This window comes from Acipenser ruthenus, chromosome 13 (genome assembly GCF_902713425.1).
Source record: "Acipenser ruthenus chromosome 13, fAciRut3.2 maternal haplotype, whole genome shotgun sequence".
NCBI classification, from domain to species: Eukaryota; Metazoa; Chordata; class Actinopteri; order Acipenseriformes; family Acipenseridae; genus Acipenser; species Acipenser ruthenus.
Window position 1 is genome coordinate 34,300,296 of NC_081201.1, and position 278,952 is coordinate 34,579,247.

General features: G+C 38.7%; 7 protein-coding genes, 1 long non-coding RNA gene and 1 pseudogene across 14 annotated transcripts; 3 read left to right on the forward strand and 6 right to left on the reverse strand.

Moving 5' to 3' along the window:
• Nucleotides 1–37,582: 37,582 nt before the first annotated feature.
• LOC117417944 (ornithine aminotransferase, mitochondrial-like) lies at nucleotides 37,583–46,904 on the reverse strand. The gene is made up of 10 exons (XM_034030369.3): nucleotides 46,801–46,904; nucleotides 44,152–44,389; nucleotides 43,354–43,578; nucleotides 42,963–43,058; nucleotides 42,754–42,881; nucleotides 42,107–42,229; nucleotides 41,334–41,462; nucleotides 41,014–41,127; nucleotides 40,248–40,392; nucleotides 37,583–39,069 (listed from the first exon to the last, which is right to left on the reverse strand). Exons 2-10 carry the CDS (start codon nucleotides 44,357–44,359, stop codon nucleotides 38,909–38,911), a joined length of 1,329 nt encoding a protein of 442 aa, XP_033886260.2. The 5' UTR covers nucleotides 44,360–44,389; nucleotides 46,801–46,904; the 3' UTR covers nucleotides 37,583–38,908.
• A 1,499-nt stretch (nucleotides 46,905–48,403) lies between these two features.
• LOC117417878 (NK1 transcription factor-related protein 2-like) lies at nucleotides 48,404–54,579 on the reverse strand. The gene is made up of 4 exons (XM_034030263.3): nucleotides 54,570–54,579; nucleotides 54,261–54,332; nucleotides 50,876–51,040; nucleotides 48,404–49,104 (listed from the first exon to the last, which is right to left on the reverse strand). The coding sequence occupies exons 1-4, from the start codon at nucleotides 54,577–54,579 to the stop codon at nucleotides 48,476–48,478; spliced, it is 876 nt and encodes a 291-aa protein (XP_033886154.3). The 3' UTR covers nucleotides 48,404–48,475.
• A 3,884-nt stretch (nucleotides 54,580–58,463) lies between these two features.
• LOC117417879 (phospholysine phosphohistidine inorganic pyrophosphate phosphatase-like) lies at nucleotides 58,464–85,469 on the forward strand. Its single transcript, XM_058985197.1, has 6 exons — nucleotides 58,464–58,882; nucleotides 59,751–59,814; nucleotides 60,466–60,558; nucleotides 63,475–63,566; nucleotides 79,149–79,291; nucleotides 85,142–85,469. Coding segments are annotated over exons 1-5 (276 nt in total). The 5' UTR covers nucleotides 58,464–58,880; the 3' UTR covers nucleotides 79,174–79,291; nucleotides 85,142–85,469.
• A 1,805-nt stretch (nucleotides 85,470–87,274) lies between these two features.
• On the reverse strand, nucleotides 87,275–116,093 carry LOC117418445 (protein FAM53B-like). Of its 2 annotated transcripts, none has more exons than XM_034031512.3 (5): nucleotides 115,872–116,093; nucleotides 105,157–105,412; nucleotides 104,710–104,764; nucleotides 101,397–102,187; nucleotides 87,275–96,006 (listed from the first exon to the last, which is right to left on the reverse strand). In XM_034031512.3, the coding sequence occupies exons 2-5, from the start codon at nucleotides 105,232–105,234 to the stop codon at nucleotides 95,662–95,664; spliced, it is 1,269 nt and encodes a 422-aa protein (XP_033887403.3). In that variant the 5' UTR covers nucleotides 105,235–105,412; nucleotides 115,872–116,093; the 3' UTR covers nucleotides 87,275–95,661. The 2 variants fall into 2 exon arrangements, with proteins under 2 accessions (XP_033887403.3, XP_058841179.1); XM_058985196.1 differs by lacking the exon at nucleotides 115,872–116,093 and adding an exon at nucleotides 115,486–115,832.
• Nucleotides 116,094–118,352: 2,259 nt separating this feature from the next.
• Nucleotides 118,353–123,721, reverse strand: LOC117417880 (EEF1A lysine methyltransferase 2-like; annotated as a pseudogene).
• Nucleotides 123,722–126,340: 2,619 nt separating this feature from the next.
• LOC117418492 (BRISC complex subunit abraxas 2-like) lies at nucleotides 126,341–135,475 on the forward strand. The gene is made up of 9 exons (XM_034031619.3): nucleotides 126,341–126,515; nucleotides 128,136–128,226; nucleotides 130,705–130,741; nucleotides 130,964–131,030; nucleotides 131,421–131,611; nucleotides 132,475–132,594; nucleotides 133,330–133,414; nucleotides 134,188–134,302; nucleotides 134,820–135,475. The coding sequence occupies exons 1-9, from the start codon at nucleotides 126,444–126,446 to the stop codon at nucleotides 135,356–135,358; spliced, it is 1,317 nt and encodes a 438-aa protein (XP_033887510.1). The 5' UTR covers nucleotides 126,341–126,443; the 3' UTR covers nucleotides 135,359–135,475.
• On the reverse strand, nucleotides 135,449–141,313 carry LOC117418494 (uncharacterized). Of its 2 annotated transcripts, none has more exons than XR_009306775.1 (2): nucleotides 141,147–141,313; nucleotides 135,449–139,436 (listed from the first exon to the last, which is right to left on the reverse strand). It is a non-coding gene; the product is annotated as an uncharacterized LOC117418494 (long non-coding RNA). The 2 variants fall into 2 exon arrangements; XR_004546816.3 differs by having other exon boundaries at nucleotides 140,609–141,313.
• A 2,357-nt stretch (nucleotides 141,314–143,670) lies between these two features.
• On the forward strand, nucleotides 143,671–160,939 carry LOC117417682 (ubiquitin thioesterase ZRANB1). Its single transcript, XM_034029871.3, has 10 exons — nucleotides 143,671–143,987; nucleotides 146,939–147,774; nucleotides 153,936–154,123; nucleotides 155,015–155,168; nucleotides 155,902–155,973; nucleotides 156,736–156,934; nucleotides 157,252–157,372; nucleotides 158,167–158,296; nucleotides 159,281–159,510; nucleotides 159,742–160,939. The coding sequence occupies exons 2-10, from the start codon at nucleotides 146,961–146,963 to the stop codon at nucleotides 159,958–159,960; spliced, it is 2,127 nt and encodes a 708-aa protein (XP_033885762.1). The 5' UTR covers nucleotides 143,671–143,987; nucleotides 146,939–146,960; the 3' UTR covers nucleotides 159,961–160,939.
• A 3,158-nt stretch (nucleotides 160,940–164,097) lies between these two features.
• LOC117418299 (C-terminal-binding protein 2) lies at nucleotides 164,098–241,903 on the reverse strand. 5 transcript variants are annotated; one of them, XM_034031213.3, is made up of 10 exons: nucleotides 241,517–241,903; nucleotides 203,658–203,821; nucleotides 178,961–179,115; nucleotides 175,697–175,841; nucleotides 173,502–173,708; nucleotides 171,297–171,511; nucleotides 171,011–171,141; nucleotides 169,267–169,394; nucleotides 168,713–168,830; nucleotides 164,098–166,651 (listed from the first exon to the last, which is right to left on the reverse strand). In XM_034031213.3, the coding sequence occupies exons 2-10, from the start codon at nucleotides 203,713–203,715 to the stop codon at nucleotides 166,471–166,473; spliced, it is 1,338 nt and encodes a 445-aa protein (XP_033887104.1). In that variant the 5' UTR covers nucleotides 203,716–203,821; nucleotides 241,517–241,903; the 3' UTR covers nucleotides 164,098–166,470. The 5 variants fall into 5 exon arrangements, with proteins under 5 accessions (XP_033887104.1, XP_058841181.1, XP_033887100.2 ...); XM_058985198.1 differs by lacking the exons at nucleotides 203,658–203,821; nucleotides 241,517–241,903 and adding exons at nucleotides 195,700–197,501; nucleotides 197,794–197,926; XM_034031210.2 differs by lacking the exons at nucleotides 203,658–203,821; nucleotides 241,517–241,903 and adding exons at nucleotides 167,774–167,848; nucleotides 195,700–197,978 and having other exon boundaries at nucleotides 166,515–166,651.
• Nucleotides 241,904–278,952: the final 37,049 nt, after the last annotated feature.

The window sequence follows — 278,952 nt, forward strand, 5'->3', positions numbered from 1 at the left end:
AGCAATGTTTGGTAAAAAAAAAAAAAAAAAAAAAAAGTGGTATTTGTTCAGAATTGGAAATAAATTATTATATTAAAATGTACAGTTAAGATGTACACTAATGTTTAGACTAAAATAAGCACCCTTTTACACATTTTAATAAAATGTCTGCATATTATATTCAAGTTGCGCTTTATAAAAGGTGTATACTGTATAATATATGTATAATGTATAATGTGATATCTTGTAACAATTGTAAGTCGCCCTGGATAAGGACGTCTGCTAAGAAATAAATAATAATAATAATACTCAGGTAATAGCATTCTATATAGTATACTATGGTGTTTTTGATAGGGCTGTACACAAGAGATGTGCCTTATACATAAGCTCTGTAATGTATTATTAGACACTGGGTGCACATTAGGCTAACAGTTACAGTAATAAGTTTGCTTATATTTTGAGAATATCAGACTTTTTTTTCAGATTTGGATAGCTGTAATTTTGCTGTCAGTTCTGGACTCAGCCAGATTAAATCGTTTCATCACATTGTCAGAGAATTTCTAATTCAATGCTCTTCTCCCCAGGCACGAGGGTCTGCCTTCACACCTTATTAAAGTATCTAGCGAGCCAGTCTGTTTAAGATGCAAAACCACCTACTTGATAGGCAGCAACAGTGTGCCTCATAAATAAACGGCGGTTTTAGATAAAGAGCGTTAACAGATAAGACAGACAAACTGACAGGTTTGGCGATGATAAAGATGCAGACTGACAGAGACAAATGGACAGAGGATGAAGCCAGATGCATTGAGCTGTAAAACACATACATATAAACGCATAAACATTGATTTATACGTGTGGTTTCACAGATCCCAATTAGCACCCATCTTGGACAACTTCATTCTATTTTAGGTAAGGTAGTCCAAGATCTGTGAAACCGTCTGGTTGGGTTCAAATTATTTTTGTAATGGTCAGCTTTAAATACACAAAATTGAGAATTAACAGCACTATGTAGCAAGCAGGGCTCAAAATTATCGCCGGCCATGCGGCAATTGCCAACGGTGCTCTTCTCAATTGCTGATACAGATAAATTCTCGGCAGTTATGGCCGCAGTGCCCTTTCCACTACAGCTAGTAGAGACGCCTGTACACCCCAAATTAGGAAGTGTTTGCATCTAAACAATAACGTGATTATGTTATTTGCGTGGTTACGTCACATCAGCGGGAAAAAAACAACTAACAAGACCCTTTCAAGCACATGGATTTCTACTGCTGGTAATAATGCTGTCTCAGAAAAGAAGGCCTTGCACAATCTTCAAAAAATCTGGCAAAACATGATCATTTTCAGGTCAGTAGTTTAGAAATGTTTAAGATGTTTACTTACAATTGGTTTTCTTTCAGGTAAAAAAAAAAAAACAAACTATAACTTAAATATGGTTAAACTGGCGTTATCCCCTTATCTTTATTTCCTCAGTTTTACCACAACGAAACCAAAATGGTAGGAAATACTTTTCTACATTGTATTGTTATCATTATTTGTCCATCTTATGATAAAGGTAAGTTTATGTTTTTTTCAGTTCATCCATAAATGCAGCATGGCTCCTCAGCATTTTGTATGTCACACGCAGGAACGGTATTTCTGAGCTTAGTTTATGTTAAACTGTGTAGAATATATGCTATTAAAATTTAACAAAATGGCCCCATAGCATAGCAGTCAAAGCCAATGCCTCACAGGCAACCAGAAGCACTTTGTTTTCTGTTAAGTAACATGTTTTCTTCCCTTTAATTAATACATAACATCTTAAAACATTGAAAGGAGTATCTGCACAACACTAATAGCTATATTACACCATCTTACATTTAAGTATAGCTAGTATTTTTTAATATCTATAATAAAAAAAAATACAATGTTGGAAATGTTAGAATGTCCCTTTTCCCAATGCATATTGCGCGTGTTAAAGCAGTAATGAGAAAGTAATAACAGATGATTAATAGCCATTGCTAAGGAAAGATATGAGATTTTGGGACACCCTGCTGTTGCATAAGGTGTTTCAGCAGTGAGATTTAAGGTATTTTGAGGTAAATTATACTTGATTAATGGGCCTTTATTTTTAATCACTGCTTGTTACACAGTGCAGCGTGGAAAACATAGAAGTAAGCCAACAAAAACTTCCTTCCATATGGCATTCCAGACAGTGGAATGACTTGCTTGTCGTATTAGTTGTAGTAGTCGTAGTAGTACAGTAGTATTTTACTATTTTTGCATGTTATGAATAATTCAGTACTTCAGAGGTGAAAACAAGCTGTTTATTTCTACACATAACCCATATGGCAAAGGTAAGGTTAGGAAGTGGCAGTGAATAATTAATCAGTCACACAAAAACACACTGTCTTGCCATTGCCTGCGCAGAGGGGAGGATAGTCAAGTGTCCATCAACTCTCAGTCGGCCTGTTAGTGAGACTGCAAAAAACACCAACTAGGTCCTTGGTGAAAACTGTGCTTGTCTTATTAGAAAATCTATTTTGAGGAATTGGTGTAAACAGTGGTTAGGCAGGTGGGGTGATATATCCGTCATGTAGTGGACAGTACTGCAAGTCTTAATATTACTGTTACCGAGGCACGGCGCCTGGACTTGCTTGGGAGGTCCACTTTAACAGTATGAGTTTGTATAACATTCCAACACTTAAATCTTTCCCAGAGCATGCTAAATGCTCTGAGTGCCAACATATTTTGTTACCTTCAATGACCCTGAGGTCTTTTGGCTGCACAAACAGTAGTAAACAGCAGCGTGATTGAAGTTCACTCCGGTGCTTCATAAACCCAGCTTGCCAGTACATCCCAATTGCCAATACAAGAGTCCACCAAGCAGCCTTTACTCAAACCTCCACTAAACAGATGGATATAGAATTAAAGCAAGAGGTGCTGAATCCAATTTACTCTGGTAAACATTGTGTAAGCAAGAAGAAACCACTGAAGGCCTTATTAAATAAAATCAAATTACTGGGGGCGGGGGGGGGGGGGGTATTATTTGACAAATATGAACAAAATTGATATTGCAATATAAATATGACAAATGACATATTAAATGTAAATGGAACAAAAATAACGTTTCTGAGGGCCCCTTTCAATCTTATCTAGCAACCAGCTGTTCTCCTAATAAAAAGGTGAAACAGTTAATATCTGTCTCATAATATCTGAATAATCAGCCTCAGAAAGTCATCCCCAGTGCATACAGATAAAGCAGATTTATTTTTAAATCCCATTATAACTCATAGATATTCATGCAGTCGCTTGCCTAATTGAGGATAGTTCCTGTGTGTGAGCACTCTCGATTTGTAAATATCACTAATAAGGAAACTGGATTACATGCATGTAAAATTATACCATCTGTCATCTACAGTATATATATACAGTATATGTGTGTGTGTGTGTAGATGTCAACCATAAACTTATTAACTACAGAAAGCAATCCAACACTGGCAAGTCTTTCACTGACAAAATAGCAACTAGAACCATAATTTGAGATGTCAGACATGGCTTCATCGTTTGTGACTTGGTTATCCCGCTGGGGTTCAGCGGAGTCTATGCATATCACAATTACTATGCATCGGAAGACAGTCACAGCCTATGAGCACAGTAGGTCAGTGATTAAGGCTGGGGGGGTGATGGGAGCCACTTGAGTTGCACTTGAGTTGCAATTTCAGGTGGCTTGTTGTGCATTGCCTGAAGATGTTCCCATAACCGCCAGAGAATTAAAATGACAAACCCCATTCCCACTTTTGAATTGACCTTGTCTTTTTCCTTTTAATTGCTTTGCTTTATACGGTATCACAAGCTGGCTCATAGTTTTGGTTTGAAGTCTTAAAAGGGCTCAATTCTTACTTTGTATGTCTAGAATCTATACAGTAGTATTTGTGTAGTCATTTGCATCCCCTTGTGGCATTGGGTTATTATATAAGAGACTGCAGCCTGCAAATATCTGATGCAGTTTTCTTAGTAAATCAATGTTTATTTTCAGAAAAGCAACTTTGGAAAAAGCCTTTCCCCCTTTCTTTAACTTAACCACAAACAAAATGCTGATACCAGTATCTGTTAAAGCTGTTTAGGGCTGTATTCATAAAGCGCTTGGGTTGTATACATCAGAGAGAAGATAAACTCACTGTGTACTTTTTTTTCTTCTTTTAAACGGTCTGGCAGTATCAGTGTCATGGTGTCCTTCTAAATGAGATTTATCTTTAAAGAATATTCAAATGTTTGTCATTCTGCCTTTATAAGGTTCTAAGGGTACAAATAAAGCATTCAAAGACAATTGAAGTAAATAATTAAGGTTACCAGTACACTATACTGTTGTGCATGTTTTTTTTTAAATTTAAATTTTGGTTTTGAGTTTTTTACTATAGCTTAATGTTTTATTATTATATGACTGCTTCTAATATCCTTCATACCTCCTTCATAACATGTTATTGGCCTGTAGCGATACAGTATGTCTGGAGAGAGCCTCTCCACCTCAGTGTGAAAACAGAGTAAACAGGTCGAAGGCCACAGACTGCCGACTGTGCTGGTCCTGCATATTTGGCAAAGTCACTCATCCACATTACCCAGCCATTGCATCATTGCTGGCACCTAAAACTTAAAATAATACTACTAATTATAGTATTTTTTAAAGTCTGGTTATTTAGATCAGACACATTCTTTGCAATAGTAAAGCCGTGTTAAAGCTTTGAAAATGTAAATACAGTCGACAACCCTTTTACTTTTATGGTCGAGAAAGTGTTTTTCTAGGTCTCTTCATCTCTTCCCTCATCTGAAATATATACTGTATATATATATTTTTTTCCTGGTTTCCAATTTGATGACATCATCACCCAAGCATTACAGTGACACACATGCACTTTGGCCCTTTTCTTGTTTACATTATCCTATAAGATCACAAATTCCCCCTCTGCTTTGACCTAGCCAGATACTTCCCTTGCCAGCTAATTAAAAGCATATTTAGAATGTGCACTTTATTGGAGTTGTTCAAGTACCATTTTATTCCATTCCATAAACAAAATCAACTTGCATGCACCACTAGGGGAGCTACTGTTGGAAAAACTCCAGGATTTGGACCTGATTTGAAATAAGTGTTTACTAAATGTAAAACCCTTACTAAATCAGTAACGAGGTTAGTTTGTTAAAATGTATTCATTAAGATTACATAAAAAATTGAATACAGGAGAAAATGCTAATTTCAGGTATTTATCAATGTACCAAACACATTACTCCAGACCATTAAAACAATACAAATACTTTTTCATTTATGTCTGAAATCACATTTTCCCAACAATAGCTAACTGCACATCCAGCTTCTGATTTAAAAAAAAAAAAAATTGAATTGATTGAGCAACATAATTGCTTTATGTTGCATTTAAAAGCAAATAAGTAATTTAAAACACTTTACAAAAGTGGGTGCAATATTGGATAACTTGTTTCCACCTGCTTGGCTAAACTGTGCATTGTAAGCGGTACCTACAGTTTATTACATGTTGAAATGTATCCCGGATGTAGGAGTTGATTCTGTTAGAAATTTGCAGTCAGAAATAAAGACCAGCTGTATACCTCTGCTTCTATTGTTTATTTATTTCAACTAACTGTAGTCAATCAGCCTGTGGCACAGCCGAGGCCCTGCACTTGTAAGTATTGTGTGTGTTTTTTTGCATTATATATATATATATATATATATATATATATATATATATATATATATATATATATATATATATATATATATTGCGTTTGGTTTATTTGGAAGTTAAATTTAGCAGGGATGAGGTCAAAATCCCATAAAAAATAAGTGTGGAATGTAGCCATCCCCCAAATTGGTTAATTGATAAGAGGAGCCAGCCTTTTGCTTTGGGACTCACTTAGTTTAGGAAAAGGACTAGTCTGTGCTAGCTTAGGTGCTGCTTTGCTTTGTATTTGTTGTTTTGGTTAACTGTTTGTTTTGTTATATACAGGCCAAAAAGCTCTAAACATGTCACTAGTGAAAGGCCAGTTCAAAGAAATATGTTTTGAGCTTAGAATTAAAAATACTAACAGACTCAATATTCCAGGGAAAATTTGGAAGTGAGCTATTCCAGCTGCTAGCCAGCCTTGATTGCAACACACAGTATAAAAAGGATTACAGTAGGGACAATAAATTAAACGGGCGTTTGGTTTTCCATAATGTAAAATAGCTTAAGAAGTTATTAAATAAAAGCAAAGGTCCTTTAGCTACTGTTCAAGTGTTTTTTTTTTTTTAATGAACTGTATAAACTCACATCAATCTGGTTTTCCCTTACACTTATCAGGCATCCTTTTCCAGCTTTCAGTGTAAGTTCTTTAAACAACATTAGTTGTTTGCTCAGATGACTAGACATGAACAGTATAGTGATAAGGTTATTTGTTTTGATGAACTTGATAGTGAAATCCTAGTGAACCCATCAGTAGATTCAGAAAGCGAAAGGAACGTCTTTTTTGCCTCTCACAGAAATCCTGTCTCTTATGATACCTCTGTCTGGCCATCTTTACAAGCAAATCAAACATGTTGACAGGAAGGCAGATGTTAGGCCTCAGGCTGTAGCTTAGGCAGCATCTTGATTAAAAAAAAGCGTTCTTGATGGGGTTGGCAGGGGGTGTGCTCCATCAAAATATCAAATTGGTTGTTTTACTGTTTCCACTAAGACATGGAGGAAAGGCAAGCAAGATAAAAGCAGTTTCCTTCTGATGCACCTACTGTATGTGGAGGTGGAACACAGATCACTCACCCTACCACCACCCAATGCTTGCTTCTTGAGCACTACCCAAAAGAGGCTCTTTTACACGACCACTTAAAGAGATGTTAACCTTCCGACATTCAGAGGGGTCCAAAAATAGGTTTTGTCCCTCTATTAATTTTTGTGCTTTCCTAAGTTTAATTTATTAAGCATAAATAACCATAACATATTTGATCTTGGGTTCAGCCGGGGGAAATATTGGATTTCTTTCCATTTTTAATAACTTGGCTAAACTAGGTATTCCGAGTAAAAAAACTTCCAGAGTAAAAATAGACCAGTGACTTAATGTATCACAGGAATTTACAAGCCAGCAGTAAATTGAGTCACAGACTAACCATTGCACAGCAACCATAAAGTATGCCCGATATTTGTTTTATACATTTCATCGCTTACACTGACTGAGCCAATTCAGACTGCAGCACTGATGAGCATTCATATGTATAGGAAAAAAGAGAACTAAGCCCCAGCTCCCGCCAGCTTCATTTCAATGTCCTCATTATTCTACAGTATGAACACATGCAATGTCGTTGTTCACTATGAGATTCCTGCAGTCTAAGCGTTAACTTGTGTGGCTCAGTGTTGACATTTCCGTCTCAGTGATGCTCAGATTAGCTGCTTCTGCTCCCAACCACTGGAGACTGACAATGTTAATTAAGCCCTATAGAGGAAGTCTGGCTAAGCCAAAAGCCACACTGTGAGATTCCCTCTTTTCATCCCTGCTAGGCATTGTTCTGCCCACCCTGATGAGAAGCAGATTGGACTGGCCATGTTTTATTCAAGTTGCCCAGAAGGTTAAAAAATAAATGATCACCACACTTTGAAAAAGAGTAAAGAATTTGGGGATGTCAACCTGCGCTATTATGACTGATTGGTTATTTTGTATTAGTTTAGCTATCATTTTACTATTAAAATGAAAGGTTCTCTTTCAGTGGATTCACCAGAACCCCACCCCACTTTACAGACAGGAAAAAGAGAGCTGAAGAGAATGCTGTGATAAAACTTCACTTGAAATAGATATTATATGTGGATATGTGGATGAACCTAGAGTGAACACTATAAGAAGCACAACATTGAGGGGTAGATGTACTAAAGTGTTGTGTTTATCGCAATCATTGCAAACCACATGCAAACTCGTGCAAAAATGCTCCTTTCTGCCCTCTTAGTGTTTTACAGTGGACTGTCTATTGTGAATATGCATGTGCAAACCTATTCTCATTGAGTAGATTTTGGAAAGTTACTGTGAAGCACTCAGGCACATCTTTAAATGGACACATACACGAAAGTTAAACAAAGCTGGGGTCAATCAGAGGTCATCAGTGAGATACAGGTAACTGCTTTTCCCAATAAACACATGTTGATATATGTCATGGTCATCAACATTTACATCATACTGATAGTTCTAATTTGGAATTTACAGACATGGCATGAGATGTAGGCTATTGACATACTTGAAAGAGAAACAGCATCTCTGACCACAGTCACAATTAGTGAACATGTGAAGTTTTTGACTTTCCAGCACTTTTATTGTAAACAGAAGACTTTGTGTTTAGCTTCCAGACCAGGTATAAATAGATTTCAAATTGTACATACACAAGTCCTGAAAGGATCTTATAAACATGCTGTTTTTGTTGTTGTAGACTTTTGGCTTGTATGCATTGGGGAAGTGTTATAATAATCAGCTTTTTTTTTTTATCTTTAAACCACTGGTCTTAACAAATCCAAGCTGTACAGCAATAAAGGGTTAAGTTTTCTTTGCACTTTATTTTGTATTTATAATTTAAGATGTGTCGTTTTTCTATTGCACTTTGATTATTTTATATTGATATGTTTTTTTAAGCATGTGTGAATGTGTGTAAGAGAATCACATTGTAATTGATTAATTAGTCCAATTGTTTGTAGTTGAATCTTTGCTGGGCTGGGAAGTAGGAGCAGTGGTAGGGGTTTTTGAGAAACTGTTACTTTGTGTGTGAAGTTTATGAACGGTAGCGTATACTGGCAGTGGTGTGTATCCGCATATAGTAATTGAAGCTCGTGTGTTGTCGCTACTGCTACATTCTTAGCCCGGCAGCAGCACAGCCAGTAGTGAGAGGGGTAGGAGGAGGTCTAGAATGGCTTTGCTTGTCCTACTTTCCTTGTGGTTCATGCATTGCTCCTTCCCAATAAAATAACCTGTACTGTTAAACTAGGGCAAAACTGGGAAACATTACATTTGAGTTGCTCTTTCTTTATAGAGCTGTAGGTGGTATGGAGGTGGCTTAGCCTGAGTGAAGTTGCCTACGCTGTAGCTGTGCACACTCCTATACTGGTTTGGCTTTTTTTACCCCGCCCCCGTTACAATAGCCTACTTTATCGCTTAGCTTGTTTAATTATATTTTATGACTCGGCTATAATCACCTGCTAATAGTTTTCTTGTCAGCATGACTGCAGATGGAGGGAGCAGATGTGAAAATGGGGGCGCTCTCTGCCTCAGATAATGACAAGCCTCTTAACATGCCTAGGAAGGCAAAGTGATATCAGTAAACTAGTCATCATTTCCTATGGTTCTATAATAATACCCATAGATACTGGGAGAAATGACTGAGGGCATGTGGAGTGCATGAAAAATAGGACTGCGGCCGCAATGGATTTTCCGCTTGATTAGAACCACCATGCAGTCAAATGGAAAGGTTTATGCAGTTATTGTAATTCATGTCAGCAACAAAATGGCTGGGGAATTGAAAAGTGTTCTCCAATGAATTATTAGCCTAGGGTCTGTTGTGACTCAAAATGTTAATCTATATAACATGACTGAGGAAAGTGTTAGTACTGTTAACTCATAATTTAAGCAAAAAATGACACACAATTGGTTTATATTATTATTACTAAACAATCTATACTACCAGTAAGCAGAAGAAGTGATTGTGTTATGTGAAAAAAGTATATTTGTTGCAATCCCCCGGATTAATACATGTGCCTAAAACAAAATTCTATTAATTATATTTCTAAAATAAATATATGGAGTTCCATCCTCTTTATAAATGACAGTCAAGGGACAAAATATGGCCTTAAATATGGTGTGGCCTTAACAATGAAGGTCTATTAACACTGAAGTCAATTGAATTGGTTTGGTAAAAGTATGGCCTTCAAGCGAGGTTTCACTGTATTAGTAATTGTAACTACAGTGCAACTACATGCAGTTGATGGACCAGCGTATCTGTTAATTTGCTATACAACATTTTGTACCCCCTCATTTCATAGGCTTAACTATTTACAGAAGGGCTGAATGTTTTTAATGAAGGTAAGCAGTAATCAAACCCATCCATCTTTGATTGTAACAGCATCTAGACTCTAAAGATACATGCTGACACAACATTTACGTGACTAGGATATTAAAGCAATGGACAATGCAGCCTTCAGAAAAACTCCATTAGTGGGGTTGGCTGGGTAGGTGCTGCTACTGATATGAGATGCTAATCCACAATGAGCTCTGGTGCCCTGTTCACCAGCCTCTTATCTTTGTTTCTGATACAGTTACTTATCTTTGAAACATCTCTGATGACACTGTAGAGCAGCCCTCTCCTCCAGAATATCCTGCAGTGTCCTCTGTGCTGGACAGAGTTTCTTTAGGACTAGCCTTGAATCTGTGAGTTGAAGGGATACCACTTATTGCAATATGACTTCCAATTTATTTCATAGAGGAATGTAAATGTTTTAACTACAATATGTAAAATGGATCTGAGTTAAGATTAATAAGAAATGTAAGCTGATGTTGTGTTTCAGAAAGTAAATATATTTTGGTCATTTATTGAGTCTTCACCACAATCCCACACACATAAACACACAAACACAACACAACAAACCCATTTCCATTTGTTGGCCACAAGCTGGACGGCTTCAGGCAGACAGATGACAGAAAGTCATGATGAGAATTCAAGATTCCAGATGGCAGTCTTTCTGGTGTGGGGGTTTTCCATTTATACAATTGGTTGAATGCATGACCAGGAGTAGGAGTAAGAAGTGGGTGCAAATGTTTCCACGTCAATTAGCCCTGTCTGAATGTCCTTATCAAATGCAACAATAACAACGAGTCGGTCATGGATGAATTCCTTTTCATTGAGTTTGAGTGTATTGCTTGTGTGCACGTTTCATTTGGAGATACTGCAGAAACTGAGCAAGCACAAGTATAAATAATTGCACTATATAATTGGTTCTGGTTCTTGGTTTTACTCTTCTTGTGTCTATGCACGCCTGTTTTGTCTCCATAGCTTCAAACACCCTATCACATTGTGAAGTGAAAAAAACAACTGAAATCATGTAGAAAAACGCTTCTGCTAACGACACATCGGTGTAACCACTTCACTAATATGTGGTGATGTTTTTAATGAGCACTATACTTAACTAGTGGTGCGCTTGTATACTATTATGACAAGGGGACTGTTTGAATACAAATAATTCAATTTGGGGGGTGGTTGCTCAGCATATGCAGATTTTGATAGTAATTCCCTGATTTCAGCTGTTTCATTTGGGTTTAAACATGTCCCCATATATTGTTGTTGTTTTATAAACAGAATACTCTGTGAACAAACATGGAGAGCTGTGTTTATTTCACTCATGAAGATAAATGCAAATTATCCACTTGCCCCCTTTTGCATAGTGGTTAAGACACTCACTTGCAGTGTGTGAGGTCGCCAGTTCATGCCCAGCCTCTGCCCTGTTACATTTACAGCAATCCAGATTAGCCAACATGCCTGTTATACAGGTGTCAATAAAATAATAACACTGCATATCTATCTGACAGTCTGTCTTCCCCCCACCCTCTCTCTCTATCTCTGCCCAGTCTGACGTCTGTCTTCCCCCCACCCTCTCTCTCTCTATCTCTGCCCAGTCTGACATCTGTTTTTCCCCCACCCTCTCTCTCTCTATCTCTGCCCATGTACTGGACTACTAGTCTGTGCTACACCGGGCAGGGTTAAAGAACACTCTCAAAGGTCCACAACACAATACAATAAGGACTTCATTACACTGTCCAGTCTCTTAAAGAACAGACCCTCTTTAGACGTATTCAGCACAGTTTTTCATTTATAGCCAGTGTTTTTCTGAAATAGTGCTCATACAGGGGAGTCAGTCCAGTGTTTGTAAAGTGCATCCACTGAAGACTTTCCAAACATCTGAAAACAGCACTCCATTTTCAGCAATCTGTCACTGTCACCCACAGAGGATCTAAATATAAATGTTCTCAGTCTAGGTCAACTTTGGTTCTGTACACCAGTGCACACGTGTGTCGCTCAGTGCTGCTTATTCAACGTTTCAGCTCTAACAGTGGCCACTCCCGATATTATGTGAAAAGGTTTTACAGCGTCAATCCTATTGTCATATGCTATGTTATATGATCTCTCATATCTGTTCTTTTTATGCACATTCTGTAACAGTGTATATTTTTACAATCCTTCTACTTTTATATCTTCGTATATGCAACTTATATTGAACAACAGGTGAAATCCTTATTTTCCAACCCTTTTAATTAATGCAAGTAACAAGTATTATCTTGGGGTAGATAGATACTATATTGTAAATTATAGAGTCCATGATAAAAGAAAAGACTTGTATTTTGGCTTAATAATTTTCAATAAGAAAAAAACACAGTTTGAGTTTTGCCTAGTGGCCTGTATGGCATGGCTTTCTTTCTGAATCATTTATTTAACTTTATGAAATCTGTGAACATATTGCTCGCTTGAAGCAGTCATTTTAATTAGTGCTGGCTGTTCCACCTCCTTACACATTTCCATTAAATGGATTCAATTTATGACAGGTAACCTAAAAGGGTCGCACAGCATTCTTCACACACTGTCACCAGGAGAAACTTTAGGTTACTTACCCAACCCTGGTTCCCTGAAAGGGAAGACGACCACCAAGCAATACTTTTGGGATATGCCTGCCTTTTTTAGCAAAGGTACTTGAAAAAGTCGTTTTTAAACAAATTAATAGTTTCCTTCGAAATCATTTTAATTAATCGTCTTAGAGAATGGGTGGGCCTTTCTGGTAGTGTCCTAAACTGGTTCATGAATTCATTGGTTTAATGAATAGACAGTATTTTGTTGCCTTCGGAGAATCTCCATCTGGACTAGCTAATATTACATGTGGTGTTCCGCAGGGCTCCATTCTTGGTCCCATGTTATTTTCTTTATACATGCTGCCTCTCGAGGAGGTTATTCGTAAACATGGGGTGAATTTCCACAGCTATGCAGATGACACACAGATTTATATATCTGTTAAACCAGGTGACACAACAGCTTTCAATGTCCTTTTCAAATGTCTAGCCGATATTAGAAGCTGGATGTCTCCGAATTTCTTGCAGTTAAATTCCGATAAGATAGAAGTCTTACTTTTAGGCTCTAATCAACAGATGGACTCAACAAATATTGATCTAGGTATGCTAAAATCAAATGTAAAATCTGAAGTGAAAAACCTGGGGGTTATTTTTGATTCTGCACTTTCCTTTAAACTAGAGTGACCTGTCCTCTCCTGGCTGTATGACTCACCCTGCACACTAAGCGGCCGTGCTTTTACCGGGTGAGTCACTTGGTGACCCAAAATATATCATTTATTTGTATACATTTTGTTATCAATTGATGGAATTCCACAGGGAATACACATTCTTTATTCATCCCCTGATTCCTTACAGACACATACTCACAATAATCCAAGGAGCTTTAAGAACCTAACCCATGTTAATCATTCTCTTTCAGTTTCCTGTGTCTCCTACTCTTTTTAAAACCATGCAGGCAAAACAAGCAAACAAGTTGAGCAGTTCCTTCTAAAAGTAGTAGAATTTCCAGTTACTATTAAATATTACTTTTACCAAGCGATGTTCTTTGAATAATCCATTCCAATCCATCAGATGTCACAGTGGCAAAATACAATTACTCCATAATATGATTAAAAACGGTTGGAGAAAATGTTCCACGAAAGTAAATACAGCAATACAGATGCTTAAAGATGACGTCTTTCCCTGTACACCTGGAAACCACTCAGGTCTAATATTTCCTTTGAAAGTAAGAACATTTTGTGGAATACAATGGAGGGGTTTGTTTCTAAATTGAATCAAACATCTTTGTTTCATCCACCCAGTCCCTTGAATGTACATTTATCCAAAGTATTGGGTTAGTTTTAAAAAGCACCCACCCACGCTCTGAAGGAGTAAAGTAAGGGTTATGTGCTACACTGTATATTTTTGTTCCACTTATGAAAAGCACATACTTTAAGACGTTCATTTCAATAACAGGGAAATTAGGACAAATGTTCCATCTTGAACCGGGGACTTCTGGGTTACAAGCCCTTATCTTTAACCACTGGACCACACAGCCTGTACATTCACTGCGAATTCCCACAACAATTCGAGATAATTTATGATTGGTGGGATTGGACCTGCGCTCACTGCAATTTTCACCCTCTACACCAGGCGGTTATGGCTTGGTGAGCCGTGCAGGGAATCTAGACTGATTTTTTTATTTTTTTTATTGTTAGATCGAAGGATTCGTTTGATACCTTTGTTTAATACCCTTGTACTCCACAAAACCAGGGATTAAAAACCCAATATATCAGACTCACTTCATAGTAACAGCATGTGGCAAAATAACAAAGCAATCCTGTTTTTTTTATTATTATTATTTTCAATTCTAATTACAAAGCAACATCTTTTTTAACATAGGTCCCAGCATACTCCTGAGATGATCCCATGTTTTCAATGTTCCCACAAATTAGCTGTGGGAATTGTGGTATGTTTAATTGTTGCCGCAGAATCAATTAGGCAACAGTAAACTTCAAAACGTTGCTTCATAGTGTACATGTTGGAATTTGCACGTTATTAAATTTTGCGTCTCTTTATTATTCCATGCAATGCGTTCTTCATCATCTTGCATTGCTGTTTTGGCACTCGTGGATATTTAGCATGTTTAATAAAGTCATTCTCTTATTTTACATTTGCAAGCAAGCCTGAGCAATGTGGAATTTTTGCAATGCAGACAGTAGGGGTGTCCAAAATATACAGGAATACATACATGCCTCTACCAGCCACTTACTCTTGTGGTGGCTCAGACATTTGGCATGATGCCAACTTCAGAAAAATCATGTTTTTTCATGATTCGTATGTCTGCAATGACAATGCCTAAACTTCAACAAAATTGAGTAATACATTTATTTAGGAAGAAGAGATCAAATTTGTTTCATTAATAACAACCTAGTTCACATGCATTATGTGAACATACAATACTGTGTAATCCATGTCTCACAGTGTGCAGATGGAAGTAACACATAAATAAGCTTCACTGTGTTATTTGCATCACCGATAAATAGAGGGAAACTAACTTTATGAACTGTGATTCACATCCAACAAATTAACAAGCTACTGCTGATACACATATTTTGATTTGCAGGCATTTACTATACAATACAAACTGTGGTATTTCTATTTATTGTGCATGCTTCCTGCAACAGAGTAAAACTGGTTTTGACATTTGAATGCATATTAAACACTTAAAACATCCATGTGGAGAATATCCATGTGACAAAGAATACAAAGTAATAACGCTTCGAAGTAAGCAATATTAGTTTGTATTGTTCACATACTGTAGGTATTTTTAAGCTTCCTTTGTTATGAGTTGTCCTGCTTGTAGGAATTCCAGCAACACTCTTAATCACTTTTCTTTTTTTTTTTTGTTCTTGTGTAATGGAGTTTAATTTGCCCTCTGGGAATTGTGAAAGTAGTTCTGCGGTTGGGAACCGATCCATTTCAGAAAACCGGAAATGTGGGGTGACATCAGTGAGGGATATGAAGCAGTTACTGTGTGAATAGTTAGTTCATCAAACCTATTTGTAAATGTATTAATAAGATATAACAATAGAAACCCTGATCTCATGTGCAATTAGGAGTTCAACAATGAGCCTGAGATTTACTGGCTGGCAACAGCAAGTGACCGCTTGGTTCAAGTAAAGGTGTTTATCCCAAAACAACACCCTCTGTAGCAGAATGATGTATATTTTCAATATCCTTTCTGTAAAAGCACTGGTTTGTAAATCTTTGCATATTGTACCCTGCAATCAACAATTAATTCTTACCCAGCCTCCGCATTTCCTGTTGAAGCATGTCTAATTTAGCAATGGCCTTTCCACTCACATAGGGACCATATGTTTAATGCAGAAGGAGGCAAACTATCTGTAGTGAGGAATGGTAATGAAGATGGGCCCTGTCAGGCTCTTCAGACCTGCATTAGAAACGCTTCAGAAAGGAAACACAGCTTTCTCGAACAACCGAATAAACTCACAGGCAAAAGAAAAAGCTTTCTCCCAGGACACAAAAGATTCTGGAGTAAATGTGATTAAATTCTCTGAGGTTGGATCACAAGCGAGAAAGTCTTTAATAAAAACAACTACACAAACAACTGCAAGGCCTTGATCTGTTTTGCCAGCCTTGATTTTTTTTTTTTCTTGATTAAGAAAGAACCTTTATATATATATATATATATATATATATATATATATATATATATATATATATATATATATATACAGTGCCTTGCGAAAGTATTCGGCCCCCTTGAACTTTGCGACCTTTTGCCACATTTCAGGCTTCAAACATAAAGATATGAAACTGTAATTTTTTGTGAAGAATCAACAACAAGTGGGACACAATCATGAAGTGGAACGAAATTTATTGGATATTTCAAACTTTTTTAACAAATAAAAAACTGAAAAATTGGGCGTGCAAAATTATTCACCCCCTTTACTTTCAGTGCAGCAAACTCTCTCCAGAAGTTCAGTGAGGATCTCTGAATGATCCAATGTTGACCTAAATGACTAATGATGATAAATAGAATCCACCTGTGTGTAATCAAGTCTCCGTATAAATGCACCTGCACTGTGATAGTCTCAGAGGTCCGTTTAAAGCGCAGAGAGCATCATGAAGAACAAGGAACACACCAGGCAGGTCCGAGATACTGTTGTGGAGAAGTTTAAAGCCGGATTTGGATACAAAAAGATTTCCCAAGCTCTAAACATCCCAAGGAGCACTGTGCAAGCGATAATATTGAAATGGAAGGAGTATCAGACCACTGCAAATCTACCAAGACCTGGCCGTCCCTCTAAACTTTCAGCTCATACAAGGAGAAGACTGATCAGAGATGCAGCCAAGAGGCCCATGATCACTCTGGATGAACTGCAGAGATCTACAGCTGAGGTGGGAGACTCTGTCCATAGGACAACAATCAGTCGTATACTGCACAAATCTGGCCTTTATGGAAGAGTGGCAAGAAGAAAGCCATTTCTTAAAGATATCCATAAAAAGTGTCGTTTACAGTTTGCCACAAGCCACCTGGGAGACACACCAAACATGTGGAAGAAGGTGCTCTGGTCAGATGAAACCAAAATCGAACTTTTTGGCAACAATGCAAAACGTTATGTTTGGTGTAAAAGCAACACAGCTCATCACCCTGAACACACCATCCCCACTGTCAAACATGGTGGTGGCAGCATCATGGTTTGGGCCTGCTTTTCTTCAGTAGGGACAGGGAAGATGGTTAAAATTGATGGGAAGATGGATGGAGCCAAATACAGGACCATTCTGGAAGAAAACCTGATGGAGTCTGCAAAAGACCTGAGACTGGGACGGAGATTTGTCTTCCAACAAGACAATGATCCAAAACATAAAGCAAACTCTACAATGGAATGGTTCACAAATAAACATATCCAGGTGTTAGAATGGCCAAGTCAAAGTCCAGACCTGAATCCAATCGAGAATCTGTGGAAAGAACTGAAAACTGCTGTTCACAAATGCTCTCCATCCAACCTCACTGAGCTCGAGCTGTTTTGCAAGGAGGAATGGGCAAAAATTTCAGTCTCTCGATGTGCAAAACTGATAGAGACATACCCCAAGCGACTTACAGCTGTAATCGCAGCAAAAGGTGGCGCTACAAAGTATTAACTTAAGGGGGCTGAATAATTTTGCACGCCCAATTTTTCAGTTTTTTATTTGTTAAAAAAGTTTGAAATATCCAATAAATTTCGTTCCACTTCATGATTGTGTCCCACTTGTTGTTGATTCTTCACAAAAAATTACAGTTTCATATCTTTATGTTTGAAGCCTGAAATGTGGCAAAAGGTCGCAAAGTTCAAGGGGGCCGAATACTTTCGCAAGGCACTGTATATATATATATATATATATATATATATATATATATATATATATATATATATATATATATATATATATATATATATATATGTGTGTGTGTGTGTGCGCAACATGAGGAGTGATATGAGGATTCAGACATTATGCGTCTTACTGTAAACCCCCAAAAATAAATAATTAATAACAATGTTTGGCAATATAGGTTTAAATGCTTTTTCCTTTCACAGTTTAATATAGACATATAGACCTGTATTTTATATGGGTTTTCTTATTGAAACTGATGGAGCTATACAGAGAATCTCATTAATTTGAAATCCCGGTGAAACAATATTGGATTTGTTATTTAAGCCCCCAGTCTTTTTTCATGGAGGGCGAGATCAAATCACTCTGTATCACTCAACTCCCACCATGGGTTATGAATGACCTCCATCAGTGCATGATCTGTCACTCTGCAATACGCTGGGAGAGCCTGAGTGCATGGTAGGAATGAGGGGTTGATGAAGGACTGTGACAGGGTGGAAGCCCTGCACATGGGGAATTATGTGTATTTGTATACTTGAGATTAATTCTTGTAAATATGGATTTGTGTAAATAAATTAATTGAATTATTTAATTGTGATGACCCTCCATTTGGGACCGCTACCTGTCTGTGTGGAGCAGCAGCTGAAAGCAATCAGCTGTTCCAGCAGGCAGGTGGGCGTGTCTCAGCGGAGCATCAGTATAAAAACATAGCGATCACTATGATCGGGGCTGCTAGAAAACTATTTAAAAAAAATTAAATTGTACTTAATCCATTGCAAGCAGGGTGTTTCAGATATCTTCCCTTCCCTTAAATCTGAGAGAAAACAAAGATAATCAAGTCTTTAAACTCACCGAAAATTATTTCCAGTTTTTCAATGTTTAAGTTGTTTAAAAAGGTGTCCTGCTGTCACAAGAATAGCTATCTCCTGCTTTTCCAACATTTAACATTTGTTTAGTTTTAATAGCACTACACTGTCGTTATAACACTTTTTCTTGGGGGGAGGATTATTTAAATAACCAATGGAGTAAATATTACCCTACCTCGACTTCATAAAACAAACTAGCTCAATAAATTGAGTTGCTTTGACCTTTCAAACAAATCAACCATTGTATGCCTTTCAACCAATAAAATCTCCTATATTACCAAAAAAAACCTGTTTGTAACAAAAAAAAGTTGGAGCTAAAAGATATTTGCTTACGGAGACAAATCTGATAAAATCCAAAGTTTAAAAGCACACATGATGTGAAATTCTTAAATTATAACTCTTGCTTACTATTATCAGGAGATTACTGCATTACGCAAATAGAAAATGTCAGAAGGTTCTTACTACCTACAGTGTTCCACACTAAACTGTATGATTTGTCATTAAAATGATTCTATAACCTCTGCACATTACCTATATTTCACTATTAAGACAATCCTTATCTCTTTTTTTCTGTAAAACTGACTACGTAGTCCTTTTCCATCATAAAAGTGAAAAATGTGAACTTTTCCACTACAGATTGATGTGGGATTATCACTGTTTAATTTTATAAACATCATGCAAAATAACTCTCGACATTTTCAATGTTGCTTATGAAGTTCATAAAATACATACAAAAACAGATGCCTGCTTTAAACAGATGCATCCTGGGGGTGTCGTTGAGCACGTCTGATACAGTTGGAGCAGAGAATGTGTTCATTGTGTCCGCAGGAAGTGATATCATTTTTATAATATAGTAACCTGGGAAATCAGGCTCCTGGTTGCCCTTTTCTGCTAATCCTGCCTTTTTGCCTTTTCCATTTTCTTTTCAACAACTAATTGCTTTTAAAAACCCATTGGGGTGCATAAAAAAAAAAGGTTATCGTTATTGCAACATTACAGACCGTTCTGGGTCATGGTCATTTACTATACCTATATTAAAATATACAGTACTAGTACAAGGCATAGAATACCATTATGCTGGAGATACGTTTGTGTCTCTTATGTGTTTCCTGTGATCTTGTACGAGTTGACCATGGCTCCCACTGTTCATGACGTCAGAAGTGATTGGTAATTCACAGGGGAAACTATCGGCTGTGAATATTAGTATGCATATTAACAGAAAAAAAAAAACACTAAGTGCAGCTGTATCAACTAGAACAGTTTACAGGGAGTTACACAAAATACATTTTCAACAAGCACAGTTCAACAGCACATACACAATTACTGCTGTATAAAACAATGCCAATTTCCACTCAAAACAAAACTGTAAATTAAATAGAAACGAGTGCACTGAAAGCCTTTCTTGAACTTGGACTACTGTTCTTGATCTGATACAGTATGCCCTATTAAAATGAAAGCCTTTTTATTTTATTTTTTTATTTTTTTATTTATTTTAACATGAAAAGACTGAATAAGCTTTGTTTATATAAATTAGAGGGGTGCAGAGAATAAAATTGCATCAGAGGGCATTAACAGAGGGCATTAATCCAAGGTACTAGCCACCTAAAACCTCACTTGCCATTATAGTTATCATTCTACCCTGGGAATAAATCATATTAAATAGATGTGCTATTTAACCTAGATTTACATGTAGAAATGTTCACATATCCAGCCTTATTATACCCTATATTAGGCCATATGTCCTGACTCTGTCACGATCCTGTGAAAACAACTGGTAGTCAGCCTCTGTGCCAAGACATTTTGCCTTATTCATTTTGCTCTGTCAAGAAAAATGGTGTACTTAAACTGTGAAAATGGCAAGCACTTCCAAAGTAAAGGTTATGGATGTTCTGTACATGACAGGGAACATTTCATTAAAAAATGGAATTCCCCTATCATGTGATGTGGTTCAGAGTTTTCACCTAAAAAGCTCGAGCTGGTTTTTAATTTGATAGTATTTGATTAATTTGAAGTTAAACTGTGTACTTTATAAACATTACTTCAGCACTAAAGAAAGCTTAGAAAACATTTACTGAATCATAGCACCCCAACCACAACTGAGTAAAGCTGAACATTGCACAATTGATCTCAGACCATTGTAACTGCAAACAGCTGTTTATCAAGAAAACACAATAAAGCCTCATCTCCAAGTCATTTTACTTCTTTCCTTTGCAATTTCTCTTTGGTGTGTTAAGCTTCAAGCTTGTTGTTTTAAATTGTGTTAATCTACATCATGACAGGTAGGTAATCATGAAAGGGAGGAGTGAGGTTTGAGCAAACTGACATGTATTATGTTTTGCTGTAAACATATAGGTTCTTGGTTTCTTCTAACTGCATCCTCTCTGTTTCTTATTGCATAGAAATAATGCATTTTACAAATCTTGCATTTATTTAACAATAGCAAAATAAAGGATTATGGCTTGTCATTATTGCGCCACCATTAGGAGTGTATACGCTTTATTAATACTGCCTTTGGTAATATAGTATATCTATCCTACTGCATATACTACCTGCAGTACAAAGGTTAATGACAAGTTGTACTGTTTATATAAATAAAGGTATGATATTATCACCTATTTAAGAACGATGCACCACACAGGAGTAGGCATAGCACTGAAGAATGCATTTTTCCTGTAAAAAATATTTTGAACTTCCTTCATTATTTACTATTCACTCAATTGTAAGAAATCCTGCAATCTCATTGGAAGAAACTAAATGAATAATGTACCTGTAGTGTTTTAACACAAAGCAAAAGGTATTTTACATCCCATGGTTTTATCCCACAATCCATCTATCGATCCTCAGATAATCACCTAACTGTTCTTTATTGCTTAAAATGTGAGGACTCTTATAAAAGGTTACCAGAGTATCTCTGCAGTTTTATTATGCTTTCCCCTGGTTATACTATGTGTTTACCATGGTTTGTCATGTTTTTTAATATGCTTTACCATAACTTTTTTTTATCATTTACAATACTTTAACTTGCTTTCACTATTGCTTTATTACACTTTGCTATGCTTTTACTATGGTAGACTTTTACAAGGGGACTGAAAACTGAGCAGACCCTAAAATGGGAAAGGCTTAATCTCAGTCTGCCTCTTAACTTCTAGATACTTAAAACAGTGTTGTGCAGTCCATCATGTTTCAGAGCCTTTCCTTTGGAATGTAAGGATATTCCAGAATGTTTCTCTTCTCAGAATTTTAAAAAAAGTTGACTTAAAGCCTATTTGTATTTGGCCTCCCCTTGATTTTTTTTTTCCTCATTAGATTCTGTGCTTCACCTTGGGATGCACGACCATGAAAAGGCTTTATAAGCTAAATCTGTAAATCTCTGTCTATTTACCTTGAAACATTTAGCCAGCAAAGTTTTGAAGGACACCGAGTAAGACAGCAGCAGCATTAAAACCACATGCATTCAAAGAATTTGTGCTAAAATAAAAACAAATACATAGCAGTTGATTAGTAGAATTTAATAAGAGAAAATTGGATTAGTATAAACATTTCTGTATTTGATCTACTTTAATATCGTGCCATATATTTTCAAAAGTTGGTGAGAATGTTTATAATCAGGTTGTTGGTAGTGTATTTTAGCATGTGTTTATGTGAAATCTTACTTTCAAAAGCAGAGCTATTTCATTTATGTAACTCATTATGTCATTCTCTATCTGCTGTCTCCACAAATAAATTAATATTAAAGTGGGATGTTTATATAAATAGCTTCACATCAAGAGTGTAATAACTGCATGGCTATTACACACTGGATGTGTAGCAGGAGTGTAATAACCACACCTCAGGAGTGTAGTAATTACCTAAGTAGTGTAATAACAATGTATCAGAAGAATAAATAACCACGCATCCGTGCAATAACAATGCACTGGGAGTAATAACCAGACAACATGTGTAATAACATTACACCATGGGTGTAATAACCACACATCAGGTGTGTAATAACCACACATAATGTGTGTAATAACCAAACATCAGGTGTGTAATAACCACACATCATCCTTTTTGGAAGATTTAAGCTCAGGTACAGTAGGGGAAAGACACTCTGCCATGTATATACTTTTTTATACAGTATACTCATTAGCATAAAGACTTTTGCAGTATCGTTATCTTAGATTAGTCATGCTTTTGTTTTTTTAACTGAACCGCTAAAATTAAAGATTTTCAAGTTAATATGTTCCCTCCTTTAAAATTAGTCCTTTGACAAAAAGCTTTGCCAAATAATCCCTCTTTATGTATTTTTTAAGACCTTGCATTTTATTGTGAGTCATGGCAACAGTTCTCAAAGAGGGTTTCTTTGTTATTCTGTGTTTTTGTTTCAAATATATTTTAGTGAGATAAATAAAGCAACTGCATAAACTGCACAAGACACCAGTTCACAGCAATCTAGAAGTTGGCAGGCATTCAAGGCAGTGCTAGTCAATGCGCTCCCTTTGCAATTGGTGTAGAGTGTAAGAAAGTTTGAATATTTATTCACTAAATTCCCCTCCAAGTGGAATCACCTGTGGCATTCTGTCTTCAAATACACTGTAAGACCAAAGACTTCTGCTGGATCTGAAGAAGGTGAAGCTACTGCTCCAAAAGCTTTCAACAAATTGAGGCCACCTTCCACTGTCACACAGTGACAGACACATGGAAATTATCGCTACTTCCTGCATTCGAGAAAATACAAAGAGCTTTGTTTGAGAGGTTAGGAAGAACTTTTATTTGTCAAATTATATACTGTATGTGTTCTACCTTTTTATTCTGTTTTAGTTCTGCTTATCATGTCTGTCCACATTACTCTAAAATTCCAGAAAATATTGATAGTAATGCACAGGTACTGGTTGTGAAAAGAAGCAAGGAAGTCAGAACACAGGGTCAGAAAGAATACAGAAAATAAATCATCTCCTCAAAACCAGCAGAGCCACTTCTCCAAAACGAGAATCTGCGAAAACATAGCATGTTGGGAATGCATTTGCCATTTGGAGACACTGAAATACTTTGTCAAATAATTTTACAAGTTTATTGGTATGTGGCAATGTGGCAGTGGGGTCTATTTTAATGATCTAAACAGTGGCGATCTTAAAACCTCCGCTCTTTCTTCATATGAATACTTTTAGTGCTTTCCTCAAGGGCTGATATATTGACCCAAAATGCAGTGAGATGAGCTCCGTGATCTGCCACTGTTTGGATCATTAAAATAGACCCCATGAAGCTTTAAAGTGCTGGTATTTATCTTTTTTTAAGTTTATCTTTGTTTTACCAATTTCATATGTGCTTGCTTTAGCAATAGTGGTACATATTTAATAGGGGTCCAGATGTAGGTATATACTGTTACAACAGTATAATGTATAAAAAGCCAGCCAGTGCACTAATGCAAAAACAAAGAAAGGATTAATAAAATACTGCTGTGACATAACTTGGGTTCAAAGCTGCAGCTGATGGGCAAGTGTAACAGACTGGGCCCTGTTTAGGGTAATGCGGACCCCTGCTGTAAGAAATCCAATCAGGTTGCTTCCTCTATTCTTGCCATCTTATAAATGACAGCCATTACATTGGTTTGCCTGCAGGACTGTGACATTTGCCATCTACACACGCATTCATATGTAAACACATTGGTAGCGAGCCACCGAAATCTAATTACTCCATATATTTTCCCAGGAAGAGAAACACTGTGGCTTAAGCCCACTTAAATCAGAAATCCGGAAACCACACATACAGTCACTCTACTATACCATGAATTAGCAATGAGCCAGGACGCTTCTCGGCTGGAGTGCTAAATATTATACCATACATTAATATTGAAGAGATCTAGCCAAGTAGAATATCTGTTGGCAAGTGAAGTGTACTTGTTAGGTCGAAACACATTTGAAGGTCCACACTGGGGATGTGTGCCAAACGGTCAGTAAGTGTTTTGCACACGTTAGCTTTTTAAAATACATTTCCCTGAAAGTCACGCAAGTCATGTCCTTCATCCATAACTATTTAACACTCAATAGTGCTGAATTAAGAAATACAAAAATAATTTATACGTTTGTGTCCTTTTAATGCTGTTGGTTTCCTGCTCTATAGACACTTAGCACTCAACAGCAGGATGTATTCATCTAAAGCATTAAAGAAATGTACAGTAGTTCAATATGAATGCAAGATAATTATTCAGAGTGATTGGAAACATCATAAGGTGAAGTAAACATTAAAATGAGATAGCTATCTACCCATTTACCTCAACAGACTGTGTCAATCATTTCCCAATGTGAATGTCATTACCATTGTAATGACAGTGCCACAGTGAAGCTCAATGGTTACCCCGGAATATAATTATGGTTCCTAGCTAAGACAAGCCTTGAAATTACCATTGATTTTATGCCCTACTTTCAACTCATGCAACATCATTAGTAAATAGCCACCAGGTGACAAACAATAACATTACTGATTCAGAGATGTTGTGTGTGAAATGGAAATTCACACACGTCTCTGAATGAAAACTTTCCAAAGCATGTAAAATGTATATCACTTACCTTATGCACAGAATGCCTCTCCAGTGAATGCATTATTTCTTTGATATGTATGGTTTCCTGTTGACACATTGTGATAGTTTGACTTACTTTTTTTTGTTTTTCTTTATGCTGCAGTATGCTCTTGTGCAGCATTTACTTGATGTAGATTCCACGCTAAAAAGGAAACTAAGCTGGTAGGAAAACAAGGTTAGGAGTAATCATTTTAGCCATGGAGAATTTCAAGAGTAGCCCAGTAAAAAACCCAATTAAATCATCACAGTTGGCATGAATTGACAGCTCTGCTGGTGGTTCATGTTAAAGGGAATGGACAGGGAGACTGAAACACCCTGTACACTTCCCACCTCCCCTCAGACACATCACAGATCATCTGAGCCCATTAGACCCCAGGTCCTTTCCACCATCAGATGCCTGCTAACATTGGAACCGGCTTTAAAATGCAGTTTCAAGTACCCTTATGCAGTTGCTGCACAGGAATTGAGTATATCATATTGTAGCGTGTCCAGGGTTCAGGGGGGCAGGTGGGACAATTGGTATAACAGCTGGTATGACTTGGATGAGCAGTCTGCAACTGCTCATCCAAATGAGCCTGGCTGTTTTTTACTGTGGTTAAAGGACTGGCAAGGGCACAGTCTCCACCTGTGGAACTGTAGAGCTCAAGGATGCTTTTTTATCTTACAGTTCAGGATCTGATCCCTATGTCCAGGATGATAATTATTTTATTTTATTTGGAGAGGATGTATTTATTAAAACACAGCTTAATGTACATTTCAATTGTACTGAGGTCATGCATAAGAGCTGTACAGTATTTTAATTTTTTTTTTAAATGTATTTAACCAAGAGATTTACCCATTGAAACCAATGCCTCATTTACAAGGGGGTCCTGGAAAACAATAAAAGGACAATTGCAAAGTACAAACAACACAATAAAAACATGTGATTCCAACTTAATCAGGAGCAAACAAAGATCATAGAATAAATAAGACATCTATATGTTAATGTGGACAAGGAGAAGCATTGGCAGAAGTTTCTAAGCAATTCCCTTATACAATGAATGCTACGATAATGAATTCAGCCCAATGAGCTGAAGCTACTGCTGGCCTTCTCAGTCCAGTTTACCATGAAGTAGTGACCAAATCATTTGGCTCCATAGCTGAATTAAAACCCTTTATGTTACCTCATGTTCCCATAAGAAATGGAAACCTCTTTCCTCGAGGGATGAAAAGCTGCAAGAAACCGTTGGAATGACTAACTGCATTCTTAAAGAGTAATTACATCAGAAATAAAGTCATAATTTTCTATATAGTTTAACCTAAATCTATCCACCCCTTCCTTGCATTAGTTATTCTTTCCAATGGCGCAACTTTTTACAGTAGATCTTTGTGTGCAGTTATTCATGCAAAAGCAGTGCTATTCTTCACCACCTTGGAGGCCCTTGAATAAATTTCCATGGCTAAAAAGATCTTTTTGTACATTCATTTCTCCCTGGCAGAAAACAGACTCATATGTTGTTATTGTATTTAGCTGCTGAGCGGACAGATAATAAGGTAGAATCTCAAAGCTGTGACCCAACAACAAAACCAATACAAAGTGCCTCTAGCCATGGAAGAGAAGGGGGTTTTCTCCCCCTGGAGTGTTACAAATCTCTTTGTTTTTCCAGACTGTATTCATGCCAAACGCCATAGTTATTTTGTACATCACTTCCACGCATTAGGCTGTAATATATTCAGCATGGTTCTGTTTCTTTTGTCTATTTATGTTGCTGCTGCATTTGGCGAGAGCTGTGCATCAGAGTGCACGTTATGCAACCTCTCTGAAGTTACCTTGCCAAAAAACACATCACAAACAAGCTACAAATGAATGTCAACATACAAACAAACAAACGAAAAAACCTACATGAGATTAACCAGTAACATAAATCACACAGTAACCTAAAAAATGAGATTCTGTAGAGGCACCCAAAATCAGCAATAATAATGTTCCTATCATATAATGTTAATCATATTTGATTTTGAGCAGTAAGCAAAGTTTTATGGTGTGTAACCACACAGTTCCAGTGAGGTTTAAACTGGTGGTGATCTGCCTAGCTTTTGAACATATGTAGTTTGGGTTCTTTCTTTTTGAGGGTTTATTTTTTGCCACAAAATATAAACTTTTTTTAATCGTTTAGAATAATTCCTTTTTCTGAGTAGTGAAACAATGAAATGTATTAATTGTGCAATAAAAGTTACAACAACTCCTTATTAGAAAATAAAACAGTTGACATAAGCATGAGGTTGAAAATGAGGTGGAGGTTGGAGAGGAGGAGGTAATAGAACTATACAGACTGCAAAGAGATTTTAAATGTGCCTGGCTTAATTATTCAATCAAAATGATCATGTTTGCAGGTGAGTTTCCTGTCTGAAACGTTGCATAGTTTTACATTCCTGAGATTTTCAAATGCACTACTTTAGGCCTGTCTTACTGGTACAATTCTCCAGTAATGAAGTAGGGGACTTCATGCTTAGGTTGGTAACAGAGAACTTTCTGATTTGTTATAAGCAAGTCGTTATACATATTTGACATCCGTCTTGTGTTTGGTATCTCCACCCAGCCACAATTAGTCAGCCAGTGTTTCAGCTGTACACTCAGGCAACAGATTGTGCTTAAAAGGACACAGAATGACTGGGTATACTTCACCAGAAACGGTGGAGGCAGAGAGCATCTCAGAAGCGCAAGGCTGTGTTCAGGCTGTCCCTGGCTGTGGCTGTGATAGGAGATCGCTGCAACGCTTTAACCTGTTTGCTCCTGCTAACTGGCAAACTCATTTGTCAAGCAACCGAAGGTCATCAGCTTGACTCCGCTGTCAGGGATGGAAGTTAAGCTTATCCCAGAGACAGCGGCAGAGATGGGATTTCTACCCCAGCCGAGCTTGTTTGAGTTGCTGATCACCCCAAAACAAACGTATGAAAATGATGCCTTTTCCGAGTTGAACTTGACCAAGGTCTTAAAGCAAGATAACCCCAACCTACACTGCAGTGTCTAGAATCCGTCTTGCATCTTGAAGAATCTGCTCCTATGTGTCAAAGTGCTCCTTTTTATCTCGTACCTTCCAACACATTTTAGACTCCATCTCCACGTATACTGTATGTATACTGTATGTCTGTATCAATGCTGTGCAGATTGAGCTTAAAGTTTTCAATATTAGAATTTAGTTTCAATTACAGCCAACAATAGATTGCCAAGGCGGTATTATAGCTGAGAATCAGATTTTCAAAACTGCATAGAGGTTTAAGCAGCACTTCGGGTCTGACACCCCACATCAATCAGTTTCATCACACCCATGCACCTGGCAGACCGTGAGTGCATGATCTTAACACAGCCAGAAACACATCAATCAGTTTCATCACACCCATGCACCTGGCAGACCGTGAATGCATGATCTTAACACAGCCAGAAACACATCAATCAGCTTCATCACACCCATGCACCTGGCACACTGTGAATGCATGATCTTAACACAGCCAGAAACACATCAATCAGTTTCATCACACCCATGCACCTGGCACACTGTGAATGCATGATCTTAACACAGCCAGAAACACATCAATCAGTTTCATCACACCCATGCACCTGGCACACTGTGAATGCATGATCTTAACACAGCCAGAAACACATCAATCAGCTTCATCACACCCATGCACCTGGCACACTGTGAATGCATGATCTTAACACAGCCAGAAACACATCAATCAGCTTCATCACACCCATGCACCTGGCACACTGTGAATGCATGATGGTTTCTGAGTTAAAGCTTTTTGAATAGGGCTCAGTAGTATGAATAAGCACAAGCTGTCCGTTCCGTATGGGTTGGGCATATATCACAGTTACTTGCTAGGTCTCGCGCCTTGCTTTTTTCTGCTAACCTCGTTCTGTAGAGGTGTAATCTCATTTGGGATCAAAAAGGGACTCACAAGCTTGGGGGCTGGTAGACCACTGGGACTCTTCACATTACCCTTGTTTGGTGAAAAGATTTTGACTGCATAGTCCAGCTACTGGGCAGCACATCCTTGTATTCCAAAGCACATCCTTTTAATCCACCAAATGGACATTAACTTTTCTTACTGGATGGTTAGATAGGGCTGCAGCGCCAGAATACCTTTCTTGTAATCAATTCAACTTGGGGCCACTTTTTATCTCCTTGTAAAAGCATGCTCCTCATCTGGGAAACACGTCTCTATACAAAATGTCCCACTTGGGTCCCTTCTGTGGCCACAATTAAATTGCTTTCAATGGGGTGATTAGTAGGTTAGACGGTGTAAAATGCTGCTAGAAAAAAAAATCGTTGGGATTTTATAGACTATATATCAAATTAAGATTTAAGAAGGCACAGTTTGTTTTTGCAATCATTATCACCCTTTCCTTGACGTCTTCCCATTACTGGTTCATGAATTACTAACAAATGTCTAAATAAGTCACAGATTCTTTCAAAATGCTTACAATGGAATGTGCACTTTGATAAAGGACAAAGGTGTCTGCCAAATGAATGCATAATAAAATAATAATAAGCTTAGCACATATTTCAACAATGGTTTACTGCACCCTGATAAAAGTCTACCACAGTATTTTTGCAAAATTACGATGCGTTTCCTATGGTTATACTATGCATTTGCCATCATTTTCCATGGTTTTTACTATGCTTTACCATCCCTTACTATGCTTTACATTGCTTACATATGCTTTATCGTGCTCTCACTATGCTTTATTACACTGTGCTATGCTTTTACTGTGGGACACGTTTATAAGGGGCTGTGCATTTAAAAAAAAAAGGGGGGGACATACCGGCGCATTTAAGAAAAGCTCTTGTTTGCTCACCATTAGAAGAAGATATCGTAGGCAGATCTTGGAATTTCAATAGGTGTTTTCTTGTTTACCATGGAAACACCAATTGTACCAGTGCCATGGATTTTTGTATGCGTGCAAAGTTTGGCCTGTCAGAGAATGTGAGCAGTTTGTTCCAGGCAGCATCTGAGGAATCTGTGCACACTTCATCCTTGCACCATCTGAGCAGCCTGCTTGTCTGAGATTCTGCTAATGTGTGAAGACACACATGGGTGAATAAACACATTAAGTCATTATTTCATGTTCAGTCTCAGCGGTGGGGGGGGGGGGATAATATGCTATGTTATTGTTAAACATGGCTATAATGAAAAACTTCAATGTCAAACTGTTTGTGTGGTTGCCATTGGTTGCCATGGACACCAGTGCTTATTCGTGGAATAAGTCTCATGTTTGACCATGATAGATCAAAGCTTTAAAAAATAAATTTAATTAAAAAAAAAGTAAACATTTCAAAACATATTTTGTGACCAGGAACAATTTCATAAGCATTTAGGCAAACTTTTGGGTGTTTAGTCTTTTTCAAAGGCCCCCTAAAGTGTGAAGGGTGTGGCACTGTGATTTTTGTAGATATTTTCTATTTACTAACTCACTGTTGTCACAGTTACAGAGAGCAGAAATGACGGCTGCGCGCCCCTTGTGGTCATAAAAGCACCTCACTTCAGTAATTCAGCTTTTAGGAGTCTTTTCAGAAGAAGAACCTGTGATTAAAAAGGACATTATTTAGTAAGCCAAGTAAACAACGATCTAGGCAGAAACAGCTAGAGAATTGCAGAGAATGCAATCTATAGAGAATTCTGCCACACCAATAAGATTACTACAGCTGCTATTCCCAAGAAGATGCCATGAGACCATTAATGTCGACAGGAGAGAGGTGTCTCATTCAAAGCAGACCCTTCACAGTATAGCACCACCTTAACAGCATGCTTGGGCATTGGGTGAATTTCCTCTCTTAAACCACAATTACCATTAGAACCCGACTCTTACATCTTATTGGAACACCCTTTCAAGCAATCCTAGCAACCAGAATATCCAAGGACATCATGAAGGACTCTTCTCAGTGTGACACCGTTGCTAAGAAATACTGTATATATCTTTGTTTTCTAGAAAATAAACAATAATTTGAGAAAAGCATATAGTGAATAGCATTCAAGCTATAACTCACAAAATGTATGCATCAGTTCTGTGCACTTTAAACAGCTATTTGTAAAGTATTATTTACTCTAATCATAGGCTTGATCCAAACTCTGTCCTAGGTTCTAGGAAAATGCCCTTAAAGAAAGAAGCACATGCTGTGATAAACACAGTCTTCTTTCAAAGAACCCAAGAGCATTGCTGAATTCAAATCCACAGGAGACAGAGTGTCCTCTAATAGTGGTGGAAAAAAGACAAAAGCCACTTAAACACCTGCCTTTGGATCCCTCACAAAAGCAGACGTGATCTGTATTCAAGGCAATGGTGGGACAAATAATGATTCTTTTTTTAAGTGCCTGATTTCTTAGTATTAATTTCAATGCATTGTTTCACATACGTCAAACTAGTTTGATGTGAAAAAAAAAAACATGGCTAGCTGCTATTTTGTTTTGTTTGTTTTCTGTTTTACAAAGAGCAGCAATCAGTGCCAGACTGTTCAAATTGTAATAAGTTACTGATTCAGCGCAGGGCGAGTTTACCAATTGTTTTTATTTATTTTTTATATTCTGAAGACAAAAAAAAATCATTCTTTGAGAATGCAGCTGTTCAGACAGCACTTTAACCCTTTGTTTACTACAGATTCTCATCAAGTGTTACATTTTCCAACCCCATGAAAAGGGTCATGTCACTATTAGGAAGGTTACACCTTTGAACCTTCTCCTCAACAGTGTTTTTGATTCACCCACAGCCATCATAACATCCAGCTGTTCAGCTGGAATCAGGGGTTCCCTTTTCTGGCCCTGATGCAGCAAATTGAATCACTGCACAGGACTGTGATTGTTAGTGGTTAAGGAAATAACCTATAAACAAATTGACTAAATGGGATCCCTGACTCCCGGGCCTGTAATGCATTTCAAATGACACATTCTTTACATGAGCATTTCTCTTTTTGGCAGTCAGAGTTTCAAACTTGGCTGCAATAAAATATCCAGTGTTAACTATAGGTGAAGACATGTCGACATACTGCACCAGGCGGATTGCCCATCTTTACAGTCTTACTTCACACATTTTAAATTCTTGTTTTAAATAAAAATGTAGTTAATTCCTGAAAGCAACAAGTTGAAATAATAAATAAAGATCTATCAGGTCCTCCAGTGGGTTTCACCCCATCCTCATACAATTCCACTTTAAGACCGCAGAGGAAGGAGGTCAGACATGAAAGACCTTTACAATTCATAGAACTCGGCAAGTATGTTTATTTTAAATTCTATCAGGGTGAAGGCACTAGCAGGGTGGAGATATAGACTAAGAGTGGAAATCCAACATGATTCCCCTCTTAAATCCATGTATACCCTTTTAAATCTTAAGGGCTAATAATGTTTGACTTGAATGTGCCAATCAGGACGAAATCAGTAAGTATTTAAAAGTATCAGAATCCTTTTAAAGTACTTTCCAACTAATGGGTTGTTTGGAAAAATCAGAGTTAAAAGGGAATGTTTTTGTTAACATGACATAGTTTTCGATGCACTTAAAAAATAAAACAGAGAATAACAAAATGTCCCTTTACTTTCATGATCCAAGGATAAGCATCTTAACAACAGGCCTTCTTTATAAATAACATACTTTAGATTTGTTTATGTTTAAACTCAGTGAGACGCACATTGCACTTTGTATTGTGACAGTCATGAACCAGCATAATTGCTCGGAATTCATGTCCATTAGTCTCTCGAGATAACTTCTCTCATTAATCCACTCTCGACATGTGAAAAACCTTATTCTTCCACAACCACTGGCCTGCAAACATCCACATCTCAGCAGCCTAACAAGAGGATCAGACACATACCAACATACCCAGGATGCTAGCCCCAGGATGCTGGGGCTTTCATTAAGAGCTAGTATCCCATTCACTTTTAAAAGATGGTTTATACAATATGTTAAGAGATCTAGCACTGAATAACTTTTGTATTTGGTGCTGGTGAGTGGGTATTTATTTTTTAACAGATCCAAATTTGTCAAAAATGTCATTCAAATCCAATCAAAGAATGTACTGGTGAATTGCACTGTTCCAGATTATACTGCGTGGCTGAGCTTGTAATAAAGTCATTGTGAAATGTTATATAAACAGAATTTTTATTTGTATGACTATTAGCTCTGTAACTATTTCCAGACACCCATAACCTCCTGGTGCTGCAGGTAGTAGCAAGCAGGTTTCAAGAAAGAAGGCAGCTTGCACACCAATTTTAATAAGGAGTAAACAGAAGAGTATAAAAGAAAGTAATAAAACCCAGGATTAATGCTTTGATTTAAAATCGAACATGATAATGGGATACTGCAGCTTTAAATATTTAAAGACAGAGGGAGGGGGAGATCAATAGTTACTATATCCACTGCAAGAGCAAACATTTGAAGTAGGTTTATAAGTTAAACACTTCAGTACTTTTAATGATCTTGTTTCACAGGGTAAACAGCCTGGAAGTCTAAATGACCTTGAGGTAGATCAATGGGGAACACATCTTTAGCAATAATGGAACAGGACTGTGGATTCAGAACACATAACAGGGCTATACATCACGTCCCCTGATATTGAACCCAGTTCTTTTAAAAAAAAAGAAAGGAAGGAAGGAAGAAAAATAGAGATATTTAAGCAACAAGGAGCATGGACATATTGCTGTCTTGTTTTTAAACTGTGCCTCTATCTACTGTGATGTTTACAGCAAGCCAGGGAGGTTTCTTTCCAGTTTGTCATTTTATCTCACTGGTTCTTGCTTTACAGATATCCTGGTAATGGTAAGCTATGATTTAGATTTTTTTCCCTGAAGCAGGGAAAACTTAAGAAAATATATACTGATGCACAATGAAAACGCAACAGTCTAAGTTTTACATCAATTAGGCACATACATAATGTTATTTACATTTTAAATAGTGAGCAGATAGGTTTGTTGATTGTTTGAGTGGTATTGTTCCTTGGGATAACAAAATACTGAGCTCAAGTCATGTGATTTCATAAAAGGGGCAGGTGCTCAGTGTTTGGTATTTGAGTTGAGTTAAAATTGCCAAAATGAGTTGATTAAGAATCTGTATAAAATAGCCATTCGAAAAGACATGACATTATTTAATGCAAGAACAGCGAATACAACCATGCCCCGCTTGAGTAATGAAGATCACCTGGTTGCGGTGGCCTGTCTGTGAGAGAAGTTGCCTGCTGAATGAGATATTCTGCTTCAACAATCAGCAGACTAGTCCAGAGAAACCAGGAAACTGGCTCTGTGAGGGACAGGCCATGTCCTGAAAGGCAGCGGGTCACCACACCGGCCCACCATGTCGTGGTGAGCGTTATGGTGACTGTTGTGTTGTTCAAGCCAACCGGTGGGGCGATGGAAGTGTGATGATATGGGGAGGAATTTTCTTTAACACAAGAATGCCTTTGGTGCAGATTGAGGGCAACCTTACTGCTCAGCGATACATTGACGAAGTCCTTGAGGCAACAGTTACTCTGTTCCTGCAAGCCAATCCAGAAGTGTTGATTTTTCAGCATGGCAATGCAAGACCACACAGTGCTAGGATTACAATTGCATGACTTCAAGAAAAGAATGTCGAGGTCTTGGCGTGGCCAGCTTTTTCTCCTGATCTGAGTTAAATAGAACATCTGCGGGACCAAATCACCAGGGTCATCCACAGGAGACAACCGCGACCAGCCAACCTTCGCCAGTTGGCTGCAGCTGCACAGGAAGAGTGGCGGAACATGCCATTCGTACTCCTCCTCTGCGATACACAAAAACAAACGTAACAAAAAAGCAAAAGCTCCAGCCGTATGTTACGTTTCAGTGCAAGAGGCCGTACTTGCATATTTGCGTCCCCTTTGTACTGCCCAACTCCTCCCTGCAATCAGCCCAGCGCCCCGGTGTAACCAATCCCTGCCTGGCCCGCAGTTGATCGTATGGGAATCGTTTAGGGTACGCGCAGCTACGTGCTTTCTCCAAGATGGCCGACTTCCTGTTTCCGCTCACTGTCGAGTCGACCTGTCTATGGGGAAGTGTACTAGCAAACTCACACAGCACCCTTTCTGGTTGGAAGGGAGATTTAAAGCATTGACTCTTTCTCTTTATCACAAGGGTACATGTAGTGCCTTTCAACTTCCTTTCACTGCTGTGATCATAATCAGGCGAACTCAATGTTCAAAGTGTCAAAACATATCACCTGCCTGTACTGTATGTACTGTTTTTTTTTTTTTTTTTTTTTTTTATTTTGTATTTCCTTTAGTCCATTCTGAACCAATACAAAAATAAAACTGGCTACAGTATTAACCATGGATAGCCCATTTCAGTAAACCCTTATTACAGTGTAACTTGCTTGTATCTGAATTTCCAGTACTATCAACTCTGATGGCCTTGAAGTCCCCTTTGTCTGAACAGCGAGTTCAACAAACTTTTTCCGTGTCTCAGGAGTTTAGAATAAAAGGGTTCTAATTGGTGCAACCTGAATCAGATCCATTGTGTCCAGGAGCAAAGAACATTTTTTGTCCCGGTTTGGTTTTTCAAGAGTTTTTAGGGCTGGCTATAGTCAGGTATGGTCCCTATGAAGCTCCCCCTGTGCATTTCAGTGCTGACTTGAAGGACCGCCTTCTCTCTGAAGTTTAGTCCTAGACCTCTCCCCACACAGAGACTCTTGCCAAGCAGATGTCTGCTGAGGACCAAATTGAGACTCATGTATATTTTAATATTTAGTATTAGTACTACTTTTTTCTCTGTCATATGTTAGTACTTGTTTGATCTGTTTACCTGCACTCAAAAGAAGCTTGGACAGTGTGAATCCCTACATACCACTGTTAAACCCTGGGAGCAGGTACTTTCAAAATAAAGAGTTAAATATAACTTGGCCAGCTATGGCATTTTCACTCAATTATTACCTGAAATTGGTGTTTAAAGCAGCCAGAACTGACCTGTCCCAATGTTATCTGGTTTATTCTGGTTTCTCTTGTTCATATGTTTTTATTCCTGTAAATTGATTTTAAAGAAAATTGTATATTTTGTTGTAGTCCATTCCAGAGAAGTTCTTTATCAGTTCTCCCAGCTCAAAATTATTTACAGTATGTGGGTGACAATTATACAATGCTTGAAGTCATACATTTTTCATAGGCTGAAGGCAAAAACACTACAAGTTTGTCACACGTTTAAGGAAACTCTGCTGCAGACACAATTAATACAAAATTTTAAAATGCCAAAGGCTGATTATCTTAATGAGTTTTCTAGCTGTATTTTGGGAACCAATTGGAAAGGAAGAATTAAAGTATTTCACCTGCAGCTGACCTCTTCTCTCTTCAGTTTGGCAAGCTTGAGTAATGTTCCTGTCCTCAATCTACACATTCTCTTGCCAAACTACGATTACATTCTCATCAGGTTACTGAGGTCTCAATTTTTGTCTTTTTTTTTTTTTTTTTTTAAAGAAAAACTCTGCCACCTACTGGTTTTAACTGCATATATATATATATATATATATATATATATATATATATATATATATATATATATATATATATATATATAATTATTGCATGTGGAATATACATTTGTTTGTGTTACAGTACATCGAACAAAAAAAAAAGAAAAAAAAGGAGTTACATGAATATATTGAAAAGATTATGTGATGTAACTCCCCTTATATTTAAATCAGGGGATCAAAAAATACCTTTTAGAGTATAGATTTGACTGGGGTTCTTTCTTGAAAACACTAAGTTCATTTTACAATAGCTTTTGCACTTTTATTTTAAGTCGTTTCTGATCAGCTGAACAGGCGACACGTCCTGATTGAGTGGTGGCAGCCCAATACCTGTATAATAGAACCAACAATTCTCAGATTAAGTAATACAAATTTTAAAAAGCCGTTGTAACCTGTTGCACAATTACCTGGTTTCATGGAGCCACCTGTTATTTAGGTCTAAGAGGGAAAAAAGCACACCACCAGTCCCAAGCAACCTTGCTGGTATGGTATTAAATCTCTCTATCCAAGTTCCCTCCTCAATATCCATGCCTCCACCTTCTTGCAAAAGCCTCATACTAAATCCGCTGGACAAAAGAAACAAAACCTACATACAAGTATCTGACCAAGGATAAGATCATTACACTTGAATAGACTAAAAGTGTAATGGTTTAGCTTAAATGTACTGTATGTTCAGACCAAACAAACAAATAAAGCACACATTTATTCAGAGAATATAATACTCTTAAATTTAGAATTTTAATTTGTTAACAATTTTGAATTGAATTCTGCAAAATACACACACAAATAATAATAATAATAATAAAAATAAAGCACACCAGAACTACATTTTACAGTAGCAACAGGCATGAATATCATTAATTAAATAAAACTAAAAGATTTAAAAGTTTGAAATGCCAACAAAACATTTCCTTTTATGTATTCAATGCGTGCTCAAACTAGCCATATATTTAAATAACGTTTTTACCTTTTTAAAGAAATAGCGTGCTAAATTATTATTTCCATTACACGAGAGTAGATGTTAAAACTTCATGCTGATTTGAACACGGCTCTCGCCAAGATAAGCACCAACTAAGACATAGCTTTACAGTAAACTAATGTGATCCATCTGTGTCTCCATCCATTTGCGTTTCCTTCCATATGATGATGTAGATATCCTTCTGCCTGGTGTTGATGGCTGAAGTGTAATGCTCAAAAAAAACTAAAATAAAATACAGTTCAGCTCCCCAGTGGCTGGTTTCACAGTCCTCAACTTACTGAACCCAGTAACAGTAGGGAAACATCAGTAAAAAGGCCATTAAAGTATCTAGGATTTCTGATCTTAAGCATTTACCTGACAAATCCCCAAATGACATTAAGAATTAGAGTTCAACCCAATTTCAGCCGTGACAGGCGGCAAAAAACTTTAGTTAATAACCTAAAAGATCCTTTCATTACTGTTGTGCATATATATTTTAACCTGTAAACAGTAAAAATCAGAATCCCTAAAATATACCCAATGGCTGTGCAGTGATGTTTTAAATATCGTATATCCTGCAACTACCATTTCAAAGGCTTTGCATATATTGATCATGAAAAATGTATTACATGTTTATAGGGGTAAAACATTGCCAGGAAAGATGAACAAGTGCTCAAATTGCTATTTTATAAAAAAAAAATATGTATAAGCTTATTTTGTTTTTGCTTGTAATGGCTTGTGTACGTTCTTGTTGAGTTTGTTGGTAAGGGTTTAGAGGAGGGGCTGCTGGTTTTCATTTTAACCAATCTCTCAGTTACTTAACTGAACCAATTATTGGCTTAATTAGTCAAGATTAACAGGTGTTCCAGATCTTTAGCCACTGATGATGTAAAGACACCTATAAAACCTGCTGGAGAGGGGCTCTCCAGGACCAGAGCTGGAGACGCCTGGTTTAGACAGCTCATCCTGTGCATACATCTAACACAAATCACACAAATATATTTAAATAGACTGGCTTTGGAGAGGATTTTAAGTTATACGACTACAGCGACAAAAAAATGTGACCTATAAGCAAGTAAAGTCTAAAAGGACAAGATTGTCTTCTGAATGATTTCAGCACACTCTCGCACTTGATCCTCCTTGATCACAAGAGGCGGTGCTAGTCTAATGATGTCCCCATGAGTGGGCTTTGCCAGGAGCCCATTATCACGCAAGCGCAGGCATACCTTCCAGGCATCGTAGCCTAACAATACACAAAAAAGAAAAAAGAAAAAAAGTTTGGGTTAATATTTAGATAATAAAGATGTTATTAATTTTTTTTTTTTTTTTTTTTTTTTTAATATATAAACTTACCATTTTAAGTAGCAGAATTCAGATTGACGATTTACCCACACTAGTTTGGTCTGGTGGTAATAAGAAGAGGCCTATGTACAGCCACAGCAGTACTATGCCTAGGGCCCTACCAAATTCACGGTACATTTTCCGTAAATTTCACAGTCATAACATTTTTTTAAATCTTAGATTTTACGGTTTTCAGCTATCTAAATCTTGGTGGTGTAACAAAATATGAACATGTAGTTAAACAGCAAAATATAAAGCCCTGAACTTAATAAAAGCATGTGACTAACAAAGTAGAAATGCTAAATGAAAAAGAAGTTGAAATCCAGAGGATCGCTCTATGAATGTTGAGTTTCTGTTATTGTTATTTAAAAAAAAAAAAACACAGTTTAGGTCTAAGAGGGGAAAAAAAGCACACAACACTGTTCTGGTTTTAAACGCCATTGTATGCAACAGTAACTCAAAAACTATTCCGAAATGCTGTTTGTCTTCATTCCCTGTCTCTGCGGTGTAAATACCTGTCCGTATTTAGACACAGCTCTCTCTGCATCCACAAGTTCGTTGGAATTAACAGACAGAGCTGAGCTAGGGACGGGTCTGTAGCTGGACAATATATCCAGAGGCTAAGAAATAAATAAAACATGAAGTTACAGACATATTTATTTTTTTGTACTAAACCCGCCCAGTGTGCCCATGTATACCAATCAGCGAGCAGAGCGCACTTATTGGCTGTTGTCAACTGTCAATCAATAAATCCTGTCCAGTTCATGATGAACTGGACATCTTTTTTAAATTGAAATAAGCCAACAAATCGCATCAGGAAGTTGTAACGGTACATATAACTTAATTGGATTTTAGTGCAGGGTAAAAGTACACAAAAGAGACCAGATTTCACGGTGCAGAATACATTTTACGGTCCGTTGTCACGTTTTTCACAGCTGCTGTAAAACTGGGCACAAGGCATTGGGCTTCACTGGAAACCAAGTTGCATATATACTGTTGGAAGATCTCCACATTCAGTCATAAGCAACCTGAAACGTTGGGGTAATGATTTCATAGAAGGGAGTCCATTCAGAAGTATACCTTTGGTTTCCTTGATGACTATGGCGTTCAGCAATCCTTTCCCTCTAACAGCCACTACAATGTCTCTGGGCAGTTTCATCAACTCTGATCGAAGGATTTTTCCCATCTTTTCTGAATTTTCAGCCAGCTTCTCCTTTTCAAGAACCTGCGATTTGAAAATTTGTTATCACTGTTACATAAAAAAAATTCAATTACATTTTTTTTTTTTTTTAAATCGTGATAAATAGATATTTCGAACAGATGAATGGATTTACCTTCCAGTTACTCTCCCTGGCCTTGAAAGCCTCTACTGTGTTTGGATTTGCAATGCTCAACTTACTTGGATGCAGACAAAGAGTCACTTGGGATTTAAATCTTTTGAAGACATCTCCATACTGACCCAAGAGGGCTCCCGATATCTCAGGTAGTACTGATCACACTATGCTGATATCGATGACTAATAGACTTGTATATTTCATCTAGAAATATATGTTGTAATAACTGCTTTGAATCAATGTTTAAAACACTTTTATTAAAACACATTAAAAAGTAACTCATTCCCCTTCCAAGATATACATTTCCACAAGCCCACACGACAAGGTTATTTCCCCACAATCAAGAACCTATCAAACATTACCACTAGTCTACCACTACAGCAGATTACTTTACAGGCAAAATCCTGCTTGTACTGCAGTAGAAAATGCTGCCATCCCCAACAATGGCTGTTCACCTTAAAAAAATGTTTTAAAACTTTATATAGATACAGACAGATGGATAAAATACACACCTCAAGAGCTGCAATAGCTACCCGACATGCCAATGGATTTCCTCCGTAAGTAGAGCCATGTTCACCAGGCTTGATAGTCAACATGACCTCATCATCACACAGCACTGCAGAAACCTGTATTTAAAAAGAAAAAGCTTAAAATGGAGCAAACAAAGATTTAGATTACAGATATCTTGGGGAATATATTTTGCAATGACAGATATCCTAGTACTTAAAAGAAGTTTCAGAGAAATACCTGCTGCTAAAAACACAGCTGAGTTTCACACAGATTTTGGGTGGTGTAGCCAGATAGACCAGATCTGTGTTCTTCAGCTACTTACTGGATAAACTCCTCCTGACAAAGCCTTGCCTAGCAGAACAATGTCAGGCCTGATGTTTTCATGGTCGACCGCCAGTCTCCGGCCAGTTCTAGCCAGCCCTGTCTGTACCTCGTCCGCAATAAACAGGACCTGAATATGGAAGAGAATTTTAAGCAGTCCACCTTTTTACTGTCCTGTATTTAGTGATAAAAAAGTACACATACTAAAAACAGAAACCAACAAATATTTATACAGAAAAGGTCTTTCTGTAAAAGCTAAAAAATAGTCTAGCTTTATTACCAGCACACAGATGGACACCATGGATGTGAGCAGTGTTGCCACCGTCACGCTTCACATCTGACCACATGATGGCAGTGTGGACAAGTGCATGACCAAATGCAAGAGCTTTCCTTACCCAAAAAGCAGACCACATGGTCAGCAGAAGAATCCACCAATATACACCACACTACTACCTGCTCACTATTTAGGTGGTGTGGATAGATTACTAGTACTCTTGAAACAAGAGGCCACAAAAATGTAACGGCACCAACCTAATGTTCCTTTGTTGTTTTTACAACAAGCTCCTTAAATCCACGAGTCATTTGTGGCATACAAGCCGATAAACAATTTGAAGATCTGAAACATTAAGGAAGGGCAGGGTGGGAGACAGCTGCAAGGATTAATCAATTAGTCTTTTACATAAATAATAAAAATGGGTATAGCCAACATAGTTTCCAGGTGTTCTTTTCTATTCATCAACACAACAGCAGTTTTAAGTGGAAATATAAACTTACATTGTGTCTGGTGCACAGCTCTCTCACTTTGGTCAAGTAGCCTTCATCAGGAACAAGCACTCCCGCTTCACCCTGAATGGGTTCCACCATGTATGCTGCAACATTCTGATCCTGAAGTGCACGCTGTTCAAATATGAAGGTACAGCATTTTTATTTACCTGTCCTCCTGCCACACAGACAAACAATCACTATATTGATTTATGCCTTTAACAGTCAAAGCACTTTACAAAGAAACTCATTCAAATCAACTACGTTTCATAGCAAAAATGCTTTTTTGTGTTTTATAAAACCACATTATAAGATGCTTTGGGTTATAGTTATAATATAGTTTTAAATTCCTTGCATGTTGGCTTGTGCACATTTGCATAAAATATCCATTTCAATAGGCATAATACTATATTAAAGCAATGCCATTCAATGCAGATGGAATTACCAAGGACTACTGACTTTTGGCAATTATAGGGAGCAGAAATTCTGTAAATGATTCTTTACAGCTGCTTTTGCAATATTTAACATCGTATCTTCCTTTCTCAAATAAATAATGCACAATGCATTTTGGAGTAAATCTAGAAAAATGAACATTCTAGGAAGGATGTGTGAAAAGGCAATTTTTTTAATTTTATTTATTTTTTATTTTATTACTGTACCTCTAGAGCTGGTATGTCGTTGTACGGGATAATCTCAAAGCCAGGCATGAACGGACCAAATCCATCATAACTGCTGGGATCTGAGGAACTGGAGATAGCGGCTAATGTCCTCCCCCAGAAATTGCCATCTGTAAAACAAAACAAAGTCTACTCCACAGATCAAAGTCCAAATATTGATCTGATATATTAAAAAAAAAAATTCAACCTACTTGCAAAGATAATTTTTGCTTTGTATTTTGGAACTCCCTTGACAGTGTATGCCCATTTGCGGGCCAGCTTGCAAGCAGTTTCTCCAGCTTCTACACCTGAGAGGGGAAAAAAAAACAAAACCAAAAAAAAAAACAATAAGTTAGCTAAAACTTATTTTCCTCATCAGTGATTAGTTTTACCTTATGATTTAGATATCTGAAGTTATGGATGAGGTCCATTCGTAACAAACACATATTGACTGTTACAACAGCCATCTTTACGTTTAGCCTTCCCATGTCAAAGTGTATTATGTTCTGCGACTAACAATTGACATGTATTTAAATCACTATATTTTAGTTTAAAATTGAAATGGCTTAATAAAATGCTAGTGGTTGAAAAAGGTTATTATACCTGTATTCATTGGCAGCACTTTGTTGTATTTGAAGAGACTGGTGATGTACTCCTCATACTCCCCCAGCACATTATTGTAAAATGCTCGCGAGGTCAGTGCAAGTCTTGTGGCCTGTGCGTTCAGAGCCGAAATGATCTCTGGATGGCAGTGTCCCTGGTTCACTGCACTGTAAGCACTCAGAAAGTCAAAATACCTTCTGCCTTCAACATCCCACACATAAACTCCTTCAATGAAAAAAGTAACATTATTTCAGATTGTGCCTTTGGTGACACACCTAGAGAAAGTATAATTATTATCACAACTACTTTCATTTGTTACCACGTAGTACCGTAGCATAACAGTCTCAACAAGTCCTTTGTTGTTTTATTATCCTTATTTAGGACAGTGACTAAAGGCCACATTTCCTTCCTGTTTCCCAAGTCATAGGATCACACCTGAGCCTTTGGAAGCCTGTTTGGGGGGGGGGGGGGGGGGGGTTAAGTGCGGTTCTATGACCCTCAATCAAAGGATAGTGAAAGGATCAAACTTCTAGTGGTGGGCATGATAAATGGGCTTCACCACAGCCAAGTCTGGAAGGCACACAACCGCAGCAGCAAATTACTAAATAATGGACGTTATATTAAATGTCAGATTTATTTGTATTATTTGATAAAGCATTGTTTACATACTTGGGATAAAGCAACCCAAGCAGTACTGTTGGCCACAAGTATTGAAACTTTGCTGCGCATCTGTTATTTGATTTACCAAAGAAAATACCAAGACAATTCCAGCCTTACTTTGGTTATACAATTACATACCTTCGCCACGCTCCAGAGCCACAGGCAGCGGGTGGTAATTGTGGGCACCATATTTTTCCTCCCGAGCAAACACCTCCTCTGCAGATAAGGATTTCTCCATATTCTTAAGCTTTGAGGCAGCCGTCGATGCAGGACAGACCACCATGTGCATCTGGCGGCTGAGCACTGGCGTGGCCAAGCTCGCACAAACACTCAGCTTGGAAAACATCTTTGCAGGGCTGTTTTTTGAAGAGCGTTTCTAGGGGTGGAAATAAAAGTATTATTATTAACAGCATTTAGTTTTTATTTCAGCTACCTGGTTTACTTTAACACATACAGGAGCCATGAGTGTCACCAGCTGGGCATGTCACCGAGAAGACATGACTATACCTTTAGTTGTAAAACAGTCTTAAATTACACAAACAGATCTTGGCTGCTGCTGTGCAGATCTGTTTTTAGAAAACTCAGCTACTGTATTAGCTCAAAACAAAGGGGCCCCCCACACAGAGTAATGTGATAACATAGCATTTCTTATTCAAGCAAAATACAATGAGGGTGCTGAATTGCATTCATAATACTATCCCATCTGCATTTGTAGCACTTTGAAAGATACATGGTAAAGGTTACAAGGTTTACAACTCTCAAATATCTATCAGTCCCGCTACCCTGTAGCATGATATGAACCTGGATTCCAAAATATTACAGAACGCAAGAAAGCTAACAAATGCAATTCCCAAAACAAATAGACTGTTTGTCCAAAGATTATTATTGACCTTCAGGAAGGCTGGAATGTATGTTTCTTACATATTGGGGAGTTAAATTATAGGGACATTACATATAATTACTGTGACAAGGTGCACACATGCAGTTGGCAAGAGCACTACATATTTCAAGGTTTCTCTGATCCACATATACTGGTAAAATCAACTCGTGGTGACGCACTTTCTACATGGTCACTTTAATAAACCAACCCAAGGACCAGACATGGGGATCAATTATAATTACAGCAGCATATTGTATTGCTGAAATTACAATGATGTTTTGTTCACTTACAACTATGCTGCAGTAATTGCATATGATTCAAATTATTCTAAAATGCAACAAACCACACTCATTAACATGCAATAATCACAGGTACAAATACAGAAACCTATTATAGAAGTTTTCTTCTGACAAATTCGACCACTGAAAAGTGGTTGAAAATACCAGAATGATCGCTCAGTGTAAAACAAAACATGGAACTGTGTGGAAAGGTGTGTAATTGAACTGTAATTAGTCAATGATATGGTACAATTACAATTGTAACAGGTCTGCCAAAGACAACCAAGCAAAACTCTACTGCCAAGTCTAGGATAGAGCATGCAAATATTTCATTTGTCAAACTGCTTCAAGAGGATAGGACAGTGGATTACACTCCCCCATCACACCCACATTGGACAACAGCCAACGTTGCTTAAGTAAGATCAGCATGCTGTAGAAATCGCATGAGTGCCGCCCCCTTGGAGAGCCAAACATACAGCAGGTTCTAGTTCCCTCACTGCCTAATACGGTATTCCTATTCTTAGCATCAACATGAACGAGGAATACATTGGATTTAAAATGTTGTTCCGATTTAACTTTTACTTTTAACAATATTTATTTAATGATACTTTGAATAAAACCGACAATTTTAACAATGATTATGAGAGGGTCTTTTGACTTGGCATTTACGCATGTATGAGCAAAACTAGTCAAACATGCGCAGTTCAACTAAATTCTACTAGCGCGCAACAGAAAACCGGTATTTCTTTGCATTACAAATGTGGTCTACTCCTAGAAAGCGTAGGAATGATGTATGAAAACAGTTTTTAAATGTATCCAAACGGGTGTTTCGAAGATATTAATAATAATAAGTGAGGTTACAAAATAAGACTACTGTACCCACCGTTTACCAAAAACCCGTATGTGTGATCCATCGGTCACGTTGCGAGAGGGTTTTTAGGTAGTCAGTAGTTTAAAAATTAGGTGTATAACTTAAAAAAATTACACCAATGATCAACGCGATTAAGCCAGCGTCTCTAAATGCAATAGCTTTGTTTGTGTCTGTCATTTAAATTGTTTTCTTAATTGAGACAATCGGGAAGCGAACTAAATCACAGCATGCTAAAATCCTGCTCATATGTATCGTAAAAACATGACACGACGTACGAGAATTAATATAATTTCACCCAATGGTTGTCACTGTAAATAATCGACATCCCAACACATCACTTCAGTTTGTACACCTAGTAGTAGGGCAACACTATCTGTTTTTGTACTTTACAGTAGGCTATATTACTAAACGCAACTGTAAAGTCACGTTACGGTTCAGTTAAAACTGGCTGGATTGTCTGTATGGGGAAAAAAAACTGCTGCACAAAAACGCAATCACATCAATACCAACTAAGCATGCCCTCAAAAATGTAAACTTACTACGTAACCGACTGGTGTGAAAACTGAAGAGGCAGACACAACTAATACTTATTTAACTGGCAAGTGTGGTATTCGGTTTTATGATGGTTTTGCTCTCTTGAAGATACGGTCAAAGCACTAGGTTCACCAACAGACATGATGCATTTAAAATATTACTTCTTTCTGGCAACAACTATGTTTACCCCGTTCTTTTAACCGTCTATCCGTTTCAAAAATTACCTGTATATTTCAACGTCTAGCAAACACGTTTCCTTTGGTCACTCCTTGTTTGCTGTCGCCTGACTAGTACTCACAAGCAGAGGAGTCTAATATTTATCTGGCTCGTACGTCACTCGTATTGACGTCTGAACATAGGGGCGGCACTGTGTTTAATCATTTAATAGGTCTGTGTTATACAGATGAAGAGGGATCAACACACCTGAGGGATTCGTTGTGCAAAAAATTTAACAAAAATAAATAAATAAAAATATTTACTTTTTGAAACGTTTCATTCTCATAATGCTATAAAGTCCATATGGCAGGAACTCTGTATTGTGTAAAAACAGCAATAACCTGCAGTGGGTTTGTGGAGGGCACTGGGTTGCATGAGGTCTAGATGTACTAGCAGGGCACATAATGTTCTTAGTTGTACATAAGCTGACAGCATTGTATCAAAAAGAGCCATGTACACAATAGCAGAAGAAACTTCTATAAACACAGATACTTACCTTTGGATCGCCCCCTGGTATGCATGCTGTTTGATACTGAATGTGCAATTGCACACTATGGCCAGTAGAGGACACACTGGGCTAAATTAAAATGACATATGTAGCTTTACTCTTTTATAGATTAAAAGACATACACACAATTCAAATTACTTTAGGGAAAAAATAAAAGTTTACTGTTTCTTAACATTTACCGACAAACAATGACACTTGTTTTATAAAACAAACTATATGCTGTTAACAATTTTTGGTCCTGAATTTTCAGCAAAATTTGTTGCACATAAATACTCATTTTGTGTGCTTCTAGAGACAGATAATACATCTTTCTTGAATGCAATCATAGGCGTTTAAATAAAAAAACGAAGTGCCGTTTTGACATATACATACCAACATGTACATGTATATCCAAAAAGGTGGAATGAATGATCTCATACATGTAATATGATATCGGATGCATTACATCGAGTTTGAACTGTTTATGTAAGGATAAATACACTTTGAACACGTGTTTACTCTTTAATGTATAGTCTCTCGTTAACTCCCATTTTGAAAGTAGAAAGAAAATACAAGCATATCAGTAGCTCACCATGGCCTACATCTTTTATTTACATGTAAAAATGTAAATTTAACATACAGGTAGATGGACAGATGCCTTCATGTCCAGGCCAATTTTCATCACAATTGATTAAGCACTTCTCTAGATAAGTAAAAGTGTAATGTGACATATGGATGAAGAGGTTGATCTCAACACAGTCCCAGATTAAGAATGAATTAAAGACTGGAGTAAACACTTCTGTATTTGGAAGCATGCATCTCTGTGGTGGAAGCCTCAAAGGTAGTGAATTATATTTTCATATCGTTTCAAACAAATGGACAGTATAGACAAAATACTACAATTCTACTCATTACAAATACCAGCACAATAATCAATACTTTTTCAAAAATAAAATGATTCCTGAAAATGCAATTTAAAGTCAATATGCTACAGACTGAACATATCGTTGAAAGCCGACACCTTCATTATTAGCAAGAAGTCCAGAGTTGTGATTTTTTTTATTATTATTATTATTATTATTATTATTATTATTATTATTATTATTATTATTATTATTGTTGTTATTTACAATGGTAACTATCCCATGCTTGTTCTTGAACCTTCTTAAAGTACGGTACCTCCATTTTTTAGTAGTTCATAAATGGGGTGTGTAAAATGATGGTGGTAGGTAAGCCGTGTTTAAAAAAGGATTGAGGAGTCCTCCAGTGGATGATAACGGCACTGCACCAGTTGTGGGAAAGAGCATATTCCCTGGGTTGAAAGTATGAAAAGTCTGGAAGTTGAGACCACTGGACCCAGGGTGACTTGGACTACAACCGACAGTGGTCAGTGAGTTGGCTCCAGTCTGTATTATATTGTCGGCCCCTGGGTTTTGCTTCTTCCACTTGGTCCTCCTGTTCTGAAACCAGATTTTGACTTGGGTTTCTGTCAGGCTGAGAGACAAGGCGAGGTTGAGGCGTTCGCACACCGACAGGTACCGTGTTGATCCGAATTTGTTTTCCAGCGCCGCCAATTGCTCGTAGGTAAAGGCAGTCCTCGCGCGCCTCGGCTTTGCGCAACCTTGGTCAGACCTGCTGCGTCTTTTTTGTTTCAAGGAATCCTGAGAATCATCAACTTCGAGTTCGCCGTTGTCATCTCCGTCTTTGATATCTGTCTCCAATGAGACCTCGGGTTCTGTATCGGTCAGTAGGGAGCGTTCCTCGGGTTTGTCTGAGTGGCCTTTTTGTATTACAGTACCAAGTTGTTCGCCTCTTTCTTCTTTACCTGCAAAAACAAACGTTTTGAATTAAAAAAAGAAAAATATACTTTTTTTGTTAAATAAAAAAAGCCATTGTTTTCATAGTAGGCATACACCTCAGATTTGTACTGTCCATTATTTACATCAGTTACTGTCTTGCATTTTTACTGTGTGTGCTCTTTTATTATTATTATTTATTTCTTAGCAGACGCCCTTATCCAGGGCGACTTACAACTGTTACAAGATATCACATTATACATTATTTCACATTATACAGATATCACATTATTTTACATACAATTACCCATTTATACATTTGGGTTTTTACTGGAGCAATCTAGGTAAAGTACCTTGCTCAAGGGTACAACAGCAGTGTCCCCCACTGGGGGTTGAACCCACAACCCTCCGGTCAAGAGTCCAGAGCCCTAACCACTACTCCACAAAATGTCTCGAATTGTGTTAAAATGTTATCTGATATTACAGTATAACACTGCAGTATTATCTACACTGCGAAATAAATGTTGCAAACACTCAAACACAAATCTGAATTGAATTATTGGTTAAATTCCCACATTAGGTTTGTACAGGGCAACTAAAATATATGTTCACCATCGTGTAAGCAATACATGTATTATGTAAAACAGAACAGGATAATCTCATAAACTAGTTTATTAGGTTATGTTTTTTGATTGCCTCGTTTTTATTTGTTCTCTATCTCTTGTGCCATTTCTTTTAAAACATGTGTTTTCGTCTGTAGACTAGAAAACGAAATGTGCACTAATATATTATAAGAGGCCATTTATTACTGAAACTTTGCTTAGTACAGTGTTTTTAATTATCGCTTGATAAATCTACACACACGCACGCACGCACGCACACACACACACACTCACACGCGATCGCGCACACACACGCACATCTGTTGCGCTTTCTTCCAGGAGTGGGGAAAACGTAATCCCTTAATTATTTATATATCAGAAAATCGCTATAAATGGTCATGTTGCGGAAAGCCATACAGACCAATTCCAGCACTCCCTATCTGGCCATGACGTGCTAATGGAGTTTCATATTTGTTGGCAGATCGATAAATGTAATCTATTAAAGATAAGTTTTAATCGAACAGTATTTAGGATCAGACATGGATGGGATTTGAAGTTTGTACCTGCAAGCTGCTAGAAGGAGATATGCAGGAGTCAGTAATGGGATATCGATCAAAGTGAGCTGAGGCATCCTCAATGGGACGATTTAAACAATTACCCAACCTGACTGTCCTGGTGCCAATCATTTCCAACTGAGATATAAACAACTAAATGCGATCGCTTCAATGGTAATAAGGTACGTCAAATGGAATTAAAGAAGGTCAAGAATATACTAAGTTTAGAAACTTAGAATATTCATAATAGGCCTACTGTACTATTTAGAATGAAGATAAGGTATTACAACGAAACATTTAACCCTTGCATTTTAATAGCCACCCCTATCACTGCAAATGAAAATGAAAATAATTATTTAAACCTACATTTTTTATTTAAATAATCTGCTTATCAAAAAACCCGTTTTCTGTATTCTGATGCTTTCTTCCCATAAAAAAGACCTACTGCTATGCTATTCTGGGTCTTATCATGGTCAGCATCTGCTTTCCTTGCCTTAAAAAAAAAAAACACACACACACACGTTTCTTAACACTTAACATAATCTACTGAATTACTTCACCAACACCCGCCTCTGAGACAGACATCTCCAGTATCCTGTATGCAGTACAGGACATTAAAATAATGCCTGTTTGTTTTTCCTTACCACGCTGCTGGTCTTCAGAGTTCCAATCTGTTTCAGCACCATTCTTAGCCACTCTCTCCCAAGTTTCCTCCTGGTTTTGTGAAAGCCTCCGTGTACCAGTGGCTCTGGTCTCTGGTGAGTAATTATTCTGGTTTTTACAGGTGAATTTATTTGGGTCCAGGATGTCTAGAATGGAGAAAGATATTCTGTGAGTGGGTGGCATCTTGACCCCACTGCCCTGTTGCTCCAACATTGTAGCTGGATAAACGTCTCTAGTCTGCACAGACACTATACAATACACTATATTTTGGAAATAAATCAACTTTGTTCCAACGGGAAAGAATCGATGTTTTGCTGATGGGTGATATCTCTTTCAGAATAGCTGGTAGCAAGTGCGGTTGCGTGCGCTCTCCTCCTTTTCGATGGCGATGTCCCTTTAAATGAGGGCTTGGTGAAAGAGGTCTATAAGATGAGGGTCGCGTCTCCCGGTGAGCGGCTAGCTTGGGTCGATTGAAGGCACACGGATTGTGATGTCCACGTGGTTTGACTCATCAGTCATTAGCACTTCAGAAGAGCTTTTCTTTTTATTTATTTATGCATTCATTGTTCTGCCACGTGTGAAATTAGAATTGTAATGCACCCTTCAAAAAACAGATAGCCTATAATCATGGATACACTTTAAAAACTAAATTGGCATTTTGGGAGGGCGTTATATACAACATGTTAAGTTTAATTGCCAATATATAACAGCGATCGTCTATTCAAAACCATTTATCCCTTTTTCAGACATTTCAGAAATTATTTTTAAGCTTACTTCGTTTCTGTTTATATATCAATAAACGGTCATTTTAGACATTCTGTATAAGCTTCCAATAAATAACGTAATACGAACACCAGTCTATTTGTAAGAATATACTGCAGTTCAAAAAGTCTATTAATCATATGCAAGTTTATTAATATATTAATGATAGTTTAATATTTGCAATTGATTATATTTAGAATATAATAAGTCTGTATAGGCATGTGTTTTCTTTTTTTATATATAATCTTAATAAATATTTCTAACGAAGATAAATAGATTCCAAAGATAATATAATCATGATCATGCACATTTTTAGATTGTATTGAATGGCGCAAATGTGTAATTGATATTCAGGTTATATCCTTTTCCAAATCTAAAAAAAAAATAAAACACAATAAATCTTTCACACAATTTTGAAAGGGAATTCGACAGAACCCCATTCAAAAGCAACGAGAGTTCCACGTTACGAAATTAACAACCCATTCTCCAAGAGGACGGGCTATGCAGTAGGCTACTTTGTAACTGAAACAACACCACTGGCGCACTGTTTAAACACGTGTTTCGTTGTTAAACCATGTTCGGCTGTAACCCCTATCCCCATCTAACAGCTATACCGGAACTGTAATTACCGGTTATAATGAATCTAGTGTCTTTTGTCGCGCTTTATTATGTACATAGAAGCATTTGAATTTAGGGCGTCTCCATAAAGTTCAGAGAGGAGAGAGTAACTCACGACAATCCTTTAGCCCCTACATACCCGGCTGATAAGGAGTGTTAAATGACCATCATCTATTTACCTATGAGCCTTAAAATGTCACCTATCTCTTGAACAAATTGCATTAAATATATATATGCCCAGTCATTGGAATTCAGCACAGTGCGCTTCCTTACATGCTTTGATGCAAGGTGGTTTTAAGCCTTGGCTTGTCCTGATGGCAACTGATGCCTGAAACAAGCACAGGATCTATATTCATAGCGGGTGTCCGGCACTGATAACACTGCCCAACACAATGCTGACTATCACTGAAGGCAGCTGAGATGTTACACTATTAGCGATGCTGTTTAAAATAACCTCCGCAATTTCTGGGTCCATTTAATGTATTTCAAAGTAGATGGTATCTTTAGCATGGAAAGAAGCAAAAAGTTGTATCAGAGGAGTTAAATGAAAGGCAATGCTTTTTATAAGTGGATGCACGCCAGGGTTATATTTTAAATGTGGCACATCTTTATAGCGGCTTTTTATATTACCTATGTGTTAACCATACAGAGAATGTCTACATTTTTGTAAATTTCTGGATGCTGTCACAAGGATGTAATCCTGACTCTGCACATGTCTGAATATCATTCAGACAAATACATTTATGTCAAAAATGCGTTAGAATTTTGGTGATTTTGACCCTCAAGGTTTTCACAACTCTAATGTTTATGTTTGATAAGTAATCCTGTGTTTGCACCTATAAATTGATGGGAGCTTAATATTCGGTGTTTTTTTTTTCAATTAATTAATTTATTTATTTTGTATGTTGTTTAATAAACAGAGATGGTATAGCTTGCAAATAATGACAATTCAGTTCATTCAAGTTCCCAGCTCCACAAAAACTACAACTCCCAGAACACACTGGGATTTATGTCGCGTTTGCGCAGTTTGTGCCAGTAGTACATGGCATGATGGCTGAGTGGAAAGATTGTATAAACAATCTAAAAGGGGATGTGTTAGATATCAGTGGAGTTTTATATGACAGCGGGGAATGAGGAGGAGTTCCTATTCCTGGTTTTGTAGAAGCAGTGAAAAGGTGAGGATGCCACCGTGAAATGCGCCGAAAGAAAATGCTGTAAAATATCGGAAATGAAATGAGTTCAGGGGGTTTGCAGCTGACACAGTACAGGCGTGTAGAATTCTGCAGGCTGGCTGACCATGTTGTGGAGTAAAAAGCAACATGACGACTGCTCAAGTTTGAGAGAAACGTCAGTGAAGTTTCTTGTGTTACGTTGCGGTGCAGTTTTACTTTGCGTTACATTAACTTCTGAACAGTATCGGTGTTGTACTAGACGTAAAGCAACAATGCAATGCACAAAGTTAATGCATTGTGTTCCCCGCTTTTGCAACAGTGTTTTGGATAATGCCCTATGTCCAGTACAGCCCAGGACTTCCTGGGCGTTACAATTTGATTGCTGTTAACAATACAGCATTCCAGACTAGACGAGTGTGCGTGTGTATATATATATATATATATATATATATATATATATATATATATATATATATATATATATATATATATACCCTTCAAAAAAAGAAACACATAGCAGATATTTGTTTCAAGTCTCTTGAAATTGCAACAAAACGTGATCAGAAGAATTGTATTTTATTTAAACCCGTTTTGCTGAGAGAGTGACACATTGTCATGATCGAAAATGCATGACGTATGCCAAAACGACAAAACGTGAATATTCCCCAAATTAACACCATTTGCTTAAGACTTGCAATATTCACGTGCATTCACTGCACATGCAACGTGAGATGTTGCTATAAAAGTGGAGGGTTCTCAGCTTGCATGTCTTGGTGTTCGCTGCAGACACATTGGAAGTTATGCATAGACTTACCGAGGCTCAACGGAATAATGCTATTGGACGTTTGGAAGCCGGCGAATCTCAGTCTGAATATTTCCCAGAGCACTATAGGACGACGTTGGCACCGATACCAGCAACGTGGAACAACACTTGACCGCCCCAAATCTGGTAGACCACGTGTGACGACGGCAGCCCAGGACAGATTTATACGCCTATATCACCACTGCAACCTCTACAACATCTGCAGTACCAGGAATGCGTAGAATTTCCGACCAGACTGTCAAACCGCCTACGAGAGGCAGGTATCCGAGCAAAAAGGCCAGTTAGAGGAGTGATTCTTACACTGCAACATCATTGACTACGACTTCAGTGGTGTCATAATCACATACAAAGCCCATACAAAGATGGAGAAACGTGGTGTTCAATGATGAATCCAGGTTTCTGCTTCGATGTGCAAATGGAAGAGCCCGAATATCCAGTCGACGTCATGAATGTTTTGCAGCAGGTTGACAGATCTGGTGGTGGGAGTGTCATGGTGTGGGCGGCAATCTCAGACAGTGGCAGAACCAACCTTGTTCATGTTCAAGGCAACCTGACAGCTCAGCGCTAGTGCGATCATACGGCCTCGTGATCCCATTCATGAACCATCATAACGTCATTTTCCAGCATGACAATGCATGACCGCACACAGCCCGGGCCACCACAGCTTTCCTCACTCAGAACAACATTCAAGTGCTTCCCTGGCCGTCTTGATCACTAGATCTGATCGACTATTGCGACGACGTCACCCTGAGCCTCAGACGTTACAAGGACTTTTCCAGGCACTTGAACAAGAGTGGGTTGCAATTCCCTGGCATGTTATCCAGGCTCTGATTCGATACATAGGCAGGAGTTGTCAGGCCCTCATGTATTCCACACCCCGCTATCAATGTCTACTCCATATTATAGTTTTATATACATTTTTTTTTTAATGTTGATTTATTCTATTACATTAACCTGTCGGGGGACAAACTGAGACTTGAAACCATGTTACCTGGCCGCACAAGATTATTTCTTTGATTCAAGAGGATGCAATTGCCTTTTCTGTCCAGTTTTTATAGCTTTGAGTGATTTAGCTTCAACATGAGGCCAGCAATTCATGGCACTTGTTGCTAACAGCAGGATACTGGTATGTTACAAGGCTAACATGGTTAAACTTCAGTAAAGCTTTCTCAGTATTTATCTTGATTTACATCTGTATACCGATAGCACACCCATTAGCTGAGCATCCATATGAATAGCTATAACATGCGGGAGGTTTACAACATCCTGTGAGTGACTCAGTGTAAGTGCATCTGTTAACAGAACATGAAACAGGCATTCCTGCCTTGGAACAAAAGAGAGTCAGGTACAAGCCACAAGATGCCCATCGGAGCAGCTGGACTGTCTGTGTCCAGATAAAAGAAAAAGCCTCCAAGCCTTCCAGCAAGGAGATCACAGACTAGCACAGCAAGACAGCATGTGGCTGATGATACACTTTCCCCAGCCTCTGGCCCATAAAGCAATCCTGGTACAAGGGGAAGGGGGGGTGGAGCAAAGCATCAGATCATTTGTCTGAAAGCAGCATGGTTTATAACTGAGCAATTCTGTAAATGTAGCCTGCTGAGCGTTTTTTGTGGATGTTTTCTTGCATCTAACATCATGTGGACAGTCAGTCTGGGTAGATAAAGTAGAATCCTCCTCAGGTGCTCATTTTGCTCATATTTCCTTGTTTAGTTAGCTGTACACCCTCTCTCAATATTACAAATAAATACATTTGCAATTTACCTTGTATGTGACCTGTATTTAAATAGCATTTGAAAACATTTTACCAGATTATGCAGATCATCCATAAATGCAAGTTATGAAACTATGAAGCGTACCTGTAACAATGCATTATTCGTAACATTTAGACATTTAAATTCGCCAATAAATTAAGGATGTGCATCTCATGTATCATTTTGATTTCATAATATATTAGCATACATGAAAGATAGACAAATACAGTGAAGCTAAGACTGTACCACCTTAGTCAAAAGGAAAACAATAATGATAATTTCAGTTTTTGCTTTCTCCTTGTTAAAATTGCGAAAAAGTGTGCTTGTGTGAAAAACATAAACACATCATTTGTTTCCGGAAATGCAAAATTGAGGCAATAATAAATACTGTATAAACCCACTTTGTGGATGAACTCGAGTCCATTGCTGGGGAAAAAAGGGTCTGATAAACGGAAGAGTTGCTAGCTGCTGATAAACAGTAGTTTTGTAGAATTGGTCCACGAGGCCCCGATTATCCAAAGTGTGTTTGCGGGGCTCCCTGGTCGAGTGGCTTTTAGGTTTTCACAAGGTCAGTTTGGATGCCCAGTAATTGCCCTAACACTTTACCTGTTCTGGAACAATAATGAGAGTTTTTGATTATGTGCGGGTGACTGAGCCTGGCAGATGCTGACAGCCAGCAGATGTGTAAAGTTCGAGGTGATTTGTAAGGGGCTGGCTCATCGGAGGCAGGGTAATTAAATTGAGGGACACTGTCACTCACAATCCGTCCTGTCAACATGAGGTAAAGGTCAGTTCAAACCAGTCTTATGTAGCTTTGCGATAAAGATTATACTTAAAAAATAATTAAAAATTAAAAATGAAGCAGGCGAAGAGATACTACTACTACATACTGTGCTGGACCGTATGTGTGGAACTGCTGGACTTTCCAGTCTGTCATCGGCAATATCCTGATTAAATGCTAAGAAATAGTCATATTTAGTATATAGCACTGAGAACAGCAATTCCACATACTGTGAATGTAGGTTACGGTGAGTGGCCAGTGAGCCCTGATAAGCTGTTATCTCCCATGACTTGAACTGTAGGATAATAGAAATAAAATCTGAGAAGTAGTGGGGTTTGTTTAATTGCTGAGGTTTCAAAGGGTGTTTGTGCGAGGGTGTTTGAAGTTGGGGGAAGTGGGGGGGTTAACGAGTCAACAGATTCTGTTTTTTTGTACAGAACACCGGTGCTAAATGGAAAGTTTGGTAATCTTTACTGATGCAGAAGTCTTGTGTTTGCAGTACCAGATGTGACGTACGGCCACTCAGTTGTAGCATTAATTCCTCATTGTTCTGAGAAGGTCACATCATAATTCATTAACAATAATTACTCCCCTGGCACCACCTGCACGTCTTCACTCAATTGCTTGATTAAATTACGAGTGACTATCACATTTACTGCTCAAAACAATGAAGATGTATTGGTAATGTAAAGGCAAGTGCTATTAGTTACATTACATTAATGGTCCAATTTAAACTAGGAGAGCTCTTTTTATGAAGGGCAATTAACCACTAGCCGTAATTGATAATTCATACTAATTACAATTAGCAAATATAGATAGTAGAAAAGGAATTAATCATCTGTGCTGTTGAGAAAGACATTGTAGTGAACTTTGATTGAAATGAATGGAACAAGATTTTTTTCGCTTATTTCGCTGTATTTTCTTGAACAAAAATTCTGTCGGAGTTATCCTGCATTAATTAAATTGAAACGTAAAGGAAAACAAACAGGAATTAAATTTTCTTTAAAAAATAGTCAAACACAAAATAAAATACTCATCTTTATAGACTAGTAGCTTGCAGGTGGAATATTGGATATGTGTAAAACATACATACATGACCTATTTACATATTTTACACTGACATCATGTTCTGTGACATTAAAGTCATACGCTTTTGTGAGCATTAGATGATACTTTTTTAAAGTACTAAATGTAATCATGTTCTATACAATATGGTGATCTGCTTTGGAGATATTCTAAAATACTGTATTGGCAAAAACATATCAAGATTTGATGAGGACAGGGTCATAGTATATCTCACTCTCAACATGCAGTTACAGTTGCACTTTGTACAGCAGTGGTCTGTAGACTTGCCCCACTTGGCCACTTTACCCTGTCAATAATGCATTTTAATAGATTCCTGCTGTGGTTATTAGTTTAACCTTGTTTTCTTCATTTTTTAAATTCTTTTACAGGATCAAGGCATCTGGCTTGAAGCTGCGTTTCTGCACCCAGGGTGTAGAAACCCTAGTTTTGCCACCAGGGACAAGTTTGTGGCAAAACTACAGCGGATGGATTTCGACATCTCTGTGAATGAAGTTTTCTCTCCAGCCCAAGCAGCCTGTAAAATCCTAAAGGACCGTGGGCTAAAACCACACCTGCTAGTTTATGATGGTTAGATCTGATTTTCTGATAAAGTTCTTAAGCGCTCATATTGTACCTGTATTGGTCAATACAATAGGCTGTGAATAATAATTTACTAAATTCACTTTAGTTAAATTGTAACAGTGCTGCACACAGACATTTCACTGGATTGTTCCTGGCCTTTCTGCAGAGCAGCCCCGACATGATACACCCTTCTGGGCAGTGTGATGTCGGGGGTGTTGAGACAGCATGCTTAGGTGGGGGCTCCACTGTCTAAGTTTGCCGAAACTGTTGAGGTCTAGAGTGTGGAAATCACTGAAGCAGAGTGTGCAGAGGCTTGTGGAATTGGATTGATTTACATTCCGCATCTGTTTGAGGCCCGAGATGGAGAATTGACTGCATAATTTCTTCTGTCATGGCAGTGTCTGAAAATGAAGCCGTTTACGCCAGACTATGTAAGGTTAATGGTTGTTCTTGCAAAGGTCAGGGTGGGCACAGGAAAGAGAGCCGCAGCTGAATAATCAAAAATGGCAAAGAATAATAAACCATAAAATGAGAATTAAGACTGCCCTTTCCACTCCCCCATCTCCCAGATTTACCGTAAAGATAAAACTGAGATGTAAAAAAAACAAAAAACAGGGTTTATTTATTTGTTTATTTTTAAATGTTGCAGTTTCAAAAAATTGAGTGGTGCAGGAAATAAAAATGAAATAATAGGGTTTGTAAAAATAAAGGTGAAATAAAGTTTAAAATGTATACAATTCCATTTCATTTCAAGGTGACACTGCGTCTTCACAGAATACAGTGTAGCAGGTGTTGGTTTTCAATATGATCATAATTATTTTTGTTTTGTATTGGATGAATAGAAAAGGGATGCAATTTTGTTGAGCATATTCGGATGATTCTATCAAATACAATACAATATTCACATTTTTATAGCGTCTTTAATTATAAGAATCCTAAAACGCTTATCTCGCGCACACACACACAAACACAAACACAAACACATACACAAATAATTAAACCATTTAATTAAAAACAGTCTAATACAAAATTTTATAAAACTGAAATTTAAAGAGAGACAAAAAAGTGGTTTTAATTGTGATTCTTATAAGGTTTTGATCCAATGCAGGTGAACATTATTTTAATACCCTTTTTCTTCGGTCAATGTTTCAGTCTGTACTGAGAAAATAAAGCTGTCAAAATGTATTCATTGCATCATAGGTTCACATTGCTTTGTTCCACATGTATTAACATTCTTTTCATTTTATTTACCTGTTTTTTTTTTGTAATAATTCTCTGCATTCTTCACCTGTGTTTCAGGCACTACTACAAAGAAACAGACGGCTTGAAGCTTGACGTTGGGATCTATATGAAGGCATTAGAGGTGTTGTACATTACTTTACAATAATAGTGTATTTACAGAATGGTTATTTATCTAGTTCACATAGGTGTCTTGTCCTGTAAAGAGTCCAGTTTCCAAGAAGAAAAAATACGTTTGGCCTTTGCCTACAACATTATATAAAATGATTGATTTGAACTCATTACAGTACACGCCAATAAAGCATGCCACAAAAATGACCGATTTGCTTAATACACCTGTACGATATTTCCCTTTTGGATATATATATATATATATATTTTATACATATATATATATATATTTTTTAACATGCTTGGGCCCCAGTTCAGGAACTGCTATTCCTTCTCGTTTCCTGCCATTGACATATGTAACCCAGGCTAGATATGCCATCTGGGCAACTGGAATTAAGATCCTTTTTTTGTATTACTGACAATACACAGCTGTGCACTCGATGGCACTTATTCTTAATTCTATAGACACTTTGGCAGATCTAACCCAGGTAACATATGGTGGAAAGCATCTTTACAGAGACAGTATCAGACCCCTTTCTGGTGTTGGCAATTGAGACCCTCATGCTGTCGTTTGCAGCCTCCAGTTCTTTCGCTGTATGAAGACCACAGGAAGAATGTTTCATAGTTAAATGTTCCTAGCTGTCTTGTCGTTTCTGTTTCTCAGTCCGCTTGTGATATTGAAGCTGAGCTGGTTGGAAGGCCAGCCAAGGTGTTTTTCCAGTCAGCATTAGCAGACATGGGCGTCGAACCGCACCAGGTAAAACTATGCACGAAGAAAGGCTGCAGTGACATTGTAGTAACTTGCTATGGAGTGTGTGGTCAGACTGCAGTTTAGATGCATTATTGTTCAGGGTGCGTCTACTTTAGAAATGAAAGTACACCCATTGTGAGGCAAGGTTATGATTAATGCATAGATGCAACACCATGATAATTGGTCTTAGATCAAATTTCCAACACACTCAATAACCCCAATGTTAATTGCAGGTAGTGATGCACATTTAAGTAAGCCAAGTTAATGGACAACCAAAGCTTTTGTGAAGGTAGGTAGAAGTATATTTAAACCTGTTAAAAATATGTATTTATTTCTATTTGTTTTTCCTGGTTGTTAAAGCTTGTTTATTTTTAATTTATTATATTTAATTTATTATATATTTTGATGGTTAGATCTGATTTTCTGATAAAGTTCTTAAGCGCTCATATTGTACCTGTATTGGTCAATACAATAGGCTGTGAATAATAATTTACTAAATTCACTTTAGTTAAATTGCAACAGTGCTGCACACAGACATTTCACTGGATTGATCCTGGCCTCTCTGCAGAGCAGCCCCGACATGATACACCCTTCTGGGCAGTGTGATGTCGGGGGTGTTGAGACAGCATGCATATAATTATATAATATAATTAAAGCAAAATTCTGTGAAGTTTGGGGTAGGCAGTCCCAGCTATAATGTTTGTAATTTCTATCCTGAGTGTTAGATCTGTGAAGCTGCTCTAATCAATAAAGTCTTCATCAGCTATTTCCCCTGATAATTCCCCTCATTCAGCCCCTAATTCTTCTTTCCAGTGTAGGCTGTTTTCTCTGAGCAGAGTGTAATAGGTTGCTCCCTGAAGCCTGTGTTCTATTTGAACCTTTCCTCAGTGGGTTCGGAATAACAGATTGCTAATGTTTCTTTTAACACGTTGGTGACGGAGCCTTTCTTTTCAAACACAGCCTAGACCTGAGCAGAGATTAAGCTTGACACAGACTAATCCATTCTTGGGGAGCACTTATTTTCTTAAGTCCTTGTTAACTTGTTTTACTCAAAGGTTAAATATTTTTTGAGGTTTGCCAGGTTTGCTGCCAAAATAGTGAATCAAAATCAAGTCAAATCTTTATATATGATTTGAAAAGATGAATGCAATAAAAATGTTGTTTTCGAATCCATTTCCACATGTATATCTCTTACAGTTACTGCATGTATAATTGGACCATTTTTAACTTCCCTATATATGCTATACAATGTATATAAGGGCAACTTCTCATACCCCATAGAGTTCACATACTGACCACATACAGGCATTTTACAGATTTAATCATGATTTGTATTGTCCAGCTGACCATGACCTAGCAGCCTTATTTTTAAGACAATCTGTTATTTAATATATGATATACAATAATAGTTTAGACTGAAGCTGTTGGGTGGTGTGCAGGTGGAAATTGGCTGCTGTAATCCATACTATAGATGGGTGCATTTCAGCTATTATTTGTAATTAAGATTTAAATCTGGACTGCTTTTGCTTTTGTTCATGTTCCATTGTGAGTGAAATTAGGAAGGTACCCTTTATTCAGTTTTGAGTCCTCAGTGCATCACTATTGGTGTGTTTGCTTCTTGCATTCCTGTAAGAATTTGAAATGTTTTTTAGAGAATCGGAGCAGGCAACTGTTTGTAATCTTTTATCAAAGCATGAAATCGGAATAAAAGATGGGTTGTGATAGGCTAGTAAAAGTATTCATGTACTGACTGGTATAATGTATTATGAACTAGCGTGTTTATTTAAATGCATATGATTTCACAGCAGGCAGTATTCATAGTTTTGGATAAATGTGCACTAGTAAATGACCATCCTTATTCTCTGAACCGGGTCCAAAACCTGAGCCATCGCTGTTCAAAAGCACTTTCCTCACCGCCCTCATCTCTGCCGATAGCTGCGATGGAATTTATTTGGAGGGTAGACTGCTGTTGGTTTTTATTCACCATGACAAGGCACCTCTTGACCTTCATCTTCTAACCAATGATTTTTTAAATCCTAAATGATTTGGGAATAATTGCTCCTCCTTTGGTGATTATTGCCCTTCACTGGTAGTAAATCACTGGCATTCCCCGGGGATGGAGCGCTGCCTCTGCCACAAGCTGGCTTCTGCAGGCATCACTACTCATGTGCAGCCTGGCTCCTCGGCAGTATGTTTTCTTGTCGGCAGCAATCTAAAAGATGGCTCTGGCACAACAGCTTAATCTTCACCCCTGAAAAAAGGTCATCCTTCTTATTTGAAGGGTGGTGCAGCAAATTGACTGGCGGTGTTGACACACAAGGTAATCTCAGTAATGCACTTGCGTCCTGTGGATTTTTTTTTGGGGGGGGGGGAGTGTACATGTCATCCCCTTGGTTTTGACGCTAAGCACTGCTTCTGATTAGGCTGCTTCCACCCAAAATAAAGTGATTTGAACAAAAAACATAGAGGGTTTTGGTTATCCTATCTTTGCACATTTTGTTCAGAAACCTAAAAAACCTTCATTTTAGTAAAGTAATTTTTCCCCTTGAAGGTTACAACAATTTTTTAGATTTTTAAACGCAGTTCGCTGCAGCAAGTTGCAGTTTAATTAACCACAATAAGATTAACCCATGCAGTAACAGCTGCATATTTCAATACTACAAAGCATTTCTATTTTAGGCATGTTATCCCGTTTAGATCATTGTAAATATATATATATATATATATATATATATATATATATATATATATACACGCATACACGCACATTTAACTTTGTTGACAGTGTGATCATGTTTAATCTCTAGCGTGACGATATTTAACATCACGTGCACGCGTTCAGCGCAACGCGGCGTGTGAAATATGGTAGGAATAAAGTGGTGCTCGACAGCATGGTGAGGTGTTTCTCATTGCTCTCGACAGGCCATCTTGATTGGAGATGATCTGGTGAATGATGTCGGCGGGGCTCAGCAGTGCGGGATGAAGGCTGTACAAGTGAGGACGGGAAAGTACAGGTCAGCCCCAGTATTTACAGCTCAATTTCTCACCGCACCATCAGCACGCTTCCCTGACTCAGTTTACCATCTATGTGTCTGTCTAACCCCATGCCACTCTGCAGCGCTATGCTTGTGTGGGTTTCACAATAGACCTGTACTCCTATGTAAGGCCAGGTAGGGGTCTCTTTAACTTAAGCCGGACAGACCTAAATTGCACAATTGTACACATTTTGAATTGCAAGTAAATGTAAATTATCAGTCGTCGTTAGGTGGTGCTACCATGTAGTTTTTCCATGTACTATCTCTCCCATATTAAGGAAGCCTTTTAGTGTTTTCTGAAATTAGATATTGGTTAATCAACATTGATTGGGGTTTTACTATGGCAGGTGTGAGGTGCGTGCTTTTTCATATACTGTAGGTTAGACTGTGGTGAACTGTGCTTGACTCTGCTTCTCAACTTTTGATTATACACCATTTTGCACTGCAGCTCCCTTTGTCCTTCCTATTTATTGATGTACCCCACCCTTGCTTTCATCATTGTGACTGAGAGGGTGCAAGATTATAAACTACAAGGTGGCACAGCTACTGTAGTGCGAGAGAAATGATGGTAGAGGCACGCACTGTTAAAATTGATGTGTCCTTTGTCCAGATGGTAATATCAACGACCAAAATGTTAGTTTTGAAGTCAATTTATAAAGCTATCTTGGGTACATTTTCACACTTGTCACATCTTAACATTTTGTTGGCGATTATATAGTAGTGTTTATAGGCATAAGTCATCCATTGTTTCACATGTCTTTTATTTTCCACTGAAATGAGTAACAGAGCATTTAGTTACATTGCTGAGTCAACTCCCATTGGACTGCATTGACTGAGTCAAAAAACTGATGAACTTGAAAACACGAGACACTGACAAATCAGAAACATGTAACAGTAGATAGTGTGTCTTCAGCAATCGCTCAGCATGTGACCCCTGTGTGACATCACTGGCCGGCTGCCCTGAACCTGTGGTCACCCGTAAACACAAGAGACACACTGTTTATGTAAAACCACAGAGTCTCTCCCTCCCCACAGATGGAAGACTGCCAGACTCCCAGTGGTGTGGCAGTTGTGTATTTACACGGCAGGGGGTGGTGTTGTGTAAGGTTCTGTATTCCATAGAATTCTGCATCCCCTGCTTATTGAACTATATGCAATCAAGTGGTTTTTGATTAGTAAAGAACATTGTACCGTAATAATGCAAATCTAGCCTAAACCTCACCCTTAACCAAACCTTAACATTACAAATATAGACTAACCCTCACCCTTAACCTACCCTTAACATTACAAATATAGACTAACCCTCACCCTTAACCTAACCTTAACATTACAAATATAGACTAACCCTCACCCTTAACCTAACCATAACATTACAAATATAGTCTAACCCTCACCCTTAACCTAACCTTAACATTACAAATAAAGACTAATCCTCACCCTTAACCTAACCTTAACATTACAAATATAGACTAATCCTCACCCTTAACCTAACCTTAACATTACAAATATAGACTAACCCTCACCCTTAACCTAACCTTAACATTACAAATATAGACTAACCCTCACCCTTAACCTAACCTTAACATTACAAATATAGACTAACCCTCACCCTTAACCTAACCTTAACATTACAAATATAGACTAACCCTCACCCTTAACCTAACCTTAACATTACAAATATAGACTAACCCTCACCCTTAACCTACCCTTAATATTACAAATATAGACTAACCCTCACCCTTAACCTAACCTTAACATTAGAAAAAAGAGTTCACTTCGGGATTCCAGCAAAACAAACCGTGGTGAAAGTGAGGAAGACGAATCGCCAGACACCTGATTGCATATAGTACAATAACCAGGGGGTGCAGAATTTTATTGGGATACAGAATATTACACAACACCGACACCTGACATACGCTATCTAAATATGAAATTAGACCATTCAGTATTGTAAAAAAACAGAAATCTTGCCAGTAGGGAGCAGCCAAAGTTTCTGATATAGATTTAAAACCTGTTGATTTGGGCTGAGTCTGTGGCCGTAACCGCACACAGCCTTCCTGCCTTGGACCCAAAATGTTTTTCTACCCATCCTTCCCATGTCTGCTATAAACTAGAAAACAAGTAGAGTACAGTACTGTTGAATGCAGCTGACTCGCAGACTGATCCTGAGACTGCCTTATCTGATTTTGTACCAGACTCATTTAATTCCTTGGGGCTGTGCTTAAGTGATATTGTACGTTATCTATCAAAACAAAAGTTTTACGAGGTAACCAACTGTATTTTGCTTGGCATTTTCCCCCTGTGACCACTAGAGGGCGCTCTAACCAATAGAATCAAAGCCTCTAAAAGCAGCAGTTCTTCCAAGGTCAAGAGAACACAGCCAGGGAGTTTGTGTGTGAAATGTGAAAGTAGGAGGAATATTAAGAAAGTCAACATTATACTACTGTATATAAATGAACATAACTGATAGGTGTCTAGGCAATGAAGCGTGGTAGATAGATATCCCTGTGACACATGCTGTTAACCTCCTCCCCATGCTGTTGCTGGCAAGTTCAGTTGCTCTGCAGTACATACTTTCCCAGGTGATATCCGTAAAGTGACCTTTGAACCAAACCCTACAATCTCTTCATGTAAACGTAGCAGCCTGACAATTAAAGCCAATAAACTACTTTCAGAAAGTGGTAACTAGCTGAGCAATAAGAAGTGCCATTGGTTTATTGAAACCTTTCTGCCAGAGTAATTAGTTCGGCCTTTGCCTTTTTTTTTTTTTTTTTTATCTAGTGCACCTGGCTTACGCCGCTGTGTAAAATGAAACGTACAAACAACACCACAGTCTTTCAGGGCCTTAACTGTTATAACAGGAGAAGGTTACCAAGTAGAGCTTAGTAAGCTGTGCTTTCTGTTTGTTTTTGCTGGCTCTTCTCTTATCTTAGAGCAGTGTGAGGTAAAGTTAGACCCAGGGAAGGTTTGTTATTTCATCACCAGAAGGTTTTCAAGGCACAGTAAAGGCAGCGGATTATAAACATATGAGATCATATTGTTTTAACCAATACGTTGAACACAAATCAAAGAAATGAACCTTTAATAGACTGTATCCACAGGCCCAAACCCCCCCAGTGGTACAGTTTGAAACTGGATCAATCAGATCCTATTTGTTTGGTTCCAGAGCCAGATTGGAAAAGCAGCTTGGTACAACTGTGAAATATCACAGTTATAATAAACTGTGTTCTTCCAGGCTGGGTACATTTTGTTAGGGGCTCTACCTAAATCGCGATTTCGCGGAAATCGTTAAATTGAGGGGTCACTGCGAAATTCACCTCTTTTAGGGGCCAATGCATACTGAACAAGTACGGAGAGGAAAAAAAAAATAGAAACCTCGTTTAAATGAACTACTGCACAACGCAAGCGATGCAAACTATGTATCTTCCTTCTGTAGGTAGCCCTTTTTGATTCCTTCACCGTCCTGTGTGCATTGCACTTAAGCAAAAAACAAACAAACAAAAAACGTCCACAAATAACATTTACAAAAAAAAATCTCCAAAGCGGTTAACGTTCTTGTTTACTATTCAGATGACAACAAAGTTTTAATCAGCCTGTCAGTGCGTCTGTACTGCTTTTCTGTGACCTGCAGTACTGGGGGTGGGACAAAGTCAGTGCTGCATTGTTTTGATTAAGGTTGCTAAAGTCTAGTTTTCAGCATTGAAGATAAAATAGTAGAAAAGGACAACAAAGCAAAAAAAGCAAAGTATATTTCGGTGATTGATCGTGTCAAGATATTTCCCAAAGAAACTGTACATGCAGATGGAGGTAACTGTTTTGCTTATCTTAACGTGTCTTTGGAGAAAATACGATCGATTGCTATTTAGCTTCAGAATCACACATTAAACAAAAGGCTACTACAGAGGCTGCTGAACAGAAAGTAAAATAAACAGCTTTCAGAAACCAAACTGGAAAGTCAGCCCAGAAAAGAAGTATTCCTGTCGGCAAGTTAAATCAGTACTAAAACGATCCAGCACAGCCACCTCGTTTCAACCTGCTGCTTACTTTTTCGCAGTTGGAATTTTAGACCCAAATAGCCACATTTTCTTTGTTTTGACTCGGTACTAATACAATAAATTATTGGATGGGACAAATAACATGACAACGAACGTGCTGCATGTATTGCCTTTATTAAAGTATGCCAGATGCCCTTGGGTAAACGAGTTTTGGGACTGTTTCTAATCAATTTCCACATCTGTAAGAAGTTGCAAAATCTACCCGTGAAAAATACATAAATTTACCGCGATTTAAGTAGACCCCTACATTTTGTGTGTCGTTTTCTGTTTCTGGGCACTTTTTAAAGCTCAAGTTTAAAAGTAAACCTGGGGGCTCCCGAGTGACGCATCCAGTAAAAGCACTTGCGAGTGCAGGATGCGCTCTATAGCCTGGACGTCGTCGGTTCGAGTCCAGACTATTCCTCAGCCGACCATGGACGGGAGCTCCCAGGGGGCGGCGCTCAATTGGCCGAGCGTCGTCCGGGGGGAGGGAGGGTTAGGTCGGCCAGGGTGTCCTCGGCTCACCGCACAGCAGCGGCCCCTGTAGTCTGGCCGGGCGCCTGCGGGCTTGCCTGTAAGCTGCCCAGAGCTGCGTTGTCCTCCGACGCTGTAGCTCTGACGCGGCTGCACGGTGAGTTCGCAGTGTGTAAAGAAGCGGGTGGCTGACGGCACACGCTTCGGAGGACAGCGTGTGTTCATCTTCGCCCCTCCCGAGTCAGCACAGGGGTGGCAGTAGTGAGCTGAGCCTAAAAAATAATTGGGCATTTCAAATTGGGGAGAAAATAATAAAAACTAATTGGCAACGACTAAATTATTAAAAAAAAAAAAAAAAGTAACCCTTAATACTGTATACAGTACTCAATCATGCCCTTCTTTCCAAGTACAGATGGGTACAACTGGTGTAACCATTAGCCTAGTGCATGCAAGAATACATCAGTAAGAAATACCACATAGAACACATGTGTTATTTATTTATTTTAATACATCCACTAGTGGCAGGTGTCGCTGGGGTACAGGTTAATGGTTACACACTGGTGTACCAACTGTACTTTGAAAAAATGCATGTTTGACAGCTTAATGAGGCCATAGCTTTTGATTTTTAAAAAGTCACCAGGGTGTAATGACTGAAACAGAAAATGTGTGATGTTTCGGGCTTGTAACACATTTCTTTTTTAAAGGTGATTGCAGACCATCCAGATCTTTAAATAGTTAAGCAGCTCTTTTCTTTAAACACATCTTATTTCAGTTTAACCAGTTTCTGCTCTACCCTGGAAATCACACTCCCTGATCTGCCAATGTTGCGGTGCCTCCTTAAATAAACATTAAAGTTACAGAAGTTTGAGTTCCCTCTGTGACAGGTGAAGAGCTGCTTTCCAGCTGCCTTTCAAGATAATAAAAACTAAAAATGAAAATGTCTTAAATTCTCACTGCTTGTAAAAACACGTGTACAGCGAGCGCCAAGTATATTTCTTAATTTAAAAACTCAATAAAACATAGTGAACAGAATTGGATTCTTGAGTGTTGTCTCTTTTACCTTGCAATGAAAGGTCTTGTAATGAACATGCTTTGTTCAGTTGTCTTCAGTTGTATCCATGGGTTGATCCTCTGTGTAGCTGGTTTATGAACATGGATCAGTTGAATAGCACACTTGAGAGAACACAGAGGTCTTTTTGCCCTTGTGTCTTCAGATTGAACTGCACTAGAGGAGGCTCTGAAAGATTCTAATCAGGCACTTATTTCAGCTCCAAAGATTGCAGTCATTTATATTGCAAAATCTCAAATTATCGATTAGCAGTTGTCTAAAAAAAATTAAAAAAAATTCTTCAAAGCACTGTAACTGCTGTAAGAAGTACAAGTACGTGTACATAAGACTATTAATTGCACGTGTGTTTTGTGCAGTTTTTGCGTAATTACTGTCTGACTACAAGTATAATTACAAAATGAAAGTGTGAAAAAAAACATTTTACAGGATTTAATGTTACTGTAATATATAGAGTAGTGCTAAAAATATATGTGCTAATAATATCTGTGCCATATATTATTATTCCATAGTTAGCTCCATTTAAAAAAAAAAAAAAAAAAAAAAAAAAAGGAGTTGTCCCATGTTGTGGCACGCTACACAGCAGGTTTTAATTACAGGATCTATGGCACAGAATATGCATACACATTCAACATGAAAGCATCACGCACAGTTGAATTGATTAGATCTGTTATTTCCTGATAAGCAACAAACCAGATTAATAACCACAAAAAAAAATCAATTTTCTTTTGAAATGGATAATGATGAATGCACACAGCGAACTGCAACTTGAAAGATGGTGTCCTTTTGGCTTTCATGGGTCATTATTATGATTGGTGGAGCCTGTGTTTTTTAATCTGTTTGTTTTTTCTGCAACAGTTTGTTAGTTTGTCACATACTGTAAATGCAAAGGTTAGGAAGCTGGTGTCCCATCAACTACAGCTACCTTTATGGAATGTAAACAAACTGCACTGCCAATAATGTCTGCTTTCTTATATAAAAAAAAGGGTCAACAGGAATGTTAAGACACTGTGGCTTTAAATATGTCAGTTGACCTTTCATTTACAGTAATGGGGGTTTTACACACACACACACACACACACACACATTGTGTGAATTAATGCAAGATCCCTATAAAACAGTACATTTTTCAGTTAAATATGTTATATATTTGTAATGGAGTGGCTCCAGGCTCATTCACAGCCTTTGACTGTAAGTCAAACGGGATCAGAGACCCAGGATCTCCGTGTTCTGAAAAGACATGAACCGGCAGCCCTCGGGTGCATTAGTTGGTCTTTCATTATGGTGCAGTCAGCGTACTTATTCTGAGGGGATGCTGGCACGCCCTCTTTGCTATAAATGTTCAGTTGGGCCGCCCCAGATCATTGTTTTAGCTCCCTCATTGTGTAAGCGGAGTTATCCAAGGGTCAATCTGCTACAAGCGCGATACACAAAGCCATTAGACCTTGTTTATGAAACAAATAAACCGGCAACCCACTGCAGCGTTGCATCTGTTTAAGTTTGCTTTGGGACTCGATAGGAAATTGCAAAAGGCGCACCCGTTGCAAGGGGCAGTGTCCAGCTGTGCGCTTGCATCATCTCATGTTTTTAGGTTTATTGGATGATGTTTTAATAATAATACAGTGTTGATACTGTAAAGCCCCCTTTTTTTTGCATGTTATTTTGGCTGTTGCGATGTCTGTTTAATTGCTAAATCAAATGGCTGCTAATATGCAATGTAATGTATACTGGATCATATATCAGTTGTCCTTCTGCTGTCTAATTTTCAGTTTATCAAAATTGTGTGTACAGTATATTCTTAAACCACATCACAGGAACCCTTCTAGTCTGCTGGATGTCCGGTTGAAGTTGGGTGGGGGAATAGGTTTCAAGTGTCTGTATCGTTTATATTTATTAAGTGTTACTCTCTATTAGTCGTACTGGGTCCACAGAGTAGAGCGTCAGACAGTCAGTTTGTCTGGGCTCTCTGTGTGTAGTAAGAAGGCAACCCTGAAGCAATTTATTTGGTAGTTCCTGTTCAGACCTCACGGGGGGGGGGGGGACTGGAGTACCATAACTATTAATTTCTCATACAGGTGGTTTCGATAAAGCTCAAACTAGCAACTTTGGTTATGAACCAGCTGGAGGTGCGGAATGGCCTCACATTCGTAACTTTTCCTACACTCTTTAGTCTTGCTTCATATAGCCGACAGAATCTTCCAGCACTGGATCTGGACTGATTTGTGATCCCCTTACAGAGGAGGGGAAGGTCTTTTGAAGACAGGGTGGTGTGGTACAATGCCTGAGCAGTGCAGGGTAAGCTTACGTTGCCTCTGCCCTTGCCATACCTGCTGTGTGGGTAAACCATCGTCGTTAGTCTCTGCCTCTGTCCTCCTGTCACCTATTTTCCGGGCACACAATTCCTGAGAAAAAAGAACGGAGCGCTGATAATCATGCACGTGTAAAACCTAATCACAGGGCTCCATTTCCTGGCTCCGAATACCACTTTGGCCTGCGCTAAGTAGGGATTTCCTGTGCAGCTATGCCAGTGGTAGTAATAGAGTTGAACTAAATAATCATTATCCCTAATGTTCACAAGGAAGGAAAGATCATTAAGGATGAAATCTTTAAGCTAAACAAGTAAATAAAATCCACTGCTGTAATTATGACTAATAGATTTGTGTCTGTATTAAATGGGGCTGGTGAAGTCTTGCTGGGGGCTGGGGGCTGGGGGCGGCCACTCTATTAACCCCTTCCCACCTGGAAAATGGCAAAACAAAAGAGGACAGATCCATCACCACAAAACAACAAAACATATGGCACAAAACATACACTCCATATTAAGCAGAAGATGTGCAGTGTGAACTTCATCTACATTCGTTTATTTGTTTCCTATATACCTAGAGCTGCAAACCTCATTGCACACGAAATGTGCCTTACCCCAGTACACAGTGTAACATCTTGTTCCAATTACGGTCTGATGCTAAGTATCCGACTGTTCATAAATATTAATGTGAATCATAAAATAACAAGAATGTGACAATTCCTAAAAATAAAATCAAGTAGTGCATGCTTAAAATATGTCAATTGAAGCCTCTTAACAAGGGCATTTGGGCACACAGTATATTCCAGTATGTAAAATATTACCAATTTGTATTCATGCCTGTCACAGGCATGAAGACTAGCCCAAGGTAGGAATTTGTCAATATGGTCTAATCCATCTGCCATTACTGATGCAAAATACATCTTCCCTGTTATTAATGTAAATTACCATGTAAGCTGCGCAGTCAGGAAAGGGTGACCCTTTTTCAAATGACTGTTCTGTGTTAACCAGGGGGAACATGAGAGAAGGCCAGCTACAAGTCAACTATTTTTTCTTATATGGGTGGTTTAACAGTGCCATGCAGCAGTAGAAATGACTTTTTTGAAACAGTGTTCTTATCTATCGATTCATACCATCATACTCTTTAGAATTCATTGGTCAGAGCTCAGAAGTCTGATGGAGACTCAGAAGGGCCCCATCATGATGTTAGTAGTGGTTTCGTCTCTTGGTTGAGATGAAAAAAAAAAAAAAATACTTTATATATACGTGGTGTAAAATATACAATACCCTTATAAAAGTTTACCACTGTATTTTTGCAGTTTCACCATGGCTATACTATACATTTACCATAGTTTACTTATATTTATTAACATGCTTTACCATACCTCGCTAGTCTTTAGAATGCTTACCTATGCTTTAGCATGCTTTCACTATGCTTTGTTCTACTTTGCCATGCTTTTACTATGGGAAACTTTTATAAGGGTAGAACTTCCAGATCCAGTCCAGGACTTTGTTTCAATCAAGTCCTAATTTTGTTAATTAGCTAATTTATTTATTAATTTATTTATAGGGCAGCAGTGTGGAGTAGTGGTTAGTGCTCTGGACTCTTGACCGGAGGGTTGTGGGTTCAATCCCCAGTGGGGGACACTGCTGTTGTACCCTTGAGCAAGGTACTTTATCTAGATTGCTCCAGTAAAAACCCAACTGTATAAATGGGTAATTGTATGGGGGGGGGGGGGATATACAAGGTAATGATACATTGAAAGTTTAACTGTATATAAGCTTTACTTACCAGGGATGGAAATAAGACTCTCATTGCATAGCAGTTTGATCCGTTCCTGGTTTCACTATGAGTTTAATAAGACCTACCTGAGCTTGTTACCTGTACTGGTAATGGCTATTCAAGGTCATAATAAAACCTGCAGTGGGTGAAACTGCTACTGTATGCAATCAGAGTCTTATTTCCATCCCTGCTTTACTATAGTAAGCTTTTGAACAGTGCAGCATTTACAAGCTTAGAAACAGCACACAGGAGGTGCATATAGGAGCTCTCAAATGAAAATATCATGCTTTAGAAAAGCAAGCATGATATTCTCCATATAGACTACAGGATATGTTTCATCATGTTCTTACAGAGGGGGGGTTCTAGTAATTCCCAAGGTTTCAGTATTCATAACTACCAGGGAGGCATAACTATCTGCAGTTCTTTGATTTGGGGGTTTGAGTTTGCCAAGCCTGAAAACATTAAAGAAAAAAAAATCAGTGCTGGGTAATGGCTAAATTGAACTTGTTGCTTATGCATTTTTCTTTATATTTTGTGTCATAATTTGGTCTTTAGGGGACAGTGTAAGATGTGATGTAAACAGTGATAGAGATGACATCTACTTTCACCATTCACAGAAACAGGAACAGAATTACAGTGTCTTTGGAGATTCCCATTCCACCCAAGGGGAAACAACCTGTGACCCAGATCCGTGAAACGCATATTACTCCATTCTAAACTCAATTAACTCGAGTTCCATTCCTGAACACAGACCCAGAGCCCGGGAGTGTGTTGCACAGGCTCTTTGAACCTTGTATTTGCTGCCAATTTCTGCTGCTTAACAAGAACCCAGTGCACTGAAAATAACAAAGAAAGAACTCAGTGTGGTAAAGTCGTGCAATAGCAAACTGAGAGATCAAGTAAACACAGCATTATGGAGGCTGGTATTATTCCCAGCTTGTAAAACATGTTTCACTGTTTTAGCCCCGGGATGCTATTGTGAAGTCTGTTTGTCCTCATTTGATCTTCTGCTGTCTTTGTCTTTAGACATTTTTAGATGATTTCCTTTGCTGTAGCATATTGCAATAGAATTATAATGTAAATGCAACTAAATACTTTTAGAGCCACAATGATTATTATTATTTATTTCTTAGCAGACGCCCTTATCCATGGCGACTTACAATTGTTACAAAATATCACATTATTTTTTTACATACAATTACCCAATTAATCAGTTGGGTTTTTACTGGAGCAATCTAGGTAAAGTACCTTGCTCAAGGGTACAGCAGCAGTGTTCCCCCCACCTGGGGTTGAACCCACGACCCTCTGGTCAAGAGTCCAGCGCCCTAACCAGTACTCCACACTGCTGCCCACAATGATATGCAGCACCCTATATTACAGTGATGCCTCATTATTTAACTATTCTATAATTGACAATTTCAGTTCACAGTTTGGCACAGTTCATTTACTATAATCAAGCTTTTGTGATGTTTTGCTAAGAGGGAGTACTGCATATAGAGAATAACATGTGGCAGGGAGTTTATTACAATAACACATTAGAGATCCTAGATTTTATTTTTTTATGAATCCCCATTTTTTATAATATAACATTTACCTTTAAAACATTTGATTCAGTGTATTTCAAAAACACTTTCTTTATGTAGTAGAGATACTAATTAGTATCAAGGCAAATTACATAGTAGAGAGCTGGAAGATGAGGATGAATTTTTATACAGTGACAATTCAGTACACATTATAGTAAAACAGTACAAGTTTTTAACTGAGCCATTGTGACATATATGTACAATCCAGCTGATTAAATAGTTTCCCAGCCATGGAATTGTACTGCTTCTACCCAATGAGATTAGGAGTCAAGGGTCATAAATTGAAGCCAGTGGAAAGTTTGTCCCCATGACACCTCCTCGCTTCGCGTGGCAGCGATTCCGTTATTAACAAAACTATCAAATGCATTCTTAAAGTCATGCTTGCAAGAATATTGTAACATGGTCTGGTCTCCTTCACAGGCAGGGGTTAGCAGGCCTAATTGACGAAGCATATTATACAGGGCAGCTTGTAAGTCGCCATGGATAAGGGCGTCTGCTAAGAAATAAATAACAATAATTGGGCAGCAGTGTGGAGTAGTGGTTAGGGCTCTGGGCTCTTAACCGGAGGGTTGTGGGTTCAATCCCCAGTGGGGGACACTGCTGTTGTACCCTTGAGCAAGGTACTTTACCTAGATTGCTCCAGTAAAAACCCAACTGTATAAATGGGTAATTGTATGTAAAAATAATGTGATATCTGTATAATGTGAAATATAATATCTTGTAGCAATTGTAAGTCGCCCTGGATAAGGGCGTCTGCTAAGAAATAAATAATAATAATATACAGTCTATGAGCGTGCGGTGCTCAGCAAAGGAAAGGACTTTGTTTGGAAAGCATGCATGCAATCTAGGAACTTTGTGCAACTAAACCTTGAGCTCAGAATGTATCGGTAGTGTGTCATGATGAGAATGATAGTAGTCGCTGAGTCAGGATAAAACATTCCCTTTTATCGCCATCAGGACAGCCAGTATAAATAGATAATAAAACTGTAAAAAACAATCACTGTATGTTGTTTCAGTGCACAATATACTTGTATTGTAAACTGTTTCAGTGTTTACATGCTTAACAGGATATTCTACTTTTTTATGAAATAAACTCAATACTTACTTAAAGAGTCTTAATCGTTGTAGTTTCGGTGGATATTTTTATTATAAGGTTCCACATGCATACTCAGCACTGACCCTGGTTTAACTGGAGAGTTGTTCTTCATGTTGCTTAAAACAACAGGATCTCATCAATTCTAAACGTTTGCTTACTTACCCCTTGTGTGATCATGCAGAATGCCTGCTATTATCAATAGCTGCCAAACACAAGTTCTGTTTCTTTTATAAGGGCTGTTCATGTTTGCCTGTCTGAGTGCTGTGTGCATTTCTATTGAACTAAAACTGAAGGAGTTCAATATTTGACAAGATCATTAAAGAAGAACACCCTGTCAGCTAGTTCAAGTTACATCATTCTTTTATTTTTTTTAAATGTTATGATTGAGGAAGTTATAGATACATTATCTGAACTTTCAAAAGATTCATTCAACGTGAGTACAAACAAATATTTCCTATAGATATTGCAACTGGCCTTACTATCTATCTGCAGAAAATGCAGTTCCAATTTGCAGTAAAGGCCACCCAGATCAGCATGCTTTTAAATGAGTGCTGGAACTGACAGCACAAAGAAGCAGCAATAATTAAGGCATTGGTTATTTAAAAAGAAAATAGTAATAATCGGACTGTGCCAGTATGAACTGGATTTTTGAATTCCCAGCAGCTGTTTGCATGTCAGCTGTACTTCCATATTAGACCTATCTGTCGGGCAGTTAGTCGATGATTAATAATTAATTACTCCTTTTCACAACAAGACAACCACTCACTAAATTACAAGGTGAAACATGGCGCCTCCTTTGTCGGTGTATTTTCTTACCTGTTAGTACTTTTCCACACCCTGAGCAGTAAAAAAAAAAAGAAGCTGCGTGGGTAGCAGATGGTATTTAGGACACTTGAATTTGCCCCAAACAACCACTTCAACAAAGCTCCCAGTCATTTCCCAGTTAAATAAGAAGGTTGGTAAGCCATGGTAGACAGCAGGCTCACAGACGCACATGCTCCTGCACACATGATGTACAGCTATGGCTAAAAATTACCTAGAATTTTAGGATTTAGACATTAATTAATTAAATATATATATATATATATATATATATAAACATAATTTAGATCTTTTATTTAACATCATGTAATCATAGAATCATCAAAATGATATTGCAAAAGTCTACCAGAAGCCATAACAGTAGTATAGTATTTCATGTTAGATTTTGAAATGACACATTTTTTTAATTCGTCAGTTTTTCGTTAAGCATATGGAAAACAACAAAGCGGCGTGTAATTTAATATGTTAACGTAACATTATTCAACACGTTTCATTCGAATTTATGAAGAAAATTTAGTTAACTCTATAGGGTGATGCTAAACGTCTGGCCATAGCTGTACAATCGTGGCCTTTTTCAGTTGCTCTCGCTGAACACATGCTCTGCATTAGAAGCACATGCATTCTTAATGGAAACAGGGCTCAGGCAATTCCAAATAAAACACGTTGTCGCGCAGAAGCCCCCAAAGGAAAATAATCCCATCTTGCTGACAACTGAAAAACTAGCCCTGTTCCTTACACTTCATAGAAATAAAGGACTTCTCCATTCTGTGATGACTGTAAAAAGGAACAAAGGAACAAAGGTACAGAATGAGCCTGGGGTGCTGTAAAATCCAAAATCTGGAAGCTTTTTCTCTTAACGTTCTCTTTCATGCTGATCATCATAAAGATACTGGCAAATATGTGCAAGCTCATACTGTGCAGGTTTATAGACGCAATTTCTTTCAAAAGATCATTGGCACTAAATAAATCTAAATAATACTCTTTCAGTGTGGTTTAGAAACAAAGATAACGTCAGGATAACCCCCCCAGGTATGCAATGGATTCACATTAACATTGGCTGTAGTGTGGTTGTACAAGACCTGGCAACTTGCTGGGACAGCGCCTCAGACAACAACCTTCCAGGAAGAACTTGAGCTAGAATGGTCATATAGATTAGCAGATCTGACTCTGAGTGGCACGGCACTATTCAGAGCTTGGGAGAGGTTTCAACACAGTCCAGCACAATTCGACAATGGATCATTGCAGCTTGTGCTCTCGGTTTAATCACCGGGGAAGTCATAGCTTTGGTGCGTTTAGTTTATTTTGAGGAGTTTGGGGTTTGTAGTGTTTTGTTTGAACTTAAATTAATGTGCGCAGCCTTGAACGGGACAATACCTCACAAACCTGTACAAGCCTGTCGTATCCAATTTGCATGAGCCAGTTTCACTTGAATTTAAATAGCGCCAGACTGCCTGTTCCTTGTTATTGCAAACTGTTTAGAGGAACTTTGTTTTTGTAATTATTATTCAAAATTATTCAGGGGCTGTGAAGTTGTCTTTTATGTGATAGAAGAAGAAGAAGAAGAAGAAGAAGAAGAAGGTGGTGTATTTTTAATGGGCTTCCCACTATATTCAAGATTAGCTTACCACATGTAATATTAACACACGCTTGATTATATGTGGAAAGTGCTTCTTTCAAAAAGCGCTGTCATGAAGGGTTAAAGTACATATACTGTAGAGTACCGCAGGTATAAATAGAATGTTTAAAAAGGAATTTGAAAGTTTAGGGATACAGTATTTTCCTTCTAGTTTATATATACAGTTTTCTAAACCTTTGCTTTGATTCCGAGCCAGCAGTCCCAATTATAACAAATTAAACCAAGAAATGGTTAAAAACAACAAACTTTCGCTCCTCAAAGATCAATAGACAGTATTTATTGAGCTGCAGCTGCCATGCTAGTCTCTATTATTTTCCACTTCAGTTTTTTTATTGCTTCATGTCTTTATTAATACCCAGCGCAATAAAAATAAACAGGGAGTAAGGACTGACGATAAAAACAGTGACAGCAGTTTAATGTAAATGAGCCTCTTTGTCCAAGAGTTTCAAATATGAAAGAGTTTTCCTGCATATTCCCAGATTAAATGGCACTTCAAATCATGTTCTGCTGAAATAACCCTTCTCAGATTCTCAGTAATAAAGCCCTGTCCATGATAGTTTAAATGTGGTTTTGTGATTTGCTGAGTACATGACACAAGTAAACAGTATTACTTTACTAAACTCTCTATTGCTTTAGTCATTTCCCCATGCTAACTAAAATGAACATGTCAATCTCAAATGGCTTTTATAGTGCCAAAAACCTGCAGCTACAGTACAGGTCAGTGTAACTGCTGTGTATTTACTGACACCAGTTTGTTTTTGTCAGGTGGGATGCCAAATGGCCTCCATAGTCTTGAGGCTCTATGAAAGTTTGAAGCACGGCAATCTGGAGTAGGGGGTCACCTACAAACCCCCACCCTTATAAAAGTGAACCCCAGTAAAAGCACAGCAAATTGTAATAAAGCACAGGTAAGCATTGTAAAGCATATAAACAAAACATGTCAAACCATCCTAAACAATAGTAAATACATAGCATAACCATGTGAAAAGTATAGGAAAACTGCAAAAATACTTTTCTAATGGAAATTTCTCCAAACACTGTATACACACGTTCAGAGAAGCCGTACCCGTTTGAGAGCAAGCTATAAGGCATGCCTTGTATTTTGATAGTAGAAGGGAAGAATAATGGCTTGATGTAAAGCAGTCATGTTTACTGATTTAGGGACATGGGAAGAACAGCAATTAGTTGCAAAGGGAGAGGAGGGAGCCATATCAAGTTTAGGTCTGGGTGTAATCTAGCAACAGCAATAAGGCTCTTACAGCAGCAATGCAAAAAAACAAGTTACAATCAGACAAATGTTTTGGCAGTAGTCAATGTTTTCTGCATAAGAACTGACGTTGAACGGGCTGTCTGCTGTGTATCTGCTGATTGACTGTATAAGGTTATGGATTACCAAGCAGGGGCGCGCATTAGGTGGGAACACATGGTGGATGCTGCCTACTCTACTGTATGCATGATTGGATGAAACTCTCAAACTCTAAAGCACAGGTTTGTTAAAAGAAGTTCAAATTGAACTTTGGATTTCACCTAGAAGTTTTAAAAGCATGCATTTTCTTTTACCACTTTTAAAAATCAATGTTTAAAAACTGTCAGCCCGCTCACCTGCACTGGAACAACATGGTCGCTTTGGGTTTGTTTACAGTCACATCCAAGTTAAATAGTTCTCTTTTTTTTTGGCCTGTAATTAAATTGCATCTTGGACTCCGTGAACTCATTTTGATTTAGCTTCTCTTGTGAAATACAACAGGGTTGGTAACATGATAAAGTCCCACGCTTTGTGCCAACGTTTTGCAAGTCCTAATTTGTAAACACTACATCGGATCATTTGTCTATTTGAAATGACATTACTTTGAAATACATTCAGCTGGCTTGTCAAAGAGAGTGTTTAAAAACAAAACACTTCAGTCCTCCCTCACCCCCTGTATATCCCAGGAGCCTTTGCACAAATAAACTGGAATCTCTCCTGTGTGAATCCCTGGGTTTATGGAGCCTTTGCAATGGCATGTTCTGGAATCCATGCTTGTGTGTATTTGTAGTTCCTTCATATTTGCTGAGGAGCGAGCCTTCTGGTACCAAAAGCCCACAGTATGCAGTGTGGGAGGGGTATGGGGAGCATGCAAAGCATCAGATTGAGGTGACCTAAGGTGCTCACTGCACCCCTGCAAGCATGGCCACTGATTAAATGAATATATCATTTACAGTGTTTACACAATGGGAGCAAAAAACAGACAGAAAAAAATTCCCACACCAGTTAACCGTGGCTTAGCTGTACCAAAGCAGTGGCTCTAGATAAACAGTCCAAGTTTCCGTTTTAACCATAAATGTTGTTCATTTTGCTGTCCATTAAAGACTCACTTCTTTTTAAGAAATGGTGCATGCCCATTTCTTCAGATCTGTTCTAACACTACAGTGGATGTGGATCATAGTGATATGGTCTAAGTTGGTATTTGAATATGTGTGATATGTGTGTTACTTACAGTTGTAGTCAATAGTTTACATACCTCAATGGAAATGTATAATTTCTACTAGTTTCTTGAAAACAAATAATTATAGGAAAAATCTTTTGTAGCAAAAGTTTTGCTTTTGCGGATGAAGAAAAAGTTACAAGAAATAGATGTCTACAATTATTAATACAAAAGTATTCATACCCTTTGATGCTATGATAGTATAGTCTACAAGGTGCTAGAAATTTCAATATGATAATGCAGAACCTAATTCTAAAAGTCTAGAAAATGGTTATTTTCTAGTTATTTTTGCGACAGAGATTGCAGCATACCTAAGGGAATGTAACCATGGTAATCATCTTACTAAGGCATGCTGATCCCAGATACAAGTAGAGCAGCGTCACTCCGTGTAATTACTGTACATCTTATTGATGTATATCTGATTTCCTTTTGTTTTCATTTATTAATTCAAAGTGTTGTGTACTTCCAGCTCAGGTCCCCAGGCACTGTACTGGTCAATAGCGATTTCTCACTGCTTTGTGTTTGTTACAGTCCTCTGCAGTCCTGGTCAACAGTATCTCTCGATCAAACATTGTAACATTCAGCAGTTATTTCTGTAAACAATAGTTGAAATTCTTATCATCTGGAATAAAATATACAAGCCATGAGTGTGGGTTCCCATTTAATGGTTAAACTTGGAATAATACCCAGGATGCCTGGCTTGACCATCTGCTCTGATCCCCTGAAGTTGTTGGCTTCTCCTTGTCTTCTTGTACATAGTTAAACTAAACTCTATGGCTGTGTGACAAAGATGGCTGCAGGGAGGAACTCAGACCAGAGAGAGAAACACACAGACAGAGACGGTGGTGATGCTGAGCTGAGTGCAATGGCTGCACTCAGCGTTTATTAACAAAATAAAAAGGTTTAACAAACAGAACACAAAACAGGACACGGCACTACACGCCAAAATAACCAGACAGACAAAACGAACTACACAGACAAACACGGTGAGCTTCTTTTACTATTATTTTACTTTATACTACCCTCCGTCTCCTAACCCGTTCTCCACTCACCGAACACCAACCCCCAGTGAGTGAAAACATGCAGCTTTTATGCAGTTGTACCGAGATTCGATTGCTAGTCAATCATTCAATTGTAATCTCGGTACAACTGCACGTGAATTAATTAAAGTGCAATTCCCCGTGCTCACATATTACTTTTTACTTGCACGTGATGTGATGTGCCATCCCCGTGCCTAAATACAAATATACAATTTACACACACGTGAAACACAGACCGCTTATATCCCGTGTACCAATGCCTATACACCAACATTTACACACAACACGTAACATATAACACACACAGGGGGGGCACTTTGCCACATATACCCCCCCTTGTGCAACGCACACATGGCCTCAACGGCCACCTCCCCCCTTAAATACCCAGCAGTCCAGGCAAAAGTCTCGGGCTGGGAAGGGAGGCTTCAGTGGGCCCATGGCTGGAAATGCTGTCAGCTCCCCTGCCGGTAGTGGCACGGCTGACAGCATGCTGGTCCCGTCCTGCAGCGAAAAAGCTGCGGGGGCAGGTGGTCCCCCGACCTCCCCCTTCTTCATAGCCGGCAGCTCCCTCCTGTGGGGCTCCGGCCACAAGAACTCCTGCAGCGAAACTGCTGCTGGGGAAAGTGGTCTCCAGACCTCATCCCCCTTCTTCGTGGCCGGCAGCTCCCCTTTCTGGGGCTCCGGCCACCGTACTCCCTGCGGAGGTACGGGCAGCTCCAGCTCCTCTGCTCCAGGCGGTGGCGGAGGCAGAGGCAGCTCCAGCTCCTCTGCTCCTGGCGGTGGTGGAGGCAGAGGCAGCTCCAGCTCCTCTGCTCCTGGCGGTGGTGGAGGCAGAGGCAGCTCCAGCTCCTCTGCTCCTGGCGGTGGTGGAGGCAGCTCCAGCTCCTCTGCTCCTGGCGGTGGTGGTGGCGGAGGCAGAGGCAGCTCCTGCTCCTCTGCTCCTGGAGATGGTGGAGGCAGAGGCAGCTCCTGCTCCTCTGCTCCTTGCGGTGGTGGTGGCGGTGGAGGCAGAGGCAGCTGCTGCTCCTCTCCCTCAGCTGGTGGAGGCAGAGGCAGCTGCTGCTCCTCTCCCTCAGCTGGTGGAGGCAGAGGCAGCTCCTGCTCCTCTCCCTCGGGTGGTGGAGGCAGAGGCAGCTCCTGCTCCTCTCCCTCGGGTGGTGGTGGAGGCAGAGGCAGCTCCTGCTCCTCTCCCTCGGGTGGTGGTGGAGGCAGAGGCAGCTCCTGCTCCTCTCCCTCGGGTGGTGGGGGTAGGGCTGGTGGCGCTGCCGGCTCCTCCGACAGCGGGGGTAGAGCTGGTGGCGGGCGTCTCCGCTGGGCTCCCTTCAGCAGCAAAAACAGCGGCTGCTGTGGAGCCTGAGCTTCACGCCCTCGTCCCTCCCAAAAAAAAATAGGGGTTTGGGCCTTCAGCTCCTCCCCTCCGGACACAGGACGCACCGACTCCTCCCTCTCGGGCCGTGGACGCACCGACTCCTCCCTTTTGGGCCGTGGACGCACCGACTCCTCCCTCTTGGGCCGTGGACGCACCGACTCCTCCCTCTTGGGCCGTGGACGCACCGACTCCTCCCACTCGGGCTGTGGACGTTCGGGCTCCTCCCACTCGGGCTGTGGACGTTCGGGCTCCTCCCACTCGGGCTGTGGACGTTCGGGCTCCTCCCACTTAGGCGCAGGACGTTCGGGCTCCTCCCACTCAGGCGCAGGACGTTCGGGCTCCTCCCACTCAGGCGCAGGACGTTCGGGCTCCTCCCACTCAGGCGCAGGACGTTCGGGCTCCTCCCACTCAGGCGCAGGACGTTCGGGCTCCTCCTCCCCTGGCTCCTGCTCTGGGCAGTCCTCGTCCTCATGCCCATATGCAATGCACATGGTGCACCACCTTGGCTCCCTCTGCTTCCTCCTCATTTTTCCCCCTCTCTGCCTCCTTCTGCTAACCTTCCTCCTCTGGGCTGGTTCCTCCTCCTCTTCCTGGAAGGGGCAGACAGCCACCGTGTGCCCATACACCCCGCAGGCAAGGCACCAACCTTGGTCCTCCAACCTGCCGAGGAGATCCTCCAGCTCACTGCAGCCGTCTCTCCAGTTCCAGCCTTCCATTTTTTTTTTTTACTTTTCCACAAAAAAAAAAACTGCGGTTCCCGCTCTGGCCTGAGCCCTGGAGGCGCTGTTGTCCCGGTTCTGACACCACGTGTGACAAAGATGGCTGCAGGGAGGAACTCAGACCAGAGAGAGAAACACACAGACAGAGACGGTGGTGATGCTGAGCTGAGTGCAATGGCTGCACTCAGCGTTTATTAACAAAATAAAAAGGTTTAACAAACAGAACACAAAACAGGACACGGCACTACACGCCAAAATAACCAGACAGACAAAACGAACTACACAGACAAACACGGTGAGCTTCTTTTACTATTATTTTACTTTATACTACCCTCCGTCTCCTAACCCGTTCTCCACTCACCGAACACCAACCCCCAGTGAGTGAAAACATGCAGCTTTTATGCAGTTGTACCGAGATTCGATTGCTAGTCAATCATTCAATTGTAATCTCGGTACAACTGCACGTGAATTAATTAAAGTGCAATTCCCCGTGCTCACATATTACTTTTTACTTGCACGTGATGTGATGTGCCATCCCCGTGCCTAAATACAAATATACAATTTACACACACGTGAAACACAGACCGCTTATATCCCGTGTACCAATGCCTATACACCAACATTTACACACAACACGTAACATATAACACACACAGGGGGGGCACTTTGCCACAGGCTGCCATAGCATACTTCTGCCTATACATTGCTGGGATGCATTCTTAACAGTTGTTCTTTTCCCTAAGATGACAAGGCCTTTTTATTTTTACAACTACTCTTTGAACTATTTGATTGATTATTGTGTTGACACATATTCACAAAGGATTTTAACAGTAATCTGTGATGCAGTGTAAGCATGAAGGTTTTAAAACCTGGCTGTACAACACTGGTACAACCAGTCTATCATCCTTGTGCAGTACTAGAATAAAAAGTTTATAAACGAATGTACGCTCAATTAAAACCCACAGCATACTGAATTTACATCATTGTAAAGTCCCTTTGTGGTTACAGCCATGACCTACAGCTTGCTTTTGTGACTTTTTGCTACAGTGCACTATGAAATAAAATGAGCATGTACATCCCACACATATTTACAGTTTGATTACTACGGCTTGTGTTTTTTTCTGAGGAATGAAACCAACTCTCCCCTTCCTGTTTATGACCGCAGGCCCAGCGATGAGAAGCACCCCACGGTCAAGGCAGACGGTTATGTGAACAACTTGGCTGAAGCTGTGGATGGGATCCTGAAACACTTGGGTGAATGAAGGTGGTGTCAAGGGCTCTAGCGACTGTGAGATTCATTTAGAACACAGGGCTCCTTTAGTAGAGAAATGACCTTTTGATAACGCATAATGCACTATAATGACTTGTTAGTGGCTAACCCACTAAACTTGTTTAATAGTAGGAAACTGACATTATAGCTACATGACTGTTAGATAGCTGTGGGTCATGGAGGGGATTTATTAAGTTCTCAAGTTCTTAAATAAATAAATGAAAATTGTTATGGTGTCTCTTTTTATTTTGCATATATACGTGGGTGGAAACATGACTAGCCTTTGCCATTGTGACCAAGATCACACATCAGTCTGGGATGTTGTTATGGACATTGCAGAGTACAAGAATGGCCCCAGGTTTGCCACTATTTAAATAATTCATTTTATAAACAAAATGCCAGCATTGTATTTTGTAAAGTAATAGTGTTGAGAAGAAAAGCTTTCATTTTAACTTCAGGACACATGCTTGTATAATGTGGTTTTCTTAACAAGAATTACCCTAAACTGAATCAGATTAAAATCAAACACATTTCTTTTTGTAATTTCTTAGAAAACCCAAAATTAGACTCCACTCGATGAAGGAGGATGGCCTTGCAGACTATTTTACCACGCTGCGTTTACACAGGAATTCAATGCTTTGTCTTTACTTCAGAAAATCACAGAGTAGTTGTAACGCCAGCCACAGAAAGAGGAGCTAAAAAAAAAAAAAAGGCTGTGTTTTAGTAATGTCTGTGTAAAGATGGAACACTTACTATAGGATTTCGCCATTGGGTTGTATAGCGATGTCAATGCAACACTATCATTCTTATTGTCATACAGTATTTTGATTTGAAATATGAAAGAAAGCCGCAGTTACAAGCGATGGCTCAGTTTGCAAGATGGGAAACAATCCAAATCCAAACTTTCAGCAGAAACATATTGATATGCTAATTTAAATTGCAATATGGATGCATAAATATAGTAAACCAATTATTTAACCTTACTTGCAGATATTACAATTCAACTTTTACCAGCACTTGAGATGTCTAAGTCCCACAGACGTATGCACTGGAGTAGATTTGTGGCAGTGTCCTCTATTAAATCACCAGGGGAACGTATCATAACAAGCAAAATGGATTGTTGACATGAACAAGGATTTCTTACAGATTAGAGGCTGGGATTATGGAAGGCTGTAAACTCAGCAGTATGAAATAGGATCCGGAACCCAATCAAGAATGTAAACCACAGTGTCATGCAGATTAATTGATAAAGGGTGTGGAGATGGATACTGTCGTCGTGAGAGAGAGAGAGAGAGAGAGAGAGAGAGCGAGAGAGAGTGAGAGCTCGTTGAGTCATGTTCAGGGAGACTCAACAATCCCACGACATGGAAACCTCCGACATGAGCAAAGGTTAATACCAATGTACAGTATGAGGTCAGGCTAAGAGCTTCACTCACCCCAACCCCGTTATCTTCTTATATAGTAACTAGGGTGACATGCAGGGATTACGGGAATGACAAAGATACACACTCTGCAGGTAATTAATGACACTTGTCTACATGGATGTGTTTTACATACAAGTGCTTGCGATGGATTGAATTCCATGGCATTTTAAACCCTTTGCATAGATGAAAACACACCATCAAGCTAATTTGCATGGTTCACTTCTTTTTTTGGCATTCATTTGGAATCCAGTTTGAATACGAAAATGAAAGCTGTCATCTTTCACGGCAAGGTAATTGATCACATTTTTAAATTAAGTTGAGGTTTTTAGCACATCTTACAAGCTGGAGGCCTGGATTTTAACACAGCTCAGGTGACCTGTGAAATGAGTTTGGGGGTCTGAAGTTAGCCCACAGTGACATGACACCTCGCAATTTTTATATTATACTACTAACAAAAAAAAAATTATAAAATAAAGAACAAACTGAAAATGGGGACAAAATTAAACTTACATCTCAGTTCAGCAGACACACTGCACATTTACATACTGTATATCTGGAAGCAAAATGGAGGTGAAAAGGAATTAAGCACATGGCACACCATTGGTACAAAAACAGAACGTTTATTTACATATTAAAAGTAACACACATGGGGCTCCCGAGTGGCACATCCAATAAAAGCACTTGCGTAAAGTACAGGATGCGTCCTATAGTCTGGACATCGCCGGTTCGAGTCCAGGCTATTCCTTTGCCAACCGAGGACCGGAGATCCCAGGGAGCTCCTCAGCTCACCATGCACCAGCAACCCCTGTGGTCTGGCCGGGCACCTGCGGGCTTGCCTGTAAGCTGCCCAGGACTGTGTTGTCCTCCGACGCTGTAGTTCTGGGTGGCTGCATGGTGAGTCTGAAATGTGTAAAAAAAGCGGGCGGCTAACGGCACACACTTCGGAGGACAGTGTGTGTTTGTCTTTGCCCTCCTGAGTCAGCGCAGGGGTGGTAGCGGTGAGCTGAGCTAAAAAAAATAAATAATAATAAATCAGACACTACTAAATTGAAAAAAAAAAAGTAACAAGCAAATTCCTGAGAGACCATACCGCTGCTTGTGCAAAGGGTCATTGACACTGAATTAGGGGCTGGGCTTTAAAATATTCAGCTTAAAGTAATCAAAAGTCTTTATTTTGCTGGGTTTGTACTGCAGCATACTGCACTGTACGCTCAAACAAACTCCTGCTACTGACTGCAATGAGCTAATTCATTTCCTGAAAGTTAGTCAAGCTGCTAACTCAAAGTCTTTGTTTTAATGGTTTTGTACTCTGCATTGTATGCTCAAACAAACTCCTGCTACTGACTGCAATTTACTGAAGTCAAGCTGCTAACTCAAAGTCTTAGTTTTGCAGGGTTTGCACTCTGAAGTCAAGCCGCTAACACGTAGCAGAAGTACGTACGGTACTGTACAGTTTTGTATTCAATTCATCTGATCCATGTGTGGACTGACATAGCCCATACCCACAATGAAATAATAAATCACTCCGACAATGAACTTCCACTTGAACCCTCACCCTTCCCAGGAATAGAACGGCTGTTTGAGCTCGACAAAATTATAGTGTGCCTTCTGCTTTGGCTGTTTCGATAGGGCTACAGGAGTTATAACTGTAAGGCGAAGAGCAGGAAAAGGCTATTAGCTCAAGCAAACCTGCTGCATCATAGCACTCATACAGTGTTACTCCTTTACAGTATCAGTCTATAGTCAAAAGCCATACTGTAGTTACAAGACCATGCTATTTCTATTCTGCTGTCGCTGGTGGAATGGCCCCTCCTCCAATGCTGCTTTATGCCACCTTTCACAAGACTTTGAATGCTGTAATAAATGTCACGTCATTTGCAATTGCCAGTTTATGACACACGTGTTAAAAAAACAAAAAGGCAAAGAACTGAACTACATGAATACTACACGTATACGCTGCAAACCCCACGTATCTGGCCTGTAAAATGCATTGCGCTGAAGAAGTAGTATGGGATCTGGGTGGCTATGACAAGAAAGGTGCTTGCATTAATGCCCAGCTATTATTATACCATATTTAAGAATTTAATAAAACCCTTTTCATTGTTCTCTGGTTACCCATGTTTTCCAGCACATAAATGTACAAACCTAGCACACACAGGGACCAATAAATATAAATTTGGCAGGGTGTTTTGAGATGCAGAAAATGTATAACGTTTATGAACAAGGATATGTAGGCGTCAATTTAATAATCTAAAGAGCAATGGATGTACAGTAAATACAGACTGCCTTTATTAATCCTGCTGCTATCTCCCTCCAGCAGTTATTTTTCAGAAGCTGTTAACCATGATTAAACCGACAACCTTGTTCATAACTTGCATGTTACATGAAGAGTGCAGAAACAATTATGCAGACATGTTTGGGTAGTAATCTAAATGTATATAGAAGAGCCTGGTAACCTGATATCCATTCATACAGGCTTCATGAAGACTTATGAAGCATGCATGTTTTACTCGTACCTTCACAAATATTGCTGTAACACTGTACTACACTGAATTACAATGCAGTACATTGGACATTTAAACAATGCAGCAGTACTGCCTAGGTGGTGTATTACGGGAATGTACAGCACAGTTGTAACATTACTGCTGTTCTGATCTGTTTTGTAAAGGATACAGCAGTTTGCCTTTTCCAGCATTTAAATGCATTCTTAGTCTAAGCCCCCCAGAAGAGTATTTGTGATTTATTACGAACATAACCGATGTTCATTTAAATGAATTTATTTAAATGAATACAGAGACTGAGGTGGTTCTTTCAAGGTGCTTGGAAAGGAAAGTGTGGAGGCAACTTTAGAATATTATACATCATTATCTATTCAATGAAGCTACTCAGGGTTTTTCAATCCCATCTGTTACGCAACTTGTCCCAATCGTTTTAATGTTCTATTCAAAACTTATCATTTTATGGATGAATTTCAGCCTTGAACGTGACATTTAATACTATAGTCTAGTGCTTTCCAGAGTGCTCTTTCTGACACATTACATTTTCATGACTAAGGGTTAGCTGGGTTTGTTTCTGAAGAGCTGTTTAATGTGTTTCACAGTTCTGCACATAAACGACCTCTTTAACTCAGTGACTTGGCAAAAAATGAATTCCCCAAACTGCATCAAGGCTGTGCTATAATCCTCAACTAGTTCTCACACTTCTCCCCCATCCCCGCCCACAGTACAACTCTATGGAAGGCATGGCTGCACTGTCCCTGTGATGAGACATCACCCCACGGCACACCTGCTGACATGGCTTATATTTAAACAGGTAGAGGTTTTGCCACTCCAAGATGCAGACATGATCTGCTGCATTAGTGCTGTGTGCTTTCGATGGAAACACAAGGATGATGTCCTGAAGAAAGGTGGAATCTCATCTGCAGCTTCAAAGGCCACTATTAGCGCTTCAGTTAGGTGTGCCCACTCCCAGGTCTCGCCTTACCTGCTATATAGAATTCAGGAGGTACTGCATATCTCAAGGGATTTTTAAAGTAGCTTGGAGGCTTCGCAGGTTCTGATCTTTTTTTATTTTAATTTTATTTCGCAAGCCTAGTAAATTCAATTACTTCTGATCTAATTAAATTTTATAGCACAATGGTAGGCAGCCATGGCTCTTATAAACCATTCCATTGCATGACTTGACCAGGCCCATTAATTATTTACTTGATTATTCATTAAGATACAATTAAACAATTAAGGAACTGCTTGGAACTATGTCCGGCAATGTCATAGGCTGGATGAGCCAAGATTGTCAACCTTTGCTTTAGCAGAACTACAGTTGTGACTTAATTCCAACCTTTGTGCTATCTTAGGTTACAGAGAAATCAGACATATACAGATGCCCACAAGTTTGAAGCTACAAGAAGATATCAACTGGAATAATAGTTTAAGGCTGCTGCTTGTTTTTCTTACTTGATGAATTGCTGCAGAATGCTGCACACGACCAAGCTGTTAGGCTGCAGTTTCTGATGTTACCGGTTATATGGTGGTATATTATATTTCTAACAAGGCAAACTGGTTATACAGCAGTGTTCGTTATGCTATTGCTGCTACTGACCCTACACATGCTACCCCCATCTCTCCCCATGCTGGATTCCATGGCAATCTCCAGTCTCAGTTGGCAGCAGTAGCCCATAAGGTGGATACAGCAGGGTGTGTAATGTATGGGGCTCCGTGCTGAAAGAAGTTACACTGTTCAGAGGAGGTCACGTTTTTCTTATGGAATGCCAAGTATCCCATGATGCTTCACTTTCTCACCACACACAAATACTGCTTCAATTTCACTCCAGAGCTGCTCAATGTCTCCTCCAGTGAGCCATTCCAGTCCAGTTTTTATTCCAACCTGGCCCTTGCTATAAAATTTCAGTCTAGATTGCTATCCAGTACGCATAAGAGACAGGCCTCAGATCCTGTGGGAAGCACATCCCACGTCAACATTTTTTAGATACAATAATAATCATTGCCAATATATATTTTTTTAAATCAGTGGTAACCTCAGCATGTTTTAAGTTCCGGTCCTGTTATATTATCATTTATATTTAAATTAAAACAACTGGGCTGGTCCTTTGGTGTTAGATTTCACTAGCTCTGACAGAGCAAAAAGACTCTTCAAAATGGAACAAGTATTCACATACTGTCATTACGATAGCCACCAGCCTAGCACCTCAGGGTACAAGGCAATGCAGAACTGTGAATAGAATGTATTTGATATGCATCTGTCACACTGAGGTGGGGTCATATACAGTAGGTCTGCTAACTGCAGCCTACAGTGATCCGAAAGTGGTGTAATATGACAGACATTCAGGACATTCGAAGCCATATAGCTGCCTCTCTTCCCAGGGGCTGATGTTTTGCAAGTGCTGTACAAGACAACAGACCCCCTTGCTTTACCTGCACTGTTTCAGCACACTGAGCTACTGAAATTACCTTGTTCTTGAATCTCCAGTACCAGGGGTGGCATCTGAATTGTCACCCCTTGTTTTCTGAGGATCTGTCAGCGCAACAAAAAAGGTTTTACCAACTTGCTTAGCACCATCAACCATTTCATAAACCCTGACAATATCATACAGTAGTTTGGCACATTTTCAAATATTCTCCAGTAAATGCTGTATTCTAAACAGCAACTTGACCCGCACATGTCATGCTGACTACAGACTGACAAAACCTGAACATCTACTATTATTTGGAGTAAAAATGCATTACATTATTAAAATGTTTAAGACGAAAGCTAGCGAAAGTATTAAAGACTCCTGCTGTTTTGTACATGACACTACAGCAGTCTTAGAACCTTACTCCCAAACATACTAGCAATAATCTCCCTAATTTATATATATGCCTGCTATGTTATTTTTGGCAATCCTATGTGTATGAACAGCTTGAGGCATTGGCTTCCCACCTATCATCCACTGTACCAACAGCACCTAGAAACACAGCTGTTTGTTTTGAGTGGTCCTGCGGTTGCCACCTTTTTAGCTGCCATTCCCAGTTTTTCTTTAATACTTCACTTGCCTGTGGCTGTGAGCTTCCTGCTTCAAGGATGGCTGTGGACAGGAAGTTCCAGGTCAGCTGACAGGAAACTCCTGTGTAACCGCTCAACACACAACGTTTTGTTTTCAACCTGCTGGGTCCACATCATATTGCTTCCCCTATTTTATTTGTGTTCTTATTTCCAGAGAAAGTAGGACTCGTTAAACAGAAAAAGTTTTTTTCTTATTTGTTTCCCCAACCGAGTCGCTTGGGCGGCAGCTGTATCAACAGTCCTTGGGAAAAAAACACTGTATAGAGTGGTACGCTTTCTGACAACATTGCCACACCTTGGCACTGAAAATGGCACATGGATTATTTTCACACAGCATGGAGGTTTCCCCCCTCAGCGCTTATGTATTTTGTTTCTTTAACGAGGAGGGTGGTTACAGCGCTCCTGGAAAACAAGGCAGGGTTTTACTGCAGCATGCCTCACCACACCAAGGTCCCCGTCTGCTGCTCTGTTAAGAACTTGGAGATAGGGGGAAATGCTAATCTTTCTGTGACAAGCGGTGAGCTTCTTATCGAGTTACAAATACGACATCACTTTTGCACAGCTCCACACTCACCTAATCTTAAAAGTCTATCGGCCCAATCAAAATTCCATTCCCTGTACAAGTTGAACCCTGTGTAACGACCATACACCAGAGGCTGATTTTATCCTCCAATTTCCCCTTAGTAAAGCTTAATTTGGATGTTTTATTTCTGGTAATTATTTCTTAAGTTTGCAGCCCCTCTGAAAGCATAAAACTATAAGCCAGCCCTCTCCTGAGAGCCCCTGGTTGTTACTAATGTGCTGGAGTTCTCATTTTAGAGGAAGAAGCTCATTCCCTTTTCCACAATGAAACTACTCCCACTCTCTACATGCAGTTTTCAATAGGACTCACTCATTGCACCTCCTGTCCCCTACTTACTGCCTCCATCTGTCCTATTCATCTTTCATTGCTGAGCCCAGTCTGCAGCGTGGAAATGAAACACTAGAAACTGATCTAACCCTTTAAGCACACTTCACAGCTGTGACTTCCCCTGCTTACCCAGAGACCACCAGAGTAGAAGGCGACAGGACATATCAGTGCTGCAAACCGCATGGGCTCCTAACATCTGGATAGAGTAGTGTAGTGTAAAAACATACCCAGTGTACAGCAGACAGATTAATAACAAGCAACGTGAGCTCAGATTGGTACGTATAGATCCTTGCAGGTGGTATTAAAAAGGGTTTGGCTGTATATGGGCTCTAATGATCTCCTGGTTCTGGTGTGTGGGGGTCTTTTACTTTTGGTCTGCATACAGCAGTGAACCGCAGTTAAACGAAGTGCACATCAGTGAGAGACAAAGAGCAACACTGTGGTAGGAAATCAACAGTAAAAAGTGTGCCGACTGACTTCCTAAAAACACACACACTGCTGAACACATACCTCATCTGAAAGCCTTTTCTCTTTTCAAACCCCAGATACGATTTTAACCCTTTACTGCCCTGGGTATGTTCCCATACGTCTTTAATCCTTACTTTCTCAATGTTAAATATTTTGGACACTGGGCAGCAAAGGGTTAAAGTTAACAGCAGCTGACCCTAAAATGCCAACTCATCAGGAGGGATTTCAGGCCTCTCCTAAGATATACATCTCAAGAATGACTGTAATTGCAACAAGTCTATACAGCACAGCAAAACAGGCCCAAATCTTCGCAGCACAAAGCAGTAAAATGAGGTTCCTCAATATGATGCCCCTTGTCTTGCCACAGGGTTTCAGGGCTAACCCAAACATTCGCAAAATATGAACAGCTGCGGGGAGCAATGCATAACGCTCTGCTGCTGCCTTCCCAACAGGCTTCAAACAAATGAGACAATTCCCTACAGTTTCAAAATAAGAATAGCACTTGTTTGTATCGGTTTCTGCAAACCGCTGGAGACCATATGGTGCTGTGGAAGATTTAGTTATTTTAGTTCTTATTTAGCAGTGAAGGGGTACAAGGCATAGTAGTAATTTGGTTTGTTTGTTGGAGAGGTTTCATGTCTTATGTTAGGTCAGCCAATTGTTTTCATGGCATTAATAATTAACAGCAGAAAACATAATTCTTCATGAGTTTGGTTAGATATACAGGGACCTTTATTTTCTTCTGTTGGTTGTGCTTGGAATTGGCAGGCACCCCTTTGATGGGCAGCATGTGACCTTCTGGTACCCTCTCGCTAAATATCCTGGCAACTCAATTGACCCATACTTGGGTCCAAAAGGAGAAAAATAAATAAATAGCTGTTTTGACCTTTTATTGACTATATTTAATAGAGCTCTTCATTTTCAACTGAAAAGTTTTGTGTATTTTATAAAATGTGTACTGCCTTGGTTATACAAAAGCACAAAAGAGTAACATTTTTATGTCACTATTTCTAGAAGTGTGTTTTTATTTATTTATTTATTTAAATTGTATTCAAATCTCCAAATGCAAATAATGTCATTGCTTTAATGATTGCAAGTCACTTATTTATTTATTTATTATTGATTTATTTTTTTTAAATGGTGGCTTCACCAAAAAAAAAAAAAAAATTAAACAGTTTATATCCTCCCCCTAGCTGAATGTTCAGCAAACTTAATTTAACCTTTTTTTTACTGGCAAACTGCAGTATATGCCTACAGCTGCAAAAGTTGACTATTCCCCATGCCCATTATTAAAAAAAAAAACTGGTTTACTTCAGACATCAATTGATTTTGCAAAATTCAAACCACTTGTTTTCTGAAACAAAATTAAAAACAGTTAACAGTTACAAAACGAGTAAGATGCACACAAAGAGGCCCTGAAATGACAATTCTCAACATAAAACAGTTCTTACTGTTTTTGATCTCCTTTCAGAAGAAAATGGTGCAAATGGTGCAAAAGCTTAAGATATCCAGCCTGTAGTACTTTACAACCTCTGTTATCTTCCAGCCAATCTCCTCGGCTATCCCCATGCTTGAAGACGGAGCCCGACATTCAAGAAGGCGGCGGCCGATGGTGGTTGTTGCAACATCAAAATCATTCTCTGATTAACATTCTCGTCTGCTGTAGTTTTGTGTGTGAACAGAGGAATGCTTTTAAACTTTTCACCAAGCCCCTCGACCCATACAACAACAACAACATAATGACCCCCCCTACCCTCCCCTGCCATGTCACCCCACTAAACTTTCACAGTATTTCTCTCTAGTGTGCTGAAGATCCACACAACCATGCTGCACTTCCCAACTCTGCCGAATTCCATGGCCCGAACTCTGTACATCTACTTTGTTTCAAAGTAAGATCTCCTTAACTAGGGTACATGAGCCCTTGTACTGACTGAGACGTGTTCCTGCTTTCTGCTGTGGTGCCCAGCATCAGCCCCTCCCTTAGTTTCAGGGCTTCATACAACTTTAAGAACCCCACAAAGCTCTTCAGGGTACCAGTCAACACTTTCCTTGCTTCAGTTTCTTTCAATCTGGTCAATGTCCAGTTCTCCTCCCAACTGAGAAGCATCCCCCGCTGTCCTGCTCTCAGACTCCCAGTTCACACACTCGTCCACATTCTCTGCTGTCTTCTTGGAGTCTCTGTCCTTGTCTGGACTGTGCAGCTCCTCATTGGACAGGTCCTCCTTGTTGGCCCCATCCTCTTCAGTGTTCTGTTGAGGCCCCGCCTCTGGTCCCCCAGCAGGTCTGAGGTCAGCCTCATATTGGTTAGTGCCTCTGCAAGTGGGAGGCACTTGGTTAGTTTGGGAGCAGTCTTCACTGGGAATACCAGGGCAACTAAGGCTATGGAAATTTCTGAGCTTCTGCAAAAGAAAAAGAAAAAAAGAGCAAACAAAAACTTTAGTGCATTTTACTGTTATAATTAGCAGCCAGGGTTAATTTGCATAAACATTCTGAAGACACAAATCAGTACCACCACTGTCGAAGTTTTGCCATTCAGCTGAAACTTACTGGAAGAGAACCATGCTCAAGTTCAACCCATGCTGGTGCTGCACTCGCTGGTATTATCAAGATGGATTAGAAAAGTAATGCATTGGCTTCTGGTTGAGTGAGCTTGAAGGAAATATTTACAGTGTTGAGTGAAACTGAAACATATGCTGTGGGTGGGGAACGAGAAGTGTTCCACATTCTTGTCTGTAACAAATTCTTTCCATTACAACAAGCAGCTTGGTTCTAGAATAGCAGCCCTCACTTCTGAGGTGCACTCTAACAGGATGAGCCGGACCATGGCTTGAGATGTAAGGAACTCAGAAGTTACAATAAAAGAATGGTACATTCCTAGGGTTCATGAATAAACACTCAGAACTGTCTACAAGTCATGTGTTTACTGTACTTGGATTTTAGTTAACAGCAGGCTTCTTTTCACATCTCACAAACTTCCTACTGTAGTGAAAATATGAAAATATAACTGAGCAACAATACCCGACACATGGAGATACCGGAGTGTTTTGGTTAGTATGGAGTCTGAGCTCTATGCAAACTAGTCTGTAATTTTAGTCATTCCTGATGTAGAGGGTCAATGACGATGAGGGATGTTTATGAACTACACAAAATGAACAGGCAGTTTTGCACATCTCAGATTAGATCTGACACACAACACTTTAAACAAAAGTTTTTACCAAGATATTGGCTGCACAATTACCTATTGGTATAGAGGTGCTGTGCAGAGATTCTGTGGGAAAACTTACGTATGAGAATATTTTTTTTTTTTTTCTTCCGCTTAAGGTCTCAGTAGAAGTTATTATTCCTATTCTGCTGCAGTGTTCACTGTAAATGGTTCAGAACCTTGGAAAATGTTGCAGACAAACAATATATCCAGGGCAGGGCTTGCATACATCCGAGTTACCCAAGTCAAGTTCCTCTGTATTTGTTACTACGGAAATACAGTATTAAACTTAGCCAAATGACATGGGGTTTTTTCTAGCATTTTGGCTGGCATTTTCAGCAAGATAGTCTTCTTGTTTCATGTCAAAGATATAAATCTCTTGAGATACTCTGCATATAACATAATGTTCTTACACTATTACGTACAACTAGCTTGTATTATAAAAGGCTTTGAAAAAACAAATAGATATTAAAAGAAAATGACTCAGGGGCCGTAGGACTGTATATTCCTAGAATATGAATATCATCATTGCAGAAAAACATTTTAGGAGTTAAATGAAGAACAAACCCTCTCAGGTCATTCTGCATTAACACTTAAGATGCTACTGCACTGAGACACGTTGATTGTTGGTAAACATGCGGTCCAAGTGGGAGGGCAATAAATACCCCCCTCCCAACTCGTATGTCATTCCTAGAAAATGTATAACATTGTGGGTTACCAATGCGACTCATTAGAATAATTTGCACGCATGAGAATAGCCGATGCTATTTATTAATCATGTGGCAGGGTAAACAGGTAGGGATATCCCATTCCCCAAACACAACAAGCAACAAAGGTGCTCAAACACTATGGAATCACTGCAGTTTTCATTTACCATTAATGCACAGGCAACACAAACAAAAATAAAACATCAAATCTAGCCTTAAAATCAGGGGAAGAGCAACTTACCAAGTCTTTTTTTCCTGACAAATGTTGACATAGTTGCTTAGCAACACATGCCTACAAAGTACAAATTAAAAGCATTGTTGCTTCTTCCAATGCTTCTGCAAAACAGACCTCAAAAATTGGCTTACTGTTGCTATACAAGTGGAAATTACATTCTTAAAAAGGGTAAAACCCACTCCCTTCAACAAGAAAAATAGAACCAGGAACCCACAGGAAATGGCTACCTTGTAGTACAAATCTTCATATTCTCTGTTTCCAAGGTTCATAGTTGGAAACAGAATCTGAAATTCAAAACATACAAAGATACTTTTCTACAGTCCAGTGCACCTCTGTCTATCTAGACTCTGTCTATCTAGACAGTTTTGACTGTCATATAAAATAAATAATGGATATTTCAAAAAACCTGTACAGAGGTAAAACTAGTAAATGTAAAACTCCACTATAATAATATTTGCCCGATTAATAATAATACCAGAAATACAGCCAGCTCCCTTCGAGGTGCTGGCACTAAGGAATGCATACAGAAACAGAAACAGCTATGTGTACACAAAAAAAATGTGCAAACTGCTATGGTTAACATCGGTTTCTCAATATGCTTATTCCGGTGTGTTGGAATAAGCATATTGTCAAGCATGCCAAGCAAGGACAGCAGCGAAAACGCAGGCCCCTGCAGTGATTAACCTGCATGCACTGATGCTGAGGCACCGGGAACTCGAGTCACTGCTGTTCACAGTCGATTAACTGTTCCACCTCCCTTTCCTTTCTCTCCTTTCCCCGGGCGATTCTGGGAAAAGTTCTGTGCCATTTTTCCCCACCAGCAGGATAACAGAACCGAGGCCTAACGTGGAAAAGCAGAGAAACAGAGCTGGCTGATAGCACCTCAGCTGGGAGGGGGGCTCAAATACTCAAACAGGAAACTTGTGTTCCCTCCCAGGGACCTGGCCAGGAGCCTTGTGAGCAGACAGGGCTGCCACGGCTCAGCAGGAGCTCACAGAATTCCAACCGATTCTGTTTCCTTTGGCCACCTACCATTCCTCAACACCTATCCACTCATAACCCCCCCCCCCCCCCCCCCACCCTGAAGCTCTCCCTCTCTCCTGTGTACTCCCAGGTCACTCAACGGCAGCAGCGCAGGGCTTTCTTTTCAGATTTGCATTAAAGAAGTAGCTACATGCCGGTGTTCTTCATAATACACATTGCAGTTCTGTTGTGTGAAGAGGCAAGCAATTATCTCTAGAATTGTATTTTTAAAACAAGTCTTCTGATAGCGAACAGTACAGGTGAGTCTGGGGTTCTGCTGGATACAAGACAAGGCATGTTATCCACGACTCCCAAACCCTACCAGTACTTTGAGCCGCCAGTCAATGGGATCCCAGTTATTCCTGGAATGTGGCATCGGGCAGAGGGAAAATTGCCTACCTCTGGTGTCCTTGATCCCAGGCCAGTGAAGGAATATAAATAGCTTAGAAACCTATTGGTTTGACTGAGTGTCAATAAATCCTTTCTAAGATAACACTTGGATGTTTGCCAGGCGTATTCTACCTATCTGTTGACAGCTGTGTTGGATTAAGTATTTATTTGAAAGTCCACAGAGCTTTATCATCATACACAAGGACATCCCATCAATAGCAACAGAGCAGCAGTGTGGAGTAGTGGTTAGGGCTCTGAACTCTTGACCGGAGGGTCGTGGGTTCAATCCCAGGTGGGGGACGCTGCTGCTGTACCCTTGAGCAAGGTACTTTACCTGGATTGCTCCAGTAAAAACCCAACTGTATAAATGGGTAATTGTATGTAAAAATAATGTGACATCTTGTAACAATTGTAAGTCGCCCTGGATAAGGGCGTCTGCTAAGAAATAAATAATAATATTACAATACATAATGCACAAAAAAAGTATCCAATCCTAGATTGCTGTAGCTACTGCTGTTCCATTATGCCTTTTCTGTACTGAACAAAACACAGTTCCAGCAATATACGTTTTTTTTAATTGACAGCTACAGGTAAGCCACGGATACCTTTCATAATTTGAATTTTGGAAGTGGGGAGTATATCCCTTCCCTTCCTGTGTCAGTTCAGGTATTTGTGGTGTATACCTCAATTTTTTCTGAGAAAGTTCTTCTTGAAAATTGATTCACAACCAAATCGACTACAATGTCTTGGTTGTCTTATGACATTTGTTTTTAATTTGTAAAAACCATCTGGCCAATAGAGCCTGGCTATGCAATCTCACACACATGCTGCTCCAAACTGACCCAACAGCCAGAAAAATGACTCCCACATCCTCTTGCTGGTGTATCCTCTTACAGGCAAAATTCTTATCACTAAGGGCCAAACATTCTCCTGTTCCTTCTGACCTTGACGTCTGAGTGTGGAAGTCTGGGAGATTTGACCCTTGACCTGGCAGAGGCCTGTGTTTACTATACAAGGGGGAAGTGTGTGAATGTTTGTGTAAGTTTGCTTGGCTGTGTAAGTCAGAACCAGTCTCTGGATTTCAGCTTCTTGTTTTAGATGACTCCACGTCATCCCTTTGCAAATCTTTTATGTTTAGGGTTGTTTAATGGAAAAGGTAATCAAAATGGTCGACTACAATGAACAGTTGTAACAAAGTTATTACAACCATTTTACTAAGTAACAAAATCACCAGAAGCAAGTGACCATAACAAATTGATGTTACCACAGAACAAAAAATGCAGTCGCCACTAATGGTAATAGGGCAATACGTCAAGAGGACGAGTTCGGAGCCAGGATACTGTGGCTTTGAGCCCCAGCTCAGCCACTACATGCGCATTGTTGCAGTCTCTTAAAAGTAACAGCCGCTGTCTAAAACTTTGCTTTTTGTTTCTTTCCACAAACATGAACTTCCGCATCTCACTCAAAGTGGTTTGCGGAGGTCACGTCATCTGCGAGGTGGAGAGCAGAGGAAAGCCAGGCCCCCAGTACAGTACAGCCCTGTAGCCTGGTACACAGCGCGATGAATCCCCATGGAGCTTCAGAACTATAAAATAGGCCCACCCCTGCCTATTTTCGGGCTGTGTGATAAAGCTAGCCATCCGTTTCCTTAATGTTAATCACCTTATATAAAAATAACATATGCATAAATAATAAAGGATCCTGTATCCCTTTTAAGCATAATCCTGTGATCTGTGTTTGAAGCTCAGAGTCAACCGAGTAATAATGTCTCGGCGGGTCTGTTTCTTCCAGGAAGTTCCCTGGTATATTTTAACATTTTCTATTTAGCTGTTGAAAGCTGCAAGGCAGATTCCATGTCGCATGATGGCTCCTGTGCATAGTTAGCCACAGCCTATTCCTTGACAGGTTAGGCAGCACAGCAGCATTGTTGAAATCTGGGGTGAGTCTCAGCCTAATCATACAGCAGTCCAGATCTCAAAATCGCTCTGTTCAGCACAATGTAAACAGCCCAGGACTGACAAGAGACGGTGGAGTTTTGGAAGGATTAGTGACTGACTTGAGCCAGTGTTCTTAAAATGAGAAGGCAGCTGTTCTAGCAATATTTGTTATAGGCGTCACTTTCAAGAAAGTTCAAGCAACAAAATAAAATTTTAAAACATGGTAAAACTTTCTAGAAAATGTCACCTACTGCGCCTGCACCATATTTAAACCTCTTAATTTGTGCCCACTTACTTGCGTCATTTTGGCTAGGTCGAGGGACGGTCTCTGCTCCTGGGCCTCCTCGGGCCTCCTCCGCTTCATCCCGATCTTCTTGTCATTGAGGACGCAAGGCTGGGAGCGGCTCCTGGACAGCCCCCCGGGCCCCGTGCGTCTCCCCAGTTCGGGAGTAGAGTCTGGGCTGCTCTGGGCCGATGGGGCCTTGTACTCCAAGGCAGAGATCTGCTCGTGGGAGAGCGAGAGGGACCTGTGCAGCTCGGTGGAGTCTCTGACTGGGCCACAGCCGGTGCTGGAAGGCAAGGCCTGGAAGCCTGGCCAGGGCTGGCAGACAAGGCGCTGTCCGAAACAGGGCAGGTCATAGCCGAGGGAGAAGGCGGTGCCGGGGAAGGTGTTGGAGCGGGCAGGCAGGCTGAAACTGGAGCTACGCTGCATGGTGCTGCCAGTGAAGCCGTTGGAGCTACGCTGCACGCTCCCACCACTGTGGCAGCGCCGCTTCTCCACGGGGGTCCAGACCCGAGAACCCACAGGCCGCCACGCTGAGCGGCAGGAGCTCATCTCATCGGAGAAGGACAGGGAGCGGCACTGGCGCTTGCTGGGCGGGGCGGCGGCTGGGCTGCTCTTGGTGTCGCTCAGGCTCAGTTCCCGGATGAGGCTGGTGACGGCACTGGCTGTACCAGACTCCCGTGCCCCGGCTGGGCTCTCCTTGCAGGGCTCTGGCAGAGCATCCCACAGAGACTCGAGATTCGCACCAGCCGTCTCCTTCCGGAAGGGACACTTCCGACTGAGCTCTGCCCAACTGTCGCATTCTGTTAGAGAAGCAAAACTAGTCAAAGTCATAGCCATATGGAAGCTACGAATGTATTGACTGAACATTTGTTATATTGATTCATATCAATAAGGCTTGGAATGATGCTGCACATTTGAATTTTTAATGAATCGATAAATCACATTAATATTTTACAAGAAATAAGATATTATCTATTTGTAATTACATCTGAATTACTGCTTTTGTAAAGTGTCACTCTTAAAGTGCTTTTTTTCATATCATAAAATGCATGTCTCAAAGTTTCCTCCTCCTGTGGTCTGTTCAATGCTGTAGTTTCATTGTATTGAATAGGCTGCTGGGCAATTCCAGAGCATCCACACCAGTTAAAACAGTGTTGTTGTTGTGTAAAGCTATTGTATATGAGCGCATTTATATAAACACATTTGCAGCACTGCCCGATATACATGCACGTCAATAATTGACGTATATCTGATGGTTTGCATGCAGGTGATATAAATCAAGATTACTTTGTTGTTTGGGAATTTTCATTGATGCCATGAAGGAACTAGAAAAGGTTACAATAATGTTTGAAGCTTCTGCCCATTACAAAATAGTACTAGGTCCAATACTTGGAAAAGGGGTGAAAATTATACTAAAAGTACTAAAACTAATAACAGTGGCTTGTAAAAGGGTACACGTTTCTGGGCATTCTTGAAAAACAATATATATATATTAGTCTTCTTCTCTTCAATATATGCCAAGTCTTCTGATAGTGAACAGTAGAGGTGGGTCTGGGGTTCCGCGGGATACCAGTCAACGGGATCCCAGTTATTCCTGGAATGTGGCATCGGACAGAGGGAAATTGCCTACCTCTGGTGTCCTTGATCCCAGGCCAGTGAAGGAACATGTATAGCTTAGAAACCTATTGGTTTGACTGAGTGTCAATAATTCCTTTCTATGATAACACTTGGATGTTTGCCAGAAGTATTCTACCTATCTGTTAACAGCTCTGTTGGATTAGTATTTATTTATTTGAAAGTCCACTGAGTTTTATCATGTCATACATATGGACAGTCCATCAATTGCAACATGTTACAATGCATAATGCACAAAATCAAATTACCAATCTGTACCAGCCTATACCTTCCTTTAATACATATACAAATATCCTGTCTGTTTCTGGAAAGGAGCTACAACAATTGAGTCTACATTTCAACGTAATGTTTGGTTTCATAGCAAATGTCAACAAACTGCCAGAAGGGGTCAGATCAGCAGACAAAAGACCCAGAAATAGCTTCTCCTGTTTAATGGCAGGAAGCCATGACCTTAGGGGTCGGCTTTGCTGAGAAATAATAGCAATGTCTAGAAGATCGGCAGGAACAAAAAGAGAAGCGCAAAGTGGAGCAGGGGGAGACTTTCTCACCACCCACAGACCAAAGCCTACAACAGTCGATTACCATTACCTAGACTTTAAAAACCTTTTGCCAATACCATTCAATTTAAATCACAAAAACAACGAGCAGCTCTCTGGACAATCAATGTACTGCAAATAATAGCTACAGTACTGTAATGTGCCTAATTCACAAACATGAGCAAGCCGCTGCATTTTTCAAGCTCTTAGAAATAAGTCTTACAAGCATTTAAACAAGTTCAACTTGTTGTTTTTACTTGGGCGTAAAAACTAGAGATACAAATACAAATTCTTTGGGTGTCACTTGCATAAATATGCACAGAGTGCAATAATGCAATACAAAACACCTCCAGTACAACCCAGGACTCCCAAGGTGTCTAGGACGGAGGGGAAATACCTTTGTTGTTTGCTATTTTTATTTTTTTTAATGTAATATTATTATTATTATTATTATTATTATTATTATTATTATTATTATTATTATTATTCACACTTTAACTGTCTTGCAGAATTGTCTTTTTATAAAAGAACACCTACAGCACTTTATGTTGCTCAATCTCTCACCTGCCATACTGTAAGATCTATTGCACCACCTCCAACTCAATGCAACACTGGTATATTCTTAACTATGTCAGCAAACAAACAAAAAGTTCTGTACAAATGATATCATGAACTAGAACAGACGGCTTGCATTGTCATTCAGTCTTGTGGTTGTTAATGTCTCGGGAGACAGCCATCTGTTACCCTATATAACACTACTAGAAGGTGCAGAGCGAAACTGTGCTGTAACTCCAAATTAGTGAAATTAATCCGCATTTAAAGCTAAACTGCAGTTACAATGCAGGTTATTTGTATTAAATATGGTGATGTAAGATGGAACATGCACTTTCTATTAAGTCATGCTATTGTGCACAAATGCATTGCATAAGAAGGTCTGTTGTGCTGTGTCTGCACACAGAAAGTTCTGACATCAAAACCCTGTCAATGCTGGCTGCTGTATCCCAGTACAATATGGCTCTGGTTGACTCCTGACATCTGAATACCCAGCTGTTGAGGGACATGACAAAAGCACAATTATGGGTAATTCTTTTTAAGAGCTTATTTGCCGCTTATATCAAGGCCAGGCGCATTTTATTTCGAAAACCACTTACCCATAATTCCGCAGGAGAAGAGAGTCGTCCCTTTACTCATCATCTTTGGATTATGCTGCAAATAAACAGACGAGTTGATCAAACCAGAGTATCTACCCTCTTGGACTTAAACTTTCACCTGCAGTTGTTTTACAGACTGGATAGGGATGGCAGTTCATATGACTAACTGTTGACGGGCTGATCAGTCAGCGACTTGGACTTTTTAAGCAACTGCAAATTCATAATGTGAAATGAACTTGGCATTGCTGACTGAGTTGAAACACCCAGCTCAATGTGTGGGGAGTACACTGGTTTAATAGGAACTCTATCTGATGTAAACCTGGTTCAATGAATAGTGCCGTCTGTGGCAATTGGGAACCCCAGAGATACAAAATATATCTAAACTAAGAGTTAAAGAAACTAAATAAAACTGTGTTTTTACGATAAATGTAATATTCGGTATCTTACCATTTCAAAGTATGAGGCTCTGCGTGTTACATCATCAGCACCCTTCTTTTCCAGTGTCTTGGTAAGGATGGTCACCATGGTAACACACTTGTTTTTCCCAATCCATTCCAGTGCAGGCAAAGGTCAACAGGATCCATTTTTACCGGCCACTGTGTCCCGTTTCAAAGCGTCCGCAGTTGAAAAGTTCAGCGGGACTGCTTTCCATTGGCTGAACACAGGGAGACTACTGGGATGCTTTCCAAACCTCCTCCAATCCCTGTGCAAACAGAAAAATATTTTTTCCACATCATAAAACTACAAGCAAGAGCAACAAAACTACGGGCAGGAAAACGATCCAGTCTCACTGTCTGTTCTTGGCTCCTTTTCTTAATGACCTTTAGTGTCTCGTACATCGTGCAAAATCACAAGCAGCATTCTTTAACTCCTACTGCATTGGGGTTCTAGCATCCTATTTATTTATTTATTGTATTTAACCAAGAGAGAACCCTTGAGTTATATGTCTAATTTCCAAGGGGGTCCTAGCAAGAGAAGGTGACAAGAAATAACTTGATATACAACGGCATGTTGGCCCATATTAGATCTCGATTTAGGGATTTTAAAAGTAGGCACATCATTTGATCTTAGTGCATAGGGAAAGTTCCATGTCTCGAACACAGTTTAGTCTATACCTACTATCTTCAAAGAGAAACAGCACACACACCATAGTATGAAGGTTAATAAGCCAATGCTAATACAAAACAAAGACAGCCTTCCACATGGTAGGTCACAAGGCAGTCAGATCTATTGAACACGTTTTACTAATAAAAGCTATTATACAGTAAATCATGAATACCCACTCAGCCAATCAAGGCACCTGCCTTTTCATCTTAAGTACCGTGTCACCTGGTGATAGGATATCACAAATGTAATTGTGGAATCACAATTTTGAATGTTGGGTCAGTGCTGTGCTCAGTTTTCAATATTGGTGAATATATGGTGAATATCGGTGACCTCCTGGTTAACACCTTCCATTAGCAGCTCACCCAAGACAGCTCTAAAACAGCTGATGGAAGCCACATGGAGATGCTATCATGGTGTGGGATTAAAGAGCCAAATCTCTTTCTCCAGACCTCGCCTCATAAAAGTTTGCCAACCTCTGAAAAAGATATCCAATTAATTCAATGTACAGAAAGTGAGAGTGAGAAAAAAGAGAGAGAAGGAGCTTGCTAACCTGACATTAGCCCTGGTGGTGTCTGCAGAACAAAGTGCCATTGTGTGGAGGATGAAACACCGTGGGAAACAAAGAGCTGACAAGAGCAAGGGATCACAAGACCCCACTGGCCATACGCTAGGGACAGGAGCCAAGACAAACCTCACTGGGAGAACAGAGATAGCTTGTGTTTAATCTTCGGCAGAGAACACCAACCACATGCATGTGATTCATATTACTGTAATTTATCACTTTGGATCAACAATACAGGATGTGGCTCCTAAAGCTAGTTTTAATTTCCATGCTAATTTGGCAAATCGTTCATGACTGGAAGTTACTCTATTGGGGTCATGGGTTAAGTAAGACAATTTCTCTGGTCGGTAACTTATTCCCGTATGCTAGGAGGGGTCAAGACAACCTAGATGTCTGTGATGGAAAAAGGAAGGTCATCGTAATTCAAGAACAAACAAGACAGCATGGAGTGACCGAGCAGCGATGGCCCTTTGGTGGTTCAAGTCCCGGCAAGTTCGCAAAGTCAGAATCTTTCTAAATAATAATAATAATAATAATAATAATAATAATAATAATAATAATAATAATAATAATAATAATAATAATTTGTGTATGCTGTCACTAGGCTATAAAGCAGTACCCCCCTTTTTTATCCTAGATTCCCCAGTGCAAGGAAAGGAACACAGTAGGTATTCATACTTATTTTACCTATCACCTAAACTTGCAACAGCCAGTATAGACTGCATCATCCCAGTGGACAGCGAAGGAGAACGGTTTAAAAGAACTGGTTAATTAGAGATCAGTACAAATCAGTAGAGGGTAATGAATGAACTGCTCAGTAGGGTCATCTAGAATTTCCCTGGCATTATGTATCCCAGGTGGTCCATATTTAATGACTGCATACTTGACAATACTGCAGCTGGCATGCCACCTTAGATCTTGTGCTGGAAATCATGTGTTGCCACTTGCAGCAATCCTGGCATTGCATTATCCAGCAGTGTAAGTATAAATACGTATTATAGAGTAACATGGCAGTGAACTGAAAACTTGCAAGCTGAAAACTAAAATATCCCCTATGCACCACAAGGAGAACAAAGAAAAATCAGAACTTCCATTAATCTTCTGTGCAGTGCATTTCCAGTCTCCATATGTGGGTCTCACATGGATTTTCATTTTAAAACGGGATATCTGACTATACACGCAGTTAAAGATAGTTCTCAGTTTGCTTACATTCTCAAGCTAATTTGCTTGTTTCGCTTTGTTTGTATGCATTTTGTTTTGGCATCAATTTGGAGTTATTATTTGTTCATTTAGCAGACAACCTTTATCCAAGGCGACTTACAGAGACTAGGGTGTGTGAACCATGCATCAGCTGCAGAGTCACTTACAACTACGTCTCACCCGAAAGTCGGAGCACAAGGAGGTGAAGTGACTTGCTCAGGATCACACAATGAGTCAGTGGCTGAGGTGGGATTTGAACCGGGGACCTCCTGGTTACAAGCCCTTTTCTTTAACCACTGGACCACACAGCCTCCTTTGAATACAGTAATGAAAAGTAATCTTTATCTAAGCTTTGACTTGGGAAGGACCATCCACCCTGCTATTCAGTCAAAACAGTAAAGTCTAGAGAACGCATCTATTCTCACAGGTGCAACAAAAGCAGAAGATACTACAGGGATGGAAATAAGACTCCCACTGCATAGACACACCTGAGCTTGTTACCAATACACTGTGACTAATCAAACTCACAGTAAAACCTGGAATGGGTGAAACTTCTTTGCAAAGGGAGTTTTATTTCCATCCCTGTATTTGCTTTTCCACCACCACAGTAATCCCCTCTGCAGCACACACATGCTTTCTCAGTTCTGACCCTGAGAGTCCTGGGGGGGGGGGGATTCAAAGTTTCAGTCTCAGGCTACACCACGTCTATCAGTTTAATCTCTCCTGGCATAACAATGGAGTAATGATTATTTATGGCGTTGTCATTAGATCTACCACCTGAAACGTTTGCAGCTCTTATGGGATACATAGAAACCAGGAAGCAATTTCATGCCTTTTGGAACATTATTTTCTTTGGATGAAATCTAGGCAGCAGTTTTTCAGGTTCAATTATACACCGTAATATGGAAACATGGAAATACAAACTCTCAAAACACTGTATTCTGCTGCCCTTGCGTTTCTATGTAAAGATTTCAGTAATTTAAAGCACACCCTGAAATACCAAAAAAAGAAGGGGTTAATGACCAGTGTGGGCCTTGAAACCAAAGGTGTTTCACAAAATTTGGAAAGTGGACCCTAAGGTTCTTACAGCAATACTAACATTTTAGGACCTGCATCCCCTACAGGGTAAAGGATTGGGCTGAAGCTCAAATAAAACTCGTCACTTGCCCCTTGTGTGGCAACTTGCCAAAAGTGAGTTAGGTGCTCCTGGTATTTTTTTCTCAAAAGCTCTATCGAGGTGCTACACATGATGGTAGCATCTAAGTTGAGCCCAGGATGATTTTTCTGGTCAGGGTCACTTTTTCACTTTAGGTTGACCTTTGCCAGATCACAGCTCGAAGGGGGGAAAGAAAAAAAAGAGAAAAAAAGAAAAAAAATGTATTACCATTTCTTAACTCAGTGGGCCCAAAAACCCCCAGATTAATTTTTCTAACAAAATCTGAGATGGTCTGACAACGTTGGTATGGGATGACCCATATGCATATATACAAGTATGGGCCGAGTTCAATTAGTAGTGCAAACTTGGTGTTGATATTGGTGATGGGACTGTTCAAATCACATGGCTCGAGGAAGGGTGCACCATTTGTAAGAGCTTAACAACCTCTCTGTTCCTTGTGTCAAACAGCAAAAGTTGGCACACTAAAAATGGCAGAGTACAGTGGCTTTAAAAATGCATACAAGTTAAGCATATCTAAGGTGAGTATGTGCTAATGTCATCTTATGTATATTATTAGCAGTCATACAAGATAACCCCACCCTGTATTATTTTGCAAACTTGCATGCAACAGCGCAATCAAAGTGCAAAAGCATCCAGTTTCACAAGGATTATAACCTTTGGTATAAGACACGCTAACTACTATTGTCCAAAAGCAAAACCTTACAAAATCACTTCCCTTCAAGACACAGCTACAAACTGTGACTCACTGTGGGAACCGAAGGAGTGTGATAAATACATTTTAAAAAATGTCTGTCTATTTGACTAGCTCGAGGGGAAGTAGTAATTTCTACCTATTACTTCTAAGAATTTTTTTTTGCCCCATTTAGGAAAAAACACAAAGAGAAAGACTGGAATGAGATTAAAATCGGTCTTGAATCAAGTGGAATGAGTTTGTAGATCTCAGCTCATCTGTCATTCATGGCGTAGACACTTCCAATTAGACACATGTGTGTGAGAGGAACGCCACAGTAAAATCTTGTACGGATATTCATATAGTGTACATGTAGGAGTGCTATTAATCCATATGCACTGATAATCTATAGCAGTTCCATGCTACCATACTGGCACTATTGTACACAGGAAACAACTCATAAGGAAATTCAAATGCATCCCCCCCCCCCCCCCCCTTCATTGACAACAGCTGTTTAAAAATATTGCATGAGCAATTATAGAAGAAATATACTTACTGTAAGTGAACCTCCAGAAATGTCAAATGATTGCTAGAATGTAGAAATGGAACAGCAGCAAACACTGAAAGATAAACAGCTTCCTGATGATGAATAGATGTTTGGAACTTGCATGCAATACTGCACAATGCCTAGCCTGTGGACTCAGGGTAGTCTCCCTCTCACTGTGGCTCAAGTACCTGAAGGGTTAGGCTGGTGCAATCCTGAACATGCATCACCCACCACTGCCCTTCTGTAGGATACAGACTTGAATATCGCCATCTCTCATGAAATCTCTCACCATTTACTTGGTGTGTTTACACTCAAAACTGTTCAAACACTGCCTTTTCAAGGACACAGATTCAACACAGACCGCAGCATACCCTGTGTTTATGCTTGTCCTAACAACAATGCTCCCCTCCCCGCATAGGAATTGCCTTGCGTGTATATATACGATTGTCTCAACTTCCTCAAATACCCCACTGTCAGTCCATTTTTATTCTTGTACATTTTGAATAATTTATTAGTAACAACATAAGCCAGTCATGGAAACACACCCATACAATAAAAATGGCTCCAGAGATGTCTTCACATAACCCACAAATATGATTCTGGAAGTGACTCTTAACAGAAACTAGCTACACCACAATACTGAGGAGTACATGTATAGTATACAGTACAATGAAGACACCATGGGTACAGTATCAGAATGTATACTATTTATTTTTACCAATAGTTTTGGCAAGAACTCATAAAGCATGCACTGGCTACTTCAATTCAGTTTAAAGTGTGTTTTTAAAGCATTAAAGTGCCACTCTAATGGAGTGTTGTTTATTAAGCATACTTAAGTCCAAATGTAAATTCATAAGCAGCATTACATTCACATGCTACATGAGCATTCAGGGTTATCTAATCACTGTGGAGATGTACAGTATCAGCAAATAGAATAGCATTCAATTCTCCATCAAAACAAAAATTCACTTCAACCCCATAAAAGTACACATTTTACACACAAGAACCTTCCCTAGTAATACTTATGAACACCAGTCATAACAAAGTGTATGTTTCAGTGCTGTACAATGCCTTTGAGATTGTAAAACTGGATGGAAATATGCAATTAAACTGAACCTTCTTTTTTTTCTTATTTTTTGAAGTTGCTTCCAATTGCAAACAATGTGCGCTGTTTTCTCAAGCATGATGCTAGAATAACACATTATTCCTTGAGTTCTGCTTTTAAACAGCAGTTTGACTGAAATTATATGGAAGATATAAAAAACTATTATATATGATTGTATTATATATATATGAGACATATATTTAAACTTTATGAAACATATGATAAGCACTCATGTTTTCAAATTTAAAAAAAATATTAAATATATATATTTCCCAAGCCTGGGATTAGTCAAAGTGGTGCATATATAAAATAAGTTAATACGTTATACGATGTGCAATTTCAGGGATGCAAAAAATACTTCCATTGCATAGCAGTTTGATTCAAGTTTAACAAGGACACACCTGAGCTTGTTACCTCTACATTGGGGCTAATAAAACTCGTAGTAAATATGTGGAATAGGTGGACTGCTATGTAATAGGAGTCTTATTTTCATCACTGAATTTGAAAAGTTCAATGAGGTCCTTTATTATAAACCACCCGATTCCCTCAGTTAATTAATCGCAACTGTCTAGCCTCCATTTCCAGTGATTCTATGGTAAACAACACCACCATAATATTTCTAGCTTTGGAATTACTATCTAATTCACTGGGACATCGTGAACACCACTTTGTTTATATCTACAGAGCAGACCTAGTTTGGAAAGCCCCCCTGTAACAAACTGAACAGCATTTTAAAACTTCCTTGAGAAAACAAGGATAGTCTTGTTCTGCAGACACAAGAAAATCAGGCAGCCAGTTTTTCAAGGCACAGAAAAGTTCTAACAATACAATACTCTAATTTCAAAAACTAAAATGTGAAACTTGACATGCTTCAAAAGCGGCCTTCTTTTCTTTCAGTGCTGTAGAGCCACATTGCCAAACGGTTTCCTCCACTTTTAATTCTCTTAAAAAAAAAAAGTCCAGCAATGGCCGTTTCATGTACTATGCAGCGATGATTTGGGATGGATTTAGATGTTGAACAACACTGGACACTGGTCTGTGTGTCCATTTCATTGGAAGCTGGTCCAGTTGCCCTTCAAGCAGATGAGCAAGCTGACCTCCCAAATGACATCACCGGGTGGTCAATAGCTAACAAAACCTTAAATACCTACTGTATTCGTTCAATTAGGACAGACATAGCCAACAGGTAGGGAAGGGTGTTTTTTTTGTTTTTTTTTAACTATTTTATTGTTTGCTTTATTATCAGCTTGTTATCGACTTTACTGTTTAGCTATCTCCAAACTGCTATCAAATGGCACAGATGACCAGAAACATTAGCTACAGCTACTTACAGATTACATCCTGATCAAGAGTGATTTGTAGCTGCCGCATTGGTGTTAATAACAATACACCATGTTTCCATTCGCTAACACCACAATTAAAAAGAGACGCTGTGCCGCTCATGCAGGGGAAATCCTTAGCGCTTTGTGAAATCTAATTAAAATCGCTCACATGCAGTTTCAAAACTATCCCACAGCCAAATGTGTCAATGGGTTGTTTCAGGAATTGCTAAGCAGATTTCTGCTACTGGTGATCTCCCAACCCCAGCCCTGCAGACTTGATGGTTAGGTGGGTCAATTAGTAGTGGCCTGCTGTACACTGGAGCCTTGGAGAAGGTTGTGAAAGGAAGGAAGCTAGATTAATTATTTCCCATTCGGTGCTCCATTTGCCAGAATACTCATATAAACCGCATTGATATGAATGGCTTATTTATTTATTTATTTATTTATATTTATTTATATAGCGCCTTTAACCAAGGCGCTGAACAATTTTTAAACTAAACGGTACATTCAAAAGAAAAGGCTGAAGGAAGAAGGTACGTTTATTGGGCAAGGGTGAGTAAGTAGAGTGGTGCTACAGTGAGAACAGAGGCTAGGGCAGGGTTGGGCAAGCAAGCAAAGACCTGACCAGGGGTTAGGGGCTAGGACACGCAGTGGGATGGGCTAGGGTGAAAAGAGTTTTAAGGGAGGAGCGAAAACTGCGTAGTGTAGGGGACTGTTTTATATGGAGTGGGAGTTTATTCCAATGAAGGGGAGCCAGGAGGGAGAAGGAACAGAAACAGGATTGGGCACAGGGCGAGGGTGGGACCGAGAGGGACAACAGAGTTTGAGAGCGTAAGGGACGGGAGGGAACATAGTAAGTGATAAGTGCAGCCAGAAAGGGTGGGGCGAGACCATGGAGGGATTTGTAGACTAGGGTAAGGAATTTAAATAAGCAGCGATAGTAAACAGGGAGCCAGTGTAGCTGGTGGAGAAGAGGGGAGGTATGAGAGGAGTGGGGGAGGTTGAATATGATACGGGCAGAGGCGTTTTGAATTTGCTGTAGTGGTGTGAAGGCGTAGGAGGGAAGGCCAAGGAGGAGGGAGTTGCAGTAATCGAGGCGGGTGAAGATGAGAGCATGAACCAGGAGTTTAGTGGCAGAGAAAGAGATGGAGGGGCGTATTTTGCAGATGTTGAATAGGTGGAATCGGCAGGTGCGTGTAGTGGCCGAGATATGATCAGCATGATCAGCTTATCTAGCATTACTTCTGCATATTATCAGTATTCTGTTTAAAAGAATAACTGTTATGGTGTTTGTCATGTATTTTAAGATTTCAAGAGAGGAATCTATAAAGTTTCTGCCACCATGGCCTTAAAACCCATTTCTACAATCAGGCAACAGTGCCCTGCAGTCCCAGTTAGTGGAACAGATCATTGAAATAAATGCGTGTGAACATGAGCTAGAACATGTGCCAGGGATTGACACTGGTATTTATACTAGCCTATAAGCCTGCAATACGTTTAGTAAGTTCACTGCAGATTTAGCTGAAGCCTGATCATTTCATTCAGGTAGCTAATGAAAAAAAAACACTGGATTCAGCTCAAGTGTATTTGTCAGTCCTTCAAGACACAAGTATGTTCCCAGTGCTCCACAAACAAACACAACCTGTATAAATACTGTGACCAGCATGGGAACAACGAAACAAGCACCAGATACATTCATTACACCACATCCAAGTTTGCTCTAGAGATGTAAGAGTATCTTTAAACAAATAAAGTAAAATAAATGCAAACTTGGCCAGTGTTTTACTAACAAAAAAACTAGACCTGACTGCTGTCAGCTGAAAGGAACAAGGCACATTCAGTGTTGTGCAATACAAACATGTGCCAACCTCAGTGTTTTCTTTTGTTTTCTCAGTGCATCCCCAGTGGGCATTCTGCTCAACAGCATCTAATATTCCACTGAACTAAATGTTCTGTTTTTACCACTGCATTTCTGTAGATTAGCAACAAGTTCTCACATACTGTATGACCAAGTGAGCTTTTCCACTTTAACTGAGCATTAAGCCTGACAAAAGAATCCCATGAAAGTTCAAAATGGAAATGAAGTAGCTGTCTGAACCGCTATGTTTATGTTATACAAAGTGAAATAAGGTTATCACTGATGGAGGTGTGCTCGGGGTCTAATACGAAGGGTTCACAACACCAGTAATAATAATAATAATAATAATAATAATAATAATAATAATAATAACAATAAAGAAATATGCAGTTTGAGAGAAAGGGAGACTACAATGCCACCCAATATAACATTTGTTGTTCATCCGTAATACAATCATACAGTTTGTTGCAACAATTTCAAGTGAAAAGCCATGCACAAAATGGAGCTTTTTTCTTAACGTGCCGATAGTTTGTTCAAGGATCTTGCTAGAATGTACTTCGGAGGGCTAGAAATGTGAGCAGTACTAGAACAGAGGACAAGAGCTAAGCGGACGCTGCTCCTTCAACTTGAACAATTCTACTCCATGCAGCAGAAGCTATAAATAAACCCGTATGCTTCCTTATACCTATAACTGGTGCATACTCTATATTCAATATGCAGAACAACTAACATCTGTACTATCTATATTGTTTGTATGCCCAGCCCGTGTATAGTGGAAGTTGAGCTTTTTTCCCCCCCAACAACACTAACAGTGCAGTTCTTGTAACAAGGCAAAATGATCATTTTAAATCAGGACCCACAACATGCATAATCTATACAGACGCGGTGATCACGAGCTACTACAGTCAAAAGATCAAAACATATTACTTTGGCAGACAAATGCACAGAACGGTCAAGTTCCACTATTTTGGATACATTTTAATAAAATGTTGCAAAATAACGTGTCAACAGAAATATAAACTTGAACTGATGCATTGCATTCGTCAAACATATTACAATACCGGTGCAACAAAGCACGTTTTAAACACAACGGTAGGATCAGTTCGTTTTGGGGCATTTGTCATTGCAGACATCATGTCATTTTATCAGATCCTTAAGAAGCAAAACACAAAACTCGAAGTAGCCTGGATGAGAACATACTACTTAGTAAATAAACACAATGGCTTACCCCCGTGGAACTGCATTGCCCACCTCTGTGACATATTGACAAAAATGCGACTTCACAGCCGTACATTTAAGGAAGCAAGTCGTGCGAAGAGGCATTGAAATCCCACATTCTTTGCAATATACACTGTTTGCAAGTAACTAAATGCGCAATAGCCGTCTTAAGCTGGTGTTAAAGCATTACTGCCTGGTGTGTCTCCACACAAGCATAGCCTGTTCTATCAAGGTGCTGACGAAAAAAAAAAAAATCTGAATGCTAAACTTACAAAGAACAAACCACCTCCATCAATGTAACTTTTAATAAAGTCATATACAGAAACTTGCGTGCATCACCTTTAACGTTAGAGGACTGTATCGTTAAATATATTAGGTTTAAAAAAAAATACCCACGGGAACAAGCATCTTTTTATATTCTCTCGAGCAAAGGATTGGGATGTTGCACGGACCAATCGCAAATATCTGTCTTCAGTCAGCCTGAGTTCATAATGTCATCTTCGGCACATGCAAACAAAAAAAAAACCTTCGTGCCTTCGTGCACATCACATTCCACAACCAATCCACATAATCTCACTGACTGACTGACTGAAATAAACTGCACGGGCAGACTCTTTACTTTACACATTTTGTAACAATATCCGCACACAGCCAAACCATTTCTCAACTGCAGGGGGGTGGGGGTGGGATCTACTTCATGCATTTCTGAGAAACTCATCTCAAACTAGGCGCTCCCTCCTCAGGATTTATAACAAATGTCAGACCGGACTCCAGTCCACCTCTGCAAGTTACAGCTCGCAGTTTCCAAGACGACGATAACTTTTCCTTGCCATTCAACCTTCCCGCTGCCCTGTTGCACTTGGCACGGTCTACTCTAGAGTAGCAAACATCAAGGAAGTAGACTTTTTCTGGCAATTGAAACTATGCTCAGTTCATATTGAATTGGATAGTATTTGGAGCCGTCAGTTGATGGACGATTCTCTTTTGTAACGGGTCGCATACCCCTTAGTTACCACTAGCCTCTCAAGTGTTACATATGTTGTGACTAAATTGTTTCGGTCAGACTACGTGGCGCAGACTCCTTCGTCGTAAAATAATAAACTATAGTGGCGGTCAGTAGTTTGCTAATTGGGAAAGGGTAGAAGCTGATTAATTTTAAAAAATACATAAATTATTATTATTAATTATTATTATTATTATTATTATTATTATTATTATTATTATTATTCTGTTTAAGAAGAAAAAACCTCCAAAATGCAAAAAATAAACTATTGACAAAGTAGAACATTTTTTTGAAGAATGTCACATGTTCAACAACCTATACTTAACCCTCATGGTTATGTATGTCTCTACACACATACATACATACATACATCCGGAACAATGTGATTTACATACATACAGCTTTGTGATTGTGAGTGAGTCGGTTCAAGCATCTGGATTGCCCTTATTGATGACAAGCTCAGGGACTACACAAGCTCAGGGACTACACAGCAGCTTTGTGTGCACAGGGCTCACATAGGGCACAGGGCTCAATCTTATAGAGCAGTCCTAATGGTCCCTGCAGCAGACTCCACCTCAGAGGAAACATTGAACTCATACCCCAGCCCCACTGTTTGCAGAGCAGGATGGGGCAGCTTGAGTTAAAGTGGAGCAACACAAAGCTATGGTGTTGATTCTCAGAGACCTTTCAAAGTGAATACAATGTATTGGAGTGAAGTTCAACCGTTTAAAAAAAGGGCAGTGAAAAGGGTGACATATATGGATTTCAGAAACCTTTGAAGTTTATTTTATTTTTAATCTGTGGCTGCTTTGGAGATTCTTTTGATACATTGTAAATGAAAAGCTAAAACGGAGATGAACCCTAACTCCATTGGTGGGGAATGCACTGCACCGGATTAAATATAAACTGATTTCAAACACACGGTAATTACATTTATCCTACAGTACCTCTCTTTGTGAGACTATTAATGCTTTTATGTATATTACTTAATAGGGAGAGAATGTCTTGCTTTAAACAGGTACTGTGAGTCATTGCTTTCCACATTCTACACAGCTATTCACTAAACATGTTAAATCACCACAAGAACATCTCATTAAGATACTTCAAGCAGTTTCCCTGGATACAAAATAAAAAAAAAAAAACTTATAAATATTTGCTGCACTGCATTTCAGCTTGAGGTACCGTCTTTATAACACTGAACGCTTTACAAAAAAGTTTAAAACAGATGTAAAATCAGCTCATGTTGCCATTAAATACTGCATATAGCACAGATCTGCACTGCACATTTCCTGTCCAGTTTTATATACTATAAATACATTCTAGATATTACAACCACATGGGCCCTTGTGAAGCACACAAGTCTGTTATTGGTACAATGAAGGCATCAGACTACATTTCACAACATGCTTCACTCAATTGCCCCCAACTTTCACAGGGAGGCATTGTAACTATCTGGAGTTTTGTTCTTTATGGATCCCTTGGCACAATTTTAAAGAGCAGAGATGTACATACCAACGTCTTACCCTTTAAATCGTCACTCTGTGATCTAAACAGTGTACGCCTGTCCCAACTTGCAGCAGTAGGTTTTAAATCAAATATTTAAGCTTGGTTGTATATCAGAAAACAAGACATTTTAAAGTTGACCACCATCCCCACTAAATTGCAATTTGATTCCATTCTGCAGTAAACACGTCTAGGAATGATTAAATAAGCTAATAATCATCACCCTTCAACAATATGTACTGCATGGGGCACTAGATCTTAATCAGTTGACCTGTGCCACACACATTTGTACATGTAGGTAATCATGCACATTTCTAACTGGATTGCTTGATCAAGCTAGGGATTCATTTGACCCACTATTACAACATTCAGGCACTGAAAAGGTTGGCTCAGCCGTTTATTTTGCATCTTGTGGGTGAGTGTTCTTAGACAAACAGATACCTTGCCAAGACTTTAAGGAGTGTTTTCTGAAAATTGACTCAACAACCATTTTAGAACGTTTTGAAATATTTTATCTCCTCCCTAACCGTATTTGTTAAATAGTTCCTTAATAGCTTTTCAAACAAAAAGCTTTCTGAAGGATTATGTCTGTTGTATCGGGACAACTTGCCAATCAACATGCCCCTGCGCAAACCTGTAACACTTTCCAAGAACTCAAGGATATGTTAGGGTTTTTAATGCAAACGGACATTGTGCCCCTATTTAAATTGGACACCCCCTCCTCAGTTAACAATTCCAAGGGTTTGAGCTTACCTTCTGCCCTGGAAATATAACAGCAGGTACTATGACAATTATAAATTGGGACCTCAAAACCCATTTGGGTTATTCATCGTCAAGCTGAAAAGTGGCATCTACTGCATCTAAGTATGTTTGACAGCAATATTTATTTTTGTGTGCAAAACATAATGCAAGCTAATACAAGGAATGTCTGGTATCAGGGAACACAGGGCAATGCTAGGATTTGCTGAGACACCAAGTTTTAATTATTAATAAAATGCATGCAAGAGAATATGGCTTACTGTACACATAGATGTTAAATTATAATAAAAAAAATCTGAATTTGTGTGACAATCATTTAAAATTGGTATGGGAAAATCCTTGTGCCCTATGATACTGCACAGGGTTTAAAAAGGATTTAACTGCAGAGGCAACTGTAGAACACTGTACAGAACTACCTATGAATAACTTGGCCTTTAAAAGTTGACACTGCATCTGAGCTTACTGTTCTTCAATCTTTATAGAGATGGAACTGACACTGATCGATTGCACCCATGTATGGAGCTCTCTTATGGCAGCTATTCCAGCCATATGAGAGCTCCATTTGGGTGTCAGGTTACAAACCAAAGTTCTACATTTTGTTATTCCACTACCGGTATTACAGAACAGGGAAGAATACTGTAAGAGTCAACATGTTCTTGCTTGACGGGTTTTCTAGGAAAACTCATCATTAAAAGCGATACAAATTAAAAAGGTAACTAGATACAAGCTAGAAATCCCATAGGTACAAAATAAGGAGCCTTACAGCAGTTAAGATGGGGATGTAGGCTGTGTGGTCCAGTGGTTAAAGAAACAGGCCTGTAACCAGGAGGTCCCCGGTTCAGCCACTTCCTCATTGTGTGACCCTGAGCAAGTCACTTAACCTCCTTGTGCTCTGTCTTTCAGGTGAGACGTTGTTGTAAGTGACTCTGCAGCTGATGCATAGTTCACACACCGAGTCCTATATCTTGTAAAGCGCTTTGTGATGGTGGTCCACTATGAAAGGCGCTATATAAAAATAGATTATTATTATGTAAATCAGTTCTACATTGGTTGCTGAACAACATTAAGTTCCAAAGCATTGCTTCTAGCAGCAGCCTCCTACAATCCTTAACCAGCAATTTTGTAATAAAAAAGGGAAGTGCAAAGAGTAAAATATCTTGAAGGGGGAACATTTTTATAGTCATAAAAAAGTTGATTAAAAAAAGCACCAGTGTTCATATCAAAGGTGACTCTTAAAAACATATTTATTTCTTTTCTAAACATTATCCCCATTAGATTTACAATGAGACATATTGAAAGGAAAAGATACCGAGTTAGTGTTAAAATTGGCTCTTGTTATCTCAGGCAGAACATGACAATAAAATATTCATTGCCTAGCTGGTAGCCCTACCAGGATCATTTCAGGCACTTTGGTGAGAGTTTGGGAAAACCAGAACCACAGCTTCTATACATGGGAATAGAATAAAACAAAACAAAATGTGTCATGCCCTGGTGCCTGTCTGAGAGACCAGGTGCTGTAAAGTATTAGTGCTACACTATCTAACACTTTAGAGAACACCCCCACCTGCTGTTCTGTTTCTGATTTCAAATGGTTCAACCTTCTCACTGTTTCAGAGACAACTTTAACTGTAAAAGATACACATTTGTAACCTTTATGCTCTCAAGTTGACACAAGCACTTTACTAACAATAATGCTGGCAAAAATATCTTTGGAGGATGCTTATAATAAAAACTGAGCAAATCAGCAGGGGAAATGAAAGTAAATTCCTGAAGTAAAACTTTAGAGTTGGTTGCAGGCTCAGCATTTATAGCAGGCAGAAACCAAAGCTGATAGAGATGTCAAGTTATGCTGAACATAGTCAGGGTAATGGCTGTGAAAATGTCTCCATATTTTTATGCAAGTTTTCCTTTATATAAAAAAGCACCTTGAAATGATTTCCTAATGTTGCATAAACTTAAAGTTCTGTATAAATTCTGTCTTGTACAAATAACAAAAATCCATGTAATCCGAGTCCTTCTTTGTAGAAAATGTTGCCGTAGATTCCTAGGACCTTTAAACAAGCCCTTTCAAAAGTTTATTTGGCAACAACAAGGCAGACTCCATCCCAAAAAAGCTATTTGTGGTTCAGTCCTGTATTTAATAAAAGTGTGTATTTCTTCCTCTTTAAAACCAGCACTGTCACACTATTACTGGTTCTCCCTCCAAACTGGCAGCTCCTGCTGACTCTCAAATCCTGAATATAAGAAAGGACACAAAGTGAAATACATTGCATGAGCTACCAGGAAGCAGCTAAATTATCAGATACATAGACTGAAAGACAAAACTGCAAACTGGGGTGCAGCAAGAACTTTACAGGATGAGTGAAACACAAACAACCAGATCCTGCACACTTACAAATAAGCGTCTCCTCACTCCCCACCATGGATAAAGATAAATACATTATTATTGTTATTGTTATTATTATTAGATAAATACATTATTATTGTTACTGTTATTATTATTAGTCTCCACAACTGGGACTGGTATTGCTTCCTCACAGCCAAAGCCTAACCAGCCGCTGCTGAAAAGCCAAATACAGATTGTCAGGAGAATAAAATGGTGACGCACCTTTGCGGAGAATGCTAAGAAGCTGGTCTTTGGTCCAGTTACACAATGTGATAATGAAGAGCCCGTCGTCTTTGAGCACCGAGCGCACAGCCCGAGGATACTGCTCTCTGCTCTCTGCCGCGTTCTCTGGGTTCAGACTGATCGCATCAAACGTCCCTTTATCGATTCACACGCCAAACCCTGACAGCTCAGGAGAGGGGCTTAGAAAGTCTTCTTCCTGGATCACAAGGACCACACAGCATGTTTAAGTGGCAAAGCACAAATTAACCAGAAAGAGCATATGCAACTATGAGAAATTATTTGTAATAAACTTCATTTTTTTCAAAATAATATTTCTAGATATTATACTTGAAGAAATAAAATAAGTTGTTCCAAGTTGTAAAATATTTGGTTACAATGCAAACAAGAGACAGGGAGGTTTACAGTTGCATTGAACACATTTTAGGTTTTATGTCTGAGATCTTTTGTCCAGCCGATACATCTTAGCCTTTGTCCACGTCCTCAGATCTCAGGAGCCAACAGAAGGAGTATTACTGTAAGCACCCCCCCCCCCCTCTTTACCGTCCCACTCTCTCCCTAATTCGTCTGCCAAGTAGACAGCAAATGAAAGAGGGCTTTATCTTGCAGCAGTGCAGCTTTGAAAGATGCTACTTAGACTGTGATTTTTAAACACACACACGGTAATGAATCGTCATCTCGGCCCAGTGAATTGAACGGATGAGAGTGCACTGGTTTAATTTAGGATGAATTTGGAGCATAGCGAGTGTGCTGAATTTACAGCTGTCAACACTGATGACCCTCTTGTGTCACAGCGAAGGTCCAGGGCAGGATGCGGTCAGTCTGCCACAAGCCTGACCTGCACAAGGTTTCAGCTTGACCACGGTCAATATTTACCCTAAAGCAACATAATTAATAATGTTTTGAAATCTACAGGAAATACTAGCTTACTGCACTAGACCATGGAGTGAAATGATTTATTTATATATGCATTTATTTATTTTTAAATACACAGAGAGGTATTAAACCAGGTAAAATTTGTGCACAAGGCGAGAAAACTATTTTGCCATGACAACCACGAGTACATCTGACACCCTGGTATTTGCTTCCCAGTCTTCTAAAGAGAAAACAAACCAATGTATCCTTTAAATTAAGGACTCTTTTCAAACCCAATATTAGCGGTCAAATCTGGACAGTGTCCTTCACCACTAAAAGCACAGTCTAGAGCAGCTTCTGAATGATCCGTTCTGTAGTCTGGGTCAGAAATGTAGAGGAAATGAAAAAAAATGCAAACAGACTGGAAGTAAAGAAAGCAAAGCTTTGGCCAACAATACTAAATACCTCCTGATTTTTTTCAATAATAATAATAATTTTAAAAAAAACAAAAAAAACCCACAAAGTTAAAAAGTAGCATCTAAACACTTTCACTTCTTGTGAAATCCCAATTAAAAAAATAAAAATAATTACTTAGGTCATGGATGTGCGGTTTTGAAAGAAGCAGATGATATCAGAAATATGTACTTTCATTTTAAATAAATTGTATATTTATATATAAAGAAGCTGTTTGTATGAAACTGTATTGACAGATGCAAGGGAAGAAAACTGAATCCATTGTGGATTCGTTGAACAGTAGATTAAAGGTCTGAATCCAGCACTGACAATCTGTCACTTTCTGTTAAGCAACATCATTCATCACATATTAAAATAGTAATTACCAGATCTCCCCAACATCCCCAATTTCTTTGAAAGTCTGCAGTTCTCTTGTGTAGGCTTCATCCCAACTGCAAACAAACAAATAAATAAATACTGAGGCAACACTCTGCATCCAAAACACAATGACATACACCCATGCACGCACAAAATCCTAGCGAAGACCCTCATCCACGTCTTCAGATGACATCACCGCTCCAATTACAATGTATTAAAAACACAAGCAGCGTTCCAAGTCCAATTTCAATCAATACAATCTTGTACTGCAGACATTGATTTTTCTTTCCTTTCTTTTTCCACGCTGCTGAAATGGGCAAGCTGGTGTTTATCAAACCCAATTCGTGTGCAAATTTCAGGAACGCGTCTTAACGGCACAATACAAACGAGGATTAAAAACCTTATAATTAATTAGATAATTTATTGACCACGACAGTACGCAGAATCCATTCTATCTAAAATTCTTCCCAAAACAGCAAGACGTTAATTGAAATGTTAAAATCCACACAACGCGGGCGTTCTTGTTGCCTGATGCTCTCTTATCGCTTGCCTGTGTGGACAAACAAAATGCCGAGCAGAAATAAGGGACACACGTTTGTACAATGCATTATGGATTTTTAAAAAAATAACTAATAATGATGCATGCACTGTATCCATTTTTTAAAAAAAGTCATTGATGATAAACAAATATAAATGCAAACTTTTACAGAGCCTAATGGTTTTGGTTATAGATAACAGAATCCGAACAGAAGATTTAGTTTGTAATATCGTGCAATAAAAAGTGCTTTGACAACTAATTCATTGCCATGTGTGCATGGCTTTTGAAAATCTAACACCGTTAATACGTGCACAATTCCAGAATCGCGTACGCATCGTCATTCTCGAAATGGTGCAGCCGCAGAAGTCAGGTTCTTAATTAGCGCGTAACACGAATGTTAATTTATAACCCAGAGCGTATTAACTATTCTTTTGTTCCCAACTTTGATGGAACAAATCCACCTTCCTCTCTGCTCTGCTCTGTGACCTACCGGCAACTGAATCAAGAACCAGCGTCCACCAATTAGCAGCGACGTTACACACACTCATTGCACTGTTTAAATTCAATATTCCTAAGTGAGGATTGCACGATTTGCATTCCATGTGACCAATTGGGCAAAAGAGATTAAGATTGAGGAAATAAAAAGAATGGAAAATATATAAAATATTGATGTTAAAATGGATGTTTAAGAAACCAAAAATATGTAAGCTGTTAACTACAATAATTAACAAGAAAGGAAATAAAATGGAAACTACGACAAAAGGACAGGAATATGTAAAAAAAAAAAAAAAAAAAAAAAAAGGCAGAGATGTTGCAGATGGATCAAAAGACCCTAAATCTGGGAAAACAGGATATGTTTACTATATACACAAATTTGAAATATTTAAAAGGGGAAGAGTATCAAATCATTTATCAGTATTTACTGCAGAGTTGATTGCAATGCTTATGGCCATAGATAAGACGAATATAAAGAAAATATTATGATTTTTACAGATTCTCTAAACTCGATACAGGCATTAGAATCGAGTTTAGAGAATAGGATAGGAGGACACACGTTTGTACAATGCATTATGGATTTTAAAAAATAAATAATAATGATGCATGCACTGTATCCATTTTTTTAAAAGTCATTGATGATAAACAAATAGAAATGCAAACATTTACAGAGCCTAATGGTTTTGGTTATAGATAACAGAATCCGAACAGAAGCTTTAGTTTGTAATATCGTACAGGAGATAGGATAGATATTATATATGAAATTATTCAGAAATTACATACTAGCTATAAAAATGGTAGACATATTCTGATTGGATTCCAAGTCACTCGAGTATCTTAGGAAATGAAATTGTGGATTTTGAAGAATAAGAAAAAAGCGACTCTAAATGAACAAATTGACATAATAATACCTTTGAGTCCTGCAGAGGAGAATGCTGTGGCTAAAGCAAACATAATGGGTGTATGGCAAGACCAATGGGAAAACAGAGGAAAGGGAAGATTGTATTATAAAAAAAATCACTCAAAGCAGAGAAAACATACAGGGAAAGGGAAAAACAGGGAGGAATAAACTAATATTAATAGAATAAGGTTAGGACATACAGCATTACATTATCATTTATAAAGGATTGGGAGCCATAAGAATGGGTTATGTAGTGATTGCAGTGAACAAGAAACAGTGGGACATAATATTCAGGAAACACAACACATATATTCAGCAAAGAAACATTAAACAGAAAATTAAAGGAAATAGAAATTGAAGTTACAACAGTAAATTATATTTTGGTAGAAGGGAGAGAAAAACAAATGAAGAAAGAGAAAGGTATAGTCAACTTTATAAAAAGTATTGTATAGGGAAACAGGAGAAAATATAAGGGAAGAAATAAATGCACATGTATAAAGGTAGAGGGCGCTCTTCATCTCTATTTAGATGGCATGCGCCAACAACTTCTAAAAAGATGATGATTGCACGGGCAGTTTGTCATTGGTTCCCTTACCTGTGATTTAGAATATATGTCGGCTGATAGGTGTAGTATTTGTTTGATCATAGATTGAAAGCCTAAAAAAAGTAGAAATGAAAAGACAATACGATAAATGTGTATCTTCACTTTATACAGTTTCAGCTCTAAATTGATTCTAAATATTTAAACAAAATTATTATTATTATTATTATTATTATTATTATTATTATTATTATTATTATTTTAAAGCCATGGTTATTTTCACATACGATCTTACAGAAAACATCCTGCTGCATTATAAATGGCTGTAACTGTGTGAGGTTACAAGTAATGAAATATCCAGGAATGGGGTGAGGAGAAAGGCAGAATTGCTTATCTATTCTATAACTGTAATATATCCCCTCTCCCCTCCTACCTCGTACATGTCACCTGGACAGACAGACAGAAAGTTTTCAAAAGTTAAATAATGGAGGAATAGAACTGAAAGTCATCTGTTTTGGTGGGGCAACAATACGGAGATCTTTTAAAATTGCTTTTAATGTATAAGACATTTAATGTAATACATCAGGGTCGCTTTTCAGTGTGCTTGGCTTGCAAAGCTGCGTGTTTAATTCCTACTACTGCAAAAAGGGGAGGGACCTTTTACCTTGTTCTTTCCCACTGTGCATTTCCATTACTTTGTCGAGTTACAACAGTAGCTATAGGTATCCCTCATGCGATTCTTACGGGGGCAATTTTTTTGTCAGTGGGTCACTTTAATAATATTATTAATAATTTTAGCTCCAAAACTACAATTCACGGCACCTTTAGCTGCGCTACCGGATGTTTGTGACTCCGCGAGGAAGATGAGGTCCCTGTTACCGCATTGGGTTGTGGGATAGGTGGGGGTGTTTCCGTCATGGCGGCTTCTATTTCGGGCTATACTTTCAGTTCTCTGTGTTATCACAGTGCCAACAGCAACTCCGACCACGTATGTACTCAGACACTTGTCGTAGACAGTAGAGACGCTAATTGATTGAGCCGTGGCAATCCTGGTGTCGTGCTTGTTTTAATATGCCACAGTGTTCTGGGGGCTCCGGTCCAAGTTTCTTCTCAGACAGTAGGGACATCTTCCTGAATTTGATGCAGCGAGTGCTACTGCTGGTAGAGCTTCTTGGTCTTTAGAGCTAAGAGAAATTGGGTTGTTAATAAAAAGGGTTGCAGTTAGGCATTTGGTGACTTTATTCCTAGTATTACGCTTGGTCTGACAGAGGTTTTGAGTCGGTTTATAAATAGTTTGTGAAGCCGGTATTTGACGAGCAGTAACGCAGAACTGTCATATAATTAATGTAATAGTATACATTATTCTATGAAACCAGTTTACTCGTATTAGTGCTAACAGTTTGAAAACCAATTAATAATTATAAATTACGTCTCCCTTGTTCACCTTTTGTTTTTAAGAATACATCTTTTAATAACACAATAGTTTGAAGTGTTTACCGTGGTGCCTTTTTATTTTTTGCATGATGTTGTTTTTGAGTACACCTTTTTAAAGTATATTTGTTTCTGTGGTCCTACCCACGTTTTGTGTTATGTCATCTGAAATCAAAAGTAAATGGTACAGTACTATATATATATATATATATATATATATATATATATATATATATATATATATTCTTATCAATATTTAATCATTTTCACATACTGTTCGTATATTAAAGAAAGTGGAAAGGTAACGATATAATCTTGAGAGGACAAAAATAATTGCAAACTACTCAGAAAACTGTTCCTTCCTGCAAGTCATTTCTTTAAATTGAATTTGTGTAATACAATTAATGTTGATTTATTACTCAGAAATGTTGCCTTTGTACTTTCTCTGATAATGTCCATAAATAAATGAAATGTCTCCTTTGTCTCTACCAGTCTCATGAAATCTTGGTGCCTGACACAGGGATTCAAGCACGAAACAGTGCACTCCTATGCCACATTTCTGAACTGTCTTTAAAACTCAAGCATGGTCCAATGTTGATTAAATATAGGCTATACCGAACATGTTTACTACTTAAACACAGTCTTTTGCTACATTATTTTTAACAAACATTGTTTTGAGAGATGTCTTATTTACTGGATTTGAGAAATGTATGAATTGTAATAAATAAGCCAGGTGCTGAAACATAATAACGCAGGCTGTTCAGTTTTAATGTTCAAGGTTTGTGTCAGCAAAAAATGATTTGATTACACAAGACAAGAGAGAGTGTAAGAAGGGAGGTACCTTTGGGTACTGGGTGGGTCTCCATGTAATTAATAAAATATGCAGTTGTTCTCCTCTGAGGCTGTAAAAAAAGTCACGGGATCTGTGCAAAAAGACATTAACTTATTTTCAAAAGTTGGGTCCAGTGCCTTTTTATGAGAAGTACATTATATTGGCTTATATTAAAGTACATTTTCACAAGTTTTACATTTGTTGGGTTTATTCTTGTTACTTGTTACTGTATTTAAAATGTTATTAATGTAGTGGCACTTTATTAGAAAATAATTAATTTAAACAGTAATGTAGACTGTACTACAGCATGTACTCTTCAATTCTGATTTGTTTGTATTTTTATAGGAAGGCTTTCTCTTGGGAGAAGTAAGGCAAGAGGAGACTTTCAGCATCAGTGATTCACAAATTAGCAACACAGAGTTTCTTCAGGTTTTAGGTGAGACTTTTAATGTTGACCTTGTGTTTGTTATCAAGACTATCAAACTTCACTGTGAGCCAGAAGAGTGCAGGCTTAAATCCTTATTGGGGATACAAACGCCATCTATTATCACTCCAAGCCTAGCATTGTGGGAGCACTGAGTTTGGACGTGTCTGTCTTGAACTGTGAGTTTAAAAAGTGAGAACTTATGTGGTGTTCTTCTAGGTAAATCCCAACACTCTAAAACATTTCTAACGCCACTTCATTGCCCAATATTGTGTTTAATGTTTCACTTTAAACTGAAATACGGTGATTTATTTTAAAGATACTTAATAAACTCGCTTCTAGTGATAGAATCCAAAGAAAGCACTAGAAACATGCATGTGTAATTACACTAACTGTTTGTCAGAAACAGCATTTTTCACAGGGACACAAAAACACCTTGACTAATGTAACTTTCAAAATGGTTAGGAGTGTTTTCCCAACAGCACTATTTCAAAGCGGCATTGATTACTACCCTGAATATTGTAGCTTGCAGTGCACAGAATAATAATAAGTGTTATTCTCAGAAGTGGGATTATCAGAGGCAGGTTTAAAATTGATTGCAAACAAAGAAACACAGTAGCAATGAACCTCTGTATACTCCCTTCCTCTTTCTACAGTTTCTCTCCATATTCAGTGTCAGGAACTGGTATGTAAATAAAAGGTCTTTGAAAATGCCCTTGTAGCTTATTAATTAGTGATACCTTTCCATTGATTTTCATGGTCAGCAGTGGCATAATCCTTTCTAATGCCCTGGAGGTAAATTGACTCTACTCAGTCCACATTGATGCCAGTGCAGCAGCTTCTATCGGTTCGCCTTAGAGAAAAAAGGGGGAAACTACATTTTTTATTAAAGAGCATTATTTCCTGTGTTCTGTATGAAAGACTAATCTCTGAGGTATTGGCGTCCTCAAAATATAAACATGATAAGTTACATTACTACATTTACATGCACAAGGAATCAATCCTTTTGTAATGAATTGTTTTGAATCTGATAATAAATGTAGAGTTTACAAAACTCAATCAAGTTTTGAGGAACCAATCCTTCAAAACCACCTGATTCCAGCTCTAAACTGGATTATATGCAGCATCGAACTGCATCAAACAGGTAGCTTGTATCAGATTAGACTGTGCAGATAAATGATGTAAATATAAGTCTTTTTTTAAATACATTTCCAGTTTTCTGAGCAATGTTTATATCCTGTCTCTTTATGCACTGCTGTGATACTTAAAGCACTAAACCTTTAAGGAAAACCATGTCATGACTGTAGTAATATGGATGGCCTTAATAACTAAAGTTTCAAAATTAATTTCCCTACCCTTAAATATCTTTGGTGCTCTCTTCACTTATTAAGTTTAACTGTATATTTCCCTTTCAAAGGAAGTGTCATTCATCTGTCCGTTTCATTAAAGCAGGGTAGCAGAGCAGATAGTGCTGTACCTTTACAAAAAAGTTCCACTGCACAATGACAAGGGAAGCTGTGAAACTGGTACTGAAGCTGTAAAAGGGTAGGAAAGTGCAGTTTTAAACCTTAGATAATTCACCTTTACGTCTGAAGTGGCAGGCTGCTTATTACATTTCTTCAGGCCATCAAAGCAAGCTCAATACTAATGCATTTGGTTAAGCCATTAACAACCAATTTAAATCCTGGCTCTGTTCTGAACTGCAGTCATTTCAGACCTTTTGTACATTATAGACCTGTTTTTCCTACCACATTTTTGCTCATAATTAAGAAGAGCCAATGCTTTTCTATCAGGTTCAACAACTTCCACTCACTGGTCTCTGCCCTGCCTTAATTCAGTTATCCAGGTTCTGAGGAACGTTATAGTCATGACTGAGTAGAAACAAGAGTAACCTAGAGTAACTTAACTTATTTAATTGAAGAGATTGTTTGAGCAAGATTTCGGTATGGTTAACATACCTATTTTTTCAAGATAATGGATTACCGTATTTTCTTTTTTAGCTACCGGTAGGTGTTCTGTGACCTTTTTTTAATGCAGTTTCTGCTGTGGTCATTATTGGTCATGTTAGATAACCACTTGGGTAATGATAGTCTTCTGCCTGCTATGGGAAGTATAAGGACGGACTGCTAACACCCTCTCTCACAGTCTATGCCTATTAGTTGCTTCTCCAGACCACAGGCCTCTGGCCAAACCAATGCTAGGTATGTAGAGTTCTCATCTTGCACAACTCCTGGAGGTATTTGCCCTTTCCAAAGCCAAGTAAAGCAACCCATTGTGATAGCCTGCTATCCAGATAACCGTTCATTATGTTTCCTAGAGCAATCCAAATTAATTTTGTTATTGCTGAGAAAGGTTATTGTAACTAGGTTTTAAATCATTTCTCTGTCAAAGCATTATACCGTACATAATTAGGTTTGCATATTTTTGGGTGAAAATCAAATTACTTTTTGTTATGCCACTCAATGTTTTATTTCATTTAATCTTTTACAGAAATCCATAACCATGAGCCGTGCTCACAACTTTTTAGGTAAGTAAATGGCTTTGTGACTGGAAAGGTTCTGACCTTGACTAGCAATACAAGCTGGCTATGTTGATTAGCAATCTATGATTTAATATTTTTAATATCGTGATTATACAGCTACATGCAGCTACCTGTGTTTACCTCTTTGTCACTATATTTGTGGTCTGTGTCTAGTAATAATTATCACCATCTAAAAATAATTGACTAATAAAACTGCTTTGTTTTCAGCTTTTATGACTACGCAGGTAAAGTCAATGAGGAAAATCTCAAAAGAATTCTCAAAGAAAGAAGAAAAGTAAGACAATTTTTAAGAATATTGTAGCTAAGGTTGTTGTCCTTATGATTTGTACTAAGTTTGTTCCAGCTTAGGAAATAGAAATGATTTTTAGGTCTTAACTTCCTCAGCTGGAAGTCTTTTTAGGATTTATATATACTGCCAGTTTCTTGGGGATACTGTTAACTACATTTTGTGCTCTAATCGCTTCTTGAAAAGGCAGACCTTACTTTTAATCCAGGTTGTTTAGATTTCCTAAAGGTCATATTTTGTATTTACTGACACAAAAAATCCTACCAAAATATAGTTTACATAGATGCCATACATCAAAAGCACATTCTGTATGTTGACTGGTCTTAGCTTGTGTTATATTGTAATGGTGACATTGCCTCTGTGTTTGTATCCCTACAGAATGTTATTGGCTGGTATAGGTTTCGCAGAAACACACAACAGCAGATGTCTTTCAGAGAGCAGATTATTCACAAACAGCTGACCCACATTCTCGGAGTGCCTGACCTCGTCTTCCTTCTCTTCAGCTTCATCTCCACTGCAAATAACTCCACACATGCATTAGAGTATGTGCTGTTCAGGCCAAACAGAAAGTACGTGACTTTACAGTGGTGCTCCTGTGTTGACGTGACAGTCAAGAGCAATTATCGAGCGATGTTTGGGGTTGGGTTTTACCTGAGCTATATTGCCTGTATGATAATGCAATGTGATCCATGTACTCTTCTGTTTTTCAAAAGGTTAACTTTTGAATTAAACCTTTCCTTATACCTGAGTAGTACTCTACTTAATGAAAAAATGGGTGACGTGTGGAAACAGAAAAACACCATTGTTGCAGGAGGAACCATGATTTGGTACACTGCAATCCTGTACACTTTGCAGGGCGTTCTTTAACACTTTAACCCAAACTCTAACACTGCCACATCATGTCCCTTTCTAGAAGAGTTATCAATTCAAATACCACACTAAAAAACTTTTATGGGAGAATGTATTGTGTTGTCAAGGTGTCGTGATTTTCTGTATCTCACAATGCTGTTGTCGGTAACATTATCATTATGACAAAGCTCATGGTGAGTGCAGTCCTCACCATTGACTTGCAGATGACCTGTTACTCAGTGAAGTGTACAGACAGCAGGTTAGTGTTTTATTTCTTGGAGCCCTGCCTGTGAAGATTAAAGGCTCAATCAGGGTCAACCATTTTCCGTTTGCCTGAGTGAATGTTGGTGTTGGTATTCTTGCCTTGCCTGGGGACCAGCTGCCTGGGCATAGTTAATTCCTGGCTGCCTGGAGTCTGGTTGGCTTTTTTTGAGGGTGAAAGGTCACTACGGACGGGGTTGTAAGCTTATGTAATGTATAATGTAAATAGGACAATAGTCAGTAGGTGGCACTGTGGTATACAGATACAATAAAATGGGTGTACATTGTGTATGTGAATCCATAACTCTGTTTTCTTCTCTAGGTATAATCAGAGGGTCTCGCTTACCATCCCCAATCTAGGCAATACAAGCCAGCAGGAGTATAAGGTTTCATCTGTACCTAATACATCTTGGAACTACGCCAAGGTGATAAAGGAACAGGGGTGAGTCAAAATTCAAATGAACTTCTCTTTCATTTCAGCACTGCTTCAAGGGAGCCAGTGCTATTCTGCATGTAGACTGGAAAGAAGGGATGAAGAACGATCAGAAACATTATAGGGTATAACGAATTACACCACTATAGAAAATGATACTGTTACAATATAGTACCAATAGCAAGTACAAATGTTTAAGTTGCAATTTTAATATTGAAACTATGGAACCAACAGTGTTGAATTGAGACCTGACCTTCTGGAATGAGGAAACGAAAGACAATGTGCAGTTACTGGTTTGACAATCTTTTAATGTCTTTCTCAAATGCATTGATAAAGTATTATTAAAAAAAAAATGTAATGGCTACGATTGTGTGTTCAAGATGTTATTCTATTATAGTTGGTAACACACCTATTTACAGTATTACTGTTATTTTCATCGTGTAACCCTGAGAACATCAGCATTCACAGTAAATTGATTAAATACTGTACTAAAATGTGTTTTTATCCTGCTTTGTCTGTCCTTCAGTAATATACAAACATTTAAAAAAGTAAATAACATTTAAAAAAAAAAAAAACACATTTGTTTAATGATTAACTTTAAAAACATGTTTGTGTTTTTAAATACATTTTACAAATCCACGATTTCCACCTGGCCCACACACTTCTTTTGTTTGTTTTGAGATAAGATAGGTTGCAATTTACACACAGTTTCTGAAGACTTCATTGTGAATTTTAATGTTGTAGGGCTGAATTCTTTGACAAAGACGGGGTAATGAAGGACATCAGAACAATTTTTCAGGTGTACAATGCACTGCAAGACAAAGTCCAGGTAAGGTTGGTTTAGCAGTTTTTTATTTTTTTATTTATAAATTTAGTTGGTGCCAATTATTTTTATTATTTTCTCCCAATTTGGAATGGCCAATTATTTTATTATGCTCAGCTCACCGCTACCACCCCTGCGCTGACTCGGGAGGGCGAAGACGAACACACACTGTCCTCCGAAGCGTTCGCCGTCAGCCGACCGCTTTTTTTCACACTGCGGACTCACCATGCAGCCACCCAAGAGCTACAGCGTCGGAGGACAACGCAGCTTTCGGGCAGCTTACAGGCAAGCCCGCAGGCGCCCGGCCAGACTACAGGGGTCGCTGGTGCGCGGTGAGCCGAGAACACCCTGGCCGACCTAACCCTCCCTCCCCCCGGGCGACGCTCGGCCAATTGAGCGCCGCCCCCTGGGAGCTCCCGTCCTCGGTCGGCAAAGTAATAGCCTGGACTCGAACTCGCGACGTCCAGACTATAGGGCACATCCGGCACTCTACGCAAGTGCTTTTACTGGATGCGCCACTCAGGAGTCCCCGGTTTAGCAGTTTTAAAGTGCTGCAAGGAGGTTTATCGAGAAATTGGCCATTGTATCACCAGTATTGGAGCAGCATGTTTTTAACATGCTATGGCTACTGATAATGACACTGTTTGAGTGCTGCATTGTAGTGTGTTTATGTACAGTACATTTTAGTTTCAATAGGTATATAAATTGAATGCAATATACTGTACACATTTATTGAGCTTAACCCTACTAACACATTTTAAACCTTATTTGTGTTACAGGCAGTGTGTGGAGAAGTGGAACATAGTGAACGTCTGAAGGAAACCTTTCAAGAAGAAGTAAATAAACTTAAGAAGCAAATAGCTCTCAGGAAAATTGAAAAGGAGGATGAAAGGAGTAAGTGTCCACAGTGGAAAGCTAAGCATTATCATCAGACTGGTTATTTGGGGTTCTGATCTGTAGAAGCAGTTTGGACTAGTAGAACACTGGACTAGGATCTAGAGGAGAAAAATAGAACAGACACCAACCTAAATAAGAGATACTTTATCCAAGGTAGTTAGGAAAAAAAAAAAAGTTACGCAAAGTTGAAGACATGTTGTAATATTTGCACTGGCAGTTCTCTAAAGTGCCAAAAAAAAAAAGAATATTCAAATATTCATTTTTTGTATTGCCCTTAATGGCAACTAGAGGGCAGGCATGTTTAAAACGTATCTTAGCAGTGGACCATAATGGAATATGAATTTACAGTCTCCATAAAGTATGCATTATGTTTTTTTTCCCCCAAATTCCCATTGTTGGTCTTGGAATGTCTGTTTGGTTCTGGTACAATTCCAGTAATACTGGTGCAAGACAATTATGTCATATGCCAAAGTAGTCAGTGATGAGCATTTCTTGTTTGCATTTCTTTTCACAGGACTTCAGGAAATGGCAGCAGTTGAAGGCAGACAAGTGCCGGAAGAACACAAGAACACATGTCCTGCTTATAACTCTCGGGCAGTGTGTCCGGGTAACGCAGCTGAAGAGTACAGCCTGGAGAACCAAGATACCTCAGAGACACCACCTCCATACTCCGAAGTCATTCCCCTGGACAGCACAGCGGTCAATACGGAGACAAGCACTGCCTACCTGCCGCGGCCCCAGGCGGTGGGCTCATCAAGCTACGCCCCGCCGAGCCTAGGAGCTGCCAAAAATACAGGAAACGGAGATGGCTCCAGCACCGACTCCTCACAAGGGACACCAGGCAGTGGAGTGGTGGGGCAGCTAGCGAAAGGGGAAGAGGAGGAGGAGGAGGAAGATGAGGACGAAGATGAGGAGGACAGCAGCGAATATGAGAACCTGGCAAACGAGCCCTCAGAATCCTCTGACAGTGAATTTTCGCAGCTCGCAGAGGGCCGTCCGGCATCGCTGAGGCCAGACGGTGATGCCAGGAACTCCCAGGCCTCTCAGATCTGACAAGGGACATGTCAGCGAAACGTGGGTCCTGAATTTGCTTGAGTAAACAATCTGAATTCAAATAGACTGGGGAAGCTGAAGGCATTTAGAAAAAAAAAAAAAGCAAAAGCAAATCAAGTCCAGAAAATAAAGCCGTGCACAGACAATTTTAAGAAGAGACGCTTCCACTGTTTTTTTGTTTTTAATTTTTATTTGCCCTGTTGGAAACCTTTTGCGACAGATTCCTGACACACAAAGATTGGCGCTTGAGGAACCAAGCCCTTCCTGTGCCACTGAACATTTTTAAAGATCCTTTTAGGGTTGTGTAGGGATGGTGTTCTTTGGGGGAGGGGCTGCTTATGAAATCGTAGTAACAATTAATTAAATTAATAATAGTAATAAAAAAAAAAAAAATCCAGTTGGTGCCACATTTTAGTTACGCTTGGTAACGCCAATAAACCATTTTGGGGTTAACAGACTATCCAGATTAGTCTGTGTTCACTGTCTAGGATTTAGCTAGAGAATCAGATCATACCATTACCTCTTGCACTATTTTGCCTTGTTTTTACATTTATTTAAAAGAAGAAAAGGGTAAAAAATTAAAATTGTCGGTGGCCTTCGAAGTTCTTTGGTTTTTATGAGCCAGATAAGAGGTTAGTTAGGAAAGGTGTTTTACAAAAACTATAAGAAACCTAATCGGAACAAAGAAAAAATATTATATACTTGCTTTAGCTTGCACGTTTTTTGAAAGTTATTTATGTAAGCAGGACTGTCATACAGAAACATATTTTGTTTGATCTGTGTATCAATGTGTTTTAAAGAGAAAACAATACAGTAGTCTGTTGCGTATCCGACTGCGATGGGACCAGAGAAAGGGCGGATATGTAAAAAGTGTGATAAATTAATCCTGTTTTAAATACCATTATACACAGCTGTAACAATTACTATATTTACACAATTGTTGTAAGATTCAGCTTTTATTAGGGAGATCCCCTAAATCTCTTGTTTATAAAGATACAGGGTGTTAATGCTTGTGACAGAGTAGCCGTGTGAGTGCGTGCATTCGCTGCTGAGTGACAGGCAGGAGATCGAGACGGTGGTTGAAGTTGATGTGGCCCGCAGGCAAACAGGATTTATTTACATATCAACACACTTAACAACTCAACACACTGAACAGTACGAAAATGTTGGTGGGATCTACAATCTGAACTAATAAACTCCGGCTACTCGCCCGGCTGTCTGCAGTTTCAGCTTGCTTACTCACTCTTCGGTATCCAACCCTGGTTCTGGTTCTGTCTCACTCACACGTCGGTGAATTTCAGCTTCTTTAGCCCAGTCGGCTTTAGTATCAGGTAACTCGCTTTCCTGTAGACATTTTGCATTAGCGCTGTAATGTTGCTGAAGAGCTTGCTCATGGCGGATACACAACGGATTACTGTAATAATAATTAAACAAAATCACCATCAATATTTAACTGGTAGTCAATGCCAGGGCTCACTGTCCCTCTCTATTTCATCAGGAATAACGTTGCTCTCATCTGCTCTTTGGTGCACTTACATTGCTTATTTACATTGCTAATTTCTTCTTATGCTATTAACCAATACTGTAAAGTTGTGCCACAAATAAATATGCTGTTACTGACGGGGGCTGCAGAGCGCAATTCTGTGAATTTTATTTAGAGTTTGCAGAATCTGTGCTCAAAACTATTTGCTAAACAGTCCGTTATCTTTTAAGGTTGACACATCCAAAGTGAAATCTATGAGCAAGAGAATCTGCATCTCCTCTTCCTTTCCATATCTACTCCTGCTTGAGATAACAAGTTCATGTTCTGTGGGGAAATGAAAGGGAAGTAACTCACAAAGGTCCTACCATGTGGAATTGCACACTGAAATCACTGTCATTTACTGCCGTGGCCTTCCATATTGAATAAAGGGAGGACGTGATGAAATCATGGGTTTTGTTGCCTTCTGTTGATGAGCCCTGTAGAAGTACTCCCCAAGTAAAGGAAAAAAAGAAGATATATGCTGAGAGTTCTATCACTGACACCCGTCGAGAACACTCCTTACAAACCAAAAGGCAATAAACATCAGAACAGCCTGGGAGTGGAAGACACTTTTCTCTAACAGTTTGATCAAGAAACCTGATTTGTACATGGATAATAAATACATTAATTTAGTTTGTACAATCTGCGCTGACTTTCTATTTTTAGATAATATATCTGGATCTAATGAAGCTACTTGTGTTTTGACTAAATGGATTTATAATATATAGTACAGTGCAAAAAGAGAACCTCCACAAAATATCTATTCCTGTACAACTTTTAATGGCAGTCCATTATTATCAATACTGTAGGTTGCGATTAACAAAGACAATTCATACATTTCATTTTTGATATGTAGTGAAATATTATTTTGATCCCAATCAAGTTTGACCACTAGTACCAGAGCTGAATGAATGTATTTAAAAAAAAAAAAAAAAAAAGTTTGTCTGCTCGTTTCTATAATGTGACATATTTAACTAAGGACAATGGGTTTCTATATTAGTTTGTCTTTAAACTGTTTAAATTGTCTTGAGATATTAAAACAAGAATATTCTATAAAAAAATACATCTTTTGGATTTGTTGCATGATCTATTCCTATACTTTTAAATAGGTGCTATTATATTTTCAAGCACATATCACTATATTCTGTGTTTAGTCTAAGCACAAAGGCCAGTGCAGTGCTCCCTGTGGGCCCCCAGACTAGATTGTCGACAAGCATGGCTGAGAACCAGCGAGCTCTTGATTGGATTATTCACCTTGCTTCGCTTTTACTAGGTGAGTGAATGGGAACCCCCTAACAGATACACTTTAATATAATAGTCACCTAATTATAAATACTCGATCATAACAAGTTATACATGATCGTGCAGTTGCACTAACCAACTACACAAGTTACAGAAACACATTATTCTGGGGAGATGTACCTAAACTGAATGTTTTATTGTTTTCAGTTACAGGAAAAAAAAATCTTTAATCATTCATAAAGTGTTGAATTTGCTGTACTTTTCATGTGTTTTATATTTTCCAATTCCTTGTAAAATAATAACAGCCAAGGCTTTTGCAGTATTATACTTTATACACTTTACACTCACACTCAAGAGTTACGAACACCAAACTTACCAACTGACCGGTCTACTAAACACCCCACTCTCAGCTGGAAGTATACAAACACTCAACCATGCATGCAATTCAACCAGATAGGCACTCCTATAAGCAGCATGCTAGTCAGAGTGAAGGCAACATTACTGTACAAACAAATGTATCCACACAGAGAGGTGAGGCACATTTCAAAGCAAGTATGGGCAATTTTACTAGGAACATTTTAATTTTAAACAAAGCACAGGTTTCTTTTTTTTAAAGCCAAAGGAGGCTGAATGACTGAGCAAGCTGCGTGAATGCATTGTTTAAAAACCAGCACTACCTTAACCCAGGTTTTCCTGAACGTTTAAATGTGTTGCTACAGTTACGTGGGTTGTGAGCCAAAAAAACCCCCCAAAAACACGTGTCAGTACATCATTCAAATTGTGAATTGCATTTCAATAGTAACTTAAATGTAGCCTTTTTCCATTCATAAGTATTTTAAAGACTTGAGAACCATAACAATATGAGTATTGCATTATTCACCGGATTAAGGCTGGACATAGCATGTGTACACATTTTATTAAAATCATTGAAAACTAATTTTCAGAGTTACGAACATTTTGGGTTAGGAACAACCTCCATTCCCAAAGTGTTTAACTCAAACTTTGCGATAATGAATTGTAATGTGCTTCTTCATACTTAAGCTAGCCTTGTGATCGTACAGAGGAGGCATTACATGTAATCAAGTATTTTGTGTTTTAAGAGAAAAAACAGGTATACTTCTTCACCTGATAAGAGTGCCAAGTTTAGTACCTTGCTGTGGTAAGGATTTAGCCACCACAAACTTGCAGTCTTGCTGTTTCTTGTGTGATGGGAGTTTCAGTCCCACTTCACTGCATTTCCAGAACTGCACAGCTGTCAGACGAAGCCCTATACTGTCTCCTGTGATAACATACCCCTCGTCCACATCTTCATCTCTGTGAAACACAGGATGCAGAAAACATTAGTCTATTTCAACCTGAGCTACTGTGTGCATACCCTGAATCTTGTACAGTACAGCTGTTATTTTTAATTCTGTCTTTTAAACAAACTACCCCCCCTCTTCTAGCAAATTGAATCACTCAATTCAAGCAGGTCCCCCTGGAACAGTTACTTTCTGGGAATTTAACCCAAAGTACCAGCCCTACACTACTGCCCTTACAAGCAAGCCTGTAGCTGCTGGCTGTTTCCTTTTCCAAGGCCACGTAAAGCAGACAAGAGGAGAGCCTGCCTAAAGACTGCCAGCATGTCATTGATTTTACTGTATGTGTCATACTATTCTGTACTGCAACAGACAAATAGTGGTGGTAATGATTAACTTTCATTTATTACTCATACACAGTTTTTAAACCTCTTGTGTGTCAAATCATCATAAACAAAACAAGGCGCACATGTGTGTGTGTGTAGGATTTTTGGCACCAAGGACTAAGCAGGTGTGGTTGCAACATGGAAGCAGGAAGTTAGTCTGCAGCCTAGTAAACTGAACCAAAAGAAATTGTTTGAGAATTGATTGTGTCAAAGCAGAACATATAATATAAGGAGGCTGTGTGGTCCAGTGGTTAAAGAAAAGGGCTTGTAACCAGGAGGTCCCCGGTTCAAATCCCACCTCAGCCATTGACTCATTGTGTGACCCTCCTCACTTAACCTGCTTGTGCTCAGTCTTTCGGGTGAGACATAGTTGTAAGTGACTCCGCAGCTGATGCATAGTTTACACACCCTAGTCTCTGTAAGTCGCCTTGGATAAAGGCGTCTGCTAAATAAACAAATAATAATAATTATGGATGTTATCTTGGATTTTTGGATTCCAAGTACACTGTGCATATCTTACTTGAGTAATAATAATAATAATAATAATCAGTAATGACAACTATTCAAGAATCGAATGCCATACTTTAGCAGGAAGCCAGCTGTCTGTGACCGTGACATTAAAGATGGGTTGTCATTGGGTCATAATATGGAGTTAAATATAATACTTGACAACTGTGTTGATACATAAAAGCTGTCTGAAAGTAGTGAACGTCGTCCTAGGAGTTTAATTAATTAAATGTAGTCTTACTTATTCATAAGAAATCTTAAAAAAAAAAAAAAAAAAAAAAAAATTATCTCGTACCATTCCAATAATACTTCGGGATTGCATTGCTAGGGGCATGCCTCGGTAATGTGGTCAAAATGAGTTATGTCGCACAAGTCACCAACTGCCACGGATCCGACGTTATTGTCCTGTCGATGAGCGTGTGGCACACATTCCCAAGATTTGATCACCGAGTAAGTAACGTACGTAGCAACACCTGCCCTGTACTTTTGTAGGTGGGATCAGAATATCACATCCTTGGTTACGAAGCATTTTGGAAGACCCCACTACAATCGTTGAATTCAAAATAAACGTTATATACTGTGTTTACGGCGTAGGGCTGATAGACATCGTAAAGAAACTCCGGTTCGTGCTCAAATCCGATGTTGTAGTTAAAAGTTTCGAGACCACGGCAGTCGTGGACCTACTCATTCAAAAAAGTATTAACTTGGCTTTCCTGTCGAGAAAGTCAAGCTTGTCTTTCGTTAACAACAAAAAACAGCCGATCCATTCTTCAAAGCCACCTGCCTGGCGTTACACGTCTGTTTCTCCGCGAATAAATGAAATTTGTACTTACTGACTAGATCTCTAATAAGTTTGTCTCCGATTCTAAAGTGGAATGCAATGCGATTCAACCAGCACAAGGAGGCTGCCATTTTGACTGTCATATAGTGGGTGCGTTCACGAGAGGCAGACTTTGCTAAATCTGCGCAGATTCGGCAAAGATTCTGAAAATTCATTGGCAACTTGCTCTGATTCTGTGCAGATTCTGCGCGGAATGACGAAAGTCTGCGTGTTGTGAACGCACCCAATGTGTCACACACGGTAAAGGGAGGAGCCCGTGTACATGCAGGCGTGGTTAACATCTCTATACACGGGCAGCGGTTACTAAAAAAAAAATACTGCTGTACAAATTGGAACGTTTTTGTTGATAAAACACGTGAAAGTAATAATTGTTGCTCGCCACAAATGTATAACTTGAACTTCAGTATCCTAGTCGTAATAGCAGCATTATGAGAACTAAAATAGGTAATGCATGACCTATTTATGTACAACTGTGGTAAACTTACTTTCTAATGTGTGTATATATATATATATATATATATATATATATATATATATATATATATATATATATATATATATATATAATGCAAATGTAAGGTGTGGGGGCCTAAACTGTTTGTATATTTGCATTACTTTACAAGAACATGGTGTTTTTAGGTAGTAAAACTGATGTAAAAGATTATGCTAAAACCCATTTAACTGCAGTCATTTTTTCATAGAGTATCAAACAATGAAAGGACTAGATAAGACAGTTTTTAATTTTGTATGAACAGTCCTACATAATCGATTATATCAATTTTAATAATACAGAAGGGCATTCATACTGTTAAACAGTAACACCAAGAACATACAGTAAACCATGTACTGTGTGAACTCCAACATCAGGTTTTTACCATAGGACTTGGGAATTTAATATTATTTTTATTATACAATGCAATAAGAATTCTGAAATGAGGTACATGTCGTCTAATTATGCCAAGTGTATGATATGAACCAAATGACAAACCAATCAGATATGGATTATAAACGGTGTAAAGTCTTTTGAAAAAAAGAGATAATTAGATGCAGCTGTGATAGCTGACAAGTCTGCCTTGATGCCATAGAAAACTGGTCTTGAAACGGGTTTTGCCATGGATACACCCATATATAGTATTTTGACTGAGTGCTGCATCTGCAATTATTCTTTCATTAATATTCTGTTGCCTGTGGTCTGGAATAAAGCTGTTAAATATAGAACTGCATTTGGAATTAATAAAGCCTGCTATACAGGTTGACTGGTAATTAGAGACTAGTCTGTCAAACTGTTGTTAGCCCCAAAAGGAGATATTTTACCAGTGGCATTTACAGAAAGCCACAGTACTTTTAAATGTAAATCCTCGTCATTTATACTAAACCCAATACTTTTACTCTTGTCATCACAGACAAAATTGCCATTAGAAAGATATGCGTTAATCCAGATTAAACCTGTATTTTTTCTTACTGATGACTTTTACTGCTACCAGATGTGACATTTTTGTAATTTAATACACACCACCTCTATTTACTCAGTTATTTGTGAAGGCATACCTTTGAACAACAACAGAATTAACCCCAGAACCCTAGCAACCAAAAGGAAAAATTCCACAATCGTCAGTTCTTTCGCTGGAAAGATCCAGTTATTTATTAATCTATAGTTTTTTTTTCTGTATTTTCTGCAGCATAAGACAGTGTTATTCACCTACTAACAATCCTCAGATAATTAAAAATATATATATTGGAAAAAAAGTATAAGGTGACAAAGAAACAAACACATCACAGTAATTATGAGGTCGCCATGTTATTGCATTATTAAACTGATTTGAAACGAATAGCATAAGGTATTTAGAGAAATAAAGAAAAAAGCTAGCAAAACCACTTCTACAACGTGATTTTAAATGGATGTAAAATTAACATACAGGCATATTCTTACAGACATAGGCTACGTTGTGATCAATAATTGATCACAACATATTTATGGGGTCCAATTGTCATTCTGTTTGCAGCAATGCACAGTTTGATAAAGAGAATAAATATGTAAGAAAAATGGCAACAAACAACTCTTGGTCAGTTTACTCCAATGTGAATTGAACATATTCCACTAAAAAAATGCCAATAAACCATCATCCAAGAACTAAAATGTTAATTTTTAAAAGTTCCTTTTACTTAATTAATTCATTATTTTTTTACTGCAGGCTCACTACTGCAGTAGTTTCTAACTGATGACATCACCGAGGCATCTGTTACAGAGCAGGCTCGAGAAGCTGACGCCATTGTGGCTCAAACTGAGAGAGTGAGTACCATGTATGTTATAGACTTTTTGGAACCGACATGGTAAACGCACGGATGCAGTTTCCTAAAGTTCTCTCCTCTGGAAAATAAATAAATAAATAAATAATAATAATTGCCATGAACAACAAAAGACGTCGCTCCTGATAGGAAAAATAAATAACTGTCCAATCAGCTTGAGCAAAATTGATCTGTGACGTGTGACGTCGTTACCCCCCCCCCCATAGTGGTTTATTTTGGCTTCTCGGTTCTGCTCGTCGCCGCCATTAGAGACAGATTGAAAGATTGGTAGGAAAATGGGGATTAAAATGGTTTAAAATTGGAAGAAGGCGGCTGATAGGGGGGTTCTTTTTTCAAGTGGGTCGAGCCGCCGGGTTTGTGAGTTCAGGTCGAGGACGGGGAGTCATGTAAATAAAGAAGGGATTGGAAAATAACGAAGGAGTGAAATAGGATTTGGAAAAGCCTGCAGAGGTCGGATACTGGGGCAGCCTGGAGAAGAGTTGTTGTGGTTCAGCATTGGTTCAGAGAAATATAAACACAGGAAAAGGTAAGGCCAAAGTAATCTGTTGCGAATATACCGTACAAGTGGAGCACAATGTCATTGCCTTAGTTAATACATTACATTTTAGCAAGCGTCACGTTTGTAATTTCTTTTCGAACTACTGTACGCCTGAACGGGACAGTGTGTTATATTATTAACAATAATATTCTGGTGGTAACCATGTGACCTGACTGCCGTGTAGTGTGATACTGTACTACACAGATTGACACACAGGTTGAGCTTCTTTGGAGAAAGTGCAATTCTAATACGCTTGTGTGGTGGGGGGCTGGTTTAGTAGTAATCCACCCATTCAGTGATGCACTTGCACAATCTGTGTCATTGGTGTGTACTGGTACAATGCGGATGCCAGCCTCTCCAGCTAGTGTTTTAATAATTGAAGGAAATAGTGTTGTCTTTTTAGTGTTAACGCAGTTTCCTTCTTGGGTTTAAGGGTAGACAGTTTATATTAAATGCACATACATTATTGAATCATTTAATTTAAAAATGTCACTTAAGTGCAAGCATTTATTGGTAATCCTTTTCTGTGGCTGCTGCCAGATATTTAAATTTTCTACTGTTTATTGATAATTATTGACTCATTTGTATGATTCGTGCATTAGTCATGCAGATTTTAAGGTTCTTAAGTGTCATTTGTGTTAAATTGTGGTGTGGTATATGATAGGAGAAAAAAAATATTAATCCCTTTTAGAATTTAAAAAAATGTGACATGTCTTATTTTATGTGAGTTAATATTACCATTCAGGTTTCACAGAGTTACTGCAAAAACCGTTTTGGTATTCAAGTACAAAGTTCTTACTTCATACAGTACCTATTCTTTCTCTGTTCCTTTAGAAACTACCCTTTTAAGCTCTTTACTGACATAGCTCCATAAAAAATTAATAGACTTCAGAGAATTATAAATTATAAAGACTTTAAAGGGTGTCTGTTAATAGTACATTTTACACTGCAGTGTGGCCCTCGGGTACTGTGTAAGGTGGAATTTAAAAAGTTTATTGCAAATATGTCACCTCGCTCAGTTTGGCTTCAACCTTTACTGTTTTCCCAACTGTGTTTTGTGTGCACAGATACACAGGAATTCTGTTTGCTTCATGTTGTATGCATCCTTGGCTTTTTTTTTTTTCAGACTTTTCCAAATGTCTGTCCTGTAAGCAAACTGAAAACGTGAATGACTGCAGCTTGACTGAAGTCTGACTCACTCACTGATATCACTTTGTTTGACATTTAGCCTTACAGTAGCAGCAAATTATATAATATATACTTTTTTTTTACTAGGTAGCCTGAATAGTTATGCAACCAACAAACAATACTTGGTTGTACAGTATGCATTGTAGGTGTATTTGCAGAGGAGGAGGGGGAGGCAAGCTTTCTGTGTTTGCCAGCTAATGCATGTCAACTGAAAGCTAACTTTGCTTTGTAGACAGAACGTACATGTTCATTTTTTTATCCATTAAATTAAGTTATTGTCCATATTGCATTGCTGTTGTAGTATAAGTTGATACGTTCTGTAACAGTATGCTTGGAAGTTCATAGCCGTGAGAGGCTGACAAAACAAGGGCGACATTTTTGGGAATTCTCACAATTGTTTTTAAAGCAGTAGTGCCGAAGTACAATATCTTGCAACAGCCTCTGTGAAGGTTTACTTTTTTTGGTCATTTTCTTTTGCTGGCAAAAGTTTGAGTGAGAATGGATTTGCTTAATTAGCCCCAAAAAGCTTTTGTTTTGCTTGCAACCCAAAATAAAAACCTCTCTCCATACAGCAGCACACTGTTTGTTTACACCTGAGGGATTAAAACTCAAATGCAGTCTATACTTGTAGATATAATGTACTGTATTTCTTTCAAGCTAAATTATTAACTCGCTCTGCATTCTAGTTAGAACTAAGAATTGATTTAGAAAGTTAGGTTTTAGTTTAAGATCTTTTGAAAACTATTTACAGTTCCCTTTACCATTACCAACACACAATGCTGTAGTTGCTGTTATAGAGCCATACAGTGAATTTAGCTTAGTTGTATGTTTATGAGCTTTGTAAGCCGCAGGGAACTATAAACCACTAGGGAATGTTCCTCTCTAGCACCCTGTGTGTAGCCTGGTGTTTAGGTGGAGTCTGAGATCTTGACTTTCTTTTATTTAACCTTAGTCCTCCTGAATTGTAACAGCAAGTTTTGCAGTACAATACAGGGCTCCCTATGAAAGGTCATTTGGGTCAAAAACATGTTTAGTGTTTAAAATATTTAGTAGATGTACTGATTTTGACCAGTGAAATTACAGAAAAGATAGTACGTGTTATAAATAAATGTAAATGACCTACGTATTTTCTTCATAGGGGTCTGGTTATTTTACAGTAGGACCTAGTCGTGCCTAAAGTAAAGAATGAAATGAAAATTGCAAATATGACGGCGAGAGATTTTCTTTTATGGTGCAAATGTACATTTGCTGAGTTAACAGGCGTCCCAGAAAAACTGGGATTGCCCCAGTTTTCAGCCCTGATTTTGTTTTTGTCCTTGCTGTTGTACTTGCATTTAATTTTTTTTTAAATGCTGTATAAAATTGTAGCAAGGAATTGTTGTGATCTGCTATAATTACACCCAATGTTTAACTATCTTTTAAATTGCTATTGGGTTATTACAGACAATGTTGACGGTGACACGATTCAGTTTGTATTAGCAAGGTACCAATACACTGCAATACACTGCATAGCAAATTCCAGAGATTGATATATTGTAGGCCCCTCTTTTCCATCTTGCGTGTGTAGTGTTTAAAATGCCTCTCTTTACAAATGTGAAATCTTTAAGAGTTATCAATTTGCATTTGATTTCAAAGTTCTTTAGTCTTACTTGAGTTTTAGATCTTTCACATAACTAACATTTTTGCCCTATATTTCAGTTATCAGTCTAATAGAATAGAGCATTTATTGCTTTTCTTTTTTAATCCGCTAGGTGCCTAAGAGACTAACCAACAATGACGGAACTTGGATTAAAGTGGGCCTGTGAGTACTGCACGTATGAAAACTGGCCGTCCGCAATCAAATGTACGATGTGTCGTGCACAGAGACCCAGCGCCACCATCATCACAGAAGAACCCTTTAAAATCAGTCCCAGTGTTGATGGCAGCAGGGAGTGGAACCCCACGAGCACAGAAGGCGGGAGCAGCCTTTTAATTTGCCCGGACTCCAGTGCTAGGCCCAGAGTTAAGACTTCGAACAGCACAGAAAGCCCCAGTAAGTGGTCATGCCATATTTGCACATACCTAAACTGGCCCCGTGCAATAAGGTGTACCCAGTGCTTATGTCAGCGTCGGACCAGAAGCCCTACAGAGTCCCCCCAGTCCTCAGGTGCAGGTTCCAGGCCAGCTCCCCCTCCCGTTGATCCCTGTGAGGAATACAATGACAGGAACAGACTGAACACACGAGTGCAGCATTGGACTTGTACAGCTTGCACCTATCAAAACTGGCCCAAGACCAGGAAGTGCGTTGTGTGTGATCACCCTAAGCCTAACAACACTGAAGCAATCGAACTGGCAGACTCTGAGGACCCCTCCTCAGTCATTAATGAGCAGGACCGGGCGAGGTGGAGGAGTAGCTGCAGCGGAGGCCAGAGAAGGTCGCCCCCCACCTCCAAGAGGGAATCCAAGGTTAAAATGGACTTTCAGCGGATTGAGCTGGCGGCTGGGGCAGGTGGCAGCAAAGAGGAATTGGCGATTGACTTTAAAAAACTGAAACAAATAAAAAACAGAATGAGAAAGACAGACTGGCTTTTTCTCAATGCTTGTGCAGGTAAGTCACTTAAAATAAAAATAAAACAATTGTGGGGAGCTGGTGTCCAAAAAATATATATAAATGGTTGCAAACCTGTCATTTTATTGTTTTTACTTATTTGAACGTGTTTTTTTATATATATATATATAAATACAATGGCTTCTTTGATACTAAGACTGTCTTATGATGACTGCAGGGATTACGTAATCGGCAACTGTTGGAACTGTTGACAATAAATACTATTCTTTCATACTATGGGTGTTGATACTACATTTGCAAGTACTGTAGATTTTTTACTGTATTGTAAGAGACTTTTTTTTTTTAAATTAAATTGTAAAAGTTTTTAAAAACAAGGCTCAGAGCTAGGCCATCAGAATAAATCATGAAATAACTACTATCCTTTACCCTTGAGTTGAATAGTGTTGGATAGGAAGGGGCTCTATAAAATATTCTATTAAAAGAAAAAGAATGGCATTACTATTTTAATAATAGAGAGTGGCCCCTGAGTGAAGTGTGATGTGCAGTGCATCCTCATATCTATGGGATGCTTTTGTACCGTAGTCAGAAGATCACTCTGTCCTTCACCAAATACGAATTAATTTAGATGTTCTAAGTGATTTAGTGTAAGTGATTTGTGTTGAATGCATATACACCATTGTACTCTGAGCACTGTTGGAGAGAAAGAATAATCCCTTTGATGGATGCTACTGTGTGAGCAATTCTGTAGGAGCATTCAAATAAATGTGGAGCTGGCTGCAGAACATCTTGTACCTATTACTGTTGTGGAGGGTGGTTGCAAGCATATGGTGTGTAAACACCTCATAGCTCACCTCAGATCAGCTGAAGTCTAGATATTTGGTTGGCTGCTTCGTGTCAACACAGTTTTGTAAACGGTGCAAGCTGTACATGCTGAGACAGGCAATCTGGAGTAAAAATAACTTTTAACATGTGCACATGTCAAAAATAAACACATGCACAGAAAACACTGAATGCTGACCTTGGTTCTATTCAGTTATGCAAATATTTTGGTGTTTCCATTATGGAGTTGTGGCTGTGTGGTATTTTTAGCTGGATTTATATCCTCCCAATCTTGTGCCTGCTGGCCACTGCCATCCTATGAGATGTCAAGGTCAAGCTTCCCATTACACTGGGTGGGTGCAGGTACAGTATTCTCTTGCCACGTTGTTTGCCCAAGATACCAGTGTTTTAATCCAGTTTGTCCAAAGTGGTATTAGTTCTTTTACCTTTCAGGTTTGTAGGGGGGGGGGGGGGTATGCTCATTTGTTTTTATTTATTCACCAACATTGATATTACATTAAACTTAAACTAAACTAGACAGGGTGGTCTTCAAATTTTATTAAATCGTGGATTCTAACTGGCAGCCTCTTTTTATTGTAGGGGGTGGAGGGGGAGGGGGAGTGGGGGTTGACCTAGCCATTTCAACATGGGCTTGATAGAGATGTGCTTTTGGTACATTTTTATGTTTAAACCATATCTACATACACACACACTCTCTTTATATTACATTCTGATACTGACAGCCCAGGTTGGTATTGTCTAAGCAAATAAATCCTAAATAAACAAATAACGTTTTAACATTGCAAAGACTTAACTACAAAGTAAAATAAAAAAAAAACAACACGTACACATCAAAGTATACTGAGCATCAAAAGAAACGTATCACTTAAATTTGGATAAAATTCACTAGATGTGATTGAAAAATGACAAAATCTGTTTTAGAGCAGGTGCAGTGACTTTTTATTTAACAAAAAAACAGGAACCTATTCCGTTTTATTGCTTGTAGTTTTTTTTTTTTTTTAAGTAACTTTGCCCAAAATTATATGGTTTAAAAAAAATAAATAAAAAAGACCCACTGTACAGCGCTAATGCAAAATGGCTTCAGGAAAGCGAGTTGTGCTTATAATAGAAAAAAAGTTGGAAAAGTTAATTACCTGGGATAAATAGCACAATATTTTGGAATTGTAAAGAGCACTGTGACTGATATTAAAAAGTCTATTGTTTGAGACGAGTACTTGAACATTACAATTTCCGAGTACTCTAATCAAATGCCGCTCTCCTCTACATACTATATACTAGTGTACATAAACCTCCCAAACATTGCCACAAGACCTATTTTAAATGCCAAACTTAACACACTCAAGTAATATATTAAGTAGTTAATGTAATGTTTGTCACCTTGTGCAGTTAATTGTATATGGTCAAGTATTACTAAATAATGTAAAGTATTCAAATTCACGTATCCACACAACTTTACATTAAATTGTAAAAAGAGATGCCTGGCCTACCTGTTTGAAGTGTCTCAGAGGTCCTTTACTTTAGTGCAGTAGTTCCAGCATACAAATAAAAACTGTACTAAACATAAACGACCGTTCAGTCCAAAAGCTTACAGAAGAATTTCAAGTGAAAAAAGCCTTCCACTTATGGGAATATGGGGGAATGGGGTCCACGAGTCTGTGGTAATTGCAACTTTTTCTCCCTTTTGAAAGTTTTGTATGAACAGCTGTAGCACTATTTTCTTTAAGTTTTTCTACCCTCGCTGTTATTGTTTTATGGGTCGGCACAGTATTGGGATAATCTTACATTGATTTCAAAACTGCAACATTCACGATTCACACGCACTGTCCTCGTAGGGGATAACGTGACCATGCCCTGTTCAGCCAAATCTATAGCAGATGTTGTTATGGGTGTTTGCTTTTTATTGCCATCAGTAGCTCCATCCACAGTAATTCTGAATGTTTGCATTTCAGATGGTGAAGCATTGAACTTGTGTTTTCTGTGGTACGGCAATTTTGTTTGGCACAATTATTTACATACCATGGTTTTCTCGTCCGGTTCCTCAAAATACTTCCAAACGTGGCTTCCTTTGTTTAGAGATGCCATTTTAAATATAGAACAAACTTAGAAAAAACGCCTGTCATTAATGTTATTACCCCGCCGTGGAATTGATACCATACCACGCCTACTACAGGCATAAACACACACAGTGCACCAATGAAGCGCCAGATCGACCAAGAATAAAACCCGCCCCAGTGTCAGTCTTTCTGTTGCACCAATTAGAAAAGCTACTTGGAGGCAATTGCCAAACCCCTTCCTTATTATCCCGTACTCTAGCACTAGAGCAGTCTGATACACGACAGACTACTGATGCGTTAATTTGAGTAATTTATCATAAAAAAAAATATGCGTTTGGTGACATTTGTCATCTGACCAGTTTTACGTCTAGCATATTAAACGTTTAACCACTACTTTAGAGTTTAAACGTTTAAAATTCCCATCCCTAGGGTGTGTGAGTCAGTATCTAAAATAAACAATTCATGGAGACAGCGGTCTCCGATCAGAGAGGTCAAATTTACTGTCTGTGTGTGTCTGAAGGGTGATGGAATGGTTTATTGGTCAGGAACTGAAGGATGAGTGTCTCCTACATTGTATTTGCACTTGCCTTATCTGACCTTGAGAGCACTACATTCATTCTTTAGCGCTTTCATTATGAACCTTACAATAGAAAGCACCGAAACACTATATTTTGCAACAAATGATTATAGTTCTCCTAAATCTCTTGCAAGTACAGAACTATCAGGAGATGCTGTTTTCCATTAAATCCAACTGAATTTCATCCCACGTTGGTGCCTCTGGTTTCCAGGTAGAAAAACAAATTAAAACCAATAATTGAAATGAACCCCAAAGCTCAACTCTTCAGTGCACATTACAAAGAGTACTCTTTTAGTACTCTGATGGTTCGCTCTTTTTCAGGGTGAGTTCTAGCACCCGAGTGCTCCAAATAAAATGATTATTCAAGCACTTGATTCAATTAATTTGAAAAGCAACTGGCAGAAAACACTGGCACAAATCTTCGAGTGAAATGAGTTGAGAGAGTTCAGCATGGTCATCACTCCCCATCACTTACTCCCCCGCACTCCCCCTTTACTGCAGCATTACCTTACTTTGTTTATTCCTTGCCTGTAGTACATATTTTACTGACTTTATGTATTGTTATACATGCCAGCAAAATTGTAAAAGGAAAATCAATAACACAGGTTTGGTCATTTGATGAGAATTTGAATACTCAATTCCAGGGCGACTTACAATTGTTACAAGATATCACATTATACATTTTCACATTATACAGATATCACATTATTTTACGTACAATTACCCATTTATACAGTTGGTTGGTTTTTTTTTTTTTTTTTTTTTTTTTTTACTGGAGCAATCTAGGTAATGTACCTTGCCCAAGGGTACAACAGCAGTGTCCCCCACTGGGGATTGAACCCACAACCCTCCAGTCAAGAGTCCAGAGCCCTAACCACTACTCCAATTTGTAGTTAAAATTCCCACCACTACCTAATCGTTTTCATTGGAGAGTAGCCCGCGGTTGTTAACCAGGAAAGCGTACGCCAGTTTTTGTCCGATGACCATCTACTTAGGAAATTCCACACAGCACCTGTATTAAATGAAGCACACTTTTTTCTCCGCCCCTATTTTAGTACCATGATTATATTAACGCGTTGTATATTGTCCCTACATATCTTTTTTTTTATTTTGTCCCCCCCCCCCCCCCCCCATGTTTTTAAAAAAGTACTTTTTTTATGGGACTGAATTTGTTTCCTGTCTTACCCTACTGAATAGTTATTGGTATGGTCTGCAAGCTGTCAAGTGCAGTTGTAATATTTTTAGGAATCTATGGGGCATTTATTATCCATATAATCCCAATTCAAAGCATCTTGGTATCATTGATGCTAAAATCTCCTGTCATCACAAATAAACAGAGTAATTTAACAAGCAAGATATCCAAGTTGTGCAGTGCTAAGACTTATACAAATGTGTAATGTCTGCATTAGTAATCTGATGCTGTTTGTACACAGTGTGTGGGTGTCGCCAGTCTGAAACCAGGCACACTATGTTTGGGTGTTTAGGATTCTCCTGGCAGCCCATGCTTATCTTGGCTAAAAACATCTTGACATTCTTGTTATCTCTGTTTGTCTGTTTGGCACAAATCTTTTTCCTTCTGATGGTTCTTTTTCTCTGAGAAGGATTTGGCACAAAGTTCTTTAATGGTATTGGGTTCTAGGTCTTGGTGATCTAGATGGACATAATACTACAAGTTATATTTATGATGATGAGCATGTGATGAATACTGTTTGTGTGGGCTTACTCAAACTGCATATTTTGTGTTAGTCACGCAGTGGAAGTCTGAGGAGAGCAGAGAGACTCCAGCCTACTTCCCGAGGTCGGCATTTTTTGCTTATCTTGCATCCCTGTGTTCTTGTACCATTATCCAGCCAATGGCAGGGGAAGCTTAGGTCTGTTACTGGACTAAAAAATAAAATAATTCAGGAGAATGCCCTTGAGTATTTGTTACATACGTTTGCAGATTTAAAATCAATGTTTATCTGAGTAGGCCTATATGCTTTTACTTTGTTGGTGGTATATCCTATCCTAAGTTTGCATGGTTCTAAACTAAAGGATAAAACACCTACATGTACAGTAGTTTGCTGTTTTGGGTGGAGAAATGTTCATCATACTCTGTAGTGCAGTATAAATTAGAAAGTATCAAACCGTGAAATTGGATCCTGTTTAGAAGTCACATAATGCAGTTGCTATACCAATGTGAATTTTCCTTGAACTTTGTTGGTTGGTACCAGTTATTTACATTGAGGTGTAGGTGGATCCTTGTTGGTTTAACAAAACAAGGCTAAGTTTGTTAATGCATTGTACACTAGATCTGTGTGTGATTGTTCTAGAAAGGGGTGTGGAAAGTACAAATGTTATTGTTTCTGTGATAGTTTCTGCAGTAGTGCGTTTTAATCCTGTTTCAGACAGTGACACAGTATGATGGGGATTCTCTCTCTCTGTGTGTTGGATCACATGGGTGAGAAGTTTCCTTCAGTGAGGTACTGTACAGCAACAGAGAAGTGGAACAGTGCACTCTTTCTAACACTGGGTTTAGATAATGCCATAGAACCTGGAAGCTATTAATAGAACTATCATGCTCCATTACGCTTTTTTAAATTGAGATAACATTTTAATGTAAAATTAAAACTAGATTCTGGTACTAATTTTAAAAGTGTATCTTCCCTTTAGAGAGAGACTAATTAAAATGTGCTCTTCCTACATGAAAAGGTAATTTTTATTAATGTATTTTCTACACATTCTGTTAGGTGTTGTGGAGGGGGACTTGGCAGCAATAGAGGCCTACAAGTCATCAGGAGGTGATCTTGCACGGCAGCTCACAGCTGATGAAGTTCGTCTGTTAAATCGTCCTTCTGCTTTTGATGATGGTTACACTCTGGTACATCTAGCTATCCGCTTTCAGCGTCAGGACATGCTGGCAATTTTACTGACAGAGGTAAGTTGCTGCAAACCAAGAAATGTAGTAATACAAAAAGTAAGTTTCGGTTAGTATTACAACATACACAGGGTGGGGGTTGGGAGGGAGCCCCGCTCCAGTATATCGCACTTCAGATCAATTAATCCCTTGACCTACTGTTTGATTTCAGGTAGTCAAGAGATTTTATGTTTAAGTGACTCCAAAGAAGGTAGTGTAATGTTTTAAGATCAGATGACCTCATGAGTTTATGCCCTCTGTGATTATAACTCCACTCCTGTTTACTGTAAGAATATGACCTGGTTATCCCAATTCTATGTTGTGCTCACTACATTCATGAGGAGTTTGTCAGGAGTTTAAATCATTGCTTCAGATCTGATCGAGAAAGGTCAATACGGCGATAGGTGACCTACAAGAGTTTTGAATCGGATGCGAGCAGCATTAGGGAGCCAGTGCAGAGAGCTGAGCAGCGGTGTATCATGGGAGAAATGAGGAAGGGAAAAGACAAGGCGAGCAGGAGAGATTTTGGAGTGGATGGATAGCAGAGGCAGGGAGGCCAGCCAGGAGGGAGTTGCAGTAGTCAAGGCGGGACAGTACCAGGGCCTGAACTAAGAGCTGCGTGAAGTAGTCGGTGAGGAAGGGGCGAATTCTGTGTGTGCTGCTGAGGAAGAAGCGACAGGAGCGTGCTGGAGTAGAGATGTGCTCAGAGTAGGAGAGAGGTTGAGGGTGACACGAGGTTCCAGTAAATCGCTGTTGACATATTTATTTTCTTTTTTTACTGCACATATAATTCCTCATTGAATAATTGTTTCCATTTTAAATTCCCATTTCCCCACTTATGGCTGCCAGGGTGTGTGTTGGTCAGATTATTCCATTTTTGGCTACTAAGCCCTTTGGTGACTTGTGTTGCAGGTATCACAACAAGCTGCAAAATGCATCCCTGCAATGGTGTGCCTGGAGCTTACAGAACAGATCCGCCGTGAGATTGCTGCATCCCTCCATCAACGCAAGGGAGACTTTGCCTGTTACTTTCTCACTGACCTCGTCACCTTCACTTTACCTGCAGGTATGTTAGAAGTTACTGGTTGTTTTGAATACTAAAATTGGGAATTGGATTCTGTATATTGATTACTTGTTGAGGTGGAGGAAATCATTTAATAAACATTTTGTATGTTTCATTTTGGGAAAACAAAAGATCTATTTGGGCAATCCAATTAGATTAAAAATAATAATAATAATAATGTATTTGCATGATGTGATGTCTAAGGAAATCACTGCATTTATACCTTTAGCACGTCATAATGGATAGTATTTCTGCTATCCAATCAAGTCGTATGATTTACTAACTACAGTGCTATAGATCAAGGAGCTGTGTTTGGACAATAGGCGCATTACATTGCAGCATGCATAAATCGCATCACATACTGTTACAGCTATGAATATTTCAGAAGCATTTTCAAAAATAGGCAATACATGAATGATGTACAGCCATTATATTACAGAAAAGGCAGATAAATGAACTAGTCTCTACATTAGGGAATGTTATGCTCCAAATCTTTCCTTTAAAACCCTGCATGCAATTGTTTTGTTTAACATGGTGTAGTATTTAATTTATTACATCTTTATTTAAGATGGTTTGTGGTGACATTTGGGGTTACTGTTCTAAACAGTGCTAGAACACATTTAAATATTTTGATGAAATTGTAGGTTTACTGACTAAACTATGTGTTTTTATTAAAGTAATCGCAACAGTAACATTCATTTTAATAAATAATACATTTTTTGCAATCTCTTTGCAGATATAGAGGATTTGCCGCCTTCTGTCCAAGAGAAGTTATTTGATGAGGTGCTAGACAGGGATGTACAAAAAGGTAAAATCAATCTTCTATTTCTGCATATTGTCATTGTAATGCATTGGGTTTGTAAATCATTTGAGAATACTGTACATGGATTAAAGTAAGACACAAGCAGTTGACTTGCCCATTATCTTACAATCAGCTGTATTTTTTTTGCTTCCCAGTTTTTCTTTAAACCTAAGCATGTTTCTTTGCCATGTAATACCAGATTTAAAAAAATAAAATAAAACACACAAAAACAAAGCCACCACTTAATTTGAATTAAATGGATATATCCTTCTACTTTTTAAATGGCACTCTCCACTGGCACTGTGACGTGAAGAGTCTGGTAATGTAGAAAGGAATATTACAGAATATTTAAGACATAAGGTAATAATGCTGTTTTTAGCTGTGGCAAAACTTGGTTTCCTAAGAAAATGAAAGTCTTTACCGACTTTATATGCTATATATATATATATATATATATCCTATTTTAAATAGGTTAATTAAGTTTTCTCTCCATTTACTAAATGACTTTTTCTCTTGAGGGGAGGTGGTTTGTATTTTTTCCACCCTTGCTGGTCTCCTTTAAATCTCTTGAGTGTCTGACAATCCATTTATCTGTTCTAAATAAAGAAAGCTGAACTCCTTCAGCTCATTATGGAATACATGAAATTTAGACTATAGAAAAAAGTTATCTTTTCATGCATACCTCTATCAGAGCCAGACTACCATAATTGTATGCCTCTGTATATGTGCAACTTGGGTATGAGATGTTAATAGCCTGCTTTTTATTAGAACTGGAAGAAGAGTCCCCCATTATAAACTGGTCATTGGAGCTCGGAACACGACTGGATAGCCGTCTGTATGCCCTTTGGAATCGCACAGCTGGGGACTGCCTGCTAGATTCTGTATTACAAGCTACATGGGGCATTTACGACAAGGACTCTGTTCTGAGGAAAGCCCTTCATGATAGCTTACACGACTGTTCACATTGGTAAGACGTTTTACATTTCAATTTCATTAAATTCCTATTCCTTGTTGGAGTAGGTATGTATAACAGACACTCTTAACACATACAGATGCTCTAGCCATTGACAAGCCCATAGTTGGATAATGGGGGAAGAAAATGGCATCTTGTGTTTTTGGGTTAGTGTTGGTTTTGATGACCTTTGACCTCCTTGTGGTGAACGGCCTGGATAGATAACTTTTAATATAACTTCAAAGCTTGTTCCAAGATATAATTAACTTATCCTGAAATGTCCCTATTGAGACATTAAAAAAAATGTTTGTAAACATTTTAAAACATTGCAGGTTCTACTCACGCTGGAAGGAGTGGGAGTCCTGGTATTCTCAAAGCTTTGGCTTGCATTTCTCTTTACGGGAAGAGCAGTGGCAAGAAGACTGGGCGTTTATACTCTCTCTTGCTAGTCAGGTAAGTGTGTGGTGTGGTGGTGGTGGTGGTGGTGGTGGTGGGGGGGGGGGGGGGGGAGTTGACAGTACTTTGGCAGAAAGGGAGAATTTTAGGAACATCAAAAAATGCTAAATAAATAAAAGCAATGTGCACTTTCTATTGCACTGATTTTCAGCAGCACAGGATTTATATAAAGTTCTTTCAGATGTGACCTGGATGCTTTTCTCCTACAGAAGCAACTTGGCTCAACGCATTGTTTTAATACTTCATTTGGTTGGATGGCTTCAGCAGTGCTGTAAAGAAGTTAACCTCTAATTATCTGTTGATGCAGTACCTTTAATCATGCGTAATTGGACGCTGTTGCATTCAAATTGGTGGAAGTGTATTCATCACAGATGTAAATGGTCTAGGATATTCACAAATGTTGCATGCATCCAAGCTTTGCATACACATGGGTCCTGTTACCAGGTGTGCTACCAAAGTGTGCTGCCAGATTTTACAAGTGTTTTGTTTTTTTTTTTAAACTTACATGAAACTCACACCACTTTGGTCTACTTGACTGAGTTCCTTATCTTAGAATTCTGATTTAACGTTTTGAAGTTATAGATGTTTTAGTTTCAATATTAGTGTGTTTTAAAAAAAAAAAAAAAAAAAAAAAAATGGATGCCTTTACAATCATTGATGCCAATGTCTGCAATGCCATTAAGAGGCAGTTTTATTTTATTTTATTTTTTTTAAGCACCCTAGAAGTGAGAGTGCTAAAGTGTTTTGTGTTTAAAGTTTTTGACAAGTGTTCACTTTTTTGTTTCTTAAAGCCTGGAGCCAGCTTGGAACAGACTCATATTTTTGTTCTTGCACACATCCTTCGTAGGCCAATCATAGTTTATGGAGTAAAGTATTACAAAAGTTTCCGTGGGGAGACTTTAGGGTACACACGTTTTCAAGGTAAGCTGCTTTATACCCAGAACTGTAATATTGTACTGATAAAATTAAGACTGATAATGTATGTAACACTGTTTAAATGCTATTTTTTTATAGAGGAAAGTTTGTTTTAAGATTATGCTTAAGCTACATGTTTTAGGAAAGGTGCACCTTTCAACACATCGGATCAGTGTCATAGGTGGTTTAGTAGGTTAATGTAAAAGTACTGTATCATGTTTGAAAGCTAACTTTCCCTAAATCGAAGGCCAGTTTGTACAAAGCCCATGTTTGCTACGAGGAGTTTCAACAGGCATATTCTATCACTGCAATTTTGGCTAGTATCTTTAGCGTAACCACAGGAGTTTGTGAGGAAAGATCACTTACTTGGAACTTCGGCCCTTGGTTGTCATCAGTGACTCTATGATTTTTTAAATGTGTTGCTTTACCCACTTAGTAGTACCATTCCCTATCCTTTGCTGTTTTAACATGGAATGGTTTGTGTTTGTTCAGACACACAACTGCTAGCTCAAAATCCTAACTATGTACAGTGTGTTATGTCTGTAATAATTTAGCACAGTGGATAAACTTTAATATAAATACAATACATTTCATGAGGTCCATGGTGTGGGTCTTTTTGTCATACTATTAATTGTAATGGAAGTGTTTGATTTGAATTCAGGATTTGTAGTGATGTTTACCCTTGTCAAAGGTCCCTAAATGGATTTTGGGACTTTTCTGTGCTTTGAATTTGCTTTGAAAGCTGTTTTATTTAGCTCACTTTTCTGTTTTCTTTGTTAAATAGTTACCAGAAAGTGTGTTCTAGATGCCACAGCCAGTTTTGATTGGAAATGTTAAAGAATATCATTGACCCTAAAGCATTTTTATATTTTATTTTTTTCTTATTCAGGTAAACTTTTTTTTTTTTTTTTTTTCAGGCTTACACGAGTCATTTTTGCATTAGCTGGCAATGTCCAGAACATGATCTTAACATACCCATTTTTTCTGTAGGTGTGTATTTGCCTTTGTTGTGGGAACAGAGCTTCTGCTGGAAAAGTCCAATTGCTCTGGGCTACACAAGGGGCCACTTCTCCGCACTTGTTGCAATGGAGAACGACGGTTATGACAATCGAGGTGCTGGCGCCAATTTAAACACTGACGACGATGTTACAGTTACCTTCTTGCCATTAGTCGACAGTGAGAGGAAGCTACTGCACATACACTTTCTATCAGCCCAAGAGGTAAAGATGAATACCTATTAAACATTATTCAATGATGTCGTGCAATTAAAAAAAAAAAAAAAGTTATTCTACAGTTTGCTGTAGTCTATCGAGCTCAAATGAGTGATTTATGTGTGGGCTGGGATTCCAGAGGGGGGAGAACATGGTTGATTGTCCAGCATTGCCCAGATAGAATGTCCTCATTTTAATGTGTTTTTGTTTTTTTTCTCCTATTTATTTTACCCCCTGTAGATTGGAAATGAGGAGCAGCAGGAGAAGCTGCTGCGAGAGTGGCTGGACTGCTGTGTCACCGAAGGTGGAGTTCTGGTTGCTATGCAGAAGAGCTCCCGTCGGCGAAACCACCCGCTGGTGACACAGATGGTGGAGAAGTGGCTGGATCGTTACCGGCAGATCCGCCCCTGTGCATCGCTTTCGGACGGGGAGGAAGACGAGGATGATGACGATGAGTGAGGAGAAGGGGACCTGGTGGAAGACCAGAAAGCGCCATTTCTGTTTGGTATGGAAACAGTGAATCCTAAGGGACAGCTGTACACATGTGAGATGGCCAGTCACCATCTAGAAGTACTGAAGAAGGGTCTGTCTCTGGCTAACACCGAAGGAGGATGAAACAAATAAATACACTTGTACTGTGCTGCGAAGTAGGACCGGGTTGTAATGAAATAAAGATTCTAGTTTACTGAAATGTTATCGAGGAGCTACAAGGAAAAAAAAAAAAAAAAGCTTTGTTTTTCTTTTTTCCAAATGTAAGTCTTTATCCATCAATGTACTGCATGTGGTTGTGTAAAGTTGTGTAATAGGAAAAAATATACCTGCATCTAAAAAATAAATAAATAAAATATTGGTTTAATAATATGGGCACTTACAAAAACACATTTTAAGAAATCCCATTTTGTTCCTTCTGAAGTTATATTTATTCTTATATTATTTTTAGAGAGTAAAAAACAAACACATATTTTTCTTCTTTTAAGTCCGTATCACAAATGCCAGATCAACATCACATCTGTACCAGGAGATTACCTTTGCGAATTTACATATTATGAACACCCCAGATACTGCACACTCAATAATTTTAAATAAATCTTAGAAAAACAAAAGGAAATATTTACAGGGAAGGAATTATTTTTCAAATGTATTATTTTGACTTTAAACTAGTACAAAATTATTTGGGATAAAGAGAAAAAATATCTATGTGTCTCCTGCTGTATTATTAGTTTGCCTTCATGACCCTCCTGAAAATCCCTGTTTTTTTTTGCAATCTATTAATTAGATTTATTTGTAAAATGACCTACAGTGCAGAGGAGCTACTTTATTCTTTCTTCCCACTCACCTCCCCAAATTATGTTTTGAGCAGATTTTGTGGTTTTGTTGATTTGTTTATTCAATCTTGAAGAATTTTATGTTGCACAAATACATATTTTTGCTGTGAGAACTGTTCAAGTTTACTTATGTTTTTCATGTGTGTTTAGTACCTCATTTTGATGTTACAACACAGGTGTTATTCCTGGGGGGGGAAAAAAGGTTCACAAAACAAACATTATAACAACAAATGTTTTTACATTAAATTAGAATCTGTTTAATTTACTGTAATGTTTTTTAAAATATTATTTTAAAGGAATTTTTTTTTTTTTTTTAAGAAAAGATCTAAAGTGAATATTTAATGAAGTTTATTTTGTTTTAGAGTTTACTTCATTGTACTTGATAAAAACTTTACAATTTTTAATGCAAAAGTAAAATAATTGTTGGAAATAATATCCCAAATGTACAAACATAAAACACACACGCTGTCACACTTCAACATTTTATACGCTCTCACACACACACAGACACACTTGCTGTTTTGCAGTGACTACTGTACATACCCATGAACAAAAACACATTTTAAAATAAATGCTGGTGCACTCTTGGATAGAAAACTGCAGACCGTTGCCACACTTAACACAGTCTCAAACTGAAAAAAACAAATGACTAGATTATAGTGCACTGACAGCACTGATGCAGTTACTATCAATTTTCTGAAATGTATGAAGACACATAGACCCTGACATGCCATTTGTTTCGTCTTTGACAACCCCCAGGCATTCCTGTTAGAGTAGTAGACTGTCACAAGAAGCCAGGTGGTGCAGTGGGTAATTCACTAGCATACTGTGCTGGTCCTTCTTGTGGGACTGTGTTCAAGTCTAGCTGATTCCTTCCTTTATTTTTAAGGTTAATTTACCTTATAATCAATGAAAAGCACACTCTTCCATGGAAGTGAGATGGCACGGTGGGCTAATTCACTAGTTTACTGTGCTGTTCTCTTTGGAGTTCTGGGTTCAAATCCAGCTGATTCCATCCTTTACTTTCAAAGAATCAGCTGTTTCCACCAAGACTGTGCCTTTAGACAGGCGGGACATTGTCAATAGGGGGTTGTGGTTCAACATGGGCTGGAAGAACCTGCTGTTGAACCAGGCCTGCAGAGGGCACATGTGCAGAAGACCCAATGGGATGGTCTGGGAAGCTGCTGCCATCAAGCCCAGAAGTACATTGAGCTGAAAGAGCTCCAAGCAGGTGGCTATTCTTTGCACTCTGCCGTCCGACAGTGGCCAGTGCACTCCCAGATATAAGGCTGCCTGGGAAGGTGTCAGCTGGTTCTTCGCATGTTTCACTGTAAGGCGCAACCGATGGAGGTGGCTGGTGACAAGTTTGGTGTGGGCCTCTGCCAGTGCTGGAGGCTTGGCACAAATCAGCCAGGCATTCGATACCGGGATGGCACCAACATGAGACAGAGGGAAGCCTGCTTGTCAGAATAAACTAACAGCCTTCACAATGGTGATTCATTTTTAATAGCTGTTCACCAAAATGGCATCGAGACACTGGTTGTAACTGTAACCAACAAAAAGCCGAAGCGAGTATCTCGGTCCTGCACAGCGCTGCTGAGCCCAGCAGCTGCTCTTACTGTACACGTGTCAAGCACCACGTTACAAACAGGCCTGCGCGCAGTATCTGTAAAACAGAAATAAAACAATGAGAAAATGTCTTCTCTGTTTCAAAAAACAGTAATTTAGAAATATTTAATAATATACATACAACAATCTCATACTGGCAATATCAACAAAAACGAGACAAAATAATAAGCTCCAGTTGGAACTATGCAGCCTGAGGGGGAGAGCACAAAGTCAGCCGACTTATGTTGCTGGGTCCCTGGGAAGGAGCTACTCGAAGGCCACAGCAGGACGTAGTGCACACAAATACACGTAAATAGAATAACTCTTACAGCGATTAATTTAATTATCCTATACAAATGTGTAAAATCATATAATATGCGCATATATATATAAGCAACAATTGTACTTATCTGAACAAGGCTCTCCATCAGTTCTGTCTTGAAAGAAAAAAATGGTGCTGAGAGCTGTGAGTGCAGTCCTTTTAATCCCTCAGGGGCAGGGTCACAACTGCATCACAAGCTCAAAGGAGCAGCTTTGGTACAGTTTTCAGGATTTGGGTCTTTAGGAAGTAAATACCCATTCGGTAATGGTTCAGAATGCTTGTGAATTAGCTCACTGTGCCATTTCACTTTTGTGTATAAAACCATCCTTTATCATTGTCTATACAGGAAAATAATCCATTTGTTTTTAAACAAAGGAAGGAAGCACCTGGATTTGAACCCAGTCCCACAAGGTGGGCCAGCACAGGATGCTAGTGGACTAACCCACTGCACCACCTGGCTCCTTGTGACATAGTTCTGGTCTTTATTGAGAAAGGGTGTATCATGTAGTTTGTCTTCTCAAATATACAATGTTCCAGCTATTGAAGAACAGTCAGTAAATAATTAGCATTATTGTGAAATGGCACCCCTAGTGGTTTGGACCTTGGGCTGCTAAATCCCTTGCTCAGTGGGTGGGGTGCTGGTAATAAACAGGAATCTTGAGAGGTTTTATTCTTTAAAAACCAGTGACGTACTTCCATTCTTTTACACAAAGACAGGGAGAGGGAGAGGGTGAAGCATGGGGGGAGGGGGGGAGGTTTTTTTTTTTTAAATATATAATATGCCTAATAATTCTAGGAGAGTTGTGACATGTTGAGACCTGTAGTGTTTATTATTATTACATTTTTATGGTACATTTTCTCAGTCTTGGTGTAATAATAATACACAATGGCGTTAACTGTACAATACATTTAAATGAGGAATAAATATAAAGAATAATTTAGTGCTGGGTCAAATCAGGGACTATCCACATTTTTTTCAACATGTACTCAAAGGGGAAAAAAATGCCTGTGTGTGTCAGAAATGACACAGTTGACAGAAATGAGAAATACGTATCACAACATGTTTTGCCTTGCAACGATTTACCACCTTGCCGGAAATTGCTCTGTGTGGGATTTCTATCTATATATCAACACAGCCACTCTTGGTCCCATTTTCTTCTGTCAAAAGAAAAAAAAAAAAGGCTGCCAAATAGTGATCTCTACACACGTGAAGTTGTAATGGCAGGAAATAATAAAACATATGCGTTGTCTGCTTTATGTTGTTGCCTGAAATGCACACAAGATTTGTTTTTAACCGTAATTACAATACGAGGGTAAAGTAAGGCCTTTCTTACTTCTGGGATATTTTCCATCTTTAATACAGTGTTACATAGACTTTGATAACGTTTTGCAAATGAACAAATATTAAAATACATGTCTGAATCTTGAACAGATATGTGAACTTGAAAATACCATGTTCGTACAGAAGTATAATAAATACATGTTACATGGATAGAATCAGAAGTACACTATCTAGTAAGTCTTATGTTAAGTATTACTATAACATACATTATACACTTCATTTAGCGGTCTGTCTGTCACACACTACATTGTGAATATGATAACTGCCTTGATTTTGTACTTTTATTTTATTATTCAATCCTAGCCTCCTATGTATTTTTTCAGATTGCATTTGAATAATCTTTCACTCACTGTTCTCTTACTATGCGATTATGGCTGCAGATACCGGAATACATGATTCGAATGGATCATTTTACCAGTTATATCAACAGAGCTCAGTGGCTGCTTATTTGAGGTGCCAAAACAACATTACAGACATGCTTCAGCTCTTCATGAAGACAATTTGTAAAAGGCTGACACATTTTCTGAACACAGACAGGTGTTTGCAGATAGCGCTGGAATAAACAAGAGAGAACGGATAGAGACTTTTTATTCTGAAAGTCAACATTTCGGCTGGAAGACACAAACCTAACAACAAAATGCTTTTTAGTTTTTTTTTTTTTTTTTAGAATTGTATTTTTTTTTATTTGAACTGCTCTGAATGCTAAATGTTCACTTTGTACAATAAACAAATACAAATACTGACACTAAAAACAAAACATACCGCTGACGGCCACTTCTTGCTGTTATTGGGACACTAGCAGGTTTTAATATCTCACCTACTCACTGAGTACACAATGTGCCCAAGGGCTCAAATTGGCCAATAGTATAACAAAAAGAAAAAAAAACAAGGATGGTTCACATAAAGACTATGGTTATAAGAACATTTAACTAGCCAATACAAATCTAACAGGACTCTTCAAAACATTTGAACACCTAAAACGTGATGTGTTTGTATTATAAAAATACCACAATAAAGTAGAAGGGTAAAAAGGTATCCTGAACTTTTGTTTTCTGGTTCAGGCAAAAATGTAGGGGGAGAAAGAATCTGCAAAAAAGTGTTTTCCTGAGTTGAGAAGAAATCCAGTTTGCTCTATAACCCTTTCCAGTCCATTGCATGGTAGTAACTGTTTAATATGAAAAAAGAAAACAAAGCCGTCTTTACATACTTTGTGTGAAACCCCTTAGCTAGCCTCTGAATAGGGGCAATCCAAAATTCAAACACAAACATGTGTGTCAATCCCCATGCTGCTGTATAATGGCACACTTTCTATTATAGACAAAAGTATTACAAGCTGCCTTTTAATTCATACAAATTAAATATCGCATGCCGTCTGGCATATTTCCTAATTAATACTGAAATTAAATCATGTTTTGCTGTGTGCACTCCTTTTAACAAAAAAAAAAAACCAGCTATCTTGTAGTTCCTGGGTTGTCTGAACGATTGTGTATTCCAAGTTTGGATCTTCCCTTTCTCTGAATTATTCTGAAGCTGTGAACACAAGTATTCGCCACACTAAAGGTGTAGCGCAAATGTTTCACTTTAGACATCTCAATGGGCCTATAGCCTTGTACAGTATATATTACAGGGACCTATGTGTAGCCTTTAATATTCAAAATTGTGTTTTACTCAATACTTCAACACTCAATGGAAAATACACACTCTTAATAGAATGTAAGATTTCACTTGCACTCATTTTGACTGTGCTCTTATATTGAACTCTCCCCCATCATTAAAGCTGAAGTTGAAGTGAAAACTGTTTCCTTCCAATGCCTTTTTTTATTGGACGATGAAGGTCAAGGTCCAAGGTAGTAGGGCTTGGTCAGGAAAGGGTCAAAGTTCACTCTGTCGATTGCCGCTGGTGTGGACGACTTTAATTCCTTTTCGGATGTCTGGTTATATATATATATATATATATATATTTCATTATTATTTTGTTTCTATTTCTACTGGAGGAACAAAAGCAATATTCACGTCTGGAGTCAAAAAGAGAAGAAACCGAGAGGGAACACAAAATCACACATTAACTAACATAAAAGTTGAGGGCGAGGTACTTCTGAGTAGTGACTTTTCAAAGGGGCTTAGCATCATCACAGCTTGTTTCTCACCATCATGTACTTGTAGGTAACACTGGAACATCCAAAAAATAATAATAATAATAATAATAATAATAATAATAATAATAATAATAATAATATGCAACAAAATAAAGGAATAGAAACGAAGAGTCCAAGTTGGTGGTCCATGTCTCTGCTGCCAGTGCTGAGTCTCGGCGGTTGTGCTCAGTGTCTCTTGGTCCCAGGTGTGTAGGTTTGAGTGCTCTGGTTCTAGTGCTATTGCTCAGTTAGATGCTCTCTGTTTTCTCTGTGCTTCGTGGGCTGGTTCGGTGAGGGGGCTTGCGAGGGGTGTGTGACTGTGGGCAGGCTGTGAGGCACTGGCACCCCGCCTGGCACCATGCCCTCCATCGCGCCTGGGATTCCTCCTGGTGCCACCCCGACCATGCCGGGGGGGTACCTGCAAAAACACAAGCAAGTCAGTGGACCACTTTTAATAACTTTCTAATGCAAAACAGTTTGGATTCCCTGTAAGAAAATGCAAATATGTGGCTACTTTGATATATCATATCATATCATAGCACATATTAAAATAGCCTAAATATATGTTACACTAGATGTGTGGAAAGATGCATTCTATACATTCATTCCACATATAGAAGGTCCATTTTAAAGTGCACTGTAAATATACGTCTGAATTATGATACACATCTTTGCAGCCTATTTCATATTTATGTATTATTTATATGGGTTGCTTTCCCTGTAACACCCTTGCCGCAGTTAGAATTGACAGGAGTGGAAAGCCTTGCTAATTAAAATGTGAAATACAGTGCCGTTCCTAATAAATCAATACTACCATGACTATTAACAGAAGCCTGGGGTATTGAAACTGGACCACCATAATTTTGTATTTAAATTATATAGTACAAATGTTCTATAGAATAACTAGTTACTGTAAAGGACTGATCACACAAAGCAAGTCAAAGTTACCCTAGCTTATCATTACTCACTATGGAAAAAAGCAGGATCTATATCTATGTATTCATACCAAATGAAAAATAATTTGATCAGCATTCTTTGACATGTCTTTGTTTCATTGTCTTCTAGTCGCAAAATGTTGGTCAACGATTTGATTTATTTTTGATATCCTTATTTATTTTATTTTTTTTATTTTTTTTAAAACATCCATTGGGGCACAAAAAACAAACTGCTTTCAGCAGAAACGTCACAGAAGACCTAATTAATGTTAAAATGAATGCGGCCATAAGAGGTTTGTAGAGGGTCCTAACATCCTGCCTTCTAAGTGAATAGCCCAAAGACTCGATTAGTCAGTTCTACCGTTTACTTTTCTAGCACTGCCCTTATTGTCAAAAGCCCTGTCACGTCCTGAATACAGTAACATTTTGTCACTTTCTTGGTTCAATGTATCATTTGTTTTTTATTTTCAGTTTCAGGAAGTGTGTGAGCTTGTTAATGGTTACAGCTACCCATTGTGAAGACATGCTCAAGATGCTGAGCAAAGCAAGGGGAGGCATGTTTATCATTCACTACCCCTTCAGTGCCACCTTCACTCAGTAGTTACCTTTGTTTGACTTAGATTAATAACTTGTCTTGAAAACCATCAGCTGCTATTCCTTGAAGGATATGGCTCATTCTGCTGTGTGAACAAAGCAAGAGCATTGTCTGTGTCTACCGGTCCATACAGGCAGGAATTCAGGCAGGATGTAAAAATAACAATTTATAAAGAAAGAAAAAATCACCATTTGTTTTTGTTTAGATTGCTTTACAAAAGCCAGGGCTGGTGTCACAATGACAACTTTTGACATCTAAATCAGCACTGCCCTCTAGTGGTTGCTTTAAAAAAGAACCAAAAAAAGGAATTTTAAACAACAACAAAAAAAATGCAACTGCTCCCTGCCGTTCTTGCCTTCCCTTAAAATTACATATTATTTTTAGTTTTTGCTTCACCCAGGCGATCACAAAAGCGATCACATAGTGGGGCACAAATAGGCACTACTAGTCTCTCTGGCAGAACTGAATAATCACTAAATAATTATTTAGTTTATAAATTATTATAATCTGTCCTGCTGATTGTCCATGGGCCCTACACACTTATCTCTCAATCGGTCACGAGTGTGACAGTTTAACAATGTATATTACCATATGCTTCATGTGCATAACAAACAATATTTTTACACGTGTGTTTTCAGGACAGGACAAAGCAATACGTGAAAAAGGAAAAATAAAACATTCCAACAATAATAATAGTACCAATAATTATAATGCCCCCCCCCCCCCTCCCCCTCCCCTCCCCCCCTTATAGATAAGCTATTGTATTGGCTTTAAAAAAACAGTATACAAATATTAAAAAATGTATTTAGATGAGGTACATAAAATATAGCATATTTGGCAAGTGGAATTGGCTTAAAAAATGACCTGCTTCCATCCATCCTGGTGGTTTTTAGGCGAATATTTATGATGGGAAACCAAAAAAAATGTAACTGCAGGGATTCCATCCTACCTGTAGGTGGCGCCGTTGAGGTCTGGATGGACAACCTGCTGGTCCATGACTGACCAGGGAGAGGTGGTGATGAAGAACTCTTTGTTCACACAGTTTCTAAGGCTGTCCGGAATGCGACCTGAAAGTGCAGATCAGCCGCGGTGAGCAACACTAATTGAATGGCTTGGGTAAGGGGCTCCTTAATTTGATCGATGTGACTCATAACATATTTGGCTCCAAACCCAATTTTGAATTAATGTTATTTAAGATACAGTCAGAGCAAATGGGGGAGCCCTGAGCTCTTTTAATAAAAGCCTGGGCATAATGATGACATCTATTAGAGGGATATGTATTTATGAAAGCCTAGTCAAATCAAGTGGAAACCTGACATGTGAAGAAGTGATGCTTATGGCAAGACTAATGTAGAGTCACGGTGCCTTATTCAGATTTGTAGATGGAAGAGATTTCTGGAGGTTGCAATTAAACTGAAATGCATTACACAGCAAATACGCTTAAGGTGAGCAGAGCTCCTCATTATTACAAATTTTTCTATTTATTCTGAAGCAAAGCCGTACCAGTGATGGCTCGTCGAATCTCTGAGGCGGCTGCTTCCCTCATCTCCAGCGATGCCTGCTCACTGTACCAGGCAGTATGTGGTGTACAGATTAAATTAGGAGCATCTTTCAGAGGGCCCTGGGCAAAACTTAATGAAAATGAAAATAACGTGTCAGCTAACATCCATCACATTAGGAGCATTTCAAACTCTAGTCAGATAGAAAAAAAAGACACTTCTTTTTTTTTTTGTCAAATAAATAAGAACTGAAAAATACACAGCAGTTAGATTGTGGCTTTCAGGTGCCTGCTATCATACTTCACTGGAAAATATCACAAAGGTTCATCCTGGTTATACAGAGGTCCTGTCTATTCTGTGTACTGAAGATCCCAAGTAATAATTGTAATTGTAATTGTAATAATAATAATAATAATAATAATAATAATAATAATAATAATAATAATAATAACAGTGCATATCAGACCACAATCGTGATTTGTGACACATTGTAACCTTGCTATTTTTCTTCTTTCAGATGAATTCAATTATTAGAAGAGACTGACTGAAATATATCCCCTTCGGTCACAATTTTGCATTTTACTTTGAAAAAAAAACACATATATGCATTATAAAATAGATACATAGATAGGAAAGTTAACATGGTACAATTATGCATGCAGTGACTGAAGGGAGAGGCCTTGTAGCTGTTTTGCTGGTCTCTCTCATTTCAGCCATTTCTATTAACACAATGAAAGCAGGTATGAATTTGCGGTTTAAAATGCCTGCTGGTAAGAAAGGCTGTTGAATGTTAAATGGAACGGTTTAAAGGAACACCAAAGCGTCATTGTTTTATTTTGGTAACAAAGTGAGATGCACTGGGTTGCTAGGTGTCTAATTAAGATGATGCTAAAAATGTCCGAAGAGGAAGTTCTAGACATGGTGGAAATGCTGTGATACAAATTTTGAACTCAACCATTTTATTCAATACAGTGTTCGGTTCCATTGTGAACTGTCTTCATACAGTTTCAATAGAGACACACAACGGAAGCATTTACTGCTCAATCCCAGGATTGTTTTATTAGATATTTAATATGAGTTTTCCTGTTCTGAGAAAGACAAAGCTTCCAATTCAAATGATTTGTTATGAATAGACTCTTTATAAAAGCACCAGAGGGAAGCACATCAAACTGCGGGCGTTATTATATCCTCTCCGATCAGCAGGATAGCTGCAATTATGTTATCAAGTCTTTATTTCCCTCTGGTTCCAGCATTCCTGATGAATATGACCTGTAACGTGAGAAAACTAGAATCCTACTGACATTGTTGTCATGACCAGGCTCAGAGAGAATTCAAAATGGACACCATACCATTCAACAACAAAGGAAGAGAAGTGGCCATTTCTGTCTATAATTTAAACTCAAGGCACTAATTGTGTTGATTACTGACCACACAAACAGTATGATTCCTTTTTAGCACTTGTTTATTTAATAACAGTGTTTACACTTCAAGGCAATTCACAATTTGAATGATGTACTGACACACGTTTTTTTTTTTTTTGGCTCACAACCAACTGTGCATCTGCAGCATATTGTTGAGAAACAGCAGTAAAATAATAAATATGAAATACTATAATAAATGACCACATAATAACTGTACTCCCACTAAAAGCCAGTATCAATGCGCAGAACTTTTCACAATGTAAACCCACACCCTTCTGATCACTGGGTCTCCAGCTTGGCTCCCCAGTTTCTCTGTCTCTGTCCCACCTGAAAGGCTCTGATTCGTGGACGTCCAGGGCTGCCCCCCGTATTCTCCCCTCCTTTAGAGCCTGGGCCAGGGCTTTCTCGTCAACAAGGCCGCCCCGTGCAGAGTTCACCAGGAACGCGCCCTGCCTCATCTGCAGACACAACACAGTTATATAATAAAAATCCAAATAGGAAAAAAAAAAAGGACAACAATAACACTGCCAATGGGGAAAGGGTTTTAAACCCCAATAAGCATGTTTCTAAGCTTCTTTGATGTCCTGGTAAGGACAGGGCGCTGTGTGTGTACCTGTTTGATGGTGAAGTCGTTGATCAGGTGGTGGTTGTGCTCATTGAGGTTGCAGTGCAGTGAGACGCAGTCGCTTTGGTACAGCAGGTCCTGCAGGGTGTAGACGCGCTGCACCCCCAGCGACCGCTCCAGCCCGTCCTGCAGGTACGGGTCGTAGAAAAGCACGTTGAAGCCGAACACCTTCGCCCGGACTGCTACCGCCTGCCCAGCGCGCCCTGCAGAGAAATCGGAGAGTCCCGTTGACAGTACCATTATGCTGCTGCTCTGCTGCTGCTTGTTCCAATGGTATACATGTTTACACCCACCACACTAAATATATTGGTTCCAGAGCCGTGAAGATCAACCCTTTTGGCCTATTCAACAGTGCACTGACTGTTTGACAACTGTTTAAGATTGAACTTTCTATTCCAAACAGAATGGCTCCTTCATTGCTTAAAATATTCACAGACGTCCTCGTCTTTGCTCAAACCTCCCCTGCCTGTGCGAATGGCAGGGCTGTAACAATAGCACAATTTGCATGTGCCCTTGTGTCACACACTAAACCCTCCAGAAAGTGACAGTAAGTCCTTCATCTAATACCCCGTAAGACCCCTAGTATTGCAGTCTTTAATACTCCAATGCAGGAAGGAGTCGAATCAACATTAATACCAGGAGAGGCACACTTTCAAATCCTCGGACGCTTAACCAAGGAGCAAATTTGTTTTCTTTTGTTTCAAAATGGGATTAAAAAGTTCAGTGCATTTTTCTTTTTGTATCTGCCTTGAATATTGAGAGTAGGTCAACACTTCTTAAGAGGGAGGAAGATAAACAGCTATTGGTTTATGTAAAGCTCCTCATCTGAGACCGGACAAGCTAATTAGAATCAATCAACCCTTTGAACGCTCAAGGTCCCCTTCAGAATCAGTACACTTTTATCAACAACATCAACAGGCTGCCGAGCTCCTTGAGATCAGTCCACACAAAAGCAGGCCACCTTGCTTAGATCTGACATTGTATCTCAAGAATGGGGATGGGTTCTTTATCAGTTGGATCGTACTACAAAAGGCAGGTCGACAGCTCATCTGCCCTAAGGGCATTATAACCTTAGTACTGTTCTGGTTTTTTAAAGGCAAGCTCAGTTTAGTGGATTGGCAAAAGGCCTAGCCAGGGTCAACACTGATTGCAAGTCATTTCCAAAGGCTGTCTGGGGCAATTAAAGTAACATGGGGGGCTGTGTGGGTAAAAGTGCACTGCTGTGCCTGAAGAGAAGTCTGCAGAAAAAATCCCAATACAAACGTTTGGACTATAAGTATTCCTCAATGTCTTCAATGTTGTCTTTCTCCATGTCTTTAATACCAAAGCTGTACTGAGTACCGAGAGTCATTAAAAAGCAAGTGTAATTCACTATTTGCGAGACTCGGGACATAACCATGATGATGCATCACATCACCACACCACCGGTTAATGTTCATCTGTAATTTTAAAGTATTTATTTATTGTCCATAAGGTCTGTTTTCCTGCCATCTCTGTGTTAAGTGCATTTTTAATTGGGCATGACTAAGGCAACTGTCATGGTCTGAGAAGGGGGCCTGACGCAGCTCTAATGCACTACTTCCACTGAAGAGGACAGCTGCAGTGTAATCATCAGGGTCATTATCTTCAATGTCATTACAGCTCAATGTCACTCTGCTCAGCCTAAAAACATAGCTATTAAACAATGCCATCATAATGTGTTACGCTTTACCCCCCTTTCATTTTGTTCTGTGATTTACATGTTCATGAGATTGATGACACTTTCACAGTGGAAGCTTCCCTCCACAGGGCTCAATCCTGACCTTAACGACTATTCAAAAAGCCTGATGTTTTCTGTGTGATCTGGACTTCTTAATGTGCCATTTTGACTAAAATCACTTCTCCTTTAACATCGTTTAACCTATGCATAGCACACGGCAGAGGCAGAACACGGCAGAATTGCATTAATTAATGCAATTAATTAGCATGCAGTGCCACCTGTTGACTGAATGCTGGAAATTCAGGTAGACATTTTAATTGTGTCCTCTACAAAATATGGACCTTTACATACCAGACTTGAGTCAGATTTGGACACACCCTTCAAAAGGCAAGCGCCAGTGTATGATATTAATAATAAACTAAGTTTCAGGGTAAAGGCCAGTGTACAGTATTAATAATAAACTAAGTTTCAGGGAACATGCCCCAGGCCCGTACCGAAGCCGATGAGGCCCAGCGTCTCCCCTCGGATGCGCGCGGCCCCTGACGCCACCTCGCGGATCTGCTCCACACTCTGCACACGCGTGCCCTCGCGCAGCGCCTGGTACAGCCACGTGTTCCGCCGGTACAGGTTCAGGATGTGGCAGAGCGTCGAGTCAGCTGTCTCCTCCACCGCCGCAGAGGGGATGTTGCACACCGCGATCCCTGAAACAGGACACAAACACACAGCCCGTTACTCAGAACAGCAGCACTGCACCGTGCACAGCGCAATATGATAACCATGCACAGAGAGAGAGAGTCAATTGTTAAATGCACATGGTGAGGGTGAGGGTCCTTTGTTGCTGCAACAATTATGTTTATCAAGGTCTACTTTGTTTCGTCACCAGTGTAATTCCTGTATCAAAATCTTAAAAAGGGTGCCATGTTGGTAAAACAATCATTTACGGCCATGCAAAATCTATAGCTTTGCCCCATAAGCGGATAAGTCCTCGGCAGCTGCCAATTGCATACATGAAGAAAGCTTACTGTATATACATCTATTCCTTTCTACTGCTATAGACATATATCCTATAGACATCTATTCCTTTCTCTTCTAATAGTGTGGTGTTGAAGGGTTTCTGATGAGTCTAAGACACAAGGAGATGCCTTTGTTCTCCTCTAACTTGATGACAAGGCCCTTCAGCCTTGACGTTCGTTTTTGTCATTTCCTGCCAATAAAACTCAATGGGCTTGTTTCTGTAAAGTACACCTCCTCTGCGGTGAGGTGTCCCAGGGGGCTGTGCTCCAGCCAGGCTCATAAAGGGTTACCATCGATCAGTGTCACCCAGCGGCGGGGATGCTCACAGCTGGAGCTGGGCATGGGGAGCAGCGAGAGCCGCAGCATGGTAAAGAGCTGGAACCCTTGGTGAACGGTCCCTCCTGGGGGAGACATTTAGACTGTGCCAGTCTGTCAGGATCCATCTGCTGTGCGGAGGATAAACTGAGGATACGTGACGGATCGGAGTAGTGGGATAACATACTGCACTTCACTTGTTGAGAAAGTAACCCAAGAGGAGTTTAAATAAATCCCACTCATGTATTCCAATGTATATTATTAACATCTTTAACTGCAGTGCAATACATGTAGGTATACAGGAAAGTTTCTATTTACTGGATAACTGCAACTAATGATACATTGAATGTGTGTAACTGTATAGTACAGTACTTTGCCTGCACTTGGTGTTCACCGAAATGGCAGTTTGGCTGAACAGACACAATGGCAATCAACTGGTACTTAAAACCAGTTTAACATGAAAAGGTCTCCATTGTACTGTATCTGCGGTTGTGGTGTTCCAGTGGAGCCAAGCTGCTCTCCAGAGTGACTTGGTCCTACAAACAGGCACTTTTACTGGAGTCCTGAGTCAGAGGCAAGCTTGCCACTTGCTGAGGTCCCAACACCCATATGAACCACCTCATTTGTTTTTATCTAGATTCAGCTCTCAAAGCAGCGATCTGTTTATTTCACGCCTGACACTCTGTCTCGCTCTTTTTGAAAGACACAGGATGTAGATTTGTGTCTGGTGACCCCCTTCAACTCCTTATCTCTTCTCATCCCTTCACCAGCGGATTACACTGGGCTGCTGGAGGCGGCATTGCCATCTCGTGGTGGCACGCTGCCAAGGAGCTCCTAATGAGGTCTCCGTTAGCACCACTTATGAAATACCTGGACCTTCAGTCTCATATAACAGGCTCTTTACTGGGAGCAGGGAACTGGCCATCAATCACTTCTCTTATCCATCACCGTGCTTGGCATTCCTTTCACTTTTGAGTTACCAACGTATTGAACAAAGCAAGGTGCATTTCCTCCTACCCATTTAAAGGACTTAGAATAAGAATAAGACTCCTGCTGGATTACAGGATTTATAAAGTCCTGCAAAGGTATACTATTCCTTGTAAATATGTTTAATCATTCCTGTTAAAGATCAGTTGCTGCTGCTGATTCATTCATTTCCAACCTGAATAATAAAAAAAATTAAACTGCTAGGCTGGTTTTGATTGCTTATCACGCTGTAGCTCTAAACTATGTAACTATGAGTGCTGCTGTCACTTTGTTGACAGGTCAGGGCCACCATGGGTGCCAGGCTTTGGTCTCAATGGCCTCTATGCTGGAGTAACAAGGCACACAACATAAATAAAAGACAGGGAGCGCGCACCGAGTTCGCCGGCTGCCTTGATGTCGATGTTGTCGTAGCCGCTGCCTATTCGGATGATGACTCTCAGACCCTTGAACTTCTCCAGGTCCTCTCGGGTCAGGGTGATGGTGTGGTACATCATGGCACCCACTGCTTCATTCAGCACCTGCAGGGCAGAGGGGCACAAACTGAGATCTACACGTTCACTGTTCACTCGAGGCAGCATTTTAACATTCAAACTGTAAATCTGGGATTCAGAAGTTCTTTATTATTAGAAGTTTATTATTAGAGAGCAGTAGTCTTACTGTGGAGGAAAATAATCCTCAATCTAAATATTGAGATGGAAGATAGTGCAATGCAGTCATTAATATTCACAAGCAGAGTATTGTAGTTCTCATCCCGGGACCAAAATGTCTTCTTGTATCTCATATGTATAAACAAGTACATTAGCAACATACTGTAAATATACACTGAGAGCTATCACTATCATAAAAAAAAAACAGATCACTAAGACAGACATGCACTGTCGGTACTGTACATAGTGAAATGCAAGTGTGACCTACGTATGTACAGACAATTTACTGCATATGTCCTCTATAGACTAACAACACCTTTTGCAAAAAAGGTCCTAACCAGGCTTTATTAAACTATACAAGCCCTTCTCAAGACATATATAAAACTCAAAATGATTATCTGAATTTCTATAAGCTTTTATTAGAACAGTAGCCCAGGAATTCCTGGTGGATGCTAATTCAAGGTTAAAGCGCGTCTTCACATTTATTCCATTGCTGATGTGATTTGCCAAAAACCAAGATTTACTCTAGACAAAGAATCCCTCTGTGAATTATGACTGACGCAATTAAATGTTTCGCAAGAGAAATAACATTTCTGAATGCTGTGTTCAACTGAATGGAAATTCTGAACAAATCTTTTTGTGATGTTTTGTGGCTTAGGAGTTTAAAAATATTCTTTTTGACATCATTCTGTGAAGAGAGAAAAGTACTCTAGTCTTCACCTCTGAAGTCTGAAGTGTAAAAACAGATGCTCTATGAAGCAAATTCGTTTTTGTGATGTAAAGACTGGTTCCCATGGCAACTGAAGTTGGCTTCTTTCTCCTAAACATACACCCCTTAAGAAGACTCACTTGCCAATACCATACATCTTAGGAAACTCAGTGGGCTTCATCTGAACAAGTCAAGCCTACTGCTGTATATCCCTCATAGTGAAAAGGCTGCTCTCATTTGTTCCTATAAAAAACACCACCCTCATTGTGTAAACCGAGTTGCAGGTAAAGACAGTTAAAGTGGCCTATCCCTTACTTTCTAATGATGTTTGCATTCATTCGGAGTGGTTCTGGGTTGCAGTGCGTCTGCAATGAGTTACAGTTTTATCATTTAATCAAGATCTGAGCTTGCTTTCAGCTTGCCAGGAGATCCCCACAGCAAACTTTGCTCTTGCTTCAAAACAGATCTGCTCATGCAAAGACTGACAGACAGAGACAGCAGCCCTGCCATTCATCTATTGTATTACCAGCCAATGATTCCTTTTTCTCCCCATTAAACCCATTCCTTTTTGCGTTGGCGAGACAAATGACTGAGTCCCGTCATCATACCAGTCCCATATGATTCACATATAAAAAGATTTCTCATTGGGAGATAGGGTAGTTTTCTCTTTTTATGAAAGACATAAGCTTAGCTTCAATATACAATGTGTCCATTAATTACTAACGTTCGTAGCTATGGGAAGTAAAAGGATAATGGTATGCTGTACTGTAAAAATCAGATGTAGATTTAAAAGTAAATTTATGATGATCTTTGTGGAGTTAAACACAGAGAAAAAGACTGTGTGCAAAGATTTCTTAATTATTCATTATTTGTTTATTTAGCAGACGCCTTTATCCAAGGCGACTTACAGAGACTAGGGTGCGTGAACTATGCATCAGCTGCAGAGTCACTTACAAATACGTCTCACCTGAAAGACGGAGCACAAGGAGGTCACACTTGCTCAGGGTCACACAATGAGTCAGTGTCTGAGGTGGGATTTGAACCGGGGACCGCCTGGTTATAAGCCCTTTTCTTTAACCACTGGACCACACAGCCTCTCAGATAACCCATTCAGATGCTATAATCTGTGCATGTCTGTTCTACATAAAAAAAAAAATTACAAACGCTTGCTGGGGCCCATGCTCTCTTGGATCTATAGGGTTCGATATGTGGATGACCAGATGATTTTTCTGCTAACAGCAGGCTCTGCAAAAGTCCAACCCTCTATTCTGCAGCACATGTATTCGGTGTTGCTGTACTGCTGTGTAAAAAGCAAAGGCTGATGTAAGCTGGCAAAATGTAATTACATTCCTCACTCATTATGAAGCTCTCCATTATGATAATGCTTCTGGTAGGGCTGCTGTACCTTGGCACTCAGCGACATTAACTCCTAATAAAATCCACTTTATTTAAACTAGAGTTTAAAGAGTAAGTAGCGGGGTTCCGAAAAATACAGCATTACACGTCCCCATGTGTTGCTACAACTGTTTAAATAACGTACCTGTCATTTTTCTTTTCATTGTTAACATCCTGACAACTTTTTACACTTATAACTTTAAAGTCTGTTTCAAAGCTTTTTTCAAAATGACCGCTCTAGTGCACTGATAATGTAAGGATTATTGCCCACATTGTCAAACAGGTAACACAGCAATAACGATCCGTGATGTTGTACAGAACAGAGAAGCCAGATCATTTTTTTTTCTTTTTTTATTGCTCTTCCTGCAGTGATTTAGAGGACAGATCTCAAACCCCAGTGCACTAGAGCGGACATTTTTAAGAGCTTTGGAACAGACTTTGTAAAATCAGAATGTTAACAATGAAAAGAAAAATGACAGGTATGTTACTTAAACAGTTTGTAGTAACACGTAGGGACGTATAACGCTATACTTTTCCGATCCCCGCTACTTACTCTTTAACAGCCAATACACTGTGCATAAAACTAACAAGAGAGACACAGAGAGAAAACTGCAGTGTAGTAATGGAACACAGGTCACCTGCTTGAAACAGACTGGCTCTCCCAAACCCAACATGCCCAGTTAGTACACTTATATTTCTTTCTTTCAGTTATTTTTTTATGCCCTGCTGAAGAATAGTGTGTGTGACTTACATTAGTCATCATTTAGCCATTGGTTCCGGGGGGAGCGACTACAATAGTGTACTGTAAATGATTGCCTGCTATCTCCAAGGAACCGCCATAATAAGAAGCTGATGAATCTCACATTGTTTTTGTATCTGTACCAACCTTTTCGTGGATCTCCTGTGTGGATTGGGCATCACAGAAGGCCACCGTTGCCAGGTCTTTGAGGATGGGCATCTCCACAGTACAATCCCTCCCATCCAACAGCGCCACCAGGGGCCGGGGGTGCATGGGGCCGTTCATGATCTGGGGGCGGATACCTGCACAGCAAGGGAGTAGGGGAGGGGTTAGTACACTGAAGAAACACTGTCCTTCCAAGGTGCTAGTTTCATTCATTTCACAATTGAGTGCAAATTAAGTTTGATTTTAAACTGGAGAAAATGCACAAAGTAGTAAATAAATTCTACAGGGCTTCCCAACAGTAATCACAAGACCACAGCTCCACTCATATCTCTATAGCCAATGGGTTTCCATTACAGTGAAAACTGTTGGCCAGCAAAGTTCTCCTTTTCAGAACAATATAATCTCTCGAGGAGGAGCTAAAGACTATTTGTTTTATATTTTAGGTCAACATCTGGAGCACTCGCTGTGCAGATGTTACTGTGAAGCAACGATAAACCAATTAACTGGACAAAGACTTCCAGTGCAGTACAGCGGCAGTTCTGTGGTCGGTAAGCAGACTTGACACCAGTTTTAATGAATAATGATCGTGGTCTCTTTATAATCTCTTAGTCACCAAACTGAGTAATCCCCTTGTTTATGAGTTCTAATTACAATCTAAATACACTGCCTCATTGGAAAGCCACTCCACAAAAAAGAATAATGGTCACATTTTTCCATACCAATTTACAAACACATTTCAGTCCCAACTGACTGTACCACAAGGAGGTATCATTGCTATCATAGTATACATCCCAGCTCTCTAGCCTTGCATATCCTCCCTCTGTTAGAACTTTAGAGAGAAACCATATAATATTCTGAAGCTTGATTAATATTATTAAACCTGTGGAGGAGATCACTTAAGTGGACTGATTTCCTATGGATGAAAATCACCTCATACAGGAAGCTCCAGCTTCGGAGGTCATATTATCCATAGATCCAGTATATTCTACAACATTTAAACTTCTAGCTAGTAGTGCAGATGGGGAAGGAGATATAATGGGGGCTTAGAGGGCAGACGTAAAAGAGTAAAACTCCAGCTGTACGGTAACAGCAGAAAAAAGAACAAGAGCAACGGAACTGCAAGTACAGTGCTCCTCTGCCTCAGTTGTCATGGTGATTACTTAACTGGCTTTGGCAGGATTATAAAATACTTTATTTTGGGAAGCGACATCTGGGGCTCTGCTGGAGCTTATGACCTCAGGCTTTTGTTTGCCTTCTGATATGGTGTTTCATTAAAATATAAAAAAAAAGAAATAAAAATACCACCATTATGTTGCAAAAAACAGCAGTAAATGGCAATATCCAGATTACATCACACTATATATATATAATAAATCAGTCCTTAGAAATTCTGCCGTGTGATTGGTTAAAACCTCATCACATAGATCCAACAAACCCTCAAATTACGTCACCACACTGAGCTTCCTTCCTCTCTTCACACAACAAAGCAAAATGGCGGACAACAGAAAATGAATTACAAAACACACTAGAAAACACTAAAATCGACATAAAAACATTGCTTTCAATGTTTTCTGACTTCCAAAAATCAAACAAATCCAACTCGACGATGTAAATAAATACAACGGTTCACAAACTCAACGGACTCCTCTGAGAATTCTATGCAGCAGTGAGAAAGGTTTATGGAGGCACAAGGTCAAGTAAGCAGCCTCAGAGCTGGAAGTAGAACCTCTAACTAACTCACCATCAGTACTTCCCACCACCTCATCCATGCAAACAGAATTTTCTATGGCAACATTTGGCAGCTGTCTGGTCCCTGGTAGGCTCATAGAGTACAACATACATATTACATATTACAGCATATTGCAATGCCACACAGGTTTATTTATTTATTATACTGGCAACAGATCTGACTCTACAGACTGACACAATGCACAGATCTCTACACATCACTGGTTTGCAAGTCAGGTTGTGACAGAACTCAGCGTAAAAATGGGGTTGCTTTCCAGATGTTAGCCCGAGACTATGGGAAGGTCAGAAAAAGCGCAACATTGTCCCATGCTGTATCTGCAAAAGAACAAAGCTGTCATCTATGAAGATGGTGATCAATGCCCAGTGCTTTCTATGCTGCAGCTGCTTTGGGATATCTTTGCATCCTTCATCGCTGCTGGCAGGGTCTTTATTTGACTTGAAGATCCTGCCTTAGAAGGGTACATGCATTCAAGACCTTTATCAAAGAATCTGCAAGTCTGATAGCAACGCTGTGATGCATCCCACAGTATAATCTGAGGGGGTTAACTGTACTGCAGATGTACTATACTGTAACAAATGCAACTACAATCTGAGACTCTTTAAAAAACCATTCACAACTGTAGTAGCTGGTAATTCTGATTGTTATAAGACATAGCAAATCCATGAGGATTTTCTTTTTTTTGTATAACCCTCATCCCCTCATCACTGACTGTTATTCATGGTAAACACTGAAAATGAAAGGTAATTATTCCTGTTAAATATTTCTAAGTATAAAGCGCTACCAAGCACAATAAAAGTTAAAGTTTACAGCAAAACCCACTGCAGCCCACTTCAGTTAATAAACTGTAGCCCTCTGATGTCACATCCAGGAAGGCAATGCATTTTCCCAGTAAACAGATCTCCTGGCCCTGAAAAAAATTCCCACAAGAAGAATTACATTCTACAATTCTTTTAGGTGTTTCACATTTCTTAAGATTCAAAAGGACTGATAACCTTGAAAAAATAAGACAAAACAAACCCTCAAATTCAACAATTTAATTATGCACACAAACGGATACAGGTTAGGGACAGGGTTAGGGCAATACAGAAAACACAATGGCAGAGAGAAACTACAGTATTAACCCTCAAGGGACTCGCCTTTGGCTGTAACATATTTAAATATGCACTCGCAAACTCCTGATGGGCAGGATAGTGCAGTACTGGAGGATGTTAACCCAAAGTTATTTCTTCTGTTTAGTTTTGTACGTTCAACTCCTTTTGGCAGAAGACAATCTCGGTCTGATTCCAGTATCTGAGCTGTGACCTCCAGTACAGGGCTGTGTAATTATTTCCACCCCGCTCTCGAGACATTTGTGTTTTACATGAAATATTACCAGCAGTTCTCTTTCATTTCGTTTCTAATATCGAATAGATCTGAAACCTGCAATATGTGTGTTAATAAATTATCAGTATTAGTACTTCAGATTGGATTACTTGATGTTACAGCAGTGCAGCCATCAACACCAGTCAAAGGATAATTAGTTTCAGAAAAAAAGTGAGAAATGTGTATTGTTTGCCATGGTAAATATGCATACTTCAACCTGTACACGTCAGTAACTTATCTCCACAGTACAGTAAAGTACAGTAAACTATGCATTACTCAGAATCATAATTAACATTGATAACAAGTGGAAAAGCCCACCATATCAAATGTCCATACCAATTTTCCTAGCAATGAGTAGATATGCCAATCGCATCTGGATTATGAACACACACTGTAGCTCACTGACGAATCACTTCCATGCAAAGTTTCCCAAAATTCACACACGCCGTTCTAAAGATATACTGTATCCGTCATTAACCTGCACCACAACTGCAAATTAGAACAGCATTCTGATACATGCAAAGCCTTGCAAAAAGAACTGGCACATCAAATTCCAGCACAGCTGGACAAGCGGTCCTCGAGAGCAGTAAAAATGAAACTGCGGCATTTGTTGGCACTTATGGGATCTTTGTGTTTTTTGTCATGGTGTAAGAGAAAAGTAATAGCTTATTAAGACATTATGAACAGTTAAATAGGATTTGTGCAGTATACTTATAGAGTAAAGGACAATCATTCTGTCAGTAATGTTCAAACAGGCTAAATTACACTCTGACGGAACAATACAATTATATAAAAAAAAAAAAAAAAAAGTCAATGTTGAGTGAAATGATGTCAAACCCTGGTTAAAAGTGGCCTTATTTGTGCTTTTTTCTTAACCCTTCCTGTGGTTAGAAACCCAGCCTCCCAGCCTCTCCCTTAGAAACAACACATGTTTCCAGTTGCCTAGCAACAAAAACGCACCGAAAGATGTCTTTGCTGCTTCTAACGTTGGGACAGTCCAATAGGTTCCCCAAAAACTTGGCAACAGTAGGAGTCTGTTAAAAAAGTAATCTTTTACAGGGGTTGTACAGTAAGTGCAAGCTAAAATCTTAAACTACTGGTTACCTCTGTAATACACTACCTTCTAATGATTCCAAAGAAGAGGGGCACAAGAACTAGTCAGATCTTACCGCCACAAAGTATAGTAAACCACAGCACTGGATTAACAATAAGTCTTTTTTTTAATTTAAAGCTGTATCTCCCTTTATTCCTCAATATTATCCTCCCCAAAAGGTATCGAATTCCTGCTCCACCCCGTTCTAAACACACACACACACAGTGTTACTGCGAGAGAGAGTGTAAGCGTACATCATACTATAAGCTTCTTTTGTTTCGGGTCCCCATCCCCACCCCCCTAAAGCACACAAGGCCTGCTTGTCTTCCCTTGCACTGCTCCACCCCCGCTGCCAGTTGTGCGCCACTCCAATGGCACCCCTGCCTAGAGAATTAGAGTGCTCCCTGCTAAATGGCAGCCTTTGTGCTTACCACTTGGGCTCGCTACAAATCAGAGGGCAGAAACAAAAGCAGGCAGCAGCAGCAGCATAACACTGGACTTAATTCTTATTAATCTCTGTTGCCTACGTTACAGAGCTGTGAGAGAAAATAGACCCTTGCAGTAGAGCAGTATATAAAAAAGTACATCAACTAGCTACACACACACACACACACTCTCTCTCTCTCTCGCAACACTCTATGGAATTACTCCATTACGGAAAAAAAGCCCCCCCCCCACCCCCCACCCAGCCCTCTCTAAAAAAAAAAGGAGCTGCCACAAGCAGAGTTGAAAACCCCATGCAACACTTTATTAAACAAACAGAAAAGAAACAGGAAATGTGCCCCCTTGCCTGGAAAATGTTGTCTCCACATTCTTCTGATTACGAACCGCACATGTCAGCCAAACAAAACAAAAAAAAGAGGAAGAAAGGAGACGACAAGATTTTCAGAGTGTGCCCGGGGTAAGTCCCCTCCTCTCCCCCCCCTTTTTTTTTTACACACAAGTCCCCTCTGGCTACGAGAGGTACCTCCAAATGGGCCTCCGCAATTCCTCCAGCTGTACCATCCCGAGACAAACGCCCCTTTGAGGAGGAAGGCAAAACAAAAAACAAAAATCAAGGGTGGCGGGGGAACAGAAAAAAAAACAACCCTTTTGTCCTTTATCTGCTCCTGAAGATTAGCCCGTGCTGCGCTGGTACGACTGTTCCAGCAGACCCCTCCATCCAGCTCAATCTCAAACTCTTTAAAACACTCCCTCCTGACTTGGCTAAAGCTTTCGAACTAATCACAGTCTTTCTTCCCAGCCCTTGTGTTAAAAAAAAAAAAAAAAAAAATCATATGAGTGCCAGCCAAACTATCTTCTCTGTTCTCCAAAGAGCTTGTACATGTCACAGTTCCATTTCCTTCCCTGATGCACTGCACATTTTTCCTGCCTTTTTTTTCTTCTTTCTAATCTGGCCTCCGCAGCATTTTAAGAACGCCAGCCCCCTTTTTCCCTCTCTCCCTCCCTCCCTCCCTCTTCCACTCACACCCTTTCAAAATTAAACTTACCTCTGAATTCCGATTTCTATCCCCCTAAAACAAGCCTCAGACAAAATACTCCCTGAGTTTAAAGATGAATCAGCCATGTTCCTCGAATAGACTGCTGTATTTCCAATGGTCTGCATAGCTTGTTAATTAGGGATGCTTTTATCAAAATGTTCTACAATAGAATATCTTTTCATTTAAGTCTTCTCTGATGAAATTTTGATTTAAATCTCATACTCCGTTATAATTTAAAAGGGAACAATGGTGAATTCTTATATGATTAATATTTGGAATTTTCTTAGTAATGCATTTATCATGAAGTGTATGAATGGCTAAAATATAAGTCTGTATTGCCACAGAATCCAACCACAACAAAAACAAAAATGTGTCTTTATTTTCTATTTATTAACACAAAGGACGCTGTAGCTGCTTTGAAAGCGGAGCAGCTGCGGGTCACCCACAGCATCTGCCTGTCTGTCTGCTTTGCACAGTCCCCAGCATGCTGCTCTGACTGCTGGGAGAAAGGGGGGGATTGTATTCATTGAGGTCAAGCCCACCAACCCCCGCGCCCCTTTCACATTACCTGGAGAGAACAAATAACCACTAGACTGTTTCCAGAGTCTTGTAGCTTAAATAAAAGATCTGAATTATGTTCATATATTTATATATATATATATGATTTTTATTTTTTATTTTGTCTCAATCCTAAAATTCCTGGTGCTGTAAAACTTTTGTTGTAGATGTGGATGCTCGCTCTTCAGGTACGAGATTTATTTTCTGTTTCACCATTACCGTGGCTGATAATAAGCAGCAGACTTGGATGGCGCCATGGAACTTAAGATTGCCTTTAAGAGTTGCCAAGTGAAGTATTAAAACATTACCAAGAATGACCTGTTACAGGCACATGTCAACGTACATTCTGCTGTTTTGGTTTTTAGAAGGGTATCCAGCTTGATTCAGTATAACTGCATTGAGTTTAATAGAAATGTCAAGTAAGTGTCACCACCAGTTCTCCTGCTCAACAGAGATCGATTGATCCTTGGGCTCTGGTCCATTTCATTTCTGTACTGCCCCTATGGGAGCACAGCGGCTTTAACTCAGATTGCAGCTGCTGATGTTTTTTTTTTTTTTTAAAGTATCAAAAGTAAATGCTATCAGATCAATATGCAGCAGCTCAGCTGTCTCAAGCAACAGGAGATGGGGTTCATTTAACATCCAAAGCTCCCCCTTGCACTTTCAATGGGACATATCCCACTGCTTTTGCAATGCTGCTAACCACAAACAACAGCAAATCATTTCACTGGTGGTAAATAGTTCTCTAAGCAACTTCAAAAAGAATTCAAACTTATCATGAAAGGGTTTCTGAGGTTCTCAGAGAGATGAATGCTCCCCCTAATTTTTAAGAATATTTCGCACACAGCTGTACACTGTAAGGAGAATCACTGCTCGTTATACTCAGGTAATAGTTTTCTATACAGTGTTGGGATGGATTCCAGTGTAGCCCAGGCATGCACGTTATACGCGTTATTGCAAGTCATATTCTGAATGTATTATTACGCAGCAATTAGAAATGTATTCACTGACACACAGGGGATAGATATACAGTAAAGTCAGCTGGTCACTTTTTCACTGCTGCTGTGGACATTTGTTTTTTTTGCAGAGCCATCAAACGTGTTCGATGTGTAAGCAGAGACGAGGCTTGCATCAGAGACCCCTCACACCGCAGGCAAGCGACTCAACCACAATTCAAAAGAGCAGCTCTTGAGCTTTTAACCTCCCCTCACCTGCAGGGGTCCCAATTCATAACAGCTGTGCGTCACACAACACTGGCCATTACAGATGGAGGTTTCAGACAAATTACCACCGTGGATCACAGGGGGCGATGAAGAGCCGTAGACACTAAGATCTGTATGGTCTCTTAAAAGTTTTTTTTTTTTTTTTAAACTTCAAATCATCAAAAAAAAAAAAAAAAAAATCTTTGGGAATCTTGTCCTATTAATATAACTACAATAATGGCTCAGTTAGGTCCCATTTATTTATACTACGACCTCCATCCTTATGAGAGGATTAAAAATGTCAGTATTCTGAGACATGATTTAACACCATCATGAATTTTGTCCTTCAAATTGGCATCTGGATGTTCTTTTCTGCACATACAGTGCAGTAAGCAACACTATTTGGCCATGCCAGTGATCTTGTAGTCACCCAGTATACTGTTTCAGTATATGTAATGTTGCAGCAGTCGTAGTAACAGTTGGGTATGAATGAAATAACATCTCACAAAAAAAATTTCCCTCTGCTGCCAAATCACTTTCTTTACTTCAATTGAAACAAACAACTTGTCGGCTAGTGAAAGCGAACGCTTTTTCTCTTTTTGTGTAGTAAAGCTATGAAACACAAGAGGAGGCAATGTAGCCTAATGGTAGGAACAAAAGCCCAGGAGCTCAGTTAACCTGCACTGTTCACTCACAGAGACAGGTGCTCCATCTTCATGTACTCTGTCCAACCCAGCTGCACAACTGGGACGGAGATACATGATACAAAATCACAGCAGGACTTTCCTGGGCTGAAAAGAAGAGAATCTGTTATTTTATTGGCTGTATATGTATCTACGGGGCACTCATTGTTTTTACTGCTTACCCTACTGAGATGCACCTGTACTGGCAGCCACTAATGTAAATAAACTATGTCTATATTTCCATCATATCCTTTACAGGCCAATTGTCAAAACCAAATCGATACAGATTTAAACCTTTTAAAAAAGAGTGGGTTACAGGGAACTGCTACGATTTGGAAGGCACCGGGGGCTCTTATACACACTTACTTTCTGCAGAAGAATATAATAAAAATTGTTAATATCAATAAAATAATTTTTTTTTAAAAAAAGGCTGCTATACGCTCACCCCAGAGGTCTACAGAACGTGCATAAATAAGGGAATTACAACAAGACATCATAAACCGGCCAACTGCAGCAGGAAAAGAAAAAGAGGCAGAACGCTCCACTGCAGATGTGGGGTCTTAGTGGGTGGTGCGCATTCTGTTTCTGGAACTTTCTCTCTTTGTGTGACAAGAGCCATCTGGCCTGGCCGGCTGTATGAAATATGCCAGCCAGCCCATGTTTGTTTGGTGGCGAGTGTACATACATGCCATAGTCAGAAGGACTGATGCCCATCCCCCACCGCTCTGACACAAAAAGGAAAGGCATTAACCCATTTGGGTTCCCTCCTGCAGATATTCTATTTAATCCTTTAAGGGGCAAGCCTTTCATTCAACAGAAATCCATTAGGGCAGTGGTAGAACACTTACATTAAAATAAATACACTGCACGTTGAATAACACAAAAAAAATAAATAAATAAGATTCAAGAGCAACTTTATAGCAGTCTAGAGATGATTCATCTGCACACCCTACTGTACACACTGTTAATAAAGTTTTCACTTTTCTTTCCACAAATCCTTGAAGACTGAAAGTACAGTGTTAACTGAATGCTGGCAGGGAGGGGACAGGATACCCTTGTGCAAGCTCTTAATTCTACAAAACACAAGATACAGCACAGAGCTCAAGGAAAATACTACATTGTGTCACTTATTCAGCCACTTTATATCCTGTAGCTTTAAGAGCCAGTCTAGCACCAGGTGTGTTTAATTAAGACGAGTTTTATTGTATATATTGGTTTGCACTATTCTGAGCTGAATGAGCAAATTGTGGGACGCTTAATTTGACAATACATTTTTAGGGGGGATTGTTTTATGAAAATTTAAACAATTATTTGTAAGTTTCTGGATTTTTGATTTTTTTGGCTGCCATTACATTTATTTTCCAAATACGTGCCCAAAAGCAATTCCAAGCAGTTTTGGGAATAAACAAGACGTTGTTTTATGGAGGGAAAAAAAACCACAGGTCAGTCAAAGTAATTAAATGTGGAAGAATAAACTCCTGCTGTTTGTTTTCATTAGAAACACTGAACACACAACAGGAATGCAACACTTTTTTCCAGCCAGTAAAAGTAAAGCACAAAGAAGAATGGTCCTTATCTAGCTATTTCACCTTTTGATGTGAATCCAGCAGCTCTAGCCCTGAGTTGATTCATCAACTGAATCTGATTATCACCCTGTCATTGTAAGAGCACCGTGAGGAGGTTATTAGTAACTGCAAACGGATTTCTGCTAAATGACTGAAATAATACTATACCCAGAAGAGCCGAAGAGCCGTCTTCTCCAATTAAACTGCAAGCTCTAGAAAGATTAGTGGAGAGGCTACGGGGGTTGAGAAGAACACTTTTTGGTGAATTACAGAATGGATTCAATTTGTGTAACTGATCAGCTTCAAACGGGATTTTCTTCACTCCAGCCCACACTTGTTTTTTTTGTAATGAAAGTTCAAACAGAAGAAGATGTGGAAAAGTCCCTCTGCAGTACTGTTACAGTCGTCCTCCTCCACCCATGTTTTGTCAACCCCGGCCCAGCGCAGTCGCTGGGAACTTGTGAAGAACGATTATTAAAACGTATTTACTTTGGCTACACACACTGGAAAATGTTACCAGATTGTACACAGGTAATCATTATTGCACTCCAGTGAACAAACAGCAACTTATATGTATTTTTGGACCATCCCCAACATAAAACCACTCCTGTGTTTATTAGGGTTTACTTTAACTACTGTAAGCTTTTGTATCTATCAGAAGAAATACCTTTTGGAAGAATTTCATTAGAAGTAAATGTAAAAGGTGACACAATAGTAAGAAGAAATATGTGCATAATAATAATAATAATAATAATAATAATAATAATAATAATAATAATGCACCACTCATTAATAGAAATAACATGTGATGTTTTTATTTTTATGCACCACTACCTTCACTGAATGCAATATTAATAAACATGAAGAATTTTCTATTTTCCCAAGAAAATGGTGCACCTTTTTTCCTTGAAATACAGTATGCATATTTAGTACAATAGATGTACCAGTAATGTTTTGAAGGTTTATTAAAAACAAAAGCCTAATTATTTTTAGGTTTAAAGGTAAAAGGCACCATTGTTAAAATGTAAACATGCATGCGTGCCAAAAATGCCTCCAAGGAAAATGAAACAATTATTGTGTTCTCCCTTTTTGCACAGATATACAGTTGGTATGGCTGCAGCACATGACATCAAAAGAATGCCAGTGTAATTTGTGTTTCAGACTATTAGCCATTGCATTCATGGTATGAAGTAAAAGACCCACAGACTTTGAGTTCAAACATGTCTGGTACTGTCAGGCTGTCAAGCAAGCAGAACACACTGAGATGCTGTTTCCCCTTTCACTTCATTCCTCCAAATAAAACAGGGCAGTTGGGGTTTATTTAAGACCTGACTGTTTCATTATTTTAATTCATATTTGTCCCTTGAGAAAGATATGTACAACATATCGAAACGTTGGGCAGCTGGCTCTTTGTTATAAACTTGAATATAGTTCATATTGTTACCTATTTATTCTTCAATAACGCCAGTGTTTCTTCATATCCTTAGGGGTTACTAAGATAGTGATTTTCTCCGCTTGTTCTTAACTTTTCTTATTTGTTTTTCTCTGGGTAAAAAAAGGACACAATTTTCTATTTAATTTCAATTGGCAGAAAATAAAACTCAAAGGATGGAACTGTAGAGGGGTCAGAGTCAGCGCTATCTAGTACAACCAAACCCCCCAGCCCTGAAATCAGCTCAAAGCCCCTTAGCAAAAAAGGTTTCATATAAGAGTCAATACTGTTTTGGAGGTTAGCTTTGAAATAACAGAAGGTAACTATGAAGCCACATCTGTGCTATGTTGTAAGCACCTGCTCAGTGGAGAAAAATACTTCTTGAACAGTATTCCTCTGAAAAATGAAAGCCTTGGTTTTGAAAAAAAAAAGAAAAAGAAAATACAAGTTCTTAAAAAAAAAATATATATGAATCAAAATGAATCCAGAAGGGATATCTTCTTTAACTGTCTTTCTGTTCAATTGCTGGCACACGGGGTTGATCCAGACACTTCAAAATTGCAACTCAATATCTGCTAGGTTTTCATTTTCCACCAATGAATAATTCAAACTGACCTGCCTGGCAAAATAAATGAGATGAGAGACAAAAGGAGATAGGGAGGGCTGTGAGGAAAGGACAAGCTCCTGATATGCATTTACCAACAAAAAAGTGTATACATGTATATATATATATATATATATATATATATATATATATATATATATATATATATATATATATATATATATATATTTATTTTTTTTCATTAGCATTTTATCACAATAGATGTACTGCGAGCAAAAAGCAGTATGCTTATGAGCATAGGTGCCTTACAAAAGCTTGGAGTGGTATAGTATACGGGTCACTGAACACACAAGGGTGCAATTCAAATCAAGCTGGGTGTGTTCAGTGGGTTGACAGAGACTGCAAAGCACTCCAATCTGCAGATCTCTATTATCCTCTAAGATATGGGCTTGTAGCAGTTTTGCAATACATTGTTCTACAGTCAGACACTAAAGTAGAACAAAAACAGAGTTTACTTTCTAAGCAGTTTTGGAAAAGGTACACAGCGACTCATACAGTGGTTTCGACCTGTACACTGATTCTTACTGGGAATCCACAGCTTGTGGAACCTTTTTTTGCTCTCTTTACAGTCATATTTAAAAGACACACACACACACGAACACGAACACACACACACACACAATAAGCATCAACATGTTCTGTATTTCCTGAATCATCATACTAATTATAACCTTACAAGTCGTGAGCATACAGAATCTAAAACCATGCCTGCTTTTTCAGTCCAGATGGTCTTTCAGATTGCCTCTGCAATAATCCCTCTTCACAGCAATATATTTGCAAACAGATACACTTGAAATCACAACTTCATTTTCTTTAATCGCAATTTTACAGCTGCTATTAATAGATCGCCGTTGATTACACCCAGTGATTGATGCTTTAGCATCCCACAGACAATCCCACCACAGCTTTTCAAAGTTTCTTTCGCTTTTGCTCCATTCTTTAAGGTTTAAGACACAAGCACCAAACACAATGCTGGACTCAGTTTTCTTGTTGCATGCCAAACTGGCAGTAGCCTCATGCTGTGCTCTCCTTATGTCTAATATTCTGAATGCATGAAAGCCCAAGCAGTCTTTGTCATATTTAGCTAACATCTGATTAAAAATACTCTGCCTAGTTGCAGAGAAAGACATCTGGGTAGGAGGCGCCTGCCCCACCTCCTCTATACACACACAGGCAGGGGGAAACAATTTTTTGGTCAAAAATGATACTTCACATCTGACATGGCACTTCAAAAGTTGGGTTAATAGCAGTGTTTCATATTTATTAATTAATTAATGAAGTACCAACTTGACGATCCTGGAGACAAAAAAAACCTCAAAGCTAATATGGATTACAGTACCTAAGGCATAACTTGCCTTAAAAGAAACAGCAAAAATGCTGTATTCCTTCCGGTAAGCTGTAGTGCAGATGAAACACTGGGGTACAAACACTGAGCCTCAAGATTTGCATTTCTGAACCAGGTATGCAGCGGTCTGCTCAGGCGAGCCCTGCACACTCTGTCAACACAAGCTGCTTCCCGTGATACTTGCCCGTGCTGATCCCTGTTCATCTCAATGACACATCCATAGCCCATGTAAACCCACACATACAACAATGAAATTAGATGAACTGAAGCCAATGATTTCAAACTCAGCCCTTTAATAATATTATTAATGAGCTTCACACTCATATACAATCACTGGAACCATTTCTTAACCATCAGAAACTTAAAACCAAGGAATCAGATGTGGCAAGATAAAAATGACTGTACTTCTGCTAAGCAAGCAAAATAAGTGTCAAGTGTTAAAGTTTCTGTATAGTGACAGACAAAACTGCTAAACACGGTCTTGTTAGGGAACTGTGATCTAATGCCTTCTTTGTGCCTATCACAGAGATAACTCAGTATAATTGAATCCTTTAAAGCAAGGAAAACTAATTATGAGGCAGTATGACAATGGCTCCTATTATCCCCATAATGCCATTTCGCTTGTACTTGCATTATCATTACAAGATAGCACAGTATTTGAATGCCTCATGACTACAGTGTTATATTGCAGAATTTCAAAGAGGGACAGTTAAAAAAGGGAGAAGTTCAAAGAAAATGTATTTTCAAACTGAATTTTTAGTCCATTTTAAAACAGAATCCAAATTAACAGCCCAACGCATCCCAAACATTGGACCAAGAGATTTCTAGGTCAATTGTCCCACACCCTGCCACGTCAAGCTCCTTCAATATTTTATCACCTAACTCTGTTCTCCCTAAACAAGTAGATACCTGAACACAATGCAAATTTAAACACATTTCCACAGGTCCCCACTTCTGCTAAACCTTTTCCCACTACTTAAATAAGAAGATAACCTTTCTGTGATTACCACCAAAACCCAGGTTGCCTAGCAACACACAATTAAGGAATATGCTTTGAGATTTGCTTTGCAAGCTGGCCATTATCAGATGAAATTACTGAAGCAACAAATGTCAGGCTCATGCAGATGAGTTTGTTGTGCTGAAAGGATGTTTAACTTGTGAAAAACACGACCTTGGCAACAAAAAAACAAAAAAAAAAGTCTCAAGATGAAAACTACATTTTTTTCTTTTTTTATGTTTACATGCATAAAGTAAGGCTGCTTTGGTAGATTCATTCGTTTATTTTCAATTGATTCGGTGAGTACTTTTTAATCACGTTATATATATATATATATATATATATATATATATATATATATATATATATATATATATATATATATATATATATATATATATATATGTTGCACTTTCGATAATGCTTCCAGGTGTTAGCGGAACTGAGAGGTTGTGAAAGTACACAGTGTTCAGGAAATGTGAAATAACAACAACAACAACAACAACAACAACAACAACAACAGTACATTCATGGGACATTATTTTGGGGAAAAAGCACAAATGTCCACAGTCACAAAACACGTTTTTTTTTTTGTTTTTTTTTCTGAGAATCCACCAAGATGGCAATGTGTTTGTGTATATATAGCCCCCATGTGTATAATGCCTGCCACACACCTGCTCCAGCTCACTTTACAAATATTCACAGCGGGCAACAAAACATTACGTTCCTTTGAAAGTCAATGCTGCTCTGGATTCTGTGAACAGCTCTCTCTCTACTACACATCCTGAAGTGCAACGTTTTTACTACAGCTGGTGCTTAATTAATGCATTGGAAAAACCTCCGTTTACAGGTCAGGCCACCATGGAGGGGGAGGGGTCTTGTTACTGTAACAAATATGTCACTTTGGACGGTAGTTACATGCATATTCACAATAGGTTTTCACGAACAGCTACATCTACATTAAAAATCAATATACTAGGGACCATTTGGAAGCTGCCGTCATAAAAAGAAATATGAATTAGATTAACATGAAACAATACCACGGGCACCTGCCAAAACTGATCTAATAGACAGCTCGTCTTTATATTAAGGTCGCTTTCATTTAAAACATAGCTATATAATAAAAGGGACTGGAATATTTGCACAAATAATTTTTTTTGTTTTAAAGGAGATTACGTTTACATTCAAATATACAACAAGGCCAAGAGAAAGCAGCCTATGGAGACAGCTGAGGTGAATAATAAAACAGTAAGAGAGACCAGAAAAAAGTGTCACTGCATGTAATATAGACAGAGGTACTGTCTAAAGCGGTAAATAACAGTGATGGGCACCAATATCGACACATTGATATGATATCAATCATTTTCATATCGCGATATCATGGGATAACACAAATAAATCCACGTACGCCCGCAGAGGCATACTTTTTATTGATAATACTGCTAAAAATACAAACGCAGTATAATCAAGTTTTTTTTTTTATATTAAGATACAACAAATCCCATGCCTACCAATCATGGTCAGTCTCGCAGGCAAACACCACAACTGAAGTACTATTGAACCATTTTATTCCATTGATTGGTGTTTAGGTACCAAATGCTGTTTGCATGCTGCATTATTTTGAGATATGCACACGCGTCAGCGGGTCATTGCATTTTGTCCATGTGATTACTGGCGCTATTATTAATGTATTTTTTAAATGTAAACTTTTGGTATTATAAATGCGATGTACTTTTATAACATGGGCAGGAGTGTGGAGTAGTGGTTAGGGCTCTGGACTCTTGACCGGAGGGTCGTGGGTTCAATCCCCAGTGAGGGACACTGCTGTTGTACCCTTGAGCAAGGTACTTTACCTAGATTGCTCCAGTAAAAATCCAGCTGTATAAATGGGTAATTGAATGTAAAAATAATGTGATATCTTGTAACAATTGTAAGTCACCCTGGATAAGGGCGTCTGCTAAAAAAAAAAAAAAATAATAATAATAACATCTCAAAATAATGCAAATTTCGGCACAACACCATACCTGATACTTCTAGAGATCTTGAGAGTCAGCATTTATACGCAGAGCAGCTGAAGATTCAGTTACTTCCAGATTGGCTAGAAAATTAACACCCTAAGTCTGTGCGCAGGGAAGTATAGAAATATTTTGGTTTTGAGGAGCCTGATGATAGAATAGTAAAACAATATAACAAGACCTTGTTTTTCTCCATGGATATTGTGAAGCAAAGCACCACTAAGTTAAAGTAAGTTATTGCTTTTCATATGTAAATATCTGTTAACTTCCATATATTTTTGACATTTTTCTGTGTTTTGTTATTGATATCAAAATACATGTACGATATCGATATACAATTTTCATATCATTGCCCACCCCTAATAAATAATAAAATTAGTGTTAAAAAAAAGAAACCCTATCGAATAATATGGATTAAGGGGTGGAGGGATGTGTCTACCAACAGTTTGACTTGTATGTATGTCTATTAAAAAGTAAGATTATTATTATTTTTTTTTACTAAGTACCAGAAATACAGACATTTGGGACACAGGGGACGAGTACAAAACCAGTCAGGCACGACACACAAAAGAAAAAGAGAAAAGGGAGAGAAAAGCTTAAAACAGCAAATTACTTGAGTCAGGCGACGCCATTGTGGAGATGATGACTGGCGGCCCTGTGCGCCGGGTGAGCTTCTGGTTGGCAGCATTAACGTTTTGCGCCTGGAGAGTGGAGCCACTGTGCATCAGAGAGGCCTCCTGCTGGGACCCCTTGCGGAGGACCTGGGGGCTGCAGTGTGGGCTGTGCATGGGCGACATGGCCGACAGGCTGCGGTCTCGCTTCATGAGCTCCATGGGTATGGTGTAGGTAGTGGAGTACGCCGTCTTTGGGGCCGAGCTCAGAAGACTCGGATGTTGCGTGGTGGTCATGGCGACCCCAGAGTTGGCTGAATAGGCTGACATGGGGCGGTTCTGGGAGACAGGTGTGTTGTAGCTGCCGGGACTGGCCGGGAAACCCGCAGGAGAGCGCGCCCCTATCCCAGGGCCATAGGTGGCGGTTTCCAGCAGGTGCTGGGTTGGGGCGCTGGAGGGCCTCCTGCCAATGACATCCCCCATCCTGGACGAGGCAGGCTGCATGGAGATGGGCGGCTGCTGCAGGGCGCTGGGGTCCATGTTTTGCAGCTGCAGCTGCTGCTGCTGCTGCTGCTGCTGGTAGAGGTCGTTGCGGTGGCTGAAGCTGTTGGAGCGGGTCCGCAGATGTTGATGCACGCTGACTGGAGCTTCGTGCTGCCGCTGCAGCTCCATCTTGTAGTTGCGAGCCATGCGGGACAACACGCGGGCCTGCCCGAGATTGGGCGCCACCGAACGCACGTCATTCTCCTCCATCATAGCCAAGAGGCTGGTCGAGTCGAAGCCCTGCTGAAGGAGGGCGCTAATGGTGCTCTCCGAGAGGCCCTCAGCCCGCAGCAGAGCAAGGAAATCAGAATCTATGTTTTTCTTCTGTGACGGGTGTTGAGCAAGTCCCATTGGGTTAGTACTGGCGCCAGCACTACCGTCGTAACCATCGTAGGCCATTTTCTGCCCGGTTGCTGAGCTGTAAGAGTTGGCGCCCTCCTGCCTCATCCCAAGCCCACGGTGATGGTTCTCCGGGTTGCCGTCCAAAGCCTGGGTGGCTGGATCAACCACCAAGCAGGTGGCTGTGGCTTGCCGGGGGTCCAAGGGACGGCCATTGACATCGTTGTAGACGGAGCGGCCGCTCATAGGGGGTGGTTCTGCCCCGTACCTGGGAATTGCTGTTTCTACTCCGTACCTGGTAAGAGAAGGGTCCCTGCTCCGTATGCGCTGCCCGTCTGATATCATCTTAGAGGCAGCAGATTCCCTGTACACTCGGCTCATCTCGTGAGCCGTTGGTGGGGGGGGAGGAGGCCTGGATTGTCCTTGATCCCAAGTTGGTCGTCCTCCACTGGTTATCCCATAATGTGAAGCTGATCTGCTAAGCGTTTGCTGCTCTCCCTTATAAAAGCCTCGAGGATCTTCAGGTGGCCGGGCTGCTATCGCAGGGTCGTGGTGGTAGTAATCCTGAGGAGGCAAGGAGCCCCTTCCCGTCATGGCAGCGTCTGTCTGCCTCTCGTAGTAGCTGTTCAGATCCGGGACTGAGCTCTTTCTCACGGACCGGTGCTCATGCCTCTCAGGGTAGCCCTGGTCGTACAGAGAGTCTTGGTAGGAATAGGGTTCCCTCCTGAGCTCGAGTTCGTTCCACCGTAACTCTGGTGGTGGCTCGTCCCAGCCTCCACCACCGTCTCCCCCGTACGTCAAAGAGTTTCTCCGTCTTGGTGCCCTGGGGTGGTACTGGTAGCTGTTTTCCCCTTCCCAATTCCCCTCATGCCATCCAGCAGCGTCCCAGCTCTGAGAGCGCCCGATACTTGTGGATTGCTGACTGGAAACAGGCATTGGAGAGAAAAAGAACACAGCTTTAAAGAGAAAAAAAGAGCAGGGTGTTTTCTTTCAAGTCTTCTGTTACAGTTACATCAAAAGAAAAGGAGAGAGGAAAAAAAGTGGAAGATTGAGGTATTGTTTCACCTGATCGCCAGGCTTTTTTTTATTATCCAGAGGCGGTGCTATCGAGTATCTCCCTGTTACCAGGCAATCCTTGAATTATTCATTTTCTGGAAATATTAGTAGATGGTGAGGGGGAAACAGAACACCACACATACTCACACACAACGCACCTTAAATCCAGCCTTACTACTTCATGGTGGTCAGCATGACATGGTCTCCTTTTGTGTTTGGCTTGAAGCTTGAGGGAAAAATAAATAAAAAAGGGGAGGGGAGGGAGTGGGCTGCAACACTTTAATCCTGAGGTTTAGCCTTCCCCGTTCTGGGACATTTTACTCACTTGGGCAATTGGTATGAGGGATTATGGGCTAAATAAAACCTTCTTAATTCCTCTGCTCCCTGTGACATCACTTGAGCCAGATAAAGCGTAATGCTAATGCTGTCGCCCATATGATCTCAAACACCCCTCCCCCCGCTTCCATACAATGCAATTTTACCAATGGCATTTCCATATCGTCATCTGTGCACTTCAATGGTGTGTCTGTTTTAATAAAGGAAGAGGACACAATTAAAGACAGAGGGAGAGACCAACAAGTATACAGGAAATTAATAAAAGACTGCACAAGAATTGGTCGGTGTCAGCACATTTTAAATCCACCTTGATTGAAAGCTAATCCACTGAACAGCGCCGAAAGATACGGTACAAATGTAAGCTGGCAAGCTGCAATAAAAGATGTCAAAACACATTTACGTGCACAGGTTTCATCAGAATACATTACTAGAAAGGCAAACCAAAAAGATGGAGAAGACACATCTTTTGTTTTGTTTTTCTTTTCTTTTTTCAACATGCATTCGGCATCCAAAGTTTAAACCATCCACCATCCCCCGAATCAACTTTCAGCCTGCCTGCTGTTATCTGAATACTGTACCCAAATCCTTTCATTATCTCTGAAAGGGAAATTACTAAAATGTAATCTGGAATTTACAGCTTTAAGAACTGTGAACGGGTCATAGAACGGGGAAGTAAGGGAGCTCGGTTAAACAGGTCCAGGTACTCTACTCGAACAGTGCTGGATGTACTGTACAGCCCTAGCAAATGTGAGCACAGGGCTATACTGTGATAGTATAAGGACCTGGATTTCAGAACTACCCTTTTTGAGGAATATTTTTGCCATGACCAGTTGCCAGCAATCAGGTCCCTGTTAAATGTGAACTGACTGCACTTATCACAGCATGAGTAAAACTCCCCTGAGTCTGTAGGTTTACTATTATTCACACAGCTATAGGGGAGAGACACGTTATGTAAGAGGGGGCCAATTGTACTATATGGCACAGTGCTTGAGGATACAGGTGCCAGGCGATTGCCTACTGTCATGATGTGGAGGATCCATCCAATTAGGTCAAATACTGTGGTGCATGCATTATCATTAGATTCCGTCCTGGTGCTGCGTGTATTATTATGTTGGGTTGTGCTCCCAGTTATTAAGTCTTCTGCTCAATTAAATATCATATATCACTCACTGTCATATGAAACATGTCAGGGTAGCCTTTGAGTTCCCCTGTTTGCAGGAAGATTACCGCATGCGAATTACGCAACACTGTCATTGTACTTTCTTCTTTTCCTTCAGTACTTCTATTAAACTGAAATGTGTCACAGGATCTCCAGAGGGAATAGAGTGGGGCACAGATGGCTATAAAGGCTGCGCACCCCAGGATTAGGGCAGAGTTATAATCAGGGGACTGGGCAGGAACTCGGAGCCAAAAGAATGTCACATGTGGGCCGGCAGCAGCTGAAAGCACTTACACCTTGGAACAACGCCATTGATTATTTTGTATTATATTATTTATCTAAAACCACGAATGCCGCTGGATTAGACTTTCATCTAAATGTGATAAAATTAAGCAATGTGTTCTTATATTACATTCCGACCTGCATTATCATTCCTGTGCTGTGCGATCTACCTCATTTTTAGTTTTGTGTCTGGGTCCGTTTCACGCCTGATGGTCCTGAACCTCATTTCGAAGCTAAAGAAGTCGGCTGTGAAGATTTGATCAGTTTGCTTATTCATTCACACTGAATAGATTCAGTTTGCTCTGCCGTGGATATACCTGTCAAGAATGCTAGTAAGCCAGAGTGACGCAGTGGACAAAGCACTCATCATCCCAACAGGCACGAAAATAAAGATACTACAAAATACAGACATGGAAATAATACCCTATTATTTTTAGATTTAATATTAATGATATTATATGGTTTAGATATTCTACTGTAATACTGTAAATGTTTCTACTTTTTGTATTTATATATAGTGTACAGGTAACACAATGGGACCACTGTCGCCTGTTTGTGTTGTCAGCACCCATTTGTGAGGCTTTGTCATCGATGAGCTGACTAAATAAAATAAAAATATTTACATCTCCATCATCATCATTATTATTAGCTATAATAATAATAATAATAATAATATGCTTAAAAGTGCATTATTTTGGGTAACCCTTTTGTTCTCGTGAAGCTAACCCTTTTGGAGGCAGTATTGCTTCAGTTTTATTATAAGCCCCCTTCCCCTCTGGTGACTCGTTATACAGAGGGCTTCAGAAAGAGCATGCTGTCTGATTTCAGGACATGTTGCTGCCTGGGACTTGGCAAGCAATGCACACACAAAGCAGGTCATGTGATTTAGATAGTGTCGGCTACAGAACTTTTTTGGCCATTAAACTTTCATTAGACTTAATAAATTAGGCCGTTTGACAAGGAACTTGAAAATTCAAGTCAATTACAGTTATTGTACAGTATATAAAAGTTTTAACAAGCTCCCAGGCTAAGTTTTACAAGTATCTGGGTAGAACTCCACATGTTGCTAATACATGGTTATAATTTCCTGAAGCTCCACATCTGTAGACAGGATTTGAGGGACATTGCTTTTAAAAACAGCCAGAAATGCAATGAGATTCAAATTATCCCTGGCTTACACAATTAGGATCTGACTAGTGGTTAGTATAGCAGAGGCACAGCCCAAATGCAAAGAAATACAGTAATGCGTCATCTGCTTTATCCATTTCACCAGATTTTACTATGTCCCTACAGTGCCCTAAAACCTGACAAAGGAGAAAAAGTGTAAAGCTAACGTTCATGTGTATAGCATAATTCCTGAACCCTTTACCTAAGCAGGCTATGAAATAGGGACTAATCCTGTGCTTGGTTAAAGGAATAATCACTTTTCTTTTAATACTGCTGTGTGCACAGGATGACAAGTCTTTGGATGTCTACATGTCTCCCAGTGTTAAATGTAAATGACTATACATGATTTCAAAACTATTTGGCTATTGGTCAAGCGTTTTCAGCTTTAACCTGTTCATTGTTACCGGTTTCTGTTCAGCTTTAACTGACTTTAAAAGTTGTCACCGGGAGATTGCCAGAAGACATTCAATCAAAATCTTTGCACAAGACAAGGCTGAACCTTTGAAATTTTATGAGGTCTCATACTAAAAAAATGCAAAACCATTTTCTCCTTAAAAATAGAAAATGAAAGCCCAGCGTTTGCTGCGGTTGCTTTGATGAAATAAAAGCGGCGCTTAATAGAACTACGTAATTCTCAGCTTCCAAGATCTGACGTGATCTGGTAGCTGGTAGCACAGCTAGCTAGAAAAGCAGGATTAAATCAACAGTGTGAAATATTTGCGCCATGGAAGTTTCCATCTTCATTTTGTTTTTTCCTCATGGACGATTTCATACAAAAATGTGATCCAGAGTACGATCACTGCAAAGGTACTTTACAGTACACAAGGTACATACAATATGATAAAAGGAAAACAAAACTGTACCCCAAGGAGCAACCCTTTTCATTTAGTGTAGACCAGAAATCTTAAAATAAGTTGTACAGTATGGTATGTTTTTAGCCTTGACTTGAGCATTCTAAGATTTTTTTTGTACCAGTTTTGCAAATTTCAATACATTTTTAATTGTTTTAAAAGGGTACAAAACACACATTGTAGACACGGTGCTTGAACTCAATTACGTTTTCTCAGTATCAGCTGTACAGTCAAGTGTTTTTACTGTTTTCGTTTTTAATGAAAGTACTTGGATTGTTTATGCATACAGTACTATAGTAATATAATTACATCCTTGCATCATCTGGCGAAACCTGTATGTTTTACAAAATATCACATTCACCATCAGGGAAAAGGATTTCGAAGCGCCAAAGCTGGCACAAGGGAAAGCAATAAAGGAGGCACTGGGGACCTCAAAACACATGTGAATACCCTCACTGCCCCTCCTAGAGAAGCCAGAGAGTAGCCCATTAAACCCAAATACGTCCTTCTGATGCTGTGTATTGACGCAATGCTTTGATGTTGCAGTTATAATGAGCCAATCCAGATACACAAATAGGACCTCTAAAAGCCATGTAGAAATTAAACCAGTCCCACAGCTGGCCATAATATAAAATTAAAATAAGAAAAAAAAAAAAAAATCACAGCTACATAATGAAATCCAGTGCTCGTTAACTTGTCCCCTTTATAACATGCCTTCTGTTTCATTCCAGTTAAAACCCAGAGCTAAGACAGATCTGATTGGAAACATCTACCCAAAGGAGCTGGCTTTCAAAACCCAACCACCTCCCCTTGCCCGCATGATTTTTCCTCTTCTGCCAACTTCTCATCAAAGTGGCCATTTGGAGTGAGAGGAGAGAGGTACACAAAACTCGCAGAGCTGAAATAAATATAATACAAGCCCCTGGAAAGAAAGGACTGGCATGTTTCCTTATGTGTTTACCAGATGATGAGGGGGCAAACTTGATGTGCTTTAAAGCCACGATTCCACAAAACATACATTGTGATTGTTCTCTGCACACTTTGCCAGTAATTACGTTTTCACATTTACAAACTACAGCTGCGCCAACGTGAAGTACAGATTGTACTGGCAGGAAAGCCATGCTGTAAAAAGCAAGCCTGTCTCGAATGTGGGGAGGGGGGCATGTCTTTTCTGACACAACAGCCTACTAAAATCAATCGGCAGGTGGCCTTCTCTCTTGGCCATCAATTCTGAAATGGAAGATTGCCTAGCATCATTCCATCACAATTAACAATCTTTTCTCAGCTCTGTCTTCACCATTTGGCACAACTGGCAATGCCCGTCCTACCTCCCAGCTTCCAAATCCCCCTTACCCTTACCCTCCCCTATCAACCCACTTTCTGAAAATTGTGTAAATTCAAAAGCACTTGGGGCTTAGTTCCAGGAATCAGAGCGTGTGTTGCACATTAGCGGAGCATTTGGGTTCAATTGATATTCTGAGAATGGATAGGCATCAGCTGTGCTTGGTTGCTCATTACCCCATTTTGGATGTCCAGTAAAGTGCAGGTGGCCTTGTTCAGAGTAAGGGTGGGGGAGGGCGGGCTGTGCCACCGTCTGACGTTGCTAGAAATCCATGCACTGCCAACATATCCATTTCCATCATGCTCGTATTCGGAGGCGGACACTGGATGCACCATTAGGGATCACAGTGTGGCCAACTGTTTTGTAGCAGACTGTCCATATGCAGTGAAAAACTGTTTTCACTGCATATGGACAGTCTTTGTGAACTAACACACTGTCTACCAAAGTATTTGAGTACTGCTGGAAGTGACCATTTTTTAAGTAGATACACAAAAGAAATTTGAGGCATTACAGCTACCTGAAATGAATAACCTACTCGCGGATTGAAGTGTCTGTACCAAATTCACTGATGGAAATGACACAGATAAGCATGAAAAAGCAGTTTTACAGAATTGTGTTTTCAGGTTGTAGCTATGTACCACATTGTGCCAAGGCATAGCACCAGTAATATAAACCCCCTAATCTGAGATTGCAATTTAGATTTGTATATCTGAACTGTGTGTCAATATGCTATTCAGCACTGTCTCGCACATCTGATTATAAAAACCTCACAAAACATCAGCGTGAATTGCATTAGTGACATCTAAATTAGGGCAGCATTCAAGTATTTACAAAGATGCGTCTATTAAAAAACCCAAAAACGTGAAGTGTGAAATCCTGCCTTACCTTCGCAAATTCTGTCGAGTCGCTGACGTTTAACTTTGTGTTTGTCCATCAGAGCCATGCTCAGATCACAGGTGCTCTCTCCTCCTTTAGATAGGCGAAGCTGATCTTCAGGAACCTAATAAACTGCCCAGGATTCTCCTGAGAGCATAACGTCAGCAGAACACCTATAAAAACAAGCACACAGAGCAAAGTCTTAAACAGATCTATTGCGAAAAAGATCTATGGTCGGCATAAAACGTTTCAAAATCTCTTAATCAGAACCTGAGATGACATAAAAATGTAATATTGGTTACTATATTTGTAATGTAATATTGGTTAATATAGGCCACCAATATGACTAATGGCAATTGCCTTTCGTCTTTGTATTCATAGTGTACTAGTTGTACTAGGATGCATGCAGCAGTCCTTAAAAAAAAAATCTAGCTCTTCTTATTTGTCAGATATGGATGACTTCCAAGTTTAAAACAAAAAATGCATTTTAATTGAGTAACTCAATACAGATGTTAAAAATTAAATCCAACAATTTAGCATGCAATGTGTCGTCTCTTGAATTTCAATGCTCAATTTCCTATAAAACATGCAATTTTTACAGCTATTAAATTAAGAAATACCGGCAGTGACATATTTGCCAACAAGTTGCTAACTCCTTATCTAGTAACATATTAACTAGCAGATATAATATTTTACGCCCACTGTATAGAAATCGCCAGTTTTATCTTTGGATCTACTTCTCAGTTTGAAATAACACACACAATGGTTTCCGTAAATTGCATTTGATTACATTTCATCATCTCACATACTATTAATGTTATCATAGTGGTAATAAAAATATATAAATAACATATCTACTGAAATATATAAATAACATAGCTACTGAAATAAAGAATACTGCTGTATAGTTGTGTTGATCTTTCTACTTTTCCTTACCATTTTTCATGTGTGTGAGAGAGAGAGAGAGAGAGAGTGAGAGTGAGAGTGAGAGAGAGAGAGAGAGAGAGAGAGAGAGAGAGAGAGAGAGTGAGAGAGAGAGAGAGAGAGTGAGAGAGAGAGAGAGAGTGGTGGTGGTGTATTCAAATGCAGAGATTTCCACTTTATTGTGCACAATTTCAAAATTGTATTAAAAGATTTGCTAGGGTCACATTTTGACACACGACAGGGACGTATTTACAACTGAAAAATGGTTTTATATATTACACATTGTGTCCAGATTTAGCTGATAATGTTATAATAAAGTGTGTGACATACAGCAATAGCAGTTTAAAACCAACACAGTAGTAATTCACAGACTTTCAAGATGTTTAAGTTTATGAGCTTACAGAACTAAGCGTGTTTGTTTGTTTTTATTGCTTGAAGGTTAAATCAATATGGAATTAGACTTCAGTAATTTGTCTATAGATCTTCCCAAAAACCTCTTTTGTGTCTTAATGTTACTATGCATGAGAAAATGGCAACTGGTCAACGGTATAATCTGAACATTTTAAGGCCCGATGGCACAAACATGTGAGCTGGAGTGCCCGGTCTAAGTGTTTAGAAATAATCTGTAAATAAAAGTTCAAACACAAATAGACAACTCTAGGGTGAACACAGAACACTGGCTGTAACTCGCCACCCACATTAAGTTTGGATGATATTTTATATTTTATAAGCGTTTTGAAATAGAAATGATTAACACCATATTAGTCCACTTCATAGTAAAAAAAAAAAACACACAAGCATGACATACAGCAAACAATACAACAGACATTCAGTAAAACCCTGTCATGTGTTAGAATTATCCGGAGTGTAATTGTACATTTTGGCCATTGGAGGGCGCTATGAACTTCTCAGCTAGCAGCAGCTGCTGTTACCATAGTGTAACTCAAGACTAGCAGCAGCTGTGTACTATCCTTTTTGGACAGCAGCATAAAGGCTTTTCAGGGCACTGAATAGTATGGGGTATTATGTGGAATCATAAAAAGGGCACAACCCTTTTGTAAGGGCATGGATAAGATAAACGCCCTGCTGATGACTGACTAATTAGCTGGGACTATCCCAAGGGGTCACTAAAGTGATGTAAACACTTATTACTAAATCAATGAGAACTCAGCTCTTCTTTCATCTACACATACAATGAAGATAAGAACACAATGCTACTGCAATGAATGATGCAGTCTACCTACAACATACAACATGATTGTACATTTTCAATGTGTTCATGGACAGTGGCATTGCACTGACATTATCTAGGGGACAGCACAAGAGCATACCGTTTGAAACAGCTACAGCCAAACTGCAAGACATTGACAAATGCTACATTTCTAATTCTGAGTTTCTTATTAGACACCATATATATATTTTTTTTTATTATTATTATTTTTACCAAGCATAGGTTACAGTACAACACATTCTTCAGAACAAATGTCTGTAAATTTAGAATAAATCTGCACAGGTTGTGAAATAACTTCCCAGACTCCATTTACAGGATGTTATCTTGTTCATTCAGGGATGACTGAAGTTTCAGTTTTGCTTAGTAACATTCTACCTTACCGGAACGACTACAATGTGTTTCTGAATCACACGATCATGCTTTCTGTTAGAGAAGTTCACTCCGAGGGTGTGTGCCAGTAAGAAACCTGACGCAGAATCACCTGACTGCAGCCTGCCCTGAAATACAATCTGGAGGGTATGCTCTGCCCCAGTTCTGTAACCCCAGAGTGACATTTCAGCTTGAACCATTTCCACTTGTACTCCATACAACATTAACCAAACAGACAAGTCCATGTTGTTACCCTCAGACACTGGGGTCTACTCAATTCATCTAAACGACGGCAAACCGAAATACCACCACCGTATCAAGAACTAAACAGTACCTTTCTATTGATTTTTTTTTTTTTTTTTTACATATTTTTGCAGACAGAAATGGTACCGGGAAAATGTGCATGCGTTGCTAGATGTTTGACTTTCATAAAGTTGGTTCTCAGATTTAACTGGCTGTATTTTGTTTAGATCCGCTTTATTTAAACAGGCTGCCTCCCGTTACCAGCCAGCCTCCCTCTCATGCCCCGGCACATCTTGGGCCCGTTTCCAGGACCTGTATGACTGGGATGGTTCATGCTGGGTTTCATGGTGTTATTCATCACCATTAATTAATTGCATGTTTCTGTCAAAGTACTTCGGTGTGTGCACAAATACATAAATCTGAAACAGTTTGAAGTAATTTACAACCGCTACCCTGCTGCAGTTTTTCAAATAGCTACACTCTTCTTTTTTTTTCAGATGAGCAGAATAGCCAGTTTGCAAAAAAAAAAAAAAAAAAAAATCCTGGTTATCTAGCCATCACAGCAGCTCAATACACTTAGTGCCCTGGCGCCTTGACTCTCCACATTAGCAGATTGTCAGCTTGAATCCCAGACCTGGCTGTTCAGACGGGTAGGATTTACACGTAGCCTCAATATGCAGTTAACTTCATCCTGCCCCTGACCGCCAGGTTGGTATCTGAGCTCACGACTAGAATCTCATCAGGCTGAAGAGGGCTCCTGCCCTGGCTAAACTGTATTTCCAAGCTTCATAAATTGCATTTAATCCACTGGCACCTCAGGTGGGAATGCAATGACACTGAAAAGGCATTTAAAATCAACCCATATTCTAGGTAGGTGTTGCACTGACTGATAGTAGATAAGAAGAGGATTTATCCCAAATTCTATTTAATAAATGAAAAACCTGCACAAAACTCTGAATTACCACCCAGTGGTTGTTTTCGCGGTTAGGATGCAACCCCCCTCCCTTAAAACCAGTGTGCCACGACTCTGTAGGCATGCTTCTGCTCACTTGGCTTAACCTGACATCTTCAAGCTCTGCTGTGGAGCTCAGGAAGCAAAGCAGAAACTCAGAACACACCCAACATGTTGCTTTTGTGGTGCTGATAACATTTTTCAGGAAACACCTCAAGAGATGATATTTCCAACAATAACTTAAAACTAACAAAACTTCTTATCATCCCCAGAGCCAGACTGCCATCTTCAGAAATCATCTGTGATTGGCTCTGTGGCTCCAGTGAATGACTTTGTAATGAAAGTGATTTCAGTGTACTTGACACATCACTGCGAGGGTTGACAGCATTCCCTTCTAACTGTCCTGGATCTCTGTAACTTGTGACTTGCTTTCAGAATTTAGGCTCTGGCAACATTCCACAAGCATGCAAAGTTCTAACAGAGAAAAAAAAAAAAAGACTTCAAATCCTTCGATGTTTGTAAGATCCAGAACCCTGTCCTTGTTTACTCATCGACCGCCTGTAGAACCGAGCCCTGGACGAAAGAGCCCTGCCAGTTCCCCTTTTCACACCACCATGCTCCCAAATTTACTTAGCAGAGTCACTCCAAATAATAATCCTCTCAACTCTGAGAGCGACTGGCGTTGACAATCATCACTCAATCTCCAAACAGTTCATAAATCACAGGGATGCTCAGACAGACACCCTGCAAACACATGTGTGAAAATATTCAGCGTGCCAGAAAACACTCACAAATTTGACGCACATGAGATCATTATTTAGGAAACAGTGAATATTTTTGAAATATTTCCCCAGCGTTTAACCTTTATGTAGCAATTGACAAACTATTGTTCCCTTTTAGTTTACCCCACAATAAGAGTTTTGTTATATTGTTTGGCCATGTGGTGGCAATATGTGCTAAGGTAAAATAAATGATTAATGAAAACCCAGATTTGCAAAAAAAATGGGAAACTGCAAAATAACTGTAAACAATTCGATACATGTCAGTCGCGTTTTACCGTCCTTGTATTAAGAATAAAATCAATCCCCATTACATATGTATGTAACACATGAATCCACTTACCCGTCACACTTGACTTCCGACTCCGTCACCAGTTTTCTGATACAAAGCCCGTCTCTTCAAAGTTACAATTGATCTGAATATCCGTCACAGCCCGCGTTTTTTTTTTTTTTTCCTGGGATGTCTGTTTTTATTGTGCGCTGCAGTTACACAGCGCTTTCTCCAAAAACAAAGCGAACGAGACAAGGCACAGTAATGTAAAAGTTAATCATGAAACAGATCTGTGATGCATTTTTTCTTTTTTTAAATCTGTGATCTTTAGTTGTTTTTGAACTGTGAACTGTGACATTAGGGCCTTATCGAACACTATATTTTGCAATTTTGAATACTGACTTTGGATACGTTTTTAATTCTGGAGACTGTGTTGTTATTTTTTAATCTTTTGCTAAATTGCACTGCGTTTACATTTTAAGCAGTTCTGTGCATGGGTAACATTTTGATTTCATTTTGCTGTTGTGTTGTTAATGGGGAATTATACATACTGCTACATTATGTACCGGATTTAAAAGTATGTACTGTATTACAGTCCATGTGTCCAGTCGTCTCTTTTGGCAAGTGATATTTTCAGAATAATATTGTTCTGAATTAAAATACTACTTCTGTTGAAAATATAGTATTGTACCAACAAAACCAACTACAGCACATCTAAATGGAAGTCTACTTATTTTAAAACAGTCCTTTCAGCTATGTATTTTTGACATTCTATCTTTTTTGTGTTCCCTGAAAAACAGACAAGCTTTTGTCTTTTATGCTGTTATTTATTTAGATTTCCAGAAAGCTTTTGACAAAATCCCGCATAAAAGATTAATTCTCAAACTGAACGCATTAGGGATTCAAGGAAATGTATGAACATGGATTAGAGAGTGGTTAACATGTAGAAACAGAAAGTACTGATTAGAGGAGAAACCTCAAAATGGAGCGAGGTAACCAGTGGAGTACCACAGGGATCAGTATTAGGTCCTCTGCTCTTCCTAATCTACATTAATGACTTAGATTCTGGTATAGTAAGCACCCTTGTTAAATTTACAGATGACACAAAAATAGGAGGAGTGGCAAACACTGTTGCAGCAGGAAATGTCATTCAAAATGATCTAGACAGCATTCAGAACTGGGCAGACACATGGCAAATGACAATTAATAGAGAAAAGTGTAAGGTACTGCACACAGGCAATACAAATGTGCATTATAAATATCATATGGGAGATACTGAAATTGAAGAAGGAATCTATGAAAAAGACCTAAGAGTTTATGTCTTCATCTAGACAATGTGGGGAAGCTATAAAAAAAGGCCAACAAGATGCTCGGATATATAGTGAAAAGTGCTGAATTTAAATCAAGGGAAGTAATGTTAAAACTTTACAATGCATTAGTAAGACCGCATCTAGAATATTGTGTTCAGTTCTGGTCACCTCGCTACAAAAAGCATATTGCTGCTCTAGAAAGAGTGCAAAGAAGAGCGACCAGAATTATTCCAGGTTTACAAGGCATGCAGACAGGCTGAAAGAATTTAATCTATTTAGTCTTGAACAAAGAAGACTACGCGGCCATCTGATTCAAGCATTCAAAATTCTAAAAGGTACTGACAATGTTGACCAAAGGGACTTTTTCGACCCGAAAAAAGAAACAAGGACCAGGGGTCATAAATGGAAATTAGGTAAAGGGGCATTCAGAACAGAAAAATAGGAGGCACTTTTTTACACAGAGAATTGTGAGGGTCTCGAACCAACTCCCCAGTAATGTTGTTGAAGCTGACACCCTGGGATCCTTTAAGAAGCTGCTTGATGAGATTCTGGGATCAATAAGCTACTAACAACCAAACGAGCAAGATGGGCTGAATGGCCTCCTCTCGTTTGTAAACTTTGTTATGTTCTTATTCCCCCAACTCGTGCACTAACAAATTTCAATGAAAGAATCAACGTTTATTATTTAAGCCGTATCATGTTGATTACAGATCAAGACAGTACACACCTTTGCTTTAACTACATAGATTTTTTTTTTTTGCCCTTTGCCCCAATTTGCAATTGCTTTTCATACAGAGCACTTTGTTTACACCTTTCTTTCAGACTCCAAACACAGTCTGCCTAACTGAAAATCCATATTATCTGTGCCATTTCTCTTGAGATTCATAAGGGATCAATATTTAATCCACTGATTTCTACCGCATACAAACGTGTACAAAGTGTCCTGTAAAGTTCAGAAAAGTGTCCTGTAAAGGTCCTGAGAGGATTGAAATGACCCAAACAAAAGTTCATACCAGAACCATTTTTAAAAAATATATATTTTTCCACATACTGTATCAAAGTACAGTAATGGGCGGAAATGTTATTATTTCAATTATTTATAAAACCACTGCTCCCATAGCCTCCCACTCTCTGTGACTGATAAAACAATAGAGGCGTTTTCAGTTTTGCTGCTGAGATAAATCTTTCACCACTGGATCAAAACAAGGAGCGTCTGCAGGGAAAAACAGGAAGAGCTTGGTAGGGAATGCGACAGCTAAAAATAATAGATTACACTTTTATTTGGTTGGGAACTCGGATATGTGATGGAAGACAATGGGATGTGAAACTGGGTAGGGAGGTCTTAAAGGATGCTTTCCCACTGTTTCACAAGAAGCCTCTGGACTCTGCAGCAGCAGGAAAGAGAAGCTACTGGAATGGAATGTATCCAGGCCACCAGGGTCATTACCTCCCTCGGTCTTCCTTTATTAGATATTCTTAAACTGGGGTAGACCAACTAAGGGGGTTCAGGGATGATTCGTTGAAAAATAAAAAAAATCCAGTGCCAACTGCAATGACCACATTACTGCAGTTTTGGTTTAACATTGCTTTGGTAATTTGGTATGCCAACATAATACTACAATAGCGTTTTACCCTGGAGCAACCCTGAGGCTCCATTCCCACTTGCTTTACACACGGATGATCCAAACAAATTCAGTGCCCTTCAGTTTGTATGAACGCAGGCCAACGTGAAAACGAAACAGCAAAACAAACCTTCAAAACGAGAGTTACACTGCACTGAGGCATGATGTGAATTCAAAAGGAAAACAATTGATTCGTTTATTTCTTTTCAGAGTTTGTTTCTAAATGAAATGAACTGGATTTGCAAGACATATAGCTGATACAGCAGCACACAGTTGATCATGGTATTGCAATGGACCACCATTGTAGATTTCCTAGCCAGGGATGTCTGATACTGACAGGGCTGGCAATTATACAGTGAAAAGCAAAGCTGCTTGCCTTGCTCGCCACGAGAGGTGCAGGACAAATGCATATAAGAGCAGTATTCCAAGCACTTTCATCTTCCCATCAGAAAAGATCAAACCCGCAGTGCATCTATCATGCTTGCTGGCACTCTATCCTCTCAGTGCAGGAGCTGATGAATGCAGTGTTGTGTTCTGTGCACGTCTCATCTTTTGGCACACACAAAATCAAAATAATAAAAAAGAAAAATCGAGAGACTAAAAAAAAAAAAAAAAAGAGTACCCGGTGGATGCTTTCTTGTTTAAAAATACTGTGACATTCTATTATGCTAGCTTAGCCTTTTTTTTTTCTTTCCCCGTTGTATTTAATTCTGGGTGGGAGACTTCTTTAATGCATGACAGCTGTGAGGTATCTGGCCTGGTTTTGTTATTAACCAAGTCACACAGCTCTCACCTTCATTGTTAACCCCGCTGGGTCTGGCTGCAAATCTAATGCTAAATCAGTTCTGAGGAAAACAAAATCCCGCTGAGAGCCACACACGGTCTGGAGCCGTGGCCTGGAGTTGACCAGCCACTTCCTGTGCGTTCTCACAGGAAACCATGTTATAAAACCAATGAAAGTATGATTCAGGGTTTCCTTGTCTAAATAAAAGGTGGTTACAAGGCCTCTCCTGGCCTTGGCAGAGTATCCCATCCAGTCAAATGCGGTTCGTATTCCAGTTTACATTGACAGGGGGCCAAGAAAAACGCTGGCTTGATAAAGTCCAGAAGTGAATTGTGAGGAGAAGCGGAAGAGCAAAAAAAAACAATACAAAAAAAACAAACACACACACAAAAAAGGCATTGTGAAAGACTGAGATTGAAAAAAAAATAAAAAAAACAGCAAACAGACGACCTTAATCAATTACACCCAAATTATAGGCTAGCAAAACAGAGGATACTCCAGTTTCTCTATTGAACATTAGAGCCATAACTGTGTTGCCTTATTCTGTATGAGTCCCTTGGTGGCTTCCAGCCATGTAGGACAACCTTCCAATGTTTTTTTATTCAAAATTGTAGTTTTATTGAAATACACTGGTGGTCAGTACCAGCACGGCTAGATCAGCTGCAGATGTGGTGTGAGAGACTATGGAGGGCTGCATCTCCCGTGTGTAATTTGGTTAGTCCTTATACCAGTGCTAAATTACTGTCACATCGCCACAAAACAGCAAAACAGCAAAATAACAACAACTAGAAAGCAGCTATTTACTTTTTGTATTCAATCCATCAATGGCTAAACAATCAACTGTGTCTGATAACTAGAGGCACTTCTACTGTAAGAAACAAACAAAGGCATGTGGCCGCTATCTTCCCCACTGTGAATGTGTTAATTCAGAGTGAACAGTGTGCAGGTACAGCACACTCCAGCAGATACACCATTAGACTGAAAGTGAGATGCCGGAGTACACAAACAGACAGACGGACGGACAGCACGGAAAACGACAGCATGGCGAGCGTGTAACAGCTGGTACAACACCTGCTTCTAATTTCACTGCACTTAATTGTTGAACATCGTTTATTGAACCACAGTAGTTTTCCTTTGTGGTTTGATACCACCAGTACACACACATTGTGACACCCAGAGGTCTCCCTGTGCATGTTCTCACAGCTGTAGCTCTCAGTCAGTTTGCTTGGGCTCTTATGTTCATGTACCTCGCTAAGGAAACCCTGTATGTACATTTAACAGATGTTATTACGGTCTGGATGGGACTTGTTTTTTTTTTTTAAATAATGAATCTGAAAAATCAACATCAGAATATAATTACTTGCAGAATATATAATTTATATATTCTGCAAGTAACTGTCAGTACAATGCGCTAAGGCGCTGATTTTTGAGTAAGATAAGCAGAAAACTGAGAAGGATAGTCCTGTGTAGGCAATGCAAAATTATGTGAGTAAACAGTGTCCAATTCTGAAATTAATCTGACTATTATTATTATTATGATTATTATTATTAGTAGTAGTAATAGTCGTAGTAGCAATAGCAGTAGTTGTAGTAGTAGATGTAGTTGTAGTTGTAGTAGTTATCCATCAACTCTGAAGCTTAACAAACGTTTTTCGTCACTAGTAACATGTAACCACATACAACCATTAACCACAATAACATTTTACAAGTTTTATAAATGGAATATTCTCACTATCAAATGTATTGAACATTTGTAGCATTAATACATATATTTATGGTCAAAAGTTGATAGTGGACCATTGGGAAAAATCCTTAAATTGCCAAGGCGATGTCTACCTTGAAAAATATGAAGAACACATTATCTGTTGTGTTGCCAAAAATGGGTAGAGCGAAAATGACTGGTTATGTGAACCAAATAAATAGCTAGATAGAGAGCAAGAGGGCATTTAATACAATAACACAGTGAATAACCCAAGCATTACTTATATTACCTGATCCAACATCACAATCATTCGTCCAACGTGACAGGACTGCTAACGAAGCATTGCCTCATCTTCGGACTAGTAAAATATGACCCACGTCCTCCCCATCTTCTCCACTAATGTCATCACTGCTGTTAGGTTAGCACAGCAAACTCTAAATCAGCAAACTGCCGCTGCTTATCTGAAGGTAGAAGACAGGTTGAAATGCGCACAGCTTTCCTCTTACAGTGAAACAAGGTTTAAAATTATAGTCTGCCAACAATCTAAGGCTGTTTGAATTAATGGATAGATAAAACTGCTGATCTCCAACAAAGAAAAAAAATAGCAATTCATCACCCCAAGAAAACAGATCAACCTCTGGAGCTGCAGACATGCATTACCTAGTTTATTATTGTAGTTTGTACTTATGACAGCTTTATTGATAATACTGGTTCATAAATTGATTAGCACCGGATACACTTCTGAAACGCACCAAGGCAATAAATAAAGTGCTAAAGCTTACTCCCGGTTTACACAAAGCCCAACAAAACAAACAGTCACAACATTTGTTAATTCTCACCCTTCTGAGTTTTATTCAAGACATTTCACTTTCTGTTAAATATTTCATCCACTGGGAACTCATCTCTGTACAGTTCACCTCATGTTTAGCTGGCAAAGTAAAACACAAAAGACTTTAGCTGCAGTCCCACGAAGTCCCAGCAGGTGGCACACCATGTCAACCGTTTTTGTACAACAGCGCCACCTTATGGACTAAAATAAGACTTTTGACCAGTGGCCATGGCGTCCGTTTTCAGTCATTCTTAATGACTTCTAAATATGGCTGAATTTTAACTTTGTAAACGTCAGAAGCAACCATTTATTTAAACACAGTATTGCTGCGTTGATGAAATTTACTAACTTTATCCACCAAAACGTCTTTACTGGCAACAACCAATCCATGCTGCTTGCTCAGCTGGGGAGCCCTAATATCTCCTGCTACTGTAGTTGAAGCCTACAGCAACAGGAAAGACATGTTGAAAACGTGAGAACAGTGGAGTTCATTGCTATTTTAGAAACAGGCTATTGAACTCAGTACATTCCAGAAGAAAAGCTGACAAACAACACACTGTTGTGCTTCAAGGAAATGATAGGAAAAAAAAGACTGACAATACTTTTCACATACAGTACAGCCTATAGCATATCTACCATGCACTAAAGACCTACCTGTATAGGACATACTCAACACGTAATCTTAAGTGTCTAATTCTGAATTATTCACCTGCGGCAGGATTGGTGTGTCTGATCTGGCCAGGTACAGCACTGTATAGAGAGCTCTAAAGTTACAGAACACAGCGGGCTGGAAACTTCACGGGTATTCTACTCCAACCACTCACTTTACATCAGTGTTGTTAATGGGCTATTTTGCTACTAGTGAAACACTACCCTTCTGTTTCAACAGTGTCTTTGAGATGAGGCTGGACGTCATTTTTAACCAAATACAGTGAATCCTAATAAAACTGCTTTATCAGTGCGGCTAGGGTTTAAGTAAGGGTCACATGGAAATGAGTCAGGTACTCATGGAAAACAGAAGCCAAAACGTGACTGAAGGAAACCAACCCACTCTCCCTCTTAAAAATGGGTGAAAAAGCATTTTTGAGGGCCAATAGTTTCAGACATTGGCTTACTTTATTGGCCTGTAAGGTGGTTTAGTTTTGTTCATTTTAAAAAAGCCTTGTCTAGTCTCTTTCAGTCATTAATTAAAAAGCAGTTATAAAAACCTAGAGTTGCCAATGGTTTTGTAACTTGAATATGCTCTTAGGCATATTGTGCTATGCATGTGCATGTCATTATGTCATTGTTTGAATTAAATGTTTAGATGCACCTCAGCATGCATTTCATTATATGTAGAAGGTATGTTTCATATAAAAATATAATTTTTCTTCTTCTCGTTAATAAGACTAAATATATTGCACCTATGCACACTAGACACATTTTTTCACAAAACTTTTTTTTTTAGTCTGTACTGATGGATGAAATAACATTTCACATGCTGTAAACTTCTCTGGAGTGTTGTTGGTTTCTTTATCAGTTTCATGAATATTACACTTTATTTTATTCATCTAAACCTGTAGGGTTGCAGAACAACTACATCACAAGCAGACCAACTCAGTTACTTGTTTAAAAACCTGCTCAGCCAATTGAGTTGCGTTATGAAAGTCTATGAGATTAAAAACAATGCATTTTTTTTTTTGTATTGCCATCGCCCAGCTCACATCCTAACTATCACATGCCTCCAATTATTATTTTTTATCCTGTTAATGTAATACGTGGAATTACATAGAGTAGTATTTCTATAATATATAAGTGATTTTTGGGGTGTGGGGTCATGTCAGCCCCAAGTAACTCCAAGGGGGTCTGTGGCGGAGTGTCCCGCCCCTATGTATTATTATTTGTATTTTTGTTTGCGGCGCGGGTAAAAGCGTTGCGTCTTTTATTATTTATATTTAAAAACCCCGTGAGGATGCACGACTGATCAGCTACTGATTATTTAACTAGCTGACAGTCATGCATCCTTACCAAAGGGGTAATAAGATAATTAACAACTAGCTTTAAATAACTTATCTTTGTTCCAAGGGCCTAAACCTGTCCTGTATAACGTATGTATAATCACAACATCTAAGGATAGGTGGTGATAACTCATATTGCTGCACTGAAACAGCTGTAAATTGGCACAGGATTGTATTCTTGAGAAAGTAATTTTTTGACAAACTGAAGATTTCTGTGTCTTGGCTTATTGGTGGTGCCGCACTCCTCTGTTTAATGAACCCCACAGGACTCTGAATAGCACAGTAGGGGCCTGTCAGCCACCAGCTGAATAATACAACTCCATCACCCATTGTGTCAAAACCTTTTCACAGGGCTTGATAGGGAAAGCTTACAGATGATACAGCCTGTGGTCCTTTTTTCTTTTCTTTTCTTTTTAAGCTGTGTTGCAAAAATAAATACATTGACGTTTAGATTTTAAACTCCATGTGTTTAATAGAATCTCGGGGGAAGCTGCTGGCCGTTCGTGGAACTCGCTCTGTGGGCGTGTTGCCCTGGGTAACACCACTGTGTTTCATGTATGTGTGTCCAGTCAACACTTCATTTCATATTTGGTTGTTTCTCTTCATTTTTATTTTTTCATTTTAACTTGTTTTTATTAGCAGACAAGGTTTTCCCCCCAAATGTTCTTTTATAACAGTGGATTTGTCCAAAAAAAAAAAAAATAATTAAATTGACACTGATATTTTGTTTGTGACATTTAACAGAAGGCTGTAAATGGAAATTTAGAATATGAACATTTAATAACCCATTGTCCACAAGGACAGAATGCAGGGATTATTTTTGCAAGCATTGAAAAAGCTTACGCAAAAGCAAAATATGAGCAAGTAGGTGTTGTTTATTAAAGATTTCAATAGTGCTAGGGAAACCAAACTTACGTAACACTTAAAACCTTGTCAAAAAGGACCCTCAGTGGATAGCACTGTACAGCAGCACTAACAAGGATATCCACCACAATGACTTCCCTACACTATTTCTTCATTGTATCCCACCTGTGTCAATGTTCTGCTACCAACAGGGAGCCACACAATGTTAATTCTTTCTCATATGTACAGTACATGATCATGGCTAATCCCATTTTTATCTATAGGCTGTTCAGGGCCTTGGGGAAACTCTTTCTGCTGGTCTGGGCTGCTCATCTTTTTTAAATATTAACATTAAACAAATGGCACCGGGACTGCCAGCAAGTCTCAATGCATATATCATTTCAACATGAAAGTGAAATCTAGTTGTGACAAACATTGCTGTTACTGTTACTGCCGTCCCCTGCAGGTGAGATGATGTAATAAGATATAAGTTGCAATGAGTCGTTCAAAGGGTCTAGATCCTTTTAAACAGTGGAGAAAGAAAGAGTGTGAAAGCTTACATGGACGAGCATAAAATGCATGAAGTCTTTACAACTTTACCTGTCGAATCCATGCCAGCACGCTGTTCTGCTGATGCCTGTCAGTGATGCATCTTTCAAGTCACCTGATTCTGTATTAAAAATTCTCAAACTACAACTTTTGATATAACATACAGGGCGGGCACTTGTTGCATGAAACAGCTTAAGTATTAGCTTTACGTGTTACACTTAAGGATCCATTTTCTCAAAACCAGGGCACTGACTCTTAAATTTCTGCAACACCCTTAAACTCAAGGGGAAAACTAATGGGACATTTTACTTAACCCTTTCAGTCCTGAATTATTTTTGTCGAACAGAGAACAGGACATGAGAACAAGACTAAAAAATATTCTTTACATATGTTTTGGTAAATGTGACTTTAAAGTCCCTTCAGTATATATATATATATATATATATATATATATATATATATATATATATATATATATATATTACTTGCCTTTTATATGGTGCCAAGATAAGGTGGGACCTTCAGATCCTGCTAGGACTGAAAGGGTTAAGGTGTTTGATGCAACTGGACACTGTTTTCATAAAACTTTTGTGTGCCTGTCAATTAACTGAACCCTGTGCATTTACTGGCGTGCTATTATTTTATGAAGACAGACCATTATGCATTAAAAAATCTTCACACTCCAGTTAAATAAAGATCTGCTCTATAGGCTGAAAGGAAACGTGCTTGAGCCGAGAATAATGAAATCAGCTGCAACATTTCTCTGACACATTAGTACTTTAAGCTGCATTTACTAATTAAAAAGCACAGTTCATTAGGTCACAGGTGTAACTGATATCCCGAGCAAAAAATACAAAATACAATAAAGGACTCTGAACTATGAGGAGCGCCAGTTAATTCAAGTACTCATAAATTGCATAGTTGAGAAGGGCTTGTCGTCTCGCCACCAGATAAAACTGGGCTGTGGAGTGTGTTTATTGTGGTAAAGTTGATGATGCAGGACGTTTTTATAGGGAAAACAGAACTCTCTGCAGCATGAAATATCTCCCTAGCAAGGCTTCTTTAGCCAAATTAACTGGCAATGTAATGGAGAGAGAAAAAAAAATTAGATGGGACAGCAAGGATTGCAATTTCCACACCGAAAATTAACAACTTGATGCCTTCCCTAATCCGTAAGCCATTACACTGTGCAGCATGAATTATTGGAACGGCAACGGGAATTAACTCGATATATCAAGTGAGTCAAAAACAGTTTAGGGACCGTGCGGAATTGAAAAAAAAAACAAAAAAAAACAGCTCAACGTTTCTATCTCCTCTCATTAAACTTAACCACTTATCCCACTCCTGGTGCATAAAGCTGTCTTCCTAGCATTTCATGTATATTGCCATCGCCCAGCTCACATCGCATGCCTCCAATTCTTTTTTTTTTCTTTCAGCTTTACCCTGGAAATGTAATGAGATTGAACCGCGTGAAACTGCTGACTCCAGGTAATGTGTGATTCTCTAATAATATCAAAGCCAGCCGGGCCTTTAGAAAACACAATATCTGGTTCATTCCTAATGATAGAGTTATTAAAGCTAGGCTGTTTCACTTCTAATATTATTAATCATAATAGATTATACAGAGCCTATTCAACGGCATGAAGGCAGGGCATATGGAAGGAGGTGGAGGAAATATCTGCAGTGCTTTAATGATTTGCTGCAATAAATTAATTCTTTTTTGTTTTGTTTTGTTTTTTTGTTTTTTATTATGGTTCCCTGTTAAATTTTCAATTGACTGCTGCCTACTAGAGACGGGGCACATTTACAGCTTTCTAACTTTTAAATTCCTTTATTGAAAACATCATCAAAATGTAAGGGAACAGTACAAAAAAACAAAAAAACCCACAAACCTGAAACTTTAAAGTGGCTTACTTCAGTTTACCTTTAATAGCAGAGACCCTCTCCGATGTTACACGTTCAATATGGCAGGAACTCTACAGAAGTGGGTTCAGTCAGAGCTGACAGGTTCATGTCTACAAGACCTTTATTACCCTTATAAACTATCGGACACCATTTAATTCACACCTGTCTTGGAGAAGAAGAAGCCAATGTAATCTCTGCAACACAATGATAGCTGCAGAAACCACAAGGTTAAGTCTGTTATAAAGCTTGTCAAGTACAGTTAATAGCAAGACCACAGAGCACAATCCATTAAAACCAGTTCTTTGGAAACCTGGACAAATCTGCATCCGAGGCTCATAGAAAAACTCCATTGAAAATCAACAAGACACAATGTGCATGCAGTTGACAAAATACAGGTGGCAGTGAATGAGGATCGAACTCCTTGTTCAGGGGGGACGCTGTTCAAAGAGACAAGCTCCTTCAACAGAGCGGGCATACGCTACACTTTCATATATTATTTAAATCTACTTTCTTGCAGACTTAAAATAACAAAAATCAACATGACCTTTGTGAAACATAATGCTTTTTCATTGTTCTAGTGCATCTTATTAGGAGGTAACAAAGCTCCAGTGGAGCATTTCAAATTAGGAGCAAAAATAAACCGCTTCTATTGGGACTCATTAAACTGAAGAAAAGAGACTCTGGGAGTATTTATTTACTTACTTGTGTTTCATTTTATTCAAAGAGAGAGAGGAGATATGCTTGTGCAGAATGGCCTAGCAGCACAATGCATGCACACATGCTAAAGTCAAGGTTACCATTGTTATTAAAAAAAACACTAAAAAAACATAATCATTTCTGAGGAATGTGGGTCAGATTCTTGACATAAAACTACAACAGCGCTTACCACTTAAAAACGATTGTTAAAACTATGTGACCCATGTATGAGTATTTAAACGGAACGAAAACCTACGCTCAGATCAGCCACATAAATCAAGTAGATACCAATGTCTCTACATAAAAATGTGTTAAAACCTACTAATCTACTGTAGATTCAAAGCTCTTTCCTCCAAACAGCCATCAGCACAACCCTCAATGGAGTACCAAACCAGAAATAAACAGCTCAGGTATTTAATATGGGCATGTGAGTCTCCATTGTTCTTCCTGCTTTAGGATTGTAATTGATGTCACAGTGCAAATAGCAATTTGAAGTAAAGAGCTTTGAAAATATGGCCCACTGATTCTTAACAGATGGCAGCATTGCAAAGTGGCCAAAATACTTTTAAGTAATTAACCTGTATACTGTATCCTTCACATGGGTTGTTTTGGGTGTATTCTAAAAAGTCATTAACAAATACAAATAGAACCCCACGAAACAGAACTCCATTATACATTTTTATTTGTTGGTGATCTTACAAAAGTCGCATTTTTAAAAAAAAAGAAAAAGAAAAAGCTGTATTTACAAATATCCACAGCATCAGAAACTCTCAGAGCTGCTGACCTGAATCTAACCTGCTTTCATGTGAAGTAGCCTGATGACACTGCTTCTCTCAGCTCCCCTGCCTTGACTGATTCTGGATAAAGTCTTGCCATGGCTCAGGCTTTTGGAAGTGCTCAGTCACACTTAGTTTTCAGCAGATTGTAAAGGCCCTCCAGGAGATAATGGAATAATACAAATATTTCAGCCGGGATTGGCATTTGTTATTAGCTACGTGTCGTATCATACAGTATTAGGAGGTGGATGTGGAGCGAGATGGATGTGAGTCATACGAGATGAACCCAGCCATCGCTGCGTATGCTTTCTACCGGTAAATGTCACAATCTGCTAGAAGCACTTTTTGTTTTGTAACCATTTGGTATTGCTACAGACACCTTAGCTTCCAAAATAAAAGAAAACACTACAATTTGGACGACAGCAATTTAAAAAATATATATATATTAGGAGAGGTGGAGAAATGAAAAATGTTTTAGGGATTTTGATAAATCACTGTTTTTACCATAATAACTGCGCTCACTGTCAAGGAGTATGTAATAAGAGAAGACAAGACCTCAGTTTAACTTCATAAAACAGAGCTTTGAACTCTAATATTGAAAGTGAAAATTAATGTAAAACTTCCACTGAAACTTCTTGTTCCAGTGGTGAGCGCGCATCGTGATACTAACGGAGGAGGAAGCAGCAGTGTTGCTGTGTGACAGTATCTGTTTTGTGACAAGCAATGCACATCTCACTGAGCCGCTTCTTTAAAATGCTTTATTTTTTTATTATTGTTTTGTCCTTATCATTACAGGAGGCCGGCACAGTGGCATTTATCCATATTTCATGATGCGGTTCCTGTAAGTGCGCCGAACAAACAAATCAATTTCTCAGCAGCAGATTGCTTAAGAGAAACAATGATAACCCACGGGATGGCACGCCGAAGCTGTGAAAATTAATTGCCAACAGTGCAAGATGCTCTTCAGCCGGGCTGCCTTTAAATCTGTGTGTAAATGGAAAATTGTGTTTGTGCTATCTCGCCGAAATATAAATACACATATGTGGTTCAAGGCAGATAGCTTCACGGTGTACTCCAATACCATTCTGTGTTAACCAGAACAGTGTGAAGGCAAGCGATTTGGATTTCCACATTGCAATAAGAGAATCTCATGTGAACTACAGTAATGCAGTGCGTTGCTATAACAGAGTGGAGGGGTTTTGACACAGATATCTGCTAAAGTTCATCTCCAGTTCACAAATAAATAAGGACAGTAGAAAGTTAAGATCGACACATGTTGTGGAGGAAGTATTGACACAAATCACTATGCAGGCAACAGAAGTCTCTGTACAGTAGCCAGCACAATAATCGGAGTGTTTCATACTGCAGATCTACTGCATCAATGTCTCACTCAGAACAAAGGTGGTTTGTGCATTTGCATGGATCAATATTAGGAACCCAGTCCGGATCATTAGGCAGTGTTCATGATTCTTTGCGTTGTTTCAGGTGTTAACAGAGGCATGTTTCTCACATGTTCATTCTTTTACACTCGCTACAGTTTAAAACCTTTCCATGAGGCAAAGGAGATAAGCTTTATTTGGGAGCTTTCAATGCCTTTCAGAAATCTGCTCACAGTCGACTTAATAAGAAAATGATTTACTATTTTTAACATAAGTGAGATTTCAAACGCAAGAGTTCAGCTAAAAACAACAAATCCTGAAATCTGGCAATCTGGAAGTTTTTGGGATCCTCCACAGTCTCTATCATGTTGATCTGCTCAGAAGCTCATAAAAGACTGTATATAGAGGTTTGTTCCTGTTGTAATTACCATAACCGTAATTGGCACATACTGAAGTTTTTTGGATTGTATTACTACACTGCCATTTAGACAGTTAATGTTTTACAGTAGTCCAGATAGGTAGTAGAAAATAGTGTGCAATAAAGTCAAGTTTAAAAAAAAGCCAATAAGTTATGTGGTTTTACATTTACTGTATAGAAGCAGTTCTTGAAAAGCCTTTGACAAATGAGTTTGAGAATTAAGGTTTTTATTTATTAGTTCCGTATTGACTGAGCTAATCCCTTTCGAATTGTATTTTGAAAATGACCAAGCTGAGAAATGAAAAAGCAGGAAAAAGCCAGCGCTCCTGCCTTCCCCTACTGACAAAATCAATAGCTGAGACAGCTGGCATTTGAAACACAGAGACGTCTCCTTTCACAGATAAAAGCAATAAAAGACACAAATAAAAACAAGCATGACACAGAAGAATGAGCTTCGTCCTATACCTACTGTAACTAGTATATTAATTCCTCTGCATTTGCTTGTTAATTGATTCATGAAGGAAACTGTGATGATATTTTAAATTATAAGCCAATGGCGCTAAAGCATGTTTGGAATGAAACACTATTTTTGCTGTAACTGTAATGTGTACTATATGCAGTATCAAGTTGTGCCAGCCTGCATATTATAACTCCTTACAGCACATTCACACACACACACACACACACACACACACACTATCGATTTGAATCCACCGGGATACGAACACCTATAATCTCTATGCAAATCGAAAGGCCCCCTGAGTGTGTTTTACTAAATATCAGGGGGCTTGCTTCCTTCTCTCTACAGCTTTGTCTATTTGAAGGGAATCCAACCCTTCTCCCCCTTTGCAGATTCAGAATTAAGAATTCGAAAAATGAATAATTCTATTTCTACTAGGTCCAGAAACATCAGTCTACTCCCCAGCAGATTAAAAAGCTCCAATGCCCTGCTGATGATATTCCAGATTCACAGACACAAGGTGGTATCCTGCCATCAAGCTGGACATGTCAGCCTCCACGTTGCAGAACCATAAGCAACAAATTGATATCCTACTGCTGCCAGGCTTCTGATAGGGTCCCAGTATTGTATCTCTCCACCCAGAAGGCCATTGTGCTGGCAAAACTATTATCATAAACGCTGACAACTGTTAATCACTGATTAATGAATGCAGTTGTCCATTAATGCTTGGGCATTTTAACTTGACCACAGAAAACTGATTAGTCCGAATGCGGCTCTTTATCTTAATGCTCGATAAATGTGAGCTCCAGGCCTCAGGCGCAGTATGAAAAGGTGGTGGTTGGGTTGTGCACTCGCTCATGAACAGGAAATCTAAACACACTCAGGGCACATATCCCTCATCTCGCATGACCCCTACTGACCTTGCGGCTCAGCCACTGGAGCCTGTCGGCACACGCTGCTGAGTCTTCATATCCCAACGTAAACGATAAATGAAGGCAGGATACATAGATATTTTTAATTCAGACCACTTATTGAGATTTTTGTAGAATTCAGAGACACTACTGTGCTGCTTAACAGAAGCACCAGGACGCCCTGGAGGCTTGCTAACCATCAGTACTGACTCCAAAATGAAGCATGATGTGGCATTGACATTTCAATGAGGCAATATTCTAATTCTATGAAACGTTTTTAACAGGAAAAATGTGTACTTTACTTTGTTTATATGAATATAAATCTAGACACTCAATTTCCCTCTTCCTACAAGGATATAAACCCTGTTTCATTGGCCAAAATCTCGCACCCCAGCCTCTCCCATTGTGGGAATGGGAGCAATACTGTAGTAAATCTTTGCATTGCATACAGTATTATTATAATTTTTTTGCCAGCAACAGTTTTTTATTTCCCATGCAGGGTTCCTGATGACATTAACAGCCAGTGACACTATTGTATCCACACAGTGTAATATGCCTTATTAACCCTGTTGGTTAGAGGAAATCTTCACAAGACAGAAAAGCATTGTCTTGCTTGTTGGACACTGTAACTTGGTGAGATCAGCCTACACTTGGCAAAGCCTATGTGCACATTTTAAATACTGAAGACAGAGCCCCAGTTCTTTTCTGAAAAGTCAGCATTTTTGCAATCATGTATTGTGGGCATTCTTAAGCTTTGCTGAATGTACTGTACTGTAGTCTAGTTACTTGAAATAATAACCCCCCCCCCCCCATATCAACAATCTGACAGCGTAGTCCTGGGTTCAAATCTATCTTAGAACTCATATCCCAGTAGCTAAGCTAATGGACAACAAAGCCAACTCACCAAGTAAAAGCCAAACATCTTCACTGAGAAACAATGAAGAAGACTCAATGTTGAATCTATTATTATTATTTGTTTATTTAGCAGACGCCTTTATCCAGGGTGACTTACAGAGACTAGGGTGTGTGAACTATACATCAGCTGCAGAGTCACTTACAACTACGTCTCACCCGAAAGACGGAGCACAAGGAGGTTAAGTGACTTGCTCAGGGTCACACAATGAGTCAGTGGCTGATCTGGGATTTGAACCAGGGACCTCCTGGTTACAAGCCCTTTTCTTTAACCACTGGACCACACTGCCTCCTATCTTGTATTAGCCTCGGGCGAGGGGTCTGCTTAAGCGTACTAATGACATCTGGTACTTGGCAGTGCCTTGCAGTGTGGGACAAAGCTCACAAAACAAACTGCATCAACTGTACACGATGGATCAGAATACAATCATGGAATTCTTTGTGAATTAAATGAGTTATCAAATCTACAGTATCTGGTCTCCCAGTGTATCCTCAGACAGTTTCATTGCTACAGACTGTATTTATTGAATAGGCTAAACAAATAAAACAAACAGCCCAGCATTTGCCCTTCAATTGACATTAACATTATATACTGTACTTCAGCCATTAACCAATTACAGTAGCTAGCCCAGGAAACAAACAATTAAATAATAGCAGTAATTACCAGTATTCAGGTAACCGTGGTATATCCTCAGTACAGAACAGACACGAATCACATCAATGGAATGTTGAAAACACAAGTTCCATGATTGCAATAAGAAATGATTAGGGCACTAATAGGGAACTGTTTACCTATTTTCTTTTTCATTTTTTCAATATGAAGCATTCATTAAACATGCCTTTTATTCAAATATAAAATAAATAAATACATTAAAAAAAAAAACTATCAAACACAGTGTCTTTTTTTTAGAAACCATTTGCAGGTGTGATAAATAGTTAATGAAGTGTGTATACAGTACATGCTTGCTGTCTGTCCCCTGGGATCTTCCTTGAAAATGAGATCTCAATGGAAATATCCAGTGGAGAGAAGAACATTAAAATATCCAATTCATACGAAATAAACATGTACCATACCATACCAATTTCCTTCCTATGCAAACATCCCAGGGTGCATTACAAAAACAAACAGCAAGCCAAAAGCGCTCCGAAGTGATCGCTAGAGAAAGGCCAAACCAAAGAAATATGTTTATAGCATTATAAGTGAGGAGCAGGATTTTGAAATCAATGCACTGCTTCACAGAAGCCAATGTAGTGACCTTAAATCTGGGGAAATATTGCAAGACTTAGTGTGTGTATGTGCTGTTGCTGCGGCATTTGGTACTAGCTGAAATAAACATGTAATCATATTAAAACGTATTACCCAAGACTTTTAAATACATTAGCATAACCATTTGCCTCACAGCATTACCTCAGACCCCCTTATTCTTTAGCTGTAGATTCGTTTTGTTTTAGTAAAGACCATTTCTCTTGTCACTAGATCCCATACTTCCATTTGCTTACCTAACCCTAACCCTTCATTATAACACTTATCTTCTGCAGGAAATTCCCATTTCATTCTTCCCCAGGGCTTCAAAGGAAAGACACCTGGACCAACAGTATGAATGGTGGCCCTCTCAAGATTGGCTCCTTGGGCAATTCGTGGCATTAGAACAACACTAGGCTTTTATTCAGCTTAAAGACACGTGGATGGAGCACTGTAAAAATAGGACACTTTTCAATGAGGTTAAATAAGACTCTTCAGCTACCTAGTGGTGCAGTAGAGGAACTGTATGGTTAAGGACACAGTCATAAAATGAATCTCAATTCCCATCACGCAGGGCAATTCTGTGGGAAAATTGGATATGTGCGACTTAATGGATGAAGTGGTGGGGTCCCAAGAACATGGACGGATAGCATGTTCACACAGGGCTTTCCACACAGTATGCCTTTTCCAGTGTGGATGAGATCTGAGCAAGATAAGATCAATATATATTCTCCAAAATTAAATAAAATCCTTATCGGCATTGGGTTTTAAAAACACAAATGAACAAATTAAAGAACAATACAAGTCCAGTATCATTTATCAGGGGATTGCTCCCATATTAATTCCACTACCCTATTACTGCATTTTGTCACACTGTAGCACACTTACTGTAGGTCGGAATAAAAGCCAGTTTCAACCACAAGGGACTTTTTATAATTGATTTCCAAAGCATTGTGGAAGTACATGTGCAATTGAGATCAACTGTAAATGGTTTCAGAACAAGATGTAGGGAAATGTACATAGAAAAAATAATCCATACATTTGACAAAAGCCCCAGCGTCATTCACTGTATACAATATTGTAAAACAAGACTACATTTACTTCTTTGGGATTCGCACTACAAAATGCCTGTCTTTGTATCTGCCGATAAAACATAAGGTTCCTGAGTTAGTATGCTTTACAAGTGCCAGCAGGTCAAAAACAAGTTTGTTATATACAAATACATCCTGACCTTCTAATTCACGTGAACAATCAAGTGACAATTCAACAATGCAAGCCCTTCACCTGTGAGCAATGCCTGTTTCTTGTATCCTTGAACATACAGAATACGTACTTATGTACAACCATGAGTGGTGCTACTGATTTTCCATTCTGGGGAATAGCAAATTCAGTTTCTCAAATGACCAATTCTGTTTTTTTCCCACTTTTTATCAATTTATTGATAATTAAACATGGCATTTGAACATAAATATAATTCTGATAGTTAAAATAAGTGCATTAATAAATATGACTTGTGTTGCTGTAATAGTAAATAAAGCATCTGAAGACACTTCAAACATGGCAATGTTTATAATCATCACTTGGCTCATTGCTGGCACTGAAATACGCAGGAAAACTTAATTATCTTACAACAGTTCAGAAAACAAATGCCCAGCACTGTTGTGAGATAATCCTATTTACAGTCCTCCACTGACACTGTAGTTCAGTCTAAAAATGAAGGTGTTTTAAACAGTTTAGTACCAGTCTAGCAATGTCATGTGAGAGTAATCCTATTTACAGTACTCCACAAATTAAGTTTAGTGTTTTACTGGCATTACAATATCCAGAATAAAATATAAAAAACACTTTGATAAAAGGTGTGTTGACTGACTTGGTGCTCTGCACAGGTTCTCTGCTGTGTATTACCTGATTGTAATTTACATTCTTGTTATTTGCTAAATTTAACAAGAAGGGTGTCTCCAGACAGAATGTCTTTATATAGTGCTGTGACTGAATCCTTTACACTGTAAGTGATCAATGTCCTTTAAGGAATGTATAGCTAGTCAAATAGCTTTCAGCTCGTTTCTTCATCGTCAGTTAATATAATTTAATTAAGAAACGGTCGTGGTTTAACATTGCTAATTATAGCTTGCATGAAGAGTGGAAAGAAATAAACTAAACAAGAATTAAATACGCAATTAATTTAGCTTGCTTACTTCAGGAAAGCCCCGCCTTGAGCACAGTACCTCCCAGGTGCAGATGCAGAATAGCATCATCCTCATATAGATTAGCAGAACATGTTTTAGCTCTGTCTTTTTGCTGAAACAATGCATTTTTTGTCTTCGCTGGTGCAGCCGCCATGTTGAGTTTCAGCAGAGACATGTGAGTGAAGTCACATGATGCAGTGTAAAAAAAAAAAGAAAGCACTGCAAAATTTAGTTCCCAAAATGCATAATTCCATTCCCAAAATGCATAATTCCATTCCCAAAATGCGTAATTACATTCCTAATGCCTAATTCTGCGATCGCGGAAAATCAGTAGCCCTACCTGTGCCCCTGAGGCCATTTTCTAAAATGTGTATATCCATCTTTACTACTGCCACCCAGTGATTAAATGAAATACTGTACCTATTGTAATGCAGTGTAAAGAAATTAAACCAGTTAGTAATACTATAAAATTTACAATTATATCAGATCACAACAGGCTAGTTTTGCCACAAATTAGTATTTTAGAACAGTATGTGTTTTTTAATTTAAAAAAATTAAAAAATCCTACAAGTCAGTGTTTATCATACAAGTTGCTTTTTATTTTAAGCGTTGCTTTCCGTTAAAAGGTTATCATTCTTGAGCTACAAAAGCAGGCAGCTTCAGAAAAATCAATATCAATTGCTCTTTTACTAAGCCGGTACTCTTAACAACCCTGTCTTGCACAGACCTTGTTGGGGATGCACTAAACAAAATAATCTTTCTTTTAAAAGAGACTTTGTATATTGCTATCTAATCATCTCCCCCATCACTGTGTGCACAATGGCAGCAATACAAGGAAGGCCACACTTGTTTTCCTTACTTTCAGATGTAATATGCTCACCAGTGTGGCAGCCGCTATTTAATAACAATGCTAATAGTTTATCCCAGCAGAGACCAAGTGGCACTCAAGCACCCTGGAGTTTGCAGATGGTACACTGTCTGCAGCTTTATCAAACACTAGCACCCCAGTGTTTTGTTTTTGTTTTGTTTTGTTTTGTTTGGGGGGGGTCGTTTGAGAATAATTCAGTGCACCTGAAAGGTGCTGGATTCAAAGCAAAGGGAGACCATGTTCTCTGTTTCTTTAAAGAGCAGGCAGAGCTCAGGCATCAGGAAAGATTCCTCACAAGAGGAAGAGGGGTAGTTCAGTCACCATGCTAACTGTATCTGATGTTATGTGCAGCCTCTCACAAGAGACAATATCATACATGTGGACCAAAGGGGTGCAAAGACACAATAAGATCACGATACAACATCCATCACAAAACAATATGCTTCACAACTGAAGGTCCTGATTTGCTGCTTTGTATGATAGATTGTGTCCCCTTTAGTGAACTTGTGCCCTGTGCTAGGTTATGTTCACCAGAGCTAATGAAGTTTCAAAGACATCTTTTTCAGAGGGTGTTTATAGGTTTCCACCTACGCCATGAAACCAGCCTGTAAAACTAAACCTGGACCAGTAACTTCCACCATCGGAGCAAGCTGAGACACTGATTTTCCACAATTTTAACTGGGGAAACAAACTGGACATTTCCAAACATTTTCCAGTTGATCACAACTGGCAGATGGAATGATAGCATGTGTTTAAGATTAAGACGCTTTCATCATACTGCAGAACACACAGACACATATGGTATGGCATGAAACAACCGCTCTCAGAATAACACATTTAAAAAACTGAAATGTAATCCAGCACACACTCTATTAACTTAACCCTTTACTGCTCTGGCTATGTTCCCATACTTATTTAATACCTATTTTCCCAATGTCAAATATATTAGACACAGGGCATCTTCGATTAAATAAATACACGATTATGAATGCATGATTTGTAAAAACAAACAAACATTATGTAGCATTAATCACTGCAACCAAACTTCAGAAACGTTTTATTTTATTTTCATGCAGGAGAACAAATCAGGGCAGATTTGTATGAAATGACCTGCCATTTAGTCAAAGCTAAATCTACAGTACATCAATTTCACCAGGTGGGTGTTCATTAACTGCTACAGGGAGCACCTCCCTTTAATACAGTGGAATCCATAAACATCCCTCACAATTACTTTGCTGCTATTTGATTTCACCTCTGGGGTTTTTAGTGTAATCTTCATTTATTTTCTTTATGTGCTGCTTAATGTTTACTCCGTGGTGAAATTCTATCTGCCTTGTTTGTCAGAACAGCCATGGGCATCAGCTTTAAGGTGAAACTGAACAACAGTGTCAGAGTTTTTAAATGAGGGAGTTAGCACTGATTTGGCAATCAATTTTAGGACATAATCCCTGTTGCTGTATAACATTGGTATACATTCTGTTACTTGAATCTGAACATCTTCAAAAGGAACCCAGAGTACATTTAAATTAGAGAGAAAAAAAACTGAACTATCCCAAACTGTCCCAGAGATATTGGTCACACTTTGGCTGACAAAGTGCCATGTGTAATAATCATAAAAAATGTCTCTTCTGTATAACATCACAAAGTAAACAAACAAACCTGGTAATTTCCAAATCTTAAAACTTAACAACTTTGTTGCTCTAAGCACTCTTCAGCTTTAACTTCCCTTGAGCAGAATAAATGCTCACATGCTGCTCAATTCATCTTCTTTATGTGGAGAATGAGCAGGGTTGTCTTTTACGGATAGCTGGGCATAATCCTTAAAAAAAAGAAAAAAGAAGAAAAATCCCTTGCACTGAATTACTTCGATAAGGCAGCGTTCTCAAGTGTGCCCAGTTCCAGGGTGCATGAAAAACCGAGCTTACTTACGACTTAAAATGGTGCATTTATTCTAATGATTATTTTTCATCCCAACATTTATAAGTATTGCTATGAAGGAGGCCATCTGTCCATTCTCCATGGGAAGTGCAAGTGGAGGTTTCACTTGATTTTCATTCGTCTGACTTCACTGGATCCCGCACAAATGTTTTAGAAGGCTATTACACAAGCCTTGGGAATAATATGAAAACATGCTGGCTTATTCTTTGTTAAAGGTGACCCCAACAATAGTTTAAAATCCTTTTTTTGCAGTGTGAGCCCTCCACACACACACACACACCCTTCACACGTTCCAGCCTGGTGGTTTGGAGGAAATACGCACATGCACTTGTGTGCTTAACTGCCCGCTGAGTTTCAATGTATTTTGAGCTGATAGCAGCCATGACCATATCCGCTCCAGCAGAAGAGACACTGCAAGGAGAGACTGCAAGCTCTGGTTCACAAGATATTTATTTTGCAAGCCAAGTGAAAATCACATTGCAGAGGCTGAGTTAACTGTCAAAAGTCAAACACAGAGCCTTTTAATCCAAAGGCAACTACCACACAGAGCCTTTTAATCCAAAGGCAACTACCACTAAGGTCACCAGGTGGGCACGTATATATAAACCACGGTGAAATGTGAATCTGTACAAACATCAGCAGAGAAGCTAAGTCCAATGCAGTTTAACTATGCTGTAAACTAATCAATATAATATTTTACTGTGCAGATCATTTAACTTGAAGTTACAGTGCAGTTGTCCAACTACAACAATATACTCCAGCGGTTTGTACGTTCATAATGCCGTTAAAAAAATATATGAGATGGCTTACTTCTGTGAAAAGGAAATGCTGCCTCTCTGGGGAATTGGTTTCAGAATGTCTATAGAGGGGTTTAAGTAATTTGCAGAACCAAAGTGTGGTAAGCATTTCAACTGAAGCATTTCTCCTGCTACTTGCTTATTGGTATTTCAGGCGTTCACTCATCCTTTGAAAACATTTGCCAAGCCAGATATCTTGATGAAGACAGTGCCTCTTAAACAAGGAAGGAGGAAGGCTCCTCTAATTCAATGACTTGTTAAATAGCGTACGAACAGAAGCCAAGTAAAGTAAGCCATTAACCTTTTGATGTGGTGTCCTAAGTAATGAGATCAATGGGGTATTTTGTTTCCCTGAGAGGAACGCAACGGTTGTATGAATCCTGCCGCAGAACTAGTATATCACCCGAGTGCCCTCCCCCTCCAGCCCACAGCTGTACTTTATACCAGTCTACAACAGACGCTTCCTTGACTCAACCCTGACCTTGCAGGGTGGAAGACACACTTCCAGTAACAGTCAAGAGCCTCCCTACTGTAGTTCTTCGGAGAGACTATCAGAGAACTCCCCTTCATTAGCAGCAACCACAGTACTAGGATAATTAAACTGTCACAAAACCAGCTCATTGATTGCACAGTATATAAGGCAAGGAGTAGTTATCTGATCTAAAAAGTGTTGAAGCAAAGACTTATCAGTGTTTTAAAGGGGCAAGTAAGTGTGTGCTTCAGGCTTGTCTACAGTATGAATTCATAAAAAAAGGCATCTATCAGCAAGCACAATACTTTTGTATTTATATCAAATTTTACATTTTCACATATAGTTTTGATTACACTAAACACCATTTCAAAACCCACTATCAAAGCTGCAACTAGAGTTAGGTATTTTTTAAATACTGCACAAGACACCAGCCAGGGTTATTCAATAGCAGGCTGAATCTATTAAACCCAAGAGAATGGGTGTGTACCAAAAAGGATGGCAATCTGTCCCTAACCCCCCTGGGATCTCACTGGAATTTAATTGAACACTTCACCTCCAAACAAAGAAACGTTCCTGGCTTCTCAAACAAAAGCCTTTTTTTCACAGCAAACATTTGATTTTTTATTACAACATCTGCTAAGGAAACTTCTGGAAGCAAATTAGCACCTTTTAGAACATATTTTCAGAACACGCCGATGGATTATCAATTGGTGTTTTAACTCTTTTTTTGTGCATTATAATCCCTCTTATAACATACTGTAATAATGTCTTTAGAATTCAATATTCAGGGTAATCTCTGAAACAAGACGCAATAGTTGATCGCTATTCTTGTTGTAAGCTGCTGCTTTCAAATATACTTTCCCAGTGGTTTACAGCAGGAACCACCTGTAAAAGAAAGCCAATGTGCCGAAAACAGGCAGGCGCAGAACGATGGGAGACACTGTGAGATATACAAGGGTGGAGAGAAACATAGTGTGACATTGCTGTACATTCACAAAGCTCTGAATTTACAATTAATGTAAAATACAGAAAGCCTAAATCACATATATTGAGGAAACACAAAACACAACTGTACAACCGCATGTACAAGCATGAAGCACCATTGATAAATATAGCATGCCTAGGTTTCAAACATCTGAATCTCAGCCTCTGATGCCATAAACAGTTATGTATGAAGATTAATGTACACACACGTACACACAGATACAAATACTCTTGAGGCTTAGGCTACGATGAATGCTGATCCACTGATCCTCACTGCAATTTCTACAAGGAAATACCACCCACCCTTCCCTCCTTCAAAACACCTTTATTATGTTGTAGCTGCTCTCTCACCCTTACAAGAGCCTGTATTGTCCCTTTGTACATATCACACAGAGGGATTAGGCTTCCTTTCTTCTACCTGATTACACGCTATCTGCTCTGCTCCTAGAAAAAAGACATCTAGAACTGCAATTATGTCTTGCTATCTATCTGCATTGGATTGAATAAAAACAAAAACTGAACTCCCAGAACAGTAAATATAGCTATCACTGACTGACAAGAAATATGAGGTGTGGGGTGGCAACTGTGCATGATTCTAATGTCTTGATACTGAATTTGATTCTAAATTCATCTGGAGGTCACAATGAAAAATTATGATTTTTTACTTGGGATTTGCAAGATTTATAGTAACCTAATGATGAATCATAAAAATATATATAGTAAATATGGACTGGAGAGGAGGGATATACTGGAAAATTATTGACCTGAGGGAAGACTATTGTTACCAACAGGGGCTATAATGCCTGAAGCCGCAGGAGGTAACAATAGTCTTCCAGAGGGGCATTTAATTTTCCACTATTAGCTGAGTCTGCAGTACATATTTAATAAATGAGGCAGTCAAAATAATAATGAGAGGCAAGGCTGGATAGCAAATATGACTTAAAATACTGTAAAGCCATAAATATGTGCAATCCCTTATTATGCGTTTTTTATGCGTATGAAAAAAAAAAACCTTAACATTTTTCACACGAATATCTTAGTGCTATACATATCATGAAGTAATATACTACTACCAGTGCAACAGGGTGCCAACATTTCTGGAGCAAAATGGGTTTTATGGGTGTGATTTGCCAAATATTTATGTCTTTACAGTATTTTGTTTAAATATAGCTGATACAGCATAAGTAAATAACTAAATAACATAAATACAGTAACAGACAATGTTTTTGTTCATACAGAGTTTCCTTCTTTCTTTCATACTATGTTTTGTAATTATTTTTCTGTTAGGTCACAGAATCGCCGTTCAGCAGTTTTTTCATTCAGACACTTTATCTTGTTGTTTAGGAGTGGAGGTGGAGGGCGTTCCTTTCAAAAGGGGCGGGACTGACAGTGATGTGAACCATTCACATGACAGATGGAGACTATTGCCCGGTGGTGTAAGGATGTGAGGACAACAGTTAAATCTATCGCAGGCCAGAATTTCCAAGCACTCTCACTTTCCACACCTCTCTCTCTCGCTCTCTCTCTTCACAGTTTAACATTCTGAATTTACTTACACATTCTGTAATACAAATATATATTTCTATATATTGAAACCCTGAATGTTTTAAGTTTATATCCTAGGATGTTTCTTTGTTTTTTTGTGCGCAGCAGGCAGTAGAGCTAAGGAAAGTGTCTTGATCTTCAGAAAACACAGCGTGGGGTCCCTGTCTTTATTCTGGGTGACAGAGTGCAGTGGCTCACTGCTTTCAAAGGATACTAGGAAGTTACTACAAAGCGTTTGTCATTTGTGCTGTACTAAGAAGCAGTTTGCTAATTGGCTCAGTGAAAGGAAGCCGCAGACTGTAGAGAAGCACAGTGTATCTAGTACAAATGTTAAAAAAAACATGGCAAATCATGGTACACCATGGGAAAAGCATGCAGTGCAAATGTACTGTGGTCAGCTTATAAAAGTGCAGAGCAGTGTAAATGCATTATCATTTACAGTACTGCAACTCTTCATATCTGCCCTCTGAACTGGGAGAGTTTTCCCACAACATTTAGGACATATTGTTCCAACTGCCATTATATGCTTTTATTGTTCTACATAAAAAGGTCATTCTGAAGTAGCCAATCAAAACTAATGAAAGTGTACGAACAGGCTGGCTGACCTATTGCCGTAAACTTGGCAACCTTACAACTTAAGCACTTTTAGGGCTTATAAATAATTGAATATTTAAAAAAATAAAATGCCAGATATAATCTACAATCTATACTATGTTGAATCCCATTTGGACTGTCCTGTAGTACAACTAAGAAAAAAGTTTTTAAAGAACACCTAATGATACCATTTGGTCCACAGAGACTAATGAATAGCCTATATTTAAACTGACCCCTGCATTAATACCAATGAACTGTGGCACACATTGTAGAGCTAGTCTCTTTTATTCAGCTTCTGTCAACTGTTTCGTTATGATGGCCTTTAAATTCCATCACCTCTTATCTTGTCCAACATGCTCAGAGCAGTTGCCTCCCAGACAAATTATTACAAAAGCAGATTCACCTTTCATTAGATGTAGAATATACTAGAAATCAGAAATATAGTCCCAGCAGGCACACTTTACTGCTAGCAGAATGCACCTGTAGTTGAAGAATATGATCAATATTGAACTGTTGGTTTAGATTTATCGTAAGTCTGTGATGAATCAAAGGTGCTAAAATGAACTGCCGTGTAGCGCATAATTCAGAACATGAAGCTTGGGCCTTGGGGATAAAATAATACTTTCAAATACAGTGCCTTGCAAAAGTATTCAGACCCCTGACCAATTCTCTCATATTACTGAATTACAAATGGTACATTGACATTTTGTTCTGTTTGATATTTTATTTTAAAACACTGAAACTCAAAATCAATTATTGTAAGGTGACATTGGTTTTATGTTGGGAAATATTTTTAAGAAAAATAAAAAACTGAAATATCTTGCTTGCATAAGTATTCAACCCGTGCTGTGGAAGCTCCCAGTTTACACCGATGAAAGAAATTACCCTAACGAGGACACAATTACCTTACCATTGGCCTCCACCTGTGAACCATTAAAGTTGCTTTCACATTTTCTGGATAAAAACCCCACTGTTGAAGGATCATTGGTCAGGCTGTGAATCTGAAGGAAAATTAAGACCAAAGAGCATTCTACAGAAGTTAGAGATAAAGTAATACAAATGCATAGATTAGGGAAAGGGTACAAAATAATATCCAAGTGTTTGGATATCCCAGTGACCACAGTTGGATCAATAATCAGGAAGTGGAAGCTGCATCACACCACCCAGGCACTGGCAAGAAAAGGCCATCCCTCAAAACTCAGCGCTCAAACAAGAAGGAGATTTGTGAGAGAAGCCACAGAGAGGCCAACAATCACTTTGAAGGAGCTACAGAGTTCAGTGGCTGGGAGTGAATGGTGCACCAGTCAACCATATCAAGAGCTCTGCATAACACTGGCCTGTATGGGAGGGTGGCAAGAAAGAAGCCGTTACTCAAAAAGTACCATCTGAAAGCACGTCTGGAGTTTGCCAGAAAGCATGAGAGTGACCCAGCTGCGATGTGGGAAAAGGTTTTGTGGTCAGATGAGACCAAGATAGAGCTTTTTGGCCAAAACACAAAGCGCTATGTGTGGCACAAACCTAACACTGCCCATGCCTCAAGACACACCATCCCTACAGTGAAGTATGGTGGTGGCAGCATCATGCTGTGGGGATGCTTCTCATCAGCAGGGACTGGGCATCTTGTTAAAATTGAAGGAAGAATGAATGGGGCAAAATAAAGGGAAATACTACTTGAAAAAAAGGTGAATGTCCTACAGTGGCCCAGTCAAAGTCCTGATCTCAATCCCATTGAGAATATGTGGCACTATTTGAAAATTGCGGTCCACAAGCATCGTCCAACCAACCTGAGCAACCTGGAGCAAATCTGCCAAGAAGAATGGGCCAAAATCACTCCGACACTGTGTGCAAAGCTGGTACATACTTACCCCAAAAGACTTAAAGCTGTTATTGCAGCAAAAGGTGGCTCTACCAAATATTAATGTGTAGGGGTTGAATACTTATGAAAGCAAGATATTTCAGTTTTTTATTTTTCTTAAAAATATTTCCCAACATAAAACCAATGTCACCTTACAATAATTGATTTTGAGTTTCAGTGTTTTAAAATAAAATATCAAACAGAACGAAATTTCAATGTACCATTTGTAATCAGTAATATGAGAGAATTGGTCAGGGGTCTGAATACTTTTGAAAGGCACTGTATAAGTACTTGGTTATAGTAGAAAATAGAATGCTAAAACCACAAAAGAAAGAAGCTAATTTTCCCCTACACATCTCACAAAGATCTATATCTTACTTGAATCAAAACAGCAGGTCTTTTTTCTCACTATCAAAACAGACACGGTGAGTAGTCTTTTAAAACAGAGCCTGCGATAAATATTTTTTTAAAGTTACTGAAATAGCTTTTTTAGACTAATATATATATATATATATATATATATATATATATATACTGATGCATAAAAGAAACGCAACACTCACGTCAATGGATTTAATCAAATATTTAAACATAGATATCATACAAAATCACAGAAAATGTGAACAAAAATACAGATCAAAGGGAGCTCCCGAGTGGCGCATCCGGTAAGGCGCTCCGCATGGAGTGCAGAATGTGCTCTATAGCCTGGACATCACCGATTCGAGTCCAGGCTATTCCACTGCTGACCGTGGACGGGAGCTCCCAGGCGGCAGCCCACAATTGGCCGAGCTCCACCTTAGGTCGGCCAGGGTGTCCCCTGTAGTCTGGCCGGGCGCCTGCGGGCTTGCCTGTAAGCTGCCCAGAGCTGTGTTGTTCTCCGATGCTGTAGCTCTGAGGTGGCTGCATGGTGGGTCTGCAGTGTGAAAAGCGGTTGGCTGACAGCACACGCTTCGGAGGACAGCGTGTGTTCGTCTTTGCCACTCCGCGGGGTCAACGCGGGGGTGGTAGCGGTAAGCTGAGCCTAAAAATAATTGGCTATTCTAAATTGGGAGAAAATGATAAAAAAAAAAACTATTGGCGACTACTAAATTAAAAAAAGAAAATACAGATCAGAGAATTATGATAAGTTTTCAGTAAGAAACGTCACACACTCAAAATGAAATCATTAAAAAGTTAGTATTGGGTATGACCTCCCTGAGCATTAACACAATCCTGGCAGCGTTGACGCTGACTTGATCAGCCTATGGATAGACTGCTGTGGGATGTTCCGCCACTCTTCCTGTACAGCTGTAGCCAGCTGGGAAAGGCTGGCTAGTCGTGATTGTCTCCTGCGGATGGCACTGGCGACATGGTGCTCTACTGGACTCAGGTCCGGAGAAAAAGCTGGCTACGGCAAGACCTTGGCATTGTTTTCTTGAAGTCATGCAATTGTAATCTCTGTTCTTGCTTTAATTAAAATCATGTATTTTCGAATGGCTATTTATACAGATTCTTAATCAACTCATTTTGGCAATTTTAAAGTATTGATGTTTTGTGGAGGTCTTCATAGCAACATGTGCAGCTAAGCATTTTAATGTATGCTCTATCATATACCAGGGAACACACTGAGCTCCAACACATCTGTGTAGTCACTACATACTGTCAGTTAGATAACACCCATGGTATTTCTTGTAAAATGCATGTCCAATTCTAATTCATACACATATCAATCTAAATTCAAAAGTTGCTTTATGTTTAAAGAATTCAGATACACCCTGTGAAAATATACTGTCCCTGCAGTCATATACTGTAGTATGCATATATTATTGTACCTATTGCATTGTCAGAACTATATATATATATATATATATATATATATATATATATATATATATATACACATATATATATATATACACATACACACACACACCCTGGTAATTTTAGTAAAGCTACGTCACAGCAATAATAATACAAAAATGAAAAACTGCAGCAGAAAACCCCTTGAGAATAATTAGTACTCTATACCTCACAATATTAAGAGTTTAACATTCGCTTCTTGCGAAATCATTAAAACTAAAAAGCACTGCTAAAACAAAGGCGACTTCACTGTAAAGTGTGTTTAATTTACAGTTAAATAAAGTAACAGTGTGAAACGCTTGTCGTCACAAACACTTCCTGAAAACCACACTTTTTTTTTACTGCATTAATCATGGCACAAAAAAAATGTTGTGAATGCCGCCAAAACTCACCAGTGTTGAGTAGCTATGCTATAGCCTACATCAAAAATAGCCACTAAAAAAACAAAACAAAAAAAACTAAACTGTCATTTGTCTTTTCATACAACACGTTATTAAGTAATAAAACTGCATGGAAAATAACGCACAACGACCTGTAAAGGCACTGCGTACCAATGCTACTAATGTGAACCTTTTATTAACAACATTGTCTTACCGGTGAAACGCGCGTGTAATTCGCCCTCGGTGTAGCCTAAACAATTCCAAATTGTATAACTGTCTCGACTCAAAAACAAACAAATAATAATGATAGGCAACAGTGCATTACAAACATCAATTAAAAAATAATAACAAAAAAATAAGAAAAATGTGTAATATTAGTCAACACTAACAGTAACTAAATGTGTAACTAAGAAATGTACATGGTTGCTTTTGCAAAACCTTAAAATAAAAGTATAACTATAAAGGCGGTAATAATGTTTCAAAATAATACAGCACACAGTAGTAACACAAATTATTATTTGGTCACAGCTGCGCAAAGACATGTCGGGACGTTTTCGCCATCTGTAACAGTAACACATAGCTGAGACCGTGCAGTCATTAGCAAAAAAAGTCAATTTTTCTTTGAGACGACACGAGTTTTCGAAGCTCTAAACTGCGAGTAACCTTGCTGATCTGTGTGAGCAGATGTTGTCCATCACACTCAGCACTAAGCAAACAATACAGAACCCAGCAAAACAAAAGACTTCCACTCTCCTCCCTCCTGGCGCCCTCTCCCTTCAGTTAAACTACAACAACGAAGTAAAGAGCAAAGCTTCACAGCTAACCGCTTAACGGTCTTCCTCTAAAATTCAAATCAAAATAATGCCAGGAATGTACCATCCCATTATACTAGCGGGATAAAAAAAAAAGGCACCCCCTGTGTCGACCGTCCTTCTGTGAACTATGTCCAGTGTGGTTTTTCTGTTCTACATGTATTATTATAATCTGGTGATAGTATTTTGCTAATTGAAATCCTTCATACATTAGATTAAATGAGTTTGTTGATCCCGCGACTTAAAAACGAGGATGAACTCATCAGCGCCAAAAAATAGAAGGTATATTTTTTGAGGTTGGACTGAGGGGGCTTATGTGACCAAAGCAAAGAAAGATGTCCTCAAAATACAACACAAGCTCGTCCCTTTTCTTGGGTGGCGCAGTGAAGCGAAAACACATGGACATTGTGCTGGACAGATACACTAGTACAACTAAGGTGTTTATCTTACGAAGGAAAATATTATAACACTTTTGCAAAAATCCTACTCTTACCTCAATATCAGATGTATATTGCAAGCACAATCAACGTCGTTATGCACCCAGGAACATAACCATCCTCGTTTCGTTTCCTATCGATCCTCTCTTCAGGACAACTGATCCACCTTAAAAATGACACACACACACACAAAAAAAAACTTAATCCTCCAAGCTCTAACTGTGCAGGCTAGAAAGCAATTTCCGATGCAGGAACAAATCGAGAGACCTTTCTCCTCTCTTGGAGAATGTGTAGAAAAGAGTTGATGTTAATTTTTGAGTGATATATGCCCCCAATTAGCTACATTAATGGTATTTGGTTTAAGAAAAGCCTCTTGTTTTCTTTTCTGATTGCAGAGAGGTTTCAGAGGTAGGGTCTGAATGTGTATGTGTGTATGTGTGTGTGTGTGTTTTTTACAAGGCGGGGTCTCTTCATACAAACCAATGACACAAACCCACATGAGCCAGCCTCGCCCCCAGCAGATATTCTGAGTTTTGGAACAGATAGCAGTCTCCTAGGGTTGCTGTAGATACGAGATGACCTCGCTGCTCAAATGCAAAGAACAAAAACAAACTTTTAAACGGACTTTGAAAAAAAAAACACGGGTCGGGTACTTTACTTTTTCTTTGTCAGAGAAAAAGTTATGGCTTGATGCCAGATCGATACGCTTTGCTTCGCGTTAACAGGTTGGGGAAGCAATGACATCAGTGAAAGGTATTTAGGTGCCAGCTAAATCGCTAACGTTATAAATTATGAGCATTTTTGTACACCATATGGCAATACGGTACTGCAAAATAGTGACAACAGAAAGAAAAACAAAACATCATTATAATTATTATTATTGTAAGAAGCATTTCTTTTTGAATTTCATAAGCTCATCATAAGCTATTGTAAGTATTATTAGCATTGATATTGATTGACTTTAAACTTCCCAGTATTTATTTATTTATTTATTTATTTATTTATTTATTCATTCATTCTTTAACCAGTAAAAAGCCCATTGAGAACGATGCCTCTTTAACAGGTGTCCTGGCAAGATGACCAGAAACAGACAGCAGTCATTGTACAGCCCTAAAAATAACAACATCACTCTAAAAGATAATCTCATCATACATTCAATCTGGGATTACAAACATTTACACTTACATAATTCTTGGAACCTACTCATTAAAATAAATTGAATCTTAGTCATTATTCTTCATTTAGTTGATACATTTGGGTTATTTATCTGATGCTCAATCTATGAACATTTTGGCAATCTACAAGTTATATTATTGGTTGGTTGAGTTCTGGCTATAGTGCAAGAGACTGTATACAGTACTTCTCGGTAGTTTTATTGCATGTAGTCCCATTTACAGTCTGAACTTGCATAACAAATAGTAAGCATTACCCACAGTAGCACTTATAAACATGTGCAACAAATGAGGCAGGGATGGAATTGTTATCTGATTCAAATGTTGGAGTTTTAATTTTGTTGGGTTGGATAACTTTATTGGGTGTGTTATATCAGATAATTTTTTTGCTAGCAAGGACATATCTGCAATTTGAAGTATTTTATCACATTGTGAGGGAAATCTGATCGTATCTCCTCATTCATATTCAGAAAGTGCTTTATAAAGGATTTTAAGGATTTTAGCATACTGTAATTTAGAAGGATTTGAATTTTTTTCTCCAGATATTATCTTTGATTTTCCACAGTTAAGAAGAGATGCTTCCTCAGTATAACTCTTTGCCTTTTCCAGCAGAAAATATACAAACATCTTAAAAGATGTAGATTTATTTAATTGGTTTTCCTACACAATGTGCCTTATTTACTGGCATGTAATAAGTTGTTCTCATGAAATGAATATGGAATTAGATTAATTCAGGTAGAATTCCCAGGTGACGATACTGAAATCACAACTGTATGATTTGAGTTTTTCACTTATATCTTTACGCAGCATATTGCCAGCGCGGACAAGTGGTCATCATTTTTTCTGGGGACAATACAGTGTACAGTACAAGGCTTTTGGAACTGAAATGTTCTTTGAGCACACAGTAAATAGGAAATAGTACAGCTTATTTTCATCTTCATCTTGGGCTCTGAGTAGAAAGATAATAATTCCCTCTGTAATATCGGTTTCTTTCTCTGTGAAATTAGTTTGACAAAACACACATCTATTAGCCTCAAACAGTGGACCCGGTAGCATCAAATCTATCTGTCAAGGCGATGCAATGCACTCACTCAAAAAACATCACTTATATTAAAAAAGAGTTTATTTGACAACCGTGAGGCCAAGCCCTGCAATTAATCTCAGTGGTGGGTTGATCTATTTATAACATGGATGTAGATGCATTGCATATTTGCACACCTGTTCTGTTATAAGTTTGGGATGTTTTTCTCATTTAAGGGGATATTTCAGGACAATCTGATTTTGCAAATCATTTCACTTTCCTTTTCCGTGTTTTTCTTGTACTCGATGAGCATTTAGAAAAAAAAAAACCCTGTTCCTGTTGACATCTCACAAAGTTAGACCATTCGTTTCCGTGCACCCTCCCTGCGTGCCCTGATTAGTAAATTTAACTGTTCATTTCAAAGGTGCAATACAACAGTGTTGCCCTATATTTAGATGTTCTCTTGGAATTCTGCAGTCCCAGATTGCAATGATGAAGAATCCACGTGTCCTGCACTCAGTTTGATTACTAGTGTCTTGATATATCTGGCTTACTGGTTGCACTTCTTTATGACTACTGTGCCTCACCGCCAGGTCAGCTGTATCTGTAGCAGCAGTGCACCTCACAGCATGGCACTGCCTGTTACACTTGCACTACAGGAAATGCATTGCAATCCTTTGCTTTTTGAATGAGGCCCAATACATTAATATTTTATTTGAATCCCTGAGGCGTTGTTTTTGTTTTTTATTTTATATAAACGTTCCTTAGTAAATATCAGGGACAACCTTGTAATGTTAATTTACATAAATGTTCAAAATGTAAAATCATGGCTATATTATCAGTATTTTGGGGGGCTACATTGCTGGTGAAAAACAGTAAAGCCAGCCTATGTATTTTGTCATTTATTTCAGTAAAAACTAAAATGCCTTATAGTATAGCCCCATTCATGCTGTCAAACCTGCATAAGCAATCTAAATAAACAACAGCTTTGGATTTGTGACTGCAGAAAGATCTTTAGATTACCTTTTTGACAACTGAATACATTATCTAGACTACTTGGAGGTGCACAACCTTGATGGTAAATCACTTGCTTGTGTAACAAAAGGAAACAAAACTGGAAAGCATCTTCCAAGGTGACATTAAATGTAGGATTTTTGAAGCTGTGCCTCCTATAAAAGGATACACTTGTATACTGTGGATCCTGGCTGGCTCTAAAGGATTGTACTAATGCACTTGAGAAATCAAGGGAGACACATTTGTACTGGGTTGCCTATTTGTTCTGAGAATTTTATTTACCAACGAGCGACTTACAGCCCATCATATTTTGACACATTGCAGACATTCTGACTGGATAATGATAACATGCATTAGCCCTGGCATTAACCATGCTAAGAAAAAATGCCTTTTTATTATTATTTTAGAATACTTTAAATATTTGATATGGATATGAATTGGTTGTTATGGATATAAACAATCTTGCAAAAGAGAAAGGTTACACAAATGAAGCAGGATTGTGAGTGTAAGCGACATGAAGCAACATCTCTTATAAACTGAGTGCAAATATACAGTGCCTTGCAAAAGTATTCAGACCCCTGATCAATTCTCTCATATTACTGAATTACAAATGGTACATTGACATTTTGTTCTGTTTGATATTTTATTTTAAAACACTGAAACTCAAAATCAATTATTGTAAGGTGACATTGGTTTTATGTTGGGAAATGTTTTTAAGAAAAATAAAAAACTGAAATATCTTGCTTGCATAAGTATTCAAGCCCTGTGCTGTAGAAGCTCCCAGTTTACACCGATGAAAGAAATTGCCCTAACGAGGACACAATTACCTTACCGTTGGCCTCCACCTGTGAACCATTAAAGTTGCTTTCACATTTTCTGGATAAAAACCCCACTGTTGAAGGATCATTGGTCAGGCTGTGAATCTGAAGGAAAATGAAGACCAAAGAGCATTCTACAGAAGTTAGAGATAAAGTAATACAAATGCATAGATTAGGGAAAGGGTACAAAATAATATCCAAGTGTTTGGATATCCCAGTGACCACAGTTGGATCAATAATCAGGAAGTGGAAGCTGCATCACACCACCCAGGCACTGGCAAGAAAAGGCCGTCCCTCAAAACTCAGCGCTCATACAAGAAGGAGACTTGTGAGAGAAGCCACAGAGAGGCCAACAATCACTTTGAAGGAGCTACAGAGTTCAGTGGCTGGGAGTGGAGTAATGGTGCACCAGTCAACCATATCAAGAGCTCTGCATAACACTGGCCTGTATGGGAGGGTGGCAAGAAAGAAGCCGTTACTCAAAAAGTAACATTTGAAAGCACGTCTGGAGTTTGCCAGAAAGCATAAGAGTGACCCAGCTGCGATGTGGGAAAAGGTTTTGTGGTCAGATGAGACCAAAATAGAGCTTTTTGGCCAAAACTCAAAGTGCTATGTGTGGCGCAAACCTAACACTGCCCATACCTCAAGACACACCATCCCTACAGTGAAGTATGGTGGTGGCAGCATCATGCTGTGGGGATGCTTCTCATCAGCAGGGACTGGGCATCTTGTTAAAATTGAAGGAGGAATGAATGGGGCAAAATAAAGGGAAATACTGCAAGAGAACCTGCTTCAGTCCGCTAAAAAACTGAAGCTTGGGAGGAAATTCACCTTTCAGCAGGACAATGATCCCAAGCACAAGGCCAAAGCAACACTGGAGTGGCTCAAGAACAAAAAGGTGAATGTCCTACAGTGGCCCAGTCAAAGTCCTGATCTCAATCCCATTGAGAATCTGTGGCACTATTTGGAAATTGCGGTCCACAAGCGTCGTCCAACCAACCTGAACAACCTGGAGCAAATCTGCCAAGAAGAATGGGCCAAAATCACTCCGAAACTGTGTGCAAAGCTGGTACATACTTACCCCAAAAGACTTAAAGCTGTTATTGCACTGAAAGGTGTCTCTACCAAATATTAATGTGTGGGGGTTGAATACTTATGCAAGCAAGATATTTCAGTTTTTTATTTTTCTTAACAATATTTCCCAACATAAAACCAATGTCACCTTACAATAACTGATTTTGAGTTTCAGTGTTTTAAAATAAAATATCAAACAGAACGAAATTTCAATGTACCATTTGTAATTCAGTAATATGAGAGAATTGGTCAGGGGTCTGAATACTTTTGCAAGGCACTGTATATATTAGAATCTTTGAAAAAGACAGTTACTGTATGCACTTACCACATAATTGAGTGATTGTGAGGATCAGACAGCATACATTAACAGCATGTATTTAACAAAGTAGTTTACCTGATCATATAATTAAGCTGTAAGTATATCTATTCAATAATGTCACAGAAGTGCAGTGTAATTCATGTACCTGTAATTTGTATCCGATGTTGAAAATACAAGGCTATATATAAAAAGTCACACTTTTTCTATGCTGCACTTTGTTTTTTTTCAGATTCATATTGATTAATTTCTATGGGTTTTCTAAATCCACGCACAGAATGGAATATTTCACTTTTTGACACTTTGCAGAGCGTTTAAAAGGGACCAAGAACAAAGTACACAGAAAGAGTACTTGGAACTGCAAACACAGGTCAAAAGAAGTTAGAAAGGCCAAGAGAGAGATAGAAATGAGCATTGCTAAGAGGGCTAAAACCAATTCCAAAAAAGTTTTTCCAATATTATAACAGCAAGAGAACATTCAAAGAGGAGGTAATATGTCTAAGAGATACAAATGGCAAAATCATAGATGAAGAGAAAAAAATAACAAATATTAAATGATTACTTTTCACAAGTTTTTACAAAGGAGGATACAGGCAATATGCCCCACATGTCGACCTGTTCCTATCCAGTTTTAAATAACTTTAGCATAACAAAGGCAAAAATGTTAAAGGGACTAGGAGCTCTTAAAATAACGGACTAGGAGCGCTCCCCTGCCTCCAGAGCCCGCTCCTTCTCCACCCTTGCTCTGCAGTGGTGGAATGACCTTCCTACAGATGTCAGGACTGCCCAGTCCCTGACCACATTCCGGTGCCTCCTTAAGACTCACCTCTTCAGACAGCACCTGTAGAACTCCTCTGTTTTTCCCCTGGGACACTATCACCCTTCCTTATAATGCGCTTTATTTGCTCTTATCTGCCCCCTAATTTACTGCATTTAATCCTGTACTTCAGAGTACTGTAATCTGTCAAGTGTTTAATCTGTAGTATTTTGTAATTAATCATATCCTGATGTAACTATCACTGTCACTGTTATCTGCTGTATTATTGAATTGTATTTTGTCACACTTGTACTTGCTTGAACCAAAGTCATTGTATTTATCTTGCTCTTAATTGTATTATTACTTGTACTGTGATTCTGAAATGTATTTGCTTACGATTGTAAATCGTCCTGGATAAGGGCGTCTGCTAAGAAATAAATAATAATAATAATAATAAAATGACATTTAATAGAGAAAAGTGTAAGGTACTGCACACAGGCAATACAAATGTGCATTATAAATATCATATGGGAGATACTGAAATTGAAGAAGGAATCTATGAAAAAGACCTAAGAGTTTATGTCTTCATCTAGACAATGTGGGGAAGCTATAAAAAAGGCCAGCAAGATGCTCTGATATATAGTGAAAAGTGCTGAATTTAAATCAAGGGAAGTAATGTTAAAACTTTATAATGCATTAGTAAGACCTCATCTAGAATATTGTGTTCAGTTGTGGTCACCTCGCTACAAAAAGGATATTGCTGCTCTAGAAAGAGTGCAAAGAAGAGCGACCAGAATTATTCCAGGTTTAAAAGGCATGTCACATGCAGACAGGCTAAAATAATTCAATCTATTCAGTCTTGAACAACGAAGACTACGTGGCAATCTGATTCAAACATTAAAAATTATAAAAGGTATTGACAATGTTGACCAAAGGGACTTTTTTGACCTGAAAAAAGAAACAAGAACCAGGGGTCACAAATGGAGGCTAGATAAAGGGGCATTCAGAACAGAAAATAAGAGGCAATTGTGAGGGTCTGGAACCAACTCCCCTGTAATGTTGTTGAAGCTGACACCCTGGAATCCTTCAAGAAGCTGCTTGATGAGATTCTGGGATCAATAAGCTACTAACAACCAAACAAGCAAGATGGGCCGAATGGCCTCCTCTCGTTTGTAAACTAAGAGTGTATTTTTTTTTAAATGACTGTTTTTGCATCGGGAACTGATGAAAAGGAGAGTGGGAGAAAAGGAGGCTTTATTAAAAAAACGTTTCCATTCTTAACAGATGCTGTCAGTCCCCTTTGATTACCCTGCATTTCTCTGAGGCTTCTAATTGTATTTACCCTTTAGGTGTTGTTAAGCTTATTTCAAGTACAAAATAGATATGTACCACTGTGGGATTCTGTTAGCACGAGGGCAGAATATCTAGACTAGGAGATTTGAGAAGATGAGAGAGAGAGAGAAAAAGAGGGGGAGAGTAAGAGATAGGGAGCATACCAAGGTATTCATGGGAAAAGGGCCCCTACAGTTAAACTGTTGGTCAGTAACAGCCTCTTTCAAGATACCAGCAATTTGTGCCAAGACTACAGCCCCCTTTTCTTATTAATATGCAAATGAGACACTCCACTTGATCGCTTGGAAGACAGCTGTCATGTATTTGGTGACTGGTTTAATGGATGTGTTTGGATTGTGCATTTACACTGTTTTGGAGAGCAGGTCTTATCTTTGTTTAGGTAGTAAATCAGAATAGTAAACATCACTTCATTAGCATCTGTCAGGGGGGCTTAAAGCCACAGTTTAATACATGACTAATCCCCCCGAGGGGGAAAGCAGCATTTATGCTTTTGCTTGTTCTTTTGCTACCGTACTGTAAGTGTACCCTGTCATGTCCTCAATGCTGTGTGTGCTAATGATCTGTAAGTGGGAGTCTGTTGTAATAGCAATCAGGCCAGCAACAGAGGGAGTCTGTTGTAACAGCAATCAGGCCAGTGACTCACAGCCCTGCTAATGAACTGGAAGTCACACTTATTGAAAAAAAAGTATACTATTACTTACTACAGGGGTGGTAAAAAAAAAAAAAAGAAAAAGAGAAACCCCTACCTTAACATTGTGGATGGTGTTTAGGGCACTGATTTAATGTGACAAATCTGCAAGGTGTTTAAATTGTTTGACAAGATTACCGCCTCTAATATCTCCAGGGAAGCAGGGGGTGGAAATCGCCACTCAAGTCTGTTCTCTAGATTCACTTTTCAGACCGTTCCTCATGGGACACAGTCTTGGATAGGGAATGGTCTGCCAGCTAAACACCTACAGTTAGATCTGTCTTGCCTGACTGAAATTGACTTGAAACAGGGATTTACAGCTTTTATATTATTATTTATTATTATTTATTTCTTAGCAGACACCCTTATCCAGGGCGACTTACAGTTGTTACGAAGTATCAAAAAATGGTTTTGAACACTCAAGAAAGAAAGAAAGCTTCTGGGAATTAAACAAAACAATACTCTTTAAATGCCAAGGGGTATCTGGCAGATAAAAATAGAAAATGTATACAAATTCCTTCTTTTTATAAGACTTCATTTTTTGCCAAGGTTTTTAAATACATTACATGACATCACTTTCTAGCATAGTCAGTACAACAACACTAAATGAAGGTTCCCAGTCTTCAAATGTAATAAACAACACTGTTTTAAGCAGTTGCAAAGAGGGGTAAAATCATTTTAACTTATAAATCCAGCAAGAAACTACTAGGAACAATAAAGTACCTGATTCTTCCTTTATACTGTTCCTCTCAGAAATCTTGCGCCTGCCTTGCATTCAAACTAGTATGTATTGATTCTTCATCTTACTGAAATTCAGCAACGATAACATACAAATCAGCTTGTTGACTGTGTTTGATGGAGTGAACCAATTCACTAAGCAATGTGTACAGACCCCGATTTACAGGAGGAAAATTAATTAACATAATTATAGCTAATGTGCATGCCTTACTTGGACTCGTATGACGTGTATTTAAAACATATCAAAAATCTATACAGTATGTGTTTACAATATAATATATTTACTGTTGAAAAGTCTTTATAAAAAAAATAAACTAGTGTAGAAAAACAAGCATCTTGGGGTTGTCTGAATACAGGTTGAAAATGCAAAAGCACATATGGATGTTGAAAGCAATTTTTGAGTAGCTAATCTTACAGGCTTGGAGAGACTAAACAGGATGCTTCAGGCAAAGGTGTACATGGGCCTTGATTTGAGCAGATATACATCTTTATATTGCAGTATATATACATCTTTATATTGCAGTATACTAACTAGTACCTTGTAAGAAACCAGTAAATACCATTCTTCAGCTCTTGCTGGTCACCAGTTCACCAGCAGAAATGTATTTGATCATTTATTAATTTTTTTTCACAATTACCCAGATGGGGTTTCTGTGACGTCATAAATTATGAGACCAAAGGTATATATATATATATATATATATATATATATATATATATATATATATATATATATATATGCTCACCCATTATAACGCACCCCGTTATACTACGGAATCCGTTATAACACGGTAGGGTCGTGGCTCCCATTTGCTCCATAATGCCATTACAGTAGCCCTTTTACACTCATTATAAGGCGGAACACAAATAGCACGGTCTTGTAACTATGGCTACCCACTATAGTGCTATAAAGGGTGAGCACTGTATATGTATATATATACACACACACACACACACTGTATATGTATATATATATATACACACACACACATCAGTATATGGAAAGCAATATGACAATTAGTGAAGGGGGAAGTGATATTGCTTTACAATGTGACTGTTGTAGTGCTGGCATGTCTTTATATGAGGAACCCTAATTGGCTTACAGCAGTCATTTGTATACATTACTGTATTGTAAGTTCAGCACCCTCAATCACAAATAAATAGCACCTTGTGATGAGATATGTAGCAAACCTTCACAGTGATAAATGGAATACAGCCATGTCCTCTTGATAATTGTTTTCAGCTATGATTTAAACATCAGGCTACATATGCAACATCTGGTTTCCAAGGCAACCAGTGTGTGTAAGCCTATCATAGTTGTTGTTACATCTCAGTTGAATGTCAGTAAACCAATTAAATTGTGAAAATGGGGTGATTATATGGGCAGAAGCTCTTAAAAGGTGGACAACGGGCCAAGGGGGTCGCCATGGTAAAAACAATGTTGCTGCTCTCAAAATGAACCCATTATATTGGTTTAATTTTTTAATACAATATTCATACTATTCATTTTCTACAGTTTTTTATTCTCCACTTATTTACCATGTTCCAAAACTAAGAAACCAACAACCTGAGAGTTCTTGTTTGTTTGTTTGTTTGTTTGTTTGGTTGTTTGTTTTTAAAATGTAGGTGTTTTTCTCCTTTCAAGATTAAGTGGCTCTGATTTGGGGGGATTAAAATCAGGTTACATTTTATACAAATACACACAGTTTTTTTTCTTTTTTTTTTTCTAAATTTGCCAAGTTGATTTTGAGTAATTGTAATATCTTAAATGTGTCAGTCTGGTCCTGTTTGTACTGTATAAGAGAGATGAGTCAGTTTAAAATATTTAAAACATTTTAAATGCCCTGTGTAGGTATCAGTGTAATTGAATAAAGGCACAGCAAAAAAAAAAAAAAAAAAAATATGTTAAGAGATTGTTACTGTGGCTGCCCAGGACTGTAAATGACTAGTTCCAAAAAATTGACAATTTCATGCTGTCTTATTTTAGCAGGCAATGGATACAGGAATTGTGAGGGAAAAAAGATAAAAAAGACCATTATTTTTTCATTATGTTGGGTAATATGGTTTCTGTTTCTGCAGTGCGTATGTGATCCTTGAAATCTTGTGTGGTCAATTGACTAGAAAACAGTTAGAACATTACTAACCTAAGTCTTCTTTTGTTCTTCCAATTTTCAGTGCTTTATTACTCCTAATTGGATAAATTCTTTCCAATTTGCTTTTTGGAACATTTGTGATAAGGTTCCTTTTTAATCTTCCCTACTTTCTGCAATCGCATTTACAGACTATATTACTGCATTTGAAATAAGACAATGACATTCAACAACTTTCCTTTTTTTTTTTTTTTTTGCATTTACAAAATATTCATTTATATGCAGTTGTCATCTTTTTATATTGAACAAGAAAAAAAGTCAGCCGTCTATCCTTCAAAAGCTCTAACCTGATTAATAACTCAATTTCCTTGCTTTCATTTGCAATGGAGCAGACTTAACCTTTTGGTTTAATTTCTTCCCCCTCCCCCCTCCCCCTTGCTTTTATAGCAATGTTTTGGTGCTCAAGCACTGTGATAGCACAGGTTGTAGTATTACACAGCACATTATTTGAAACTCACATGCATGCATGACCTTACCTAGCCACAAACTCTAGATTTACTTGCAACTGATTTCCAAAGTGCCCAATTAAAGACTTAATTTAGAGCACTTGTGAAAGAGCCTCTTGTGAAAGAGCCTTGGTGGAGACCATGGGGCATATTTTCAAAGTGTTTCCTCCAGTCTTTAATAACTCCTATTTTTTGTTAGGGAGAGGGTTTGAATGTACTAATACATGAAGTCAATTGAAGGTTAAATCATTGAAAAGTCTGCAACAAGCTGATGATTTGGGGCCCAATTCATTAAGGATTTTTTTACCCATAATTATCATGAAATTAATGGAGAGAATGTGGAGCATTATTTCCATTAATGCAAAAAAATAAAATACTATGGCTTTCCCATAAATAATATCAAGCCAGAAAGCTAGACTGCAGTATTAGTCTTCTCTTGGAGTGCTTTATCGTTTCAAGTTACATTTGGTGCTGTTTCTCACTGTTCATGTTCATGTTTTTACCATGCTTCTTTCACATGTGCTCTCTTCCCAGTATATGTGTGTCACAGACTCCCAGTCTGCTATGGTTAATTGACTGGTGCACAGTGCTATTTGTATTACCGAAACGCACCACTGTTGTATTTGACTTATATATTTCTCAAGATCCCTGTTGCTGTTTCCTTTTTTCCTTCTTATTTTTATTTATGGTTTCAATTTCCATTCCACATTGTCGACTTCAAGCACAGCTGTTTACTTATCAGTATCTAATAAGCATTTCTCCAAAGAGCTCTCCAAAATCAGGGTGATTAGCCCTGTTGTTGTGCATTTTAAACTGTCAGCTCTGGCGCAGCGAAAAAAGGAAATGGAGGAAATTTTGTTTGCTATGAATATATAATTGGAGGCTGACTGTTGAAAGATGCGCAGTGTCACAGTAATGAGGGTGTGTAATATCTTAGTTTGCATCAATATGGAAACAGAAGAATGGTTTGACAGACCCGATGCTAAAGGCTGCACCACAGCACTCAGACATTCAGCAGCTGATTATGAAAAATAGCATGCTTTCTTCCCCCCAAAAAGGGCAGTGCACATTATCAATCAAATTGATCTATTTATTCCCCAAAGCAGATCACTTCATAATATTCATGGTATAGTAGAAGGAGCCCAATTGCAAAGCAAAGCACTAGAAACACATTTACACATTAAAACTTAACTTACAGTAAATAAGAAGAAGAAGAAGAAGAAGAAGAAGAAGAAGAAGACTTCCCCCTGGTTACACTCCTTAATATACTTATAAAACATGAACATGGTTTGTCTGTGCATTCATTCTTCATTCTACCATTCTTTTCCATGCTTTTCGATACTGTTCAGTATGTTTGTAGCATACTTTGATATACTTTTACCCTGTATAACAGATAAAGTAAGACATGTGATTGCAACACAGTTCAAGCCACTTCAGGCTTAAACTCTGAGCTTAATGAGTTACAATTGAGCCTGTGGCCTCTAGAAGATGTCTAATTAATGAGATGCTAATCTCCATGTGTGGGGCTGCAGTCTGGGTCTTTACAGGGATACTTAGAAAACCTGCTGTGAAAAAAAACTACAGTGTTTTTACCATAGTATAAAAAAATACACTGGAGAACTCATTTTAATGTAAATATCAAAAAACTTTTTTTTTTGCTGAAAGCACCATTTTGGGCTATGCTTTAAGAATTAATGTCACCTATTCACAAAGTTATTTTAAAGCCCATTTTAAATAATGAAATTAAATCTTGGAGTTCATGAAACATTTTTCAACTGTTTAAGAGCTGTTTAGGCACTGCCTAATCTACTGAAGGACTATTTATAAAATATTTTATAAAATATTGTTCATTCCTTAAACAAACTTTCCTTAAAAGTCCTTAAAGTTCTGTGAAACATGTCCAATAATGCAAAACACCCTAATTTGCAAATCACAATAAAATACCTTTAAATATATGTGCTCTGCCATGTGTATCAGCAATGCATTGTTGATAACCTGGGTGGGAGTGTTTGGCTGGTGCTGTATTGTTGGTGCTTTTAAGCTTTGGTGGCGGGATATTACTTGGTTTTCATGTGCCAGTGTTTTTCATTTCATATTGTTTTATGGTTACAATGCCTTGAGGGCTGTAACACTTCGCAGTAACTTTTCAAATTATACGTCTCTTATTAACACCTCATTACACTGTAATAACAATGTAATAGCACAGCGAGAATGCAGATTGCTGTGTAGTTACAAGGCAACTACATGTTTAGGGTCCTCTTTCAAAATGGATGATAGCTGTCTTACATTTTCTCAAGCTTTTATCATAACCTCCTCACAGTCAAAGTGTCACCCAGGTTACCTTCACTCTACATTGCTTTTTTACAAGTTCAGGCTGATAAACCAGGAGATGGTTTTCCAAGAACAAATTAACAAGAAACACATAAAAACCCATCAGCTTGTTCCAGCCCTATATCCTAGCTGTTGTCTTTCACTGAACTCTCTAGAGTAACGTGCAGCAGCATAAACGTGGTCACGCACACTTTGAAAGTGCGTAAGGACTGTTGTTCCCCTTGGAAAACATAAATACAAAACCCAAAATGGACCCTTGATTTTGGGGAAACTCATAGGCTTTGATAAGACATGCTACAGAAGCACATCCAGCACAGTAACTCCCCCTGGAGGTCTGCTCTTCTTTAGGGCTCTTCAAGCCCTTCATGGATAGCACTGTCAGCTGTAAGCCTTGAAGATTTTGTAACCCTTAGTTAAGGAACAAGGCTGTATAACATGTACAGATTATCAGTATTGCTTAACCTGATGAGAACACGTAGCCTTTGTTTTTCTATTGTATTTTTCTGTACACATTTCTGTGGTTTATAGTTTGGGGATGGCAGTGCATAGTTAGGTATCCTGTGTCATGTTGTCAGTAATTTGTAGAGGTGCAATCGGCATCCTAATTTACTATTCGATTATTGTATTGACATTTATCATCGTTGATGCATTGGTGTTTTATTTTTCAAAATAAACAAACATTAGTTATTTGTTTTAACAGAAGATCTAATAACTAAAAACACCATAAAGTATAATAATTAAACAAAAAGGCACGACTTGCATTCAAATTAGAACACTTCTGATTATAAAAAAAGAAATACAAAGGATTTACGTTTAACAAATGAAGAATATGTGTGCGTCCGCATCAGATTAACATTGTAATAATAATAAAAAATACTATATTTTAACAGAAGTCATTTCTGAACTGTGGTTGTTCAATACGGTTTACATTTTATGTCCAAAAGCAAAGCATTTGATATAAACTCACAAACCCTGACTAATGTAACTGTCGTACTAAATTCAGCTTCTTTAAATAAAAAAATAAAAACTTGAATACTTGGCCTACTTCTGATTTGTCTTATCCAACACGTAATGTAGGCCGGAAGTGTGTATCCTAGCAACGCGCTAATCTACCATACTAGCACTAGAAGCAGCACACTCACATTCAAGGTTTTAATGCAAACCGGCAACAGGAGACTTAAAACTGGGTACTAATTCGATGCATCAACTCACCAAAATGTAATCGAAGCTCAGTAAAATTTAAGGACAGATGATCAATAATCAGTGAATCGATTAATTGTTGAACCCCTAGTAATTTGTACCAAACCAGAAGCTATTGATATTGCTGTGCTGTCAGCGCAGTGTCAACGGCTCCCCGTCAGAAGTGAATCTCTGTGACATTTATATATCCTTAGGAACTGTCTGAGCTCTGCCTCCTCCAAACACAGTTAAAAAACAAAAATACAACAAACACAACAGAGGCTGTCCTTAAAGACACGACCCGGTGCGCTTCTGGACAGGCCACCAAATTAAAACAATGACAAACTAATCTAAAGTGTGTCATTCTATTAGCATCTTTCTGCTTAGTGTTCCAACAGATCAATATACAGCCCTACTGGGAAATCAATAATGCAGCCATTAAATTCTATTGTCAGATTTAAACAAATGCCACTTTTGTAAGATTCCCAAGATTTACATTACATACAAAATCAATGCCAAGGTTGCTGAAGTATCTTTTTGTCTATGTTTATCCAGCCGCTGCTTTCCACTTCAGCATAGTTGATTGCTATATAGTAGACTTGATAATACTGCCTGCTTTTAATGTCTATGTGTGGGCTAAAACAGCTGCTTGATTTCCATCCCTTAACCAGTTAACACCAATTTCTACTCCTGATCTGCTTCTGACACCATAGCACATTAGGGCTCAATTTATTATGTACTCTATGCACTATATTTATTCAAGTAAAGCTTCACAGTTATAGTGGTGCTTTTACCAATGCTAATAAAATAACATGATAAATCACATTGATCATCTCAGTGATTATAAGACCGTAAACAACAGAACAGCTGCAAATGAGAGGAGGCCATTCGGCCCATCCTGATCCCAATGACTCTTCATGCTCCAAGTTCAGCATTCTTTATCCCACTCTCTGATGTCTAAAAAACACATTTCTGTAGAAAAATGTCAGAATTCAACTTTTCTGCTAGTTATACAGAACAGACCACGAGCAGTTTGCAAATGTCTCAAAGATCACTGTTTTAAAACTATCTGGCTACATAACAAAAAAGCATACAATCCGCAGTTGGTCGTGTTTTTTTTTTTTTTTTTTTTTTTTTAATGACATTGTGGATTGGTAGGAGAATAATGACTCTTGGCTGAGTGGGATCGAACAGTTAGTTACAAGGGGGCCTTTGCTTGATTTTTTTTTCCTGGCAGGAATCTCAAAAACTGACCTTTTCAAAATGCAAAACTATGCATGGATTCTAAAAGAGAAAAGCCTGCTGATGATTTTGATAGCAAATTTGAAGGGATGTATCAGAGGTTAAGGTTGCAGTAGGATGTTAAGCTTATAAACATATGCCATTGTAAATGTATATGGTAATTTTCTACACTTTACTATGTTTTAACTATAGTTGATTGTGCTATATATTTTTTTTGTAAATACACCCTTAATTTGGGAAGGAGATATCCTTTGAATGACACTCTTAAGTACTCACATTAGGTGCATTTGCACCATTCATAGTTCTAAGACATTCTTCAAACCTTTTATTAAATATTGCGTAAGGGAAAAAAAAAAAATTGAAACATTTGGAACAGCCAATCAATTTCATAATCAATTTCATAATCAATTTCATAATCAATTTTACCAAATGAAATATCACATTGCCCTTGCAAACCATAAACCAATATGGAGGACTGAGGATCAAAGGCTGTTCCGAAGCCATGTTTAATATCAAGCTACTGAACCCACGAGGCCAAGGCCAAGCCTGCCCTCCAAGCAGAGCCTTTGCTGGGTTAACCACTGGGGACCTTCCCAGTGGACACATTATGAAGGGTAATAGCTGGTCTTCTGGATATATAAGAGAGGAAACAAACTGACTGTTGCAGACTGCCATGATGTAAGAGCCATAACACAGTGTTCCAAAGATAGGAGGAATTTATCATGACCAAGCATACAGTGAAATCAACCGTGTCATAAGAGAACACTCAGCAAAGATGATTTCTAGGTCTCTGTTGATAGAATAATGTAGCAAACAGCACCTGCTGTCTCTGTAACCTTTTCTACTGTGTGCAACTCCTGCTCCATTAAATGTCAGCTGTGACGGATACAAGTCGATTAACTTAAAGGGTACGTTTTTTTACTTCAATAAAAAGGAAGCCTGGAGTCTTCACAAACTGAACATCAGTAAAGAATCCGAATGTGCACAAAATCTTTGCTGCTTGACACAGCCTCATATTATTGCACCATTAACAGTTTTTTTTTACTGCTGGCAAGCAGACAACAGAATGCATGGCGCTCAGGCAGCAAGGTGATGTATTAAGTGGTTTAAAAGAGTATCCAGTCTTAGTGTTAATAAAATAGACTCTATCCATCTTGTCAGCTTTACTTGTTTCCTGGCCCTATCTTTTGACTTGCAAAAGATTTCTAATCCACATGTTTTATGTCAATCTTCGATAACCATGGTGTTAACATTTATAAAAAACATTTTAAAAAACCCTTAATAATAGCTCAAGCTACTAACCACAGTAATGAAATAGACATGTAGGGACATTGTAGCAGTCATTTTTCCTAACAAAAAAAATTGCTTGCATGATGTTTCCAGCTAAAAAGACTCCTAAGCTCACGACAGACCCTGTTTCTCCAGCGAAGACACTGTACTGAAACACTGATTCATGATACATACTGTATATACATACATGTTCAAACACCACCAAACATAATGTGTATGTTCACATATGACCCTGAATAGATAATAACTACCATCTTCATAATAAAAATATATGAATTTACTTATATGGACATAGTCTATATGTTCCTCTGCTTTTTTTCCAGATGGTTCAGTACATTTCCACACACCCTACATTTCAGGTTCGGGTTCGTGCACACCCTTGGAATGTAGCAGAGAGATCCAGGCATGGCTGGCTTAATCATATACATTTACCTGCTGAGAGAGGTCACAATGGCTGCTGCAATGAACAGGTGTACATAACAATGTGAAAAGCAAGCTGAACTATTCAGCTCCGGGACGAAACAAAGAAAACTGAAATATAAATAAGTGAGTGAAGTTACCATGGCCTCAAAAGCCTATAAGTACCTCCGCTTTTGGGAAGTTGGATCTTTATTCTATCATAAGTACTCAGAAAAGGATAATTAGGAACCCATTACCCATCCTGAAAAATACATGGGTTTCTGACACCTGTTCTGGGTAAGCAGCAGCATTTCTAGTTGAAACAAAAACCCAAGCAGTTAGTGTTCCCTGAATAATGGAGTTGGAAACTGCGTTAAGGGACCGCTTAGAACTAGTCTAGAATATTATCACTGTTACAACTCACTCCACTTTTCTTTTTTTTAGAGAACATCTTGGCGCTGTGATTACACTGATATATACAGTATAATACTATATCAGTAAGGAACAAAGGCAGCCAGAGAAAACAAAACAGTTGTTTGACCAAGAGAACTCATATACTACACAATAAGCATGGCCTTAGAATAACGCTTCCTTCTGTTATCAGGATTATCTTTGGAAATTACTGTTTTACTGTTTCTACCTGAGAAATGCCAGGTCCACTCAACTCAACACCAGATACTTTCTACAGAGAGGAAATAGGGCAAGGCACTGCTCTAGGAATGAAATACACAGTAGCACAAGTGAAACTCCTGGATGTTATAATTCTGATCTGTTAAAAACAGGATTGATCCATCGGAATCTTGTTTCCATGGATGAGGAAGAAAACAATCTCTTCTGTTTTTTGAGGGTAAGACATAAAGCTGTGTATTAGGGTCTTAATTTTATAGATCAAAATGGCATAAAAACCGTATGAGGTGCTCATTTAGGAGTTGATGACTGAAGGTTAAAGGCAGATTTAAAGGTTTAGAGACCACTGAACAGACTTCAGTTTTGTATAAGAAAGAGGCACAAGCTGAATGTTCATATTTTGTCCTACACAAATCACACGCGCAAAAACAAATATTTATTTCTCAGCATACCAGTGTGATAATTTCAATCTCAATAAAATGAATACAGTTTATTTATTGTGTGTGTGTGTGTGGGGGGGTGGCTTAACTCTGTGAGTCTGGATAGAAAATGTAATTTGCATAATGCAATTAAGATTGTTGAGAATGGGAACCCACCTGGGTTAAGTTGATAGGGATTTAGTGGTATTAAACTTTGCCCCTACCTAATAACAATTTCAACAGACACATTGCGGTTTGTTAGATGCTGCATGAAATCTTTGGTCAAGAGGTGGGTTGTTATAGAGTATTAATAAGCTGTTTTCTTCTACATTTTCAATTTACACGACTCTCCAGCGATCATTGGGACAAGATGGGACAGGGGGTGACTGAATAGCACATATTGGCATCTACGGTATACCCCAATTACGAGTCACATTACAACATTAAATAATGTTAAGCCACCAACGGGACCTAGTAGATGGTTCGAAGGATGTTCGGACCCCCAGTATGATGAATAACTTCTTGTAACAAACGTCCGCACCGCTTTTCATCCCAACTGAATGAGTAGCTCTCAAAATACTGTACAATGCTATAATATACCTGTATTGCATAATAAAACATCAGGCTATAAAGAGGCTTGTTTTGAATCTGTGTAGCGCCTTTATACTTATTGTATCTGGCCTTGTAAGAACCTTTCAATTACTTCTATAACCTCATATCTAAATAGAGTCTTTACCCACGGTCCTGTGGATTAGCTGTGGCATGTATCAATGCCAGAAGGGATAAAGAGTATGGCTTCAACAGCCAATTAAAGAAATCTTTTAGCATCCAAAGCCAAACAAATACGAACTTTACTTCCAGCTCCAAACCGTGAAAAAATCCATTAGTGCAGCGCATTATGTGATTGCGCTGCAGCCTGCTAGCTGACAGCATGTCAAGTTATTTGTAAATATTTTCCTGAAGAGCAGTCTGGAAGAATGCCAGCATTGCTCAATGTAACCTTCTCAAAACACACACCCAGGGATGAGCTGCGGTCCGAGGAGATGTTCAGTGACAGACAACCTTTGTTCCTTGTGAAAACAGGAATCACTCAATCTCCACTACCGCCATGGAACTGTGCTCTTTTCTTCTAATATTATGCCCGCTCTCTTTTTAGAATCTGCACTTTGCCTGTATGGCAGTCATACATAAACTAAAGATGGTGTGACTGATGGGAAGTGGAGAAAAAATTGCCTGGGGCAAAAATTTGTGAGAGCATTACCTTAGAACAGTGGCAAGCAGTGTCGGTTTTAAGAAAGAACTTGCTTGTCAGGGAAACAAAATACTAAAAATTAAGATCAAAATGGGTGCATGACTGCAAATAAATGGCATCTTTACAAAAGCAACTCTGTAGGCAGTCATTTCATATTACAGAAACAGAACATATAATATTGTAGGTTTCTTAATGTGCTGCAATTGACTGTATCTCAGTTGTCATCAATAGTATGGCATTGCATTTGAAAGATGTTGTATGGTGCAATAAAACACAGTGTCATATAGTAAAAGAAAAAACCGTGATCTTGTTTCATCAAGCAGTAATGTTCACTACAGTTTAAGGATTTTTCTTTCTTTCTTTATTTTTTTATCTCCGAGCTGTGTTTGAAATGATTTTTTTATGTCATCTCAATGGTTTCTTCAGTAACACACTTGCACATGTTGAATGGAATTGTGTTTAATGGGATATTTTTTGCTATCAGTTTAACTCCTGCGAGGTAGGCAATAATATAAAAGCATTACGTTTGTTGTTTTTTCTTTGCTGTCTTGAGTAGAGCATGTTTCCCCTTGTGACGGGGTGTATCTCCAATTTAAATGAAATTAAACAGATCAAGGGCACAGCATTAGGGTAAACTTGAATTCTATGCAAATAAGGGAACTCCATAACTATTAAAATCACTTTAATTGTAGCTTGTGGAATCAGATAATATTGTATGAAAATATTAAGCTTTTGCTTGGCTGCTCCTGTGAATCCACATATTCATTTTCCTGTATAATTTATACAATGTTTTATCATCAAGATAATCAACTATATTAGTTTACTCATTTCCAAGTTTATATAGTCTAGATTAGTCTTTAATTATCAATGTTGCTGTTAAAATATTAATATATATTGAATTACATGCATAACTAAACATTTGCTCATATATACGTCAAATAATAAATAAAGTTCAATCTATTTTTTAAATTGATATTTATATTTTATTACAGATATGCCTGGCTTTACAGCTTACACTAATTGCTTTACAGGAAAGTCTTTTAAGCCTCAACAGTTTAAAACTAAATTTAAGACAACATTTAATAACATGCCCTATTAACTTGCATCTGTTAATTATCTCTAAAGAAGAAATACAGTTATGTGAAATAAATACAATATATACTTCTGTTCCTATAGAATTTGTTTAAAAATATGTCATTGTGGTTGGTTTAATCAACACCAAGGAATATTGAACATTTCCCTTATGTTCAATGATAATTTAAATATATCTAATTCTGAAATTGGCATGTACATGATTTAATTACTGCTGCTTTCTAAATATGGAAGATAATTATAACCTGATTAAAGCCATGAGTCCAATATATTGCAAAGTAAAGATGCTAAGATGAACTATTTAAATTGGATTTTGAGGGGACCCAATAATTTGATTACATCCAATCCAATCCTAAAAGGACTACTGAAACTGGCTGGTGTTGCCTTTTATAGCACACAGGCTTCATTTTACATTTCACATAAGAGACACTGTACAAGTAATGCCTTTTGGATTTACGTCCTTAATTTAAGTTGCACTGCAGTGGAACAAAGTCGAATTTAGATGCTTGTTAACACTACAATGCACAAACCAAGCATAACGTTAAACAAACATTTTTCCTGAGACTGATGCTGTCCTTTGTATTCGAAGTAATGCTATCTGGCAATTCTAGGCTGACACTGGGTCTGTGAGTCAGTAGAAAACTAGAAAGAAAGAAACCGTTTGCAGATGTTACTGCTGTGCTTCTCACATAAATGTCTAGTAGTGCCATGGGCAGAAATATGTACACAAGTAGCAGTGATAGTGGCTGCTCTCTTCTACCCTTCTGGCTTACTGTAAAATGTCTTTACCAAATGTGACAGTGCATACACAGTTAATTGCCATTAGGAATATAATACATTGCTTATGTGTATAATGTGGGAAATAATTCTGACCCCCACCCCAACGTGAAGCAGTTTATAACCCCCCCATCCCCCCACCCCATTAGAAAAATATCTTTTGATTAACAAAGGAGATGTCTCTTCACAAACCCCAGTGATGGCATTTGAATATACTAGAGCATAAGATGACCTCAAAATACTCTTCTCCTTCCTGGCAACTTTGACCTGATGTCTCCTCCAAAGAAGAAAACATATTTTAGTAACAGAAGTTTTTAATATTCTTTCTAGAGACTCAGGTTTGAAATAAAAGCACAAGCTAGCGCTAAAAACTATTAAGACAAGCCCATCGGGGCACTGTTATGATATGGAGAAGGACAACATCATGTGTAACTTGTATATAATTCGTAAGTTGACCATAAATGGTTAGATGGGATGATTTATCAGAGGTTAGGTAAGTGCATCTAAAATGGTGTCACTTAGGGGTAGAATTCAATCACACAGCATACAGCACCTCTGTATGACTTGCATTGCATCCCTGTTTTATGATGCTATTCAATCAAACTTACAGTTAATCTCTTTACACCTCACTGCATTAACTAAAGTGTAAAAAGTGTATTAGCATTCTCTAAGCACCTCAAAGATGCACATTACAATATACATAACATAACCCTGTAGAGTCCCTAGCACCCACACCCTTGTAACCAAATCTTATTTTTTTCCCCAAAAAGGAAAATAAAATAAACAATTCCCCTTCATTTGTGAACGATACTTCACCATAATTTTGTCTTTGTAAAGTTTTTTTTAAATCACATGCATTCTGGTTATAGCCTTAAAGTCATGCCGTTTTTGAACGGAAGAGGAAATCCGGTACAGGGGAACTTAAAGAGACGGTTGCATCATGCTGAGAGTAGGGGAGAAAAGAAAGAGACGACATCAAAAAGTTCAAAGAGAACTGAAGAAAGCATTCATGGTGGCTGGAAGATCGATCCTGAAAAATATCTATAAAAGATGGAGGTGGGGGTGAATGAGTCTTAAATATGAATCAAACCTCTAAGGGTTCCTAAAATCCATACAAGAAGATAAACAAGTAAAGAATACTCTGAATGAAATAAATTGCATTGAATTATTACAATTTCAATTCCATGACAAATGGAATGTTATGCCACCCTCATTTGAGCATTTAAAAAAGCAAACTAAATGAAAATACAGTACAGTAAAAAAAAGGAAATATTTTTTGGTAACGCTTTACTTTAAGCGTTTCAAACTACAATGTGTGGTTACATATTAATTACATTGTAAATACACACCCACATGTGTACTATCAAAACACGGGGGTGGAGGAATGGGTACTGACATGAATACAGACATGATGCCATTCAGGGCAGGAGCAATAAGGAAACCACCAGGGAGTAACTAATGATAAGAAGAATGGAAAGAAAAAAGAAATGTGCCTGAGATTAAGTAATCATGGTACTGTACTGTATGTGGGAACAGAGAAAATGAATGAAGGCAGCAGACAAGCAAAGTACAGGAAGCAATGGCAAGGCTAATGGGTTGGAAAATGTTCATGATGAATTGGGACTAAGGACAGGAACACACTGCTCTAACAACCACGCCTAAACCTGGCTCTGGAAATGGCGGAGGAAACTAAGGGCACTGGAATGAACCTTATAAAAAAGTTTACTTTATTGAGGCATTTTACTATGTTTACAGTGTACGGTGAAAAGTAGAATCATGGCTCCTGGGACCAATCTTTCCAAGAGCAAGATTATATATATATATATATATATATATATATATATATATATATATATATATATATATATATATATATATAGAGAGAGAGAGAGAGAGAGAGAGAGAGAGAGAGAGGATGTCTGAAATCTGAAGACAAATGACAACATCTTTTTCGCAGTGGCAACAAAACTACTGGCAGCTAAAACAATAGTAACGAATGCTCAAAAAACCTTCCTTGTTTTCTTCAAATTAATTTGGTTGCCCCCTCCTCCCCTGATGATACAACACCATAGCTTATTCTCAAAGCTGCTTCTAGCACACTGGGCTGCAGGTATAAGGGTCAAGTCTGAGCCACACACTCACCCTCTATGGCTACTGTAAACACAATAATCTCCTCCTGCTTTTTCTCAATGCTTTTTGAAAACTGCTGGCTGTTGTTACTTGTGACAAAGGTGACTAAAATGCACACAGCATAAACAAACATCTGCATTTTGGAGGGTAAACCATTTGCATTACTGTTCATGTGATTTATAAGTCAGCTAAAAGACCAGCGACTAAAATATCCATCAGTTATCTCAACACCGATGTAAACAGTGAAATTCTTATAATGTGCTCAGAATTCTCAGAGTCATCTCCATAGCAACTCTATTTCCAAGTCATATCTTTAATGAATAGGTAATGAAAGAAATGTTACATTCCCAACTTCATTACTAGTACAAAATCGGGCAATAGAAGTCAATTATGGGAGCTGTCATTTGCCGGTACAGGTTTCTGAATATTAGACAGCCAGGCAAACCTGCTTATTTTGCTGATAAGCTACAGTTTGCATATTGTATTTATGCAAAGAAAAAAAAGAAAGGTTCTGACATCTGCATACAACTGTAAGCAGTGCACCAGGACTCAGTGTAGCACTTCCTGATGGAGAGCTTCCAGGGGGAATGCGTCCCATGTTTTTTTTTTTTAAAGAAGAAACTGTCACAGGTTTATTTGTCTTCTTAAATGGTACCATCTATTAGCAAATCCAATGGGATCTGGTTTTATCTTAACGAATAGCCTAGGTAATTATCAGAATGATGTTAAAATGACTGTTTAAATCAAAAAGGTTTAATTAGTGATGAAAATGTGACAATTCAGCCCTGAAACCTAATTCTATATTTTAGAATCACTCAGTAGTAATATGTGCCACCCCCCCAAACCAGAGCATTGTGGCTCAGCTCGCTTCTCCTTTAAGACGTTTTTTTTTGACCAGGTGTTTTTTTTTTGTTTTTTTGCTTTTTCATCACCTGGTGGCCTAATATTCTCATTGTGAATTTTTTTTTTTACATTTTACAAAATGAAGGCATGTGGATCACTTGAGGCTGCAACAGCAAGTTGTGTGAATGTTCTCTTATTCTTACCAACTTAATATATTGCTGCGAGGAATGTATTGATTCTCAGCTTGTTTAATTAGATTCAAGCAGAGGAGATGAAGACTGTCAGAAGACAAGATCCTGCCAATCACCTAAAGAAAAATTCCCCTAGACATGCTGTAAGGCTTGTCTGAGACACGGGACCACCACAAGCTGCGCTAAGTAACGTGTCAAGAGCTGACCCCTTATTTAGTATGGTGACAGCTAATTAAGGTACACTGAAGTTAGTTTACATTCTATTAAATGAGCAGAGTAACAGGGCTTTCAGTTCCCTCTGGCAGCAGCAGGGGATTGGGGGAGCCAGTAGACTTTGGCACATCACTTCCCGCTGTACCGCATTGTTATGCAAAGGTTGCTACAGAGGTTACTAAAAGAAATGTGTTTGCATTTATTAATCAAAAGGAGTCAAAAGCACACAAAGATATCATCAAGGCTCCCAATGCACTGATGGAGCCTGATGCTTGAAATCCGAGATGAAGTGTTTGTGAGATGTTTGCAATCTGTTCAAAGCCCTTTCTACTTTGCAGGTGCATATCCTTTCTACTCGTCACATCAAAGACCCAATTGTAAATTAAACATGGTAAATAGGGTGCCGCAGGTTTTAATCTTCTCCTTTTTTTTGGACCCCAAAATACAGGCGGTCTAATTAATTTAAAAGCATCGCCTCACAATCATTCCGGATTCATTAGTATGTATTAGAGTGCATTTGCATTCTGTCAGATTGTTTAATAAAACATGCTTTGCCTTCTTTGTTTTTATAAATAGAAGATGTTACTTCAAGCGAACTAAAAGCCCACGCCTAGGAGCAAGGCCATGGACTACAATGAATAGCTGGCCATAAAGGCCACCCACCCCACCCCCACTTGTTAATGATGTGCCTGAGATCGCAGAGCACCAAGAGGTTGATACCCTATTAACCTCTGATCCTCTGGTAGTAGTGGTAGTTCTAAATATAGTGTGTACAGACTTTTATCATGTAAATAACTGAGAATGTATTTGATTTTTTCGGAGCAACTGATTCGTGTGTTTGAAGAATTCTTTGTCTCGGTCTCATTCAGCACTCACACTCTCTTATCTTGCATACAACTGCGTCTTTGGTTTTGTTCATCAATTACTTCATATTAATTCAATCTACCTTCCGTCCCCCCCCTGCAATGAAGATGAAAGCGGTATAAAAGAGTGTTGATCATATTACAAATGACAGCTTACTTTCAGATTAAACAAGGAACATTATTATTATTATTATTATTATTATTATTATTATTATTATTATTATTATTATTATTATTATTATTATTATTATTATTATTAGTATTAGTATTATTATTATTAGTATTATTGTGTAAAACAGTATAAACTTACAACTTACCTACAGGCTGGAGCTGGGACTAAGAAAAACCAAACCAAGAGATAAACTGATTTGTACAATGTTAGAGTCTGGATCCTTATCTGTTCCCAGTAGCAACAAACAGGCTGCAATGTTTGACAGTTATACCTCTAACCTGGTAGTAACAGTAGCAGTGTTGGTTTCTTATAAATCTTTCAATGTTTTTTTCTGGGTTTTTTTTAAGACTTGGTTTAACACTGTACCTGAGTCCATAACTGTGACAGAACTGTGTCATTTATTTCAAGGCAAGTCTGATACTCTTAATGGACATTTTTAAAATGTTTTTTTAAAAAGTATTTATTTTAGACAAAACCAAGTTGCATAAAAAGCCCACACTATATTGCTGACCTGACCAGGAGGAGGGGGTCATGTTTACATGTGACCTCCCGATGAACTGAATTAATTTGGGGTCTACTGCTTCAAAGATTGGTCCCAGCATGGTTCAGTTGAGAAATAAAAAGCTCTTACCTCCTAAATATGACAACGATACCTCTGAAACAATCATTTTCACTGATATGGTTGAAGCATAGATAGCAAAAAATAAATAAGGCGTTATCATAGTTGCTATATAGCTTTTGTATATTGTACTTACACAAATCCATACCGGTAGACTCTTCATCTAGTACAGACACATACAGTAAAACACTTAATAAAAGGTTGGATGTGAATCTATAAACAGATAGACTGATACAACAGATTTAAATTAAAGCTAACAGAATTTGTGCTTATATACTATACCTTCATTTATGATACATTTTATTCCACTCATGGGCTATATGTGGAAGTGTCTGAAGCAATAAAATTGGATTAATGAATAGCTACATACATAGTATTGTATTGTAATTCCTCTATAGTTGTACATTTATATTCCGCTTATCATTTTAGATTTTTAAACATTGAAATATATAATATCTAATCACGTATTGCGTCCCATAGATTCCAGGCATGGTTTCTGTTTTCTGTGTGCTTCCCCGATATGGTGTTGTTGACCAGTTTCATGTCTTTCAGACAGTGTATTTATTCATCGCTAGCAGGTGCACCCTGAATAAAGCAGATGCTAGATTCTTCTGGGTGCCCACCTGTATCCCTTTGACAGGAGCCCCGTGTTTTTTAGATCAAATTTAGAGATCATTCTTTCTTCTTTCATTCTTTTTTTTCTTTTATGGGAAGGAATGTAGAAATTGATCTTCCCATGCATTCAACTTAATCAGACAAATCTTGTTTCAGCTGCGAGTTTCCTTGACCCTTGACCGTGAATAAAGCTTGGCACTTTGTCATTCTGGAACAGTTACATGCCTACTATTACTACTATTGTGTGAGTACTGCTTATAACAATGAGGAGCAGGCTGACATACTGTATTGCCACCTCTAACCTCGAAAGAGAGACTCCCACCGCTGCAACAAGCAACAACAAACAGGTCTTGATGAATGTTTGGACTGAAACCTTAGAATTTGCCTGCATTCTTTCTAGGTAATTTAATACATAGACAATTAGCCTGGGAGAACCTACTGGGATAACCTTGCATGTAATTATAATCCAAGGCTTGTTGTATAAAGGCCTTTCCTTTTCATTCCGAAACACAGTGGTACTTTTCAAGGACAAACAGAACAAATTATAACTAACGGGTTTCTGTTTGTATTATCAGAGCTCATATGCCTAAGGAATTTTTTTATTCATAGCCTCACTTCTGCTTGGAGCAAAGCATTGAATAATTTAAAGAAATATCATGCCAGGATATCAGCAGCACATATAGAATGAATGTATAATGTCAGTCTGTATTGCAATTATAATTCCTGGTTCTTTCCTGTTTCAGCAACCCTGTGTGGAACATTTGAATGAGTCTGCACCAGTGTTCAAGGGTCTTAGACACCATGATTTATTCTGTAATGAATATTTCACTACCAAAACAGACTGGGTCAACCTTTTTAATTGCAGTTGCAGTTTCCAGTTGATCATGCCTTGGCAAACCTGTACCATGCTTCTCTGTACACTACCGTACTAGGCTTACCTTGAAGCATGTGACGATGATAGACATCACCGATCTTCTCAGCCAATCAGATTTAGAGTAGAACTGTCTTCGGAATCTTGAAACTGTAACAGCTGCTTACTTTAATGCGATGCAGTACAAAACACATTAAAAATATATTTTTTCTAGAAAAACAAAATTTCACTTTACAATAGCATTAATACCCTTCTTCGGTTCGGAACACCTAAACACCTAAAGTTAGGGTTTACAATTATCTATCAGTTAAGTGATTCCATAAGTATTATAAATTCAATTCTCTAGCCTGATCCTATTAGGATTTTTATTTAACACTGAGTACAATCACTTAATTTCATTACATGATCAATTTGCAAGCAGTACTTTTGAAAATGTGAGAGCCATTGGTATTTCCAGTAAATATCAGAATAACCAAATCATTATGTTGAAAGACAATTCCCTTATATATATATATATATATATATATATATATATATATATATATATATATATATATATATATATATATATTGTTAAGCTCTGGCAGGGCTTGTAAATGGCATTAACACCATTGTATCACTGTAGTATTGGAAGGCACATGAGTGATCCAGAAGGACAAAGTGCCAAGCTTTATTCATGGGTTAACACTGAGAAGGTGTGGATTGAACCACATCACACAACCTTTATAAATCCACTGCGGGAAAGTGGGGAAAACCAACAAGCCTTCAGATTAGGTGGCTTTTCCTCATAAACTGACTCGAATATAAAAACAAATCTAACCTGAAGTCATGAAATGAAACCTACAAGTGATTCAGCTTTGAATAGAGTGGGACTGCTGCTATACAGAAATATATTACTTTTGGGGAGTCCGCTTAGCCCCCAATTAAATTCTGCAGCAAATAATAAAAAAAAAAGAAAACAAAATCTAATTCTTTGAGGTGAAATTCCTACAATAATGATCAGGTCTATAATTCATTGCAACACCTATTCAGTAATATGTTAGCTTTTTTATACATAAAAATGCATGTATCATTTGGAAGACATAGTGTGTACTTGTGTACGTAATGCAATTTCCTTGACACTGACATATGTACAAGCATGCCCATGCTGACGGTCATAAAAAATGAATCATTTTTGTAAAGGAATAATTTTACAGTCTATTCTCACAGCTATGATCCCTAATATGAATTACGAAGTCGTCAGTTCCTTGGAGTACTCTCCATTGGATTAGCAGAAACATGTGTGGTTTGTGAGACATCTGCAGACAGAGATCCATTTAAAGATGTCTCTAATCTATGTGATTATAAGACTACTACTAATAATAATAACAACCTTTAAATCATTCAGTCACAACATATTGAGTAACACTCCAGACCTCCAAGGCATTTTATTTCTCCTTTCCTGGGCAGTGGGTTTGGGTGCTCTATACTGTATATCGTCAGGATGACTAGATGGCACAACAGGTTAAAGGAAGCTTGGTTTCACATCTTGTTTGGTTCACAAGTGAGTTTGGCAGTCCTAGTTAGCCCTAAGTAACCCAAGGGTTGGGGTTAGAGTTAAAGTTAGGGTTTACGTTAGCATTGGGGTTATATAACATGCATAGATTACTTTAGAAATATGGTAGCTGTGTATTATTAAATATGCAGTTTCGATGCTGTGATTGTTAGTAACTAAATGTCATTCAAAATCTATGCATGCATACTACAGTAGGTCCAAATTGACTCATTTATTACACGAGTGGCTGCTGTTTACAGTTAATAGAGGGGTGCAGTATATAAATACATGTTCAAGATTACCTCTGTACAGTATGTGCTGTTTGCACTTGTGTCTGTTCTGCTTGAGTGGTGGATCAAATTGCCTTACAGCAACTGCAAAATAATCTTCATCTGACAAACCAAACATCCCCAATCCAGAAAATACATAATTCCACTTTATTTATATCACAAAGCCAGAAATAAACGACAACGTCAATGCAAGTTATATATCTACTTTAATCACTGACTGGTACATCTAAGGCTAGAGATAAGGGAAAAGCTCTGTTTATTTAAATTACTTGATGAAACCATTTTATTTAGCAATTGATTTCTTTATTTTTATCCTTGTAGTTAAAATGACTTAATGTTGTAAACCTTATTGTGCATGTTGTTGTTTTTTTAAACAATATATGTATTTATTTAATTAAAGAACGTGACTACAGGGGGTTAATTAATTCACTTTCAAAGGTTCTAACAGAAATATGTTTGAGGTTCACAGTAGGCATTTGAAAACCATCCATTTTTTTTTTTAAATACATATTTTAATACAATTTTTGAATAACATACATGCAATCTTATAATACAAACACATTCTCAAATGTATAACTTTAACATGTATACATGTATATGTCTAAACCCACAACCCAGACCCATACCTTCAGTGGTAATTATTACATAATAGGAATAGCATGATAAGAAATGTTAGAACATTTTTTTTAAGTTACTGCAGTAAGCCGACAATAATATATATCACATATATAGGCATTGAGAAGAGACTTCTCCAGCTGAGAGGACAACATGCCCGCAAATACCATGAGGATCCGATGGCTTGCACTTATTTGCAAGTTGTTGCCAACTCCACTATACTGCCCACTAGGTATTTACAGTTCAATGTGGGAGTGCATGAGGCAGTAACAGCCTGGGGGTACACATACATTTCCAGTAGGATGACACAGATATCTGTCTGTCTGAAAGTCGTGATGTTGTGTCCTAACAATTCATAAGCCTACTGCTTTTGAAGAACCACTTGACACCTGCATAAATCAGATGAACCATCCCACTGTCGTAACCGTTTTTAAATACTGTTTCTGTAGGAAAACCAAAGAAGCGTGACACTCCATCCTCCACGATGAAAATCCTGTGATCTGAGCTTGTTCCGGTAAGGAAGTAAAAATGGACCCAGTGCTGAAACACACACTGTAGGAGGGCCCTCTTTGTGAGGGATTTAAAGTGTAAAGAATAATGACAGGTCTAATGGAGGGGAAACATAGGCATACAAGAGAAAGGGTGACAGCAAAAGGGTTTTCTGAGTCGCTGATTTTTTAAATTTTTTTATTATAATGAAGTAAATGCATGAATAAATAAATACATAAATAAAAGGTCTGACGATTTATAACCTGGGATAGCAGGTGCAGTATCACACTTGAGTCATCTTTACAGGGACCGGTTCTTCAGCCTCATAACTATTTGTCCTTTCAGTGGAGTTACCCTGTGGAGCAGCGGCTCAGATGAATTCAGTAGTATAGAAATGGGGTTGCTGTTATATAAATGTCAGAAGCTCTGGGGCAAATTGAGGTCCACTTTGTTGTATAATATAAAGATCACAGCACTCCTTGCACACACAGCAGCCCTGCCCTTTAGTTCCTGGATAATGCAATTTGCCTGTGGCACTACTGAGCTGCATGACCACCCTTCATATCTGAGGGAAAGTCGAGGCATCTTCAGGTTGCACTACTGCTGCTGCTGGTGACAACACTATTTAATTCATGACACTCTTTCAATTACCTCTAGTGCCAAGAGCACCCTTAGAAAAGTTTCCCATAGTAAAATTACAGCAAAGTGTAATTAAGCACAGTGAAAGCATGGTAAAGCATAGGGAAGAATTGTAAAGCACAGAGAGGTATGGTAAAGCATATTATTATTATTATTTATTTCTTAGCAGACGCCCTTATCCAGGGCGACTTAGAATTGTTACAAGATATCACATTATTTTTTACATACAATTACATTATTTTTTACACATTATTGTTACATACAATTAACCATTTATACAGTTGGGTTTTTACTGGAGCAATCTAGGTAAAGCACCTTGCTCAAGGGTACAGCAGCAGAACCCATGGCCCTCCAGTCAAGAGTCCAGAGCCCTAACCACTACTCCACACTGCTGCCCCTATTATAAAACAACCCATGGTAAACTAACCTTTATAAAAGTTTCCTATAGTAAAAGCATAGCAAAGTGTAATAAAGCACAGTGAAATCATGGTAAAGCATGGGAAAGCATTGTAAAGGACAGAGAAGTATTGTAAAACCTATTTAAAAACACGGTAGACCAGGCTGTGGTAAATGCATAGTATAACTATAGGAAAAGCATAGTAAAAGTGCAAACTTTTATAATGGCAGACGTGTATATACTAAAGACAACATTGTTTTTTTCACCCTTCAGTAAGTCCGTTCACATAAAAAATGCATGCAATTTCTATTTACCCTGCCATCTGTCCCTCTATTTTGCCTGTTTTCAACAGTTTGGTCTACAGAGAGGGCCGGAGATCACCTGAGCATCATAAAGGGAGTCTGAGGCTGGCTGTCGGTGGAACACATTGAGAACACAGCTGCTGTCCTGCCGCTTGGTTTAATGAGGTTCCTCAAGTAAGTGGACAAGTGTTCTTTCTCCAACAGTTGCCATGGAGATGGAGAGCACTGCTCCAAACAGGTGTCAGCAGAGTTTAAATCAGAGCGAATCATCTGGGAGAGGTATCTCAAACTGAGATCACGAGAGCACATACATGTAATGCCCCCCTGCAACGTGTCACTATCTTTAGTCATAAATACGTAGCAATTTAATGGCTGTTGAATGTATCAGGAATGAATAGATGTTTACTTTTATTTAGAATAATTTAAATTACTGACATTGTTCTCCTGGAACCCCACCCAATTTAGTTTTTTAATGAAGTTATCCTAGGTATATAAACACTGTTTACAAAACTTGTACAGGATTGGTGTGGCATTGCTGTTACTACTGGCAATACCCACAGGGATTGATCCTTTTGTACAGTGGTTAAATGTCACCAACCTTCTCCTGTAGAACCACTAGAGGATCAGACAACACCTTGGTTTAACATGGCCCCCTTGCATCCATGCTGCCACCCACTAGGGGAATAAAGCACTACAGTTCACCTGGGATGATATAGAAAGTAGTCCATTTTCACAATCTTTCAATCAACCATTTTCACAAGGGTTTTGGATTCTGCAGATGTTAGTTTCAGGGTTAACTTCCCTGTCCACCAGGCTGCATTATCTCAACTAAGGATATATCCACACATTTTGCTCTGTTACTAAGTTGACCAAGCAGATTTGTTATTCATGTAGTCTATTTATTTCAATTCAAATAAAGAGAATGCACTTTGTTTGCACACTGCATGCTAGCAGCACAGTCATAATTTGAGGCAGAAATGACACATTTAAAATGAAATAAGAAATGACTTGCAGCAAATTCAAATTCCAAAAGCTTGTATTGAGTCAAATTCCTTGGCAGGAGATACATGATTACAACTCTGTGTATTTCTTCCAGAACAAAGTATTTAGAAGTTTTTATAGCTTTACATTTTACATCCTGAAAAATGAATAATACAAGCAAATAAAGGGAGGTCAGGACGGACCATTTACATAAATTCTGAAACTGCCAACCAATTAATTAAAAAAGTTTTTTTTTATATTGAATCAACCAGAGGATTGGTTGGCAGCTATAGTTTAGGGTTTTGATTGGTTTAGTTGACTGTCTTAAAAAATAACAATAATAATACGGTAATAATAATAATTGAAAATGTAGGAAAGTCAATTCAAACTGTAAACTACACTTCAGTGAAAGTGGGAGCCAGATAAACTCAAAGAACTCAAGAACAACTTCAAATGTCTGAATAACTAGTCTGAAACTTTACTGTACTACTAGACTATAGGTGTGTATGGAATTGACCTCATAAAATGATCACACGTTGCTTCTTTTACCATATTCACACGCCTGAAACATGTTTTGAAAATGCAATTGTGAACGAGGTTTCAATCCCGTGTTTTCAATATGTATTAATTTTTTAGGCAGTATGGGTATGGTGTTGTGGAGGTGCAATTCATATGTTTTTATTAAAAATCACTTTAAAGGTATCTAACTAAGGTCTTGCCTCATTACAAAAGCAGTAACTAATACAAATAAATGGCACAGCCCTGCGTTAAATGTGGTGTTAGCAATTGATAGGATAATGAAACATGGAGCCCCTTCTCTGACGGCTCCTCTGCTATCTGAGGGTTACAAGAAGTGACAGAAAACAAGATGCATTGTAATGGGGCATGTGGAAATTGGCAAGTGAGTGAAAAAAGCAGCCTAGTTCTCCTCTGCACTTAGAGATCGCTGGAGGCGGTGAAGAATCCTTTCGGAAATGCCTCTCAGCAGGGCGCAGCAGCTGAGTGCCCATCAAACCATACTCCAGGTAAAGTGGGCTGCTGAAACAAAGAGGGAAGAGAGGGACTAAAAATATATTTTGGATTTGTCCTTGGAACGGTTTTCCACACAGAGTTTTGCTAGTTCATAACGATGTTGTTGTCAAGATCTGTCAGATCATTCCCTGTGTTAAGCTTTGCTTTGATCTGGGTTCTCTGTTTTGTGAAGGACTGGATGTGTTACTGATGGTAATCAGGCACGACACAAACACCTACTTTTTAATGTTCCCGTTTTTTATTTTTGCTTTTTGCTTCTTCATACAAATTTGTCTTCAAAGCCAGAGTCTTTCAATGTCTTTCATTGAAGGCCTCTGCTGCACTACAATCACTTTGCCTATGACTTGCATAAACACACTAATATACATATATACATATTGTATGTATATTCGGAAGTGTTTTTCCAGTGTGAAAAAGATTAAAAAGATTAAAAAGCAGAACAATATAGTGTACAAGATGGATCTCCATTAAGAAACTATAAAGGTAAAGAAAAGGTAAAAGACAGCTTGAAAATGATGGCTGTACCAGTCACCCAGGCCTGAGCTTAGATGTTGAGACAGAAGGAGAGAGCAGAGCAAAGAAGGCTTTCATGCTGCCTCTGAGGAGCCATTTACACAAAGTGATAGGCAACTCACAGCACTGGACTGTCAGCCTGCTTTATGTCTTCATGTCACTAACTGAAGTGACATTTTAGAAGGAGGACACACCTCTTCCATTTTTTCACTTACAAGCAATCCTTCAAACTTTGTTATGCTTAACATGCTTTTCTCAAGGAAGAAGAAGATCCAGCTATTTATATTTATCATGCAACAAGTACCAGCACTAACACTGTAATTAATGAGGTAATTACATGTACTCCTATCTGTTACACAGTAATAACTGTTAATTATTATTAGGTTAGGGTTATGACTGGGGTTAGGGTAAATGAATATGAACTGATTTGGTATCATATAATAAGGTACTGCCATTTGATTTCCAGTTAATATTGAGTATTACCGAAGATCCCTTTCAGAAGTTAGTTTGCAATGTTTAAAAAATACAGAATAAAATGAAGAAAAAAATGTAATACAATTGAATGAAACTCACTTTCCTCTCTCCATTCAACAGCGTTCTCCATCACTGCCTGCTCTTGAATCGATCGCTATCACAGCCAATTGCTGAAGAGATTAATAGATGTGTTGTAAGGTGGGTTTGAGAACATGAAGCCTCTCTGTGGCCTCGAAAATGAAAACAGAATAGTCGAGGATCTTTAACAAAGGGGAGGAGAACTAAACTTGTGGTGTGTATTCTGTGCATGGACTGTGTAGTCGTCATGCACTGGGCTCTAAACACTGTCCGTGTCTAAATGAATCTGGCTGCTTTGAGACCCTCCTAAAGCGCAATAAGTACAATACAAATAGAGAACTCTATGGATCTGGACACACATGTGTTTCTGGTCAGCTAAACGAAAATGTTTTGCATGTTTTTTTCACCCATTATTTTACAAAATATTAATAAGACCACATTGTACTGTGGTATCAAATATGTTTTATTATTATTATTATTATTATTATTATTATTATTATTATTATTATTATTATTATTATTATTATTATAGGCTGTATTGTAACAGGCAATCTTTGTAAATAGACATTTTGTATAATGACCAAATGTTATGGGACATTTGCTCGTATGAAAAAGTAAGAAAATGCATATAAAATCAAAAAAGATTGAACTTCAATTTGGCTCATGCTTTGAAATGCATTATGTGACATGACCAGTCATCTTGCCCATTGCCATACATGATTGATTATTATATTAGTATAAACAACGCAAATAGGAAATAAATCATAATTGCAGAACATGTTTTGAACTGAGCTCCACCATTGAGCTGGCACATGGTAATTCAGTGCACCTGTTGCTACGCAACCACATTGCCATGTGACATGGCTTTGGTCTGTCTAGGTCCTTTTCATGGAATGCTTCAGTCCATTAAGTTGATCAATGCTGTATGTGTTACTGCCTGCCAATGACTGTCTGCTTGTAAACCTGAAATTGTAAGAATGTCCTTCTCTTGTAATGAATTGTGATTTTTAATCATTTTATGAAAGTATTGGGGGAAATAATATTTTGTGCTGCACTAGAAAGTTTGAATGTAACAGCTCTGAAGTCCACCAAATTTGCTTCATACCATTTAAGGCAGATACATTTGCATTTATAATTATCTATCAATCTTTATTTTATATAGCGCCTTTCATAGTGGACCACCATCACAAAGCGTTTTATTACTGTTGTGCATATATTTCAGTTTCATTTTGGAGCCCGAGAAGGCTTACAGGAGATTAGATGCCATCATAGTTATTTTATCCATAAATATTTTGACAGGCAAGACTCCGACCTGTAACCTCATAATGACAGTATGTTGAAAAGCCTCTTGTTTATTCTGAAATGACAATGCTTTCCTTTTCTTCCGTGTTCCCTGTCAGTTTCCCAACCCTGTTTCACACCGTGCAGAATGGCAGCCATCACTCCTGTGAAGCCATGCATGGGGAGAAGCCGCTG

Bases quoted from the DNA above. Each gene is read 5' to 3' on its own strand.
- LOC117417944 (XM_034030369.3), bottom strand. From the start codon at position 44,359: ATGTTTTCCAAGCTGAGTGTTTGTGCGAGCTTGGCCACGCCAGTGCTC. The intron at 42,230-42,753 runs GTACAGTAATAA...ATATTTGAACAG, and splicing joins ACGACATACCAGCTCTAGAG to CGTGCACTTCAGGATCAGAA. The intron at 40,393-41,013 runs GTGTGTATTTTA...TTCAAATCGCAG, and splicing joins TAGCTATTGCAGCTCTTGAG to GTTCTTGAAAAGGAGAAGCT.
- LOC117417878 (XM_034030263.3), bottom strand. The intron at 51,041-54,260 runs GTAAGTCTATGC...TCTCCATTCTAG, and splicing joins CATTATTCCGTTGAGCCTCG to ACATCCTGGACCCAAATAAA. The intron at 49,105-50,875 runs GTAAGGAAAAAC...TTGTTTTTGCAG, and splicing joins CTCTGAAGACCAGCAGCGTG to GTAAAGAAGAAAGAGGCGAA.
- LOC117417879 (XM_058985197.1), top strand. The intron at 59,815-60,465 runs GTGTTGTACATT...TCTGTTTCTCAG, and splicing joins TCTATATGAAGGCATTAGAG to TCCGCTTGTGATATTGAAGC. The intron at 60,559-63,474 runs GTAAAACTATGC...TGCTCTCGACAG, and splicing joins TGGGCGTCGAACCGCACCAG to GCCATCTTGATTGGAGATGA.
- LOC117418445 (XM_034031512.3), bottom strand. From the start codon at position 105,234: ATGGTGACCATCCTTACCAAGACACTGGAAAAGAAGGGTGCTGATGAT. The intron at 104,765-105,156 runs GTAAGATACCGA...GTTTATTTGCAG, and splicing joins GAGCCTCATACTTTGAAATG to CATAATCCAAAGATGATGAG. The intron at 96,007-101,396 runs GTAAGTGGGCAC...TTTCTTTTGCAG, and splicing joins ACCTAGCCAAAATGACGCAA to AAGCTCAGAAATTTCCATAG.
- LOC117418492 (XM_034031619.3), top strand. From the start codon at position 126,444: ATGGCGGCTTCTATTTCGGGCTATACTTTCAGTTCTCTGTGTTATCAC. The intron at 130,742-130,963 runs GTAAGTAAATGG...CTTTGTTTTCAG, and splicing joins CCGTGCTCACAACTTTTTAG to CTTTTATGACTACGCAGGTA. The intron at 134,303-134,819 runs GTAAGTGTCCAC...TTCTTTTCACAG, and splicing joins TGAAAAGGAGGATGAAAGGA to GACTTCAGGAAATGGCAGCA.
- LOC117417682 (XM_034029871.3), top strand. From the start codon at position 146,961: ATGACGGAACTTGGATTAAAGTGGGCCTGTGAGTACTGCACGTATGAA. The intron at 155,974-156,735 runs GTAAAATCAATC...GCTTTTTATTAG, and splicing joins AGACAGGGATGTACAAAAAG to AACTGGAAGAAGAGTCCCCC. The intron at 156,935-157,251 runs GTAAGACGTTTT...AAAACATTGCAG, and splicing joins TTACACGACTGTTCACATTG to GTTCTACTCACGCTGGAAGG.
- LOC117418299 (XM_034031209.3), bottom strand. From the start codon at position 197,515: ATGCCTGTTTCCAGTCAGCAATCCACAAGTATCGGGCGCTCTCAGAGC. The intron at 171,142-171,296 runs GTACACACACAG...TTGTGTCTGCAG, and splicing joins ACGACTTCACCATCAAACAG to ATGAGGCAGGGCGCGTTCCT. The intron at 169,395-171,010 runs GTGGGACAGAGA...ATTTTCATTAAG, and splicing joins CACGAATCAGAGCCTTTCAG to TTTTGCCCAGGGCCCTCTGA.